Source organism: Mustela lutreola, chromosome 1, assembly GCF_030435805.1.
Source record: "Mustela lutreola isolate mMusLut2 chromosome 1, mMusLut2.pri, whole genome shotgun sequence".
NCBI lineage: Eukaryota > Metazoa > Chordata > Mammalia > Carnivora > Mustelidae > Mustela > Mustela lutreola.
Window position 1 is genome coordinate 216,593,599 of NC_081290.1, and position 288,358 is coordinate 216,881,956.

Consider the following 288,358-nt stretch of genomic DNA (forward strand, 5'->3'; position numbering starts at 1 on the left):
GTTCCCCTTACAAAAACAAGCCTGTAGTAATACGTTTCCTGGAAGTCTCCGCTTAAAGCAACCATGAAAGCAGGTGAACAAAAGCACATGGAAAGAATTAATGGAGTGCCTTTGGGAAGATACAGGGCAGGTATAAACATGAAGCAGGAGCTGATGAACTTGTTGCAAAACTAACACTTCAAAGATGTTTTAAAATGGTACTATCTCAAAAGAAGTGTTTTGAAGCAATTGTGTCATCAATAATATTGACGTAAAGTTGTAAATTCAGAAACCATGAATTTGGGTAAGACTCAGGAGTCAGGTCATGGTTCAGATGAAAGAATTCTGTGAGTTCTGACCTTCTCACCCTTCAGAGAAAGCTCTCAGGATTGTGAGAAGGCTATTTCCAAAAGGTCCTGTCAAAAGGAGACATTTCTCACTTTTGCAAGAGTTTGGGAAATATAGAGCATTTTCTTTTCATAAAAGAGAAAGTAGTAAGGAAAAGGGACACAGTCCTGGTCTGGACCTTATGGGAAAGTGGTCTCATCAAATGTCATCTGCTTCAATTCCAGGAAATCTTCACTTTCAGATCACCAGCTTGTGTGCAGATGCAGTCAGGGTTCGTAGCTTTCTTTGATGTGTCATATGAGCCCAAGAATCTATTCCCCGGACTTTGATGGCCCAAGGGTTGGTTAGCAGTTCCTGATAAGGACCATTCCAGTGAGGTTGATAAGTTTCTCTGGAAGTATCTATTTCAATAGATGAAATCTCCAAGTTGCAGAGTACTTGAAGTCTGTCTCCCATGTACTTGAGTACATGGTGAAAAGATTGCTCTACCAAAAATCATGCTTATCTTCAGCAGAAGCAACTAGGCCTTTAACAATGTTAAAGGAGATCCCCTTCTATCAACTCCATGTCAAAGGAGGCAGGGGCCAAATGCTTAGGATATCCTGTGACTTTCTCAAAGGGTGAGAGTTTAGGAATCCCAAGGTGGGTGGATCTGAAATTTAGAAGACCAACAGCAATGTTTTCAGCCAAGATATCTGGAGACTCTGTAAAAAATTTGTCAGTTAGTGCTGTTAGTGCAACTAATCAACCCTAAGGACTGAAGATGGTATGCACAATGAAAGCTGTAAAACTGGCCAAACAGCACAGACTTGCTGAAGCATCTGCCTGGTAAAATGACCTCCCTAATCACTGTGAAGTTCCAAGAGGAGGGGGTGTTCCCCAGGGAGGGTAATCTTTTCTATTTTTTTTTCAAGGTTTTATTTATTTGAGAGAGACAAACAGAAAACGCAAGCAGGGGGTAGGGCACAGTGAGAGGGAGAAACAGGCTTCCCTCTAAACAGGGAGCACATCATGGGGCTTGATTCCAGGACTCTGGGATCATGACCTGAGCTTTGAAGGCAGACACTTAGCTGACTGAGCCACCCAGGCACGCCAGGGATAATCTTTTCCTAAGAGAATTTTAGCCACAGGATAAGCATTGGTCTGTCTACAAGGTAAAAGCCTTGGTCCAGTGAGATAATGAAGCACAATAATGAAAAGACATTTATATCCATGAGACAGGGAAGCTGTATAAAGTTCGTTTGTGAACAGGATTTTTTGGATTATACTTCAGACAGGTGTGACAAGTAATGTAGGCACTGTTTGCAGCCTTAATCCCCACTAATATTCCCAAAGACCGATTTTATCAGTAGGCTAATGGTTTAATGATGGTGAGATGTTAAGGAGTGGGAATTCTAGGACTTCTAGAAAGGCAGGAGCGTTGGGTCTATACCAGAGTTATCTTTTTTTTTCTTTTTTTAATGAAACCAATACTTATTAGATTTCCACTATTTTTCTCTCTCTAGTGTCAATTATTGAATAACTCTTGTCATTTTTTCCCTAACTCATCATTTGAGAGAACATCCCTTTCAACCATGACAGGTTTTGGTCTTGGTTTCCTTAAGAACAGTGTTTTGTTGGAAATATCAGTGAGGTGGTTTCCTTTGGACTCTAGGAGTTTGAGTCTGGAAGACCCAGAAAGCTTAGTAATAGGCAGAGCTGCAGGCAATAGTATGGCATCTAATAAATTTGGGACATTGGAGCCATTTTTAATTTTATTCCCATTGTTTAGGTAAGCAAACTGCATTGCTTCCACAGCACTTCTAAAGTCATGAGCTACTCCAAAGGCATACCGACTATTGGTATAAATGTTTGTGACTCTACCCTTGGCTGTACAAGCCCAAGCATGGCACATAACTAAACCTGCTAGGCCAAAATAGCCACAGGTAAAAGTATGGACTCGGTGACTTTCAAAGGAGTTGTGACAAGCACCAAACACAATATTCTCCATTTTCAGCCTTTATAGAAAAACCATCATTAAACCATGAAAAATATGCATTGGTAGAGGAGTTTCCTATAAATTGTCAAAGGGAGTCAAAAGTTATCTGTTAGCATTAGGCAATCATGAGGGATCTCATCCATGACGGAGAGGTTAGTAGCAGGGCTAAGATTACTACAGTGAGAAGAATGATATGAGTAGCAGTTAGCAGGAAGATGTCCTAGGAGGCAAGGCAACTAACTTAGTGTTCAGTGTGATGAGAATTGTTGGGGTGGGGCACGGGTAGCAAGGGAGTTCTGCTACATAGGACACAGGACGGTTAAAGAGGATCCTGTGATTATTTCTCCAGAGTGGCCCTTAAGCAAAAGGGCAATGGCAGGAATGACTCTAAGGTAAGGGGGTTATCCCCCTGCTCCAGGGTCCAATTGTTGGTTATAATGCCCTATTGGTTGATGATGTTCCCCTAATTTGGGGTGAGTACTCCAAGGGCATTCCCTTCCCCCTCACATACAATGAGGAAAAGGGGAAGTTGATAATCAGGATGTCTGAAGACAGGGAGCTTTATTAGGCTTTTCTTTAAGGTCCCCAAAACTATGCCATCATGATCTTTCCAAATATTAGGGTCACTTTTAAATAAAACATATGGAAGTTGAGCCTTAAGAGAGAAGTTTGGAATCCAATTTCAACAGTAAACAGCAAGTCCAACGAAACATCATAAATGGCACTTAGTTTTAGGTTTTGGGAAGTTCAGGATTCCATGAGCCTACCTGGATCCAAATGTAGTCCTTATTCTGAGATCAGATACTCTAAGTATCAAAACTGAGTTTGAGCAAACTACATTTTTTCTTTGGAGCCTTTCTGCCCCTGTAAGGCCAGAAGTTTTAACAGGCAGATGCTGTCTTCCTGTAAAGATGTTTGAGAAGGGGAGCAGAGAAGCAAATCATCTATGCATTGTAACAAACAGAGCCTGCAGAAAACTTTGTATTATCCAAATCAGCTTTTGAGTTTTGTGAAAAGGAAAAACTAATTACAACCCTGGAGGATTACTGCCCAGGCATAATTCCACTCTTCCCAAGTGAAAGCAAAAAGATACTGGCTATCCTTATTAATAGGGATACTAAGAAATGCACTGCAATAGTGAAAAATTTGCTTTCGGTGGGAATGGGTATCAGTAGAGCATGGATTAGGAATAACAGGGTGCCAGGGGATAACAGTGTTATTTATTGTTCAGAGGTCCTGGACAAACCTCCATTCCTCTGCCATTGGGTTCTCTCACAGGTAAAAGAGGGGCATTATAAGGACTCGTTCAGGGGATCATGAGGCCCTGAGCCTTGCAATGTTATATTAGGTGACTGATGCCTTAGAGGGCTTCTTTATATATAGGTTAGTTTATTAATTGAATTGATTAGTAAAGCTTTATTAATTCTGAGGAGAAGTTCTGATGCATCTGAATCTTGATGGGAAGTGCACTGTGGATTCTGCCAATATAATCTGAAAAGCCTGCCCATAAAGAGGCTGGTAGCTGATCCAGTAAGAACAAATGTTCATTGTCTGCAGATTCAGCCACAGTGATATCAGAAACAAAGTAAATAAGAGCTATCAAAGAGTTATTTAATTTCCCTGGTTGGCTACTTAGATTACTACTGTCAGATCCAGAATTATTTCTTCCTTTTGGGAGAAAAATTCCAGTATGGTTATTTTCTAAGCAATCTTGGCCCAATAAATGAGTAAGGCTGGAGGAACTAAGGAGAAGAGTATGCATCTCACAAAGGGCCTAGACAAAAGGAGAGACAGACAGATAGGAACCTGTTGAGGTTTATTAAAGACCCTTAGTACTTGGAGACAGAAGCTGCTTTAGAGCGGTGGGGTTACCACTGAGCATGCCACTCCAAGGTTAATCAGGACAAATAGATCCCCAACCCCGGAGAGTGGTTTCTCCAAGCAGATTAAGAGGGAGGATTGGGAAGGGCCCCTGTATTTCCACCGAGTGCCATTACTGGGAATTAGGAAGACACTGGAAAGACTGGCCTGGGGACTGATGACACCTGGTATGCTTAAATTTGTAAGTTATTTTGTCCAATGTCCTGGCCCTTTGCAATAATGGCAGAAACTAGGATTTTTGGTTCTGTAGAGGAGACTTAATTTTCCAGAACTGAAAATTGAGACTGGTAGACATCTTTCTTATAGGTGACTTATCTGGGATAGGAGTAAGCTAGTTTGCCAAACTGACTAAATCTGGAGTGCACACGGTTTCTCATTCCATCATCATCCTTTTAACTATAAGAGAAAGAGCCCCTTTCAATCCATTAATAAGCAGAATTAAATATTACCCAAGTGGATTCAACAACTAAACAAACACCAGAATTTCCTTTAAAGATTATTTGCACTTGACTATAATAGATACAGCTTCACCAGGCTTTTGTGTATAAACATGAATTTTGTTCCAATTAACAGGCTTAGGAAAAGCCACTCTAATTGCTTGGTGGACATTTCCTGTGAGTGTTCAAGCATTTTGCCTAAAGTTAGGGTTTATTTCTCCAAATCCCTTTCAGGATGTTCTCACTGAGCTAATCTTTTCTCGTATTCGACCTGGCTCTCACCAACAGGCATGTGGACAGATAAAAATCAAGAAGCTAGGTTGTACATTTAAATAACTATGCTAAATTCTTCAGCAGACCTAAAGGGGTCTTTGGTTACTTTAGGAAACTATGGCCCAAAATTCAGCCTTAGTCCAAGGAATGTTAAGACATTTGAAGTTTAGTTAGATTCTCCAAAGACTTAACTTTAGAGGGTAGATTTTAATACATTTGGGATAGGAAGTACTGATTAGAGATTCGGAGGAAAAATGCAATTCAACAAGAGGATTAGAATGGGGAGGGGGCCAGAAGGAGGAAAGGCAGGCACAAAAGAACAGAGGAAATACCACTGGAGGAAGGGCCTGTGCACAAGGTGGAGCCCACATGTCTGGAGACAAAGGGCCGGGGGAAGAAAGTTCTCAGAAGCCATTTTGATCCCTTTCAATTGTTTGCCTCAGTTAATTCAGAAGTAGTATTTCACAAAGAAGCAAACTTAGAACCCTAAAAACACTTGGAAGCCTCAAGGTACCAATTAAAGAGGCATCCCATTCAGTTTTTTGTTTAGCTGGGACTTTCTGACTGAAGACATCATAAGTTCCCCATAATGGCCACTAAAGTTCCAAAAAAGCTTGTGATTAAGTTGCTCCATTTAATTAGAAATGCACATGAGGAGGGATTTCTGTTTTTAAACAGAAATTTCTGTTTTAAACAGGAGGGGTGCCAGAAGGAAGGACCACCTCAAAGCATTTTAAAATCCCATTTTTTCAGAAGTGTTCTCTAGAGCAAAAAGAAAAATTCCTGAACAGCACAGTTCCAACAGGAACATCCGGATTCCAAAAAGGAGTCTCACCAAAGCACAGCGCAGTTCCAAGAGGCACACTCCAGTTCCAAAGAGACCAAATACTGATCAAGTACTCTCAGAAGAGACGAGACCTTAACACAGATTCCAAATAAAGCCCCTAGAGATCAACACAAACACGAAGAGCAGAGATCCAATCCAGGAGAAAACTTACCCTCAAACTCCAGGGTCGGCAATAAAGCAGTGAGCTCAATTGGCTCTTTGGGGTCTGGCACCTGTTTGCTCACCAGCCTTGGAGTTATTGGGGGGTCTTCTTGGGGTCCCATATCTCCTAACCAAGTAATGTCAACCTTAAAAATCAGCTGTCAGTTATTTCACGAACAAAAATGGGTTGATGAGGAGTTGCACAAAACTCCAATTCGGGACACGCAAGCTGCTAGAGAACAAAGGAGAAGAAGGTTCTTTTATGGGGGCAGGCAAAGAGGAAGGAAGAGGACTTGCTGTTGCAAATGAAAGGTCTGTTGGAGTAAACTGGGAGTTTGAATCATAGTGGCTTCTCATTGGCTGACTGTGACAGTATCTCATTGGATGGGCTGTTGGGGTGGGTTGTGAGCTTTTTCATTCCTGCTGGAATAGTAAAGTAGTAGGACTAGAAAGATACACCTATTCCTGTTAAGGTCTCCAATTGGCCATGAGTGGTACAACATTAGAGCCCCCCCCCCTGCTGTCCTCCCATCTCCATTTTAGGGAGATTCCCCTTTATTAATTTTCACACTATTGAACTGTCTCTTTGCCACCCCCATTCCAGGAATTGCTTGAATTTCAGCAGCAAGGTGTATTTAAATACTGCTTTTTCTTCCCTGTTGCCCAGTTCTGTCCTAATTCCTAACTGGTCACACTCGGGAAGCATTTCTGATCCTGGCTGCTCCACCGCACCCCATTAGTTCCCTAACCGTATATCAACATAAAAAATCCGATGGGATTCAGTTGTTCTGTCAATCTCTACCTGAGCAAGACATCACGTTTCTGTAATTCTCAGTTTCTTCTTCTGTACTAGAGTTTTCCCCTACCTTACTAAAATAGTGTAGGTTCAAAGTAGTAAGATTAACCACTTTAAGTGCCTAGTGCCATAATGGACAGTAGGTTCTCAACAAACGTCAGCCTCCCTGTCATCCCCTTCTTATCAGTTATAGAGCATTTCTCTTTAAAAATATTTAGAAGGGGGTGGTGCCTGGGTGGCTCAGTTGGTTAAGCATCTGATTCTTGATTTTGGCTCAGGTCATGATCTCCAGGAAGTGAGATCAAGCCCCACATCAGGCAACACACTCAGTATGGATTCTGCTTAAGATTCTCTCCCCCTCCCTCTGCCCCTTCCTGTTTGTGCATGTGAACGTGCTCTCTAAAATAAATATATTTTTTTAAGTGTCTGGAAGGTTTGCAAAATGGTGGTCTCTGTTAATAGGACTCCTGCATCCATCTATTTCATCCCAAAGAAAATATTTAGCAATTCATGACTGAATTCCTTGTATCCAACCAAAAGCAGTTTTGCTGCCAAACCAAACATGCCTGCTAAGCAAATTATGAAGGGGACAGTACATCTATGGTTATATTCTCGATCTTTATTGCATTGTCTGTGGCCTTGATGATCTTAGGTAAAGCATCTCTCTTTGGTCCTAATAAGTTGCTAGAGGAGTCTAAATTCATTTCTAGTGAACTATAATTGCTGCTAGACATATTTGATGGATTTTCCCTTGGAACTTTTGTAGAAAGTTAACTCCATGAGAGTTAACACTGAACCAAATTATCTTTAGTCAAACTAATTGATCTCAAAATATATGTAATTCAGGGGCACCTGGGTGGCTCAGTGGGTTAAGCTTCTGCCTTCGGATCAGGTCATGATCTCAGGATCCCGAGATTGAGTCCCACATCTGGCTCTCTGCTTGGCAGGGAGCCTGCTTCCTCCTCTCTTTCTCTGCCTGCCTCTTTGCCTACTTGTGATCTCTGTCAAATAAATAAATAAAATCTTTAATATATATATATATATGTAATTCAATCCCAAAAACCCGAAATTATCTGATTACAAAATGGGCAGAGGACCTGAATAGACATTTTTCCTAAGACAACATACAGATGTCCAACAGACACATGAAAAGATGTTCAACATCACTTATCATCAGGGAAATGCAAATCAAATCTGTAATGAGATATCACCTCACACTTGTGAACGTGGCTAAAATAAAAAACACAGAAAATAACAAGTGTTGACAAGGATGTGGATAAAAGAGAGCCCTTGTTCACTGTTGGTGGGAATGTAAATTGATGCAGCCAGTGTGGAAAACAGGATGGAGGTTTCCAAAAAATTGAAAATAGAAATACCATATGATCCAGTAATTTCACTGCTGGATATTTACCCGAAGAAAACTCAAACACTAATTTGAAAAGATACATGCACCCCTATGTTTATTGTAGAATAGCCAAGATATGCAAGCAACCCAAATGTCCATCCAGAGATAAATGGATAAAAAAGTAGTATATATACACCATGAAATTACTTGGCTACAGAAAGAATTTGTCATTTGTGATGACATGGATGTATTTAGAGGGTATTATGATAAGTGAAATAAGTCACAGAAAGACAAATACCATATGATTTCCCTTATATGTGAAATCTAAAAAACAAAGCAAATAAACAGATTCTTAAATACAGAGAATAAACTGATGGTTGTCCAAGAGGAGGTGGGTAGGCACATGGGCAAAATAGGTGAAGGAGATTAAGAGGTACTAAGTTCCAGTTATACAAAAAGTTAGAGAGATAAGAAGTACAGCATAGGGAATATGGTCAACATGGTAATAACACTGTATGGTAGCTGACTGTGACTACACTTCCTGTAGTGAGCACTAAGTGGAGAATCACTGAATAAATACGTTGCTTACCTGTAACTAATATTACACTGTATGTTGATTACACTCCAATAACAAAGATTTTAAAAACACTTTTATATTCCCAAAGAGCCCTAACTCGAAAGACCCCAGCTCTCGCAGTCCGTTACCATACTTTAACTGATAACTCTAGCATTTTCTAGTTTAGAGACGAATGACTTCAAAAATATATTAGTTTTATAACAAAACAAGTCCCCCCTGCACTGCAACTGCATATATAGCCAACTAGAATGAAGTTATTCAAACAGAAGCAATAGCCAATGAAGTAACTACACTCCTCAGAGTTTAAGAAACATTTTCCCCAGAATATCCATTATTGTTTTTACTTAAAAATATTGGAATTTTAATAAATAAATAAATAATATTGGAATTTAAATAAATATTGGGTTGACAAGGGTCCTCTCTGGGTAACAAACAATATCGGACATTCTGTGTATCAGTATACACAAAAACATGCTATGCATCTACTTTTTGAGGACCTATTACATCATTTATCTCCAGAACCTTAGCTTTTTCTATCTGCCACACAAGGGACTGCTGGCTATTGACTACATCTCTCTCATCTCTAGATGGAGAAAGAAGGTGGGAACTAATGAATAAAAGGACTTATTTGAGGGGTACCTGCATGGCTTAGTTGGTTAAGTGTCTGACTCTTAATCTCAGCTCAAGGCTTAATCTCTGGGTTACAAATTCAAGCCCTGTGTTGGGCTCCATGCTGAGCAAGGAGCCTATAGAAAAAAAAAGCGGGGGGGGGGGGTGGGGGTGGAAGCTTAAGAAAAGAACTTATTTCAGAAATTTGTTTTCATATTCCTAATTCAATTTTTTAGCTAACTAAAGTTTGACTACTAGAAGACATCAGCATATTAATCAGCATTATTTCCCAACTTGATCTTCCCAAATTAAAATTATTTTTTCAATAAATATTTACTGAAAGATTAAAGCATGCCAGACATTTTTTTTTTTAAACAGCAAAGAAAGTTTACTGAATAATAGCAAATGGATAATACAAAGCTCCTGAGGAGGGAGGGGACCTGAGAGGGGGCCCTAGTATGCCAGTCATTGTGAAAAATCCCGAGGCTATGATCTTTGCCTTTAGAAAGCCTACGATACACGGACAAGGCAAACATCGAATATGTAATTAAATGTGAATATTTCTAAGAAGAAGCAGTATTACCTTAATTCTGAAGGTCGTCGCTGCCTCAGCAGGCTGCATCTGCAATCTTTATCTTGCCAATCCATTGTAAAAAAGTCTGGTTAGCTGGTTCAGCAAGTCTTTGGCTTTTTGTTAATATGGATACAAATTCATTAGTAGGTTAAATTGCTTTTATATCTTTTCTCCCTCCCCCTTCTCACATGCTAAAAGGGCCAATCTTATATCTTCAAAGTTCAAATTCCATCAAATGGGTCACAGTAGGACTTGAAAACAAGGTGTGATATGTACTAATCAAGTGGTATATATAAATTCTTTAACATACCAATAATTAGGATTTAATAGAAAAGGAACAGCCAATAATTAAGATTTAATAGAGAAGGAATGGTGTTTAGCTGTGCCACACATTTCATGTTTTGTCTGAAGATGTTGTCTTATCTTTCACATGAAAGGGATCACCTAGATGTCCACTGTACAGATATGGACATTATGCCATTAATGATGTCACAAGGTGATGGGATGATCTGTTTATCCAGATAGCAAGGTTCATTTTCAAACAACTGAAAGGCAGTTATCATGATGACTATAATTAGTGACAATAGATACATCCCAGTTGAGCATTTCTAAAATCCTGGGTGCAAAAACTGCCAAAAATCAGTTTCAAACTTAAAATAAGATGTTAGAATGTTAATGCATTGTATGGTATGCTATGATCTATAAGGCAAGTGAGAAGTAGAAGAAGTATGATGGTGAGAAAAGTGCAAAAGACTAATAAAAGTGGAAACAAATTTTAAAAGAAAAGCAGAAAACCATGATTGGGTGATTTTCTTCTGATGTCACAATTACTCTACTCAACAGTAAATGTAGACATTAGAAAAGACCCACAGAGACTGGGCCTCCACCCAGGCCTTCCCATCAACATTGGATGTGTGTAACCATGATGCTAACATTCCAGACAGAAGCTTGGTACTGATAAGTATACTATTTGGCCTTTAAGGTAAATTTTCCTTCTCAGCATTTCTCATCCCTTATCATGAACATGTGCCTTCAGCCCATTTTCCATGACAGCTTTTACCTAATAATGCTAAGATTAGGGGACTCCTCATGCTTTTTCTTGCAACACTCTCATCACCCAGCCTCATTTATCACCCTCTATTATCCAGTATCTTCAGTATCATTCAATTAAGAATAATTCTCTCTAGATTTTTGACCTGCCTTCTAACCCTTTCTCTACTCCATCTTACCTAACACCAGTTTTCACTTGATGATACCCCTTTCCTAAAACCAGACAGATTTCCATTTCATTGGGAAATGAAAATGAGTGCCATCATAATTCATGGGGTCAGAGAGCAAGGATGACCCTTTGCTTTGCATCATTATTCCACTGTGTATGCTTTTTTGAAGTTGCTACCCTCTGATTTTATCATTTGTGTACTATTCTCATTCTTAAACCCAGCTGAGTGCCAAGATGTTCTCCCACCTGTAGCAATGGTTTTAATGGCTTCCTTGTAGATTCTGGGTGCACTTCTGGGACTATGCTCATTGTTTTCTTCCACACTTGAATCCAATCCACCAGTAAGTTCTACTGGCTCTGCAATCAAATTGGAGCTTGAATCCAGCCACTTCACCAGTGTTCTAATCTTAGCCGCAATCATCTCTCATCTAGACCTCTGCATCAGCCCCCTAACTGGCCTCTGCTTCCACGGTTGCTCCTGCATAGAGCATCTCTGACTTAGCTGAGTTTTCTTCCTAAAGTAGCAATCAGATTTTGTTACTATCCTTCAAAGTTTTCCATTACACTTAAAAACAAAATTCAGACTTCTAGAGTGACAGCCAAAACCACTCGATCTAGTTTTAAATCTCCCCTCCCTTCAGTATAAGGCAACACTAATAAAACCTATCCAAGCCAAATTCATAGAGACACAGGAAACTACCACATCAGCAGAGATCACCAGAATCACAAAGAACCAGACAACCCCAAAGGGAGGCCTGTGGTACTATGCCATCCCGATGATAGTGTAAGTGTGGCACACCCATTTGTCTACAGATGAAAGAGGCTTGGTAAACAGTAAATGGCCAAGAAAGTCCCTAACTTTCTTCCACACTATCATCCAAGGGACCCTAACAAGGTAAAACAGCAAGAAAGGAGTATTCAACAATTTTGGAATTGGAAATTGTTATTGGAAAAACCAAAATGTCTTTATTCCAGTTATTAAATAACCCTTCTTGACCTCTCAAACTGACCAAGGACAATATGACAATATGATCACTATTCTATAAGCCTTAGACATAATGAAGCTCGATCCTACAGTTTCCTAAGTTTCCTTGCCAGTATTTGGGACTCAGTGCTTAATCTCTTCTAAATCTCAAACCATCCCGAGAAAGGCGTCTAGACATTTACCAGGCTTCTCAGTACCCCTAGCTTTCATGTAGAAGGCCTTCTTTTTCTTAGACCCACACAAGCAAGGGTGTTCATGAGTAAGTGAAAGAGGTTTTCAGATAACCAAGTGGTGAAGTTATTACAGACCTTGGCTCATAGAAAGAAGGTAGGAAAAGTTCCAGGGGAGAAGAGACAAAAGGATAAAAGAACCATGGTGTGTTCCAAGAGACTGTGAAATAACTGATTTAATGAATGCTCTCTGGCTTTTACAAAGACCAAAATTTTAACAACCTTTCTACCCTACCTCTTAAAACACAGGTCATTCTCTCAACAACACTCAATTTTTAACCAACATAGACATTTTATTTACTTTTTCTTAAAGTCTCTTTTCATAAGTAAGAATGCTATTAGGATATTTTATAAAAGTTACTTTATGTTGATACAAAATATCTGAGGGTACCTTACATCTTGCAGAATAGGGTAGAAGTCCCTAGAACTAAATCTGTAAAACTGGACTCAAGATGCATAAAAAATTAAAAGACATTCTCAGAACTTTTAATTCCAAAAAAATTTAAAGAGCACTAAACTGCAACAAACTTGGAAAGATTGATAAATGCCACGACTGTTATACCAGTCATGCCTGTTATCTTTTGAAGAAAAAGGGTGTGGTGAGCAGGCTTACTATAAAGACAACCTCTTAGTATCCAAACATTGTGTTTTCCGTACTGCTTAGAGAAAACTGTCCTTGCAATTTATTGGCCTCGGGAGACACATGATCTCTTCCCTTCCCCAAGCAAAATACAACCAAGGAGAGATACTCTATCCTAGTGGACAATCAGCTCTAATGAATTTTATACTATTTCTTAGTTACTTTTGGTGAAACCAAATTTAAAACTAATCCAGAAATACAGAACTTAGAGTGAGATAATTCTTATTTACATTCCATTTTAAAATTTGCTTTGGATACTTGCTCTCTAGGCATTGGGAGCATCTGACCCAAATGAAAGGGTGTTGACTATACTTAAAACAACTTAAAAACTAAAAATATAGTTACCATATTGATCTAGTAATTCCACTTCTGAGTATTTGATGAAGATGAAAACACTAGTTCAAAAAGATATCTGCAGCCCCATAATCATGGCAGCATTATTTACAATAGTCAAGAAACAGAAACAACCTGCATGCCCATTGATGGATGAATTGATGGGTATTAAGGAAGACATGTATTGTGATGAGCACTGAGTGTTTTATGCAACTAATGAATTGTTGAACACTACATTAAAAACTAATGATGTACTATATGCTGGCTAATTGAACCTAAGTGGGGGGTGGGGGGAGAAAATGTGAGAGAAGGAAGATGACAGAGTATTCTGATCCTGAGTCACTGCCTCCTACAGACACACCTTGGCAGAGGACCCAGCACTGGAGCAGCAGTTTGAAAATCATCTGAGTTATACATAAAGAAAATTTATTGATTAATTTTAGGACATATGCCAGAGAGTCAGGGATCTGCAGGAGCTTTCTCTTGAAACAGGAGTGCTAGCAGGTGCCGTTTTTCTTGCCCTCCTTCAGCCTAGATAACCAATGGTTGCAGCACCAGTTCAGACACTCTCCATTTACCTAGTTAGCAGCAGCAATTGCCTGCCCTGACATTTCCCTATAGACCTGCCCCCACCCCATCTGCTTACCTCAGCAGGCAACCCCTCCGAACAGCTCCTGCCCTGCCTCACCTAGCAGGCAGCTCCAGTAAGAACCGGTGCCCCTCCATGGTGACTTCTACCCTGCAACACTGGAGAGGTGGCCTCAGCTGGGATGACTTCCCCTTCAAAGGGATGGGAAAAACTAATCCCACACACTGGTGTGCCTGCAGTAGCTGCAGCTGGGCTTTTCAGCTAGCTGTGCCAGGAGCAAAGCCTGCTCCACCCATGCATCAGCAGCACATGCAGCTGATCACTGTGGACAGATGGGATGAGGGGTGGCCCCACCCACCACCACACCTGCTGCGGCTGCAACAGGGCTTCTCAGTCAGCCATGCAGGGGACAAGCCCTATCCACCAGTGCACCCAAAGAGCTGAGGCTGAGTCACACGGGGGGCAAACACAGGCCACACAGGGGACACCCTTGGAGCTTCTGGTTTTGGTGATGAGGGGGGGTTGTGTTACAGGGCATCACTGGACACCTTCTACATAAGGTCACTACTTTTAAAACCAAGAGAAGTAGTGGAACTATATAATACAAAGGAAAAAAAAAAAAAACAGAAAGACAAAATAAGGAGACAGAGAACATGTTCCAAATAAAAGTATACGATAAAAACACAGAAAAAGAACTAAATGAAATGGAGATAAGCAATCTACCTGAAAAAGATTTCAATGTAATGGTCGCAAAGATACTCTATGGACTTTAGAGAATGAACCTAGTGAGAACTTCAGAGAGATAGAAAATAAAACAAAGAACCAATCAGAACTGAAGAATAGCTGAAAATTTAAAATATGTTAGAGAAAATCAACAGCAGATTGAAGGATGCAGAAGAACAGATCGGCAATCTGGAAGACATGGTAGTAGAAAGCACCTAAGCTGAACAGCAAAAAGAAAAAAAAAGAATTTAAAAAATGAAGACAGACTAGGACATCTGCAACAAAAATCAATCATAGCAACATTTATATTATAGGGGTTCCAGAAGGAGAAAAGAAAGTGGGAGAAAAATCTTAAAGAAACAATAACAGTGGGGCACCTGGGTGGCTTAGTGGGTTAAAGCCTCTGCCTTCGGCTCAGGTCATGATCCCAGGGTCCTGGAATCAAGCCCCACAGTGGGCTCTCTGCTCAGAGGCAAGTATGCTCCCCACCCCTGCCTGCCTCTCTGCCTACTTGTGATCTCAGTCTGTCAAATAAAAAAATAAAATCTTGGAAAAAAATGAAACAATAACTGGATAAATATATAGGATAAATTTCTAGGAACACACAATCTTCTGACACTGAATCAGGAAGAAATAGACAATTTGAACAGTCCAGCTACTAGTTATAAAATTGAATCAGTAATCAAAATAAAAAATAAAACCAACAAAACTCCAGGATCAGATGGCTTCACAGGTGAATTCTACCAATATTTAAAGAAGAGTTACTACCTATTCTTCTCAAATTATTACAAACAGTGGAAGAGAAAGAAGAATTTCCTAATTCATTCTATGAGACCAGCATTATCCCAATACCAAAAGAGGACAAAGACACTACAAAAAAGAAAATTATTGACAGATATCTCTGATAAGCATAGATGCAAAAATCCTCAACAAAATTTTAGCAAATTGAATTCAATAATACATTAAAATGATCATTTGCCACAATCAAGTGGGCTTTATTCTAGGGATGGAATCATATCTTCATATCAGTCAATGTGATACATCATGTTAATAAGAGGAAAGATAAAAACCATATGATCATCTCAATAGAGGGAGAAAAATATTTGACAAAATACAACACCTATTTATGATTAAAACAAAACAAAACAAAACCCTCAACAAAGTGGGTTTAGATGGAACATATCTCAACATAATGAAGGCCATATATGAAAACCCACAGCTAACTTTGTACTTGATGATGAAAAGCTGAAAACCATTCTTCTTGATCAGGAACAAGACAAGAAAGTCCACTTTCACCACTTTCATTCGTCATATCTCTGGAAGTCCTAGTCACAGCAGTAAGACAATAAAATGATATAAAACACATCCATATTGGTAAGGGAGAAGTAAAACTTTCACTATTTACTGATGACATGATACTATATAGAAAGCCCTGAAGTTTCACTGAAAATTGAAATAAAATTCAGTAAAGTTATAGGATTCAAACTCAATAAACAGAAAATTTCCCATTTCTATAGGTTGATAACAAAGTAGCAGAAAGAGAAATTAAGTAAACAATCCCATTTACAATTATACCAACAATAAAACACCAAAAAATAAATTTAACCAAGAAGCTGAAAACCTGTGCTCTGAAAATTAAGACATTGATGAAAGAAATAAAAACAACACAAACAATGAAAGATATACTATGCTCATGGATTGGAAGAATAAACACTATCAAAAATGCCCATACTATCCAAAGCAATCTACAGATTCAATGTAATCCCCATGAAAATACCTAGAGCAAAACATTATTTTACAGACTAGAATAATCCTAAAATTTGTATGGAACCACAAAAAAACCTAAACAATGAAAACAATTTCCTAAAAGAACCAAAACTGAAGATATCACAATCCTAAATTTCCGAACTATACTACAAAGCTATAATAATCCGAACAGGCTTGTATTGGTGCAAATATAGGCACATAGATAAGTGGAACAGGATAGAGAGCTCAGAAATAAACTCACACTTATATGGTCAATTAATTACAACAAAGGAGGCAAGAATATACAATGGGGAAAAGATCATCTTGTAGGAAACTACTGGGAAAGATGGACCGCTACATGTCAAAGAATAAAGCTAGACCACTTTCTTACACCATATGTGAAAATAAACTTAAAATAGATTAAAGACCTAAATGTGAGACCTAAAGCCATAAAACTCTTAAAATGAAATGTAGACAGTAATCCCTTGGATATCACCTGTACAATATTTGTCCAGATATATCTCTTCAGGCAAAGGAAATAAAAGCAAAAATAAATAAATAATTGGGACTACACCAAAATAAAAAGTTGTTTTGCACAGCAAAGGAAATCACCAACAAAACAGAAAGGGAATCTACTGAGTGGGAGAAGATATTCACAAATGATTTACTCAACAAGGGGTTAATATCTAAAATATATAAAGAACTGATTTAACTCATAATAAAAAAAAAAAAAAACCCAAACAAACAAAAAAAAAAAACTGCTTTAAAAATGGGCAGGGTGCCTGGGTGGCTCAGGTGGTTAAGCATCCAACTCTTGATTTTGGCTCAGGTTATGATCTCAGGGATCTTAGGATCCCTGTGCTGGGCTCCTCACGAAGCATAAAATTCTCTCTTCCTCTCTCTCTCTCTCTCTGCCTCTCCCCTATTTCTAAGAAAGAAAAAAAAAAAAAAGGGCAGAGTACCTAAATAGATATTTTCCCAAAGATAATATACAAATGGCCAGCTAACACATGAAAGGATGCTTTACATCACTCATCCTCAGGGAAATGAAATAAAAACCACATTGAGATATCACCTCACATATGTCTGAATCGCTAATAAATAAAAGACAACAAATAACAAGTATTAGTGAGAATGTGGAGTAAAGGGAGCCCTCAGGTACTGGTGGGTAGGAATGCAAACTGAAGCAACTATTATGGAAAACAGTATGGAGGTTTCTCAAAAAATTAAAAATAAAGATACCATATAATCGAGTAATTCCACTACTGGAATTTGTCCAAAAATAATGCAAACAGTAACTTGAAGAGATATACACATCCCTATGTTTATTATAGCATTATTTATAATAGCCAAGATAAGGAGACAAGTATCCACTGATAGATGAGTGGATAAAGAATATGTGGTATATATGTACAATGCAATACTACCATAAAAATGAATGAGATCTTGCCATTCATGACAACATGAATGTACTTAGCAGGTAATACGTTAAGTGAAATAAGTCAGAAAAACAAATATCATATGATTCCACTTGCATGTGAAATCTAAACAAACAAACAAACAAAAAACAAAACCTAAACAAGAAAACCACCAAAAAAAAAAAAAAAAAAGACAAAAAACCCATCCATACAGACTCAAAAGAACAGAGAACAAACTGCTGGTTGTTGGAAGAGAAGTGGTTGGGGGAATAGTGAGACAGGTGAAGGGGATTAAGAGGTACAAACTTCCAGTCACAAAATATGTCACAGGGATGAAAAGTACAACATAAGGAATACAGTTAATATTATAATAATGTCATATGGAGACAGATGGTGATGATACTTATCATGGTGAGCAATAAGTAATGTATAAAATTGTCAAATCACTATGCTGTGCACCTGAAATTAATATAACATTTTATGTCAACCATACTTCAATAATAAATTTCAAAATATGTATATACAAAGTGGGTAATTAAGCTTAAATATATAAGTACTTACACTAAAACATGAACATAATATTTCAACTAAGAAGAAAATATTGTCAGAAATAAGAAAGAATACCTGAAAACTCCCCTAATCTCAGGAAGGAAACAAAGATTCACTAAGTTCAGGAAGCAGAAAAGTTCCTAAATAAGATGAACTGAAGAAGGTCCACAGCAAGAAGCATAATAATCAAAATGGAAAAATTGGGGCACCTGGGTGCCTTAGTCGGTTAAGCCTCTGCCTTCACCTCAGGTCATGTTCTTCGGGTCCTGGGGTCGAGCCCCACATTAGGATCCCTGATCAGTGGGGAGTCTACTTCTCCCTCTCCCTGTGTTCCTCCCCCCCACTCATCCTCTCTCTCTCTGTCCCTAATAAATAAAATCTTTTAAAAAATTAGAATAAAATTAAAAATTAAAAATAAAGAGAAAACCCTAAAAGCAGCAAAAGAAAAGCAAATTGTTATGAACAAGGAAAACCACATAAAGCCATCAGCTGGTTTTTCAGCAGAAACTTTGTAGGTCATAAGAGAGTAGCATGATATATTCAATGTGCTGAAAGAGAAAAAATCCTTCAACCAAGAATAGCCTGCCCAGCAAGTTACCATTCAGAATTAAAGGAGAGATAAGGAGTTTCTCAGATAAACAAAAGGTAAAGGACTTCGTCACCACTAAATGGGTTAAACTACAAAAGAAAAGGCTATAAGTAGAAGAAAATTATGAGAAGAAAAATATTTCACTGGTAAAAGCAAACACACAGTAGAAGTAGTAGATCATTTATGAAGCTAATATGACTGTTAAAATACAAAAGTAGTATTACTAGTAATAGCAACAAAATTTGGGTAAGGGATACATGAAATAAAATATGTAAAATATGATATCCTGTACATAAAAGGTAGAGGGGGGTGTAAACATGTAGCTCCTTTAGCATGAGTTCAAACTTAAGCAACCATTAACTTAATATAGACTGCTATCTACACAGGATGTTATATATGAACCTCATGGTAACCACAAACAAAAAATTTATAATAGATTCAGAAACACACACACACCCACAAAGAGAAAGCATTAAAGAAAGTCATTCATATAAAGTATCATGTCATCTGCGAAGAGAGAGAGTTTGACTTCTTCATTGCCAATTTGGATACATTTTCTTTCTCTTTGTTGTCTGATTGCTGTTGCTAGGACTTCTAATACTATGTTGGACAAGAGTGGTGAGAGTGGGTATCCTTTTCGTGTTCCTGATCTCAACAGGAAGACTGTGAGCTTTTTCCCATGGAGGATAATATTTGCTGTGGGTTTTTCATAGATAGATTTTATGAAGTTCAGGAATGTTCCCTCTATCCCTATACTTTGAAGCGTTTTAATCAGGAACGGATGCTGGATTTTGTCAAATGCTTTTTCTGCATCAATTGAGAGGACCATGTGGTTCTTCTCTCTTCTCTTATTGATTTGTTCTATCACATTGATTGATTTGCGAATGTTGATCTACCCTTGTAAACCATGGATGAATCCCACCTGGTCATGGTGGGTAATCTTTTTAATATGCTGTTGGATCCTATTTGCTAGGATCTTGCTGAGAATCTTAGCATTCATATTCATCAGTGATACTGGTCTGAAATTCTCCTTTTTGGTGGGGTCTTTACCTCATTTGGGGATCAGGGTAATGCTGGCTTCATAAAAAGAGTCTGGAAGTTTTCCTTCTGCTTCAATTTTTTTGAAACAGCTTCAGGAGAATAGGTGTTATTTCTTCTTTGAAGTCTGGTAGAACTCCCCAGGGAATCCATCAGGTCCTGGGCTCTTGTTTTTTTGGGAAGTTTTTGATCACTGCTTCAATCTCATTACTAGATATCAGTCTATTCAGGTTGTCAATTTCTTCCTGGTTCAATTTTGGGAGTTTATAGTTTTCCAGGAATGCAGCCATTTTGTCTAGATTTCTTAACTTATTGGCATATAACTGTTGGTAATAACTTCTGATGATTGTTTCTATTTCCTTGGTGTTAGTCGTGATCTCTCCCTTTTCATTCATAATTTTATTAATCTGAGCTTTATCTCTTTTCTTTTGGATTAGTGTGGCCAATGGCTTATCAATCTTACTGATTCTTTCAAAAAACCAGCTTCTAGTTTCATTGATACGTTCTACTGTATCTCTAGTTTCAATCTCATTGATCTCTGCTCTAATCTTCATTATTTCCTTTCTTGTGTGTGGAGTTGTTTTAATTTGTTGATACTTTATATGGAAAACCCAAAAGACTCCACCCCCAAACTACTAGAACTCATACAGCAATTAGTAATGTGGCAGGATACAAAGTCAATGTACAGAAATCAGTTGCTTTCTTTTTTTTTTTTTTTTTTTTTTTTTAAATATTGATTTTTTTTTTTTTAAGATTTTATTTATTTATTTGACAGAGAGAAATCACAAGTAGGCAGAGAGGCAGACAGAGAGAGAGAGAGGAGGAAGCAGGCTCCCTGCTGAGCAGAGAGCCCGATGCGGGACTCGATCCCAGGACCCTGAGATCATGACCTGAGCTGAAGGCAGCGGCTTAACCACTGAGCCACCCAGGCGCCCTCAGTTGCTTTCTTATACACTAACAATGAAAATACAGAAAGGGAAATTAGAGAATCTATCCTATTTACTATAGCACCAAGGATCACAAGATACCTGGGAATAAACCTAACCAAAGAGGTAAAGGATCTGTACTCAAGGAACTACAGAACACTCATGAAAGAAATTGAAGAAGACACAAAAAGATGGAAGACCATTCCATGCTCTTGGATCGGAAGAATAAACATTGTTAAAATGTCTCTACTGCCTAGAGCAATCTATACTTTTAATGCCATTCCGATCAAAATTCCACCAAAAATTTTTATGGAATCAGAAGAGACCCCGAATTGCTAAGGAAATGTTGAAAACGTAAAACAAAACTGGAGGCATCATGTTACCTGATTTAAAGCTTTACTACAAAGTTGTGATCACCAAGATAGCATGGTACTGGCATAAAAACAGACGCATAGACCAGTGGAACAGAGTAGAGAGCCCAGATATGGACCCTCAACTCTATGGTCAAATAATCTTCAACATAGCAGGAAAAAATATACAGTGGAAAAAAGACAGTCTCTTTGATAAATGGTGCTGGGAAAACTGGACAGCTATATGTAGAAGAATGAAACTCAACCATTCTCTTACACTGTACACAAAGATAAGCTCGAAATGGATAAAAGACCTCAACGTGAGACAGGAATCCATCAGAATCCTAGAGGAGCACATAGGTAGTAACCTCTTTGATATCAACCACAGCAACTTCTTTCAAGATATGTCTCCAAAGGCAAAGGAAACAAAAGCAAAAATGAACTTTTGGGACTTCATCAAGATCAAAAGCTTCTGCACAGCAAAGGAAACAGTCAACAAAACAAAGAGGCAACCCACAGAATGGGAGAATATATTCACAAATGACAGTATAGAAAAAAGGTTGATATCCAGGATCTACAAAGAACTTCTTAAACTCAACATACACAAAACAGACGATCATGTCAAAAAATGGGCAGAAGACATGAACAGACACTTCTCCAATGAGGACATACAAATGACTATCAGACACAGCAAAAAAATGTTCATCATCACTAGCCATCAGGGAAATTCAAATTAAAACCACATTGAGATACCATCTTATACCAGTTGGAATGGCCAAAATTAGCAATACTGGAAACAACGTGTGTTGCAGAGGATGTGGAGAGAGGGGAACCCTCTTATACTGTTGGTGGGAATGCAAGTTGGTGCAGACACTTCGGAAAACAGTGTGAAGATTCCTTAAGAAATTAAAAATAGAGCTTCCCTATGACCCTGCAATTGCACAACTAGGTATTTGCCCCAAAGATACAGATGTAGTGAAAAAGAGGGCCATCTGTACCCCAAAGTTTATAGCAGCGATGGCCACGGTCGCCAAACTGTAAAAAGAACCAAGATGCCCTTCAACGGACGGATGGATAAGGAAGATGTGGTCCATATACACTATGGAGTATTATGCCTCCGTCAGAAAGGACGAATACCCAACTTTTGTAGCAACATGGACGGGACTGGAAGAGATTATGCTGAGTGAAATAAGTCAATCAGAGAGAGTCAATTATCATATGGTTTCACTTATTTGTGGAGCATAACAAATAGCATGGAGGACATGGGGAGGTGGAGAGAAGGGAGTTGAGGGAGATTGTAAGAGGAAATGAACCATGAGAGACTATGGACTATGAAAAATAATCTGAGGGTTTTGAAGGGGTGGGGGGTGGGAGGTTGGGGGAGCCAGGTGGTGCCTATTATGGAGGGCACGTATTGCTTGGAGCACTGGGTGTGGTGCATAAACAATGAATTCTGTTACTCTGAAAAGAAATAAATTTAAAAAAAAGTCATTCAACTAATTCAACTACAAGGAAAGATAAGAAAGGAACAGAGAAGAACTACAAAAACAGCCAGAAAACAATTAACAAATGGCAATAAATACATAGCTATCGATACTTTAAATGTAAATGGAGTAAGTCTCCAATCAAAAGACCTAAGACATATACGGACCACAAGTGAAGGATGGAAAAAGAGATTCCATGCACATGGAAGCAGAAAAATGCCAGGGTAGCAATACTCACAAAACAGATTTTAAAACAAAGTCTGTAACAAGAGACAAAGAGGAGCACAACATAATGTTGGGGGGGGTCAATTCAACAAGAGGATAAAACAATGTAAACATCTATGCACCCAACATTGGAACATCTCAATAGATAAATATTACCAGACATAAAGGAAGAAATTGACAGTAATACAAGAATAGCGGGGGACTTTAATACCCCCACTTACATCAATGTAGATATCATCTGAATGGGAAATCAGTAAAGAAACAGTATTTATGAATAACACATTGGACTTAACAGATATATACAGAACTTTCCATCCAAAAACAGCAGAGCACATGTTCTTTTCAAGCTTCTTTTCAATGTTCACATAGAACATTCTCTAGGATAGATCTCATGGTAGGCCACAAAACAAGTGTCAATAAATGTAAAAAGATTGAAATCATATTAATCATCTATTCCCACCATGATAGTATGAAACTAGGAATCAATTACAAGACAACTGGAAGATCATGTCAAGACTTAACAACATTCTACTCAACAACTACTGAGTCAAAGAAATTAAAGAGGAGATAAAAAACCTGGAGACAAATGAAAATAGAAACACTACAGTTTAAAACTCAGGAAGATTATAGCTCTATTGTCCTACCTCAAGAAACAAAAATTTCAAATAAACAATCTAATCGTACACCAAAGGAACCAGGAAAAGAACAAAGTCTAAAATTGTTCAAAAGAAGTAATTATATCAGAGCAGAAATAAATGAAGACTCACAGAAAAAATAAGAAAAAAAAAAAAGACTCACAGAAAAAAAAAACTCAATAAAACTAGGGCTGGTTCTTGTAAAGATAAACAAAACAGATAAATCTTTAGCCAGAATACTCAAGAAAAATTGAGAGGACCCAAAATCAGAAATGAAAGAGAAGTTACAACCAACATGACAGAAATACAAAGGATAATGGGAGACTACAATGAAAAATCGCATGCCAACAAATTAGACAACCTAACAGAAATGGGTACATTTCTAGAAACATACTATCTTCCAAGACTGAAGAAACAGAAATTTAAACAGACTGGTTACGAATAAAACTGACTTGGTTTAAAACAAAACAAAACAAAACAAACAAAAAAACTAAATTGGTTAAAAACCAAAACAAAAAGAAAAACAAAAAGAAACCCAACTCCCAACAAACAAAAGGTCCAGGCCCAAATGGCTTCATGGGTACATTCTACCAAACATTTAGAAAAGAATTACTACCTATCCTTCTCAAACTATTCGAAAGCTAGAAGACTTCCAAATTGATTCTATGAGGCCACAGTTACCCTAATACCAAAATCAGACAAAGTCACACCAAAAAACTAATGAAACTATAGGCCAATATTCCTGATTAATATAGATGCAAAAATCTTGAACAAAATATTAGCAAACCAAATTCAACAATACACTAAAAGGACCATTCATCATAATTAGGTGAGATTTATTCCCGGGGTGTAAAGATGGCTCAGTACCTGCAAATCAATCAACATGATACACCTCATTAATGAAATGAAGGATAAAAATTGTATGATCAATCTCAATAGGTGCAGAAAGATAATTGGATAAAATTAAAAATCATTTCATGATCAAAACTCTCAACAAAGTAACTACAGAGGGAATATACTTCACCATAATAAAGGCCATACTTATGGTCTACAGCTAATGTCCTACTCAATGGCAAAAAGCTGATTAACTTTTCCTGTAATCTCAGGAATAAGACAAGGATGCCCACTCCTTTTTTTTTTTTTTTAAAGATTTTATTTTTATTTGTTTGACACAGAGCGAGAGCACAAGTAGTGGAGCAGCAGAGGGAGAAGAAGCAGACTCCTCCCCACCCCCAACCCCGAGCATGGAGCCCAGTGCAAAGCTTGATCCCAGTACCATGGGATCATGATCTGAGCGGAAGGCGGTTGCTTAATCGACTGAGCCACCCAGGTGCCCAGGAATGCCTGCTCTGGTCACTTTTATTCAACAGAATTGGAAGTCAGAGCTAGAACAGTTATACAAGCAAAAGAACTAAAAGGCCAATCAGAAAACATGAACTAAAGCTGAAGCAGCTCATCTGCAACCTACATCATTGCTACTAACCTATATCTTTGATACCAATAAGGTTCCATTTTGCAAGCAATATGCATTGACTTGGACTAACTTGAATAGGAAAGTAATCATAACTCACAATCTCTGGAAAGATAAGAAAATATCAAAAACATTAAAGTGGGCAGAAATCAAGGCAATCGGGCATCCATAACTATGGCAAAATTTATGTCATGGGAGTAAAATGGCAAAGATAGTATGGCTGTAGCAGCAGGGAACCAGATCACACTAACCATGCTGCTCTGCAGCACTTTGCTTAGGAGACTATCTTTACTCCCACTATTGAAACACTTAGATCATGTGTCTATGCTCTAGCTTTCAAGGTCAGGGAACAGAAAGATCTAGACCTTATAGCTTCTCTAGTGGAAAAGAATCCCAGAGCCCTGAATTATCACAGAGTGGAATATTCCTCAAACAGAGCTAAGGGTTTCAAATACTAGACAACCAAAAACATGCCAGCAAATAATCAAATAGTCCATTCTTTCCTGCCCAACATTCATATACATCAGTCTTCCTATAGCTATATTTCCAAAAAAAATTCTCTATAGTCTTACGATTTTCACACTTAACAAGAGTCCACTCATTCCTTCTCTAAACAGAAAAAATGTGTTAGAGTACTATCTAGGGAAGTGGTTTTCACAGTGAGGTCACCCCCACTAAAAGCTTTGTTATCACTTGGAAGCTTATGAAAAGTGCAAATCCTCAAGCCAAACCTAGAATTATTCAATTGGAAACTTAGCAATCTGTGTTTCACAAATCCCTGACTGTATTCTGGCCATGCTAAAGTTTGAGAACCACCAGTATAGAGAGATTGATGTTGACAGCCAAAGAGAAAGAGAGGTGTTTTTACAGATTTATAGGATGGAGGAATAAAGTCCCAGTTCCTGATACCACCTGCAAGTCTAGTATTTCTGGGCAATGCTCGTTCTTTGTCTAGTTCCATGATGGGTCCATCTAAATGGTCTCATCCCGTGAAAACTGGAAAGATAGCCACCAACATTATACCCTGCTTACATTTTATATGCAGTGGGGAGTGAGAGAGAAAATAGATAGAAAATATACACCTAAGGCAGTAAAATAGGAGACAGGATTAGAGTTCTTGGGTCACCAATAGATCATTGTTCATGTTCAAATCTCTTTAAATGTATTTGACTGTTTAAGAAAAAATAATAGTGTATTATGGGTTTTATAACATACATAAAAATAAAATGTATAAAAATAGTAATAGGTTGCCTGGGTGGCTCAGTGGGTTAAAGCCTCTGCCTTTGGCTCAGGTCACAATCCCAGGGTTCTAGGATTGAGTCCCAGCATCGGGCTCTCTGCTCAGCGGGGAGCCTGCTTCTCCCCACCTCTCTCTGCCTGCCTCTCTGCCTACTTGTGATCTCTCTGTCAAATAAATAAATAAAATATTTTTTAAAAATAGTAATAAAAAGTCTAGTCTATATGTGTCCTATAAGAAATGTGCTTTAAGTGTAAAGATAAATTGGTTAAGGATGAAAGTATGAAAAAAAGGTATAACAACTTGATAATGCTAAGCCAAAAAAAAAAAAAAAATCAAGATTGGCTTTTACTATATCAGAGAAAGTATATCTTAGAACTAAAGTTTAAAGGATAGGTAGATAATTATTTTAGTATATATATATTGGCCTATCATAAAAATTAAAAACTTGTTATTTTCTTTTTATTGCATTTTTGGACATTTCAATAATTTTTTCCCAATTATTTAATTGTGGTAAATAGGCTATTTTAGAAAGATAAAATGTTCAATTCACCAAGGAGATATAATGATCCTAAATACTTATGCACCTACTAACAGACCTTCAAAATTCATGAGGCAAATACAGATAGAATTGCAAAAGGAAATAAACCCACAATTATAGTAGGAGATTTTTATACTCCTTTGTCAATATTTGACAGAACAGATATGAAATAAACAGATATAGAAAATGGTGACTATACTGAACAGTGGTGAGCACTATGTAATGTATTGAATTGTCAAATTTCTATGTTGTGCACCTGAAACTAATAACATTGTATATTAACTATACTTTAAAAATATATGTAGAAGATGAACGACACATTAACATTTAAGAAACACAGCACTCAGGGCACCTGGGTGGCTCAGTGGGTTAAAGCCTCTGCCTTTGGCTCAGGTCATGATCCCAGGGTCCTGGGATCGAGCCCCATATCAGGCTCTCCAGTCAGTGGGGAGCCTGCTTCCTCCTCTCTCTCTGCTTGCCTCTCTGCCTACTTGTGATCTCTATCAAATAAATAAATAAATAATCTTTAAAAAAAAAAAAAAAAGAAACACAGCACCCAATAACAGCAGATTGTTCTTTTCAGTTGTGCACATTTAACAAGGAAGTTCATATTCTAGGCCATAAAATTAATCTAAACAACTTTAAAATGATAAAAATCCACATAGTATGTTTTCTGAGAATAATGGAATTACATTAAAAACCAATAACAAAGATTTGGAAAAATCTCCAATTATTTGGAAGCTAAGTGACATCTATAAACAACTTATAATTCAAAAAAGAAATGTAGGGGCACCTGGGTGGCTCAGTGGGTTAGGGCCTCTGCCTTCAGCTCAGGTCATGATCTCAGGGTCCTGGGTTCGAGTCCTGCATCGGGCTCTCCGCTTTGCGGGGAGCCTGCTTCCCCCTCTTTGTCTTTGCCTGTCTCTCTGCCTACTTGTGATATCTCTCTGTGTTACATAAATAAATGAAATTTTAAAAAAAGAAGAAATGTAAAGGAAAGTTGGAAAATGATTTAAGCTTGATTCGAATAAAAACACAGCATACCAAAATCTGTAGGATTTAGTAACACTTAAAAAAATAAATGTCTGACACTAACAGCCTCCACAATTAGGAAATAAAAGGTCTCAAATCAGTGACTTCATATTTAAGAATAATAAATAAAAAAAAAAAGAAATTAAAGCCAAAATAAGAAGCACAAAAATAGTATGAACAGACACCAGTGTTATACAGAAAACAATGGAGAAAACAAAACAAAAACCACAAAACCTACTGGTCCTGGAGAAGATCAATAAACTTGGTAAACTCAGTAACATCGCTGTTGATGATACAGATACTAAATGAAAATAGTAAGAAAATATTATGAACAACTTTCTGCCTATATATTAGGCAATTTAGACGACACAGAAAAAGCCCTAGAAAGGAACGTTAGCTAAAGACCACCAGGAACACACTTGTAATTGAACAAGTTACATTTAAAACTCCTTTCGATGAGGGAAAACTCATGCCAAGGGGAACCCTGAGGAGGTGTGAGGAATAGAGTATTAGAGAGAACCTATTGTAGGACTGAAGCTTTGGCTGATGGATTTGAAGGAGAATTGAAGGAAAAAGAGGATAGCTCTAATTGGATGCTGTCAGCAAGCAGAGACATGGGTTTCATCCATTTTGTTCTTAGGTCTGTCTCAAACTGGAAACAGTATTTGCATTAACAAGTATGTGGTTAGACGATGTTGCATCCATTCAATCAAATAGCTTTCAGCAATAAAATTATGCCCATAACAACACAGACAGATCTCAAAGTAAATGTTAAGTGGAAACAACTTGGCAGAAACAGCTATATAGTATATGAGGTATGTATACACAATCTAGAAGGCAGATCAGTGGTTACCTAGAAAGGGGCAGCCTGAAGGGTCAGGGGAAGGAGAGCAAAAAATGGGAGGGGGAAACTTTCTGGTAGGGTTGTTCTTTATCTTGATCGAGGCGGTGGTTTTAGACATGTATACATTGGCCAAAACTTACCGAACTCAATTACTGAGTCAATTACATGTCAATTAGAGTTCAATAAGTGGTTCAAAAAAGAAGATTGAGTCATTGTTTCCCTAAGTTTTAGACACAGTCACTTGCATCAGAAACAAAACTCAACCATTAGCCTCTTTCTTCCTTTATAGACATTAGAAGTTTTATCTCAGCTAGCATACAGTTGTGTTTTTAAAAAAAATATTTTACTTATTTGACAGAGAGATCACAAGTAGGCAGAGAGGCACGGGGAGAGAGAGGGGGGGAAGTAGGCTCCCCAGTAAGTGCAGAGCCCAATGTGGGGCTCGATCCCAGGACCCTGGGATCATGACCTGAGCTGAAAGCAGAGGCTTTAACCACTGAGCCACCCAGGCACCCCAGCATACAGTTTTTAATGGAATGCATTTGAAGTAACCTAAAAGATTAATTGAAAGTCAAGACTTTTACTCAAGTCCCTATTTCCCCATATGTATCCTAGGCAAAACAGCATTTTCTCCCTTTCGTATGTTGGTGATGTTATGACTCCCTACTATGTTCACGCTTATTACATTTACATGTAATATTATAATAAATTACAGGCTTGAGTTAACAGAATCCAAGTAGGAAAATTCAGAGAACATTTTTGTTCTTCTTGACCAGCAGTGATTTTTTTTTTCTGCTTCTCTACCCAGAAATCTTGATTCCTACCCAGTACAAGATGTCCAGAAAATTCTTATCTGCCCTACATACAAGAACCACTTCATTAATGACATGCTCTCTGAGCATGGGTTATGGGGCCCATCCAGACAGGCTGAGAAGTCTTTAATTTGATTTACTCAAAAGGTAGACTTTATTTTTACAGAAAAGCATGCTTAACAATCAGAAAATGCATCATGTGACTGTTTAAGAATCAGTGAGCACAAAACTGAGTTTTTAAAAAGATTTCAAAACAAGTTTATACAATTTTTTTTTTAAGATTTTATTTATTTATTTGACAGACAGAGATCACAAGTAGGCAGAGAGGCAGAGAGAGAGAGGAGAAAGCATGCTCCCTGCAGAGCAGAGAGCCCGACACCGGGCTCGATTCCAGGACCCTGGGATCATGAACCGAGCCGAAGGCAGAGGCTTTCACCCACTGAGCCACCCAGGCGCCCCGTTTATACAACTTTTTATCCTTTGCTATCACTCCCTAGTTTTATTGGGATATAATTGACATACATCACTATATAAGTTTAAGGTGTACAGCATGATGGTTTGACTTACAGGTCTCACAAAATGATTATGCAATAGGGTGCCTGGTTGGCTCAGTGGGTTAAGCCACTGCCTTTGGCTCAGGTCATGATCCCAGGGTCCTGGGATCGAGTCCCGAGTCGGGCTCTCTGCTCAGCAGGGAGCCTGCTTCCCTCTCTCTCTCTCTCTGCCTGTCTGTCTACTTGTGATCTCTCTCTGTGAAATAAATAAATTAAATCTTTTAAAAAAATGATTATGCAATAAATTTACCTAGCAACCAGCCCCTCATAGATACAATAAAAAGCAAAAAAGAAAGTAAAAGGTTTTTTTTAGGAATGAGAACTCTGAGGACCTGCTCTCTTAGCTTATCTATGTATTATACAGCTGTGTTAGCTGTGGTGGTTGTGTTGTACATTATACTCCCGGTGTTTTCCTTATACTCAAATTTATACATTTTGATCCTTTTCCTTCAATTCTTCCTCCTTGCACCCCATCTCTGGTAATCACAAATCTCATCTCTTTTTTCTGTGAGTTTTTAGATTCCACATATAAGGGAGATCACAGTATTTGCTTTTCTCTAACTTATTTTATTCAACATAATGCCCTCAAGGTCCATTCATAAATGGCAGGACTTCCTCATTTTTTATGGCTGAGTAACATTACATTATGTACCACAATTTCTTTATCCATGCATCAGTCCATGGACACTTAGGTCATTTCCAGGTCTTAGCTGTTATGAATAATGCTGGTATGAACATGGGGATGTAGATACCTTTTTGAGTGATTTTGTTTCCTTTGGATATATTCCCAGAAGTGGAATTGTTAGGTCATGTGATAATTGTATTTTTTGAGGATCTTCCATTCTGCTTTCTATAATGTCTGTACGAGTTCACAAATCCATCAACAATAAAAAAGTCTTCCTTTTCCTCTCTATGTGCACCTGCATTTGTTGGCTCCTTTTGATGATGGCTACTCTAACAGGTGTGAGATAATAGCTCGCTGTGGTTTTGGTTTGCATTTCCCTTAGGGCTAGTCACATGGAGCATCTTTTAATGTACCTGTTCCCCTTCTGTAAATATACCCTCTTCCTGTAAAATGTGCATTGAGGTCTTTCGCCCATTTTGATTAGATTTTTTTTTAACTGTTGAGTTCTAGGAATTCTCTATAGATCTTAGATATTAACCCCTTATTAAATAAATGGTTTGCAAATATTTTTCTCATTCTGTGGGTTGTCTTTTCATTTTAATGGTTTTGCTGTGCAGAAGCTTTTTAGTTTGGGGTAGTCCCACATGTCTTTTTATTTGTTGCTTGTACTCTAGGTGTTATCCAAAAAAAAAAAAAAAAAAAAAAAAAAAAAATCACTGGTGAGATCCACTTCAAGGGGCCCTTTTCCTAGGTCTTCCTCCAGGAGTTTCATCAGCTCAAGTTTTATATTTAAGTCATTAAGCCATTTCCAGCTAGTTTTTGTGACTGATGTATAACACAGGTCCAGTTTCATTTTTTTGGAATGTGAATATCTAATTTCCCTACCACCATTTAAGAGACTTTCTTTTGGCCTTTGAGTATCCTTAGCTCTCTTGTCATACTAATTGACTTGGGTTTATTATATGCTTGGGTTTACTTCTGGACACTTGATTCTGTTCCATTGATTTGTCTGTTATATCCCAGTACTATATACTGTTTTGAAGCCAATAATTATGTAATTTAGCTTGAAGTTTGGAAGTATAATACCTACTGTTTTGTTGTTCTTTTTCAGGATTACTTCAGCTTTCATGATTTTTTGTGGTTTCATTTAAGTTTTAGGATTTTTTCCCTACTTTTGTAACAAATGCCATTGAAATTTTCATAAGGATTTCATTAAATCTATAGATGGTTTATGGTAGTATTGACATTTTATTGGTATCAATATTTCTAACCCGTGATATGTATGATATTATGTGATATGATACCTTTTCATTTACTGATTAGACTTAATTCTTTTTAAAGATTTTATTTATTTGACAGTAAGAATGTCCGTGAGGCCGTGAGAGAGAGAACAAAAGCAAGAGGAGTGGGAGAGGGCAAAAGAGAAGCAGGCGTCCCTCGGAGCCGGGTCCCTGACATAAGACTTGGTGCAGGGCTGGACCCCAGGACCCTGGAGTCATGACCTAAGCCGAAGGCAGATGCTTAATGACTGAGTCACCCAGGTGCCCCTGGTTAGACTTAATTCTTAATGGTTTACAGAAACTGACCTCATGCCTATGCATCGGGTATACAGAGGTCTATCAATGGCCTTCCATGTTAGGTATTTTCAGGATCATTTTGGTTTCTCTGTCCCAACCTTGACATTCACTTGAGATTTCCAGGAAGATAATGAAAATCCTACTCCTTGTACTTTTTTTTTTTAATTAAAGATTTTTATTTATTTATTTGACAGACAGAGATCACAAGTAGGCAGAGAGGCAGAGAGACAGGAGGAATCAGGCTCCCTGCTCCATCCCAGGACCCCAGGATCATGACCTGAGCCAAAGGCAGAGGCTTTAACCCACTGAGCCACCCAGGCGCCCCTCCTTGTACTTTTTTAATTAAGAAAGGTCTGCTTCTCCCTTATATTGTATTTCTTAGGTTTAATACATAATGTCTTCATATTAGAATCACCCGAGAGCTTTGAGCATGCTGATGATTAAAGCCCAATCCCAGAGATCTTAATTTAATTGATGTGATCCAGGTATTTATAAAGTTAAGAGCTCCCCAGGTGACTATGCAGAGAGATTATAGACTGGTTGTTCACAGCCCTGTTGCTCAAAGATTGGTCAAAGATCAGCACCTCAATATCACGTGGGAGCCTTCTCAGGCTTCCTTGTAAATTGACTCATTGTTATATTTATTCATTTTGACAAAATACTCACGTCAACTGGGAAAAAAAAAAATAGCCAACCTCAAAATAGGTCAGTAACTGCCCTCTGTCTTACTCAGTATTTCAGATTGCTCTGAAGAACTGCTCCGAAACTTTTAGTTTACAGGGGATTGTATGCAAAGAGGGGAAGGGGTAGGCATGCTTGCAAGCAGTTCTCCAAATCCCCGTGCAGTAGGAGGTAGAATTAGCCTGGTTGTAAATCAGGTTTACTGATTTCCAGAGATACATGAAAGACCCTTAGGTAATCTTAATACATTATGTTCCTATCATATCTGATTTTTCAAAGTTACTGCCTGCATACCTCTGCCTAACTTGTTTACCAGTTCTTGTGTGTGTTATCTCCTTGAGGTCATTTGAGATAGTCGCAGAAAGCGAACATCAGTCACCTCTTGCAGGTTTAGTGCACACCCAGCTGACCTCAGTGTACTTTAATTTGGAGAAGCATTGGTCTGGAAAGCATACAAACTCCAATGGGACTTACGTTCTTAAAATAAGTTATCTTGAGTTCAAGCCCTTCAAAATGTGTTTTTCAAGAGACCATAAGTTTTTATAATTTTTAGATTCAACTTTCATTTTTCACAGGAAAAAACCTCTCACTCTTCTTGGTTTGTAGTTTAAATTTTAAATCAGGTTATCTGACATATATTTAACAGAATAAATTATTAAAATTTATCTGATATTATTTAACAGATTAAACTATTAAAATATATTACCACAAATAAAGTTCCTTGAGACAAATACCTACAAACTCATTTTAAGAAAGGAAAAAAGCCCTCTCTAAAGTTCCATCATATTTGAGAAATCCAGAAAGCAGAAAATGGCTCTCAGGAGCTCATACTACCCTCATTTCTTTTTAAGAGAGCCTGTAATGGGAGAAAATTTCCACAAGGTGGCAGTAGAGCATAAATTCCAGTCTCAAGCAAAAGTTAATGCTTCAAGGATAAAAATGGGCCGTTCAGAACTCATTCTACTGTATGCAAAAACCCATTAATTCAAATTGCATTAATTATTTATGGTATAATATAATTTCAGTTGATTAGTTTTCATTTTCATATTTTTAAGAGAAGTAGTACCAGGCATATTGACCAATTTGACCTGTGAGGGTGGTTTTATTCTATTTTCAGAGGTAGATCTTCTAAAAAATATATATTCAACTTCCATAACTGATGAACATTAAGTCTTTATTTTATTAAGAAGTAATGGACCTGCACAAATATGCCTAACTTATTTTTTCAAAGGGTGCAAAAGCAATTCAAAGGTAGGATAGCCTTTCTAATAAACAGTGCTAAAGCTATTGGATCTCCACAGGCACAAAAATGAACTTTGACCTCAACTCACACCTTATACAAAAATTACCTCACACGATCAAAGTAAAACATACCTAAAGGTAAAACTGTAAAACTTTTAGAGAGAAAGAAGAAAAAAATCCTCGGGACTTGGGGTTAGGTAAAGAATTTTTAGGCTTGACAACAAAAGCACAATCCACAAAAAAAATTATAAAACTGGACTTCCTCAAAATTAGAACTTCTCCCTGGGAAAGAGTCTGTGGCTGAAAAGACAAATCGCATACTGCAAGAAATCATTCGCCTACCACCTGTCTGAAAAAGGACTTGTATCTACAAGAATTCTCAGCAGTTTTTAAAAACCCATCCAATCAGAAAATAGGCAGAAGTTATGAATAGACATTTAACTGAAAAGGACATACAGATGGTAAATAAGGAAAGTATACTCAGTATACTTAGCCTTTAGGTAAATGCACGTTGAAACCATAATAAAAATCACTGTTCTCTCAGAATAATTAAAATAAAGTGTCAGTGCCAAATGCCAGCAGGAATGCAAACGAACAGAACCACACACACGTCGAACAGGAGCACACATACATCGCTGATGGGAATGTAACATCAGTAGAGTAACTCTGAAAAGGAGTGTGGCCGTTCCTTACAAAATTCTGTGGTAACCATAGGACCCATAAGCAAGGCTCTTGGGCAATTAACTCAGATATAAAATACGCTTATGTTCACACGGTAACATACACATGAGTATGTATGCTTTGTATTCATATTAGACCTCAACTGAAAACAACCAAATGTCTATCAATGGTTGAATGGTCAAACTAGGGTACATCTGTACCATGAAATACTACTCGTCAATAAACAAGCTATAGAAATAAACTATGAATACAGGGAAAGCCTAAAGGGACCCTAAGGGCATGAGATTGATTTTAAAAGTCAGTCTCAAAAGATTTTGAAACACAGGATAGCATCTATTCAGTTCTTGAAATTGAGAAACTGTAGAGATGGAGAACACATGGTAGTTGGTGGGGATTAAGGACAGGAAGAATGAGCAGCTGGCTGGGGCTATGAAGGGTGGGACAACGGATCATTGTGTAGCATGTTCTGTATCTTGATTGTGTTGATGGTTGCAGGAATCTATACATACAATGAAAGGAAAGCCATAAATAAGTATAAAATTTGAAATGGGCAAAGGTCATAAGGAACCTTGGTGTATCAGTAGTTTACCACTGTAGGTGAATCTGTATTACCTCAAAGTTAAAAATGAAATAAAAACATTAATGCCTGCTTCTGGCATACAACATATTCACAGCACATAAAATTACGTAGTTATTAAACCCTTCACTCAATCTAGTTATTTTTTTTTTAAGATTTTTAAATTTATTTGTCAGAGAGGGAGAAGGAGAGAGAGGGAGTGAGCACAGGCAGACAGAGTCGCAGGCAGAAGCAGAGGGAGAAGCAGGCTCCCTGCCGAGCAAGGAGCCCGATATGGGATTCGATCTGAGTACGCTGGAATCATGACCTGAGCCTAGGGCAGCTGCTTAACCAACTGAGCCACCCAGACATCCCAATCTAGTTATTTCTTAATATTTGTACCCATTTACTTGAGGATGTATGCATGTGTAGTTGTGTGTGTGTTTACAATAATGTTGTTACATGAGTAAATTTGAAAAAACTTAAGCCTCTAGTTACCTCTATGCACGTTTGCAGTCCCTCATTTGTTAACGGCTGCATGGTGTTTCAATTTATGGTTATTGGCTGATGGCCAGGTTTGTGTTTTGTAATTATAGTCTCATGTTCTATTAAAAAATGTTGTAGTGCATGAAAATACAAGCCCAAGGAGGCTCTTCTGTGTCTCTGCCAAATAACATGGAATTAAAATCACAGCTTTAAATCAGGTACACATTCAATATTTCAATCAATAGGGCTTCTAGACAGAAGGTTAGCAGCAGTATAGTTGTAGTATCTCTGAATTTGCCACCAGTACTGACAGAGCAAGAGAGACAAGAAGACAGCGTCTATGAGAAAACAACATGATGGGGTGTCCCCAGGAACCCCAGATTGAGCAAGTAAAACTAAATTGCCGACACCCAGGGGGAGATCACCAGCCATCCTGGAGGACGTGAAGGAAAGGGTTTCCAAGGGTTTGGGGAGTCCGAAAACTTAGAAACTCAACTGATAATAAACAGGCACCTCCAAATTTAGAGATTCCTACTTGGCACAGAGAGCTCAGTAGTGTAATGTAAGAACAGCAGCAGAAGCCAGGAGAGGCTCCTCTGGTCCCAACGTGCAGGGGACAGTGAGGATAGCAAAAGCAGATGCAGTGAGTGGTCTGCACCCCGGGAACCCACCACACTAACCACCTCCAGGAGAGAGCCTTGACCTGGGGAGAAAATTCCGGAAGTCCAAGAAAAAGATTAGACATGGAGGAGGTAGAGAAGACAGTCCTCCTCAGCATGTCCAAGTACAGATAATTTTCTTACCTTCTAGTTCCAGAAACACCAGAGGCCGCACGTGGAAAACAGGAAGTCTTAGTTTAATGAGATATGATCTTCCGGCCTTTTTGCTTAGATGAGAGTATTGAATATTTTCTTGGGAAAGAAATGCTAAGGGAGTTTTCTCGCAGTCCTACCTGCGGGTCGAAACCTTGATCTGAAACATCACTGGTTCTTGCTTCTGCTCAGCTTTTTATGAGGGGCCGGCGTCCCTCCTCCCAGGAAGAGCTACAAACTCCACCTGTTCCCAATCAACTCTCCTGTGCTGCTCTCTTGGAGACCGAGCTCAGTGTGACCTCCCCTCCCCCCAGAAAAAAAAAGATTCCTTCACACTCTTTCTCTCTCTCTTCCTTCGATTCTATGAGCGGATGCATTTTTGGGTGCTTTCTCCGGCATTTTTTAAAAAACCTTCTTCTTTTGGTGGTGGTGGTGGTGAGTGAGGGTATATTTAAAAGACAAAAGAATAGGCAGGATGACAGGGACAGAAAGGAATTTAAATAGGAGGTGCTCTGATAATGGAGAAATGACAGGACTAAGAAGAATGGGAGAACACGAGGAAGAAAAGCATGGCACAGAATGAGCTTGCAGACCACCTTCTCTACGATGCCTGGAGTCCCAGGGTCTTGTGTGTAGAAGTGTAGGCTGTAGGCACATTTGCTACTGCCAAGGGAAACATTTAATGTGAGTATTATTACATCAGAGTGGAAGATGAAGAAGCATGGAGAGGGGAAGCCAATGCTGTTGCAGTTCGCAGACAATGACTAGGTCTAAAGAAACAGATGACTGCAGCGGGTTATATGCAGAAGCCATCAGAACAAAACCCAGCCTTGCTGAATATCTTAACACCAGAACAAAAGCAACAAATACAAGCAAAATAGGAACAGACAGCGGCATAAACACATAGTAGAAAATACTATAACCAAAATAAAACCGCTCAAAATCCTCCTATCAATAAAAGTAAATGGAGTTATAAAAGAAAAAAGATACTGTCAAATTAAATCACGGCGCAAAACTCAGTTCTGTGCTGAATGTAAGATGTATCTCAGAAAGGCTAAAAGTAAAAGGATGGAAGAAAAATAAAAGTAGTAATAAAAGGATTTCTTTATGGAGCCGCAGCAGAGAGAGCCCGTGATGTGTGCTCTCATGTTTTTACACTCACGCAGCTGGAGGCGTTTACATTAGCGTGAGCTTATTTCAAAGGTGTTTACACTGCTCGTGTGAGTTTATTTGACCATGTAAAGAAACCACTTTTTTAAAGATTTCTTTATTTTAGAGAGAGACGGAGAGAGAGAGCGCGCAAGCGGGGTTTGGGGGAACGGGCAGAGGGAGAGGGAGAAAGATGCTCCAGCAGACTCTGAGGTGAGTGTGCAGGGGAGTTCCATCTCACAGCCCCTGAGATGGTGACCCGAACCGAAACCAAGAGGCAGATGCTCAACCCACTGTACCATCCAGGCGCCCCAAGAAACCACTTGCATATTATTAGGAATAGAAAGGGTAACAGCGAAAGAAGAAAACACCATCTCTTTTAAGGGAGCCCTGCCAGGCCCAAGCGTCCCTCCCCCAGCTCCGCACACTCAGGGGGTCTATGTCCTGAGCCCACCCTACTGGTGATGGCCCTGCAAACTCCAAGTCCCACTCCACCACATCCGCACGAACACACACATTTCTCTAGGAAAGCCAGTCTCCTTGGAGGAAGGCTGCTCCAGCGTGGGAGCCTAAACCCAGATTGTGGGTTGCCTTCCCGCCCTGGAACTCTGGCATCCAGAGGGCCACGCCCAGGGAAGTTGCCTAATCCCCTTGGACTCAAAAGGTTTGTCTCAAAACTGGGACCTTGAACCCAAGGAGCATATGGGGGTCAGCAGTCTGCAGACCTGCAGGGTCAGCTGGTCCTGAGAAGTTCCTCTGCTCCTGTCCCCGACTTGGATGGAGCCCACTTCTGGGCTGTTGGGATTCACCTACAGGGCTCTTGCTGGATCCAGGTGCCTGAAGGCTTTATTTAACAGCTTTAATTCCATATTCAATTTATTATTAATTATTATTTATTTATTATTAATTATAATTATTAATTCAAATTAAATATTTCAATATTTAATTCAATATTGTCCCTTAACCCAACACTTTTTACTAGATGTATTTGCTTTTTCAAAAAAGAGACAAAAAAATAACTACAAATAATAAATCTAAACATTTTACAAAAAGCAGAGAGTACCATGAACTCATGAATAGGGAGACCGGAATTGTTTATAGTAAGAGAATCAGAAATAACAAATTTATTTCACTTTACATATTCTAGAGAGAGTATTTCCTTATTTAAAAAAAAAAAAAATCTACAGGGCACCTGGAGGGCTCATGCAGTTAAGTGTCTGCTGACTTCGACTCAGGTCATGATCCCAGGGTCCTGGGATGGAGCCCTATGTCTGGCTCCCTGCTCAGTGGGGAGTCTGTTTTTCCCTCCCCCGGGCTCCCCCTTCTGCCCCGCCTTGTGTGCTCTCCCTCTCTCTCTGACAAATAAGTAAAATCTTTAAAAAAAAGTGTAATGTAGAAATAGGCTCAAATTCTACCACAATGAGGACAAGATAGAAACTGTCCTATAGCCCGTTTCCAGGCTTTGCCATTCTGGACAGAACTTGCCACTCTTCTTTTCCATGCCTGTTCCCATGAGGTGATTTATGGCAACACACTCTTGAGTTACAGGTCTTGTTCTATATAGGAGAGAAATCAGGCCACAGTATTTCCCAACTAACTACTTTCTTATCGATAAGCATTCCTGACATAGTCTCGTTAAAAACTTTCTTGACTTAGATTGTTTATACGAAGCCAGATTAGATCTTCCCAAACTGTTTCCTGCGAAGATAGGACAGTATTTATTGATGACCTCAGGCTCCAGAGTGAGCGTTCTCAGATTGGTTCAGTAAGAAAAAATATAAATGGCGGATTTTCCTGCCCTCCCAAATTAAGGTGATTATAGTGTTCCTTGGTAAGAGTAGGACTCTTAAGGAGGAGAGATTGGGATCAGTGGGCTGGAGGAGAGGTGGGCAAGGACAGGAGGGCCTCCTGAGGAGGTCAACACTCCATTGGCCCCTGACCTTTTGGTATTTACCCTTCTGGTTCCACTTCATTCTGGTTACTATCTTCCTTTATCCATCTGGACTCCTTTTTCAGCATCCTTGGTAGATGGTGATTCTCTAAGTGTGATTTGCATACCTCCCACAATGAGCTCCATATCCCTATGGCTTCGACTGTAATTCACTAACCCAGATTTCCCACTAGAAGATAGCTCCCATGTTCCAAACTGGTATTTCTAAATATCTAGTGGGCACTACAACGGAATGTATTATGGACCGCTCACTCCCAGTGTGTTTTAGAATGCCCTCCGGAGCTTCGCTCCACATCCACCTTCAATCATCTTTTAAATCTGTTTCTTTTCTAACTTTCTTTTGTCAAGTATTTATGTCAAAGAAGAATTGTGAGAAACGTTGGGATAGTTTTTGTTGTGTCTGCAGTTTTCTTTTTTCTTCTATTGTATTTGGTTCTCTCTTCTTTCGCTCTCTGATCTGGTCTTTGCCAGCTCTTCAGTATTTTCCTGAAGGACATGAAAATTCCTGCCCAGCAGGTATCTCAGGAACACCTGGTAAGCTCAGAAGCCCAGACAGTCCAGCTCCTGCATCAGCCTCTTAGAGAACAGACTGTTTTCCTTTCCCCGTTTGACAATTTTATTGTCCCTATGGCTTAGAGGAATCAGTCATTCTCTTCCCTGTATTTGACAGGGAATTTGCATCAAAAACTGTCCCGGGGCGACTGTATCTCTGTCTGTTTCTTCTCTCCAATCCTTTCATTTTATCCTTGATCCAGGTTTTTGAATCCTGCGTTCAAAGGGCCGCGGAGGAGGAGGAGCAGAAATCCTTCTGAAACACAGGCACGTCCTCGTGTAAAATGCGAGGAGCTGTAATGACCAGTGAGGTTGCCCTAAATATCTGGGGGGCGGGAGTGGGGGTGGGGAGGAGGGGGTGAGGTCAGAAGGAGCATGTGCGCTTTGGGCCACCCTTTCTGTAAAGTCTTAGAAATCCCAAGTAAAGGCTCTTTGGGGGTGGTGTGTGTTGGTGGGGGTCGCCCAGTCGGCAATTTGAGTGGGTTCACATTCTATTTTTAACTTCTCGCAGTCCTCACATACAGAGTTCTTACTTTCGGTGGTCTGTTCAGACGTCTCTAGTTGTCTTCCGTGGGTGAGTTGGACTCGAGGATTTATTCCATTTTGGCCAGTGCCAGAAGTCAACACAAAACTGTTAAGTATGTAGCAACTCTTGGAACCTTCCAAGAGATGAGGGAATCAGGATTGTCAGATTGCTTTAAAGACTCCCTAGGCAACACTCTGAAAATCTAGGTGTAGCTTTTATGCTGCTACATTTTCACAGAAGTGAATTTAGTTGCCAGAATATTCACTACTGAAGAATCTCTGGGAAGAGAAGGAGAGCAGGGATTCCTGGAGAGAATTACTTTAATGTCTGATTACTTTGTGAACTTCTAAGATCTAAGTCTGGAGCATTTTTTGAAATGAAATTTGAATGTTGGCTATTTGATATTTTGTGTGGTTGAGAACTGAGGTTTACACATTCCCCCAAATCTGTGTGTGTATGTGTGTTTTGACTATTTATATAATATCCTTAAAACTAGTTCAGTATCCAAGCATCAAGGCATTTTTGTCTGTAACTATCATTCTGGTGAAATTTCTCTGTATTCTTGGAATACTGTGCTCATTACTGAGTACTTACAGCAACACTGAGGAGTCAGATTATATACGATCTATATTTTTCTTTTCAGTTAAAGGGAATTTGTGACCCATTAATCTGAACAGTAACATAATTCATTTCTTTATTCAATAATGTTTCTCAGCACTTCCTGTCTTACTGTGTCTTCATTATCTTAACTTTCTGTTGGTTCTGTAGCCTTTGCTTTTAATATTTTTTTACACATTCTTTAATTTATTTATTCAAATATTTTGTTGTTATCTTTCATGCCGCCAGGCTGCTGATTCATTCTTGGAATGTGGTATGAAGAGCACTGAGATTGGCCATCCATCTTGTGATTGGCAAACTAGAAAAGACCTGAATTCTGTTGTGGAGTTGTTGAGTTTTACAAAGGTTAGAGATAAGCTGTTCTTGAGGTCTTGTTATAATGGAACCTAATCTATTCCAGTAAAGCGAGAACGCATGGAGGAGGGAGGGACTTAGCCAGATGAATGGAGGAGGAAGAGTGACCCAAAGTGACACTGGGTTTTGACAAGAACTGCCTGGAAGGAGAATTCTCTGTGCTTTGTGTTCATCCATTTAGTGAGCTTCCACACCCATGCATTCCTCCATGTCTAGGAAGCTCAGCAAATGAAAAGTGCACATATCCCACACAAGAAAATAAGAGAGATTACTTTTACTTAAATAAAACAGAAAAGACAAATGTATATCCTTCACATTGTCACCACTTTAAAAAATAATGCAGATAAATCTCCTGAAGGTAAGATGAAGTTCAAGTCCATGAGGTATAAGTGATTTTCCCCATTTGAGAAGTCACCACGATAGGACACTACCCAGCTATTAAAATTCCCGAGACCTTGGACAGGTTTATGAGCTGTTCCTCATCATTTGGTTCCACAGCAAATGAAAGGTCTGAAAGGGCAAGGAAAGGAGCATGAGAGGAAATTACAAATAAGGGAGCTTTTGTCAACAAAGCTTACTGTACTATGTGCATAATCTAGAAACACCCCTATTTAGCCCTGGGGTCTTTGGATGTAGTGGCACAATATTGGGGAGGCAGAGAAGAGGTGTCAGAGGTCATCCACTTGGATGCACAGAAGTAGAAAGATACCCTCAGGGTTGAGCAGCATATCACTGCGATTTATCCAGGAATCCTTGCAAAGTCCTGTAATCCAGTTACGAGAGTTTCCCACCTCTACCTCGCAGTCCTTGCAAAGTCCTGTAATCCAGTTACGAGAGTTTCCCACCTCTACCTCGCAGTAATGTTTGCTGGAGGTGAAGGTCTGAGCTCCCCACAAGAGTGTGTACCGTGGACTTGCAAAACTGGGGGGCATGTGTTCATAGTCAGGACTGCATTGCAGATGTCTCAGGCTTCAAACAGAGCCACACGGGAACTGCTTATATTATGGTCCAATGTAAGACACACTTCAGTAAGAAGAAAATCGTGAAGTCAAAGAACAGAGTTTAAAAGTTCTAGGGACAAAGTGCAGTAGTCTTCTGGTGAATGCCGAACAAGCACATCTCTAAAACTAAACGAAAACTGGTTTGCTTCATTTCCTGAGAACACTCCCACCCCACTGTGGTACTTACCATTTAGTAATTCCTCATCAAGTTCTGGAACATGGAACAGTTAGCTTTCATGACAGAGCCCATACTAACTGCTCCAGAACACTCTTTTACCGCAAATGACTAAACAGAGTGTGTCACTGAAAATCCAGAGACCTCAGCAAGGGCTCCTTGCCTATGTACAGAGCAAGTAAAGGTCTCTTCAAAGAACTAGAGGAAAGACAACTTTGAGAATACAGAAACATGTAGGATGTCAGGTTCACTTTATTTTCACTAGTTCACTGAACATTTAGGAGCCTGCACATCGATGCCAAGTAAATACCAATATGGCCCTTCACTTGCTTAAGTCTTCTCATTCACCAACTAGCACAAAATAAAGTAAATATAATAACAGTAATAAATGTACTACAGATCACTTTAAAAATATGATATTATTATTTTTATTAGTCCTAAATAGTGATCACCTTTCTCAAATATGGGGACACAACATGCAAACAAGCAAAGGTAAAATAAACTGAAAGTCTGTATTTGCCTGTTTTTAAGAAGTAGTTTTTCTCTCTGAATTTCTAACTCTTACATCATGGAATCCGAATCCAACTTATCCCATCCCAGGCCTGCTTTTCCTGTCTGCCAGCCTCACCATCTGTCCCTCCACACAACAAATCACATGTTCCATTTGTTTTCTGGTTGTACCTATTATTTATAAATATATGTTTACCCCTTTGTTAAGTCTTGCGATTTTTCAAATACATTCCTTAAATTAAATTCTTAAATAAACATTTAAATAACCACTAACGGTGCTCCTAAGAATCTGAACATCTCCATACAACCATAGTTAACATCTGCAAATTGAAATAGCTGAATTAATATGTAGTTTTTTAAAAAAATATTTTATTTATTTATTTGACAGAGAGAGAGATCACAAGTAGTTAGAGAGAAAGGCAGAGAGAGAGGGGGGAAGCAGGCTCCCTGCTGAGCAGAGAGCCCCATGCGGGGTTTAGATCTCAGGACCCTGAGGTCATGACCTGAGCCGAAGGCAGAGGCTTAACCCACTGAGCCAACCAGGCGCCCCTAATATGTAGTTTTAATGCCACATGCTTTCGTGGTTTTAAACTCAGTGCAGATTGTCATAAGAAAACAGTTATATTCAATTGTCTTTGGCAGACTTCAGATAGCTTTTACTTGTTAATTAACAATAAAATATAATTAGTTATAAGGGTATTCATATTGACCTGCTTCCCTGTTCTCTGAGAAGACCAATAGAGCAATGAAGGGAGGTCCTCCAAGTGTATCTCCTCCTGGAGGAAAACAGTGAGGTCTCACCACAGCGGCTGTTCTCACCTTGGAAGTTGTTAAGCCTTTCAGACATCCCCGTGATGGTCTGTGAGCTCAGCTGTGGGTTCACAGGCTGGGGAATGTGCAGCTGCATTAACGGACTCCTGCAAAGAAAAAGAGCTGCTTACTATCACGTCCAGTGGGATCCTAAGCAATCCCTTGAAGATGCTCCATCAGAATCCTCTCTGTTAGGTGCAGAAGGTGTGACTTCAACTCCACAAATCAAGGGATTTGGGGAGTTGCAAATCTGCAATTGTTCTTGTATTTTATAATTAGCTACCCTGCTCTTCCCACTTCGATCTCAGTGAGATATGTCACTTCACTCACAATTGTATCTCTTTCTTGCCTTCGGCTTCCCTAGGGGAGTCATATAGCCATTCCCTTTTAGTTGCCGAAATCCAGTAGGTGCCAAAATTTTGGAACTTGCTTCCTGGTACATATGGAGTCTAAGCTCTGTAGGAGACTCTTTCTTGGGGACCTGCCCTGCCCCCTCTTCTCACCCTCCTTCCACCTGCTGCCTCTGTGAGCTTAATTGCCTTTCCCATAGAAGACCTGGAATAATCCTCAAATAATTAGGATCTTGAAAATTAGAGATAGGAAAAATAAATATCTTTTGGCAACTTCTGCATTAGGCCTTACAGCCGAAACCGCATCCCTCTCAACCCTCACTTCTACCTAAGGGTGGCCAGTATAAAAACCTAGACTTGTTTAGAGAAGACTGCCTTTGTTTCTAAATGCAGACAGAAAGAAGCTTGCCACAAAAAAGGTGTGTGTCCATCTCAGCAGAAATAGCCTGACCACTGTCACCATAAACCAACTTTAACAGAGGGGCAAACTTAACTTTTCATGAGGTCTCCAAAATCCTGTGAAGAGAAAGAGAGGAAGCCTTAGCTTTGAGCTCAAGATATGCTTAGTCTAGTCTGAGGCTATGAGACTGGACTGGAAAATTCTGTATCTCCACTTTTCTTTCTTGGGTGAAATCATTTGCTCTTTTCCTCCTCCTTACAAAGATGAAACTCTTCCTATATTTGCATACATTGATACCATCATGATCATGATAAAATTTAAAACAGAAGATGTTCTTAGAATAAACAGTTGTTGGTTGTGTTTGTCTTAATCTATGGTGAGATTCACTGAGCTTTCCCCAAAGTTCTTATAAGGGTATGTGGGCTCCAAATCTAAAATTTCAAAACAAAAGAATGGATACATCCCACATTCCCACATATTGACAAGTCCAGATACAGAGTCGAATGATCTATTCACGAGCTGCTCTGTTGCTGTCAGAAACTGAAAGTTCAGTAGAAGAGTTAAGAAGGACTTTGTTTTTCCTTTTTTCCTGTATCTGTTCCACAGAATTTTCTACATAGTTTTCCTTTTTGTTTAAGGTGAATGTGACCCTGAGCTTCCAGGTTATACTGGAGGTGCAAAGCCCGACATCCCAAAGTGAAAGAGGGCAGAATTGGACCTTGGAAACAGGAAAATAATGGAGGTCCAAGGGTATAGACCTCAGTGAACATAAATGATTTCTGAGCAGTCTGGTGTTCAACACCCTGACATCTTTCCTTAGCCTTTACCTGGTTCAGGTCCACATCTGTTTTGCAGCAAATTTCCTTTAGTTCCTCATACATTTTTCTCAGGGGTTTCCTCCTGTGACGCATTCTAGCTACATTTCTCCAGAGTTGATTAAAAACTATCTTGCCTTCCACTGCCAGGCTCTCTAAATGTTTTTGCTTTTCCTCATGGAGATAGTGGTTTACCTTAGGATATTCAGCCCTGATCATCATCATCTGTAGATTTTCAAAACCCTGAAATGACATTGGTTTAATTAGGTCATATATCTGGATGCTTTTTTTCTTCTTTCATTATCTATAGTCTGTGTGCTATGTACAGTGTTCTTAGTCTGTTTGGGCTCCTTTAACAAAAGCACCATAGACTGGGTAGCTATATATACAGAAATTAATTTCTCACCATTCTATATGCTGGGAAGTCTAGGATTGGTGCTGGCAGATTTGATGAGAGCCCACTTCCTACATAGCTATCTTTTCACTGTGTCCTCAAATGGCAGATGGGACAAGAGACATTTCTAGCATCTCTTTCAGAAGCACGTGTCCCATTCCTGAGGACTCTGGCCGCGTGGTCTTATCACCACTCAAAGCCCCCACTCCTACTACCATTAGGGATTAGAATTTGAACCTACAAATCATGATCTGAAGCAAATATTCACATCATAGAAGTACTACATATAGCTTTACGTCTTTCTTCTAAGAAACCACACATTTGGTTTCTTTCTTACCTTTTTCCTTCCTTCCTTCCTTTCTTTTTCATTTATTTATTGCCTGCACCATTGTTTACAATGACTTACCCTCAAACATCCATGTTTTCATGTAAAAATAGAAATTTAAAATCAATTTTTATTGTTTTATATAATTCATAATATTTAAATCATAATTCATTTTCCTGAACATTCATATTCATAAACTGACTATCTAATCTCAGCAAAAAAGCAAAAATTGACTTCCTCGGGCAAATAGAGGACATTGCACATGATCTTTCTAAATTATCTTCATTTCCAAAACTCTGTGTTTCATCAGAGCTTGGCTCCACCTGCCTCAGGACCACACCCACCTCCTCTTGATTGGTCCAGCCTGTCTGACCTCCTTAGAGACATCATCTTACAATCCTACACACACATTCTTGCCTCTCTTCTGTCTCCTACATCTCTGTGTCTCTGAATCCCTTGTTCTGTGGGTCTGTCTCCAGTTCACTTTCTCCCTTTCTCTTCACACCATCTTTAAACACATGTAGATTTACCAAATTATTTTGGAAGTATCAACATTAAACATCCTTGTTAAAATGGCTTTAGCTAGCTTCTATGCTAACACTTTTATTGCCATAAAAGCCAACTTATTGACCAAATGGAATCAAACTCAGTGTATCCATAGGTGTAATTTCCGGTTATTCATCCAAGCAATGACTCCTTGCTTCTGTTCCTTACTCTTTCCTGAACTACACATTCCAACTTGCCAAGAGCCTGTTTTTACTAAATTCAAATAATATGACTCATTCTTATATTACTTCACCTTCTTTCCATGTTTGAATTATTTCCTGCCCATTGCTTTTACTAATCCCTCTGTTTCCTACTGCAGAGAGCTGTGTTCTCAGAGAGGGCGCTCGTCCCCCAGCTCCCTCACCCCTGACCAGCTCCTTCTGATCTCTGCCCAGGTGTAACCATGGCCAGCATACATTCCCCAAGTCCACACTCCTTATACTCATTTTCTGCTTTCATTTTACCCAAGCACTTCATAAACGGGATATAACACAACTTTTACTTTTTAAATTTCTGGATCAAGTTCTTTTACTGATTATAAACTCCTGAGCTCAGTGATTTGTTTCTCTTTTTGCCCATTCCTGTATCTCTTTGTTGGCCTAGAACGGTGAGCAACACATCAAAAGTCCTCATATGAATGAATGACTCATTAGAAATCCATCTGGGTGGGAGGGTAGGACTCTTAATTTCTGCTCAGGTCATGATCTCAGAATTAAGAGATCAAGCCCTGTCTCAGACTCTCTGTTCAGCATGAAGTCTGCTTGAGATTCTCTCTCCCTCTTACCTTCCTTACCACTTCTTACCCCTGCTCACGTGCTCTCTAAAATAAATAAAATCTTGGAAAAAAAACAAAAAAGAAACCCATCCTAAATGATCAACATAATGTTCTTATTCCTCTTTGGCATTCTCATAGTACCATGCACAGATAACTGTTCAATGAATTTTTATTCTCTAATACTGGTCTCTCATATGTCTCCTTCAGTATTGCTTGAGTTCTTTGAAAAGAAAGGTCTTGTTGTCTTCTTCAGATTCAGGTTCTCAGTTATTCTTCATGAATCAACAATGACACAATCCAAAATCCTTAGCTAGGCATTTGTATTCTTGATCTGGGCATAACGACGTTTCTAGCCACATCCCTCATCACTGTCTGCCTCATGCCCCAGGTACTAATCAGTAGGAGCAGCAAGCAGATCTCAAACAATTTCATGGGTTGTCTGATTTGTCTCATCTTTACTTTTCTTGTCCCTCAGATCTCTCTGCCATCAATATCCAGGAAATGACAAATTCTACTAACATACAAACATCACATTGATTTTCACTTGTTTGAGAAGCTTTTCTTAACATTCAAAATTTGCTAAGTTCCTGTAGAACTCTGTATTTACCTCCATCCCTGTGATCATTGCATTCTGTCTTGAGATAGTGCATTTTCTTATCCCTGATGATGTATTGCTGGTAGATATTGTTTTATCCAGAAAAACCAGGAAAAGTCTTTTAGTTACACAATGGGCTCAGTGTGAAATCCTGTACTGAAGGCCATGTTTCCTGTAGAGAAACAGATGTAGCTCTTTTTCTGATTACCTACTCAAGAAACATCATGATTTAATTTAAGTTCTTCCACTGTCAGTTACCATGGTATCTATCTGGTTCCAAGGGAAACAGGGCCTACTCTTAACTTCCATGCTCTAAACAAGTTGTACTCTTTGTTTAGATTTTTCTGATTTTCCTGTCTGCTTTTCCAAATAGATTTCATTTGCATCAGAAGTTTCTCCTGTAAAAGAACTGCAAATTTAAGCACTAGAAAAACAGAAATAGCACTTTTCAGATACCTCAAAAATTGATAAGGGGATAGACATGAGAAAAATAAAAAAGTAAAGAAAGCAGATATGTCAATGATTTTCTCTGAGAACACTAATAGTCAAATCTGGGAGACTGATCAAAAATAGAGTTCCTGAATTTAGAAAATGTAATCCATAATCTGAGGAATCTACTACTTACATTATATGTAATATGGACAATGTTCAGAAGTGAATCTTGATTCATATTTAATTTTGAAATGATGGCGATCACTTTTTCTATGGTATGATTACAATACATTATTTCTAAATCTGCTATCACTAAAAGACGTTTGTTGTCATCATTGCTGAAGTAGCCAATGACTGTCACTGTCTCTAGAGATTACATACCCTGTTAGTTACGCTGAAATGCCAACACCCTCCTCAACTCATCACCATTCTCCCTCAACCCAACAGAATTTAAACTTTAGGGGAGCAAAGATGTTTGTCTAGTTTCTTCAGTGTCATATCCCTAATTTTTCAGAACAGTGCATGGCACATGGTATCTTGTAATTCTATTTGCTTGAGAAAAATAAAAATCAACAACTGTTGCTCATTGCCTGATAAGGCATGGAGTCTTCCACATTTCACAGTGATGGTACTTACCCTGCACTGCTCAGCGGCTTGTGACACTGGTGAGTGTCTGTGAGTGGCATGCCTTTGGGAACTGGAGCAGTGCAAACACAGCGGGCTCTTTTCAGTTGGACAGAAGAGGTCCTTTAATACTAGGTGTATCCTACAGACTTGCTTGGCAGAGTTCGGTAACTGGCAGGCAATGGATTCTTTGGAAACACGAACCTGTTTCACAGCGAAAACAATGCCTTTGAAGTCTATTCATGGAGATACTGTCCTGCACACAGAGCAGTGAGTAGGATGCTGAGCATCCTCTCACAGGAGGCAGAGACATGGAGTACAAAAGTTGTGCCCACAGCTAAGGGTGAAGGGGTCTGTGAAATAGTCCTTGCAGATGTAGCAGATAAGCCTCCTGGGGACATGCTGCACAAAAGTAGAATTCATGTTTCTGAGGAAATAAAAGGAAAAGGAAACGGAATTGAGTTAAGTCTTCTCTCACTAATACACACATGCACAACAGCAGCATAGGTAGTGCTGGGGGTAAGTTGGTAAGGGAGAAGGGGAGTCCTCCAGACCGACAGCCGGCATGCTTGTTTTCCAGCTTCTCAGTTCCCATTAGAGATTCGGGATTTGTCAACCATATTGTCTCCTTTATAGAGACAAATACATCAGAGGTTCTGGCTCATCCCTAGCCATAAGCAGGGGGGCCATATTTGGTCCAAAAATCGTCATACTTTTCCTTTATTTTCCTCTTTCTGATTGGTTAGCACAAGGCATGTGCTCCAATTTTGACCAGTGGATTAAAAAGAAAGACTCCTAGGAGAGGCTATAAAAATATTTCTTGCTCTAGAAGAAACATGGGAGACAAATCTGTTTTGTTTTGTTTTTGTTTCCAGACATTACTTGGATATAGTACGCATTTGCATAGCCATTTTATGGTTTCAAAGCCTAAGGATAACAGCCAAGAGCCTGGAGCTAACAAAAGGGATGGGAAAAAACTTTCTGGATTTGCAGAAATGTCATTAAACACTACTTATCTTTTCTGGAGAGACCTAAAGGAGAGGTAGAAAACAGCCACTTTAGATACACTGTAACATTAACTAAATCAACAAGAATCATCAATAGATTCTAAAATAACTAAGATAAAAACCTTTGGGAAGAGAGTATTCATATAATAAAGTTATACCCCACATATTAGTTCCTAAATGCAAAAAAGAAAAAAGTACCTTTACAAGGCAAATATTTAGCTGACACATTAACCAAGTAACCAAACTGTGGCCATGGATCTCATACATTCATAAGTGTAGACCACTTAAGGACACAAAGGCACATCTATATCCCTCCCAGAAACATTTAATCTGTAAGTAACCATGGAGGAATGCTAGACAAATACATTTAGGAGACATTATGTAAAACAATAATCCAGGGCTATTCAAATAATCTTAATTTCTTAGGAGAAAATGGTTTGAAAGGATTATACATGAACGGTGAGTAAAATATGAAAATTCACTAGAATAAGCCATCCTTGACCCACTCCCAGATTGAAAAAAATAACAGCCAACAGGACAACTGGGGGACATTATAAAGATAATGGGGTCTTCCCATTTCAGTTCAGAAATATGGAAAGCTGGAAAAATTGTTGCTGCCCTCCTACTGCAAGAAAAATGCTAGACAGGGACGCCTGGGTGGCTCAGTTGGTTAAGCAGCTGCCTTCGGCTCAGGTCATGATCCCAGCGTCCTGGGATCGAGTCCCACATCGGGCTCCTTGCTCAGCAGGGAGCCTGCTTCTCCCTCTCCCTCTGCCTGCCATTCTGTCTGCCTGTGCTTGCTCTCTCCCCCTCTCTCTCTGATAAATAAATAAAATCTTAAAAAAAAAAAAAAAAAGAAAAATGCTAGACAAACTAAACATTAATGATTTGTGTTCAAACCATTAGAAAATTGAGGAAGCAAATCAAACAACTAAGATTATGCATAGTGGTGGCACAAGCATGGAGGAAAACAGGCTCTCTGCATGTTTATCTGGAGGAGATTTTATTAGAGGCCATATAAATTGGTATGAAGATAAACTAGTTTTAATTAGCCACTAAAAACCAAATGCAAGTGAAAATAAGCGTGCAAACGTCCTTAGGATTATTGATGTAGAGGGCAATACAGGTAGAGAGATGAAAGATATAGAGTTTCTTTAAAAGCAGCACAAAAAGAGGACCCAGAGCCAAACCAAGAAGTAAAACAGAGTAGTGCCTCTAAACTGAGACCTACCCCGAATCAACCAGGGAAATTTGGTACTCTTTAGAGACAATTTTGGTTATCATAGTTTGAGGGATATTACTAGCATCTAGTGGGTAGGAGCGAGAGTTGTCTTTAAATACCCCACAGTGAACAGCACAAGAAAGAATTTACAACAAAAGTTATCAGCCCCAATATGCTACCTATGCGAGGTGGAGAAAACCTCTACCAGAGGCATCGGAAGTCTCTGGAACACATAACATTAACATATTCTAACTTTGGTAACCAGAGCAATAACAAACTTCAAACTCATGTCAAGTCCTGACTAGATTAACACAAATCCCCAAAGTAAAGGTCTAACAGAAGAAAGTGTGTGCTTACCAAGTAACGTGAAAAGGACTTAGCATCTACTGTCATAATACAGTATCTATTGTCATATATAATGTCAGGTATTCAACAAAACATAAGACATGTCAAAAGGCATTAAAAAAAATCAACCTAAACTGACAAAATACTCCTCACAGCCAGACTTAGATACAAAACAGATGTTTGAGCTTTTAAACAAGGACTTCAGAATAACTTATAATTAGTATATTAAAGGCTTTGATGAAAAATGTCAACAACATGCAAGATACACAGGTAATTTCAGGACAGATGAAAACTGTAAGATAGACTTAGATAAGCTAGAAACAAAATCTATAGAAAATGTCATTGTTGGGCTTCAAAGTATATGTCATATAACCAAGGAAAGTCAATGACCACAAAAATAGATCAATACAAAACACACAATCCAAATACAAAACACACAATCCAAACACAAAGGAAAAACAAAGAGTGGAAAATAAAAACAGAATAGAGTAGCAACGAGCAATAAGGCAACATTAAATGATTTAACTTATGTGTAATTAGATTACACATAAGCAAGAAAACAAAGAGAACAGGGCAGAAAGAAATAATGTAAGAAACACCTTTTTTTTTTAAGATTTTTAAAAATTTATTTGACAGAGAGAGATCACAAGTAGGCAGAGCAGCAGGTAGAGAGAGAGGGAAAAGCAGGCTCCCTGCTGAGCAGAAAGTCTGATGTAGAGCTCGATCCCAGGACCCTTGAGACCATGACCTGAGCAAAGGCAGAGGCTTAAACCATTGAGCCACCCAGGCACCCCTGAAAAAATACTTTAAAAAAATTTTCTAAAATTAGTGATAAATATTAAAAAAAAAGATTCTTGATGTTCAGAAAATATCAAACAGAAAAAAAAATAAATAAAACAAACAAGTGAACCAACAAAACCTCCAACACCTTAGCAAGTCACATTCAAACTGAATAAAAACAGTAATAAGGAGAAAGTCTTGAAAGCAGCCATAACAATGGATGGGGGAAGATTATATACAGAGGAATAAAGGTAAGAATTATACCAATAAGACTATCAGAATCTATGCAACTGAGAAGACAATGGATGATGTTTTTAAAACATTGAAAGAAAATAAGTCATCCCACAATTCTATATCCACTGAAAATATCCTTCAAAAGTAGGAGATTTTTTAATTTTTCAAAGAAAGAAAAATTAAGGGAATTGATATCAGCCAATCAAATGTACAAAAAGTACATGTACAGTTGTACAAATTTCTTCAGAGAAAAGGATGTCATGCTGAGAGGAAACTTGACTCTATATAAAGACACGGAGGGCACTAGAAATTAGATTAGATAAAATGTGAGGTATTACAATATTTTCTTTAATAATAACTATTTAAAGCAAAGACAGTCACAATGTACTATGTGTTTATGACATATGTAAAAGTGAAATGATCACAATGATGCAAGACAAAGTAAAGAAGAATTAGGACTATGATCAAGTTTTGACATCACATGTAAAGAGTATTACTCTTTAGAGTATAGTATTACTATAAGAGTATAGTATTACTGAAGGTGGACAAAATTAGTTAAGGAGGTCTACAGGAATGCCTTGCAGATCTTACATGTTTGGTTCTTAACAACTGCCATAAAACAAATATTGTGATGAAGTGAGTCAAATAAATTTTTTCATTCCCCCACACATATAAAAGTTAGATTTACATTCTAACCAAGTGTGCAAAAGCCTTATGTATAAAAAAGTATATACTTTAATTAAATATTACTTTTTTGCTGAAAAATGTTAACCATCATCTAAGCTTTCAGCTGGTCATAATCCTGATTACAGATCACCATAACAAATATAATAATAATGATAAAGTTAGAAATGTTGTGAGAATGACTAAAATGTGACACATGGACATGAAGTGAGCAGATGCTATAGGAAAAATGGTGCTGATAGACTTGCTGGATGAAAGGCTGCCACAAACTTTCATTTGTAAAAGTCTCAGTATCTCTACTGTGCAATAGATGAGGTATGCTTATATTTTAAACTCTACAGCAGACACTAAAAAAAAAATTAAAGTAGAGGTATAAATAATGAGTCACTTGAAGAAATAAAACAAACTTGAAAAGTACAGGCCTAGACTTCCAGTTTCTGGTGTAACATGTGAGAAGCTCAGAAATCACACTATGTCCCAACAGGTAAAAAGCTGAAAAACTGAAAAATCAACAACTCTAGATCCATTAGCGAATGAGGTCACAGGTCAAAGGGCTGCTGCTCCCTATTGGAGAGAGTCACATAGGCAGATACAGAGAGTATCAGTTTACCAGAGCAGAAACTCACTGGCAGAACTGTCCATGGGATATGGTGCTGGGTAGGAAAACCTATACTGCAGTTGATATATAGCTAGAGGCTCAGGGTACACAAGGCTGAGAGTTAAAAACTCTAGGGGAATGCAAACATAGGAAGGACCCACACTTTTGAGAGTTTTACCTAGAGGAACTTTATCAGGTCCTTATTGTGAATATTGAGGGGAAAAAACTGCAGCTCCTTTGACAGGGGGAGGGGAATAGTAAGTAACCATTTTGAAGTGTGTTAGAGCATTCTATTCTTCTTAAAGACGACTGTCCTCTTTAAAAGGAGAAACTATTTAACCAGAACCAACCTCCCTGGGAGAAGGGATGACCCAAGCAAAGAGTGGGGAACTGAGAAGCACTGCTGACCTCTACAGCTCAAGGACACAGGATCACTAAAAGTCTGACCTACTCAAAAGACTACACTCACCAAGGAGGTGGGGGGAGACGATATATCCCCCTTACTAGCACATTACTGGAATTGCACATTTACTGCAATTCCTTTTACCTAGTATGTCATGTTAGCCTTTTGAGAAATTACAAGGCACACTAACTAGCAAAAAACAGTTTGAAGAGATTGAAGAGGCAATTAGAATTGGAGTCAGATATCGCAAGAATGGTGGAAATATCAGATGAGATATTTAAATTTGAAAACCTATGATTAATATGCTAAGGGGGTTAATGGAAACAGTAGACAATATACAAGAACAGATAGATAAGAAGTAGGGAGACCAAAGTGCTAAGAGAGTATTTCTAAGAATGTCAGAGGTAAAAATAATGTAACATAAATGAAGAATGCCTTCGATGGGCTCATTAGTATACTAGACATTTCAAGGAATTAGAGCTTGAGCTCCATAGAAATACCTAAATTTAAAAGCAGAGAGAAAAAGGAAAGCAATAAGCCCCAAGAATATCCAGTAACTGTAGGACAACTACAAAGAGCATAACATACCCATAATGCGAATACTAGAAGGAGAAGAAAGACAGGAGCAAACATTAGTTGAATTAATACTGAGTGAGAATTTTCCAAAATTAATGTTAGGCACCAAGCCACACATCAGAAAGCTCAGAAGACACCAAGGAGAATAAAGGCCAAAAATGTAATATTTAAATTTTAAAAATTAAATATGAAGAATAAATCTTGAAAGCAGCCACGGGTAAAAATATCTTACTGACATAGAATCAAAGTATATCTGACTTTTCTTCAGGAATCCTGCAGGCAAGAAGAGAGTAGATGAAATATTTAAAATACTGAGAGAAAATAAACACAAACCTAGAAATATGTATACTGCCCAATCATTCCTTAAAAGTGAAGGAGAAATAAAGAGTTTATCAGATTAAAATTAAAAAAAGAAAGAATGAGGGACACCTGGGTGGCTTAGTTGGTTAAGCATCTGCCTTCTGCTCAGGTCATAATCTCAGGGTCTTGAGATTGAGTCTGAGGTCAGGGTCTCTGATTAGAAGGGAGTTTGCTTCTCCTTTTGCCTCTGCCTCTTCCCCCTGCCTCCCCAGTTCATGCTCACACACACACACACTCTCTCAAATAAATAAATAAAATATTTTTTTTAAAGGAAAGAATGAAAAGAATGTAAGGGGATATATGCCCAGGATCCACACCTTGTAAGAAATGTTGAAAGAAGTCCTTTTAGACAGGTGAAGGTGAAATAAATCAGAAACTAAGGTAAAGAAAAGAAACTCAGTAAGGAAATTTAAAAAATGAACAAAACTTCTGACAGACACCTTCCTACAGAAGATATATGTATCTTTGTATATCATTAGGGAACTGCAAATTAAACAATTAATGGGCCAAACTTAGAATACTGACAACATCAAATGTTGATAAAGATGTGGAGCAACAGGAACTCTCATTCACTGATGTTAGGAAATACAAAATGGTATGGGTAGTTTGGAAGAGTTTGGCAGTTTCTTATAAAACCAAACATGCTCTTCCAACAATCGTGTTTGTTGGTATTTACCCAAATAAATATAAAACTTATGTCCACACAAAACTCTGTACATGTTTATAGCAGCTTTGTTAATAACTGCCAAAACTTGGAAGCAATCAAGATGTCTTTAGGTAGGGGAATGGATAAATAAACTTTGGGACATCCAGCCAGTGAATAGTACTCAACACTTAAAAGAATTGAGCTGTCAATCCATGAAAAGATAAGAACTTAAATGAGTATCACTAAGTGAAGGAAGCCATTATGAAAAAACTACATACTACATGAATCCAACTATATGCCATTCTAGGAAAGGCAAAACTGGAGACAGCAAGGAAAAAAAAAATCAGTTGTTTCCAGCGGTTGTTGTGAGGATGTATTGGGTAGGTTAAGTACAAAAGATTTCTGGGGCAGTAATACCATTCTATATGATACTACAATACCATGTCATTATGTTGTTATAACCCACAGAAGGTACAATACTAAGAGTGATGCCTAATGTAAATTACAGACTTTGGTTGATAATGATGTGTCCATGTAGATTAATCAATTGTCACAATGTGCCACTCTGGTAGAAAAGGTTGTCTATAGTAGAAAAGTTTATATATAGTAGGAAAGGTTGTAAGTGTGTGGTATACAAGAACTCTTTGTACTCTCTCCTGAATTTTTTCTGTGAACTTTAAACTTCTCTGAAGATAGTTTATTTTAAAAAATAAAAAAAGTTGAAATTTGATCTCTTCTAAGCAGTTTTATATTTTAAAATGCCCACTTAATTTGCTTAGCATAATACTCTCTTAACTCCATCCATGTAACTAACTGGAATTTAAATAAAAACTTAAAAAAGTATGCCTACTTAATCTCAAGAAAGCAGGAAAAAGTAAGTGGGAAAAAGAGAAAATAGAAAACAGATACCTAATGTTACCGTTTAATTTAATTACATCAATAACTATGACAAATATGAATACTTTCAGCTCACCAATCAAACAGAGATTGTTAGAATGTATAAAACATAATCTGAAATTCTGTGCAGTCTACAATAAGCCTACTTTAAGTGTAAAGGCCTCAGCTGAAAATAAAAGGATAAGAAAGATACACATGAACCCTAACCTAAAGAAAACTGGAGTAGCTCTGTTAATTTTAAAGACATAGGAACAGGGAAGAACATTAAGGATTAAGAAGGTATTACAAAATGATATAGAAGTTGATTAAGAATACATAAAAATCCCAGGCATGTATGCATGAAACAAAAGAATTTCATATCGCACGAAGCAAAAACTGATATACACAAAAAGAGAAAAAAAAATCCACTAGTATCTTTGGAGATTTCAACATTCCTCTTTAGATAATTAATAAAATAAGTAGGAAGAAAATTATAAGGATATAGACACCCTTAGGAGCACTATCAACTGATTGAACTTAACTAATACTTAATAAATCATTCCGCCCAACAACACAGACTATACATTTTTCCCAAATGTACATGAAACATTAATCAAGATAGATCATATTTTGGGCCATTAAAAAAGTCTTACGTGTTTGAAATAACAAAAATCTTACAATATATGTTCTTAGACTAAAATGGGAATTAGTTAAACAAAAATATCAGGAGAATCTCAAGATACTGGAAATTTTTTTTTAAAAGCATAATGATCCATTGCTCAAAAAAAGAATCATAAGAGAAATTTTAAAATATGTTAAATTCAATGAAAAATGTCATATAACATATCAAAATTTGGGCTGTAGCTGAATTAATTCTTAGTGGAAGAATTATAGCATTAAATGCATATATAAGGAGAAAGGAAAGATCTAAAACAATAATGTAATATTCAACTTAAACTAGAGAAATAAAAGCAGGTTATAAATAGAGCAAACAGAAAGGAGAAACTAATAAAAGTTACAGCAGGAATGAGTAAAGTTGAAAACAGAAAGACAATTGAGAAAACAATTGAATCTAAAATCAAACAAGAAAGCATATTCCTAAATGTCCCTTAAACACCAAGGCAAAAATCCTTAATAAAATATCTGCAAGATATTTTGTTTGTTCAAGAAAACATGAGAGTACTTCCACATTTCAAATATAATCCATGTAAATTACCTTATTAAATTACTAAAGAAGAAAAACCACATCATATCAATATAAGCGGAAAAAAACACTCAACAAAGTACAACATCCATTCATGATAAAAAGTCTCAGCAATGGGGCACCTGGGTGGCTCAGTGGTTAAGCCTCTGCCTTCAGCTCAGGTCATGATCTCAGGGTCCTGGGATCGAGTCCCACGTTGGGCTCTCTGCTCAGCGGAGAGCCTGCTTCCTCCTCTCTCTCTCTCTCTCTCTCTCTGCCTACTTGTGATCTCTGTCAAATAAATAAATACAATTAAAAAAAAAAAAAGTCTCAGCAACCAGGAAAAGAAAGGAGCTTCTTGGACTCAATAAGAGTTTCTATGAAAAAAACGAATGCTGAGAACATTCTTAACAGTGAGAATCCAAATTCTTCTTTTCCAATTTTAGGATAATAAAAGAGATGTCCTCTCTCCCCACTTCTGTTTAACATTGCACTGGAAATCCTAGGTAGTGCAGCAAAACAAGGAAAAAAACAAACAAACACAAAAAAAGACAAACATTGGACTTGTTATGGGATCCCAGACCAGGTGGACAGTGGGTGGTATGATGGAGGTGACCTTGGAGCAGCACTTGGAGGACACAATGAAGAATCCTTCCATTGCTGGAATCTTGCACACAGATTCACAAGGACTTAATTTGGGCTTCTGTGAGAGCCTGTCAGTTTAGCATACTGGAGTCATATCTGTTCTAGACTAGCAAGCAGCAAGCTAACCTCAGACCCAAATGATTCTCCTGTGGTGTGTGTAGAATCAGATAATGGGAGCATTATGATCCAGAAACATGACAGCATCACAGTAGCAGTGTGCAAAATGACCTCTTAACATGTCATATCAGTTCTCCAGCAGTCTGTCATAGGGGCTGCATCCTACCTATGCTAATTATATTGTAGAACTATTAAAGTTCCAGTGGGTAGACCACTCATTTGGCATGCATTGGGCACTTCCCTATTAATTTTAGAGTGAGCTTCATTTTGATACTCAATAGACTAAGTTATCAAAATATTAGTAAGAAAGGATCATGTTTTGAAGTAACAAATCCAAGTCACTTTGTATATAGAAATTTCCTGTGTTCAATAAATCTAGTTGGAGGGGGAAAAAAAAAACATTGGGAAGGAAGAAATAAAATGTATGTATTCACAGAAAACATGATTATGAGTGTAGAATATCCCAAAGACTTTACAAAAATAAAATCTTGAATTAATGAATGAGTTTAGCAAGGTCACAGGACAAAAGGTCAGTATGTAAAAGTCATCTTGATTCCTACATATACGCAATGAAAAGGTTGTATCTGAAAGTTTTTTAAAATGCCACAGGTATAGCTTCAAAATTTATATTTAAAATTTTTAAAAAGCCCACATTTACAAAAACTTCAAGAAGGGAATTAACTTGATTCATAAATTCTAGAGAGCTGATGTACAACATTCTTACCAATACTGTACACTTAAAAATGCATTAAAATGGAACATTTTGTGTTAAGACTTCTTACCAGAATAAAGAAGTTGAAAACAAAAACAAGGGTCAAAGAAACTTTCACAGATGATGGATGGATAGGTTCATTATCCTTTTTTTGTTGAAAGTTACTTATGTGTACCTATGATGAAAATTTCCAAATTGTGCATTTTTAGTATGTGCAGTTTGCTGTATGTCAAATATATCACAGTAAAATTATTAATTTTTTTTCTTTTTATTTATTCCAGTTAATATTAGTGTAATATTACTTTCAGATGTACTATTTAGTGATTCAGTACTTCCACACAATACCCAGTGTTCAGCACAATAAATGTACTCCTTAATGCCCATCACCTACTTAATCCTTCTTACAACGACCTTCTCTCTCTGCTAACCAACAGTTGGTTCTCTATAGTTAAGTGTCTGTTTCTTGGTTGGCCCCTCTCTCTCTCTTTTTACCCCTATACTTCTTTGTTTTGTTTCTTAAATCCCACATATAAATGAAATCATATGCTATACACCATATACAAAAATAAATTCAAAATGGATTAAAGACATGTGAGACATGAAACCATTAAAATCCTAGAGGAGAACCCGACAATAACCTTTTTGATATTAGCTCTAGCAAGTTCTTTTAAGATAGGTTTTTCTCAGGCAAGAAAAGAAAAGAAAAAATAAACAATTGCGACTTAATCAAAATAAAAAGCTTCTGCACAGTGAAGTAAACAATCAACAAAACTTTTAGAAAACCAATGGAGTGGGAGAAGATATGTGCGAATGACATATGTGATAAAGAATTAGTATTCAAAATATACAAAGAACTTATTAAAATGCTAAAAAAACTAGTAATTCAACTAAAAAATGGGCAGAAGATATGAATAGACATTTTTCCAAAGAAGACATCCAGATAGTTAATAGACACATGAAAAGATGCTTAACATCACCCATCACCAGTGAAATACAAATCTGAGAAATCACCTCACACTGGTCAGAATGGCTAAAGTCAAAAACACAAGAAACAAAGTGTTGGCGAGGATGTGGGGAAAGGGAACCCTCTTGCACTGTTGGTGGGAATACAAACTGGTACAGCCACTCTGGAAAACAGTATGGAGTTTCCAAAAAAAGTTTAGAAAAGCACTACCATACAATCCAGCAATTATACTACTAGGCACTTAACCAAAGGATACAAAAATACAGATTTGAAAGCATACATACATCCTGACATTTATATCAGTGTTATCAAGTTATGGAAAGAGCCCAAATGTCCATCAACTGATGAATGGATAAAGAAGTGGTAATATCCATTGTGTGTGTGTGTGTGTGTGTGTGTGTGTGTGTGTGTTTGTATGTATATATATATACATACATACACAATGGAATATTGCTCAGCCATAAAAAAAGAATGAAATCACCATTTGCAATGATATGGATGGAGACAGATTATTATACTAAGTGAAATAAGTCAGAGAAAGAAAAATTGTTAACTTTTAAGAAAGTAAATTAACTAGGTATAAACTTAACAAAATATGTGCAGATCAGTACAGTGGAAGCTACGATGCAATGATGTAAGGAATAAGATCCAAATAAATGAAGGAATAAACCACATTCATAGGATGAATAACTTATAGAGTTATGATGACAGTTCTCTCAATTTGATCTATAAATTCAGTGTAATCTCTAAGAAATTTCTAGAAAATAGTTTGAAGTTACAAACAAGCTGGGTTTAAAGTGTATTATAGTACACCAAAGCAAATAGAATAGCCAAAACAATCCTAAAACAACAAAAAAAATTAGAATATCCACATTACTGGATTTCAAGACTTACTAGAATCACACAGTAATCAAAACATGTAGTATTGACAAAAGGATAGACATATGGATCATCAGAGCCAGACAAAAGGTGGAGCAGAGACTGGCCCAGTCATGTCAGCTGATTTTCCACCAAAGCATAAAGGCACTTTGAGGGAGAAAAGACAACCTTAGCTAAAACATCAAAAGCTCACTTCATGAAAGGAAGATTGTTAAATTTAACTTTATCAAAAATAAAAACTCTTGCTCTCTGAAAGATTGTTTAAGAATTTTAAGAATATAAACCAAGCCACATTCCATGAGAAAATATTTTGGTCAAATAACTGATAAATTTATATTCAGAAGATACACACAAAAACATTTAAAACTCAAACATACAAAAGCAAATAATCCAATTTTTAAAATGTTTGAAAGATACAGACATTTCACTAAAGCAAATCTCTGGATGGCAAATAAGCATATGTAAATACTCTGAATCATTAGTCATCAGAGACACTAGAATTAAAACCATAATTACACACTACTATATATCTAATACAATGGCTAAAATAAAATAAAATAAGATAAAATAAAACTGACAACACCAGATACTGGTGAGGATGCAGAACAACAGGAAATTTCATTTATTGCTGGTGGGAATGAATAGCACCAGTTACTCTGGAAGACAATTTGTATCTATCTATCTATCTATCTATCATCTATCTATCTACCTTTAATAAAGTTAAACATAGACTTAGCATATAACTCAGTACCTCATCCATTGGTATTTACCCAAAGGAACTGAAAACTTATGTTCACACAAAAACCAGTATGGGAATGTTTGTAAAGGTTTGCTCATAATCAAAACACCAGGAAGGAAACAAAATATCCTTCAGCAGGTAAATGGATAAGCAATATGTGGTACATCCCTAAAAGAAAATGGTATTTGGTCATAACAAGGAATGAGTTACTCATGTGCATAATAATATGGATGAATATTAGATGCATTTTGCTGAGTAGAAAGGAGCCAGATCCAAAGGGATACTTATTTTATGATGCCACTAGGGGAAGTCCCCTAAAAAGCTAAACTATAGGGATGAAAAATAGAATATTGGTGTCTCAGGGTTATAGGAGTGGGGACTGGTTGACAACAAAGGTGACACACAGAGGAATTCTTAAAGTAATGGAACCAGTAATGGAATCTCTTTTGGATAGGACTGAAGGATGGATTCATGCCTCTCCGCATTTCTCCAAAGCCACAAAATTCTATATCACCAAGAGTGATCTCTAATATATGCAAATTAACAAAGCCAAATAGGCTATCCAAGGAACCTAGAATGGAATGCCAACCGCCACAAATGATCTCATTGTATTACAAATGAAAGGCATGGCCTCTTTGAGGGAGTGGGGGAAAGTAGATCTAAGTAAATTTGGAAAACAGTATTTTGATTAGAAATTGTAAAGTGAAGACAAAAAATATTTATACATAAACCCTAGACTCAAGTTTATAAATTTGTTCCTCACAGGGGTGTGTATTAACATTTCTGAAGGAGCTTTATATCTGTGTCAAGAATGAACATATAGTAAACAAAAGGCAGATAATAAAAGCCTGGCTTTTCATGTCAGGGAAAAGAACTGACAAATAAGGGATGGGGAGGGCTGGAATAACCACTGTGGTTCTGAGTAGAATTCTGCAATAGACTAAGATTTCATGTTTAGTTTAAAAATATACTGATGGATAAAGAAATTATATTATACATACATCTAGATGTAAATGGATTCATATATAGACATATATTTCCTAGTTATTTTCTGCTGAAAAGGTTAAGTCAGTAACATGCTAATAACAACAAACACATATGACCCAGATCTTGGTTGGGTTCAATATCATTCTCCAATGAAAAGGACCAGAGCAACTTGGAGAATGGCTGATTCTAGGTCTTGAGGAAGGAAAACACATACAGAATCGTCAGCACTTCACAATACCAGCAGGTGAGACATGCCTCAAAGAAAAATAAAAGTGGAAGCATGCCAAAAGCAAAAAGGAGCCAACAACCTGAAAAAGTCCTCAGTGGCCAAGACTGGAATAATTTTTGAAAGAAAATAAATAATATAATATAGGATTCTAATCCAAAGTATAAAATAAATACACGTGATATAAATTAATTCATATTGATATAAATTAAATCACTGAATACATGCATATATGCAAATATATATGAGAGAAGTGGCCAAATCTTCCTTATAGAGTATTTCAATAATATATGTAGGCCTTAAACCCCTTACCAGGAGATTCAACTTAATTCCCACCATCATTACTCCATACACCTTTGAGATGGGGATAAACAGTGATTTAATTACAGAGAATAGAATAGGGAAAGAGAAAAACTACTTTTACAGTATGTAAAACATACTTTCACCAAGTAATGAAAGTGAACTCGTCAATGATAAATCTTGTTATGGCCATTTAAGGCCTCATGTAGAGCCTTATATGATGATATGAAAAGGATACCTCAACTCTGTGGTATTCTTTCCCCAAACTTATAACCACAGTCTAACCATGAAATAAAAAAACAGTCACACACCACATTGAAGACATTCTTACAGTATACCTGGTCATTATACCTCAAGATTGCCAAGATCATGAAAAATAAGGAAAGACAAAAAATGTCACAGGTCAGAGGACATTGGGGACACCCAACATTCCAATTCAGTATCATACTCTCGATTGGATCCTAAATAAAGAGAGCTTACTAGTGGAAAAATTTAGGAAAGCCAAGTCAAGTCTGAGTCTAATCGGTGGTAATGTACCAATGTCTTTTTTTTTTTTTTAAGTTTTTGACACATGCATCATGATAACATAAGATGTTCACAAGGGAGACACCTTGAATGAGGGGTTGTTATGGGTTGAAGTGTGTCCTCAAAAGAAGATATATTAAAATCCCATCTCCAGAACCTCGTAATTGATCTTGTTTGGAAATAGGGTCTTTGCAGAGAAAATCAAATTAAGAAGAGGTCATTAGGGTAACCCCTCATCCCACAATATACTAACCCTACTTTTGTAGGGAAAATTTGATACAGAGACAGGCGTGCATAGGGGGAAGTCAGCGATGGGAAGACCAAGGATTGAGTGAAGGATCTGTGCACTGAGGAAAGCCAAAGAATGCCAGCAAACAGCAGACACCCGGAGGATTGTAAGCAACAATTGCTCCCTGCAGGTTTCAGAGGAAGAATGATTCTGCCAACACCTTGATTTTAGTTGCTCCAGCAGTGTAAGACAATCCATTTCGTTTGTTCTAAGCCCCTCAGTTTGTGATACTTTGTTATGGCAGCTCTAGAAAAGCAAATGCAAAGTTATACAGGAACTCTCCATAGCATTAGTGCAATATTTTTCAAGTCCAAAATAACAAGTCTATATAAAAGAAAACAACAACAAAATCAATGTATTATGTGAAAACCAAAATAAAGATACCATTTATAATATGTAAAAAAAAAGAAAGAAAGAGAGAGAAAAGAAAAAAAAAGAGTAAGTAAGAAAAATGTAGGGAAATTTATCAAAACATGTACAAAATCTGTATGCTGTAATCTATAAAGTCCTAATGAAAAAAATTAAAAAGACCAAATAAATGGAGAGAGACATAATTTTTATGGTTTGGAAGACAATATAGGAAACATGACAATTCCTTTCATTTTGATTGACAGATATAGTGCAATTCCTACAGAAATTTCAGCAGGATGTTTGTAGATGTAGACAAGCTGATATTAAAATTTACATGTAAAGGCAAAGAAGCTCGAAGAATTAACAATTTTTGGAAATGAAGAATAAGGTTAGAATCCTGTTTTCTAATTTTATTTTTTTCCATACTTTCTAATTTTAAAAATGACTATAAAGCTATGGTAATCAAGACAGTGTAGTGTTGGTAAAGAGACACACATTGATCACTGGAACAGAATAGAGCCCATAAGTTGACTTGACATCCATATGAATAGTTGATTTTTTTTTTTTTTTTTTAATTTTTTTATTTATTTATTTGACAGACAGAGATCACAAGTAGGCAGAGAGGCAGGCAGAGAGAGAGAGAGGAGGAAGCAGGCTCCCCGCTGAGCAGAGAGCCCGACGCGGGACTCGATCCCAGGACCCTGGGACCATGACCTGAGCCGAAGGCAGCGGCTTAACCCACTGAGCCACCCAGGCGCCCGAATAGTTGATTTTTGATTAAATATGTAAAATCAATTCAATGGAGAAAGGTTTTTGCAACAGTTGGGCATACCCTCCAACTAAACTTCACTCCTTATGCAAAAATTAATTCAATATGAGTCAGAGATATAAATGTAAAATGTAAAATTATTTCAAAAACTTTTAGAAGATATTGATTAAAAATTCTTGTGACTCTGATTTGTACAAAGATTTCTTAGCTACAACACCAAAATCATGAATCATAATAATAAATGCTAACTGAACATCATCAAAATGAAAGACATCTGCTCTTTAAACAGATAATATTTAGACTGTGAAAAGACAGCCACCAGATTAAAAGAAGATATTAGTAAATCACATACCTGATAAAGGATTTCTGTCTAAAACCTGTTAAAAATTTTCAAATGTGGATAAACAGACAACAGACCAATTAAAAATAGAGGCAAAAAATTCAACAGACACTTCACCTCAGAAAATATACAACAGGCAAGTAAGCCTAAGAAAAGACGCTAAACCCTATTAGTCATTAAGGAATGCAAATTAAAACCACAATGAGATCCAACTACATACCCAATAGAATAGCTAACATTAAAATCAAACCAAAACAACAAAACAGACGACGCCAAACATCGGTAAGGATATGGAGGAACAACTTCACTACTGGAATCTGGACCTTACCAGTAAGTGTGGCCCGAAGAGAGAGAGAAACCTCAGCCCCACTTTCAGACCGTGCTTGTTCTGTTCTCACGGTCCCTGTATTGTTCATCCTCTGAAGGGACAGTCAGGCTAGTTCTTATGACCTCTCACTCTCCTGAATCGTGAAGGTTTTGATGCTGGCTCAGAGACATACCATCTCTTTGCTAAAATCTAGTTTATATTAATACTCTGCACTGAATGGGGAGGCCCTGTCCTTGCCACAGTCCTCTGACTGTGTCCCTATATGCACCTATATTCAGTAGAACCATAAGGTCTGACAGAATCATTCTGATGTCCTTCTCCTTCTTCAGTCCAGATCCCAGTACAGAAGTCTAGAAGGTTTCTGCCCACATTCCAGGGCTGTGTTCTTCCTCTTCAGGTTCACCACATGAGATGAGCTGATAATCTAAATATCACAGAGTGAGAAATGGGGGCTGCTGTTCTTACCTGAGATCTAGCAATAAGAATGTAAGATCCTCAGGTTGAGGGGAGGAGGCAAAAGGTGAAGGTTCTTAAACTGCTCGGTCGTATTCTTGTGGCATGACTTCATTTCAAATAGTTGTATTGAAGGTTCTCCAGTCTTGATTGATCCCATAAACATATGAAAAGAGCATGTTGAATTGGACAGGAGATATTTGGGATTATGTAAAAATCCCAAGAGAGAAAGAGAAAAGTAGGGGAGGAGTCAAGATGGCGGAGAAGTAGCAAGCTGAGACTGCTTCAGCTAGCCGGAGATCAGCTAGATAGCTTATCTAAAGATTGCAAACACCTGAAAATCCATCGGCAGATCGAAGAGAAGAAGAACAGCAATTCTGGAAACAGAAAAACAACCACTTTCTGAAAGGTAGGACCGGCGGAGAAGTGAATCCAAAGCGACGGGAAGATAGACCCCGGGGGGAGGGGCCGGCTCCCGGCAAGCAGCGGAGCAACCGTGCACAAAATCAGGACTTTTAAAAGTCTGTTCCGCTGAGGGACATCGCTCCAGAGGCTAAACCGGGGCGAAACCCACGCGGGGTCAGCGTGGCCTCAGGTCCCGCAGGGTCACAGAAGGATCGGGGGTGTCTGAGTGTCGCAGAGCTTGCGGGTATTGGAACGGGAAAGCCGGCTACAGAGACAGAGCCGACAGTAAGCTCGCAGCTCGGTGTTACCTTGAACCGGTCGCAGGCTCGGTGAGCTCGGAGCGCGGCCGGAGGTCAGGCAGACGGGAGTAACTGGGCGCTGTTCTCTGAGGGCGCACTGAGGAGTGGGGCCCTGGGCTCTCGGCTCCTCCGGGCCGGAGACCAGGAGGCCGCCATTTGTATTCCCGTCCTCCGGAACTCTACGGAAAGCGCTCAGGTAACAAAAGCTCCTGAAAGCAAACCCGAGCGGATTACTCACCCCGGCCCCGGGTAAGGGCGGTGTAATTCCGCCTGGGGCAAAGACACTTGAGAATCACTACACCAGGCCCCTCCCCCAGAAGATCAACAAGAAATCCAGCCGAGACCAAGTTCACCTACCAAGGAGTGCGGTTTCAATACCAAGGAGAGCAGCAGAATTCCAGAGGAGGAGAAAGCGAAACACGGAACTCATGGCTTTTTTCCTGGGATTTTTTTTAGTCTTGCAGTTAATTTGATTTTTTCTTTTTCATTTTTTTTTTTCTCGCCTTCGGGTAAAATTTTTTTTTTAACTGTTACCTTTTTCTTTTTTAACGATTTTTTACTAGTTTATCTAATATATATATTTTTCTTTTTTACATTTTCTTAGGTGTTTTCTTTTTTTAAAAATTCTTTTCTTTTCTTTTCTTTTTTTTTTTTCTTTTCTTTTTGTTTTTTTTTTCTTTCTTCCTTTTTGAACCTCTTTTTATCCCCTTTCTCCCCACTCACGATTTTGGATCTCTTCTAATTTGGTTAAAGCATATTTTCCTGGGGTTGTTGCCACCCTTTTAGTATTTTACTTGCCCCTTCATTTACTCTTATCTGGACAAAATGACAAGACATAAAAATTCAACACAAAAAAAAGAACAAGAGGCAGTACCGAAGGCTAGGGACCTAATCAATACAGACATCGGTAATATGTCAGATCTAGAGTTCAGAATGACAATTCTCAAGGTTCTAGCCGGGCTCGAAAAAGGCATGGAAGATATTAGAGAAACCCTCTCGAGAGATATAAAAGCCCTTTCTGGAGAAATAAAAGAACTAAAATCTAACCAAGGTGAAATCAAAAAAGCTATTAATGAGGTGCAATCAAAAATGGAGGCTCTCACTGCTAGGATAAATGAGGCAGAAGAAAGAATTAGTGATATAGAAGACCAAATGACAGAGAATAAAGAAGCTGAGCAAAAGAGGGACAAACAGCTACTGGACCACGAGGGGAGAATTCGAGAGATAAGTGACACCATAAGACGAAACAACATTAGAATAATTGGGATTCCAGAAGAAGAAGAAAGTGAGAGGGGAGCAGAAGGTATACTGGAGAGAATTGTTGGGGAGAATTTCCCCAATATGGCAAAGGGAACGAGCATCAAAATTCAGGAGGTTCAGAGAACGCCCCTCAAAATCAATAAGAATAGGCCCACACCCCGTCACCTAATAGTAAAATTTACAAGTCTCAATGACAAAGAGAAAATCCTGAAAGCAGCCCGGGAAAAGAAGTCTGTAACATACAATGGTAAAAATATTAGATTGGTAGCTGACTTATCCACAGAGACCTGGCAGGCCAGAAAGAGCTGGCATGATATTTTCAGAGCACTAAACGAGAAAAACATGCAGCCAAGAATACTATATCCAGCTAGGCTATCATTGAAAATAGAAGGAGAGATTAAAAGCTTCCAGGACAAACAACAACTGAAAGAATTTGCAAATACCAAACCAGCTCTACAGGAAATATTGAAAGGGGTCCTCTAAGCAAAGAGAGAGCCTACAAGTGGTAGATCAGAAAGGAACAGAGACCATATACAGTAACAGTCACCTTACAGGCAATACAATGGCACTAAATTCATATCTCTCAATACTTACCCTGAATGTGAATGGGCTAAATGCCCCTGTCAAAAGACACAGGGTATCAGAATGGATAAAAAAACAAAACCCATCTATATGTTGCCTCCAAGAAACACATTTTAAGCCCGAAGACACCTCCAGATTTAAAGTGAGGGGGTGGAAAAGAATTTACCATGCTAATGGACATCAGAAGAAAGCAGGAGTGGCAATCCTTATATCAGATCAATTAGATTTTAAGCCAAAGACTATAATAAGAGATGAGGAAGGACACTATATCATACTCAAAGGGTCTGTCCAACAAGAAGATTTAACAATTTTAAATATCTATGCCCCCAATGTGGGAGCAGCCAACTATATAAACCAATTAATAACAAAATCAAAGAAACACATCAACAATAATACAATAATAGTAGGGGACTTTAACACTCCCCTGACTGAAATGGACAGGTCATCCAAGCAAAAGATCAGCAAGGAAATAAAGGCCTTAAACGACACACTGGACCAGATGGACATCACAGATATATTCAGAACATTTCATCCCAAAGCAACAGAATACACATTCTTCTCTAGTGCACATGGAACATTCTCCAGAATAGATCACATCCTCGGTCCTAAATCAGGACTCAACCGGTATCAAAAGATTGGGATCATTCCCTGCATATTTTCAGACCACAATGCTCTAAAGCTAGAACTCAACCACAAAAGGAAGTTTGGAAAGAACCCAAATACATGGAGACTAAACAGTATCCTTCTAAAGAATGAATGGGTCAACCGGGAAATTAAAGAAGAATTGAAAAAAATCATGGAAACAAATGATAATGAAAATACAACGGTTCAAAATCTGTGGGACACAACAAAGGCAGTCCTGAGAGGAAAATATATAGCGGTACAAGCCTTTCTCAAGAAACAAGAAAGGTCTCAGGTACACAACCTAACCCTACACCTAAAGGAGCTGGAGAAAGAACAAGAAAGAAACCCTAAGCCCAGCAGGAGAAGAGAAATCATAAAGATCAGAGCAGAAATCAATGAAATAGAAACCAAAAAAACAAAAGAACAAATCAACGAAACTAGGAGCTGGTTCTTTGAAAGAATTAATAAAATTGATAAACCCCTGGCCCGACTTATCAAAAAGAAAAGAGAAAGGACCCAAATAAATAAAATCATGAATGAAAGAGGAGAGATCACAACTAACACCAAAGAAATACAAACTATTATAAGAACATACTATGAGCAACTCTACGGCAATAAATTTGACAATCTGGAAGAAATGGATGCATTCCTAGAAACATATAAACTACCACAACTGAACCAGGAAGAAATAGAAAGCCTGAACAGACCCATAACCAGTAAGGAGATTGAAACAGTCATTAAAAATCTCAAAACAAACAAAAGCCCAGGGCCAGACGGCTTCCCGGGGGAATTCTACCAAACATTTAAAGAAGAACTAATTCCTATTCTCCTGAAACTGTTCCAAAAAATAGAAATGGAAGGAAAACTTCCAAACTCATTTTATGAAGCCAGCATCACCTTGATCCCAAAACCAGACAAGGATCCCACCAAAAAAGAGAGCTATAGACCGATATCCTTGATGAACACAGATGCGAAAATACTCAACAAAATACTAGCCAATAGGATTCAACAGTACATTAAAAAGATTATTCACCACGACCAAGTGGGATTTATTCCAGGGCTGCAAGGTTGGTTCAACATCCGCAAATCAGTCAATGTGATACAACACATCAATAAAAGAAAGAACAAGAACCATATGATACTCTCAATAGATGCTGAAAAAGCATTTGACAAAGTACAACATCCCTTCCTGATCAAAACTCTTCAAAGTGTAGGGATAGAGGGCACATACCTCAATATCATCAAAGCCATCTATGAAAAACCCACCGCAAATATCATTCTCAATGGAGAAAAACGGAAAGCTTTTCCGCTAAGGTCAGGAACACGGCAGGGATGTCCATTATCACCACTGCTATTCAACATCGTACTAGAGGTCCTAGCCTCAGCAATCAGACAACAAAAGGAAATTAAAGGCATCCAAATCGGCAAAGAAGAAGTCAAATTATCACTCTTCGCAGATGATATGATACTATATGTGGAAAACCCAAAAGACTCCACTCCAAAACTGCTAGAACTTATACAGGAATTCAGTAAAGTGTCAGGATATAAAATCAATGCACAGAAATCAGTTGCATTTCTCTACACCAACAGCAAGACAGAAGAAAGATATATTAAGGAGTCAATCCCATTTACAATTGCATCCAAAACCATAAGATACCTAGGAATAAACCTAACCAAAGAGACACAGAATCTATACTCAGAAAACTATAAAGTACTCATGAAAGAAATTGAGGAAGACACAAAGAAATGGAAAAATGTTCCATGCTCCTGGATTGGAAAAATAAATATTGTGAAAATGTCTATGCTACCTAAAGCAATCTACACATTTAATGCAATTCCTATCAAAGTACCATCCATCTTTTTCAAAGAAATGGAACAAATAATGCTAAAATTTATATGGAACCAGAAAAGACCTCGAATAGCCAAAGGGATATTGAAAAAGAAAGCCAACGTTGGTGGCATCACAATTCCGGACTTCAGGCTCTATTACAAAGCTATCATCATCAAGACAGCATGGTACTGGCACAAAAACAGACACATAGATCAATGGAACAGAATAGAGAGCCCAGAAACAGACCCTCAAATCTATGGTCAACTAATCTTCGACAAAGCAGGAAAGAATGTCCAATGGAAAAAAGACAGCCTTTTCAATAAATGGTGCTGGGAAAATTGGACAGCCACATGCAGAAAAATGAAATTGGACCATTTCCTTACACCACACACAAAAATAGACTCAAAATGGATGAAGGACCTCAATGTACGAAAGAAATCCATCAAAATCCTTGAGGAGAACACGGGCAGCAACCTCTTCGACCTCTGCCGCAGCAACATCTTCCTAGGAACAACGCAAAAGGCAAGGGAAGCAAGGGAAAAAATGAACTACTGGGATTTCATCAAGATCAAAAGCTTTTGCACAGCAAAGGAAACAGTTAACAAAATCAAAAGACAACTGACAGAATGGGAGAAGATATTTGCAAACGACATATCAGATAAAGGACTAGTGTCCAGAATCTATAAAGAACTTAGCAAACTCAACACCCAAAGAACAAATAATCCAATCAAGAAATGGGCAGAGGACATGAACAGACATTTCTGCAAAGAAGACATCCAGATGGCCAAGAGACACATGAAAAAGTGCTCCATATCACTCGGCATCAGGGAAATACAAATCAAAACCACAATGAGATATCACCTCACACCAGTTAGAATGGCTAAAATCAACAAGTCAGGAAATGACAGATGCTGGCGAGGATGCGGAGAAAGGGGAACCCTCCTACACTGTTGGTGGGAATGCAAGCTGGTGCAGCCACTCTGGAAAACAGCATGGAGGTTCCTCAAAATGTTGAAAATAGAACTGCCCTATGACCCAGCAATTGCACTATTGGGTATTTACCCTAAAGATACAAATGTAGTGATCCAAAGGGGCACATGCACCCGAATGTTTATAGCAGCAATGTCCACAATAGCCAAACTATGGAAAGAACCTAGATGTCCATCAACAGATGAATGGATCAAGAAGATGTGGTATATATACACAATGGAATACTATGCAGCCATCAAAAGAAATGAAATCTTGCCATTTGCAACAACATGGATGGAACTAGAGCGTATCATGCTTAGCGAAATAAGTCAAGCAGAGAAAGACAACTATCATATGATCTCCCTGATATGAGGAAGTGGTGATGCAACATGGAGGCTTAAGTGGGTAGAAGAAGAATAAATGAAACAAGATGGGATCGGGAGGGAGACAAACCATAAGTGACTCTTAATCTCACAAAACAAACTGAGGGTTGCCGAGGGGAGGGGGTTTGGGAGAAGGGGTTGGGATTATGGACATTGGGGAGGGCATGTGATTTGGTGAGTGCTGTGAAGTGTGTAAACCTGGTGATTCACAGACCTCCTGTACCCCTGGGGATAAAAATATATGTTTATAAAAAATAAAAAAATTATAAAAAAAAAAAAAAAAAAAGTAAGAGAAAAGTAATGTCCAGGTAAAGAAGTAGAAAGGAGAGTGAGACAAGAGAAGCATCAGAACCAGAGAGGAACTTCGGGAAAGCAGTACAAAAAGAGAAATGTAGTTTGAGCCAAAAAAGCTTCTGGGGGTGCTGAGGGCAGGTTCAGAGAAAAAAGTTCAAACAGTGCCTGCACAAAGTAAATTGCCCTTACTTTATGTGAATGCACCCATGAATCTGGGAGGAACATAATCCTTGGGGAACAGCAGCCAAGTTGTAGAGAATATGGGATGCTGACAGAGGAGGTGACAGGCAACGTGTCTCGTATGTTTCAAAGTTACTCTCAGGTGGACCAAGATTCCATTTCATGGAATTGGCACAAAACTGCTGTTTGTTAAGGCCCAAAGGGGACAACACAGCTGAGAGTAATATGGCATCATAGTTAAGAAGTCCTAGCCCCATTGCTCACCAGCTCAGATATGTTGAGACGCCTGTTTCTTCATTTGCAAAACAAAGTGTCTGTCTCACAGGGGGACACTGGACCAGGGTCTTGCACTACTTTTCACCATTACTGGTGTTATGTGTATAAACAGAATGACGGTAAAGGAGAGAGGGAGCACACTTGTGAGAAGGGCAAAAAAAGAGGGATGAAAAAAAAAGTAGAGAAACAAGCAGCGAGTGGTAAAAACCCAGCAAGAGATGCAGAGAAAACCCATATCTGAGCAGTGATTGGTAAAAGAGCCAGGAAAAACCCTCAAAGGTTTTTAACACTTTAAAATTGGTAAGGGAAAAATGATGTTGGGAAATGGACACCCTGGATAGAGTCCAGGGTAGAGATCTTCTCCGTTTCTCACACTCAGGGTTCTAGGACCCCATGGTCATGTCCACCCCCCAGGGTCATGTCCCACAGTAGTAACAGATCTCAACTATCACTTCCTGCAGTTCCCTGACCTGGCTAAAAGGTCAGCAGAGAAGGGCCAAAGTTCTCAACTAAGGAGCTGGTCTGTAGACAGTCTGACCTCCTTTCATTCAGTTCTCAGTCTGTAGGCGGGGCATGATGCCAGCTTTGGACTCCCACAACCTCTGTAAATCACTCCCTCATGCTCTTGAACCTTTCCAGAGGTTTTAATAAGAGCTTCTCAGAGCCACAGAGGGTCTCAGCTGCCTTGAGACATGGGTGAGATCAGGAACTGCCGTTAGGTTCATAGCGGAGCCACAAAGGGATGGGAGAATTGAGGGGGTGTGTGAGGTCTCCAGGCATGGCGAAGCATGAGAAGTGAACTCATGAGTTCTGGGAACTCTTCAAACACGCAGCAAAGCACACATCCAAGACTCAACTTTGTGTGTTTATGAAGCCATAGCCTCTCAGGTGTCCCCAGACATGGCTCCCTTAGACTAGGGAGGACTAAATCGAGAATGTTCCCATTCTAGCTTTGAGAGCAAGCAGCCAACTGACACACAGAACAGAGCTCCTTATAGCTCTCCCCCACTCCTTGTTCTCTGGGAGACAAGCCCCTGGCAGCGTGAGAATAATATTCCTAAGCAGGACACTAATCGCACACTCCCAGGCCCCATCCTTGTTTTCCTGAAAATAGGCATTTAAGCAGCCTTTTGGGGTCAGAGGTTCTAGGTAGGGCACTCCTCTTGTTTGTTCCTCAGAAGGTGGGAACAGCCTCTCAGAGACAGAGAACAAGAAGAAGAACAACAAAAATAAATGGGATTTATTTCCTCCTTTACCCCAACTGATTGATTTGATTGATACAAATCAAAGCCACGAAAGAGAATAGTAACCACCTGTAACGTTCCTTTCAAAGCCCCTAAGTGAAACCTTTCTTCAGTATTCACCTCTGCTCAGCCCAGCCCTTATTTCAAACCAGCTTCTCATAATACCAAAGGGCAGAAAACAATGAGAGGGAAGGGAAGGGGACAGGTTCGGGGAAAGAAAGACAGAAAGAAAGACAGAAAGACAGAAAGAAAGAAAGATCCTGGATCTCACTCAGGCTTGAAAAACAGGACCACTTTTTATGGCTATGTTTCTCCAGACACAAGAGCTCCTCAAAAATTACAAGACTTTTGGGGCGCCTGGGTGACTCAGTCGGTAAGCATCTGACTCTTAGGTTTGGCTATGGTTATGATCTCAGGGTCCTGACATCGACAGCTGCACTCAGGGCAGAGTCTTCTTGAGGTTCTCTCTCTCCCTCTCCCTCTCCCCTGCTCTCTTTCTCTCTAAAATAAAATATTTTTAAAAAATTACAAAGTTTTCGGGAGGGATGGGAATATCTGCTTTCTTCTCCCCCCTTCTTGTGTGCACGTGCTTGCTCACAGGCGCTCAGACTTCGTCAACAGGATACAGACATTGCTGTGATTAGGGCTAAGGAAATACATCTCAAATTATTATTTATTCTATGGAAGTTTTTCTAATCCTTTATTTTCGCAAGAAGCACTCAAAAGCGCACCTGGTTTCACAGCGAGGAGCTCTCTCTCTTCTCTCTCTCTCTTCCCATCGGTCTGTCTCTCAATACATATGAAAGCAACCTTACCAGTCAATTCCAATTTTTTGGCTGATTTTCTTAATAACATTATCTTTCATTGAATCACAAAATTGAAAAAAAAAAAAGGTAACCAAAAGCATTAGCAAAAATTAACAATATGATTGAGAAAAACTTTCTATATTATGGGTTACAATGATTTAATGAAACATCCTTTCATTATGTAGCATTTTATAAGCATATTACAAGCAGCAAAAATATGCGTGCACAGTTGTGTTGGGAGAGTGGAGGAAAACTGCTGTCCCTATGGCGTTCACAGACCTTTGCATGAAGAGCACAAATCCTCTTTCAATGACAGAAGTGAAACTCAGAACCTGCCAAGGAGCTCTGGAGGCATGTCTCCAGACACAGAAGGGGGTTCTCCAGTTCCACTTCTGTGAAGGCTTTCTGGATAACCTGTCACCATCAAGGGGATCAGGGGTTAGTGTTGTGTGTTCCACATGAATATGCTGATTGAAGCTGGTCCCACCTCCAAGGAGAGGGCAGAGATAAGGTTGGCACTTTGAATAAAGCCTCTAGGAAAACTACAAGGGAAGAAAAGCAACAGTAACCAGAAGCAAGGCAATCTCATTTTATACACCTCACTTTGCTCACCTTCCAGTTGCTGCTTCTCCTCAGGGACCTTCCCTCCCTGGCCTGTTTCTGTCAGCCCCCACCACCCAGAACTGACGCTCTGAATCTCTACCTAGACTGTCTAGGCTCAGAAAGAGGAGGATTTGAGCGGGAGAGGACAAAAGAAGCTTCCCTTCCCAGCTGTGCCGTGTTTCCATCCTGAGAAAGGACCCTCGTCAGAGATTAGCCTCCAGACTGCATTCACCTAAGAAGAGCGTCTGAATCACTGGCAAGGTTTGTTAGAGCACAGACCACTGGGCCTCCATTACAGAGATCCTTGATCAGTAGCTCTGGGGTGCAGCTGGAGGGTTTGCCCATCTAAGAAGCTCTAAGACGCTGGGGCTGGTCCTAATGCCTGGACCATCCTCTGAGAACCTCTGCCTTAGGCCACTGTTTGTGAACAATGATGCTTTTAAGTTGTACTCTGGAAAGCATGTGGATGGAAGTTCAGGTTGCAGACTTGCTGCTGTGGCTTTCTGTGACATGTGGTGGAAGAAGGGAGTGGTGGGAAATGCAGGTCCTTCTGTCCCCGCAGCCCCAGTGCCTTGGGAGGGGGGTCAGGATGGCTCTGATGCAGCACCCTTGGCAAAGGCATTCTGCACTTTCTTAAAATATTAACATTAATTGACCAGAGAACCCAGAAACTCCACTCCTAGGTGTACCCAAGAGAACTAAAAAACATATGTCTGTACAAAGACCTGAACTCAAATATTTATAATAGCATTATTTTTGACAGTTAAAAATGGGAGCCCTCAGATTAACAATAGCTCTTCATAATGTGATTCTGCAAAAACAAAACAACAACAACAAAAAAACCTAAAACAAACAAAAAAATACTGTAAAAAATTATTTTGGCTGGTTTTACAGAAATGATTCTGTTGATAATATGTACATATTTAGTCACATTTTCTATTTTATGAATAACATATGCCCTTATTAAAAACTGGTAATACAAAAAAGAACCAGCCCTGGTAAAATATTTATCACCTGAAATCTATTCCTAGCTGCTAACAGTTGAATATACTGAATAAGTGTATAATTTTTATATAACAGCAAATGATTTAGCTTACATCTGACCATAGCTCCAGTCACTTCCATTTTTGCTTTTTTTTTTTTTTTAAGATTTTTATTTATTTATTTGACAGAGATCACTAGTAGGCAGAAAGACAGGAAGGGAAACAGGCTTCCTGATGAGCAGAAAGCCCGATATGGGGCTTGATCCCAGGACGCTGGGATCATGACCTGAGCCGAAGGCACCCAGGTGCCCCCAATTTTTGCTTTTTTTAAATGTCATTCTTTTTATCTGTTAAGCAACGGACTCACTGGGAGACTGAATCACATTTCAGTTTTCCACTACAATTCACTCTTCATCTTGCAAATAATACTATAAGGAAATACTCAGTTCTGAAAGGTTTTTGTGGTCAAATAAAGCACTTATTTCTGAAAATAATTATAATAATGAGCAAAAGGGGAATGAGTACCCATGCGATCCCAACAAAAAGTAATCATGTATCTAGAGTCTCTCTCCTAATAAAGCAGGTGTAGGGATGGAAATATATTTTTGGAAACAAATGATGTAAGTTTAAGAGAATATAGATTTGAGCTGAGAGTAAGAATTTCCATGCAGCTGAATGTCCAGTGCGTTGATACAACAGTCCTCATTTTTAGCTGGAGGAGTTCCTTACCTGGCTTATGGCACTTTTTTTCTTAAGAGTTCTCTCTCACGACCCATTCTGGCTGTATTTTCCTGGAGTTACTGACAAATCCCCATGTCCTCCCTTTCAGGTCTCTCTGTACGATGCTGTTCCTCATGGAGACATGGAGGAATCTTCTAAAACCAGCTCTGATTGCTTCTCTCCTTAAATTCACGTAATCCTGCCAGGACATTGGGTTACTCAGAATATAACCCTATCTTTTTTAAATTTATTTTTTATTCATTTTCAGCATAACAGTATTCATTGTTTTTGCACCACACCCAGTGCTCCATGCAATACGCTCCGTCTCCAATACCCACCACCTGGTTCCCCCCACCTCTCACCCCCCGCCCCTTCAAAACCCTCAGATTGTTTTTCAGAGTCCATAGTCTCTCATGATTCACCTCCCCTTCCAATTTCCCCCAACTCCCTTCTCCTCTCTAACTCCCCATGTCCTCCATGCTATTTGTTATGCTCCACAAATAAGTGAAACCATATGATAATTGACTCTCTCTGCTTGACTTACTTCACTCACCATAATCTCTTCCAGTCCCGTCCATGTTGCTACAAAAGTTGGATATTCATCCTTTCTGATGGAGGCATAATACTCCGTAGTGTATATGGACCACATCTTCCTTATCCATTAGTCCGTTGAAGGGCACCTTGGTTCTTTCCATAGTTTGGCAACCGTGGCCATTGCTGCTATAAACATTAGGGTACAGATGGCCCTTCTTTTCACTACATAACCCTATTTTTATCTCTTCGACCGAACCTCGCTGATTCTTTTTCTCACCACAGGTCAATCTGTTACACCTAGGGCTTAACCTTGTCAATTCCCAGAGCTCTCAGAACTTTATTTCTCCCTCCCTGCTCCTTCTCTGTACCAGGATCAAAATTCTTTTATCCAACCAATTTCTCCCACGTAATGAGTTCCTGATGAAGTGCACACCAAGAGCCTCCCTGACAAGTGAATTCCTGACTCCTCTCTTCCAACTCATATTTGGAAAGTAGTCCCGCTGGTGCTCAGGAGGTGGGTTTGGAACGATATGGGCTGGACTGCAATCCATTATTTACCCCTGCTTCTGAGATCTGGGGCATCCTCTGTTCTCATGCCCACTCCCTGCTCCTCCTTTCCTCTTCCCTGCTTTACTGTTCTACAGAGTACTATCAGACTCTAATACATCATATATTTTACTTATTTAATGTGCACTATATGCCTTCTCTGAATTAGATTGCTGGTTGTATAACAAAGGGATACTGTTTGTCTTGTTTGCTACTGCATTTCCATTAACTAGAGTACACAAAATATAGATACAAATACATGTGACATAGCTGTCCCTCCCCCCTGCTGGTACTCACAAGCAGTCTCTCTCTCTTTTAATAAAATGAACAACAAAAAATAAATAAGGGAAAGTGTTTCAATCAACACTTACTATGTTGAATCATCTACCAAAAGAATGTCTTGATACAATCTGTGACTGAATAATTGCATCACTTTAGTAAACATTTCTTGTGTCATCTTCATAATATTGTAATGCAAATAATGTGATTGAAATTCTGGTTTCTTAAATCACCCAGCTGGAGCTTGAATTATATCAGTGTATTGTTATTTTTAATCTTATATCCTTTGGAGTATGCATTGCTTTGTAATTTTGGCTGCCATGTGTTTTTAGAGTATTAACAAATCACTTAATTAAAACACACATCCACAAGATATCATGCACTAAACTTAAATTTATCAATATCTTCCTTTGTATAATGTGTTAATTATTATAGTGTTTTATTTTAAAATTATTTTAAATTTATTTAAAATTATTTTATTTTAAAATTATTCTCTAAATTGTAGACTTTTCAAGTTATTAAGTTATTCAGCTATTGAAAGTTGCATATTGCCTCTTGATGCGCTGAGAACATTTTAAGATCAAGGTGAATAATAAATAGGGGCCTAGAGAATGGGCTAAAACAAGTGCTGCAGAACCACCCAGCAGTTAGGGAGGCCATAAGAACCTGGGTAGGTGAGGAGGACTGCAAACACATTTAGAGAAGGAACCAGGGTGCCTGGGTGGCTCAGCTGGTTAAATGTCTGCTTTGGGCTCTGGTCATGATCCCAGAGTCCTGGGATCTAGTTCTGCCCAAGGCTTCTTGCTCAGCAGGGAGCCTGCTTCTCCCTCTGCCCCTCTCCTGCTTGTGCTCTCTCTCTCTGACATTTAAGACAAAAATAGAAAAAGAACCAGAGCCCTGAGTGTGGTGGGAATAGTGCAGAGGAAGGACGTTCCAATCTGTAGTCCCCAGCTTGGCCCCTCATCCCCCCCACTACACACACACATACACACCTGATAACACAGCAGGTGAGATTCCAGATTCCTTTCCTGGCTGCTGCAGAAAGGAGGTGCCAGGGCTAAAAGACCCAGCGGGGCCTTCCTTGGCTTCTGGTTCCAAAAGCACCACAGCAAATTCTCCTGATCTTGGTTTTGGTGCGGATGCTTCAAGGATTGTCCTGCTACACCTCCTGTCCCGAGTTTGAGATCCCTCTGCCCTAAACTGAGGGCTGACAGGACACCTGGAGATGACTGAGAAGCTGTTGGGAGCTGGAACTATGGCTGAAGAGTCTGAGGACAGTTGGCAGTGTTTGAGGCTAGTGCACAAATAGCCCCAGTTTAACAAATAATGTTGATCTAGATCATTCTATTCTTATTGAATTCTTGTAGGATAACCTTCACTGTTTTCTCCTAGATATCTAATGGGACTGATAATGCTGCAGTTAATTTTTATTTGGCATGAAAACTTGACCCCCAAAAAGGATTTGAATTTATTAGTGAGAAAATTAATGTTTGGTTGTTTAATAAGAGCTTATTTCTCCAAACTATTTTGAAAATACAATAGGAAATAGTAGAATTTTTTTTTTAAACAAAAGATTATGTGGCCTGAGTCACATTACTCCTATGTTTCTCAGGATTGGCTGTCCAGGATAGAGTGTCAAAATATTATTAAATATGTTTGTATTTTTTGTCTTTTTTATTTTTTATTTAGACACACAATTTCACTGTTTTCATTACTGCCTGCAGTGTCCCCATCCTCCAGTGCCCCCATCCCGCAGGGTCCTCGTTTTGCAGTGCCTCCATCCGGCAGTGCCCATGTCCTCCAGTGCCCGTGTCCTGCAGTGCCCCCATCCTGCAGGGGCCCTATCCTGCAGTGCCCCTGTCTTGCAGTGCAGGCTGCTGGGATAGCGCTTGCTTCTTGTAGTTCATGGTGGCCAGAACTCAGTAGCCGGGAGCTATTTCTAACACTGCCGTTGGTTGGTTTGGTGGTAGAGAGCCTCTAGAGGCAAGGCAATTCCTCTGAATCAGCTTCCCACGGTGGCCTAGAGTCCAGGGTTCTGGGGAGTTTTTTTGCACTTTGCTAGCAAAGCACCACAGTGCCTTCTCTGCTGTTTAGTAAGGCCCATGGTGCAAGGAAAATCCTTCACTGGCCACTTCATCTCACTCCTAGGGATGGTGACTGCTCCTTGGACCTGCTATAAAGGTTCTTGTTACCTTTAACTAGATAGTATCTTATTACTGCAATGCTACTATGACTAATCATTCTCTATATTAACTTTCCCTGCTTATGTTGCCATATGGTTTCTCTGTCTTAACTGGACCCTGACTGATAAATGTTATGTTCATGCAAATGAATTGCTCAACATCAGTGACCTGAACTCCAGCCCCAAACACCTTCAAAGGTGAGTGAAAAAATCAAGTGTTAGAAAATAGATACACAGTATGATTTTATTTACAATTTAAAAACCAAACAACCCCCCCACACACACACATAAAGAATATAGCCACGTGTAGAATAATGATAAATAACAGAAAAGGTTCATGTAAGATTCAAGAAAGTGAGTATCTCTGGCAGAAGAGGAAGGCACACTCATCAGTGGTAGATGGGACATTCAGAGATATGGGTAACATTCCTTCCCTTAATCTGGTTATTTGTGGGAGGCAGATCTACAAATCTTCATTTCTTTATTATTTTTTACTGTACATACATTACATATACCCTTTGGTAGAAATAAGATATTTGATATTTTAAGAAAAGTAATTATCCTTTATAGCACAGAGTGATTATGTTTACCAGCAGTGTGATTAGACTAGTGTAGCTCAACTAGTTGGTTAAGATAGTGATCTCTCAGCCCTGGGTGACCAATAGGGCCAATTCCCTGTGCAGAATTAGCCTCGATTCCCTTTACTGCCACACAAGAGTTTTAATACAGCAGATGTTTGCCTTAATTTTAACTCTTAGTTCAAATTCAGAATATCCTTCTATAATTATAGAATAAAAATTGTCCATCTTTCATTTTTGATTCATAGGGAGAAGAATGCTAGTATGTGTGTGTGTGTGTGTGTGTGTGTGTGTGTTAACTTTATATTTTAGTTAATTTTTTAGAATATGCCTTTTATGATTCTTTCTGAGCGACAGACCACACCTAGTCAGTATGGGTTCTCTGAAGAACCACCTCAGGCCACTTCCCTCAGAGTCCCGGCTGCAGCCTGCACTGTAAAGGCTGCGATGGAGATTTGCCTCTTCACCTCTCCCCAGGCCTTGAACGGATTCACTCTGTTTTCAATATCAAACAGAGCATCATAAATCCCTGGGAATGATTCCCCTGCATACTTGTTGTGGCTGCTGGGAGCATAGATGACGTGCCTGTTGATAAAAACAGTTGGCTGTTTTTGGACAGTTGCTGTCCAAACGATACACACAAGAGAAAAACAGGAGCGCTCTACAAATCCTGGACTGCAGAATTCTAATCTCACGATTTGAACAAGTCACTTGTCAGCTAAACTGCCAAGTTTAATCATCTCCAAAGTCCAGTCTAGGAAGTATATGTTTTGACTTTAAACAGAGGACTTCACATTGTTCAGAGCAACAAAAATAGCATTAATAGTCTCAATAGCTTGTCACCTACTATATAGATTGTGCTTGTGATTAAATGATTTGCCTATAACTTTTCTATTCCTTAAAAATAAATGCTAGAGGGGTTCCTGGGTGGCTGAGTCGGTTAAGCCTCTGACTCTTGGTTTCAGCTCAGGTCATGATCTCAGGGTCTTGGGGTCCAGTCCGTCATCAGGCTCCCTGCTCAGTGGGGCGTCTGCTCCTCTGCCTCTCTCTCTCTCTCTCCTTCTGTTCCTCCCCACTTGCACATGCACGTGTATCCTCTCTCTCTCTCTAAAATACATAAATAAATCTTAAAAAAAAACCTCTACAAAGTTGATACTAGCATTTCAAAGAGGAGGAAACTGAGATCTGAGAGATGAAGTGATTAGTCTCAATCTACATTGCAAGTAAGTACTGACTTTTCACTGTCCCACGTCACCCCCGGAAATGTAGCCCAGCGGTGATGATCAAAGTCCTATTTGTGACCTGCCTACCTACTACTGTGTTTTTTTTCTCTTTAAAAAAGGAGACACACTAACATGTGAGAATGCCTAGCTTAAAGCATGAATAATCATGAAAAACAGCTTTGAAAGTGTAACACGATCTGGGTAGAAGGTGATATTTTATTTTTATTTTTATTTTTTTTTTTAAAGATTTTATTTATTAATTTGACAGAGAGAAATCACAAGTAGACAGAGAGGCAGCCAGAGAGAGAGAGAGGGAAGCAGGCTCTCTGCCGAGCAGAGAGCCCGATGCGGGACTCAATCCCAGGACTCTGAGACCATGACCCGAGCCGAAGGCAGCGGCCTAACCCACTGAGCCACCCAGGCGCCCCGAAGGTGATATTTTATTGAAAGACATATGTCAGTCATGTCAAAGCACACGAAGGGAAGGGTAAGTTCCCAAGCAAAGAGGTGAAGAAGGAAAGAAGCACACTTGTGCTGCCACTGGGAGACAGTCACCATGTCTGGTGATTCCCTTACTCCTAATTCTGATCCTTTGATAATTCATAAACAAAAAGACAGGGCCATTTCTCACTAGTCACTGATAGAATCTATTCTCCAATTCTTAGCAAGATCGATCTAATGTTCATCACTGATGTTTATCAGAAATATTTAGAATTGTCAAAAATTAGAAAAAAAATCTGCACATTAGGAGAATGAGTATGTAAATACACATTTTATACATTTTACATATATTTATTATGTCTTATGTGTATACATACATAAAGACAAATATATTTAAAATGAGAGTGGGCTAAAGTTATATAAACCAAATATAAACATGATTTTATAACTAACTGATGGAACTGTTTTTTTTTTATTTTCTACTTGTGACTTTGTTGATCTTCTAAGTTTCCTACAATGAACATATGTTCTTTTATAATAAGAAGTAAACAATATATTAAAAAGTATGCAACAATCACATTACATTATATGAATAATATATCATTTCCTACATATATTTTGAAATTCCTATTTGCTTACAAGAAATCAACTATATTTTTTCCACAGTACAAAAAATAAGAAAAAAAATAATATAATCAAATGTCATATTTGTATCCTTACCTATAGAAAGGCCTGTCTGGTAATCCTAAAGGATCAATAAATGCTCGTTCCAAAAACATCAGTTGATCATTCATAATTCTCAATAATATGGGGCTAAGCAACAAAACAAATACAGTTGTCACTTCTTGAGAAAACATGCACCACACTGCAAACTGAAAATTCACAACAATATTAAATGTGTCTTAAATCTCTATGATATGCAAATTAAGAACAATAGTCTAACAGTTACCTTTTTAAAACCTTATAGAATACTATTCTGCTGAGGCTTATAAAACCACATGAAGTTATAGTGGTTGAAAAGGACAACAGTAATTCTTATTTATTTTGAAATAATAATTAATTGGCAATAGTTTTTAAATATAAGCAAGATTTTTTTTATCTTAGGAATCCTAATAATCTACTCAAAGCAGTCATTCGATATTGAATGGGACAGTCTATTAATGGTTAGTAGGGTTCCTGGAAAATTATGCATATTTACCAAATGATAGCCAATGTTTTATTATTATTTTACTATTATTAAAGCCAAATGTCCTAGTATATCATAATCCATTCCTATAAGGCACTTTGCCAGAGAGAGGAAAGATCATAGTTTTTAAAGACAGAAAATCAACTTTATGGTGTTTGGAATCTCCTTAAGATTTATTGCTTATTGTTGATATTTTTTTAACCCACACAAAAATTTGAAAAGAACTGTAAAGTGCAAGGGAAAAAAATCCCATGTTCACTCCAGGATGACAGGGTTATTATACTAATTGGTCTACTTTGAATTTTTCTCTATATTTCAAAGTGTTCACAATCTTAAATATTTTTGGTTTACTTCACATTTTACAGTAAATATCTTATATTTCCTTTATAGTCAACTCTTTCAATGCTTATGAAATGTTCAAATTAGTGGACATTTAATTTTTTAGTACTTTCTCTCCTCTTAGGTATTGATTGCTTTAAATTATTTGATATATTTTTAATAAACTTCCTATTTATTATTATTATTTTTTTATTTTTAAAGATTTTATTTATTTATTTGACACAGAGAAAGCGCATAAGCAGAAGGAGAGGCAGAGGGAGGAGGAGAAACAGGCTCCCTTCTTAGCAGGGAGCCCCACCTGGGGCTTGAACCCAGGACCCTGAGATAATGACCTGAGCTGAGCCAAAGGCAGATATTTAACTGACTGAGCCACCCAGGCATCTCTATTTATTTATTTGTTTGTTTGTTTATAGAAAGAACATGAGCTGGCAGAGGGGTGGGGGGAAGGACAGAGGGAGTAGGACAGAGAGAATCTTAAGCAGGCTCCATGCCTAACATGGAGCCTGATGTGGGGCTCCATCTCACGACCCTGAGATCATGACCTGAGCTGAAGTCAAGAGTCATATGTTTAACCAAGTGAGCCACCCAGGAGTCCCTTGAATTGTTTGGTGTTATAATTTGTATCTTTCTCTGAGAAACTCTTTTTCCTTTCCAAACTTGAAATTCTTTCCTGAAGAAAAGTTCTGAGAAATGGAAATACAATGGCAAAGTCTAAGAACTCTGTAAATAGCTCTTGAAACTTTAACAGTATTATTTATGCTTTTCAAAAAGGTTTTTTTTTTTTTTTTCAAAAAGGTTTTTATTTTTTGTTTTTATTTTTTTTTTCCAAAAGGTTTTTAAAACAATTCACAACACTACCAGAAAAGAACAAGAGCATCTGCTCCAGGATGCCATCTGGTGCAATGGGTTCAACCAGGTTTTAAATCATTATTAAGCTGAAACAAAAATAGTTATTTTGAAAATGGTATAACTTTTTTTTTACTTGTATTTTTTAATCAATAGAGAATTTGAATGTTTTTTGTGTGTGTGTGTCTTTCTGTATAGGCAGTGTCTTCTTTTTGAGTTGTCTTGTCCATTGCCAACATTTTCAACTTTGTTCTTTTGTAGTTTCTTTTTAAAAAAAAATATTTTATTTATTTATCTATTTGACAGAGAGCACAAGTAGGCAGAGAGGCAGGCAGAGAGAGGGAAGCAGGCTTCCCACTGAGCAGAGAGCCCAATGCCAGGCACAATCCCTGGACCCTGAAATCATGACCGGAGCTGAAGGCAGAGTCTTAACCCACTAAGCCACCCAGGTGCCCCTCTTTTGTATTTTCTTAACCAATTTTCAAAAAATATTTTTTATGATGTTCATATTACTCCCTTTCCATATTTGCTGGAAAAGAGGTTTCCCAGCCTTCTATCTTTGCTTTTGATGATTAACTTTCATATTCTGAACCATTTCAGCGTTTTCAAACCTGATTGCCTTTTCATTTCCCTGTTGCTTCTAAACTTAGAATTTCACTTCCAGGAAATTTCAACTTTTAATAAAGAATTTTTCTACAACCATTGCTTATGTTTGCATGCAATGTGAAGTGAAATTTAGAACTCCCTTTTTTATCAGTTGCTGAGAGCTTAAACAACATTACTGTTGAATATATTTTTCTTCCTCCATTAATTGTTGGTATGTCCTTCATTACAAAATACCTATTTCTTACCCAAATGCTTTATTATATGTCACTCATCTATTTCTGGACTGATTGCTCTTATCTTTCAATGTATTTTTGCATCAGTCCCCAAGGACTTCATATTTGTGTCATCATAATAGGCTTAATACACAGTCAATGTTTATTCTCAAAATTCTACTTTAAAAAAATTTCCCTAATATTGTCTCATTATTTTTCTCCCATCTGAAAGTTCTATTCCAATTATATTTATTTTGGTGATTTCACACAGAATTAATGCTAAATGCTTAATATTGGAAGAAAACTGACTTCTCAATACTTGTTCTAGAGAAAGAATTTTACCAGGTAGAAGTGGAAATGAGGAACTCTGGAGGTAATGACATTAAGAAGAGGAAGAAAAGAAAGTATGTTCTGGAAATAAGAGAAGTTGGTTGAAGTATGATGGACAGACACTGAAAGAACATGAGATGAGGCTAGAAAAAGCTGGGGTCACACAGTGGAGGACCTTCAATGCTAAGGTGGGAATTTTGTAACTAAACAGCTATTATTAAGGAGCTGCTGGAATTTCTCAGCACACGGCTGCCACTCAGAAAGTTAGAGATGGGGGAGCCTGGGTGGCTCCGTGGGTTAAAGCCTCTACCTTCAGCTCAGGTCATGATTTCAGGGTCCTGGGATCAAGCCCCGCATCTGGCTCCCTGCTCAGCTTGGAGTCTGCTTGCCCCTCTCTCTCTGCCTGCCTCTCTGCCTACTTGTGATCTCTGTCAAATAAATAAACAAAATCTTAAAAAAAAAAAAAAAAAGAAAGTTAGAGATGGGTCTTGCTGAGATATGGCAGCCCTGTACAGGATGCCTTAAGGTGGAGAGACAGAAAGGAACAAAACACTTCCCAAAGATATTTCAGCAACAAAGATGTCAATTAGTATCTCTTTCTCATTGTATCTGTTCTAGCCATAAGTTAAAAATGTGGAACATACTTGTTTTTGTCCAAGTCTTGAAGTCTCTCATTGAACTTAGAAGCAATTTCTGTAAAGTTCTTCACGGCAGAGAAAAGTGCATCTGAAATAGAAATCGGGGCTTAGGGGCATTGTCCTATGGCTTATGCAAAGGGGACAGTATGGGAAGCAGTTTGTTTTCTTCTGTACTTTACAAGGTTCTTATATTTATATATTACAAGAGGGGCATCAGTGAAATGGCAAATACATTTATAGATGTAAACAATGTATCTGATCTCACAGACTGGCAATAAGTAACACATGGACTAAGGTCGGTCACTACATTTTAAAGATTAATTGAAAGACAGAGATGTTTTGAGGGAGGAGGTATAGCTTACCAAAGGACACACGGTATGTGTTCATTTCTTGTGGATGTTTCATTGAAATATTGTAGATTTTGTCAGCATACTTTCTCAAAACAATAGCATAATCTCGACAGTCAAATGGGAGCACTATGGAATTGGCTAGTTCAAATACCATCCCTCCTCGAACCTGTGCCACAGCGAGGTGGTACTTAAAAGTTGGATCATAAAATTTTTCCACCAACTCATATGTTTCATAGACACTGTGATACAATGGATAGCTCCTGAATTTGCTTGTTGCCTAAAAAAGAAAAGGAAAATGAGCCACACAAAAGAACACAAAAACCAAACTATATCTCTTAAAAAATAGCTTATAATAAGATGCATAGTACCATATTTACTATTAATATTAGTAAAACTGTTTTGGCCAGTAATGAATAAAGAAATGTATTTAAGAACCTTAATAATACACTTACTAAAGGGTCATATTATATATATATATATATAATATATATATTATGCATAATTCATATTTTAATATGAAAATATATCCCAGATGTGTAATTAAAAAATATATGTATACAACATAAATGATAGAATAAAATTATCTGGAAAGACCAAATGGTCTTGTCTTCAAGGATATAGGAGATGTGAAAACATTTCTGAAACAAAGACAAGATAATGTTGCATTTCAGTCTAAATAATTTAAGAAGATAGGGAATTGCTAGAGGCGATGGTATATGAGCATTATACAGCATTATATATGGTAGAGCTGCAAAATCCTAATGACTGAAATTCCACGAAAGGATGATTTTCTGACAAGTAGCCCGTGGAAGTAAAGAGTCCCCCCAGTGAGGAGAAATGTAGTGGATCCAGAATCTCCCGAAGGAGAGAGAAGGAATGCTCAGATATATATCAGACACCAAGAACATAAACAAAAGGCCTGAGGCAAGGACTTTTCAAACTTTGAATTGCTGATTTATGTATTTTGTCTTATTTAGTTGTGGGTTTTTTTTTAATTTTTTAAAAAAATTTAAAAAATTAAATTAAATTTAAAAAATTAATTTAAAAAGTTTAAAAAAAAATCTTTTTTTAGGGGCGCCTGAGTGGCTCAGTGGTTTAAGCCTCTGCCTTCAGCTCAGGTCATGATCTCAGGGTCCTGGGATCAAGCCCCACATCGGGCTCTCTGCTCAGCAGGAAGCCTGCTTCCCCCTCTCTCTCTGCCTGCCTCTCTGCCTACTTGTGATCTCTATCAAATAAATAAATAAAAATATTTTTTAAAAAAATCTTTTTTTAAATTGACATAAAAGAACACTTTATTTAGCAGTGTGTTGAAGAGGCTAGGATTCTAAAATTAGACAGCTGGAGTTTGAATCCAGCCCGTAGGACCTATTACCAAATAACTTTAACTGGTTATTAACCCAAAGATTATTAGCTTTTCTTTAGTATTCTCATGAGTAAAACATAGTTAATATTAACATCTAGCCTCAACCCAAACCCATCTAACCCTGCCTAACTTCCTACCCCAGTGGCAGGATTAAAGATTTCCTGTCTGGAGAGAATAACTAGTCCAAGAGAAAAGATCGATAGATTCTATAGAGCTATAGTTGTTGCCTCCCCATAAAGCACTGAGAATAGGCATTCTTGATCACTCTTCTCTGAAGCTTCCCATTTGACAGCTGCCACCCTTGCATACATGGCTTCAGTCAGTTTCTCATGGACTAATTCCTAAATAAGACAGGTGGCCAAAGATGACCAGGCACTTGAAAACAGCCTTGGACTTGAAAGATATAAACCAAAAACACAAACTAAAATAAAATCAACTTAAGAGTAAGGAGGTACTGCAAGGAGTGGAAGGAAACTTACAGTAATAATAATAATAATAATAATATAAAGATTTCAATAAAAAAGAATGACAGAGTTGAGAAAGATTTTTTTTTTTAAGATTTTATTTATTTATTTGATGGGCAGAGGTCACAAGTAGGCAGAGAGGCAGGCAGAGAGAAAGGAAGGGAAGCAGGCTCCCTGCTGATCAGAGAGCCCAATGCAGGCCTTGATCTCAGGACCCTGAGATCATAACCTGAGCCAAAGGCAGAGGCTTTAACCCACTGAGCCACCCAGGTGCCCCAAAATATTTCTGATAGTAAAAAAACAAACAAAAAACAAAAAAAAAAAAACACAGATAAGAAACAAAAGATAAAAAATAAGCACATCAGAAAATAATCCCCAGATGTTAAACAACTAGTAATAGTTCAAAAAGTCAAAAGATGGAAGAAGTGATCAAAGGGAAAAACATTCCCTCCAACTGCAGGATGTGGGTTTTCAGACCAAAAGACCCACTCTGTGCCTAGCCCAGTGTAAGGAAAAACAGTGTAACCAAGGCACACACATACAACGAGGACCACATGAAAGATACCAGAATCTTCCTTTTTAAAAAGTCTCTTTTTCAAGAAGTTCCTGAAGGATGTGTTCCAAACATACTAAAGAGTAAACCAGAAAAGAAAGATAAAATATCCAGGAGAGATAGGATGCAGAAGAGGAGAGAACTGAAGGTACTCTCAGACTTTTCAGTCAAAGAAAACTTCACAGGCAAGAGCTGTGTCACAGGGAAAGAGAACCACCAGAGAACCCAGATGAGCAGGAGAAGAAGAACCCAAGAGGGAAAAAGAAATCTGCCAGATCACCGATATGTTGGAATATACTAAAAAGTTTGTGGTGAGTTAGTTATGGACACATGGAGGGGGAAAAAAAAAGATAATCCACAAGTATGGTACAACAGTATATTGAGAAAATGCAATGAGGGAAAATATTTGAGAGCTGGGAGAAAAGTTGATATAGAAGCGCAAAAATGCCTATCTTCCCTAATGAGAAGTAAATGGAAGATACATCAAACTGAAAAAGAAATAAATGGCACCAGGAACACAGTATGTGTAAGCATGCATGTAGATATCAGAAGAAACCAATGAAAAAACTGAATAAATGTGAATGTGTTGAACAGAATCAGAGGTGGGACAAGCCCACAAGTAGAATAAAGGACCAGTGTTTTTCATCATACACACTTACAGAACTGTTATGAGCTTTTATGAACTATGTTCTTATGTTACTTTGGTAAACATAAATACTGTAAAATTGTCATTACCACCAGCATGAACAATGGTAGGGAAAAAATCATGAACTATTTATGTGTTCATTGTTCCTTGTGCCATAGAGCATAACTTTGACGTTTACTGACTGGAGATCAAATGGGATAAAAATCCAAATATTTCTAGTGTAAGTAACTGGGTGAAAGGAATGTCACCTAGTGAAACAGAAAATAGATTTAAAGGAATACAAGCAAGTAAGTTCTAAGGCTCAGGACGCCGGATGCGGGCGTTCCCCCGGGTGACAGTAGACCCATCTCAACCACTTCTGCTTCAATTCCTCTATTTCTTAAAGGCTTACGTTGCCTTTTATTAAAATTCCGAATTATTTGTTTAGCTAAAATATATTCATAAGCAATCTTCAAAAACATACTGACAGACTTACCCAGTTTTTAGTGTACCGTGCTCTGCCTGAAGCAATTCCAAGTCTTTGGAAGAACACCTCAAAGTCATTACCAGATCCCAGTTTGCTAATCCTTTTAGGGATAAAATAGATTACCTGAGTAGTTTCTTCAGTGACTAAAATGAAAGCTTAATTAAACTTCATTCTTGCTCTTATAATTTTTCTTTATAAAAATCATATCAGACAAACAACAACAAAAAATAATTGAGAGGAAAAATTGAGAGAAATAATTGATCACAAAGTATCTACTTCAATAAGACTATTTTGGGTAGTAGTGATCATTGTTCTTTTGGGTTCCTGGACCCAATTCCAACATGTGGAGGGGGATGTGTGGTGTTTCCCGTACCAGTGACAAGCAATCCTCTGGGACACCACCTGGGTGTCCTCTGATTCAACTCAATTCTGACACTGAAGATAGCACAGATTCCACAGGTGAAGAGCTCAGTCCTACAGGACTGCCTGTCCACCGATTTCAGAACCAACCACAAATCCAGATTGTCATCTGTGTTTCTGAGACCGGCTGCAGATTGGAGATTCCCAAGTTATGTTCCTTGGGCTCAATTAATTTGCTAGAGCTGTTTCCAGAACCCAGAGAACAATTTTACTTTGTAGATCACCGGTTTATTATAAAAGGATGTAACTCAGGAACAGCCAGAAGGAGGAGGTGCAGAGGGCAATGTGTGGGGAAAGGGCACACAGCTGTCCACACCTTCCCCAGGTGCCCCACTCTGCTCTAAGTTCCATGTATCCCCCAACGTGGAAGCCCTCGGAACCCTGTCTTCTTGGGTTTGAATGCAGGCTTCATTACAAAGACACAATTGATTAAATAATTGGCTACTGAAGACTGATTCAACCTCTGCTTATGGGTGGGACTGAAAGTCCCAACCCTCTAATTATATGGGTGGTTCTCTTGGCCATCAGCCCCCATCCTTAGGTGGGGTCCAAGTGTCACCCTGCTAACATAACGAGAGATACCCTTGTCTCTTTCATCTCTTAGAACATTTTAAAAGTTTTAGGAGCTCTCTGTGCCACTTAAGGGGCCAAAGGTTGAATATATACTTCCTGTTATAAATTATAATATTATAATTGCATAGGTTAATTTTTTTAAAGATTCATTAAGTTGGAAAATATTTTCCCTCAACTTATTTTATCATCTATATTTGTTATTCATGATAAAGTTAATAGAAGCAGAAATATTTTTAGATAATCCTGATGTAAATCCTACCTTAAAATTTTTAAAATTTTTAAAATTGTTCATACTCTTGATAGGTATATCATCTTATCTATAATCAATCTATGTCTCTGAGATATTTATTCCTTTAACCTTGCCTTGTGTGTGAAGACACACCCAATACTGAAATGATGCCTGTATTATTCTTAGAGAAACCAAAATATTTTTTAACTGTTTGATATTCAGAAAAAGGAAAACGTATCGAGTAACTTAGGTACAGAAATGTGAGGGGAACTTCTTTACAAATTATAACTTTGGACTTATGGAGCATGCTATGCTTTGCCTTCTCAAAAAAGAACCATTTTTAGATGGCCTACAGATTTAACTTCAAAACACATGGCAATATTTTATTTGTGAACCAAAGCATCACCTTCCCTTTGAAAGAAAGCACACTTTCATTTTCAACCCAGTCCTACACTCTATCCAGTAGAAAGTCTTATTTGTTTACCTCGGCATGCCACTGAACTCCGGTGAAGGACTTTTTCCATTCCAGCTCTCATAAAGAGATTTGCCTTCAAAGCCTTCATCGGGGCTTTGGAGCTACAGATTAAAAGTGAAAAAAAAGAAAATACTTATAAATAAGATATTTTAAAATTTAAATGTCCATTAACCAGGGAATAAATAACTAAACTATATTTAGCAAAATGCATGATACACAATTTGCACATTAGCTGTCATGAAGAATTGCAATAATGAGTTTCTGACAATAGAGGAAAATGTTCATGCTACTATATATAAATGTGACTATTATAAAAAATACATGAAGTATATGGAAAAGCAGGCCATATTATTACCAAGCCACTTATGCAAATGAAAGGTCCTATTGTAAGACTTTTTGTCTATTTTTTCTGAATTGAGGGAGGCTGCTCTCAAAAACACGTTTCTTTCCTCTTCTAAAAAAGAAAATGAAAAAAAGCAAGGTGATTAAAAGAAGGTATTTCTTTTAATATTGCTTCTTGACAGTAAGGTTGCTAAAGTCATTAAAACATAATAAAACAAATGCATTAATTTTTATTTAATTAATTGTGTATTTATCGTAATTTTGTTAAATACTGGGCTTGAAATACATTTTCTGGTTTTACAGATGAGAAAACCAAGGAAAAAAATATGACCTATTATGGAGTTCTAGACCAATTCTTGAAATCTAGTGTATAAGATGTTACGCTGAAAACACTCACAAACTAAATTTTAATTAATGTTCCATCAACTACTCACAGGTCATACATTATATGGTATACAATTTTTTATTTTATATTTAATAAAAGTCCTATGTTCTACTTTTCAACAAATTCAATTTTTAAAACCTTTAGAGTACCTATGTCATTTAAGACTTTGTGCAAATGCCAGGGATACGACGCACAATAAGACACATTACATACTCTGTAAGAGTGGGAACTGCAAGTAAAAAATGTGGAATTCAGTGTGCTAGGTGCAAAGGTCTACGGGAACATAAATGAATTTGCATAAGCACAAGGAGAGAGTCAGAACACAGGTTAACAGAAATTATGTTATTAACCTCTTAATTTGTAAAATATGAATAAATAAGTCAACAAAAGAATTTCACTCAAGCTTAGAAGTTGACACCAAATTTTGATATAAGGGACAGCACTGCTCCATTTATGCTAAAAAATGCACATTCAGAACCATGTAGAAATATAGTACTAAAGTTTCCATTTATCAATCAAATGTAAAATGCTATTAATCACTCTCCCCAAACAAAATAGAACAAAACCAACCCCCAAACTGTCAACCATCATGTAATTTCAGAGCTGACCTAGAAGGTGGTGTTTTTGCAATTGTCCCTGGGGGCCACCAAACCAGCCTGAAAAAGAATATAACTGCTGAGCTTCCTTAGCATTTACCTTAAATTACATGAATGGTGCACATTCTCAGAAACACCCTGTCACAGATACATGGTCTCACCTAGCCTCTGCCCCAAACCAACCAGACCCTGGAGTCAGCGGTTGGTGTTTCCACACATATTCCTTCTCAGTCACTTGAAACTTTAACTCTTCCTGTGTCCTGGGCTAATTGATATCAGCACACGAAGGAGTATAAATCAGTTTTAAAGTTAAGGAGTGAAATCACAGGACCAAGTCCCAGTTCAGCCACTGCACGAGTTGTGTGACTCAGGGGCTAATGGTTTTTGATCTTAGTTTTCTCAATTTCTAATGGGGATGGCAGACACAATGCTACCCCAAGGCTGCTCAGGGTAGTTGGGAGAAATGGGGTAACATGTGTAAACCGTTTATTAGATGTAATGTTCTCTGGAGTTTAGTAGATGTAATATTTGCTATGCAAGAGAAAGGACATAATAATCGTACCTCAAGAAAGCATCATTTGTAGAACTCAAACTTTCTAAAATTATACATAATTATTTTTACCTCCTTTGTTAGGTTGTATACCAAGCTGTACATCAGTGGGGTACAGTCAACTCTCAGAGTATAGTTCCCTTAAAGATAAAGAGAGAGAGTTTTTTTTTTTTAATTTCATTTACTTTATTCTTTCATTCAAAGATAAATCCTAATTCTTTAGCCAAAAGGATCTTTTAAAACCTAAGTCCAATAAAACTCTCCAACTTATTATTTAATAAAGGTATCATGCTCATCACAGCCCTCATTTCCAAGCATGAAACAACCCCCACGGCCGCTCCAGATCTTCACCTCCCACTCTGTCTACTCTGTTGCTCAGGGGCTTTGCACATACAGTTCCCTCGGCCTGGAACAGTGTTCTGCACTGATCTGCATGACTCTAGTCTATTGTCATGTTTTCTGAGCGTTTCCGCCAAACATCCTACCTAGAGGAGCATACTTTCTTCTCTTTATCCTAGCCACTCTTTTTTTTTTTTTTTTTTTTTTTTTCTGATGGTGCCTTATTTTTCTCATTGGTTATCTCTCAAATATGCTAAATATTTGCCTTTTTCTTTTCCATCTTCCCACCAGACTAGAAGTTCCATGGGAGCAGGTGTTCTCTTTTATTGTGGCCCTATCCCCAGGGCTTAGCACAGAGTCCTAGCCTTTAGCATTGACCCAATAAATATTTGTTGTTAAAACGCATCTATGGGGGTGCCTCGGTGGCTCAGTCAGTAAAGTGTCCCACTCTTGATTTCGGCTCAGGTCATGGTCTCAGGGTCCTGAAATCAATACCTGCATCGGGCTGCATGCTCAGCTTGGAGTCTGCTTGAGATTCTCTCTCTCCCTCTCCCCTAGCCTCTCCCCGCAGCTTAGATGTGTGCACACGCACATGCTCTCTTTCTCTCAAATACAATAAACAAAATCTTTTTAAAAAATGTATTTGTAAGGCAGATACTCTCCAGCTACTTCTTAATAAAGAACAGAGACAATGTTCCCATTCCTCAGGAATTCTGACTGATGAGTTTGAGAATCACGTGAACAGCCAGGAGAGGTGCCCCCAAGAAGCTGTGGGAGCACAGGGAGGGGACGCTAAAGCAGGTTGGGGGCCTGGGGAAGGGGAGGTTAAGACAACTTCATCAAGGATCAGCCCGTACAAATACCCAGAAATAAAAATGTACACAATGTACTCAGAGAATGGCCAGCAGTTCTTATCTCAAAACTTCAGATCCATGTCTGGGGACAGAAAAAGTTGAGGTTTTAACAGTAAGTAGACACCCCAGTGGAACTGTTCATAGAACCTGAAAGGCTGGTCCTAAAATCCAACTGGAACAATACATATGTACAGATTTTAGCCACTGCCATTTTAATTTTTTTTTAATTTTTCATTTTTAAAATATTTTATTTATTTGTCAGAAAGAGACAGAGAGGGCGCCTGGGTGGCTCAGTGGGTTAAGCCGCTGCCTTCGGCTCAGGTCATGATCTCAGGGTCCTGGGATCGAGGCCCGCATCGGGCTCTCTGCTCAGCAGGGAGCCTGCTTCCCTCTCTCTCTCTCTGCCTGCCTCTCCATCTACTTGTGATTTCTCTCTGTCAAATAAATAAATAAAATCTTTAAAAAAAAAAGAAAGAAAGAGACAGAGAGAGAACACAAGCACAGGGAAAGGCAAGCAGAGAGGGAAGCAGACTCCCTGCTGAGCAAGGATCCTGATGGGACACGATCCCAGGACCCTGGGATCATGACCCAAGCTGAAGGCACATGCTCAATGGACAGAGCCACCCAGGCATCCCCAGCCACTGCCATTTTTAAGAGCTAGTAGGAGTGCAAACCAGAGAGTCAGAGAGGAAGTCTGGCAGCAAGTATTACCATGTAATGCACATGTAGCATGTTCCAGCCATGATACTGTAGCTCTCCACTCTCCACTTATGTAGAAAAAGGCAAGGTAGGCAAATAAACAAGATATTTACTACAGCAAATTGAAGCCATCTGACCATCAGCTAGAGAACTGATAGACATAAATTACTCTGTTGAAAACACTATACAAGTTTTTGTTTTCAAGGGATAGATTTATATATACTGTCATGCGAAGTTTTCCATAATATGCTGTTGAATGGCAAAGGAGAAGATGCGGAACCACATAGCATGTAGTACGCAGTACGTAATATGTAATGAAAACCTGTCTAAGGTAGTGAGGGGCAGCAGAATACAGTAGTTAGAAGGATAAAGTTGAACAGCTGGATTTGAGTCTCAGCTCAATCCTTTACTAGCTCTGTGACCTTGGGAAAGTTACTTAATCTCTCTGAATTGGTGGTTTTCTCTTCTATACAAGAGAGATAATAAAGTACTACCTTACAGGATTATTAGATTGAATAAATGTTTCCATGTAAAGCACTTAAGACAGCACCTTCAACACCACTGACGGTTTATAGAGCTAAGTTCTATACGTGAATATCAGTGTGATGGAAATATCCCAAATTTAGGACAGTAGCACCTTTGGAGAGAGGGTGGAGTTTGAAAGTGATATTAGTAAAGGTTTTTGCTTTATTTATCAATTTTGCATTTTACCATGAGAAAGCCAATGTATCACTTTTTATTTAAAAAATAAGTATTTAATAAAAATTTAAATATAAAGCAAAGTAAGATATAAATGGCCTAGTCATTGAGTACCATGGTGTCATATGCTCTTGATCCTGAAAATCATGGGGAGACTATGCAGCATTGCAAGGCAGGGAGTGACATCAGCAGCAAATTCCAGTGATTTAAAACTATTAAAAATTAAATCTTAAAAACAGAACTAGCAATAAGGACATTATTCTACTTTTGAAAAATACATGTTTAAGTTCTTACTCTCTTGTAGCAAGAGTGTTTCGTCTGATTATGTGTTTCTAAGTTAGGTAAAAGTGCCAAATACATTAATTTTTGAACTTTTATTCTGTGAGAGGCACAGGTCTTGGAGTTTTGCAAATATTAACAGCTTTTGCCCTGATAAGAGCTTTGGAGATCTTTGCTCTCGGTAACTCAATTTTTAAATTTTTTTTAGTGTTTTTCTTCTTCTTTTAAAAATATTTTACTTATTTATTTGAGAGAGTGAGTGAGCAAGAGAGAGAGCACAAGCAGGGGGAGCAGCAGAGGGAGAAGGAGAAGCAGATTCCCCGGTGAGCAGGGAGCCTGACCTGGGGCTCAATCCCAGGACCCTGAGATCATGACCTGAGCTGAAGACAGACGCTCAACTGACTGAGCCACCCAGGCAGCCCAGTAACTCTATCTAGAGGTGAGAAAACTGAGACACGGAAAGTGAGTCACAACCTAAGGTACCATAACTAGGAAGTGGCAGGGCCACAAGGAAGGCGATGCCCTTCCCCGGAACGTAAGAGAAGCAGGGCAAGATGACTGAAATGCACTGCGTGAGCTCCCTTCTGGGACAATGTAATTCGGACAGGTGAACAAAGAAGAAATGGACATGACAACATGCCTCTGGCAAAATGCAATGTCTTAATTACTGCCAACATGGAAGATTTACTCCTACACTAAAGGGAAGATTCTGAAAGTCCACCCTGCGTTCACTGACTCATTCACTGGCGGCACCTGGGCAACACGTGTTTCTTTAACAAGACTTTAGGAAGCCATGAGTCATCCACATCCTGTCTGTTCCTCCTGAAGAATACAGCCTAGTAATAGAAGTCTTTTGTAAAGCAAATCGTCGGGTAGCCTCCACAGTGATGAGTGCTGAAGACAGGGCTTCCCTGGAAAAGTTCCAGCTCAGGGGAGGCTGAAAGGGTAAGAATTCAGCAGGTAGAGGGTGCTGGCAGTCATCTGAGTACTGGGATCAGCAGCTGCCCGGGCTGGGAAGGTGCACATGGTCAAGAACAGGAAGATGAGTGGTTGGGAGAGTAGTGGCAAAGGACTGCTTGATCTTGGGAACAGACCCAACAATGTCCTTTCATTCGAATCTCTGCTTATCAAAAGCAAATCCATTCTTAAAGGCCAGTGTCAAGTGCCATTACTCAAGCCTTTCTTGAACTTACTTCTATTCTCTCTTCTGAACACCCAGACCAGTCTGATTATAGCAGTTTTTTAAAACTAATATGATCTTTTAAAAATTTTTATTCATTTATTTGAAAGAGAGAGAGAGACACCTGGACCAAAGTCAGACACTGAGCCAAAGGCAGTGGTTTAACGGAGTGAGCCGCCCAGGTGTCTAAATGGCCTTTTCCTTGTACCTGCAGATATTAGAAAGCTAGACTAATTAATCATTCGTGCTGAGCCACAAACTCCTTCGTGCCAGACTGTTCTTCACTAACCTCTGATCCCTTTGAAATACTGGAAAGTGCATTACAGAGAGAAATGCTCAATAACTATTTGTTAAATTGAAAAAAAATTTAAAAAATACTTGGACATCAGTATTTTTTTCCTAAAATCTATATGTATGATATGATAAAAATAGGATTATATTTAAATTATACTTTTTTTGTTACCCCATTCTAAAACCATAGGAATCTGTAGTTCTGTGATTTACTTATTCATTTCACTAGAAATTTTTAGTTCTATGATTTATTTATTCACTTACTAGGTAGTTACGATCCTTACCACAGACAAGGTAATCTGCCAGATGAGGCAAATCAGAGAAGGCTGCTTTCACCAGTTAGCATGCTTGGGCTCACAGCTGCTGTGAGGCAAGTGCGCAGCGAGACCAGCCAGCAGCAGAGTCCCTAACCCCATGTACTGGATTTGCCTTCCTTATGGGAGCATCATTTATGAACTAAGTGACCGCTGCTACCATGATCACATCTTTTCCTATGAGACCAATGTTATTCACCTTCTATGGAAGAATCAGCATTAACATAGGCCACAGCACGTTCCTGAAGGAGTCTGGAATTCTCCTATAATAAAAAAGAAAAAAAATCATAAACATATACCATGACCTCCCCCTAAAACAATATACATCTACTTGTGCTGTGTGCAGATTTTGGAAGTAAGCTGACCACAAAATTGATACATAAGATTCTGAAAACTGAGTTTGTTTAGAAGAATTCCGATAAGGATCATTCTAAGAAATAATGAGTAAAACATTTTTAAGACTAAAATTTAAGATGAACTTGCCCATATTCTTAATATGGTAAATAGAAAATGAGCTGATTCCTTAACCATGCCATGGTTTATCCTTTAAGAAATTGTCTTAGCAAACACGAATGACCTAAGAAAGAAACCCCTTAGTGGAAATCTTCCCATGAACATCTCTCTCTCTCAATCCCTCTCTCTTTCTCATTTTTTAAAGTAGGCTTTAAGACCAGTGTGGAGCCCAACTGGGCTTGAACTTCCAACCCTGAGGTCCAGACCTGATCTGAGCTCAGGAGCAGGATGCTTAACCAACTGACCCACTCAGGCAGACCCCCTCCATCCGAACATTTATTTAAGAAAAGAATTTTGCCTGATTCAATAATTTCAAATTTCAAATTTATGGATTAAAAATACATGAAATTTCTGTACTAAGAAGCATGAAGTTTTCCTGTGGGATGGCACCACCTACTGGTCAAAACTGATCATTGCACAATAATAAAATGCTGAGGAAAAGTGTTGCTGGCTTTTTTTTTTTTAGCTATCAAGCGGATTTTGAATCTCCAAAACATGTGATTTCCTAAGCGTCTGGACAGTAAGAAGAGAAGTGGAAAAAACCTGAAGCTTGAGGTGGTGAATCTGGAAGAGACAAACCTCGAAATATTTAGGATCTTTCTGATGCGACCATAAATCTTTCCTGTCTTCAAGGGAATTACTACCCCCCCCCTGCCCACCAAACGAAGACAGTTGAAGTTTATGCGGTTTCTTCAATTCCTAAAGTATATAATAGAAGCCAAGTAAGTTTTACAGCATGACTGGCAGTTAATGAGATAATGCATATGTGTACAGCTAATGCTCCTATTTCACAAGGCCAACAATATATGCAAGTTTAAATATATGCAATCTACATTTTAAATCAGTACAGTTAGCATATATTATTAGTTTCAGGTGCACCATATAGTGATTCAACAGTTTTATACACTACCCAGTGCTCATCATGGTTTCTTAATCCCCACCACCTATTTCACACCCCCCCACCTCCCTCTGATAACCATCTGTTCGTTCTCTGTAGTTAAGAGCCTATTTCTTGGGGCGCCTGGGTAGCTCAGTGGGTTAAGCCTCTGCCTTCGGCTCAGGTCGTGATCTCAGGGTCCTGGGATCGGTCCTGGGATCAAGCCCTGCATCGGGCTCTCTGCTCAGCGGGGAGCCTGCTTCCCCCTCTCTGTCTGCCTCTCTGCTTACTCGTGACCTCTCTCTCAAATAAATAAATACAATCTTAAAAAATAATAAAAAAAAAATAAAATAAAAGCCTATTTCTTGGTTTGTCTCTTTCTCTACCCGCCCCCGTTGGTTGTTTCTTGAATTCCATATATGATATTCATCTTTCTCTGACTTATTTTGCTTAACATTATATTTCCTAGATCCATCCATGTTATTGCAAATGGCAAGATTTCATTCTTTTTTACAGCTGAATAATATATATATATATTATATATATATATAATATATATATGTATATATTCTATACATATCTATATAGGTCTCACATCTTCTTTATCCATTCATCTATTGATGGACACTTGGGCTGCTTCCATAATTGGGCTATTGTAAATAATGCTGCTATAAACACATAGGTGCATAAATCTTTTTGAGTTAGTGTTTTTCACATTTGAGTAGTGGAATTACTGGATCATATGGTGATTTTATTTTTTTAATTTTTTGAGGAACCTCCATACTGGTTTCCATAGTGGTTGTACCAGTTTGCATTCCCACCAACCATGCATACGTGTTCCTTTTTCTCCACATTCTTGCCAACACTTTTGGTTTTGATTTTATACATTTTGACCAGTGTGAGGCAATACCTCATTGTGGTTCTGATTTCCATTTCCCTGATGATGAGTGACATTGAGCATCTTTTCCTGTGTCCATTGGTTATCTGTATATCTTGTTGGGAAAATGTCTGTTCATGTTTTCTGCTCATTTTTTAATCAGATTGGTTCTTATATGTTGAGCTCTTCAGTTCTTTATATGTTTTGGATATCAACCTTTTATCAAGTAAGTTGTTTGTGAAAGAGAGTAGCCTATCTTTCAGTACTGTTTATTGTTTCCTTCGCTGTACAGGTTTTTGATATAACCTCAATAGTTTAATTTTGTTTTGGTTTTCCTTGACTCAGGAAAGGCATTATTGAGCATGATGTCAGCTGTGGGTTTTCATATATGGTCTTTTTATGTTGAGGTGTGTTTCCTCTAAACCTACTTTGTTGAGGGTTTTCTTCACAAATGGATGTAATACTTTGTCAAAAGCTTTTTCTGCATCTATTGAAATGAGTATATGGTTATCCTTTCTCTTGCTGATGTGATGTATCAAACTAGCTGATTTGCAAATATTGAACCACCTAGGTTTAAAATCCCACTTAGTTGTGGTGCATGTTTTTTTTTAATGTATCATTGGATTCAGTTAGCTAACATTTTGTTCAGGATTTTTGCATCTATGTTCATCAAAGATACTAGCTTGTAGTTCTTTTTGTGTAGTGTCCTTACCTGGTCTTGGTATCAGGTTAATGTTGGTCTCATAGAATGAATCTGGAAACTTTCTTTCCATTTCTATTTCATGGATTAGTGTGAAAAAATAGATATTAACTTTTTAAAGTTTTTGGTAGAATTCTCCTGCGAAGCCATCTGGTCCTGGACTTCTGTTTGTTGGGAATTTTTTGATTACTGATTTAAATTCATTGCTGGTAATTGATCTGTTCAAATTTTCTATTTCTTCCTGATTCAGTTTTGATAAATTATATAAGTTACATGTTTCTAAGAATTTATCCATTTCTTCTGGGCTGTCCAGTTTGTTGGCACATAAAATTTTTCATAATATTCTCTTCTAATCCTTTGTATATCTGTAGTGTTGGCTGGTATTTCTCCTCTTTCATTTCTGATTTTGTTTATTTAGAGTCTTCTCTTATTTTGGTGAGTTTAGCTAAAGGTTTATCAATTTTGTTGATCTTTTCAGAGAAAAAGCCCTTGGTTTCATTGATCTGTTGTGTTGTTTTTTGTTTATTTTGTTTTTAGTTTCTATTTTGTTTATTTCTGCTCTAATCTTTACAGTTTACTTCCTTATATAGATTTGGGGTTTTATTTCTTCTTCTTTTTCTAGTTTTTTTAGATGTACGTTAGCTTGTTTATCTGAGATTTTTCTTGCTTCTTGAGGTAGGCATGTATTGCTATAAACTTCCCTCTTAGAACAGCTTTTCCTGTATCCCAAAGAATTTGGACCATTGTGTTTTCATTTTCATTTGTTTCTATGTGTTTTTTGATTTCCTCTTTCATTTCTTGGTTGACCCACTCATTGCTTAGTAGCATGTTATTTAACTTCCATGTGTTTGTGCTCTTTCCAGATTTTTTTTTTTTTTTTTTTTTTTTTTTTTTTTTTGTGGTTGACTTGTAGTTTCACATGTTGTGGTCAGAAAAGATGCATGGGAGGCCTTCAATCTTTTTGAATTTATTAAGGCTTATCTTGTGGCATAATATATGATCTATACTGGAAAATGTTCCTTATAGACTTGAGAGGAATGTGTATTCTGCTGTCTTAGAATAGGATGTTCTGAATATTCTGTTAGATCCATCTGGTCCAAAGTGTCATTCAAAGCCCCTATTTCCTTATTGATTTGGTTTGCATAATCTATCTGTTGATGTAAAACAGGGTGTCAAAGTTTCCTACTATTACAATTAGTTCCTTTATGTTTGTTGTTAACTGCTTTATGTATTTGAGTGCTCCCCTGTTGGGTGCATAAACACAATTGTTACATCTTCTTGTTGGATAGTTTCTTTTATGATTATATAGTGTCCTTCTTTGTCTTTTGTTACAGTCTTTGTTTCCAAATCCACCTTCTCCAGTGTAGGTATTGCTAGCCCAGATTTCCTTTCACATCTTTTTGCATAAATGTTTCCACATCCCTTCACTTTCAGTCCACATGTGTATCCAAGTCTAAAATGAATCTCTTGTAGGCAGCATGTATATGGGTCTTGCTTTTTTATCTATTCTGTCTCAATGCTTTTGATTGGAATGTTTAGTCCATTTACATCCAAAGTAATTAGTGATAGTGATGTACTTATTGCCATTTTGTTACTAGTTTTATGGTTGTTTTTATAGTTCCTCTCTGTTCCTTTCTTCCTTGGCTTTCTTCTCCCATGGTTTGTTGGCTTTCTCTAGTGACATACTTGAATTCCTGTCTCTTTATTTTTTGTACATCCATTACTGGTTTCTGATTTGTGGTTACCACTGGGTTTGTGTATAACATCTTCTGTGTAAAGGTAAAATTACTTCTAAAGGGGCCTATAGAATATTCTGCAGTGAGACTTCCTGCCTTATTTTTACCATGATTTAATTTAGAGTCAGTCATATAAGGAACATAAATGTGAAAAGTATACCTTACTGTACAGGTTCAAGGGGGGATTTAAATGTGGTTAGCTTTAGAAGCTAATTTGGAAAGTGCAATAGAAACATGATATTTTATTTTGATGTTTGGTTTCTAGTGAATTTACTTATTTACGGTCACACTCCCAGGTAGTGAAGAGTAATCATTTTGACTATTGGCATTAGTGGCCTAAAAAGTTCAAACAAAACAGTTCCTTAATGCAAAGAGATGGTTATTTTGAAACAGGGATGTTTTGTTTCAGATTTTGTAAAAAAGTGAATATGTTCTCATTGAATTTACTTGTCATTTTTACATCTTTGAGAATCAAGTCCTAACTGCTTGGCTATTATGAAAATTTATATTGTAGCAAATTATCAACTAACCTCTGCCCACTCAGTAGAACCAAGAAGACCAAATTCTTCTGCATCCCAGCTTGCAAACAAAATTGTTCTTCTAGGTCTCCATCCTAAAATATATGTGTAGACACATAAATGCTGGGGAAATGCATAATATATCCAAGACATTATAAAACTCCACAGAAAAACAACACTATAACTTCATTGGCTGTTTAGAAAAGGTGAACTCTGGTGAGAATTTTTACTTATATAATTTCCTTTCATGAGATTTTAAAGCCAAACTGTCAATAAAAAAGCACAATTGCACTGAAAAGGGGGAAAATGTAGACACATCAAAAATTCTGTGAGGTCCTAATATTTTAATGGGTGTATAACGATTGGATATACACAGGCAGCCATCTGGCTCTGCAGCTGCCCGGAGAGAAAGAAGAAAGTGCTAGATGTGGTCTGTGTTCTGAAAGCAGAGGGAACGGAGAGAAAATTCCTTATAACTCTTCCACGTTCTGGCATCGTACAAACAATTGTTCACTGTCAGCTGGTTGTGTGATTTCACTCCATTCTCTGCCAGAATCCATCAACAGAAGCTCTGTTAGCAGTACCGATGTCTGTGGCTGCTGCAATAATTCAGCATCACTCAACAAGGAAGTGATACGGCTGGGAGTTATGAACATTGACCTCGGAGTTAAAGAAAGATCTGATTTCAATTCTTGGTTCTTTTGCTTACTAGCAGGAGGACTGAGGGGGGAGTTATGCAAGCTTCCTCAGTTTCCCTTTCTTCATCTGTACTCCAGAAGTAGCAAGGTAAAGATGAAGATACTACTTGATTTGGGGGAAGACTGAATGGAGTCATGTTTACAAATACAGCACTTCATATGTGCTCTAAAACTTGTCATCATTTTGGTAAATAGCTCATTTGTGCTTATTAAGAAGATGGATCCCTACAGCTGAGTCCAATGTTCTATTTTTGTCAAGTTTATTCATGATATTATTCAAATTTTCTATGAACTGTTATTCCTCATCATCGCATTCTTTGGGCACGCTATTTTTGTCATTGCAATGTTTTGTATTCACCATAGGGAGTCTTATTGCAAAATCATGACTTTTTTTTGTACTACTGTTAAGCACTAGCTAATTTATGAGCTATGTAGATTCAAGCTTTCATAATTCTATGTTCTTTAAACACAAGATAGCTGTGTGGGGAAAAAAAAAAGAAAGAAAGAATAGAGCCCTTTATCATTTTGCTTTAAAGAGAAACATGGCTTTGCGGACTGGTAGCCAGAAATTTGGCTTGAAACCATGGTTCTCTGACTCTGCCACACACTAGCTACATCACACACTAGCGATACAACTGGGTTCTATAAACCTTAACTAGCTTATTGGTAAAACGAGAACAGAAATAACTAAATTTCTCCGTGGCTGCTAGGAGTTCAAAATAGAGAACACACAAAAACACTGGTTCTCTGAGGAAATGAGCAGCATGCAAACTGAACCTATTTTTACCATTGTTTTTATTGTTACTAAAAAACCCTGGATCACATTTCCAGCCCCAAATCCTTATTTGCAGGGTCAATATACAGAGTGGATTTTCTGCTCTCGAGGTGTGATTTATTTTCAAAAGCAGCCGTTCCAATTCAATCTTATCTTTGTTTTCAAAGGAAGATTCTAAAACGATGGGAGCAACGGTGCTAGGAGGGGAAGGCTAAATCTTGGGAGAGCAAACAAAGGCTGCGGCTGTGGAAAGGCAAACCTCAAACTTCTGAGAAATTCTATTAGGCAGCCAGTACTTTTCTGAAAAAGCTTCCATCTCCTCACCTGGGACACCTGACCTGACATGTGAGGCTAGAAGGGCCCAAGGAACTTCTACTCACAGTTCCCTGATCAGGACACTTCGGCCTATGACCTATTTTGGTTTGTCCTCTCGTGTGAAGAAACCCATTTCCGCCTTCTTTGCTGTCAGAAACAATCCCTTACAGCGGAACTCCTTTATTTCAGATTATAATTTTATGAATACCAATAATATAAATTACATTCTATAAATAAGCAAAAATAAACAATATAATTAACTAACCCACATGAGTAATATAGCCCCTCGTTACTGAAAGCTGTTCTAAGGACTTGATGCTACGAAGGTGGTACACTTTGCATCCATGCTCTCAGGTGACCCTTCACACAATCCTGTAAGAATGCGGTGATTTTACACACTTCACAGAGGACTACACTGAGATTCAGAGAGGTTGATCTTTTTTACTTTGTTTATATTACCTTCTTTCTTCAGTGTTCCAAAACTCCTCACAATTTCATGAACAACAGCTGCTCCGCTCTGAGGGTCAATGCCACCAAACACCCATGAGTCACGGTGACCTCCAAGAATGACATATCTGTCTAGAAGGCATCATTGCAGAATTACTTGTCATTCCAGGTCAACAACAGAGCAAACTGCAAATAACTCAAGAGCATCCAAACACAGAGCTTTCGTGACTCAAAGAAAGATACCACGGTTCCTGAAGACTTGTATAAATACACTATTTTGTTCTGATTTTGATGCATGAAGAAAATATGAATGTGATAAGCAAAGATATACTTCCACATATGATAGTAATCATAGGTACAGAAGAAGTAATGTTACATCTAGAATTATAGAAATTATTCTATCCATGTCTTTTTATAATTCTGTTACTTCTCTCTTACCTACTTATCACTTTGCTTCCAGTATTTTCAGAGTAAGAGAACTCAGTGGCCACATAGTAGGTTCTCCATTTCCTACTCCTTCTGGTCAATTTTCAAGGCACAGCTCAGTGATTTTCCTCCTCTATGACTCTTTCCTAGCTTCCAAATGGGAGGGAAATTATCCCACGATCCAGCTGTCAGAGCAATCCTATCATATCCGACAAAGCAGTTACTGCACTTCAATGTATGGCTCCTTGCCCACGGCTCCTTGTTCTCATTTTATCCCTCCATGCCTCATGCCTAATACAAAGCCAGCACAAAACAGGTACCCAGGAAGACTCAATGAATTGCCCATTATATATTATTTAGTACTGACCGAAAGCATACCAATATTCTTTATTCCTGAAAGAATTCTACGAAAAATGCGATTTAACTCTAATGCTTGTTGGTAACAAACATATAACCTCAATTCCTAAGGAACTGAAACATAATGAAGTAAGGCTATTTTATAAAACTTATTAATCTGTAATTTCTTCTGAAATTCTATAAAAATCATGTGTCTACATATCATATTAACTTCAGTGCAAAATAAAACTATAAAGGATTCATTCCTTACTTTTCTTTCTTAATTTTGTGTTTCAGAGAGTGAGCACACGAATGGGGTTGGGCAGCAGAGAGAGAGACAGAAAGACAGAGAATCTTAAGCTGAGCGTGGAGCCTGATGCAGAACTTGATCTCATGACCCTGACACCAGGACCCAAGCCAAAAGTCAAGAGTTAGATCCTTAACCGACTGAGCCACCTAGGCTCTCCAAGTTGACCTTAATTTTCTGAGGGTGTTATCTTTTATACGGATGCTTGTAACTATCATGAAGATATTTACCCAAGCAAAATACATGGTAAACAAATCCAGAAACCCTGAGAAAATACCTCAAAATGACCTCTCCCTGTCCTTCCTCCCTTGATCCTTTACTTGAAGCATGCACTACATTAACTAACCTTGAGCATCTAGCCAACATGGACCCAAACTAACTTTTCTTTAAACATGTATCACAGTACAAAATTACCTCATATTTATGAATTCTATGCTTATGTAAGTTCCCTGAGGGCAAAGAATTGCTGTGCTCTGTTCATCTCATGTTCCCAGAGCTCCGAGGAGTTCTTAGCCTAGAAGAACTGCTCAATCAATATCTGTTGGCCAAATGATTAATTTACCTGGTTCTACAGCTCCTCTGAGAGTCCCAATCACATTGTATATTCTCGTCACTTTGTTGTTAGAATGGATGTGCATCTTGACTTTTCTAATGCAAAAATAAAGGACACATTCTGAAAATACTAGTTAACGCTCTGTCACCCACAATTTTTTAACTCTTACATCATTTTAAAGATTTCTAAATGTACACATGCATGAATTCCATTGTTCAGTTGTCTGATACTAAGGATGTAAGTGCTCTCCCCTCCACCACCTGTGGGATTTCTTTTTCCTGCTGGTACTAGATATATTTCACTTTTTCAGTCATCCTTTGTAATTTTTTTTTTTTTTTTGAAAAAAGATTTCCTCCCCCAAAAGAGAGTTACAATAGAAAGAGTCTCTTAACTGTGTAGAAAAGTTTCCAAGAAAGCCAGGTCCAACATTGTAGGGCACTTGGAGACTTCCTTTCCAGCTGCTATCTGGAGGCGGGGCCCCACCCATTTTCCTGTTGAATGCAAAAAGTGTTATTAGCTGAAGGAACACTTTGGAGCTACCAGTTAAAATGTCTGTGAGCGCGCTTTCTTGAGGGCCTGCTCCTAGGCTTCTATGAATCAGGGAAATGCCATTTACCCCTTACTAAGTCTCTTATGACGCCGGATCTACTGTCACTCCCCCTTCAAAGATGAGAGGCGTGAGGCTTAGAGAGACAGGTAACACGTGTGAAGTCAGGAAGCTGGTGTGTGGTACAGCTGAGGGTCAAACCACTAGGGTAACCACGACAGAAGCCTGAAATTCAGGAGTAAAACTCTGTTTCTGGGAAAATGGAAATGTGCTTTATCCTATTCTTCCTGATAAGTACAACTAAATTCTCTGGACCATAAGTGTATAGAAAACAAACATTAGGCTCTGAAGGGTGAAGAGAAGAAAACATACTAGCTTGGGACCCCAGAGTACAAGAAAAGTGATGAGTTCCTTGAGTTTCCTTTTTGGTTTATCTACCCCAGACTTGGAGCTGAAGAAGCTGGCAAGCTAGAAATGTCCCATGGCATATTAGGAACACTCTAGCTGACAACAGCTGAATAAACATTCTTCTCAAGTGAATATGGAATATATTACCAGGACAGACTACAAATTAGGCTGTGAAATGAGTCTAAATAAATTTAAATGACTGCCTTCTTCTCAGGTCATGATCTCAGGGTCCTGGGATGGAGCCCCACATCAGGCTCTCTGCTCAGCAGGGAGCCTGCTTCCTCCTCTCTCTCTGCCTGCCTCTCTGCCTGCTTGTGATCTCTGTCAAATAAATAAATAAAATCTTAAAAAAAATAGATGGGAATTTGGGAAAAATGCAAATCTATGGAGATTAAACAGCTGACTCCTAAATACCCAATGGCTGAAAGAAAAAAATTCGTAAGAGTAATTAGAAAATACTTGGTGTTGAATGGAAATGAAAACACAACATATCAAAACTTACAGGATACAGCTAGAGCAGTGATTAGAGAGAAATATATAGCCATAAACATCTATATTCAAGAAGTAGAAAGACATCAGCCAATAAACTAGTCTTCCACCTTAGAAAACTGGACAATAAAGAGCAAACTAAGCTAGTATCAATCATAAGAAAGGAAAGAATAAAGATTGTAACAAAAATAATTAGAGAATAGAGGAAACAAATAGAGAAAACCCAGGACACCAAAAGTTGATTCTTTGACAAGATCAACAAAATTGACAAGTAATAGCAAGACAGATGTTATTATTATTGCTGTCATTATTGTAGGTGTTACTATCACAATCCTAGTTTAGGAGGCAAATGAAAGCCATGTAATCACATTCCCCCCAGTATAGATGGAAATCCCTCCCACCCAAGGCAAAGTGGTTTTGCTTTACTTTAATTCACATCTCATCATCTTTTATTGAAATGCTCAACATTCTTGGGCCCTTATATGATTTTGTATCTCCACTGTCTCACAGATTTATTAAGAAATTCTCTTTTAAGATGTATCCAATGTGTAAAACATCTTTTGCAATTAATACATCATGTTAAATGGTTAACTGTTTGTGGACATCTGAGAATTAACTGTCAGGGACAACAAGCATAATCCTCACCTAAGTGTGCTGAGGGAGAAAATTTACACAGTGAAATTCATAAACAAATTGTGTATTTTTTGAAAAAAAAAGTATAAGACTAAATTCCAACTTTGTAGAATGTTTCATTATATCTTGGAAAGTATGGAAAAAGAAATAGGAGAGGGACCCCACTGGCTCAGTTGGTGGATTATGCGACTCTTGATCTTGGGGTTGTGAGTTCGAGCCCCACCGTTGGCTGTAGGGATTACTTAAAAATAAAATCTTTAAAAAAATAAAGAAAAGAAATAGGAGCTGTCTTCCTGCTTTTAATATATAAAGATCATCTCCTATTTCCAAGTAGACTGTGCTTCCAAAGTTCATTTTTAATTACGGTGTTTTCAAAGCAAAATGCACTTTTCCATGGTAGTGATGTTATAAATGGTGATTGCATTTACAAGATGGCTTAAAGAAGCTGACTTAAGTACAACAGAGACAAATTGCATTTGTGTTTTTTTTCTGATCAAGTCATTCTAGCCCATATTTAGGATATAACTGACACTGAACTAATTAATCAGAGCAGTCAAATGGTAGACATAATTAAGTACACCTCAAATCAATTCTATAAGATCTGTCCTTCTTTCTTTCCATGAATTCTTTTTCTAATTAAAAAGATAATAGAGGTTTTTAAAAAACTTTTACATAATTGAGATTATTCTCTCTATATGTCTCTGCATATCTATATATTTATCTCTAGATATCTAGATAGCTAGATAAATCTGCCATTTCCACTTAGTAGTGTAGCATATGCATGTTTCCATATCATTAGATGTTCTTGTAGAAGATATATTTTAACAGCTCCATGTACTATCATAGGCAGTGATGTATCCGACTACTTATCGATTATTAAAGATATGTTATTTATAGTTTTCCACTATTATAAGTAATGTTATAATCACTTTCATCTTTTAAATATCAAAGATATTTAGACTTTATAAATATGTTTAGATAAACACAGAGACATGGTACCCTCAGAAGTTGTGCCTGGATCCTGAATTCTAATCCATGGGGCAAAGCTGAGTCTAAAAGCAAAAAAGACCAAGGTGCTATTCCTTAATCTGCCCTTAAATGGGACAGGTCCCTCCACTACTCCAAATGTCAGCCTTCTCCACTGTAAAAGGAGGTCATAAAACGTCTCCTTATGGAGATTGGAATTAAATGATCAAGAATGCCTTAAACGCAAATAAGAAAAGGTACTACCAGATGCTTCTCTCACCCCTACTTACAGAGAAGTCATGCTCCCTCCTTCCTAATGGAGACCGGACAAGGAGGTACGTGCAGAAGGAAAAAAGCAGGGCAGGAATGGGGAAAGGGTTCCAACGTCAGGAAAGCAAAGGGGGAAGAAGAATAGGGAGGAAAATAAAATGGAACTGCTCTCCCAGGGTGTTATCACAGGTCACCCAAGCTGTGGACAATATGAGGATGAGATGAGTAAGAGATTTCTTGCGAGAAAAGCTTGTGAGAGAAATAGCAGGGGCGGGGGGGCGGGGAGGCCGGACAAGGCTGAAAAGCCAACAGACTGCAATGAAGGTCTCATGTGGGGTAAAGGAGAAAGAGAAGGAAGGAAAGGGTGGTGGGTGGTGGCGTCAAGTTGGGCAACCCTGCCTGTCATAGATTCCTGAGACAAAGTCTCCCCTGAGAGCGTCTCCCATGTGCCTCCCAGCAATGGGCCTGTTTCCAGTTGTCCCTGCTGCGACCAGTCACTGACTGGGAACACCTGTGGGAAGTGCGACCTTGACCCAAACAGGGTGATGGATTTCAAAGCGCAGTAGCTAACACCACTCATCAATCATGCCCCTACAGCTGGAGAGCCGGAAGTCTCATTTTTATGACTGTTACACACTGGATACCAATCCGTACCGTAAATTCCAGGCTAGAACCACTATTCTTTAGCATGGTGACAAAATCATAGGTTCTACCATCTCAGAGAATTTCAGCATTTCTGAATATTGAAGAAATAGTCAGATGTTGAATACTGTTGATAGTTGAAGGTGGCCAATAAAGAGAAATATCTCAACAGCCACCTGTTTGCTGCTGACAAACTTACTCCAGGAGCTTCTGCGCATCATCATACCCAATTGGATGGACAGGAATGCTTGGAAGACCAACAGCCTCTGTGATTTCATGTCTATAAGCGTATTCTGAAAAAAGTGGAACACATCTTAGTAAAATTTCAGTCCCTTTCTTTTTTCTTTTTCCAAAGTCTTTTTTTTTTTTTTAAGATTTTATTTATTTATTTGACAGAGAGAGAGATTACAAATAGGCAGAGAGGGGTATAAGTCTGTGATTTAACAGTCTTGCATTCAACACAGCAGCATTCACCACAACACATTCCCTCCCCAATGTCCATCACCCAGCCACCCCATGCCCCCACACCCCTCTTCTTCAGCAACCCACAGTTTGTTCCCTGAGATTGTCTCTTATGGTTTGTTTTCCTCTCTGGTTTCATCTTCTTTCATTTTTCTCTTCCTTCCCCTATGATCCTCTGCTTTGTTTCTTAAATTCCACATATCAGTGAGATCATATGATAATTATCTTTCTCTGACTGACTTATTTCCTTCAGCATAATACCCTCTAGTTCTATCCGCATCTTTGCAAATGGCAGGATTTCGTTTTTGATGGCTGTATAATATTCCATTATAGATACACCACATCTTCTTCATCCATTCATCTGTCATCTGGACTCTTTCCATAGATTGGCTATTGTAGACATTGCTGCTGTAAACATTGGGGTGCAGGTGCTCCTCTGCATTACACTTGTATGTTTGGGGTAAATACCCAGTAGTGAAATTGCTGGGTGTAGGGTAGCTCTATTTCCAACTTTTTGAGCAACGCCATACTGTTTTTCAGAGTGGCTGCACCATTTTTCAGTCCCACCAACAGTGTAGGAGGGTTCCCCTTTCTTTGCATCCACACCAACACCTGTCGTTTCCTGATTGGTTAATTTTAGCCATTCTGACTGGCGTGAGGTGGCATCTCACTGTGGCTTTGATTTGTATTTCCCTGATTTTGGTGACCTATTTTATCCAAGATATATACCTTAGCTATTTTTAAACCACACAAACTCAGGGGTGCCTGGGTGGCTCAGTGGGTTAAGTATCTTTCGGCTCCAGTAATAATCCCAGGATCCTGGGATCAAGCCCCACTTGGGGTTCCCTGCTCAGTGGGGAGCCAGTTTCTCCCTCTGCCCCTGCTCAAGCTCTCTCTGGCTCTCTCTTTCTTTCTCATAAATAAATAAAATCTTAAAAAAAAACAAAACACGCACACACAAACTCAGTGATCACAGATATTTGTAAACCTTATCAAATAGTGGAGTACATTAAAAATAAAAATGGCTCCCTTTGTTCATGATCGACAATTTTACAGGGAAGCACTTCAGCCCTACACAAGCATGGGCATCCAGAGCCAGGCTGCCGGAAGCAGTCACTTCTCAGTGTGATGATCGGGCAACGGCCCTCTTGTCTCTGTTTCCTTCTGTCAAGCACAGGCAGTAATATTACGAAGCTAATAGGTCTGTTAATACGTGTAAGAGCTGTCATTCAGGAAACACTCCTAGAAAGTTATCACTATGGTATTTATATAACAGATGCAATAAGCATTTTCTAGACTCTCTATATTTTTTTTAAGATTTTATTTATTTATTGGGAAACAGAGTATGGGCAGGGAGAGGGGCTACGAGAGAGGGAGATAGAGAATCCTCAAGTAGGCTCTGGGCTGAGTGTGGAGCCCGATATGGGACTCAATGTCACAACCACAAAATCATGATCCGGGCCGAAATCAAGAGTCAGAGGCTTAACTGACTGAGCCACCCAGGCACACCAGGACTCTATATTTTAAATGTGTCAGTTTGGAGGTTTATAGAACTTCTTTTCTGCTGTCCCTTATCCACAAATAGGAAATCCCAAAACTTAAAAACCATAAATGTGGAGGTATTACTTCGCATCAAACCCTGATCTGAAAACAAACAAACAAACAAACAAACAAACAAAAAACCCTGATCTGATGCAAACTCATTTGACAGTGAAATCTAGTTTGAGCAGACATGTGGTTATTCATATTATTTATCCTTTACTACTTACCTCTGCTTATGATTATCCATACATTGTTGCAAAATATTTATATGCCTGCTTCCTGTATTCTATCCCAGTATCCTGGGTGTCAGGCAGTATAGGGAAAATGCCCCATAGTACTTTTAAATATCTGAAAATACCTGAGTTCTAAAACCCATCAGGCCCAAAGTTTCCAAATAAAAGATAAGGGAGGGGCGCCTGGGTGGCTCAGTCGTTAAGCCTCTGCCTTCAGCTCAGGTCATGATCCCAGGGTCCTGGAATCGAGTCCCGCATCGGGCATCAGGCTCTCTTCTCGGCAGGGAGCCTGCTTCTCCCTCTTTCACTCTCCCTGCTGTGTTCCCTCTCTCACTGTCTCTTTCTCTGTCAAGTAAATAAATAAAATCTTAAAAAAAAAATTAGAAAACAATAATAGGTAAGGGACCTAAGCCAATAATTTCCAGTTACTTCTTAGATGTAAAGAGAATTTAAAAAGTCATACTTCATTTGGAAACTCTTTAATAAAATCACTTAAAAATTTTTTTTTAGTCTCCTGTGATGATTAAGGTCTGATCACTCACCATTTGCTGGGTAACCAGGTGTGAGAGGGTCCCCTGCACCATTAAGATTTAAGATATTTCCACGCTGAACACCACGTCCGGGCAGATTCCAACCATCCGGATAGGACTTTACCCCAGGAGCAAAGTAATCAGCAGGATCTGAATACAGAATGACTCCTTTGGCCCCTGCCAGCTGGGCATTTTTAACCTGGAAAACACAATGTCTCTCTTATTTCAGGTTGGTTGTTCCAGATTGGATAATATTTTTTTTTTGAAATTACAGTTAAATGAATAGCTAAACTTTATTTTCAATTTTTATCATTAGACCTACAACAAAGGACATCTCACAGAGGACTGGCTTTTGCTTTTTCCTACGTCAGGTTCTAAAATTGAGTTTCTAAGAAAAAAAAATAAAATAATAAAATAAAAATGAGTTTCTAGGGATGGATCATCCGTCAGAGCTGTAGCTTTCAGAAATGTCCATAATAGTGATAGCAAGTATTTGTTATTTTTTTTACTAGTCTGGAAGCACAAGAAGAAAGCTGACTCTACAGGCCAGATTTCTATAACTTATGACCAGAAAGGAGTATTTTTGAAATTTAATGTCTCACACAAAAGAGGAAAAAAATGAACAGACCAAATGATAGTAATTTTTAAAAACTGCTATATAGGGACGCCTGGGTGGCTCAGTTGGTTAAGCAGCTGTCTTCGGCTCAGGTCATGATCCCAGCGCCCTGGGATCGAGTCCCACATCGGGCTCCTTGCTCCGCAGGGAGCCTGCTTCTCCCTCTGACCCTGCCTGCCACTCTGTCTGCCTGTGCTCGCTCTCGCTCGCTCTCTCTGACAAATAAATAAAATCTTTAAAAAAAAATAAATAAAATAAAATAAAAACTGCTATATAGAATTTGGTTTCTCTGATTACCTATAATAAAAATTCACATTAAAATTGAATTTAGTAAGTATTTTCAAAGATAATATTAAAAACAAATATACTGATGGCAACAACAAATACAGTGAATGCTTCTATGTAGACCACAGATATAATGGGCAGGTTTAGAAAAATCTGCTTTGTTCTCCTTGAACTTCTACACTGGTTCAAACTCCAATGACCCAATTTAAAACCCCTGTCTATAAGCTAGTAAATGTGTCCTCCCCATAATGTGGCTGTATTAAAAAATATGAAAGGATCATGATCTTCAGAAAGTTTTAAGGATAAGTTTCTATACAGGTAAGATACAATATATTTTTTTATATTGGGGTAAAGAAAAAAAATGATTTTTACCTTATTTCCTCTGAAAATTTTCCCATATCTGGCAATCACAATCTTCCCAGAGCAATTGATTTTCAGGTCCCTCTCTAATTTAAAGAAGTCTTCAGTCTGGGCATAGTTAACATACACGAGATCACCCTGTTGAGATCAGGAATGATTTAGTACAAGTACGATTTAATCTGAGGAGGTTTCTCTACATGAGGACTATTTCACATCTTTGAATGAGGGGAGAGGTAAGAGCAGGCAGGAGAAAAGGAGAAAAGCACAAGCCTCACGTAAGAGATTCAAAGGAGAAATGGACTTGAATTAAGACAAGTGGCTGAGTTAGAGATGTATGAATTTAACAGTAAGCTTGGTCTATATGTCTTCTCTAGAGCGGCTATAACGCTATAGAAGAGTTCCCTCCAAAATGTACATGAATATACATGTTGCTGCATGCAGTCTGGAGGGGTCCAGGCACACTAGGCCAAGAAACCCTTGAGGAGGGGCGCCTGGGGGGGCTCAGTGGGTTAAAGCCTCTGCCTTTGGCTCAAGTCATGATCTCAGGTCCTGGGATCAACCCCCACGCATCAGGCTCTCTGTTCAGCGGGGAACCTGCTTCCTCCTCTTTCTCTGTCTGCCTCTCTGCCTACTTGTAATCTCTCTCTGTCAAATAAATAAATAAAATCTTAAAAAAAAAAAAAAAAACAAACCCTTGAGGACAGCTTCATTCTTAAAGTATATTCACAACTAGTAGCCTAATGGGTCTCCACTACCACCCATAAGGAAGAGAACTGCTTTAGGAGTCTGGTTTCATATCATTAGTGTGACCTCATGCAAGTCTTAATAACATCTCTGAATCTCAGTACTCTCATTTGCAAAATGACCTGTTAGATGAGACCAGGATTCTTCATTTTTTTCTCACCCACTCCCTCCATTAATTTTGAAAAACAACAATAGCCCCTCATATATTTACTTGACATCTAAAATTGTTTATCACACCTTTAAGTAGCTACAACAAATGCAATTGCCAGTATACTATAACTACTAATATGATGAGAAGCAATTTTACATCACTTTTTATATGTATCCAAAGAAATATACACACTATACTGATTTTCTATTCAACATCATCCATTTGAAAAGGAAGACACTTTTCAGTCAGAATTTTATCACCTCTTTTCTCCTCAAACTTCTGTCTTATTCCCCTTTCCCCAGAGAATTTTACTTTAAGGTAAAATATATTTGTGCTGGACACTGAGATGTGCTGCCCAGATTCCCCTTCGATGAGGACCTTTTGGCTCCAGCCACAAGGAAGGCTCTCTGCAAACAGCCTTCAGTTCTCAGGTCTCTTCAGGATTTGCCTCAGCTACAGACAACAGCCCTGCTCAAAGTCATGCCCCTTCTTGGGGTGATGACTGGTCAGTGGGAAGTATAAAGCGTTGGACATTTTAGTCCCACCCAGGACATTTCTGAAGCACACTTTTGACTCCAGATACGCCCTCAGGCCAGCCTACGCTGTCCCTGAGCTGCCTTTGAGGTTCATGGCTCCCTCTGCTCAAACCAGCTTCTCTTCCCTCCCCTGACACAATTATTGATCCCAAAAGAATACCTCTTAATTAATGTCTAGGATGCTACATTTCATTTCAGCTTCTGTGACCTAGAATCTAGGAATGCCTGGAAGTCTTTTCTTGATCACTACCAAACTTCCCTTGATTAAGAATATACGTGTGTGTGTGTGTGTGTGTGTGTGTATGCACATTTTAAAAATGTCTTATAATAGGATGTGTGCACTAAGAAAATTCTTTAGGAGTAAGCTAATTATCAGCAGTATCAGATTGAGTCCAACAACATTACAAACTTGTGAAAATTATACCCAACCATAAAATTTTACTTGAAATATATTCCTTAATGCTATTAGATATTAAAACATCAGGTCGCTGGATGAAAAAATTGTTGCTAGAATGAGACAGGACTCCACATTAGTTCTATTCACATTTCTTGTTTTTAGGCTTAATTTCTGAGAAACCTTAAGACGGGAGTAAAAGAAGTTCTATTGCAGAATTCTCACTGTTATTTAAACTCCTTCCAAGTTACAATGCCCCAATCACACACCGATCTATTATCCAAGTTAATTCTAATGATGTCAGCTAGACGCTCAACTAGGCTCATCTAATTTTGTTCAATTGCAAACCATATGACTTGCCAAATCTCTTGTTACCAACTATGAGAATCTTTCACTATTGTCTCTTTGTTCAGAACCTCAGAAATTTTTATGACTCAGAGATATGCTTCATATTGTTTTAGGATGGGTGACAGATATCTTTCATTTGTAAAAATAAGATAAAAGTGAGTATAAATTGAAGGAGCAGGAGGCTGGCTGAGGACAAAGCAAAGGCTGGCGCCTTGCACCCCCCCTTCACCCGCTCCCCTCCATATGTGTGGCGTTCCTCAGGCACCCCTGACTGACATAAAATGATAAATGGTTAACTTGCTGAGATCACAATCCTGCAAGACAGGAGTCTCCCTTGGTTTGCAAATGTCCTTGAGATTTACAAACAAAGAAGTTACCTTATCAATAGCCCAATTTCCAAAGACACAGAACTCAGTCCCTCAAGCCTAGTGTCACCCTCCCAGCGGTAGAAGGAAAAGTAAATAAAGTTAAATTTCTTCTAAACCTAAATCTCATTAACAAGGATGCTTGATAGCAGGAATGTAACATTCCACCAAGAGACTCCAATTGTCTTTACTTGATAGTAACCAGGCCTTCAATATCCTGATAGTGCTTTTTTCCGCATGCGTGGGCTAACCAGCCAGTTCTGCTTCTGTAAGATTGCTTTGTCTGCTTTCGCACGTGGGTCCCCTGACCCAATCCACTGACGCCAAGTATGCCTCTTCAAACTATCAATCAATCAGCTCAACCCCACCAGAAACTTGTTTGTATCTGTCTATAAAAATCCTGCTCCGACCCAGCTCCGGACCTCTCAGCGTTATCAGCAAGGAGCAGGCGCAGAGGTCCAGGTTCGAACCTGCAATAAACGACCCTTGCTGATTGGCTTTGACTCACGTCTCTGGTGGTCTTTTAAGGTAGGGGTAATACTCTTATTGGCATTTCAAAATAAGAAAGTGGGAACAAAGTACCAGCAGGACCTGACCATCGGCTAGTTCTCAATCCAATGTCATTGTACCCTGAGAAATCGGTGGTGGACACCGTTCTCTTTAAAATGATCTGTCTGCCTTTGGAAAGCCTTCACACAGTCTAGTTTAAAGTCGCTGGGCTGGACAATTTCTCATATCTCATATCCTTATTTTTATCGTTTCCCTCTTCAGCTACATTTCTCTTAGAATGTGCACAGGAAATGTACAACAGATACTAACAAAAAATTGTTTCCAAGCTAATTCTAGGATTCATTTTGATGAGGAAGCACGAGGCTGGCTGAAGACAAAGCAAAAGCTGGCACCTTGCACCCCCCTCTCCATCCGCTCCCCCTCAGTCATTTGTGTAGCATCCCTCAGGCAGCCTGGACTGCCATGAACAATAAGCAAATAGTTAACTTGCAGAGCTCACAATCCTGCTAGACAGGAGTCTCACTTGGCTTACAAATGTCCTAAATCTCACTAACAAAGACGAATGATAGCAGGATTATGACATCCCACCAAAAAGTCTCGCAACTACCTTAATGTTAATGGCTGGCCTAAAGATGACATTGATCAAGCCACAAGGGCAAGGCCTCCTCCCAGCACCTTGCAGGCCCTCTTTAACATTTGAAAACTCTATTGAAACCTCCCTTCCCCTCACCTTCCCCCAACCGCAGGGTACCTAACCTGCTAATAACCTGCTATCCCTCACAACCCGGGGCAGCAGCTCTTCCTGCCCACGGGTCCTGTCCCCGTGCTTTAATAAACCACAATTTTGCACCAAAGATGTCTCAAGAATTCTTTCTTGGTCATCAGCTCCGGACCTCAGCCCACCGAACCTCACCTAGGTTCTGGAACTTCATCAATTTGACAAACATGTTGAAAATATATCATTACGATTCCAGCAATGTTCTACCAACTAAAGATACAGCATGACCCTGTCCTTAGAGGAACTTAAATTCAAGTGAAATGCAAATGCAGAAAGATATGATAATAATAAAAATAATAACAGGTAAATTACATAGTATATTAAAAAGTGGTAAGTGCTGTAGAAAATTATTTCAAAGTTTTAAATAGAATCTAGTACTTGGGTGCATGCAATTTTAAACTAAACGAGGAAAGTCTACTGAGGAAGAGGACATTTGAATCTTTGCTTCAGTAAAGGGGTTACTTTTAGTTCTTATATTTCTTCCTCAGACATTGCAATATTAATGCACTATTAATGGCTACTGTATGCCTCATTTATAATTGTTAGCCCTCTCTTGGAGCTCACTCTTAGTCTGTGAATATAGAGTAATTAACCAATTTAGTTTCAGTGAATTTTGTCTTAGTGTCAGTGTCCTACTTGAAATTTATCCCTATTTAATATCACCAACTTCGGGGAGACTCCTTCCTTAAATATTTGTAAGTGGTGGCTGTCTTTTGATAAATCTGCAATCCTCACAAAACAAATGAGGGATAGGAGACATTAGTTTAAAAACGACAGTCCACTGTGAAAATGAAAACAAGCGTGATAGATATGTCCTCTGGGCAGTTCACAAATGCAAGCTGTCACCGTAGGTTAGAAAAAGGCTTTGTTTTCAGACAATGACCTTCTTGTAAAGTTTACACTGTACCATTGTTCTATGACTGGGAATAAATACAATCTTGCACTGTTAGCCTAGAATTTTCCATTTCTTGCAAGCTTCCATCTTCCTGTTCTTGTTAATTGAAACAGTACCGGGAGGCGAAGCCTTTGGCTCCCAAAACATGGTTCTTAAGCCCTCAGAATCCATGTCACCTGGGGCTTCGTTGGAAATGAACAATGAAGACCTATCCAAACTCAAGGGCGTGGGAATTAGAATGCGTTTTACAAATCTTCCAGTCTATCATGGTACGTGTTGACATTTGAGAACTGCTAGATTAGATTATATTTTTATTTTATTTTAGTTTTAGTTTTTAAAAAATATTTTTTTTATTTATTTGTCAGAGAGAGAGAAAGATCGAGAATGGGTCAAGCCAGGAGAGCAGCAGGGCAAGGGAGAGGCAGGCTCCTCGAGGAGCAAGAAGCCCCATGCAGGACCCTAGGATCATGACCTGGGCTGAAGGCAGACACTCACCTGACTGAGCCACCCAGGCACCCTGCAGTGAAACATTTTAAGCACAGACATATATAACTTTAAAAAGAATTAGCATTGCACTGGCTAAGTAAAGGTGATCCAGTAAAGCCCATTAGCCAGCAAACTCAACTACTATTTGAACACACACAAGAAACACAGAATCACAGACTCCTCCTATTAATCTAGAAGAGTTTAGGTCTACTTGAAAGAAATGAGTTAATAATCTCTATGACTCTTACGAATAAAATAATTCTGTCAAAGTCCAAAAATTACTTGCGATTTCAGCCGATTATACATTAAACCCACAAACAAATATGGGAATAATTTTCTGCCTATAGCATTCTGCCTTCTCATCTAGAAACATTTTTTTATACATAATATTTTCACTGCTCAATAAATTTTACAGTGCTCTTTAACTACTTCACACTCATTGAAGACTTTTAAAGTGTATTTAACATTTTATGGCTCTTTTATTATTATTATTTTTTAAAATATTTTATTTATTTTACAAGTAGGCAGAGAGGTAGGCAGAAAGAGAGAGAGAGAGAGAGGAGGAAGCAGGCTACCCGCTGAGCAGAGAGCCCAATGTGAGACTCGATCCCACGACCCTGAGATCATGACCTGAGCCGAAGGCAGAGGCTTTATCCCACTGAGCCACCCAGGTGCCCTTATGGCTCTTTTAAATTGAGTTTTTTTGTTATATTTCCTGTTACTATATACTACTTGTCCACATGCACTTAACTCTAATCTGATATTAATGCTATTTTTAAATAATGATGTATTAGTATTTTTTTGTATATTCTGATTATACAGATATATCACTGTAAATAATGAATAAAGAAGACCCAAAGTATAAAATCATAAGGAGAACAATTGGGCAATAATAAAATTAAAGACATCTTTTCAATAAAGGGCAACTTGGGGTGCCTGACTGGTTCAGTCAGGTAAACGTCTGCCTTTGGCTCAGGTTATGATCCCACGGTCCTGGGTCTGGGCTCTCTGCTCAGTGGAGAGTCTGCCTCTCCCTCACCCTCTGCCTGCCCCCTGTTTGTGCTCTCTCTCAGTATCTCACAAATTAAAAAAAAAAAAAAAATCCTTAAAAAAATAAGGGTGCTTGGGTGGCTCAGTCATTAATCATCTGCCTTCAGCTCAGATCATGATCCCAGGGTCCCGGGGTCCAGCCCAGCATCAGGCTTCCTGCTCAGGAGGAAGTCTGCTTCTCCCTCTCCCACTCCCTCTGCTTGTGTTCCCTCTCTTGCTGTCTCTTACTGTCAATTAAATCAAGTCTTAAAAAACAGAAAAATAAAAATAAATAAATAAATCAAAAATAAAGGACAGTTTAAATAACATGAACAAATGGATGGAAAATTGGAAAAAGGTTTTGTAATATTTAAACTGTAAGGACCTACTTTATATTTTTATATTTTAGCCAGAGGCTTCCATTGAGGTTAAACAATAACTTTGTTGTTTAACCCTTAAACTGTCCCTGCTCCCTTCCCCCAGGGGACTTACTTAAAAACAAGTCCTGGAAACCAGCCCCAGGTAACATAAAGCTCAAATACAATGGTGGGTCAGGCCAGGTGGAGACATCCAATCAGTGGGGGCGCATACTATCTCCGAGTTACAAGGTGATGGGCTAGTTTCTGTGGCTACTGTGGGGTTAACTGTAATTCAATTAGCCACCCAGTGTGTGGCCAGGCCCAACCACTGGCCTTTGCTCTATAAACCTTAGTCTGGAAAGCAGGGAGGGGTCGCCCTCTCTGTAAGAGGTGCGGCGCAGGCCGCCCAGTTTGATTCTTGATGCTTGGCACGAAATAAAACTTTGCTTGACCTTCACTTTGTATCAGTCTTGCTCCTTTAATCGCGGACCCATTATTGGGGCATAACAAAACCAATATGGAATAAATAATGAAAATTTTTAAGAAACCCTTAAATTTAATCAGAAAAAGGCTGGAAATTCAACAGGAAGAAGAGAAGGCTTTACTTAGTCATTGCACAGAATAAAACCAGAACAGCTAATAAATATGTTTACAGATGAGCAACCTCACTTGTAATCAGAGAAATATCAAAAATCATAAAGTCAGAGAATTTCAAGTGTTGATGAAAATATATGAGGAAACACGAATACTCATTTAGTGTCAGTGGAAGCAATTAACTGCTACTGCCTGGACACTGTGAAATTAAATATTCCTACAAAACAGCAATCCCACAATGAGTTTACTGTAAACAGAGAAACCCTTGCAAGCCCAGACAGGGACACATATGAGGATATTCCCCGCAATGCTGTGCTGATGAGGATTTCGGAGTAAAGCAGCACTGTCCTCAAAGAGAATGGGTAAGTTCCATGTGGTGTGCATGTAACATGGAATGATAAGCAACAGTAAAAAGTAATGAACTACCCTGACATAAAGTGACACAGACAGAGTTTTCAAAAGCCATTGACAGAAAAGAGTAAGAGAACAAGGAAGGCCTAAAGTTTCATGCTATTTACATAAATTTAAAATACACCAAACACAAAATCAGGCTATATGTTTTCATATGAGCCTGAGTGGCTCCGTCAGTTAAGTGCCTGACTCTTGATTTCTGCTCAGGTCATGATCTCAGTTTTGCGAGATTGGAGCTTGCCTAAGATTCTCCCTCTCCCTCTCCCTCTCCATACCCCGCACGGCCTGCTCTCTTCCTCTAAAGAAAAACAAAACAAAACAAAACAAAAATATATGCTGCAAAGGACACAAATACATCGGACAGGCGGAGAGGAAGGAGACTGAGAGTGAGAATGAGAGATGAAAAGAAAAGAAAAGAAATTAAATTAAGGTTCATACATGGGCCCATGATGGTAATGATGAAGTTCTAGAACCTAGGTGAGGTTCGGTGGGCTGAGGTCCGGAGCCAATGACCAAGAAAGAATTCTTGAGACATCTTTGGTGCAAAATGGTGGTTTATTAATGCACGGGGACAGGACCCGTGGGCAGGAAGAGCTGCTGCCTGCCCCGGGCTGTGAGGGATGACAGGTTATGTACCCTGCGGTTGGGGGAAGGTGAGGGGAAGGAAGGTTTCAGTGGAGTTTTCAAATGCTAAAGAGGGCCTACAAGGTGCTGGGAGGAGGCCTTGCCCTTGTGGCTTGATCAATGTCCTCTTTAGGTCAGGCATTAACATCAAGATAGTTGGGAGATTCTTGGTGGGGTGTTATGATCCTGCTATCATTTACATTCCCTTCTACCTCAGCCTCCTCCGGTTCCTTTATGATGGGGAAGGAGACATTAGGGCTTGAGGAACTGAGAGTTATTTGCCTCTGGAAATTTGTGGTATTGATAAGGTAACCTCCCTGTTTGAGATCTCTAGGACATCTGTAGAGCAAAGGAGATTCCTGTCCTGCAGGATTGTGATCTCTGCAAGTTAACTATTTATCGTTTTATGGCAGCCAGGGTGCCTGAGGAATGCCACACATATGACTGAGGGGGAGCGGATGGAGAGGGGGTACAAGGCGCCAGCTCTTGCTCTGTCTTCAGCCAGCCTCCTGCTCCCTCATCAGTAAGGCACCTTAAGCTTGGAGTAAGTCTAAGTCACCTCAGTACACCTGAGATCTAAAATATATATTTTCACTTCCAAAAATAACTCTTCACTTCCAAATGTTATATTTCTCATTTCCTATCTCATGTCAACTATGAAATAATTATGATTGCGAGCACTCTATTTATGTGCTAAATATTAGAAAAAAATTTCTAATATTATACCATTAAGAAGCAAACTATTCATGTGAAGTAAATTTCATACAACCAATGGAAAATACTCTTTCATTCTAAGTTTGCAGGAGTTTTTAAATTATAAGTTAATAAATCCAATACATTTGAAAATAAAAAAATAATATTTTCTCTCTTACTTATTAAAAAATATGGCACTGCCTGGTATTAAATCATCTTTATGTTCTTGTAATAAATCCTAATTGACTAATAAAAGCCTTCCATTAAGTGATACTTCAATATACCCAACTGTCAATCAGCAATTTCTTTTGACTATATCCCGGGCACTTGAACCCAATACATTCAAAATTGAATTTACTTACTGTCAAATATTATAATAGGAGAGACAACTTTTAAAAAGACAGTAATAAATTATATTGAACTCTTCTAATTTAGCTTTCTTATAAAAAACAAATGTACCTCACAGGAATCTGGGGGTTGACTACAGAATTTCAGATGATAGTTATGCACACTGCTTAACTGAGTAGACCACACAGAATTTTCTAGAATGGACATTCATGCTCTTCATTTGAAAATGGCAACAATACTATTATTCAAGTTCTTTAAAAACTAATCAGTGCTATGTAACAGTAGTAATTAAGGCAGTGTTTTCATACAATGGAAATTACTTACAATAAAAAGGAATGAATTAAAAGCTAAAACACGTAATCTCATAGACCCTAATTTAGTGAAAGAAACTGGACATAAATGATTACATGCTGTACGATTCCATCAATACAGATTTTAAAATAGGCAAAACTAATCAATGTGGCAAAAACAATTAGAATGACTGCCTGGCAGGGGGTTAGGGGTGTGATACTGACTGAGAAAGGGCGTAAAGGTACTTTCTGAAGTGATGGTAATAATGTGTGTGTTAAGGGGTCTGGATTACACAGGTACATGCATTTGTCAAAAGTCAGTAAATATACGTGTTGGATCTCTGCATCTCACTGCAGTAGATTTTACCTTTAAAAACTGTCAACAGGGGCGCCTGGGTGGCTCAGTGGGTTAAGTCGCTGCCTTCGGCTCAGGTCATGATCTCAGGGTCCTGGGATCGAGCCCCGCATAGGGCTCTCTGCTCCGCAGGGAGCCTGCTTCCCTCTCTCTCTCTCTCTGCCTGCCTCTCTGCCTACTTGTGATCTCTGTCAAAAAATAAATAAAATCTTTAAAAAAAAAAAAAAACTGTCAACAAAGCAATAAATGGTACTTTTTCTTATTAAGAAATTCTAATGTCTTATGCAAAGGGGGTAAATTTGAATTATGTCAAAATCTCCTTATCATTCTTTAATTGTTTCCTGCATATATGAGGGGGTTCTGTCTGTTATTTGTATATTATTGTATTGCATTGTTACCTCTGGCATCCCCTGGGGAGAGAAGGCATTAAAAGGTGGCACAACATCTGAAACATTTTCATATCCTGGAGGAAGTGATTCAAACAATGACGAGTTGAAAATCTGGAAAAGTAAAAATAAACTAGTCGAAACTGAGTCAGGTAAAGTTTGATTACTACAAACAAACAAGGAAAAATGTACTTTATCGTTGCTGCCAATAAAGGGTTTTGTATTTTGTATTTTGAAAATACATATCAAATCCCCAGCACTGTGCTAGAAGAATAAACTACAGACCCAGAGAGCATCTACAGAGCACCAGGTTTGACTTAGGAGGGAGATTTTAACACCCAAATAAAAAGCAGCATTATACTGTAATCTTAAATCCTTAGAACATTGCTAAGAGATTATTTAGCAACAAATTAAATACCAAATTCGCTTCAATAAAAAAACTTACATATGGGGGTGGAATCCATATCAAATAGTATCTAGATACACTGAACAACATTCACACTGAAAAGAACTAAAGATGCTGAACTATATATAAAATATTATCTTTTTAAGTGTATCATCAAATTGGAAGGGAAAAAAAGTAAGGAATCTTAGAAGCCAAAAAAATGGGGTGTGAAAGCAAGAATGTCAATAGATTGCACTAAAGCCTGCCTTTGCCTTCGTTGGACCCATGGGAGCCAAAACAGAAATTCTGAGATGGTCCAGATAATGGCGTATAATAAGATACCACTGCATAAAGCTGAGTTGCCAAAGAACACCCTTTAGGGTTAAGGTTAGTACATATGAGGAGGGCTTGTAAACTGAAGAGAGGGGTGCCTGGGTAGTGTAGTTGGTTGGGCATCTGATTCTTGGTTTCAGCTCAGCTCGTGGTCTCAGGGTTGTGAGATTGGGCCCCACGTTGGGCTCTGCACTCAGCATGGAGTCTGCATGGGATTCTCTCTCCCTACGCCCCCCCACCTCTAAAAATCAATCAATCAATCAGTCAATCTTTCTAAAAAAGAGATAGAAGAAAATAGAAAGGATATAAAGGAGCTAAATTTGAATATATAATGATTAAGAATTTTCCAATCTGATAAAATTATGAACTCTTAAGATTCAGTTGGTCCAGTGAATCCTGGCCAAAGCTAATAAAAAACTAATCTACCTCCAGACCGGTCACAGTAAAATTATGATATTCAATATACTACTTAATGTTCAAAGTTACAAAAGAGAGATTATACAAGAAACCCAAACAGAATAATAGAGTGCCACTCACTTCTCAACAACATTAATAGATGCTATAAAACTGTCAAATATTCTCTCCATGTGTGAAGGGTCAGTAACTGCCAAACTACAAATCTAGGTCCCACAAAAACCTCCTTCCTTTGGAAAATGAAATGGGGATGCCTGGGTGGCTGCTCAGTCGATGAAGCATCTGACTCCTGATTTCGGATTGGGTCATGATCTCAGCGTGTTGACATTGAGCCCCATGCTGGACTCCAAACTGGGTGTGGACCTGCTTAAGATTCTCTCTCTTCTTCTCTTTGCCCCTCCCCTCGTGCATGTACCTCCCGTCACCCCCTCTAAAAGACTTAAAAAAAGGTAATGAAAGACATTTCCTACCAAAAATTAACAGCTTGGAGCCAGCCAAACTTTAAAAAAATCTCTAAAGGATATTATTGAACAAAACAAATAAAGCCTCTAAAAGAAGCTCAAAGATGATTCAAGAAAGACTGATAAGGAAGGTATCCTGATCATGTGGGAAAAATGAATAAATATGTACTGTACATAATAATGAAAACAAGTATTATTCAAGTTGACAAGAACAAGATTGAATTAGAATTATGGGCATAAACTGATAGGGTATGACCAAAGTGGAAGTATTCTAAAATGTCTGTATTGTAGAAATATTGACTGAGTCCCATACATACTTTAAGGTTTTGCTGAGTCATTTTGACCTCGGTAAACGTTCAAATATAGCTTCTCTGAGAGCCCAGGGGCAGAGCCCACAAACATAAGAAAGAAGTTGAGAACTTCCCTTCTTTTATCACAACATGGAGTTGATTTGGGGGATATTTATTTCTATTTCTTTCTTTATTTTTTTAAAAAAGATTTTATTTATTTGACAGACAGAGATCACAAGTAGGCAGAGAGAGAGAGAGAGAGAGGAAGGAAAGCAGGCTCCCTGCTGAGCAGAGTCCGCTCGTCTGGGATCACGACCTGAGCCGAAGGCAGAGGCTTTAACGTACTGAGCCACGCAGGTGCCCCTCTATTTCTTTAAATAACATGCTGTGTTTCAGATTTAGGCATTCTCTATGGACATTGTGACAGTTCAACTGTTTTTGTCCCTCTGTCCCACCTGTGAATGTAATTTAATTACTGTGACTATTCAGAGCTGAGTTCTGTGGTAAACTGTAAACTTCTACTCTCCTGCACAACACACACAAGTTCCTCTTTCCACTGGCAACAAATACGACTAGTGTTCTATAGATTCTACCAGAAATATTTCAAATATATACAGACACATTATCTTATCTTTGTTCATGTAGAGATAACACATGATATAGATTGAACTGTACACTGCCTTTTTTAATGTCACAAAAGGTAAACAGAAATTTGTAAACTAAATTGTTTTAGTTATATTCAGAATACATAATTTGAGGCTAATATTAGTGAATTCTGGAAGTGAGCAATGCTTTCTGGTATATAGTCTACCTTTGATAAAGTTCCTCTAATAAAAGTTGTCTCCTTGACCTTACAAATTTCTCCTACTTGTTATAATAACTTATAAACTTGCTCTAAAATCTCCTCGTACAGAGAAGCTGTAAAATCGAAGATTACCGTATCAGCAAATTGAGTGAGACCAACTTGAGTACTCCCTTGGCTGAAAGACATGCTGATGCAAGAACTTTGTTTCTGGATGGATTTGTATTGTACTTTATTACAGTTTCTTTTATATTCTTTCTCAATGATTCGGATGAGTTTCGTACCTTATGTGGGTCACAGAATTACAGGCTATATGGAGGATGTGGGGATTTTTGAAGGGTAGTGGTTGCTAGGGTTTCATGTTAGGATCTGTGTGCCTCAGGAAAGGTAGATACTTGGTGCTCTTGTTGGGATAACATGACGTCAGGTTCACTCCCGGTCTCCCATCACTGTTCGTACCCATGCCCGGGACCAGGGCCAAGTACCATGTTGAAAAGTAGTGATAGATAATCCAAACTCAAAGGGAATTTTTATATTGTCTCACAATTTAATTTTGATAGTTGCTATGACGTTTCTCAGGTGATGTAAATTAACTTCCTTTCCAAGTTTACTAAGCGTTTTTATCATGAATTCAACTTCCATTTGTTCAACGCTTTTGGGGGGGAGATTTTTTTGAGATAAGTATGTAACTTTTCTTTTTCATAATGATAACTATATTACTTAGATGTATATATTACACATTTGTCCTGTATTTTTGCAATTTGCTTGTTGGGTTATCCTTTCTAGATTATACTTGCCTTATGAAATGAGTGCATTTTTAACATTCTTTGAAGTAGGTTGTAGTATATTTAAATGATCTTTTAATCTTTCAAACTTAAAGGAAAACCACTTGGTCTTGATGCCCTGTGTTGTAGGAGTTTTTGAAGAACTGATTTAATTTCTTTTAAGTTATTTGGATTTTTAATAATGCATACTTGTGTCAATTTTCATTTTTTTTCCCATTTCATCTCAGCTATGAATTACTGGCACATATCTTTCTAGCATTATCTCTTCTTATCTTTCTTATCTGTGTGGCATCTCTAGAGATGCCTCTTTTTTCACTCCTTATTTATTTAGGTTTATTTGGCTTTTCTTATATTTTTTCTTATTGATCTTTGGCCTTTAGGGGACAAAAGGGATTATTTGGGTGGATTACCTCATCAGTGCTGACCGGGTAATTCCAGATTGACTAGTTAAAGGTCACATTCCTGGGAGAGGCTGAAACTGCATTAGGTTGGATATTAAGTCTTGGTTTGCTGAGTGGGGCTCAGTCCAAGTAACTCCCTTTGGGGCCTATTGTAACTTTTCCTCCAACAGATAAGAAGAAATTTAGAATTGTTGGTGAAATGAAACACTTAGGTAGTGACCCTCTTTATCTCTTAATAAGGTTTTTGACTTTGCCCTAAAACTTACTTTATAAGATAAAACCATTTTTTTAAGTCAATATCTACTTGGTGTTTCTTTTTCAGTTTTGTTTCTTTCAAACTTGTGATGTTATGTTCAAATCTCTCCTTATAAAATAGTACATAGCTGATTTTACTTAGTCTGCCACACTATGTTTTTAATCAGATTTTTTCCTTTAAATATTTTTCTCAATATTTATACACAGCATTTTAAGTCACTTTTACTCTCCTATTATGTGATTTTTACTTTTCCTTTCCCCCGGCAATGCTCCTTATTCTTACGTGGAAATCGTGTATCCTGGGCAGCTGTCTTAACTTGGGTTCAAATAAAACTCTTTTGCCATTCCTTTAAAATTTAAAAGGTGTGTTCATTTTGTGTCAACAATTGAATAGTGTTTGCTTCAGGAAAGGGAGAATTAGGGAGGAAGCAAGGCACTTTGGAGAAGTATATGACTCTTTATGTTCAGATGTACTTTGAATGAAAATTAAAAAAGGAAAATGAACTAATGATATAGCTTTATAGGAACTAATGATAGGAAGCTTTAGGCAGTGTGATATTGTGATTTATAATAAATGTATATTTGATCTTCATCCTTATCTGGCACTGAGCTCCTAAAACCTCCTAAAAGGAATTTCCTGATGAAAGCAACAAAGCTGTCTATTGTTATGTTAACGACTTAACTTTTGGATACCTCTTAAGGATGGGAGCTGGTAGCCAGGAGAACCAGCTTAGTGATGACAGGGTTGGAACTTTCAGTCCCACTGCCAAGCTCCCAACCAGGAGAGATGGACCAATAGTCAAAATTTAATCATCACACCTATGTAATGAAGCCTCCGTAAAAACCCAAAGGACAGGGTTAAGAGATTCTGGGTTGATGAACACATGGAGATGTCCGGGGACTGGGGCTCCTAGAGAGGACATGGAAGCTCTCTGCTCTTTCGCACACACTTTACCCTATGCATCCTTCATCTGGTATTGATTTGTATCATTTACCATCCTTTTAATAAATCAGTAATCTGAATGTAAAATATTTTTGCAAATGTGAATTTACTCTAGCAAATTAATCAAACCTGAGGAGATCATAGGAACCTCTGATTTCTGCCCATCTGTCAGAAGTAATATTAACAACCTGGACTTTCAACTGTCATCCTGTGTTGGATGGGGTCACTGGAACCTCCAGTCTATAGCTGGTAGGTCAGAAACAGGCTGGGCTTGCAACTGGTATCTGAATAGGTGGGGGAGGGGGCAGTCTTATGAGACTGAACTCTTAACTATGGAATCTGACACTATCACCACGTAAATAGCGTCAGAATTGAGTTGAATTATAGGGCACCCAACTGGTGTCTGAGAATTGATTGTTTTATGTGTAGGAAAAACACTCCCCATCCCAACAGAAACTGGACAAGGAAGCCAAAAGAGACAGCTAACACCATTCCAGAAAATCTCCAGAATGATGTTTCTACATGATACCTTTATATTATGTGACAAGGTTGAAGAATTTAATATATGCCAATAACGGCCAAACAAACAATGAAATGGAATAATAAAAGCAAAGTCACAGTCAAAATTGGGAGGTGAAAGAAGGAAAAAAGAAGTGCAAGTTTGTTATTTTTCTCATTCTATATAGATCTTCCCCAAATCTGACAGATCAAGACAAAGAAAAAAATATATATATATACACACACACATATGTATATTTATTTAACATTATCTCTTATTTCATCATTAAATAACTTTCTTAAACATACTTTTATAAACTGCTTAGTACTTAATTATATAGATATCTCCCCACTTATTTAACAAATGTTATGGGACCATATGTGGTATACTGATATTCCATATAACTTTTTAAAAAATACTTTTTAAATTTTGAGAGTTTAATATTTTAAAAAGATAGGGTATTAACTACAATAAGTTAAATAGTAGTTAATATGGAAAGTTTTAAATCATATTAGGAAATTTAGCATGGGATTACATCACTGACAGGAAAACGTTAACAGCGTATTCGCCATTAAAAGACTGATTCAGTAGTTGATAGAACGTGATCAACATACTAGGGAAAAAATTTTTTAAATTTATATATATTTAAATCACATGACATTTTCAGGTCACTGATCAAGCTGGACATATTGAAGCTATATACAATTGAGAAGGCCCAACTAACGAAAGGACAGAAGGAAACTATCTAGATTGAAAGGGGCTATTTCAGTTAAGATACAATAGCTCTAAAACTATGATAAACAGGGGTATGCAAAAGAGTTTAACTTTACCAGCTTTCATACTGAATACATATCATACTAAGAAATACCTCAATTACTTGTATTATCTTTTCTTCCTCAAGTATATACCCTAACTCGCAAACAAGATTATAAATTCTTTAGATAATCATTCTATAGACATTCTCTCCAAACTCTCTTCTGCCTTCAAATGCCCACATCCAAGTTCTGGGCACAGAGCTGAACACATGATCCTATAAGTCATGTCACTGAATACAAATAAAAAGCTGCAGACTCAAACTATACACCAGGTGTCTTGAGTTTCCTCACACCCCCACACTTAGACAGTATCTATTATAGTCCGAACCTATAAAAAATCGTGTCTATTTCATTTGCCCGGAAGTACTAATATATCATATTCTGTATCAGCATGCAATACTAAAAAACAGAATATACTACAACTGTCATCAAGCATTAATTTTTTCCAACATCACTCCAAATTCAAACATCATAGGAAAGGAATTGACAATGGCAATGAGATACTAAAGACAATATTCCCAAGTTTCAATAATTTTGATTTCTATCAATACTTAGAGATGGTATGAGGGCATACTCTCATAAAAGCTGCTTAAAAATAATAGAGATGAGGATGGTTTCTTATTTCTTTGTTTTACCTCATTTCCGTCTTCATCAATTATTGAGATGTAGTTGGGATGAGTCTTATTTGGATAGGACAACAGGACATCGTAATGGGCCAACTCAACAGAATCCAGGCCAAATTCTTTCCACTGGGATTGAATTTGCTTTGCAAGCTGAAAGTTTTGTTCTGTTCCTGCTAAATGTGGCAGCCGTGTAAAATTACTGGTGAACAAAAATTGAAAGTGGTTAGAAATTAATGTTTAGTCAGCCTTTATCCCAAATGAACAACCAAGGAAGGCAGATTGACGTTTAAAAGGTGCTTTGAAATGTGGTATGATAAAAAAGCAAAGTTATACTATTATCGCATCAAAGAGATTATCAAAGCATATTTTGAAGTTTTCATGCTCTAATTTGTACTTATTCAAGAGCAAAATTGGAGAAACTGATCTTTGTAGAAAACTGTTATGTGCAGTCTGGTGGGTGTCCCTATATAGTAGATGAGGAAAGTGTCCTCTTCTTTTCTTAAGGCTCATACATCTTAGAACTTTCATGGAATTACTTGTTTCACTACGTGAAATAGATTTAAAAGGTAAAAGATATTTTCATACAAAATGCCAAGGTGTGACATGCCAAGAATGATTGATAAATACATTTATTTTTAAATACTTCAAGTTATGGCCAAGTGAGAAACTTTTTGAATAGCAACCTTTATAAAGTATCTTCATTAAGGAAAAATCTAAACATATTTTGAGAAGCTCAGACTGAATCTCTTGTACTCCATTGATTGTGCATAGTAATACACTTAAAAATCAATGATGATAATAAGCCTGACCAGGAATGTCTCTAATGAATAAGTTATGTGGGCAGAATTTAAGCTACCAAAAATATTTTTATGAGTTTATTACTTTCCCATTTAGTATGTCTGGATACTAATGCCTTTGTTGTTTAAATTTTATTCTCTTCTGGAAATGTGTTGTTTCCCTGAAGATTCAGCTCATTGGTATTTTCATCTTAACCCACTTAAAGAAAAAAAAAATCCACATGCCATCATGTATCATAAAAAGACATTTATTTCTAGATCTTCACACAGTTCTGCTTTTGAATATGTAGGGTGTTTTTTTTCTAAAACCAACACATGTCTATCCTTATAGGGTTTGTTTTTTTTTTTAAACTAACAAATAGGCAACATGACTATGATAATTCCATTTTCAAATGTTTACTTTTACTGTAAACTTACCTTAATTTTTGACTTGGAAAATCAAATGCCCAGAAGAATAACTCTCAATTTTTAAAAAAATGGAGTTCTTTTGATTATTTTTTATAATTCTATTAAAATAATTTAAACTGTATTTACAAAGATAGTTATTAAAATCCTTATTCAAAAAACGTTCATTCAAAAAATAACACTATAGGGGTCAAAAGTGGGCTGCCCCAAGATGGGCCACTTTGGCATGAACATTCTTCTGAGCTGAAGGTCATCAAAACCCTTATAGTCTCAAAAGAAACTTTTGCCACTCCCTTAACACGGAAGACTCTAAATTGGTTATCTTTCTCAAAATAAGGATTATTAGCAGAGATCAATTTTATCTGAGTGATCCATCTGTATGGCAGGGCAAATATCTAATTACCAAACATCTGATTTTCTTATCACCCTACAAAGTGCATTCCTTTGATATACCTCATTTTGCCTGTCTTTGGAATTCCCATGTCTATATGGATTCCCCACACATACACTATTAAATCTGATTTTCTCCCGTGAATCTCTCTTGTGCCAATTTAGTCCTTCTGGTAGGACCTTGAAGGAACAAGACATTCTTGCTCCCTTACAACAACAGACACAAAATTTCAAATGTGTATTCACAAAAGGTAGTAACAAAAATAACACAATTCTAAGAGGCAGCTGAGCTGTCTTTGTATCTTTTCAATGTATACCTGCAGAGGTAACAGAAAAAGAGCCAACACGTTAATTTTTTTCTATATTATACAGATCACAAACTGTAACATAACTCAAGTAGATGCAGATTATGCATATTTCTTCAAGTCAGAGTGATCACTGTCCCTACATGTAAGACATAGGGCACCAGGCTGGCTCAGTTTGGTAGAGCATGTACCTCTTGATCTCGGGGTTGTGAGTTTAAGAGCCCTACGTTAGGGGTAGAGTTTACTTAAAAAAAAAAAAAATAGAAAGAAGAAAAAAGAACAGTTGCCAATAGGGACTCTTGAAACTGTTCTCCCTACCACCAAAAAAGAAAGGAAGGAAGAAAGGCAGTGAGGGAGGGAGGGATTGATTATCAGACCCGGCCGCTATGAGTGAAATTCCTCGTAACACTTTTGTAATTACCAATGAGGATACAACACAGTGCTAGAAATCAGGACTGGAACCCATACATTTGGAGCAAAGCTGATCCTAATGAAGAATAGGAGAAAAATTCATTTCCAATGATAAATAAACTCATACAATCCTGTAAATGGTATAGTAGAGGTTTTGCAACTAACCTCTGTAATCCTGGCTAAATCTTCAGTTTCTCATCTATGCCCACGGAAAATATTGCCACCTCACTACTTTCCAAAGCTCTGTAGCTCCATTAGGTAACTTAAACTGCACCTTATAATTTTTCTTGTTTTAATCAATTATGAAGTGTGTTGCAAGTAATTTGTCGATTCTACTAAAATATCAAGTTTTCTTAAAAAATAATAATTTACAGATCATCCCAAATAGCCAACAACTTGTATTTAAAAATGGGCTCTGTCTGGCTCGAAAAGTGCCATGTATCATTACAATATCTCAATTAATAAAGAGACCTGTTAGTACTCCTGTTTTAATACACTGTGTCTGGTTTACAAATGATGGAAAGGGCTTGCAGGACTTAGATGTCTGGAAGGCAGCTAGTAAAAGCACTCAAAGGCGTGTAACAGAAATTCTGAGCCCAGAGGTCTAAAACAGTTTTCCAAAATAATCTTATTTTTAGGAACCTGGTAGAAGGGAAGGAAAATTTCCCTAAAGAGGTGCAAAGTAGTGAACACGGCTGAGAATTCAACCAGGTGTTTTCAAAACAAAAGAGAAACAGGACAACCCTGTATCTGAGGGAGGCTGGGATCCATCCCGCCACAATGAAGAGGCAGACAACTTGGAAGTAGAGAGGATCTTTACAGAGCAAAGGAGGATAAGATGGCAGATCTGAGGCTGTACCAACCCCTGGCCTATTGGTAGAATTAGATTGAAAGCTCTCTGATGGTTGAGTGGCAAATGGGAAATCTGGAGAGTCCAGGAAGTTTCCGGTAATTCTGTGGTCCTTGTCATGTGGGAAACAAAAGCAGAAGAAAAATTATTAAAATTTCCTTACTACCTAGAGCCCACTGATAATTCCTTGAAACAGGTGGAGTGACATTCCTCTAGGGACTCAGCTGCCTCAGTGTTAATATTTTGCTAAGGGAAAAAGGCACTCCTAGCCTGAACCACCCTCCTGCCCCCAGTCAGGATCCTGTAAGTCTTTAATGTGTAAAAATTCCTTTGGAAACTTCCTTTCTCTCTAACTACCCCAAGATACATGTTGGCAATCATCCTCCAAGCATATGACTCACTGATATACATCTGAAGGGTCTCGTGACTAAGGTTTTATTAGATGGTAATAAATGACATTTCCCAACACCAGCTAGCCTCCTCAAGGTCCTGGAAACCTTGCTTCCCAATTCCTTTGAGACTTATACTATCCCTAACCCTCTCCCAACTCGAAAGTATATAATGTGCCACTTCTCATGACCCTGGTGCAGCTCTTTCTACCCACAGGTCTTGTCCCTGTGCTTTAATAAAATCACCTTTTTGCACCAAAGACATCTCAAGAATTCTTTCCTGGCTGTCAGGTTCGAACCCTAACATTGTCTTTCCTACATCACTTGGAGGTATGAACTGGGTTCTCATAATTTCTTTCTTTTGTGCTAGTGGTAAAAATGCTTGAGCTCTAAACAGAGGAGTTTGGTTGGGGGCATGGAGAATAAGCAAGAAACTAACTGCCTTCATTTTACTCAGGGTCTAGAAAGATAAGTGAAAGCATTCATGTTTCTTCCTTGCCGGTCAGTCCATTTCCCTGATTAGGAAAGGAAGCAGGGTACAGTAGCTCTGTCTAGAAGTGAACATTGTATCTTGTCAGAACTCCACTTTTATTTTATCTATTAAGCATAACTATAGCGAAATAACTCCAAAAGGCAGAGGAGGGATTTCCACAAAATTTAAGCTTCTGGGTCTCTCAGCTGAAATGGCCCTTCCAAAGACCTGGAAGTTGCCCTAGCACATTTTTATTCAGAGTTTTAATTCTATTGTAATAGGAAACACCTGGGTAGCTCCATTAAGTATCTGCCTTCAGCTCAGGTCATGATCCTAGGGTCCTGGGATGGGGCCTACATCCAGATCTCTGCTTACTGGGGAGCCTGCTTCTCCCTCTCCCTCTACTGTTCACCCTGCTTGTGTTTTCTCTCTCAAACAGATAAAGGAAAAAAAAAAAAAAACAAACTAAAACATAAAACAGACATCTGTGTTTATATGATCATGTATGTGCACATCTATGCATTTTTTGTGCATATATATGTGTGTGTATATAAACTGTCTTTTATATAAAATTGTAACTTGTATTCACTAAGGAATCCTTCAATCACTATCAGGAACTCCAAGTATTTTACTTTGAAAAGGCTAAGTATTCTAATCAGTTATATACAGTCATTCCACACAAGTGTTTTATTTTTAGTTGATTTGCAAATACTCTTTAAAATTTACTCATTTACATCTTCTGCTCTACACTACAGACAGCTATTTCAGAAAGAGGGAGCTAGTTTTCAAACCATGTTACGTATACATTCTCTAATTCATCTTCGTCAGAACAATATCATGGTCATCACTTTTTAGAGGTGGAAATGAGAGCTTAGGAAGGTTAAGTATTCACTCCAAGTGACTTTACTGTCAATGGGCAAAGACGGAATTTAAGTTCAAGTATATCTGAGTCCAAAGGCCAAGTTTATTCTTTTGACTAAAACAGAATTTCTTCTAAAACAAGAGTCAGCAAATTCTGTTCCTCTGACTGGGTCCAGCCCACTTCCTTGTTTTTTTATGGTCTACAAGCTGAAAATGGTTACTACATTTTAAATAGCTTAAAAAAGAGAAGAATATTCCGTGACACATACGGCATTCAAATTTCAGTGCCCATAAATAGTTAAATTATTGCAACTGCCACTCTCGTAGGTTTACGTATTTTCTCTGGTCTCTTCTGTGCTATAGCAGAGCAGAGTAGTTGTGATAGAGATCGGCAGGCCTACAAGGGCTGGTCCTTTATAGACAGTTTAATGACTCCTGCCCAAAATTTTCTCTAGTGATACAATTTAGCTAATCCTGTCTAGATGAAATACGAAACAAGGTTTTCAACAAATAAAACTTTTTTTAAAAGTCAGTTCCTGTATGTGAAATATTGAAAAATTTTCTGAACAGAATAACAAATTACCCATATAACCTATCAAGTATATGCTTACTATAAGAACCTCTTGATGTTCTCAGCTTTCAATTCATCCAAAAACGCCTTCTTCACATTACGCTGTGGGACAATGTTAGTAGGTTCATTAGAGGATCTTATAAACCGACCTGTAAAATATATACAAAGATAGGAATGAGACATGAGCTCACAAACAGGACCTATTTTCCCTTATTATATTTGTCATGCATGAAACACAAAGTATCAATGACCTCCAGCAGTAACTGAGATTCTCTTACATTTAATTTCTCTTGCTCTTCCACTGGGGGAAAAAGGAATCATGGAAACACTTTTCAAATACAGATCAGTCACAACATATTTTTAAATTCAATTTCAACAACAGGTATTGCTGTGATTCTAAAAAAACAAAAATATTTTCTAAGATGACTAAATTAAATATGTTTCAACTAATGGGGATAAACAAGATCTCTTAAAGGTTACGGCAAAAAGGAGATCTACCTATCTTCTCCTGAAAGCTTCTATCCCAAGTGACTGCTCAGCACTCTGGTGAGTCATAATGAGCATTTAGTAAGTGCTGATAATGAATTAATGATGAATCTATTTCAAGCACATAAATTATTGTTCTGTTTCAGAAACTAAAGCAAAATGTATTGAGATTCTGTGTTTCCAGTTGAAGCAGCTTGAGACTTTGAACTTCAGAAAGCTAAAAGAAAACTACTATCTACCGGATGGCTCTGCACCATGCCCAGCGCACACAGAGGCCAGAGAGAACAGGTAGCCAGATCATGGAGAGCGGTTGGTTAGCTCTGGTAGCTGGCTTTTAATCCGGGGGAAATGAGGCATATTTATAGGCTTCATTTAGAAAAATGACACAACCTGGGCATAAAATAGTTATCAAAATCACCCATCCAGCTTTCGTGGAACTTTCCAGTTATTAATCATACACATGCATACACACACACACACAAACACTTGCATACTGAAACAAAGGGGTGGCAGCAAATGGAAACACAGTTCTACCCCTACATAAAACAAAAGGACTTGGATTCGATAGGATCAGGGAAAGGCACGCTGAGAATGAAATGCTTTAACCCAGAGCTGAAAAATGAGCAAAATGAAGAGGTTGGAGGCTTGTGGGGAAGAGGAAAGCAGAGAATCCTAGGATAAAGTTAACAATTAATAAAGAACTTGTTCTGTGTCATCCACTGGGCAGTGAATTCCGGACAGGGATGAACTACTGGTCCTGTGGGCTAGCGTCCAATTAGACACATCCCCTCATCGAGAAGGAATAAAGTGAGCTGGGAGCTTTAAGTGCTGTTTCATTTACCATTCCGAATAAATTACAGAGATTTCCTCATCTTAAAAATTTGAAAACTGAGGCCAGGAGAGACTCAGTAAATTGTTCAGAGCCACAGAGAAGTAGCTGAGGCAAAATTAAAATCTAAGAGTCTGAGCTTTTCTGCGTTGTCCTTGGTTCTTTACGAAGTTGGGTTAAGCGTGCGAATCAGTGCACAGAGCAACGCAAAAGACCTACCGGTAAAGATCTGTTCGGGGCGCTGAAAAATCATAGCCCGTTTCGAAACGTTCCTCTAATTATCTGACTGCCAAGGACGAAAGAATGAGGAGAGAATAGCGCCTCCGTGCAACAATGCCCTATGTATAACCACTGCATACATGAAGCAGCCCAGGTATCCGACGACCTTAGACCCCAAACAGGTGAGAGTCCTTTCCGGCAAAGCTCCCTGGGCGGCCTGGTTCAACTCCCCCGCTCGTCCTAACGCGCACCAGTTTCTCAAAGAGCTCGAGGGGGTGGCACCGGCTGAATGAAGTCCAGTTTCAGGGTCTCTGCGTTCCACTCCTTACCCCGGGTAACCATAGCCTGTCCTGAACCTCACTGTGTCCCGTCTCCAGTGACCCCCCCGCCAACTAATCCGTGGGGGCCCGGTCCCCACTTCCCGCAAACCAAACCACGGTCCCCGGGCGAAACACGCTACAGGACCGCACTCGACAGCGGCCCCTGAGTCCCGGGAACCGCGGGCCCGCGGGGTAGGCGCCGGCGTGCGCGAGTCCAGCGCGCCCCTACCGAAGAGGAAGCCGACGATCAGGAGGCCGGCGGCCAGCACCAGCGCCCCGACGCACAGCCAGCGCGGGCGGCGCCAAGCGACAAAGGTCGAGTCGGCTTCGTGCAGGGGATTCCACATCTCGGCGCGCCCGGCGCCCCGCACCCCCCGCCCCGGGCCCTGCGCCTCTGCTGCGGCCCTTCTGCAGCGTGGCGGCGGGACCCAGGCGTCCTCCCACCCTCGCCGCGCTTATCCGCTACTGAGGGCTGGAAGGCGCTTCCTGCCCGGGACTCGAGTTTCTCCGCCCCAAAGTAGTTCTAGCTCACTCCGAACCAATCAGCTTCGGGGGTTCTCAAAAGTGCCAACAAGGGTCATTCAGCATCCTGAAGCTGTCCGAGGGTGACTTCTGTACTTTTCTGGGTGTCTGTGTACAGCAAATTAAAACCTTTCTTAAAAAAAAAAAAAAAAAAAAAAAGGCATAGCATGATCTCACTTTGAGTTTCTTGAAGTATTTTGTGTGTGTGCGTAGAAAAATGTCTGGGTAGGATTAGTACCGAAATGTTTAGAGTATTTACCTGCGGAGGGTGATATGGTGAAGGCTGGGAGAGGGGCGTAGAGGATTTTCTTGAACTTCTTACTTTATATGTATATATGTATATATATATAGATATATATCTATATATATATATCTATCTTAAAATAAGCAAGTTTCACTTAGTAATAAAAATTAACAGAAAAATATTGCATTTTGCTTAAATGTGACAAATGTGGTTTTTCTTCAAAAGTAAGAAGCTATTTTCTATTGAGTATTCTGCTTTTTTCTTTTAGTTTTGTAAGAATTTTTAAATATATATATGCCTGTAATTTTAAAATTTATTTCTTTGACTTAATAATGAAGATTTTCATATCAATATATAAATCATTTCCTTAATTGTTTTTAGTAGCTTTATATTTTTGAGGATAGATGTGAATGCAATTTTTATTCTAAGCATACCAAAAAATTTCTACTTGTAGCTGATTCATATAAGAATTTAATATATTGAGGGGCGCCTGGGTGGCTGAGTGGGTTAAGCCGCTGCCTTAGGCTCAGGTCATGATCTCAGGGTCCTGGGATCGAGTCCCGCATCGGGCTCTCTGCTCCGCAGGGAGCCTGCTTCCCTCTCTCTCTCTGCCTGCCTCTCTGTCTACTTGTGATCTCTCTCTGTCAAATAAATAAATAAAATCTAAAAAAAAAAAAATTAATATATTGAATTAAAGCTAAAAGCTAAAAACAAAACAAAACAAAACATTAAAGCTAAAAGCTGTTTTGAAAAGTAGCACCACAAATTTTGTCAGGAATAAACATTTAAAAAGGAGTGGCCCTTAAAGAACTTGAAATATGAGAAGGTGTTCTCCAGACAGACGAAGAGGACATATTCCACACACAGCAGAATAATCAGAGAACCTTAGTGATTTCAGTGTGATATGAAGCAAGGTGACTGTGATTTGCACAGAGCAAAATGAAAACTTAATGAGATTTGTTTGGAATATAAAAGTAAGAATTCAGCCAGAAGCTGATTGGGCATAAATATTGGCAAAGGTTGCAGTTGTTGTCGTTGTTGTTTATTTTAAGATTTATTTATTCCAGAGAGAGAGTGTGTGTGAGGCAGGGGGTGGGGAGACAGAGGGAGAGGAGAGAATTCTCAAGCTGACTCTGGCGGAGCACAGAGCCTAACAAGGGACTGGATCTCATGACCCATGAGATCATGATCTGAGTCAAAATAAAGAGTCAGACAAAACCAACTGAGCCACCCGGGCACCACTAAAGGTCACAGTTTTGAATGTCTGTAAATGGGAATTCGGAGAAAAATATATTAAAACCAAAACTGAAGGGAATTGAGTTAGCATGTGGCAGAAGAAAGATCTTCTTCAAAGCTCTTGGCAGAATATGGGGGATAAGATGGGGTGACTGGGTGGCTCAGTCTGTTAAACATCTGCCTTCCGCTCAGGTCATGACCTCAGGGGTCCTGGGATCCCACCCTGCGTTCCCTCATTGGTCTCCCGGCTCAGCAGGGAGTCTGCTTCTCCCTCTCCCTCTGCCCCTCCCTCCCCCTTGTTGTCTTTCTCTCCCTCAAATAAACAAATAAAATCTTAAAAAAAAAAATATGGGGAAGAGGAAACTGGAGATTCAATTAAAATGCAATTTTATTGGGAAATGAGAGGAACATGGAATGGAAGAATACTACATTGTTTATATCTAACTAGAAACTGAAAGCTAGAATCTCTGTTTTTGTTTTGTTTTGTTTTGTTTTGTTTTAAACAATTGAAATTTTTGTATACTGTAGGTGGAATGCAGAACGGTACAGCCACTATGAAAAACAGTATGGAGTTTCCTCAAAACTTTAAGAACTACCAGCAATTCCAGTTCTGGGTATTCATCCAGAAGAATCGAAAGCAGGATCTCATCTTATTAACACTGCCATGTTTATTGCAGCCCTATTATACACAACAACCAGGATGTGGAAACAACGTAAATGTCCACCAATCAATGAATAGGTTTAAAAAAATGTGGTATATACAGACAATGTGATATTGTTCATCCTTGAAAAAGAAAGAAATCCTGCAACAAGAAACAATATCAATGAACCTTGAGGCCTTTTTGCTAAGTAAAATAGCCAGTCACAAAAGGGTAAATACTGCTTGCTTCCACTTATACGCCTAAAAGAGTCAATCAAATTCAAAGGAGCCAAGAATAGAACAGTGGTTGCTAGGGAGTTGCTAATCAAGGGCTATAAAATTTTAGTTGTATAAGATGAAAAAGATCTAGATATATGGTGCACATCATTGTACCTATAGATAACATCGTGCTTTATAGATGACAATACTGTTTTGCGCATTTGGAAATCTGTTAAAAGAGGGCCAAGATATGAAGGCAACCCAAGTGTCTATTAAGAGATGATTGGATAAAGAAAAGGTGGTATAGATATACAATGGAATACTACTCAGCCATAAAAATAATGGAATCTGCCATTTGCCACAACTTGGGTGGATCTACGGGGGATATTGTTAAGTGAAATAAGTCAGAGAGAAACAAATACAGTATGATGACAGTCATATGGGGAATTTAAGAAACAAAGCAAATGAACAAAGAAAAAAAGAACCCCACTCCCCCCAACTCCAGACTCTTAACTATAGAGAACAAACTAGTGCTTACCAGAGGGGAGATAGGTAGGGAGCACGAGTGAAGTAGGTGAAGGAGAGTAAGAGATTAAGATTAACATCACTGGGTGACGTATAGAATTGTTGTATCGGATATTCCATACCTGAAGCTGATACAACACTGTATGTTAATTATACTGAAATTAAAAAAATAAAAAATAAAATAAAAACAAAAAGCAAAATAAATAAATAAATATATAATCTGTTAAAAGGATAGATCTCATATTAAATGTTTTCCCCACTATTTAAAAAGCAAACTAGATGGCAATTCTAAAAACTAAAGGATGCCAACAGGCTCATGTTATAACCCAAACAACAAATTCATAAAGATTTGGCTTCCAAAATGTTGAATCTTAGATTCATTGAGGATATTCACCTCATAAAAAAATAAACAACAACAACAAATATTATTGAAAAGACATAAACATCCCCACATACAACTAAGCCAAATACATCTCCTCAAAGTCATGGCTTTAAAATCATCCATCCATACTTGATTTTAAGTCTATCTCAATTACTCACATACACAATTATAGATCAATTGTTCTGTTGTTGGGTCCATTATCAAAGGAACGAGACTGAGACAAAGTTACGCAAAACCTTATTCTATGCCAAGCATTAGAAGTTAGGCTGACCGGCCAGGGAAATGAGGCTGAGACAAAGTGAAAGTTATGCAAAGCTTTATTCTATGCCAAGCATTAGAAGTCAGACTGACCGGCCAGGGCCACCTCCGAAGAGAGCGATGCCCCTTGGTCTTACAGGCTAGTTTTTATAGGGCACAAGCGCAGACATCTGCATATGTGGCTTTGGCTGATTGGATGTCTCCTACCTGTGTGTTTTAGTAACGGTTACCTGGAACCAATACTAGTAACTGTTGAGGCTTTATTAAACAACAAAATGGCCTTGTTTTAGGTGTGTGTTTTAGTAACAGTTACCTTGTTTTATGTGTTGTGTTTTGGTAACAGTTACCTGGACCCGAGAGCAGTAACTTTTCTAGACAACAAAATGTCTACCTAGGCAACATGGAGTCACTATGGCCAAGTAGGCCCAGGCAGGCCCTAGGGGGTTAACATGTTTTAACGTGGAATCGACCCCAACACTGTCTTCCCAAAATTACCGAGGTAGTAGTCAATTCTCTTTCTCTGTCCATCCAGCCCCAGCCTATCTCCCCTCCCTCTCTCTCTCCTCCCACCCCGCCCTTTCTCTGTCAGCAGAATGGCTGAAGCTTGGGATGCCGTTCTCTAGAGTTATCTAGGCCCATAACGGCATCCGTTCCAACCAAATAGGAAAAGCATGACAAAAGTGTAGGTTTCCATCAAGAGCACAAGTAACAGACTTACAGATTTGCTTGTTTGCTTATTTTAAATAACATAAGAACCAAAGAAAATTAAGTCTAGTGGTATAACCACTGGGTTGCAGAGTCTTATGAGAAGAAGTATTAGGTTAAATCCAGATCCAAGTATGTAATCTACATGGATTTTGAAATCCACATGACCATTTAGTGGGTTGATACAGGGACGACAATAGGGCATCACAGGCACAGATGTGGGTATCCCTGCTTAGTATCTCAGATAGCTACGCAAATCCTTGAAGACTGTGATGACACCAATGTTTCCTTTGAGAAAAGCTTATTTTTACCCCCAGAATATTTTTATTTAAACACAGAAATGTATGGGTAATTATATGAAATTTAGGCATATTTAGTATTTCAAAAATGTAATGTGTGATATTTGAGAGAATTTGGCCTATTCAATTAGACTTAATTTTAAATTTAAGTTGTATAATCAAGTAATTGAGTTCACATTCTTGGTTTTAAATTGAAATTACTCAGTGTATTTATATGCAGTTTTACTGGAATATGTAAAAGAAATTAAGATTCTCCATAATTATAAATTAAATTTATTAGACATAAAAATTACTTTTAAGTACTTAAAAAATTTTGTTAAATGATTGAAGTGTCTAAAAAGTAAAAGAATCCATTAAATGACTAAATGCTATTTAAAATGTTTAACAGTATTTAATCAGATGTGTAAAGTAAGACTAAAATGAAAAAAATGTCGCATAGTATTGTTAAAATTTATTAGGTTTATAAATAGAATGAGATACATACACTGAAAGTAAAGCCTCTGAGAAAGAACGAGGTTTTAAAAAATTCCTAACTTCAACCAAATACTGATTATAAAACCAAATACTGATAATAAAAATTCAACCAAATACTGATTATAAAAATCAAAATGAACCTCTGAATATTTTTTTTCTGTATAAAACCTGCCCTCAAGAACATTAAAAAAAAAAGTCACAGTGTCTAGCAAAGTTAATTACTAGTTCCCCAATTAACTTTTTTTTTTTTCTAGACTAGACGACACTCTCAAACATACTGGCAATCCTTAGTTTCCGTTGCCAGGTCCTCCTTAGCCTGTCCCTTAAATGTGGGAGTGTCTCTAAGGTCTGCCTTTGGCCCTGTGTTCTTTTCTTTCTATAGCATCCATTAGGGGCGCCTGGGTGGCTCAGTGGGTTAAAGCCTCTGCCTTCAGCTCAGGTCATGATCTCAGGGTCCTGAGATGGAGCCCCACATCCAACTCTCTGCTCAGCAAGGAGCCTGCTTCCTCCTCTCTCTCTGCCAGAGAGCCTGCTTCCTCTTCTCTCTCTCTGCCTGCCTCTCTGCCTACTCATGATCTCTCTCTGTCAAATAAATAAATAAAATCTTAAAAAAAAAAAAAAAGAAATATAGCATCTATTAGGTGATTTCAAACTCCAAGTGCTAAGCACTCTGGCAGAAACTGGCCTAGAGGTTTGCCAAACTTTGCCCTGTTTCCTAGGCACACAACTAGATTACAAGTTTTAGTATCCCTTAAAACTGGGTAGGCCACTTTCCTGTGTAATGGTTTTTGAAATACAGGAGAAAATAATGTCTTGCATGGCCAAGCCTGGCCCTTAAAAACCTCCTATACAATCGTCCACTCTCCCTCCTCACATCAATCATTTGGCTGAATGCACACGATCTTAAGAGAGGAATCAAGGCCTATGGAATGGTATTGCCTCAAGATGGAAAGAACATTCATTCCTAAATCATTTCTTTGAGGAGCGACCAGTAATCAAGAAAGTCTAACTGGACTTCAAAGAAGTGAAAAATAAACATCTATATTTTTTAACCCAACGCATTTCTTTGTGACAGTAGCTAGTGTCACTCAATATTACTGACGTTGATGGAATGTTCCATTTTTTCATGTTTATTGCCAGCTTAAACATCACAGCCTTGAGATACAGGAATTAAATATCTAATTGCTAAATTGAGATTTTTGCCTAGACGTCTATTTGGCCACTCAAACTTCACATGACCAAAGAGAAGTTGGTTTACTACCCAGGTGTGTTAGTCAAAGTTCAGCAAAGAAATTAAACCAATAGGATACACATGAATATATATAAGAGAAGATTTATTATAGGAACTGGCTCAGTTGGTTGTGGAGGCTGAGAAGCCCTTAATCTGCTATCTGCAAGCTAGAGACCCAGGAAAGCCAGTGGTATAATTCAGTCCAAGTCCAAAATCCTAAGAAGGGGTATTGGGTGTGGATGGAGAGCTCTGGGTTAAGTCCCTAAATCTGAAGACCCAAGATTCAGTTGCTCTGAAGTCAGAAAGCAGGAAAAGATGTATGTCCCCATTCAAGAAGAAAGAAAAGGAATTTGACTTTTTCAAATCTTTTTATTCAATTAGAGTCCCAATCACATTAGTGAGGGAAGATCATTTTTACTCAGTCTATTGAATTAAACACTAATCTCTTCCAGAGACACCCTCACAGACTAAGAAATAGTATTGATCAGCTATCTGGGTTTCCCCTTAGCACAGTCAGGTTGACATGAACTTAACCATAATACCTTGTCATGATACCACTCCCACCTCCTGGTAGACTTCTGTGTCTGCCCTGAGTAAATGCACCACTCTCCATTGCTGTTCAGGATGAAATATTAAGTCATTCTTTATTCACTTATGATATATTTATTTAGTGTCTTCTATGTGCCTATGCCAGGTGCAGCAGACACAATCATAGACAAAGTAGACCTGATTTCTGTTATCTCTTTTACTCATATACCCAACTATCGACAACCAGTGTCTCCTAAAAAATAAATATCATCATTTCAATCTTTTGTTTGAAAATCTTTGTTTTTACTTGCTTTCCCCCCTGCAAGATCAAGATTAAATTCTTCATCAAGATCTGCACATTTTTCCAAAACCTTACTCAAATCCATTCTTGTAATGGACATCAACCTTAAAATCTTTGTGCCTGTGGGCACAGTTAATTGAATGAAGAACACACCTGATTTGGCTTAGAGGAAAGTCTTTTTTGCTGAGGTGTTGAGTTGGAGTTTGAAGTGGCTTTGTGTTACATAGGCAGCCAGTCAGCTTCTGCCTACCACACAGAGAGAAGAGAAAGAAAGCAAGATTAACTAGAAAGTAGAAGGAAGCAAGTGTCCAGAGAAAAGCAGAGGTAGTATCAGAAATGCCCTAGTTCCTGAACTTTAAGATCTTGGTTCCAGTGTTTCTAGAGACCCAGTGTCATTCCTGCTCTTGGGTTCTGTGGAATATTCCTTTGTATTTATGATGAACCCTTGTTCCCTTACTCAGTCTCTTTTTTGTATAAAGTGGAATTGGTTTCTCTGCTTAAAATCCTGAGTAATTAAGCTCTCCAGTTTCATCACTCATTCAGCTCTAGTTCCCCATTCCCAGCTTGCATCACCTCCAGAGGCAGCCAGAAAGCAGAATTAAGGGGCTCAGCAGGTACCTTTACCTGGTTGCTCATTTGCTCCTGGGGGCCATTGTGGGGTGAGGGAGGCCTCCTTTTGTTCCCTCTTATGAAACCAAAACTATTAAAAGATAAACTGAGGCAGATTAAAATTTGAAGAGTTTACTTAAGAAAAATCAATTCAAGAGACAGAGGGGCAAGATAGTGGAGGAGTAGGAGGCCTAAACTTTGTCTGGTCTCAGGAATTCAGCTAGATAGCTATTAAAGCATTCTGAACACTTATAACTCAATAGGAGATCAAAGACAAGAATACCAGCAATTCTAGGAACAAAAGTGACCACTTTCTGGAAGGTAGGATGTGTGGAGAAGTGAATCCAAGGAGATATATGGGAAGATAGACTGTGGGGTAGGGTTGACTGCTGGTAAGTGGTAGAGCAGTTGAGCACAAAATCAAAACTGTTAGAAGTCTGCTCCACTGAGGGACGTTGCTCCAGAGTGAGTGGGGGGGTGGATTCCTTGTGGGGACAGTGTGGTCTCAGGACCTGCAGGGACACAAAAAGACCAGGGATGCCTGAGTGTGCAGAGCCCCCAAGTATCATACCTGGGAAGCTAGATGCAGAGACAGAGCCAAAGAGGGGGCTCTCAGCTTGAGGTTACCTTAAACAGTGAGCTAAGGCACAGTCAGACCATGGATCTTTGAGCAGGGACCCCACAGGTGGCAGATCTGGGGATACCTCCTTCTTCCTCTTCCAGGAAGAGTGACACAGGACTGCACTGCAGGAATCTGCTGGGTCTGGAGACATAAACAAGGGCCATGTGCCAGAGATAGAAACTCTCAGTCACAGGCTGGGTGAGCTTGCAGTGCAGCCAGAGACCTGGGAGATGGGAGGGATTGACTGCTTTTTTTCTGAGGGTGCGCTGAGGAGTGGGGCCTGAGCTTTTGGCTCCTCTGGGTCGGAGACTGGGAGGCCGCCATCTTCATTTTTTCCTCCAAAGCTGTACAGAAAGTGTTCAGGGAACAAAATCTACTGAGAAAAACCCAAGCAGATTGCTTAGCCTGGCTCCTGGCAAGGGTGGTGCAATTGCCTCTCAGGCAAAACCATTGGAGAATCACTGCAACAGAGTCCACCCCCAGAAGACTGGCAAGAACATCCAGCCAAGACCAAGTTCAACAATCAATGAGAACTGCAAAACTCCAGAGCTAGGGGAATGCTGCACATTGAATTCATGGCATTTTTCCTCATGATTCTTTAGTCTTTCAAAGCTAAATTTTTTTAATTCTATTTTTTTCTTATTCTGTTTTTTAAAATTTTCCTCTTTCCTATTTTAACCCTTTTAAACTATTTTATCTGATCAATACCTTTTAAAAAATATTTTAAAATCTTCATTGTTATAGTCATATTCTATCCTTCAGTGTATTTAACCTTATTTTTTGTATACATATAAGTTTTTCTTTCTTTAAAATTTAGGGATACAATTTCTTCTAACAAATGAAAATATACCCTAAATCTAGCATATGGCATTGTTCTAATCTCCAGCCTGACCACATTTTCTCCTTTTTTTCTTTTTTCAACCAACTGATTATCTTATCAATTTCTTTTATAGTATCTTTTTAAAATTTTCATCTTTACAGTCATACTCCATCCCTTTATCATATTTACCCTTATTTTTGTATGTATGTAAGTTTTTCTTTCTTTAAAATGTTGGGAGGCAGTTTCTTCTAACAGACCAAAATACACCCAGAATCAAGTGTGTGGCTTTGTTCTATTCACCAGTCTAACCGTATATATCTATATCTATATCTATATCTATATATTTTTTTCCTCCTTTCTTCTGCCCCCAGTCTTAGGTCTCTTCTGATTTACTTAGTGTATATTTTTCTGGGGTTGTTGCTACACTTTTAGTATTTTGTTCTCTCATTCATCCATTCTTCTCTGGATAAAATGACAAGGTGGAGAAACTCACCTCAAAAAAAAAAAAAAAAAAAAAAAAGAACAAGAGGCTGTACTGACAGCTAGGGACCTAATAAATACAGACATTAGTAAGATGTCAGAACTAGAGTTCATAATGATGATTATAAAGATACTAGCTGGGCTTGAAAAAAGCATAGGAGATACTAGAGAATTCCTTTCTAGAGAAATAAAAACCATTTCTGGAGAAATAAAAGAACTAAAAATCTAACCAAGTTGAAATTTTAAAAAGCTATTAATGAAGTACAATATAAAAATGGAGGCTCTTAATGCTTGGATAAATGAGACAGAAGAGAGAATTGGTAATATAGAAGAACAAATGATGGAGAATAAAGCATCTGAGAAAAAGAGAGATAGACAACTACTGGAAACAATCTTAGAATAATTGGGATACCAGAAGAAGAAGAAAGAGAGAGGGGGTCAGAAGGTGTATTAGAGCATATTATAACAGAGAATTTCCCTAACTGGGGGAAGGGAATAAGCGTCAAAATCCAGGAGGCACAGAGAACGCTCCTCAAAATCAACAAAAATAGATCAACACCCCATCATCTAATAATAAAATTTTTAAGTCTCAGTGACAAAGAGAATATCCTGAAAGCAACTTGGGACAAGAGGTCTGCAATGTACATTTGTAGAAATATTAGATAGGCAGCAGATCTATCCACAGAGACTTGGCAGGCCAGAAAGGACTGGCATGTTATATTCAGAACATTAAATGAGGAAAGTATGCAGTCAAGAATACTATAACCATCTAGGCTGTCATTGAAAATAGAAGGAAAGAGCAAAAGCTTCCTAGACAAACAAAAACTAAGAGAATTTGCTAACACCAAACAAGCCCTACAGGAAATATTGAAAGTGGTCTTCTAAGCAAAGAGAGAGCCTAAAAGTAGCAGATAAAAAAGGAACAGAAACTATATATAGTAATAGTCACCTTATAGGCAGTATAATGGTACTAAATTCATATCTTTCAGTAGTTACCCTGAATGTAAATTGGCTAAATGCCCCAATCAAAAGACACAGGGTATCAGAATGGTTAAAAACAAAAAAGAAAAAACAAAACCCAAAGAGATAAAACAAGACCCACTGATATGGTGTCTGTGAGAAACTCATTTTAGACTCAAAGACACATCGAGATTTAAAGTGGGGGGAGGGAAACTATTTACCATGCTAATGGACATCAAAAGAAAGCTGGGGTGGCAATCCCTATAGCAGATAAATTAGATTTTAAGCCAAAGACTATAATAAGAGATGAGGAAGGACACTGTATCATACTTAAAGAGTCTGTCCAACAAGAAGATCTAACAATTTTAAGTATCTATGACCCTAACACAGGAGCAGAGACATATATAAACCAATTAATAACAAAATCAGAGAAACACATTGACAATAATATAACAATAGTGGGGTACTCTAACACCCCCCCTCACTGAATTGGACAGATCATCTAAGCAAAATATTAACAAGGAAATAAAGGTTTTAAATTACACACTGGAACAGATGGACATCAGAGATACAAAACATTCCATCCCAAAGCAACAAATACACACTCTTCTCTAGCGCACTTGCAACATTTTCCAGAATAGATCATATCCTGGGTCACAAATCAGGTCCCAACTGGTACTGAAATATTGGGAGCATTCCCTGCACTTTTTCAGACCACAATGCTTTGAAACTAGAACTCAACCACAAGAGGAAAATTGGAAAGAATGTGAATATATGGAGACCTAAGGGTAACCTGCTAAAGAATGAATGGGTCAAGCAGGAAATTAAAGAAGAATTTAAAAAATCATGGAAACAAATGAAAATGAAAACAAAATTGTTCAAAATCTTTGGGAAACAGTAAAGGCAGTCCTGAGAGGAAAGTATATAGCAATACAAACCTTTCTCAAGAAACAATAAAGGTCTCAAGTACACAACCTAACCCTACACCTAAAGGAGCTGGAGAAAGAACAGCAAAGAAAGCCTAAACCCAGTGGGAGAAGAGGAATAATAAAGATCAGAGTGTAAATCCACAAAACTAGGAGCTGGTTCTTTGAAAGAATTAATAAGATTGATAGACTCCTGGCCAGACTTATCAGAAAGAAAGGACAAAGGACCCAAATTAATAAGATCATGAATGAAAGAAATGAATTAAAGAGAGCACAACAAACACCAAAGAAACACAAATAATTAGGAGCAATGATACACCAGCAAATTTGACAATCTGGAAGAAATAGATGCATTTCTAGAAATATATAAAGTACCACAACTGAATCAGGAAGAAATAGAAAACCTGAGCAGACCCATAACCAGTAAGGAGATTGAAACAGTCATCAAAAATCTCCCAACAAACAAAAGCCCTGGGCTAGACAGATTCCCAGGGGAATTCTCCCAAACATTTAAAGAAGAATTAATACCTATTCTTCTGAAACTACTCCAAAAAATAAAAATGGAAGGAAACTTCCAAATTCATTTTATAAGGCCAGCATTATCTTGATCCCCAAATCAGACAAAGACCCTATCAAAAATGAGAATTATATACCAATATCACTGATGAACATGGATGCAAAAATTCTCACCAAAATACTAGCCAATAAGATCCAACAGTACATTAAAAAGATTATTCACCACGACCAAGAGGAATTCATTCCTGGGCTGCACATTTCATTCAACATCTACAAATCAATCAATGCAATACAAACATTAATAAAAGAAAGAATAAGAAACATAGGATACTCTCAATAGATGCTGAAAAAGCATTTGACAAAGTACAGCATACTTCCTTGATCAAAACTCTTCACAGTGTAGGGACAGAGGGTATGTACCTCTATCTCATCAAAGCCATCTATGAAAAACCTGCAGCAAATATCATTTTCAATGGGGAAAAACTGAGAGCTTTTCCCCTCAGGTTAGGAACACAGCAGGGCTGTCCACTATCACCACTGCTATTTAACATAGTGCTAGAAGTCTTAGCCTCAGCAATCAGACAACAAAAAGAAATAAAAGGAATCTGAATTGGCAAAGAAGAAGTCAAACCCTCACTCTTTGCAGATGATATGATGCTTTTTGTGGAAAACCCAAAAGACTCCACTCCAAAATCGCTAGAACTCATACAGGAATTCAGTAGTGTTAAGATATAAAATCAATGCACAGAAATCAGTTGCATTTCCCTACACCAAAAGCAAGACAGAAGAAAGAGAAATTAAGGAATTGATCCCACTTACAATGGCACTCAAAACCATAAGATACCTAGGAATAAACCTAACCACAGAGGTAAAGAATCTGTACTCAGAAAACTATAAAGTACTCATGAAAGAAATTGAAGAAGACACAAAGAAATGGAAAACCATTCCATGCTCATGGATTGGAAGAACAAATATTGTGAAAATGTCTATGTTACCTAGAGCAACCTACACATTTACTGCAATCCCTATCAAAATACCACCAACTTTTTTCAAAGAAGTGGAACAAATATTCCTAAAATATATATGGAACCAGAAAAGACCCTGAATAGCCAGAGGAATGTTGAAAAAGAAAGCCAAAGTTGGTGGCATCACAATTCCAGACTTCAAACTCTATTACAAAGCTGTCACCATCAAGAGAGTATGGTACTGGCACAAAAACAGACACATAGATCAATGGAACAGAATAGAGGATCCAGAAATGGACCCTCAACTCTATGGTCAACTAATCTTTGACAAAGCAGGAAAAAAGTCTCTTCAACAAATGGTGTTGGGAAAATTGGACATCCACATTGAGAAGAATGAAAATGGACCATTTCCTTACACCACACACAAAAATAGACTCAAAGTGAATGAAAGACCCCAATGTGAGATCAGAATCCATTCAAATCCTTGAGGAGAACAGAGGCAGCAGCCTCTTCGACCTCAGCCGCAGCAACTTCTTCCTAGAAACATCACCAAAGGCAAGGGAAGCAAGGGCAAAAATGAACTATTGGGACTTCATCAAGATCAAAACTTTTTCAGAACAAAGAAAATAGTCAACAAAACCAAAAGACAACTGACAGAATGGGATGGGATATTTGCAAATGACATATCAGATAAAGGACAAGTTTCCCAAAATCTATAAAGAACTTATCAAACTCAACACTGAAAGAACAAAGAATCCAATCAAGAAATGAACAGACATTTCTGCAAAGACATCCAAATGGACAACAGACACATGAAAAAGTGCTCCACATGACTTGCTATCAGGGAAATACAAATCAAAACCACATTGAGATACCACCTCACACCAGCCGCAATGGCTAAAATTGACAAGTCAGGAAATGACAGGTGTTGGTGAGGATGCAGAGAAAGGGAACCCCCCCTACACCGTTGGTGAGAATGCAAGCTGGTGCAACTACTCTGGAAAATGGTATGGAGGTTTCTCAAAAAGTTGAAAATAGAGCTACTCTACGATCCAGCAATTATAGTACTAGCTATTTGCCCTAAAGATATAATAGTGATTCAAAGGGGCACATGTGCCCCAATGTTTATAGCAGCAATGTCCAAAATAGTGAAGCTGTAGAAAGAGCCTAGATTCCATCAACAAATGAATGGATAAAGAAGAGGTGATATATAATGATGGAATATTATGTAGCCATCAAAACCCCCAAATCTTGCCATTAGCAATGACCTAGATGAAACTAGAGGGCATTATGCTGAGTGAAATCAGTCAATCAGAGAAAGACAATTATCATATGGTCTCTCTAATATGAGGAATTTAAGAGGGAGGACAGGGAGTAATGGGGGGAAGGGAGGGAAAAATGAAACAAGATGGGATCGGGAAGGAGAAAAACTATAAGAGACTCATAATCTCAGGAAACAAACTGAGTGTTGCTGGAGGGGGAGGGAGGGATAGGGTGGCTGGGTGATGGACATTGGGGAGGGTATGTGCTATGCTGAGTGCTGTGAATTGTGTAAGACTGATGAGTCACAGATCTGTACCCCTGAAGAAAATAATATATTATCTGTTGCTAAAACAAAAAAAGAAAAATCCAGTTCAAATCAGGGAGCATCAGACTGGAAGTGGTTAAGAATATTCCACTGACAGAAGCATGATGAGTCTTTTCACAGGGAAAAGGCAGGACAAAGGTGAGGAAATTAGAGGAAATTACTGACTGATTCTAGCTTAAAGACCAGTTGGCTGATTGTGATTGGTTGTCCTTAGCACTTTTTAAGAAAATATTTTATTTATTGGAGAGAGAGAGAGAGCATGTGCACGAGTTGGGGTGGGAGAAGCAGGCTCCCCAGTGAGCAGGGAGCCCTCCACCAGGTACTCAGGACACATGGGATTTGATCCTTGGACTTCATCCAAGGACCCTGAGATCATGATCTGAGCAGACGGTAAATGCTTAAGAGATTAAGACACCCCTGTCCTGAGGATTTTGATTTCTTAATCTTGTGGCTTGGATTTGGGTTTGCTTCCAGAGGCTGTCATGGCATTAGAACCACATCAGCCTAACAGCCTCCTGGTTTCATTAACTTAACGATGTTCATTTATCAGTTTGGGATTTCGGATTCCTCCAAGTCCAGTGGGTATAAAGAAAGGATCTCTTAACAAAAATATGCTCTAGCGCAAGTCATTTATGGAGGTTTATAAAGACCTTTTGTTGTTGTTGGAGTAGGAATTTGTTAACCAACCATTTGAGGATTTAGAAAAAGTTGTGAGCTATTTCACACTTTTTATATTGGGGTTCTCGATGCCCTCTTACACTAGAATATTGTGTTATTTTCTTCAGGAATGTCTATTTTATGTTTGTGTACTTTTCTAATATGTACTATATCTTGGTTAAGAAACTCCTAATGATTGTCCACCTTTTCTTCAGCCAAGAGCTGAACTTAAATGTGTTTTTGAGCTCCAGGCCAATAATATGCAAATAAATTCCCTGTGTGGTATAAGGTTACTGGCTAGGACAGCCTTGTGAGAGGAAAAACCTCTTCACCCTTCAGGAGTGTAAGGAAAATATCCTGTTCCTCGGGATTGACTTCTCCACCTGTGATTCTGACATGATTATATGGTGATGTATATTGATGTATGCTTGACCATCCATTTCATAGTTTCTTGCCCTTTCCAGTGAGGAATTTGATCTGTTCTTCTATTCCAGCTCCTCCCATTAGGAGCTAAGTGCTAAGGAGAGTAGAGAATTATAGGAGAAGGGTGACAGACACCTGAGAGTGAGGGTTTCAAGGTGATATTTTCCAGAAAGCCTAAAAAATTATGTCAATCACTCAAAACACATTTGAATTAGAATTTCTTTCTCTATGTCTTTTGGTTCCAGTTTTTAAAAATTTTCTCCTTTAATTTTTTTTTTTTTTTAAGTACAAATTAGAGAGTAAAACTCTAGCTTTGTCCTAGCTGAACAAACAGGACAAGGAATGCTTCTAGATCTCAGACCTAAATTTGTAGAGGAACAGCTTCTTTCCAAAGAGGCAAGCTAGTCGGGGAGGATCCTCTTAGGAAAGCCCGGTAAAGAAAGTTGACATGAAGTGGAAACTGGCGGTTGTTTTGCAAAATAAAACTTTACCCTTTGGACAAGGACAAAGAGAGCTGTAACATAGTTTCAGATCCCAGAAGAAAAGGCATTTCTACCCTGGATTGCCAAGATACTCTTCTGTTGTTTAGCCTCTGCTTGGAATGCTCATTTCCATCTCTTGTACCTACTCTTCTTCCTGTTTCTTGGGAAAGCTGCCCTATTCCATCTATGTTTCTACCTGGATATTTTTAATTAATTTTGTTCTCACTAGCATGTATTACTCCTGTATTATTCAAATGGATTTTGCTGTTTAATGGAAAGAACGCTAAGTCAGGAATCAAGAACTGTGATTTTATATATTTAAAAGATTTAACCATGTGATCATAACTGTCATTTCTTATTTACTGTATGTCTGAGACTGTGATAAATGTTTACATGGACAGATGGAAATCAGTGAAATGTTAGGTGAGCAATGAACTAGAGGGTAGATATATATAATAAAATTTACTTTGGTTACATAATAAAACATAAATAGAATTATCTATAGTGTACAAGCAGTCATTACTGTGTTTTATGCTTAGGCATAAGTAGAAAGTATTTTAGACAGATGTTGCAATTTTTATAGCCAATCCAAGTAACTCAGTAGAAGTCTGCCTTTATTATTTTATTATTATTTTTTATCAAAGCTAGGAAGCTAGATGTCTTATTCCCACTAAAAAGCTGTACCCCCAGGGGCACATGTATGGGTCAGTCAGTTGAGCATCTGACTCTTGATTTCAGCTCAGCTCTTGATCTCAAGGCCATTAGTTCAAGCCCCATATTAGGCTCCACACTGAGCATGCAGTCCACAGAAGAAAAAAAAAAATGCCATACTCACAGCCTTGGCATTGTAAGACCAGAATTTTACTGTGATAGATATGAAATAGAAGGTTCAGGGCAATATATGCTATATAATACGGTAAAATGGGTTGGGGTAAAATGGGGTGGCTCAGTGGGTTAAGCTGCTGCCTTCGGCTCAGGTCGTGATCCCAGTGTCCTAGGATTGAGTCCCCCATTGGGCTCTCTGCTCAACAGGGAGCCTGCTTCCCTCTCTCTCTCTGCCTGCCTCTCTGTCTAGTTGTGGTCTCTCTCTGTCAAATAAATAAATAAAACCTTAAAAAGAATACGGTGAAATGGGAAACGGGGAGAAAGGGAAATATAACTTTTACTAGGATGTGAATCCAAGATTCTTAAAAGGGAAAAGTAACTTTCTCATTTTTGTTTTTTTTTTTTAATTTCCCCTTGGGGAATTCATAAATATTTCTTTCCCCTCCCCATTTTCACTTCTGACTTTTCATAAAGATAGAGTAAGTTATTGACAGAAAGACCTTTTTTTGGAAGTTGTCATTCCAGGTGAATTCCATTATTCAATTAAAACTCTGTACACAGGAAGGGTGCCCGGGGGGCTCAGTCAACTGTGCATTCAACTCTTGGTTTCAGCTCAGGTCATGATCTCAGGGTCATGAAATAAGCATTGAGTTTTGTTTTGGACTCAGCATCTGCACTCAGTGGGGAGTCTGCTTGAAGAATCTCTCCCTCTGCCCCTCCCTCTACTCATGCTTGTGCTCTCTCTCAAATAAATAAATAAATAAATAAGTCTTAAAATAAAAAAACCTGCACACAGGAAAATAATTTGGACTAGTAAGCAAGTGGCATAGATGTTTGTGCTACCTCAATAAGTATTGTCCTATTTCAATAGGTAGGACATCTTTATTAGTATTTTTTATCTTCATTATAATTACTATCATCATTATTATTACAGCTTATTATAGGTGTGTACATTCTGGGTAGTGGATTTTGTCAGCAAGAGTAAGATGAAGTTATCACAGCCCAAAGTATGGAGAAGTTCTAAAACTCAGGACTTTGCAACACAAAGATTTTTGAAAAGACTAAGAATTCCTTTCCTCTAAATAAAATAATAAAAGTTATGCCCTTTGTCACACCACCAATTTAACTCTCATTATGGGCTATATATTACCAATGATGAATGTCAGAGTTCTGTCAGAACCAGCCACTGTGTAGCTACCCTTGAGGCACACATGGCGCTCAATATGGATTGTTTACCCTAGGGCTCTGGTCAGGTATAAATATTTAATCCCAGTTTAGTAATCCCTTAACTTATACTGGCTGTGAGAATCATCTTTATTCTAGTTTGGTTGAATTCTTTATTGCTTCATCTAAATTTTGCCAATTCCTTTCTAAATGTCTTCACATTCTGCTCTTGTACCATATCCTTCTGCATTCAGATATTTCTTGGTAATGACATTAATCATATATATGTATAGCCATAATTTTCAGCCTTCACTGTGCAATGTACCCTTATTTTTCCACTTTTTCCCTCCCAATGTGTGCTGACTACTGATCTGCTTGCATCATTAAAAATGTAGTTGTCTTCCCAGGAAGAGTCTATTCATGGAGATCCCAAATGAAAAATTTCCTTTCATTGGACAGAAATGGGGATGAAGACCTGGCACTTCATATATAACAACATTTATTATCTTTGTTTGAATGAAACAGTTTAGAATTATTATTGGTTAACCACTTTATGTGCCATAACATTTTAGGGATGCATGCTAATTTAACACATCTTCCCTATATCCTTGCTTATCTCTTATTCTGTTGCACTTTATAAATCTTTTATAAGCCATCTCAGATCTTTTGGTGAATTAAGTCTAGAAATGAGTTATTTGTCTGCTCTAGCCAAATGTATATGTGCCTGTTATATGTTAAATATTTCCCCCCAAAATTTACACATTGAAATCCTAACTCCTAGTACCTGAGAATATGATCTTATTTGGAGACTGGACCTTTACAGAGGAAATCGAGCTAAAATGGGGCCGGTAGAATATGCCCCAAAGCACTATGCAACATGAACAGTGTCTTAAGCAAAAGGAAAATGTGGACATAGACATTCAGAGAGGGAGAATGCCTTGTGAAAACAAAGCAAAGATTAGGGTGATGCTTCTCCGTGCCAAGCAACACCAGTGATTGTCAGCAAACAATGGAAGTTAGAGTAGGGGCATGAAACAGATCTTTTTCCCACTGCCTTTGGAAGAAACCAATCCTACCAACACTTTGGTCTTGGACTTCTAGCCTCCAAAACCGTGAGATAATAAATTCCTCTTGTTTAAGCCACTCATCTGTGGAATTTGGTAGTAGCAGTCCTTGGGGAATGAAGGCAGTACCTCTATAAAACAATCATCTTATCAACTGCAGTTTTTTTTTCCTTGGGTATTTTTTTCTACACTGGAGTATGTGTTCATCAGGGCAAGTAACCTATCCTGTCACAGACTTTATACTCTGTGGCAGTTTTGTAAGGGATAGAAAATGTAAGACGTGATTTCTGCCTTAAGATCCAAAATTTATTCATCAAATATTTATTAAGTGCTTGATGTAACTATGTAACTAATAGTCAGCTCAAAAGTCATACAATGCTGAATGCAAGAGATGCTGATCCCTACTTTCATGGGGCAAATTGTCTTGAAGATGGTGGTGGGGTGGAGCATTAAGAATATACACAAAGGCAGCTCCTGGGGTAGCTCAGTCAGTTGAGGTTGAACATCTGACTCTTGATTTTGGCTCAAGTCATGATCTCAGGGTCCTGGGATCAAGCCCCACATCAGGTTCCACGCTGAGTTCAGAGTCTTCTTGAAGACTCTCTCTCTCCCCACTGCACTTCCCCTGCTCTTTCTCTCTCCCTCTCAAATAAATAAATGAATCTTTAAAACAAAAAGATAAAACACAAAGAAAATACAGAGAGAGAGAGAGAGAGAGAGAGAGAGAGAGAACAGTTGCAAATCGTTTGAAGGAAAAGAAGGCAAGCCATGTTTTTATAACAGCAATTTCAGTGCATACAAATATGTGATAATTGTCAAGCAGGAAAGCAACAGCTGTGTGTAGAGAACAGCGAACAGTGATCACCCTTGGCCGTGGGATGGTCTGGGAAGGCCTCCAAGGAAAGGCATGTGAGCTCCGCTTACAAAGAGCAGTTGATTTTGACAGACGGTGGGGAGAGAGCCCATTTATAGATGTCAAGATGAGAATGAGCGAGAACCTCTGGGTCATTAGCAGTCCATCTGTCTGGAGCATAGAGAAGTAGAATAAGTAGAATGACATGGCACTGGTAGCTATTATTATTTTTTTAAGGCTTACTAAGTGCCAGGGACTGGAAAAAAGACTTACATTATCTTAGGTAGCCTATAGTTGTCCCGCTTTACAGATGAGTTTACTGAAGTTTGCTCAACCATTGCTCTGAACTCATGTTACTATACCGTGCTACTCCCCACCTGGACTTTTTCACCCAGACTTATTAACTCTGATTGGGATTAAGGTCTTTAACTCTACAGCATGAAAAAGACTGACTTCCAAAACACAGAATCTGAAGATAGATGGCAGGTAGATTTTAGAACATTTCATATTCTTAAAAAGTCTGTAAATTTTGCTTTAGAGTAAACAGAAGAGAAACAGAAATTCTGTGAAGTAGTAACATGAGCTGAAGACATTGAGGCAGGAAGAAATTTCAGGAAGTAGGATCTCTTAGCACTTACTAAAGGGAAGATCCAGATCGGAAATATAGGTGTGTTATTAGGATGGCTTAGTGTACACAAGAAGCATTTGAGGTTCCTGCTAATCGTTCCTATTTCCAGGCACCACATCCCAGGAGGTTGCTAATGTGAGGAGGCTTAAAACAATATTTTGTTCTTTCCTGGCCAAAGGATTAGGGAGGCAGCATGAACCAAACTTCCTTTTTCACAGCAGGCACAGGGCCTGCAGGGACCAGAATTCATTCATCTTTTTATTCCCTTTCCCCCTAGGACCTGAGATCTTGTTCATTATAAGCATGTGGATGAATTGAACTATCAGAGTGAAAGACTCTCGTCAAAGAAGAATTATTATGGTTGTGTGAATTGAAAACGAGAACAAATTCAAGAAAACACAATTTGTAAGCCTGGGAGTGAGAACACATGGGGTACAGGGGTGTGACATGTGACCAGCAAAAAAAGATTAAAATGAAATCTCTGGCCAATTATATTTGAGTGATCTGCTGCTTTAGGGTGTGTGATTAAGTTCCTAGCAGCTCTGATGTTTTGGGTACTTTTCCTCTGCAGACTCTGAAAGCACTTCGAAGAGACTGTGTCACTGTTAGGAGACAATATAAAACACGAATTGATTGGAGTTTCCCATTCTAGAAACATGCAGGCATCGTTCTTTCTGCTGAACACCACAGAGAAGAAACAGAGAATAGCCCATCTCTCTTTTTCTTTCTTTCTTTCTTTCTTTCTTTCTTTCTTTCTTTCTTTCTTTCTTTCTCTCTCTCTCTCTCTCTCTCTCTCTCTTTCTTTCTTTCTTTCAGATTTTATTTATTTATTTGACAAAGAGAGACACAGTGAGAGAAGGAACACAAGCAAGGGGAGTGCGATAGGGACAGGGAGAAACAGGCTTCCCCCTGAGCAGGGAGCCCGATACAGGGCTCAATCTCAGGACCCTGAAATCATGACCCAAGGTGAAGGCAGATGCTTAACCGACTGAGCCACCCCAGCACCCTGAGAAAAGCTATTTCAATCTAAATAGCAGGAACATATGTAGGAAAGCACAGACTGGTCTTCTGAGTTGGAAATTGGCTAGAACTCAGGGATATGAATACCCATCTTCCTCTCAGACATGCTGGGTGCCAATAGATAGGAATGAAACCTATGAAAATGGCAGGATCAAATAATGCTAGCCTTTATTTAAGAAGTCCTTATTTATGGGGCGCCTGGGTGGCTCAGTCGGTTAAGTGTCGGACTCTTGGTTTGGGCTCAGGTCGTGATCTCAGCGTCATGAATGGTATGGAGTCTGAGATTTTCATTCTCCTTCTGCCCCTTCACTTCTTGTGGACACTCATGCTCTCTCTAAAATAAATAAATATGTAAGTAAAATCTTTTTTAAAAAAGTTCTCTTTAGTGACCTGATTATTGTTGGCATTCTAATAAATATCTTTTGAAAGAAGAATAGCAATAACAAACTTAGGGAATACACACACTTAAATGTTTGCTGGTTTGTCTCCCTGACTTCTGTCACTGGACCTAGATTTAGAGAGGTCCTTTCTCCTAGGCGACACTTTCATTTTTTCCTCTGTCCTCCTTAAAAATCCAAGTCAGCAATTAGACTCTCCTTCTTCCTTAAGTCACATTTTTTTCCCCAGCTCAACCAGATCATTCTCATAGGCATCCCCTAATATCTTTTGAAAAATACCTCGCTTCTTTAAAATAACCTCCAACTATCACCTGATTTCTCTGCTTCCCTATATATCAAATTTCCTTGAAAGAGATTTCTTGTATTCATTCTCGTGTCCCCTTTCTCTCTTCCTGTTCTCACTTGACTCTACTCCTAAAGCAACTCTTCTCAAGATTACCCATGACTTTTGTAGTTGCTAAATGCAATGATGTAAAATCTCAGTCTTTCCTAACTCACCTCTCAGCAGCAGTGATGCCGTGAATGCATCTCCCCTAGAAATATTTTCTTCACTTGACTTTTGGAAGCGACTCTCTCACTTCTCCTACTCCCCTTCGCTGCTTCTTGCAGCTCCCTTCACTGATTCTTACCGTCTTTCCACTGGAGTTCACTGGGGTTCTGGCCTTACCTCCCTTCTCTTTTCTCTCAACACTATCTCCCAAGGCCATATCACCCAATATTACAGTTTTAAATATTATCTGTATTTTGATGATGCCCAAATGTTCTTTCCTGAGTTTGGAATTCTATTAAACTGCTACTGAACATCGTCCCTTCTGCAGTTAATGGACACCTTAAATTTAATACATCCTGGAGCTTGATATCCAGCTCCTCCAAACCGGATCTTCCTGGGCATTCAATGTCAACTTCCTCTTCCAATGGCTTAAGCAACCCGGAGTCAACCTCTGGTGGACTTTTCTTTTTTTCTCATACATATTTGCTCCATCAATCAGTTCTGTTAATTGTACCTTCAAAGGGTATAAACAATCTGGTGACTCCTCTCCCACTGCTAACTCTTCTCCAAGAGGCCATCATCTGTTTCCTAGACAAATATGATACTCTACTTTTGGTCTTTCTGATTCAGCATGTGCCCCCCTCCTGTGGCCTGTTCGGAACATGGCAGCTGGATCGGATTGAGTAATGTCACCCCGTACCCTAAACTCTACAATGGTTTTTCACCATCCTCCTTACAGTGGCTAACAGGCCTTTTATTATCTGCCCCCCCCCCTTTTTTTGTTTAGATCTATTTCTTCTACTCTTCTTAGGCTTCATTCATTAGTCACAACGTCCTCCTTGGTGTTCTTCGTGCTCCACACGTTACCAAAACAGAATTTTTACTCTTACAGTTCCCCCTTCCTAGAGCTCTCTTCCTTAAATACCTACATGTCTCCCTCCATGCCTCCTTCATTAAAACATCAGTTTTTTCCAGGAGGCTTTCCCTGACTACCATCTTGAAAATTATCCCTCCCAGCACTATCTATCCTGCCTCTACTCGATTTTTTTTTAATAATACTTATAGCTATCTGACTACCATGTTTTACTTATTTAATTATTGACTGTCCTGCCCTCTAGAATGTAAGTATAATGAGGGTCTGGATTTCATTCACTGTTTTGTCTCCAGCATGATGAAGAATTTCTGACACATGGTAGTCACTCAGTAAGTAACAGTGGAATGCTTTAAAGTCAGACATCTCTGGGTTCTGTCCCCCAGCTTCTCCACCCATCAGATATAGAAGTAAAAATAGTGTGAAGATTAGAAGCATCCTTGTGGTATTGACTAGAAATAGTAGCCTAATCTTCTCTACGAGAACCCAGTTGATAAAAATTGAAGAAATATAGTGTGACAGTCATAGTCATTGAATGAACTTTAATAAAAGTACATTGAAATGTTAGAGGCTTTGTGTTATATTGGAAAGAATGAATTGGGACCTTTTGCTTTCTAAGTCAGATGGACTCCCAAACGCTTTTTAAAATTAAATTAAGAAGGTCTCATTTTCTCTGAAGCCTTCCTGATTTCCCAGCCACTCCTTCCTCAGAATATTTTACACATATCTTCACTTTAGCTCTTATCACATCATAGTATAGTTCCCTGTAATGACTTTATTTCCCAGCTAGGTAGTGAGGTTCTTAAAGAGATGATAGATATCTATATTTGTATCCCCAGTCACTAGAACTGTTTTTTGTCACATAGTAGGGTCTCATAAACCTTGGTTGAATAGATTAGGTAATTTAGACTCGGATGGCACAAGATGGGAAATAATTCACTGTTATTACAAATAAGAGAATTACTCTAAAACAAAGCCTTGTTTGTAGACATATTAATGAGGAAGGGAACCATGAAAGACTATCTTCAAGAATTAAAACATATCTTCCAAATTTTGGATTTAATTACCATAGAAAATGTTAATAAAAGCGCGAAGGGGCTTTATTTTCATTATCCTATATTTTGTATTACCCTGATTCAGTCACCAGATGTCAGTAGGAGACTGTGGTCCAAGTCGCTCTTTCTGTAAACAAGAAGGAAACCAAGATTTGACATTGAGACATGGAACAAATCTATTTCCTTGTACAAACTCTTCTGAATGGTAAGCCTAGTAGCCTTAGCATTTTATTTTTGGCCTGATTTTGATGTAGTCTGGTGCAGAAGAAAGGACCCCGGACTGGGAATTAGAAATCTTGGATTTTAGCTCCAATTCTGACATTTTTAAGTTCTTGGACCCGCTGGTAAGTTTCTTTATCTTTCTGGACTCCAAAAGGTTTCCTCATTGGAAAGTAAGGGCAGCAAAAGAAGATGACTCCCATAAATCTTCCAGGTCTAACTTTTGATGACTCTATTCCCTCCTCTTGCTAATTCCTTAAGAGAGCGGCAAAGAACTATTCACCTCTAGTGGTGACTGGGAAAGTCGGCTCACATGAGAATTCTGGGTACCCTTATTGCTCACTCAATTTTAATTCTAAATGCAGAACCCCCTGGATTGTGACCTTCTGTACAGCTGGAAAACCTTTATATTTTTTCCCACTTTCATACAATCAATCTCCAACTGTTGGCTAACATGTGTAAAATCCTTTTTCCATCTGGAGAATGATCCATTTTATTGTAAAAACATTACAGATAATTCATTTAATATGTCATGTAAATGTAATACTTTTAGCAAGTGTCATGTTTGGGGTTTCACTTTCACGGGGGAATGAATTATTTATTTTAGGTATTTCTGAATATTCTCCCTCTTTGTTACCAGCTCTCTGCACTGCCCACCCATCCACCTACCTAAAACACATACGGCCTCATCTTTTATTCATGAAGTTCCACAGAAGCCTGCAATCATCAACCACTTCTAGAAGACTCAGACACTGTTGTCGTATGAATGTCTCATTCATCTCTTTCGTGCATATTTATGCATCAGTTAGATACTTATATTGCATATAGCTCATCTCATGGGAGGGTTCTCACATTCTCAAACCATGCCTTTTTAATTCTTTCCCTCAGAGTTAAGCCCCAGAGTAGGTATATTTGAGAATAGCCTGAATTAGATGGAGCCCTTAACACTTAGAGCCACCATTCTCGTACCCGAATTGTATAGGCCAAGTTCACATATGGTTTTATAGAATATATTCCATCCTGGAACATATATTGATTATTTAGTAAGCATTGCACACTGCTGGTGTTCTGGAATCTAGACCACAAATACACGGTGTGGCGTGGAGAAAAGCGTGGAGAGGCACTGACCCAGCATAGTGGTGACAGCTACAACGGGATCTCCTGTCCTGTGCAGTGGGGCTCAAGAAAGGTGAGCCTAGCCTGTCTGGGGGAACCACAGAGCGCTTCACAAAGGATTTACAGACTTACCCTTGAGCTGACTTTCAGAGAAAGTCAGGTTTGGATGGGAGTTCGGGAGACTATTCCAGGCAGAGGGGGCAGCAGAGGCAAAGAAACAGAGACACAAGATTGTGTATTAAACTGGCGATCTGCTTGCCCACGGTCTGTGTTGGCTGGCTAGCAAGTGAGGGGGTGAGCTGCTGAGGGAAGAGACTGAATTCATAGTACCCACTGTTTTCTCTTTGAAATTTAGAATATGTTCTCTTGCCTCTCCTTTCCTCTTTACGTATTTTGGTATCATTCAAACGTCAGTTCTGGAGCTTCACGGGGAACTATTTTTCACGATCTTTGTTAGTTTACAGAAAATCTACATTGTGTATCGTCTGTGACACATTGTTACTCTTGAATACATATATGGGCTCTTCTCCTGGCTAGACAGTGAGTTCCCCCAGGTCATGTTTGTACTTTATAGTCACTTCAAATTACTATTATATGGAGTTTAGAAGGAAAGAAAGAAGAAAAGAATGGGGGTCGGGGGAGAAAGCAGGAAGGAAGGAAAAAGTAAGGAGGTGCAGGATGGATGTTGGTAGTGGGAAGTGGAATTAATATTTTTCAAGAGTATATTAGATTCTGGAAAGTAAATAGAAATCATTAGTAATATAGCTGAACAATCGGTTTTAGAATATTTGTCATTGTCCAGGACTCAACCAAGCAGGTGAAACAGGAGGAGGCCCCAGGGTAGATATCCATATCTACTAGCCATCGACAAGCATACTGACTATGTTTTGAGAGGAAGAAATTGGGGGAAGAAACAGCTTGATGGAGAGCTCTGCTCCGAAATACTGGGCAGAGAATGAAACTCAGCGTGCACGGATTATATAAAATAATATCACGTTATAAGATTAGATACTAAGAGAGATCCCTATAAGGGCAAGAGTGCAGGTCCTTTCATTGCTCTGCCTTATTATTTTTAAGTCAAACTGCTTTTTGGTTCAAGGCAAACCTTGGGGAGCTTCTCCAACGGTAACCGCCAGAGGTATAGAAGCTGCCTAGGGAGAGGGGGAGGGCAGGCTGACCTCAGGCAGAAACGGGTGTGGGTGCTGGTTCCACCCCATAGGAGCTCTGTGACCTTGAACAAGGTGTTCCTACTTCTCCCACAGGCTTTAGTTTCCTTGCCAGTGAAATGCAGATAATAACATTTCCTTCTCGGCGGGATCTGGCGTTGATTGAACACATAGTAAGTGCCTGGTAAATAATAGTTATTACTGACGAGCGTGGAACCGTGAAAATACAAAAGACTGGACTCTGGGTTAGAGAATATAAAGTATGGTTCCAGCTTCATTATTCACTTGCTGTGTGATCTCAGTCACATATATTTCGCTCCTCACCTCTACAGTGGAGACCTCTACGTATTGTGCCTCACTATCCTGTGAGATAGTGCATGTAAATCACTGTACAGTTTAAGGAATCATTTTTATTACAACCCTCATTTTAAAAATACAGTGTTGCAGGCCTCCAAGATTGAGCACCTGTGCCTTGTTCTGCCTGACAGCCTAGGACTGATCTACTTGCAAAATTTTAGTGCTCTGGTTGCTAAAAACAGCATCACGTGGGCACTGTGCAAAGTACAGTACCCATTTCATGGGTTGATGAAAGCACACATGCCAAAGTTGAGAGTCTAAATGGAAACCGGATTGTCCTGTCTGGTGTCCTACCACTACTTTACATTGTGAAAGAAAATCCCCAGAATTTAGCGATCCGGGGTTTGGTTGTCATGATTACTATCAATTTTCAGGTCACATCTGCAGGTTGTTTAGCTAATTCTTCTACCCGCTCTTCTTAGAAAGTGATATGATTTAGAGACACTACTGTTCTCTCTGGCTTTCGTGTCTGCAATTCAGCAAGATGCACTAGCAACATTTTCCTTTATTAAGGCCAAATCTCACTTGCAAATATCAGGTTTCTTATGAATCTTTTCCTTAAATCGTACTTTAAAATTCTGGAGCTCAGTTGCCTCAGCTGTTAAGAATGGTCATTGAGGGGCGCCTGGGTGGCTCAATGGGTTAAGCCTTTGCCTTCAGCTCAGGTCATGGTCTCAGGGTCCTGGGATCGAGCCCCGCATTCGCATTCGGCTCTCTGCTCAGCAGGGAGCTTGCTTCCCGCCCCCCCACACCTGCCTCTCTGCTTACTTGTGATCTCTGTGTCAAATAAATAAGTAAATATTAAAAAAGGAAAAAAAAGAATGGTCATTGATTTGGGGGCCTCTGTGTTTTCTTGAAGCCCTAGAGATTTGCACAAGCTCCCATGGCATTAGTGGGAGACTGTTAAATCTTCTTGTTTATATGTCTTCTCGGATAGATCATATTATCCAGAAAATAGAGTCATTAAAAGAAATGTGGTTTATTTTGCAACAGTGGCAGAAAATATGAAGAAAATATACTGCAATATATATCACTTTTTTTATGTATACTATTATATTTTGTTTTATCTGTAATAATTCATTAAGTTATTATAAATGTAAATATTTTATAAAGTAATTGCACATTAATCATTTTATTGTATCTTATCCACACGCATTTGAAGAACATGGGGTAGATAAAACTCTGTTATTCATTTCATGTTCCTAATGATCATAGACAGAGTTTGTGATCTTGTTTCATGCCATCGAGTTGGCAAAAGGAGTATTTAAATGCAGGTCTACTAACATAACATAATGAAGAAAAATGAAAAATAAATAAAAAATAAAAAGTAGAACTTATAGAAATGAAAAAACCAAACCAAAACAAAACAAAAATGCAGGTCTTCTGACTCCAAACTTACTCCCATCCACCAAAACTGTGGTTTAAATCAAAATATTGGGGCACCTGGGTGACTCAGTCAATTAAGCATCTGCCCTCAGCTCAGGTCATGATCCCAGAGTCCTGGGATCTAGGCTGGCATATGGCTCCCTGCTCAGTGGGAGCTTCTCTCTCCCTCTGCCCCTCCCCCTCACCAGCACACGCTGTCTCTCGCTCATGCTCTCTCTCTCACAAATAAATAAATAAAATCTTTTAAAAAGTAAATCAAAGTATTAGTTGCCCAAAGAAAGTAAACTTGAAGAAATAAGTTAATCAGTTTTAAGTGATCTCTTTGCTTAGAAGTAGAGATAATACTTTTCATTCTCCTCGAAGCACTGCTTGCATGGGGAAACTGGACACTTCCTGGGTTTCCTTAATGGGAATTTCATCATTTAATTTGAAGTATCATTAATTCTTAAGACATTAGGCACAGTCATGTTAATATATAATTTTGTAAGCCTAGTTTAGAGTTAGACATAACGTAATTGTGTTTAAATTCTCTGCTAATGCCTCTATCCATTAGAGCTGATAAATGAGGTGTCCTTCTCTATACGTAATATGCATGGACTCCCTCAAGTTAGCAACATGCCACTGAACTTGGCTTCCTTGTTTTGGAAATCTCTTAGTTCTTTCATAATACTGCAACATTATAACTCCAGAGGAAAATGTAATTTTGGTCATTTTGTGTTTTTATGAAGAAATAATGGTCAGTTATTGAATGTTGATTCCATTTATGTTGAGTTGCTTTTGAAATACCATATAGTGATTTTTAAATTACATGCCACATCCTTTTAAAAATACTTGGAGAGGGGATCACATATGCAGATTAATAAAATATAAGTACATATGAAAAATTAATCATAGTTGAAGAATGATGCATGATGCTTGGGGAAAAAAAGAAGAAAAGTTTTCCCCAAATTTAGGCATTATTTATTCTTTGCTATCATATAATTCTAGACCAAAAGGATCCCTGGGGTTTATATTATTGAATAGCTTTTGTAATGGCTGAGGAAACTACAGACATAAGTGTTTTGTCAAAAATCGCACAGTTAATTGGTAGCAACACCAAAAACAGAACACAAGCTATTTTTCAACCATGTGCCAGAATCCCCTCTAACATCAGACTTCCTTAATAATGTATTATTTAATAATTAAATAGCATCTAGCAGTTTTCTCATCCCATGTGCATTGCAGATAACTATCATAAATATTGTAAGCCCCTTCTAGAACTTTCTCTTTCCTCATTCCAAAAGAGAGGGGAAAACCTCATCACGCTCTAGTCGGATTGTTGGCTAACACAACTCTGAGCCCTTCTCTCCACTCCCAATCACTCCCAGCCTCCATAGTCCATGCTTCTCTAATCCGATGGACAAGACCATCTTTGTAAAGGCTTATAATTTCTCAGAACAAAATCTTCAATGACTCATTTTAAAAAATATTAAATCTAAACTTCTTTAATAAGGTTGTATAAAATCTAACCCAATCCACTAGTGTTATGATGGAGAGGGGAGGTACATATGAGACAATTTTTAAATTATAAGCTGAAGAGTAGTAAAGGCTGTTTGGAAGTGCAAATGGGGAGGTCCAGTCCTAATATTGAAATAAGGCATAATTTATGACAAGGGGAATCAGAAGCAATGGAAGCAAGATGCAGTCTTTTCCTCAGAGAAGAAGCTTGAGCTAACAAAACACTTCTTTATTTATTTCAAAATTTAATTTATTTTTATTTTGGGGGGAAGAGAGAGTGTGCAAGTGGGGTGAGGGCAGAGGGAGAAGGAGAGAGAGAATCTTAAGCAGGCTCCATGCCCAGCACAGAGCCTGATGCAGGTCTCCATCTCAGGACCCTGAGATCATGACCTAAGCCGGAATCAAGAGTCAGATGCATAACCAGATGAACCACCCATGTCCCCCTATAATACTCTTTTCAAGGAAAAAGGCATAGGTAAATTTTCCTAAGGGCTCTTCTCCACGTGGGGAGGATTGGGCCACCTGGCATTTCCTGGGGCCTGGGACACAGCTGCTGCAGTCAGAAGAGGTTGCCCCAAGTAAAAAGCATGCTTTACCTTCTTCCTTAATCTCCAGCCTTTCCCTAAACAAGGGTCACTGAATCTTGATCAGCAACAACTTGGGCTATTTGAAATTCTTTTGATCTGCATACTTTGTTGTGCATCATTCATCAGAAGGTACCAAGATCAGTTTTTACCCTGAGACCAAACATACTCTCTATAGGTACATGTTGGAGTCATTCTTTAAACAAGTCAGAAAAGGAGGGTGGTGTCTGAGGTTATGAACAAAGGCCATGTGTGACAGGTGTTGGAATGCACACATCACCGCCTTCCCAGCTAAACTGAAGAAGACCTCTGCTCCAAGGATACTTTAAAGAATATGCAAAACAACCAATTGTGCTGTAAGAGGAACATATTAAGACTTCTGCTAATCACATTTTGATCTAAAATTAAAATAATTAAAATATAATTTAGGTTTATTAATATGTAATTAATATAATGCATATATCTTAATATTATTTATATATGTTAATGTATACTTCGAGTATATGAACAATGAATATATATACATATATTCAGTGTTCACATATATGTGTATATTAATTATTTGTATATACACATATATTCATTATTCATATATACACATATTCATTATTCATATAATCACATATATTCATTATTCATATGTATTCATTGTTCATATATTGGAAGTACGTTATCCAAACTTCACTGATCAGTTGAAGCATCAGAAAAAATTGGAGACTACTGGGGGTCCTGGGTAGCTCAGTGGGTTAAAGCCTCAGCCTTTGGCCCAGGGTCCTGGGATGGAGCCCTGCACTGGGCATTCTGCTCAGCGAGGAGCCTGCTTCTTCCCCTCTCTCTCTCTGCCTGCCTCTCCCCTACTTGAGATCTCTGTCTGTCAAATAAATAAATAAAGTCTTAAAAAAAATTGGAGACTACTGCTGTAGACCTCTTTCTCATTTGCTTATGAACCCTGTGAACCTACTCATGTCAGAATTTTGGAATGACGCAAATTGATTAGAGATGAATTTGTTAGCCTCCTGGAGTAGCTAGGAGATGTGGTTGTGAAGACAACGTGGGTTTGCTTAAACACTTTGTTTTTCTCCTAGAATATAAGCATTCACTAGACGACCACACACACACACACACACACACACTCACACATGAGGACCCCTGAGGCTGAGAGAGGTTTATTAAATTGTTTAAGATAACAGACTTCATTGTAAGCAAAGTAAATGCTTCGGGTCTATCCTGCATCTTGCTATGAGAATTTACTGCACTTGTTCCCTTGTTTATGTTATTCTTATGACACGATAGCCTTTTTTCTGTCCTTCCCTATATCCAGATTCTTCCTATCCTACAAGACCCAGCATCTCTTACATGAAGCCATTATGGATGACTCCAGTGCCTCTTTGTCTCTTTTCTAAACTCCTGGTGTGAGCTTTGTTTATGAGGGTCTACTCTATGTCAGATAAAGGTATTTAGTATGATCTCATGCAACACTGTGAGTTTTAATAGGTGTAACCTGTGAAGATGTTAAATAGCAAGTAGAATGTCACAAACTCAAGTGATGAACCTTAAAATAGAGGCTTATCCGGGGTTATATGGGGAGGCCCAATCCAGTCACATGAGCCCTTAAGTAGAGGAGGAAGACAGTGAAGTGCATCAGAGATGTAGAAGAACTTGTTGCAGGAAAGATGTTAAGCAGGAGAGAGGCTTGACTCACTATTTTTCCTTTGTGGAGGGAAGGTGGGCCACAAACGTCTGGAAGCTGGGAGTGGCCCTCAGCTGATAGTAAAGAAATGAAGACCCCAGTGCTGCAATAGTAGAAACCAAATTCTATCAAAATTCTGTATGAGCAAGGAAATGGATTCTCCCTTGGAGCCTCCAAAAAGGGACACAGCTCTGCTGACATTTTGCCCACCTTGTGGGATCCCGAGCAAATGAAACTGGCCAACCCCACTTGGACTTTCGGCCTACAGAATGGTAAGCTAATAAATCTGTGTTGTTTTCTGTTGGTAAATTTGTAGTAACTTGTTACAAAAGCTATAGAAAATTAGGACAGCTGTTACCTATAATTTTCAAATAAAATTTTGAACCATAGAATAGTTAAGCTCATACAACTTGTATGTGTCAGAACGGACTCTTTCAAATATACTCTATTTCCTCCTGAATGTGCATGTTCCATGATCTCTTTTCCTTAAAGTGGAGAACAATACCTTAAATATTTTGTCTATCTTCTCCATGTTCTCTGGTATAGCCTTGAACACACAGGCATTCCAGGGGGCTAGACATTTGCTGTGCTTTCCTTCAGTGAAGGACTCAATGCCCTGATATCTGAGAGTGCTATCAGTTGTAACCTTCAACCTCCAGCCCCGTCAAAGACCATCCCAGCTACATAGCTACCTTGCCCAAACACACATTCTTCCCAGAGTAACCCACATAAAATGACTAATCTGTATCAAGTAAAGACCTAGCTATGTTGATTGAAGTTGGGAGACCACTGAAAGATATTTGTAGCTACAGAGCTTCCCAAGGGGTCAGCCAAGGCTGTTGAATTTCCCTTGCAGGTCCATTTCTCCCTACTCCATCTTGTTCCATTTCTTTCCTTCCACAGGCATAGAGGTGTGGATCCCAGGGACACTTCTCAACTTCTCAATTAAGCCAACGAACCTGCTTCTCAGAATCTGCTTCCCAGGAGCCCAAGCTGTGACAACCTGCCAATACCTCTGGTTGGTTACCATATCCAAACATTTGGATGAAGTTTATTTTTTCTCTTCGTGTGGGTAAATTGTTAGCTTCGAGTCACAAATCTCCCAAGTGTTTGAAGAGACTATTTAAATAGTGCATGTCATTTCCACCTCTCATTTTATGAATTTGAGGGCTGCAGATGGCCAGTTTTATAAATAATCTTCACTTTGATTAGTGTTTTTTAATGGTGTAGGTCCATAGAGTGTACTACAATGAAGTAGGATGTATTCTTACATGATAGATCTATCAAGCACCACAGGGATAGAGGTATACCAGCATGCTCAAACAAAATCCACACATTTTATGATTAACTGAGAGGGTGCCATAGAAAGTAGATGAATACCCTCTATATTTCCCTCCTTCCTTCTTCATTCTTGCTGCCATGTTCCTGGCCTGCGAGTTAGCTAACTTACTTGGGAGTGCTAGGTCTAAGGGATGTTCTTCTGCAGGTGCCTTGGCTTCTTCTTATTCTTGTTAAAATCACAGAAGCCATCTTCCTGGTACCTGTGATGAGCTCTCTCCCTGGCCTTTGTGGTGCTTGTTCTGTGATCTCTGTACCTCCTGCCTGCTTTCCAGGAATTCAGCAGGCCTCTGGGTAGCCTTTTGCTATTTCCAGTTAGCTTACACACTCTCAAAACTTGTAGTCCAAAAGCAAAACCTTCTAAGCGTCGCAGCTTGAGGTAAACAACTCCTTTTATTCCATTGCTGTAATCTCCTTTCCTTTCTTCCTCCATCATTTTTGTTGTGAATGAAAAGTCTCCTTCAATTCCCCTTGGAACATCTCACTAACTCGTCAAGAGCCTCTCTTTCCTCAAGCACAACTTTATAGATATTCATAGAAATATCTTATTTCTATAGATATTTCTGTGGCTATTTCTAATTTTCTGCCAGAGAATTATAGTTCAGCATTGGGTTTTTATAACATTCAGTTTCTCTTGGCATCATGTTATCTACTCTTACCACTGTTTTATGCCACAGAAAGTAGAAGTACTCAGCAGAGTAATATTTTTAACTCTTAGAACTCCAAACTGACATCAGAATAGGCTTAGAGTGAATGAGGAACTTTAATTTTATACATGACTTCCACTCAGTGGTAAACACTCGTCCCTTTGGATAATCAGGAGGTCTTCTCAGACCTGAGGTCAAAGTCCACATTTAAATCCCCAGCATTCAGCTTCCTACAATGCATGCAGACATCCTTGCCCTTTGAACACAGTACATCCCATAATAGTTGTTTTGCAGTGAATGCACATTTCCGGGAGAAATGAGGTTGCCTGCTCCCCTCTAATGCTCTGTGCTATACTTCTACAGCAGGTAGGTTTTCATGGGCAAAGTTGTCGCCTTTGTGTTTCCAGTGTCCAAATACAGGCAAGACTATAAGTCATCAGGATAGTATCCTAAAAGTACCTCTCTTTCTTCCTGTGGCAGAATATCCCACAAGACTAAGTTTTACCTATTATTTCATTTTATTTTTGGCAAGTCCATTTTGCAAAAGATACATCTCAACAATAGCCAAGCACAAGCAAACAAACCTGGATTTATATTCTTAATCCCACTTCACCCCTCAGTACCATCATCATTTTGGCCAGATGTCCACTGTGATTGAATGTCTGCTCATGTTCTGTTGTTGTTGTTTGGTTATCTACAATTTTGAGATTCTTCCGATTATCTTTTGCTCATCTCTTCTCCTCACCTGTATGAAGTCTATGTTCCACTCTTGCTCTTATCTGGTCTGTGCCCATCTCTTAATGACATCCTTCTTCTATTTCAAAATGCCACAGATTAATTTGATTAGCTGCCTCGTTGCTTCTATCATATTCTCCCCCACCTCCATTCTTTATGCTCTAGCTTCCTTTGCACAGATTAATTGGCTGCAACAGGCACTCATTACTGAGTACAGGTGCTGCTTAAGCTGGAGTCCTGGAGACACCAATATGATGCTCACAAGAGTCTTCAAAGCCAATGAGCAGAAGCTGGGCTTCATCTCTTCATGGAGCAGTGAGAAGAACAGCTTTCTCCCACTTTTAGTATGGCTTTATTCCATATGAATATAAAAAACCTATGTGTATCTCAACAATTTACAAATTTATAGTGAAACAGCTCTTTTATTTTTTACTTACACTGCCTACTTTTTCTACCACTTCTTAGCAAAAATGTGAGTCCATAGGGCCTTGAAAAGGAGACCAACCTAGGAGCAAAACAAACCTCAGTGTAGATAGCTAACACATAAAGTGTTTTTCAAGGGGGCAAATTTGGGATGATAGTGAGCAACACCCATTGGCTTCAGTCTCCCCTTTGTGCTAAGTCACAGTCTAGCCCCACATCCGGGGGAAACCACATGAAATTCATGGACTGAAATGTGGAGGTAGAGCAGGGAGAAGATCTGGATGGGAAGTGGTCTTGGAGGAAGTCATAGGGTTCTGATGAGGAAACCTAATAGATGGGCAGTAAGCAGGGAGTAGAATGGAATTACCCTCAAGAGGCTGCCAAGTACGTATCAATTACCAGTGCTGAGAAACTGTGTGGGTGACAGAGCAAGGCTTGTCATTTGTCTTACAGACAGCACTCTCAGAAATGAGGGCACACATCCTTCCCAGAAGGAGGTCTGGGTGGTTCACATCTGTGTCCATCATCCCTGTACTAACAATATCCTACAGGAGAGGCAATCAAGGTAGAGATTATAGCATTGACTCTGGCACTGGATTTAGAAACCTGGCTCTACTACTGACTGTGCAAGTTACTTAATTTTTCTCTGTCTCTCTCCCTTGTCTGGAAAACAGAGATGATAAAATCTATCTTATAGGCTATTGTGATAATAAATGAATGTTTATAATCATACACAACACTTAATCTATTCAATAAATGTTAGTTATTTCACACTATACAATTTTGAGAACCAAAACATTTCCAATAATCTGTCGTATTTTCAAGTCACTTAAGAATACCCAACCCAGGGGCGCTTGGGGTAGCTCTGTGGGTTAAACCTCTGCCTTAGGTTCGGGTCATGATCCCAGAGTTCTGGGATCAAGCCCCACATCGGGCTCTCTGCTCACAGGGAGCCTGCTCCCCCCCATCCCCCACCCCTGCCTGCCTCTCTGCCTACTTATGATCTCTCTCTCTCTCTGTCAAATAAACCAATAAAATCTTAAAACAAACAAACAAACAAAAACCAACCAAACAAAAAAGAATGTCCATCCCCAGGCACCTGGGTGGCCAGTCAGTTAAGCATCTGCCTTAGTCTCAGGTCGTGATCTCCAGGTGCTGGGATCAAGTCCTGTGTTGGGCTCCCTGTTCAGCGGGGAGTCTGCTTCTCCCTCTGCTGCTCACCCTGCTTGTGCTCTCTCTCTCTCTAATAATTGAATAAAATACTAAAAAAAAATACCCATCCTGAGGATTGAGTGGTACAGACTTCTGTTTTTGGGGATGAAATGTACAGCCTAAGGAATATAGTCAATGGTATTGCAATAGCATTTTAAGGTGACAGATGGTAGCTACTCTTGTGGTTGGTATAATGTAACGTATATAATTGTCAAATCACTATGATGTATACCTGAAACCAATGTAACATTGTGTGTCAACTATTCTTCAATGGAAAAAAGAATAGTCATCCCAATTTTCATTTAGAAAATGGGGATTTCACAGTTTCTCTGTATGTTTATTTTAGACTTTTCTCCTTGAAGTAGCCCACTTACTTTCTCTACAATCAGTGGGAAGCCCAAGATCGCTTCCCTGGACAAAAATTTAAAAGCCATGTTACCCCATAGATACCCTTCAGCATGACCTATAAAATGTGAAAGCCCCACACTAAGGTAATGCTTTGCATAGTTTCTTATACTTCCAAAAGACTTCCTCATTCCTTATCTTCAACATTTCCTGTCTATGTCATTAACTCAGGGATGAAAGAGGCTATTCAGCCTTTCTCTTGAAATCCAGTCCCTTGTTACTCAGCCACTGATTTTCTTCAATGTGTGTCCCTCAGATGCCCACAAAAAACACTAGACCACTTCCCTGTTTTTCAGGAGACTCCAAATGTAGGCATGCCCTAACAAACTCACAGTTGTAAATCAATTTTTTAGGAGCTAGGATGAAACATTAAGATCACAGTTTGGACTTTGTTTCAAAAAAGTAACTCTTTTTATTTATTTCATATGTCCAGAGAAATTTCCTTGAGGTTCAGCTCTTAAGATATTCTGTAGAGATAAGATCAATTAAGCAATTTTAATAAACTAGAATCAGAGAAACATTGGAAGGAGCCTAAAGAGACATACTGACTAAATATTGTAGGACATTCTATAGATGAGATCCGAAGACAGGAAATGGACAGTGGGTAAAATCTCAGGAAATCTGAGTAAAGCATGGGCTTTAGTTTATAACATAATATTGATAATAACTAATAAGTTGTAACAAATGTACCACATGAATATAAAATGTTTAGTCATAAGGGAAACTGGATGTGGGTATACAGGAACTCTGTACCACCTTCACAACTTTTCTGTAAATCTAAAACCATTCTAAAATAGAAAGTTTAATAAAAAATAAGTGGAGGTTCCCCCAAACATTTGTTGACAAGAGCATTCTCATATCTGTGCTTTTGTTCTTACTAGTTCTCACAACCCTGCTTCCCATGCTCCCTGTTTATGGTAGAAGAGTATGTTTCCTTTCTTGTTGACTTTGTCCTTGGCCCTATGACTTGCCTTGGCAAGGGGATGTAATTGAGCAGAATGTGGGTGCACAATGTGGCTCAGTGCCTCTAGCTCTACCCTCTACCATGAAAACAGTATATCCCAGGGAGTGGGTCCTGCTTTCACGAATGAGAAAACAGGTAAAGCTGAATGGAGCTGAGCCCTCACGTAATCTGAGTAAGACAAATGTTTGCTGTTGTAAACCACAAAGAAAATGGGAATATTTGCTGCTACAACAGTAGTAAATTAATACTCTTGTTGATACCTTTCAAACTCGATTCAGTTCTTGTACTATCTCTTTCATGAAGCCTTCCCTAGGTATCTGCATGACTCATTTATACCTTCCAGATTGAGCAAATAAAAATAGAGAACTTACTGCATTTTAAAAATCTGTAGAGCTTAATTTGATTATAAATTCTTTAAAGCAGGTCCTAATCTTATTCAAACACTCAGCAAAATATGTTGTGCTCTATTGTTCCTGGCACTTTATTAAGCTTTGTAAATACAATGGTGTATGAAAACAAATGAGCCCTACATTCCTCAAGGTTTTAAGCTACGGGAGAGGACAGATTAAATAAATAATATAATAATCCATGTAAAACTATAGTTCTAACCAATGCTGTTTAAAGATGCCAGCGCATGGTCCTCCGAGGATCTATGGGACATTTGACAGGATCTTAGCTTTAAGGCAAGGAAAGGTTTCCCTGAAAGAGTGATTTAAGAGGTAAAAAGGTTGGGAAGACTAATGGAGCCTCTGAATAACCCATGGATAGAAGTAGCCAGTATGGTTGGAGAAGATACAGTGAAGTTTCTATGAGATAAGATTGGAGAGGTAGATGGGAGACAGACATGGCATCGTTAACACTAACACTAAACTCGGTGTCACACATATAGTACGTGCTCAACAAACAATGATGACAATACATGGCTTGACTCAGGTTAGCTAAACTTTCTAACAAACATACTGGATGCCTGTGGTCAGGTAACAGAAGTGCAAAAGTGAACTAGGCAGAAGCCCTCACCCTCAGGGAGCTTAGGTACTAGAGGCTATAACCATCCACCAGCCATAGTTGAATACTCCATGACCAAAGCACACCACTCCAAAATGAAACGAAACACGACACACACACACACACACACACACACACACCCCTTTGTGGGAAAAAAGAAAAAAAAGGAGAATTACTTTATTGACTCACGGAATGCAAACACAGGCTAAGCGGTGAAGCTGCGGGGAGGAGGCTATAGCTGGTCTTCCCAAAGACCTGGCGCCCTGGAGCTAAAGACCCCAATGCTGCCAGAATTCTTTCTGTGTCCTGTATCTGTTCTTTCATTTTCGACTAGCTTTCTTCACATAAGGATGTATTACTGTCTTCAGTTTGTGAGCTCTACATTTCCTGACATCAGAGAGACAATACTGAAACCCTTTCTTACTGAGTCTGGCCCAGAGACCCAACCTTGGAGCAGTCAGTCATTCAGGATTCGGGCCACAAAATCAAGTCAAGGCCATTAAACCACAAGAAAGGAAGGATTCCTGAAACACACAGCAACACAGATGAAAAGATTATGGTAGGTGAAATAAGCTAGACACACACACACGCACACACACATACACACATACACACATACACACAGAAACTATATATTATGTGATTTCCTTTATATGAAATTTTGAAAAAGACAAAACTATAGTGAGAAAAAGAAGACAAATTGATTGCCAGAGATCAAAGGAAGAGATTGAATGTAAAGGAGTATGAGAGAACTCTTTGGGGGAATGGAATTGTTTTATATTATTATTTTGGTAGTGGTTACATAATTTTATAGATTTGTTAAAATCCTTTGAACTGTACTGTTAAAATTGGTACATTTTGCTGTATATAAATTATTTCCGAATAAAGCTTTTTAAAAAGCAGTACAACCATGCCGTTAAGTGACAAGCTGTTCTAAGAGAAGATGCTGGACAGATTATACAAAGCGTCCACCACAGGTAGAGTTTGGTAAGCGGTATGCCAATGAGAAAACAGAGAGCCATGGGGGGGCAGGGGGAGGCACTGAGAGATGGGAGTGATTTACATGCAAGTGAAGCGGTGTCAAATGTGTGTTTTATCTGTGATTGAGAACAAACGTCGAAAGGAGCTATTCCCATGAAGATTCCTAGGTATTTGTGAAATGTAACAAAACAGGCATTTCAAAGAATGTAACTAGTTAAGAAAGAAATGTGTACGTGGGACATGTTTGAGAAAGGGAAATGGGCTGAGAGAGACAGAGGGGAAGAATGAACCGAATGAGAGACTTTCTATCCTACGACTGAGCATTCTTAGACAAAAAGGAATGAAGAATCCTGTTTCTTTCTATAAATGGAGACCAGAAAATGGGAAGGTAGAGTTATCATTTTCATAATTTATGGTTATTTTTTAGAGAAAAGGAAAGTTATTTCCTTCTGACTCTGACTCACCATACCTCTTCAACTTTATAACAATCAGTGACTGTAGGTTTTTATCTCATTTGCTTAAGTTTGAGCCTACTTAAAGATCAGCCAGAGAGTGGCAGAGACTTTCTCCTTAAATTGCAAATATGCTAGCAATGAACTGAGAACTGTTTGTTTATGGCTAACACTTGTTTTTGTTCCATGTTCCAGGAGTGCCTTTCTTGCTGGGGGATTTGCAGGAGACACTCAAGATCAGCCAGAGTGTGGTACAGACATTGCACAGCCAGGAACTGAATTCTGTAGCCAGGCTGAAATGTCTGAATTTTGTTCCTCTTGCACTGCCTGTGGTAGCAAATTTATATTGATGATTGTGTTTTCTCGTTCTTTTAAACTTTGCTGCGCTTTAGTAAAGTTGTGTGCTGTGATTTAGTGAGCTCCGGTACAGGAATCAAAAACCTGGCTTCTCATGACGTTAGTAGTGCTAATTCTTCATTCGATAGGTATTTATGGAGCCCTTACTATGTGCTAGGTGCTGCTCACATGGATCTTATGCACTAACAACCAGGTAGCCAAGTAATGATGGGAGGTAAGAGCTACGTTTGGGCAGGTAAAGGCAACTCCAAGAGCTAATGTTACCAGTGGCTAACAAGGTTAGAAGGAAGGTATAGAGACATCCTCTTCAAGTCAAAATCAAGAGATGAAAAGGAGCATGCCAGGGGGAAAGGGATAGATTTCCCTCAAGATGAGGGAAATCATGGGGGTCTTAAGAATTCATAAGATGTTTCTTGATTAAGGGGTGTATGTAAGAGAGTAAAATAGGTAACTGGGAGAGACCATCTGGAGTTAAATTCTGAGAAAACTTACGATTCAATTTAAGATTATATTTCATGCTAAGGGTAGCTAGTCATTTGTCATTAGTACATTGTACATTGGAGGTTGTATTGGACAGACATTATTTGTTTACTCAGTATTTATTTCCTTGGGAAACCAGTCCCCCACTATGCAGCAGTGGTGTTAACTCTGTCAACTTAACCCAGCTATAGGCATTACACATGTGACAATCAGAATGCTTCATCTCTTTGGTTGTAGTGATTGGTTCAGGGTGAAGAACTTGACCCAAGCATGGTCACTCAGAGATTTACTGTGAAATTTGATATGTCATGTCAGAGAAAAGGAGTTACCCATCTTTTTTTTTTTCCTTTGATCATAGGTTTTTAATTTTTATTTATTTTTTTTATATAATTTTTTATTTTTTTATAAACATATATTTTTATCCCCAGGGGTACAGGTCTGTGAATCACCAGGTTTACACACTTCACAGCACTCACCAAAGCACATACCCTCCCCAATGTCCATAATCCCACCCCCTTCTTCCAAACCCCCTCCCCCCAGCAACCCTCAGTTTGTTTTGTGAGATTAAGAGTCACTTATGGTTTGTTCTCCCTCCCAATCCCATCTTGTTTCATTGATTCTTCTCCTACCCACTTAAGCCCCCATGTTGCATCACCACTTCCTCATATCAGGGAGATCATATGATAGTTGTCTTTCTCCGCTTGACTTATTTCGCTAAGCATGATACGCTCTAGTTCCATCCATGTTGTCGCAAATGGCAAGATTTCATTTCTTTTGATGGCTGCATAGTATTCCATTGTGTATATATACCACATCTTCTTGATCCATTCATCTGTTGATGGACATCTAGGTTCTTTCCATAGTTTGGCTATTGTGGACATTGCTGCTATAAACATTCGGGTACACGTGCCCCTTTGGATCACTACGTTTGTATCTTTAGGGTAAATACCCAATAGTGCAATTGCTGGGTCATAGGGCAGTTCTATTTTCAACATTTTGAGGAACCTCCATGCTGTTTTCCAGAGAGGTTGCACCAGCCTGCATTCCCACCAACAGTGTAGGAGGGTTCCCCTTTCTCCGCATCCTCGCCAGCATCTGTCATTTCCTGACTTGTTGATTTTAGCCATTCTGCCTGGTGTGAGGTGATATCGCATTGTGGTTTTGATTTGTATTTCCCTGATGCCGAGTGATATGGAGCACTTTTTCATGTGTCTGTTGGCCATCTGGATGTCTTCTTTGCAGAAATGTCTGTTCATGTCCTCTGCCCATTTCTTGATTGGATTATTTGTTCTTTGGGTGTTGAGTTTGCTAAGTTCTTTATAGATTCTGGACACTAGTCCTTTATCTGATATGTCGTTTGCAAATATCTGGTGTAAGAAAATGGTCCAATTTCATTTTTCTGCATGTAGGAGTTACCCATCTTTTGATGGGAAGCTATAACAGACTAATGGCTATTGAAATGGCAATACATCTTATTATGCAATAGAGAGTGAACATGAAGCCAAAATACAAAAAAAAAAAAAAAAAAAAAAAAAAAACACTGAAAAGGGAAGGAGAATTCTATCTTCCTAAGTCCCTGGATCCACCCATGCCTGATGCAGCTATCATCCTTACACTTTCTAGTTATATGAACCAATTGTTTTCCTTTTCCTCTTAAAGTAGCTTGAACTGCATTTGTTAAAATTAAAATATTCTTTTTTAACACAGAGGGGATTCTGACTGCCCATGGGGCTATTAATGAAAATCAACCTTTAATATATATAAGAATGAATTGTAAACTCTAAAGAGTACCTGGGTTATTATGATACTTTTAACATAAGTCCACTTGGCCATGGAGACAAAAAAATTTTAAATAATTATTCACATCACATAGTGGTAAGTTATTCTTTTCATTAAGTAAGCTACCATAATAGATCTTTGCCTCTGCTTTGATTTAGAATTGTAACTGGTTTCAATTGCCTCTGTGTGGGGCTTAGTTCTGAACACTGTTCTTTGTTTTTATTAATGTCTGAAACCAGCAAGTATTATATTTATTCAAATGCTTATGGGCAAGTATACTTAATTGCTTAGAAAAAAGTTTTGTTTCTACCCAGTGCTATTTTGATAGAGAGATTGGGGCATTATTTTTCTTTAATAAGATTGAGATAACAAAGTCGGTTTCCACAACACTATTTCCTCAGAGATACTTATTTGTTAGAGAATTAAGGAATTCCCTGCTATTGCCATGTGTATGCTATATCTAGTTGCTATCTTACCTCCTCTCCCCAATATTTCAAGCTTTCCCTGCCAGTGCATCAGGACAAACAAACAAACAAACAAAAAAACCCAACCACAACATTTATTTTGGTCCTCAAATGGCTTATCATTAGTTTTGTCATATTCTGGGATGCTCATAGTATCTTCTTCAGATTCAAAGACAAATGTGCCAGCATTTCCAGTCATTCTGATGATGTAGTTAGGAAACAGGCTGATAAACTCTGTCTGGATCATTCACAATGCCAGATGTTCTTGGCAATATTTCTTATGTGAAAATCTATCTGATATATTCTAGAAATGGAAATTACCCTCACTTTTCCAGTGTCTGATGTATTTTTCTCAAGTATTTCTTCAGTAAGCCACCTGGATAAAATGAGTGTAGGAGTGATAACAACATTGGCTTTTCACTCAAAAGTTTGGAATCTTCCCTTCATACAAAAGTATTGTTTTCCTCATTCTTCCTTGTTAGGAATCCACCACTGTAGTGGAGGAGGTTGAACATCTCTTTTAAGAGCTTATTCCATACATTCTGAGAAGCTAAAATAGAAATGATAATTTACAAAACATAGAATGACTTGCACGACAGACTATACTAAATTACGGCATCAGCATACACTGCAGAAGCCCAAACTGCTTTAACATTGCCCCATTTAGACCCATGTGTTTTAAGATAAGACCACAGATGAATTGATTAATCCTAAGTCTGAACTCATATTTTTCAAAGAGAAGACCATGACTGTCTTACTGATTTGTCTTGTTTATAAATTCTGACCAACTCAGGCCTAGACCATGCTTATTAACTTCTACTCTAAAATCACTATGTCTATCAATTATCCCCCAACCCCAATTCTAGACGTACCTTTCCCTAAGTTTTCCCTCTTGAGAACTATGGATACTCTTGCTAATGTTTTGCTGTCACTTTCTCAGAAAGCTTAAGAGTCTTGGCTTTGTGTGATCAACAGGTGTCCCTGAGGATCTTTGAGGAGGGAGTTGAACTAATCAGGGACCTTGGTATTGTTTTCCTCATTATCCATCATGGTATCCACACTGTGCTCTTTGCTCCTAGAATTTGAATCCTGGTACATAGGGATATAACAGATAGTCCCCTCTGATTAGTTAATGAAAAGGCATCTGAGAAGAGATGATGACCAGGGATTGATTCTTGTTCAAACACTGTTTTTGGATGGAAGTGAATCAAAGCCATGTGATGACTTCCTGTTCTCTTCATTTGTCCAGAATCCTTCCTTTACGCCAGTATCCAAGAGCTAAATTCTCACTCATGTGATTTTATTTCCTGTGCTGGACTAAAACAATGAGGCTTAAGTTTTCAATAGTTGAAGGTTCCAAGTCTGGGAGGTATTTGTTTTATCAGAATATTCCTAAAAGAAAATCAATGAAACAAAATTTGATGTTGGTACTCCATGTATCGACCATATATTCGTTACCTATTTTTCATATGCGTCATGTCCGCCCCGGGTAACAGTATTTTCTAATTTCCTTTAGGAGTACATCAAGGACTCAGCCAAACATCCTGTCTTTCCACCCAATGCCTAGGCAGATTCAAAAACTGTGCATAAAGATTAACTGGCTTATACTGAGCATAATTATGTGCTAAACTATGCATTTTATGTGTTTATCTCATTAAATTCAAGTAACCTCGATAGAATGGATTTATAATCCCCATTTTCCAGGTTTTAAGAGCTTGAGTAAAATGCTCAATATCACTCATTTGGGAAGTGTTAGACTTTGCTCTCAAGAAGCTTTCAATCTGGCTGAATAGATAACGATATTCAGAGAACAGTTCTATAATAACACGAAAACAGAAGACATATCCCAAGACAGTACCTTATTCATTGCCCCACCTGATTTGTGGAATCTAATTTCTCTGAATTCAAAGAAAGAAGAGATTATGATGGAACAGACTCTACTTTGCAAGCTTCCTAAAGCAGATGGATAATTACACTGGACTTCAAAATATATACAGTGGTAGAATGTTTTGTGAGAAGGGTCGTGGTAAGCAGAGGGACAATACATTCTCAAAAGGAGAACCTGGCAGGGGCAATGATTTGGATTATGAAATTATCAATGGCATTTTCAGTCACCAGTGAAGTCATGAGTGGGGCATGGAGGACATAGGCATCTAAGGAACGGCTAGCTAGGAACGCTGAGCAAGGTGAAAAGTGTCATTTGCAGCTACACTATCCCTTCTTCTCCAGAGCCAGGTCATACTATGAGAAGACTGGTAACTCAGTTGTATTCTAGCAGAATGTACCTGCGCTGAGAGTTGCCACAATTTGAAAGACCACTTGGAAAGGCAGCCCAAGCCACTTCCAAACACCAAGCGGAATCATTTGTTCGTTAGCTTGTCTGTCAGTGTGCTTTTGATGTTCTCATTTTTTCCAGTCTTTTGAGCAGTAACGAGACAGAAAAGCATACAGCTGAGAGGTAGAGAAAGAAAAATCAGTAAATACTTGGCTCTGATGTGGATATGGTCAATGAGGAGGAGACTGATATTTATAAGTGCTTACGGAGGGATCATGGATCATGGATGGTGAACAGAGGTAAGATTTTCTTGGTACACATTGTTTTACTTAATCATTACGACAACTGCTAAGAAGTTGGTGTTATTTATCCTACTTTTCTTTTTTCTTTTCTTTTCTTTTTTTTTTTTTTCAGGAGGGAAAGCTGAGGTTTAGGAAAATTTAATACGTGGTCCAAAGTCAAACATCTACATTAAGAAGTAAGTCTTGGGGTGCCTGGGTGGCTTGGTAGGTTAAGCCTCTGCCTTCGGCTCAGGTCATGGTCTCAGGGTCCTGGGATGGAGCCCCATGTCTCTGCTCAGCAGGGAGCCTCCTTCCCCCTCTGTCTCTCTGCCTGCCTCTCTGCCTACTTGTGATCTCTCTCGGTCAAATAAATAAAATCTTAAAAAAAAAAAAAAAGAAGTAAAGTCTTTATTTAAACCAGATCTCATTGATTTCTAAGTCCATGTTTTCTCATCAAATAAATCTCTTAAACAAATGGAAAAAAACCCTCAAATTTTAGTGAGCAAGCATCCATAGGAAATTTAATAAGCAAGCGATTCAAATAATTCAGTGTTTCAATTATGCATTGCTATGTTGCACACTACCCAACATTTAGTAACTTAAAATGGCTTTTAATTTTTTTTCTTTATTTTGTGTTAAATGGGCTCAGCTATATGGTCCTTCTGTCACATTAGACCAGATGTTAGCTAGTTCTGCAGTCATCTGGAAGCTCTGTTGAACTAGAATTTCCAAAACAGTTCACTTAAATGGCTGCAGTTGGTGCTGGCTGTTGGCTTGGATCTTACATGGACTTGAGGCTGCTGACCAGAGTGTCATGATTCTCTTCCACATGGTCTGGGCTTTTCACAGCGTGGTGGCTGGGTTCCAAGAGGGAGTGTCCAAGTGCTCAAAAGTATAAGCTGCAGATCCCATAAAATTCAGTTTTAATGTCCATACTGGGTTTCTATTGCCATATTGAATTGCTCAAACAAGTCATCGGACCAGGCTAAACTAAGTAGGTAGAGAAAGAAATTCCACCTCTCAAGGAAAGAGTGGCTAGGATTTGGGGCCATTTTAAAACAATTACGACTTACTTCTCCATGGTGAAAATGGAGATAGAGGACACAAGGAAGGGAAAGGTGAGTATCAAAATCAAAGCTTTCCACAGACACATTAGAATGCAAAAAGTATGTACTTGGATATCAAGACCGTGACTCCAAATGGGCATAGAAACAGGAAATTTCCTCATGATTGGAAACAAGGCAGATAGACATTTATAGGTAGTTTCTTGTGGTTTCCACACTCAGGCTGCAGGTACAAATATAGTTTAACACATTATTTGTTAATTAAACTTATTTATTAACAATGTATCAGATGATTAGATATCACTAGAGGGCGAAGAGATGATGTTGTTACAGATATTACTGGTGTGGAACCCCTGTGCAATGAAGTGCTTTTAGCTAATTTCATGTGTATGTATTATTCCGCCATTGGTACTTTAATTCCTACCCCGTGGGGGTAGGAATCCCTCCCCCATTTCATGGCGCTGTTTATTCTTCAATGCTCAATAAATGTCATGACTTGCCCACAGATTCAACTTTTTCAGATTGTTGTGAAAATAAACTCAGCTCCAGAGAGGTCTCCCTGTCACCCTCAGGTGACCTCCTGAGCAAAAGGAAACAGAATGAAATCAGCCAACCATTTTATTTCACAAAGATCACTGTTTAGTCATTTCAAACAACAACCTTTTAGTTAGTATCCTCAGTGCAGAAACCTGCAGCTTCCACGGGGGGTGAAAAGTTTTATTTTACATTGACCTCTTAGGGACAGCAAAGCACTTGCTGAAGAAGCAAGTTCTCATTATTAATTAGTAATTCATTATTGCATGGTTGCAAAGAAATCTTATGACCTGCTGAGACTTAAAATGGGCACAATCATCAAGGTTTCCATCATTTCAGAATAAGAAACAATTTCAGTCTAAAGTGCACGATTTCTGGAACATATTTCTAGATGTTTCCGTTCTTTTACACTATTTTTGGAAGACAAGTTAAAAAAAAATAAGAATGTTAGGTTACTTTAGCCTAAAATGATTACTTTATCCTAATATAACAATTAAGTAGAATTTATTACTAATTAACTTTTCATTTTTTCCCTACAAACATAAATTTACTTTAATCAGAAAAGTCAAGAAACAAAAGTTTTAACTAATTTCTTTGGGTTTTAACAAGACTTTTTAAGTGGGTTATTTTTTGTTAAATGTGAAATGTGTTTGGCAGAGTAAAGAAAGAGCAAATGAGTATCTAATCACTCTGAGAAAATAACTAATTATAATTGTGTGAAATCATATGATAGGAATAGGAAGCATGAGAACAGATACAAGTAATAATGAAGAAGTCATTTGTTACTTTTTTTTCATTAATCAGAGGGCAAGTGTTGCAAGGAGAAAAATAAAGCTACCGATGATTGTGTTTTAATATAAAAAGTCATTGTTAGGGTTTATTGAAAGGGCAGCTATCTGTTCTTCAGGGTCTTTAGTCTAAAAATATTGCACATCAAAAAACAACAACAACAACAACAACAAAACTCCAAATAAGAGTTATTTATATTGGTATATAGAGAGAGCTTTTGATACTAGCCAGCATAAACATAATATTTGATAAATAAGTTGGACACATAAGAATAGGTTTTTTTTTAAAGATTTATTTATTTATTTGACAGAGAGACTGATCACAAGTAGGCAGAGAAGCAGGGAGAGAGAGAGGGGGAAGCAGACTTCCTGCTGAGCAGAGAGCCCGATGTGGGGCTCCATCCCAGGACAGCAGGGAGAGAGAGAGGGAGAAGCAGACTTCCTGCTGAGCAGAGAGCCCGATGTGGGGCTCCATCTCAGGACCCTGTGATCATGACCTGAACTGAAGGCAGAGGCTTAACCCACTGAGCCACCCAGGCACCCTATGGGCACATAATAGTTTTAACTATTCAAATAAATCATTAAGGGATTTCTGTTTCTGAAATTCCAGTGAAGTTGTTCGTAAGCCACTGATCTAATAGCTCTGTTGTTTCTTGCTGTATTTGAGAATACTTTTCTTTCCCACTCTTCTTAAAATGTTCCTTTCAGGGCACCTGGGTGGCTCAGTAGGTTAAAGCCTCTGCCTTTGGCTCAGGTTGTGATCTCAGGGTCCTGGGATCGAGCCCCACGTCGGGCTCTCTGCTTTGCAGGGAACCTGTTTTCCTTCCTCTCTCTCTGCCTGCCTCTCTGCCTGCTTGTGATCTCTGTATGTCAAATGAATTAAAAAAAAATTAAAAAAAAAACCCTTAAAATAAAATGTTCTTCTCTCTTGACTTGGAGGACACCTCTGTGATCTGGTTGTTCTCCTCGTCTGATCTTCACTTTTACGGTCCCCTTTGCTAGGTCATTTCTCTCCCCAATTTGTGTTCCAGGTGCCTGTCTTCTAAACTGCATAGAAATCATTCAGGATTCTTGAAGATCTGCCCTTACCTTGTCAACAGCTTCATCTCCTAGCACTCCCAGCCCTTTCACCTTTGTTCTCTAGGAATGGCAGTCACACAAGCTGAGCTGTGTCTCCACACCCTCATATGTGGTGGTTCTCCTTTCTGGAATGTTCTCTAAATCCTTTTCTACCTAGTCAGTTTCAAACTGTGCTTCAAGATCCAGAGGAAGTGTTGCTTCATCTGCAAGGATTCCTCTTAAGAAAGTTAATAATTTTCTCCCATTTGCTACATATCATCCCTTCAGGTATTCCTTTATTATTACAATATGTTGCAATGTATATATTTGATTGCCTGCAGAGTTCCACCACTAAACTTCAGATGCTTGGAGAAAGGATCCATTTCTTATTAATCTTCGTATACCCCTGGGCCAAAAACAAGGCCTGATGCACGGTAAGCTCCAAATGAACTTACCAAGATATGGTCATAAATAAGGGTAGAGGAAATGGATTGTAAGTTAAGATAATCAGAGTTGTGATAAACAAGGAATTAAATGTTGCAATATTGAAGTGTTGCCTTTGGAAATTTGGATATTAAAAGGTTTCCAAGGAAATTCCAGACATCAGATAGGCCTTGGGTGAGGAGGAATAGTACGAATTGCCAGATTCTTCCAAATAGGTTGAGGAGTGACCAAGAAATTGGTAGAGGGTAGTGATGAGACTGGGGTAAATGATGGTTGACCCAGGAGAAGAGAGAAACACACTGGAAAGTTAGAATATTCTTGACTCAATTGCTTGCTTTTGTGAAGCAAGGGGCATGACAGAATGATCACCTTCTACACTAGAGCAGGGGACTGACATACTACACCCCTCAAATCTGGCCCGCTCTCTGCTTCAATGAAACACAGCTACACTCATTCATATTTGTATTGTCTATGGCTGTTTTTGTTACAATGGCAGAGTTGAGTAATTATAACAAATTGTATGGCTCCCCAAATCTAAAATATTTACTACGTGGCTGTTTACAGAGGAATTTTGCTGTTTTCTGCTCTAGAAAGATTCAGGCAAAGTAGTATCTTCTAACCTATGCTAAGATTTATTTTATTCAAAGAACTGAAGAACTATTGGATATATAGTCAAGAAGAAGGAGTGAAAAATGCTTACTGCAGAAAGTGAGTTTCGGAAGACATGAAGCACATTTTGAGAAGGAAGTAGGGAAGCAGGAGAAATGGAGGGGGCATCAGGGAGAATGAGCACTGAGCAATATAGGAAGGAAGGTCCACCAGAAGATGGTCTAACTGAGAGACATATTTTTGGGAAAATTATCTAGGATTTCCAAGCATGGCTAAAGAGGCCTAATGGAATCTTCTAGTCTCAAGTTTCCAAAACGGAATCTTGGTGTCCGTTTCTATCAGAAGACAGTGTAGGCTGGAACCTCAGGCCAAACATGCCAGAAACATGGCAGTAAAATTCTGTTGGTCAATAGTGGTGAAGGTCTGGTTAAGATCACAGCCTGGGGACATGAGAAGATGGATAGAGGTAATTCTACCAAAAAGAACTTGATTCTTAGGTTATAAGGCCTTGTCTGTCCCATGGATTACTAGACCACAAATCAATATTAACAACAACAACCACCAGCACCTCATTGGGTATAAATAAGCTCCTGTTTCATCACAGTACAGTATTCTGTAGAGAGAGAGATAGAATTATATATCTATGTACATACAACCTATGTTCTATGTACTATGTACTAACCTACGTATCTACCTGTGTCTTTATCTTTGTATGTATGTATGTATGTATCTATGTATCTATCTTTGGTCATGTATTTTTTAGGTAGAGAATCTTGTTTTGGACATTTAAGTGGATGGATTTGTTGAACCACATATTAGTTCAAACTAGTACAGTTAATTCAAACGACACTGAGATCAAATGAAACAAAAATGTACTATCTAAAATATAAAATACTCATCAGTTCCCTGTAAGTTTTTACTTTGGTCACCTTAAGACTGTCCCTTGTTAACAGACATTCAAACCATAGGACCTTATAGGAATTAAATTATCAAAACTCAGCAGTAAATTCATTATCCGTGCTATACACTTTTAAGTATATCTATTTACTACAGGCTTCAGACTTCTGTTATTACACTGTAATACTATGTGTTCATACCAGCAGAGTGAAAGTAACATAAGTCATTTAAAAGGTTAATTACCTCTGATGTGAAACTGATAATAAGAAATAAAAATATAGACATCAAATATATCTATGAGCATAGACAAAGTGTCAAAGGCAGAGAGGCACCTGGGTGGCTCAGTCGGTTAAGCATCTGACTCTTGGTTTCGGCCCAAGTCATCATCTCAGGATTCTGAGCTCCACATGGGGCTCCACGCTCAGTGGAGACTCTGCTGGAGACACTCTCTCTCTCTTTCTCTCTAATAAATAAATAAATAAAATCCTTTAAAAATGTATCAAAGGCAGAAAAATTGAATGCAAAGTTATAAAAGCAGAGTGAATAACCTTGGAATGGTCCAAAAAGGTTTATATTTAATTTTCATGTAGGTTTTAGATAATGCTGAAGGAGGAAGTGACAATATAATGTGATAAGTCATAACAGGAATAAGAATAAAATGCTGCCTGGGGGAGTGAAAAAAAAAAAAAGGTTTCAAAAAACTGTTACATTTTTGTCCTAAGAAGAATGAGTAGGAATTCACTACCCATGAAGGGAGGCAGAGCTTGGCTTACATTACTTCTACCCCAAAAATACCAGAAGGAAAGAAAGAATATGAAAGTCAGGTTAGTTTTCAAAGTCATCATTGATTTGGAAATGTTTCTCAAGTTCAGATGCACGTTCAGTGTATGTTGATACAAATTGTTGTTTATTCATCTTTTCTTCTTTTATTCAATTTTTAAAAAAAGTTTTTATTGAGACAATGATGTGTGCTAATCTCGTAGTAGATTCTGGGAGAACAAAGATGCAGCCCCCAGCAAACTCACTTATGTTGGGGGACAGCCAGTAGGGGGACCAAGCAATTCCTGGGGTAATATCACAGCAGAGATGGGGACAGGAATAGTGATGGTATGGATGATGCTGTCAGAAAGTCTGCACTACAGAGAAGACAACTTACTCTAGAAAATTTACTACTATATTATGGTATTAGATGTTCCTTTTAGGATACAGCTTTGGTCAGAACAAGGCTATCAGAAAATGATGCCAAGGAAAACTTTCTGTTTGCTGCAACAGGAATTTTTTAAATTATTTTTTTCTTTTCTTTTTAAATTTTTTATAATTTATATTCGATTAATTAACATATAGTGTATTATTTGTTTCAGGGGTTCAGGTCTGTGATTCATCAGTCTTACATAACACCCAGCGCTCACCACAACACATACATACCTTCCCCAAGGTCCATCACCCAGTTATCCCATCCCCGAATCCCAGCAACTCTGTTTGTTTCCTAAGATTATGAGTCTCTTATGGTTTGTTTCCCTTTCTGGTTTCATCTTATGTTATTTTTTCCTCTCCTCTCCTATGATCCTCTGTCTTGTTTCTTAAATTTTGCATATCAGTGAGATCATATGATAATTGAAGTAGTAAGAGTTTTCAAATACATTGCATAGTACCTCAATGTGAAGGACTTTGCTAGCTAATGAGCTTTATTTTTTAAAGGTTGTGAGGTTTCTGCACCTGTCCCATTCAAAACGGAAATTACAGTTGACCTCTAAAGTCTCTTCTAACACTGACATTCTCCTAGTTAATAACCATTGGGAATATTAAAAATAAACAATGTTAAGTTTCACCTGAGTTTATGCAGTGCTGAGGATAACTTTTCTCAGACATCAGAAGTGTTATATTAGAAATACCCCTGATTTCTTTAAGATCTCTTATCACATTTTAAAAAGTCATTAGCATCAAGTACCCATCTGGGGAACATTTTCAATCCGACTGACTTGTAATTTAAAAAGATAAATCATGGGGCGCCTGGGTGGCTCAGTGGGTTAAAGCCTCTGCTTTCGGCTCAGGTCATGGTCTCAGGGTCCTGGGATAGAGCCCCGCATGGGGCTCTCTGCTCAGCGGGGAGCCTGCTTCCTCCTCTCTCTCTCTCTGCCTGCCTCTCTGCCTACTTGTGATCTGTCTGTCAAATAAATAAATAAAATCTTTAAAAAAAAAAAAAGATAAATCATATTGCACACCTAGCTTGATAAAATAAAAGAGAAGTCATGCTATTTTGCCTGTGTATTTTTAATTTAAAAATATAGATTATTTAAATGTTATCTTTAGTCATATTTTGGGAGCTGCTTCTATGGCTCAGCTATTTATAGCAGTCTGGGACCAGACGTAGAGCAAAATCTTCCTATATAGGAGGCACAGGCTCCTGAGGATAGAAACTGACTGACAGGTGCTGAGAGGAAGGGCAGGTCAGGGCCCAGCAAATTGTCAGAGTGTCCTGACAGTGGGGGGGGGGGGAGCACAGAGAGGAAATCTTTTAAGTAGCAACTCTGAGATGTCAGTTGGGGAACACTTACAGCAGCTCACTCCCTGGATTCCAGACACTGGCCTGAGTTTCAAGGTTGAACTCTTTCAACAGGGACCCTGCAGGAGCAAGACCGGCCATCTTATCAGAGGACTTAGGGTCTGGGACATGTGATGAAGACTTTTCAGGTACAAGGAACATTTCTAGTGTTAGGGTTAGTGTTAGTATATTGGAAAGATGCTGAGTTTTAAAAGGAGTAAGTAGTTCATTTGTTAGGGAGTTGGTCTCTCTTTGAACCATGACCTTTTCATCCCTTGTACTGCCACTTCTGTAAAAACTCAGGCTGTCCTACAAATGAATGGTAATTAAGGTCAACTCAGATTTGAGTATTTTATCTTTTTATTTTTATTTTTTTGCTTTTAAAAATTTAAGTACTTTATTTTTTTAATTTAATTTTATTTTTTCAGTGTTCCAAGATTCATTGTTTATGCACCAGACCCAGTGCTCCATGCAATATGTGCCCTCCTTAATACCCATCACCAGGATTTGAGTATTTTAAAACCAATACTTCAAGGGTTCTTAAAGTTATCTTTAAACTGCCTAAGTACTTCAGTTGTTCATTGGTAAGCATTTATAGAGTTTACACTGTGTACCAGTTATGTATTAAGTACTAAAAATAACAAGATGAGCAAGACATGATATTTGCCCTCGAGGATCCCATGGCCCTAGAAGGTAAATAGACATGAAAAAGTACAATGCAGTAAGATAAACTCCATGATCACAAAACAGATAAATAATGTTCATTTTTTCTAAAATATAACTCTTTGCTCAAAATTTCTCAATATCTTCAATATCTCCCCCATTAATTTCTAACTGAATGAAGGACTAATATTCATTCATCTTGCTTTGTCAGTGCACTACATAGTTAAACCTTGTCTTCTATCTCCATAAAGATCATCCTTTTCACTTTGTGTTCAGATTCTTGTGATCTAACCACATTGAATCAATTGTCAATCCTTAGACATGATGTTTCTGTGTAACTGCAATTATGTGGAAATTCTTTCTATCTGAATTTTCCACCTTTTTTTCCTCTCCATCTTTTGAATCCATTTAAGTCCATCAGAAATACTGTCTTCTCTGTGGAGACTTTCCTGAATTCTCAGACAGAGGCAATTCATCCTTCATTTAGACTAGCATAATATATTCCATGTTTCACACTTACTGCTTGAAAACATTGAGCACTGACTAGATATTACTTGAATTATTTCCATCCAACTCTTATCATTGGACTATATTTAGAGATTCAGAGCAGAAATCATATCTTGGTATCTTGATTATTTTTACATGCCTCACGGAACCTAATCCACAGCCCAGTATAAGGTAAGCAATAAAAAAATACCAGAAATTTCTGAATATAATGTAGTCTTCCAAATTGAGTAAACCTCCAAATTCCCAGAAAGAATTTTACAAATGAAATAATTTTGCTCAAGATATAATTGTACTTATTAAATGTATCTGAGGTAGTCTAATAACTAGATGTTCTGCTTGATTTATTAAATTATTTATACTTCAATATTTAAACTACATATTTAGTCAAAATAATAATTAAGAAATAACACATTTCTCCCTCTCATATTACATGGAAAATTTTACTCAAACTCTTACATGAAACCCCATAATGGAGACCTTTATCTTTAACACTTAATAATCATCATCATTTTCACTGCAATCTAAATTTTTTTAATGATTTTTATGGTCTCTGGAAATTTTATTTCAAATAGCAGAATCCAAATGCATATCTTCCAAACAGTCTTTTTTTTTTTTTTTCATTTGTTCTGTGGGTATATACTCATATTTACCGTCATATAAGCAGCTACTACCTTTTTTTTTTTTTTTTTTTTTAATTTTTTATTTTTTATAAACATATATTTTTTTATATACATATATTTTTATCCCTAGGTCTGTGAATCACCAGGTTTACACACTTCACAGCACTCACCAAATCACATACCTTTTTAAAAATTGATAGACTTCTTTTTCAGCAGTTCTAGTTTTATTGAAAAATTGAGTGGAAAGTACAGAGTTCTTTACTGTCTCTAGTTTCCCCTATTTTAACACCTGGCACTAAGGTGGCATATTTGGTGTAGTGGATTAGCTAATATTAGTATGCTACTATTAGTTGAAGTCCATAGTTTACATTTGGGTTCACTATTTATGATATATTCCATAAAGGTTTGAGAAATGTGTAATGAGATGTATCCACAGCTACAGAATCATTCAGAAACATTTCACTGCCCTGAAAATCTTCTATGCTCCATCTACTAATTCCTTCCTTCTTCTTTTCCTGCCCTTGAACCTCTGGCAACCACTGACCTTTTTATCCTGCTTCCATAGTTTTGCTTGTTCCAGAATGTCATGTAGTTGGAAACTTAGAGTATGTAGCCTTGCTTTTTTCAATTAACAATATGCATTTAGGTTCTTTTATGTTTTTTAATGGCTTAACAGCTCATTTCTTTTTATTGTTGAATAATATCCCACTGTATGCATTTTTGTTTATTCATCTATTGAAAAGTGTCTTGGTTGCTTCCAAGTTTTAGCAATTATGAATGAAACTGCTAAAAACATTTGTGTGCATGTTTTTGTGTGAATATGTTTTTGCTGTATTGGTCTTATGGGAAGTTTTGAAATACATAATATACATTAATATGTAATGTATATAGGGTGGTTGGATTATGGACATTGGGGAGGGTATGTGCTATGAGGAGTGTTGTGTAAGCCTGAAATGTGTAAGCCTGATGATTCACAGACTTGTACCTTTAGGGCAAATAATATATTATATGCTAATGAAAATAATTTTAAAATATTTAATATATACAATTTTGAGATCATACTCTCAGGAAAAATTACTGGATTTGGTGTAATATATTGACCTTTTTTTTTTGAAAAATTTCTCTGTTGACCTCACTAAATCTGTGGATCCAACATTGACTGAAGTAGTTTGGAACAATGGCATCTTTACCTTATAATGATACAGCTTTGAACTTGTTAGCTGATTGTAGCATTTCTAAGCTATATGGTCATGCAAGATAACCTTCTTGTATGTTAGTTTACTATACATAACATGACAATAGTGTATTTCAGGGCTGTTGAGAGTATTCACTCATTAAAGATCCATAAATGGTAACTAATTTATTGACAATGATGTAAGTAACAGTTTAGAATATAAGGCACATGTGAAAATTCCTAACATATTTTTCAAAAAGAGCAGACGCAAGAGATTCAACTCTGAAAATCAATGGGGGCATGAAAACTCATCTCCCAGAGCCCCAAGAAACCTTATGGAATTGGATAATTAAGACATACAAACCTCACCAAGCAAACTCCCACAGAACTGACAGAAGTGAATTAACATGTAATCTTAAACTTAGTTCCCATCAGAAATGTACAGTTTATAGATTATAAAATCATACATAATCCTCAGAGTATTGTATAATCCTTGGGAAAGTAAATTTTCCTGGATTTTTAAAGGTATTTATTTAACATATTAATTTAATTCATTCATATGCTTATGAATTATTTTATTTCTATGTTTCTGGAAGATTATAAACATTGCAGAAGTAGAGGCATACATGGACGTGCTGAGAGGCAGTTCTGTGCTGCAGAATAGAAAAAGTTGGGGTTCTCCAGTAATATCAGAACAAGCTGATCCCAGCTCAGTGATTTATTAGCTGTATAAATATGGCAATTGATTTAATCATTCTGAATCTCAATTCCCCCTGTGTAAAACTGAGACAATAATTCTTATCTTTATGGGTTATTTTATGAATGGCAAGTAATATTTGTAAAGTTCATGATAATAAATGATCCTCAAATAGTAACTCTTGCTCAGATCCCTTTATTTAAATCCTTCATCTGAGTCCTTTCCAGAATTCTATTTTTCAGCAAGATATGTAAGTGGCTTAAGAACGTTGGCTCATACAATAGATTTTTAAAAGACCAATTTGTCTGCATATCCTGTGATTTAATCTTCTAAATCTAAGTATATCCTATATAACATCATTGAGAATGAGATAAATAAGAATAAATTGGTTAAAAAAACTACAGAATCGTTTTTATATTATATAAATTTAAATGACTTAAGTTTCTCTTTCTCTTCAAACTTTCTCCATTTGGCAGTAAAGCTAACTACAAGTAGTTACTAAGCTTTACTCCTTAAAATTTGGCCCCTAGGAAAAGTTACTAGCTGCTCTAAGTCTGGTTCTAAGCCCAAACTCATGTTGGGTCACGTGCCCATAACTAGACCAACAATTCTGGAGAGAGAGATAGAGTAGTATAGGAACAGACAGAAGTCATAGACTTACCAACTGTTGGAACTACAACACATATTATATTATTATTGTTGTTATTATATATATTTTTTGAATCACTTAAATTTTATAAATTACTTAACTGTGACAATGAGTCTTCAGAGACTTGCCCAAGTGTAAAAGCCAGAGTGGAATAAGGATCTAGTTATTTTCTGACAGTCAGGTATTAAAGGAACAATAAAAATAGATGTAGAGATCCCAAAACCAGACAAGGATCCCATCAAAAAAGAGAGCTATAGACCAATATCCTTGATGAACACAGATGCGAAAATACTCAACAAAATACTAGCCAATAGGATTCAACAGTACATTAAAAGGATTATTCACCACGACCAAGTGGGATTTATTCCAGGGCTGCAAGGTTGGTTCAACATCCGCAAATCAGTCAATGTGATACAACACATCAATAAAAGAAAGAACAAGAACCATATGATACTCTCAATAGATGCTGAAAAAGCATTTGACAAAGTACAGCATCCCTTCCTGATCAAAACTCTTCAAAGTGTAGGGATAGAGGGCACATACCTCAATATCATCAAAGCCATCTATGAAAAACCCACCGCAAATATCATTCTCAATGGAGAAAAACTGAAAGCTTTTCTGCTAAGGTCAGGAACACGGCAGGGATGTCCATTATCACCACTGCTATTCAACATAGTACTAGAGGTCCTAGCCTCAGCAATCAGACAACAAAAGGAAATTAAAGGCATCCAAATCGGCAAAGAAGAAGACAAATTATCACTCTTTGCAGATGATATGATACTATATGTGGAAAACCCAAAAGACTCCACTCCAAAACTGCTAGAACTTATACAGGAATTCAGTAAAGTGTCAGGATATAAAATCAATGCACAGAAATCAGTTGCATTTCTCTACACCAACAGCAAGACAGAAGAAAGAGAAATTAAGGAGTCAATCCCATTTACAATTGCACCCAAAACCATAAGATACCTAGGAATAAACCTAACCAAAGAGGCACAGAATCTATACTCAGAAAACTATAAAGTACTCATGAAAGAAATTGAGGAAGACACAAAGAAATGGAAAAATGTTCCATGCTCCTGGATTGGAAAAATAAATATTGTGAAAATGTCTATGCTACCTAAAGCAATCTACACATTTAATGCAATTCCTATCAAAGTACCATCCATCTTTTTCAAAGAAATGGAACAAATAATGCTAAAATTTATATGGAACCAGAAAAGACCTCGAATAGCCAAAGGGATATTGAAAAAGAAAGCCAATGTTGGTGGCATCACAATTCCGAACTTCAAGCTCTATTACAAAGCTGTCATCATCAAGACAGCATGGTACTGGCACAAAAACAGACACATAGATCAATGGGACAGAATAGAGAGCCCAGAAATAGACCCTCAACTCTACAGTCAACTAATCTTTGACAAAGCAGGAAAGAATGTCCAATGGAAAAAAGACAGCCTCTTCAATAAATGGTGCTGGGAAAATTGGACAGCCACATGCAGAAAAATGAAATTGGACCATTTCCTTACACCACACACAAAAATAGACTCAAAATGGATGAAGGACCTCAATGTGTGAAAGGAATCCATCAAAATCCTTGAGGAGAACACAGGCAGCAATCTCTTCGACCTCTGCTGCAGCAACATCTTCCTAGGAACAACGCAAAAGGCAAGGGAAGCAAGGGCAAAAATGAACTATTGGGATTTCATCAAGATCAAAAGCTTTTGCACAGCAAAGGAAACAGTTAACAAAATCAAAAGACAACTGACAGAATGGGAGAAGATATTTGCAAACGACATATCAGCTAAAGGACTAGTGTCCAGAATTTATAAAGAACTTAGCAAACTCAACACCCAAAGAACAAATAATCCAATCAAGAAATGGGCAGAGGACATGAACAGACATTTCTGCAAAGAAGACATCCAGATGGCCAACAGACACATGAAAAAGTGCTCCATATCACTCGGCATCAGGAAAATACAAATCAAAACCACAATGAGATATCACCTCACACCAGTCAGAATGGCTAAAATCAACAAGTCAGGAAATGACAGATGCTGGCGAGGATGCGGAGAAAGGGGAACCCTCCTACACTGTTGGTGGGAAGGCAAGCTGGTGCAGCCACTCTGGAAAACAGCATGGAGGTTCCTCAAAATGTTGAAAATAGAACTGCCCTATGACCCAGCAATTGCACTATTGGGTATTTACCCTAAAGACACAAACGTAGTGATCCAAAGGGGCACGTGCACCCGAATGTTTATAGCAGCAATGTCCACAATAGCCAAACTATGGAAAGAACCTAGATGTCCATCAACAGATAAATGGATAAAGAAGAGGTGGTATATATACACAATGGAATACTATGCAGCCATCAAAAGAAATGAAATCTTGCCATTTGCGACAACATGGATGGAACTAGAGCGTATCATGCTTAGTGAAATAAGTCAAGCGGAGAAAGACAACTATCATATGATCTCCCTGATATGAGGAAGTGGTGATGCAACATGGGTGCTTAAGTGGGTAGGAGAAGAATAAATGAAACAAGATGGGATTGGGAGGGAGACAAACCATAAGTGACTCAATCTCACAAAACAAACTGAGGGTTGCTGGGGGGAGGGGGTTTGGGAGAAGGGGGTGGGATTATGGACATTGGGGAGGGTATGTGCTTTGGTGAGTGCTGTGAAGTGTGTAAACCTGGTGATTCACAGACCTGTACCCCTGGGGATAAAAAATATATGTTTATAAAAAATAAAAAATTAAAGGGGGAAAAAAAAGAAAAAAAATAGATGTAGATAAAGGAAAGGGGAAAGTAAGAGAAGGACAGGAAAGGAGGAAGAGGTGGGAAAAAAGGAAGGAAAGAAGAAATGTTGAAGGGGGGAAAAGAAGGGGAAAAGCAGCTGCCACTGTGATTGTGGAATTAATGGAATGAGTGGGAGAAGAGGTTACGAGTGGCTAGCTTGGGAAGTAACACCATATTTGCCCCGAATAACATCTGTAGACAATGGATAATGCCTTATGTAGTGTATACAGTAAGTAGAACCAATAAATGTTTCCATTTGATTTAAATTGTCATTTGTAACTCAACTTTTCTCAATTTTGCAATAGATGTGTTTATCCGTTTTAACTTTTTGTTAATTTTTCACTCATTTTCTTTTATATCTTAGTACAAATCTACAGGCTGCTATTCACAAAACTGGTACCATTCTTGGAGCCATCACAAAAAGGAAAAATAATTATTTGCTTCTGCCTAGTTTGGAATGTCAGCATAAAACTTAACACTTAGTTCAGTGTACCTCAATTCCTTCACAGGAACTACTTCATCAGAAATGTAAATTTTGGCTCTTACTAGTAATATATTCAGTGATTACTCATTGGTATACCAGATAATCACTTGAATTTTTAAAACACTGCCATAAAACACTATGTTTTCTTCATCAAGACTTATCTCTAAGCATATATATCTTTGAGATAGTGTTATTTATATATCATGGTATTTTCCTTAGAGCTATTTGAATGATTTATTCAAAACCATGGACTTCTTGCTGATTAAGAGCAAACAGGTACTTACCAGTGCAAAGAAAAAATAATTCTTAGGGAATGAGTCTAATGAGAGATAAAGTCTTACAAAAGGTAATTACTGACTTTTGATAATACTAAACTAAATATATTTTTAAAAATATTTATCTACTTATTTTTGAGAGAGGGCTCACGATAGTGGGAGAAGGGTGTTGGGAGAAGGAGGGAGAGAGAGAGAGAGGAGCAGACTCCCAGGTCAGCATGGAGCCTGATGTGAGGTTTGATCCCATGACCCCAAGATCATGACCTGAGTCAAAATCAACAATTGGATGCTTAACTGAGTCACTCAGGTGTCCCATAAACAAAATATTTTGAAACTTAGTATCTTCATAATATAACAAAAAAGTTGAAAATAAATGGCATTTTCTTAAAGTCACTAGCTAATAAGGGAATAAACAATTACAGCACCAATATCTGGGTAGGGGGAACCCAGAAATCCAGAGAGAAGAGCCTGGTTTTCAAAATTGCTTCTGCTCTCTGGACATTTGTCAGTCCAAAATAGGTATCTGACAAGACTGAATCTTTGGGAAGATTTTTGGGTAGATGGAGAACTAAATTGGAAGCCAGTGTTACCAAATAGGTTGACCCTGGTAAATCTCCTATGATTGGGGTTGGAACCAGAGGGGATGACTCTAGGTATAAGGACACATCAGAGGTAAAACATCTTAGTGTGTTTGCGTAGCCAAGAAGTTGTCAATTTCTGAAACTGGGTTAAAGTAACAGAAGTGGTAAAATATGTAAGTAAATGCAAATGAATATTGACTAAATAAAATAATAGTTTATTATCTCATGGGGCTTAAAACAGGTAAATAATTAAAATCCATTTTTTTTTTAAAGATTTTATTTATTTATTTGACAGAGAGAAATCACAAGTAGACGGAGAGGCAGGCAGAGAGAGAGAGGGCAGCAGGCTCTCCGCTGAGCATAGAGCCCGATGCGGGACTCGATCCCAGGACTCTGAGATCATGACCTGAGCCGAAGGCAGCGGCTTAACCCACTGAGCCACCCAGGCGCCCTTAAAATCCATTTAAAAAAAAAAAACACACAAATATAAGGGGGAGGTGTTGTAAGGTATCTGGCTGCATTAACCAGAAAGAGATAATTAACTCAAGGGCATGTTCTAATATCAAGGAGACCACTATGCCTAGTAAAAGAGGTATAAACAGAGTTAATTTGAAAGGGTGAATAGAAAATAATCCAAAAAAGTCAAGAAAAGAGAAAAAAGATATGACTGAGTAGAACAAATAGAAAATTCAGAGAAAGATTGTAGATTTAAACCCAAATACAAAAAATATTGCACGTAAATAGACTAAGCACTCTGAGATGTGATCTGTCTAGACAAAAATACAAAAACAAAAACACCTCAATTTTACACTGTTTAAAAAAAGACATGTAAAAAATATACAAATATTGATTGGGGAAAATGGGGAAAAGATATGAAAATGCTTGACTTAATTGACACAGATAGAACATAAAAATAAAATGACACTTACAGAATCTAATTCTGTAGAAGACACATTATTTTTGTTCCCAAGGAGTATTGAACAACAACTAACCCTAAAACATACTCATCAGATTCAAAAGATTGAAACCATACAGAATATGTTTTCTAGTCACAACTGATTTAAGCTAGAGATCCATACTTAAAACAAACCAAAAGAAGCAACCTGCCCCCTCCAAAAAATCCCCAAACCAAAAAACAAAAACCTTTAAAAATTCCTATACATACAGAAATTAATCACAGTACTCTTAAATAGCTCATGAGATTAAAAATTAACCATAATAGAAACAAGAAAATATTTTGAATTGCACTGTTTTGAAATTAATATGCATTGTACTTGTGGCATAGATCTAAAGCAGAGTCTATAGACAATTTTATAGCTTGAGTATGTATTTTAGAGGTAGAAAAGTTTGACAAATTGATAAGTTAATCATTCCTCTCCATCAAGCTCAAAAAAAGGAACTAAAAAGGGGTCTCAGATGGTGTAGTTGATCCAGCATCTGACTCTTGGTCTCTGTTCAAGTGGTTGTCTCATCCTCCTGAGATGGGGCCCCTGATGGACTTGGCACTCAGTGTGGAGTCTGCCTGAGATTCTCTCCCCTCTTCCTCTGCCCTTCCTGCTCATGCCTACAACCTCTCTCTCCCAAATTTATAAATAAATCTTTAAAACAGAAATTTAAAAAAAGATGGTAGATGATAATGAAGAGCAGAAGTTAATGACATGAAAGAAAAATAGATAATTGAGAAAATGAAACTGAAGATGAGTCCTTTACAAAGACTAATTAAGCTGATAAACTTAATTAATTAAGACTGATCAAGGAAAAAAGAAAAAAAACACAAGTAATCAAAATCAAGAATGAGATATAGACATTAATATTACTCTGCAGACTTAAAAAATAATGGAAGATTTTTGAACAACTTCATGCCAATACATTTAAAAATGTAGATGAAATAGACACAATCTTTTAAAAGATAATGCATTCTAAATTGACACAAGAAGAAAAAAGAGAAAATCCTCATGGTTTTATATATATTAAAGCAATCCAATCTATAATTAAATAACCTTCCCAAATTTCAGTGCAAGGACAAACTGAAAATGGAACAGAAGAGACAGTCCATAAATATAACATCACCTAATTTTTGAAAAAAAGTAATGACTGCATTGTAGTGGGAAAAGAGAACCTTTAAAGTAAATGGTGCTGGATTAATTGCATAGCTATTTGGATAAAATATATTTATGTTGGGCCTATCTCACACCGTATGCAAAAATTATTATTTTTTTTAAAGATTTTTAAAAATTTATTTATTTGACAGAGATTACAAATAGGCAGAGAGCCCGATGTGGGGCTCGATCCCAGGACCCTGGGATCATGACCTGAGCCGAAGGCAGAGGCTTCAACCCACTGAGCCACCCAGGCACCCCCATATGCAAAAATTATTACCAGGTAGATCAACACTCTAAATGTGAAGATAAATCATCTATATTTTAAGGAAAACATAGAACATATTATTGACTTTGAAGTAGGCAGATCTTTTTGAACTATTAATCACAAAAGAAAAAAAATAAATTGGACTATGTTAAAACTAAGAACTTCTTTTTATAAAAAATATATCAAGGAAGGACACCTGGGAGGCTCAGTCATTTAAGCATCTATCTTCATCCCAGGTCATGATCCCAGACTCCTGGAAGCCAGCCCTGTGTTGGGGGGTCTCTGCGCAGTGGGGAATCTACTTCTCCCCCTCTCTCTGCCCCTCCTCCCACTTTCTTTCTTTCTCTCTTTCTCTCATAAATAAATAAATTAATTAATTAATAAAATCTTTTAAAAATATAGATCAAGGGAGTGAAAAAGTAGCCCATAAAGTGGGAGAATATCCTATTACTTACATCAAGAATATATAAGGAACTCCTACCAGAAAAATACAGTCATCAAACAGAAAAATAGGCAAAAGACTGAAATGATCATTTTACAAAAAAAGACCTCTCTAGGGTCTGAATATTTTTGTCTTCATCAAATTCATGTTGGAGTGATTTGCCCTATGCCCTACCCTCCCTTATGGGTCTATGAAACTGGAAAAAAGGAAACATCATCTAAATTGATTTAGGAAAGCCAGAAGGGGGTATTCTCACACATTACCGCTCATTGCAGCTCTTTGCAGACCCACAAGGAAGAGGTCTATATTCTACTATCGCGGTAGGAGGAATGATGATTTTCTCCCTGCTTGGTAGCAGCCCAGCCAGTAAGACACTGTTGCAACTCAGCCACTGAAAAGCCATGACACTTCCAATACCACTTGACTCCAGTGGACTTCTTGTTTATAACAGCCCTTCTCAACTCCCCTCTTTCGCCTTTGTTCCCTGGATTTGTCTATGGCTTTTGCTATGGCTTGTCTGTACCTAACTGTGATTCTTCTGCTTTTGCTGAGTAAATCCATTTTGCTGGTAACGTAACTGGCTGCTTTAAGTTTGACAGATACAAGAAGAATTGTTGATTTTTCAGTCTTTTCAGATTTTTACTTCTCAGGATGGAGTGGTGATTTCCAAGCTCATTACATGTTAGATGTGTATTTTTATGTGTATATCTTCCACATAGAAAGCAACAAATTCACATGACTTCACTGATGAATTCTACCAAATAGTCAAGTAAGAAATAAGAGAAACCTTATATAAAATTTTCTAAAGAATAAAAATGTTGGGGCACCTGGGTGCATCAATGGGTTAAGTCTCTGCCTTGGGCTCAGGTCATGATCTCAGGGTCCTGGGATCAAGCCCCACATTGGGCTTTCTGCTCAGTGGGGAGCCTGCCCCTCTGCCTAGTTGTGATCTCTCTTTCTGTCAAATAAATAAGTAAAATCTTAGAAAAAAAGTTGGGAATACTTTCCAATTTATTTTATGAGAATAGCATAAACTTAATGCCAAAACCAAGCTAGAAGATTAGGTGGAAGGAAAGTAATGGGTGATTTTCATTCATACACAGAAAAGCAACTATCTTAAATTATTAATAAATGAATCCAGAAATATACAAAAAGCACAATATATCATAACCCTACTGAGTTTATCCTAGGAATGGAGTCTGAACAACAGAAAACAATTAAGGTAACTTACTTCCTTATGATAATAAAGCAGGAAAATCACACGCAGTGAAAGCCATTGATAAAATTCAGCAATCATTTATGATAAAGTACTCTTAGCTAACCAGAAGTAGATAAAAATTTTCTTATTTTAATAGATATTTTTGGCAAAAAGCTTATAACAAATATTGTTATGAAATGTTGAAATATTTCTCATTGAGATAAGAAACATATGTCAAATTCTTCTTCTTATTATTTTTATTAACATATAATGTATTATTGGTTTCAGGAGTATAGGCCTCTGATTCATCAGTCTTACACAATTCAAAGACTTACCATAGCACATACCCTCCCCAATGTCCATCATCTAGCCACCCTATCCCTTCCTCTACTTCCACCAACCCTCAGTTTGTTTCCTGAGATCGAGTCTCTTATGGTTTGTCTCCCTCCCTCACACATCTTGTTACATTTTTCCCTCCCTTCCCCCTTACGGCCCTCCCACACTGCCTGTCAAATTCCTCTTATCAGAAGATCATATGATAATTGTCTTTCTCTGATTGACTTATTCCACTCAGTATAATACCCTCTATCTAGTTCCATCCACATCAATGCAAATGGCAAGATTTCACTTTTTTTATGGCTGCATGGTATTCCATTGTATTTATATATATATACCCCAAATCGTCTTTATCCATGCATCTGTTGATGGACATCTAGGCTCTTTGCGTAGTTTGGCTATTGTGGACATTGTTGCTATAAATATTTGGGTGGATGTGCCCCTTTGGATCACTATGTTTGTATCTTTAGGATAAATACCCAGTAGTGAAATTACTGGGTTGAAGCATAGCTCTATTTTCAAATTTGAGGAACCTCTATGCTGTTTTTCAGAGTGGCTGCACCAGCTTGTACTCCCACCAACACTGTAGAATGGTTCTCCTTTCTCTGCATCCTCACCAACACCTGTTGTTTCCTGACTGGTTAATTTTAGTTAATTTTAGCCATTCTGACTGGTATGAGGTGGTATCTCATTATGGTTTTGATTTGTATTTCCCTGATGCCAAGTGATGTGGAGCACTTTTTCATGGGTCTGTTGGCCATCTGGATGTCTTCTTTGCAGAAATGTCTGTTCATGACCTCTGCCCCTTCCTTGATTGTATTATTTGCTCTTTGGGTGTTGGGTTTGGTAAATTCTTTATACTAGCCCTTTATCTGATATGTCATTTGCAAATATCTTCTCCCATTCTGTCAGTTGTCTTATGGTTTTCTTAGCTTTTTCTTTGGGCTGCAAAAGCTTTTCATCTTGTTGAAGTCCCAATAGTTCATTTTGGTTTTGCTTCCCTTGCCTTTGGCGATGTTTCTAGGAAGAAGTTGTTGAGGCTGAGATCGAAGAGGTTGCTGCCTGTATTCTCCTCAAGGATTTGGATGGATTCGTGTCTCGCATGGAGGTCTTTCATCCATTTGGAGTCTATTTTTGGGTGTGGTATAAGGAAATGGTCCAGTTCCATTCTTCTGCATGTGGATGTCCAATTTTCCCAACACCATTTGTTGAAGAGACTGTCTTTTTTCCATTGGACATTCTTTCCTGCTTTGTCAAAGATTAGTTGACCATAGAGTTGAGGGTCCATTTCTGGACCCTCTATTCTGTTCCATTGATCTATGTGCCTGTTTTTGTGCCAGTACCATACTGTCTTGATGGTGACAGCTTTGTAATAGAGCTTGAAGTCTGAAATTGTGATGCCACCAACTTTGGCTTTCTTTTTCAACATTCTTCTGGCCATTCAGGGTCTTTCCATTTCTTTGAGAAAAATTGATGGGATTTTAATAGGGATAGCATTAAATGTGTAGATTGCTCTATGTAGCATAGACATTTTCACAATATTTGTTCTTCCAATCCATGAGCATGGAAAGTTTTTCCATTTCTTTGTGTATTCCTCAATTTCTTTCATGAGTATTCTGTAGTTTTCTGAGCATAGATTTTTTGCCTCTTTGGTTAGGTTTATTCCTATGTATCTTATGGATTTGGGTGTAATCGTTAATGGGATTGACTCCTTAATTTCTCTTTCTTCTGTCTTGCTGTTGGTGTATAGAAATGCAAATGATTTTTGTGCATTGATTTTATATCTTAACACTTTACTGAATTCCTGTGTGAGTTCTAGCAGTTTTGGAGTGGAGTCTTTCAGGTTTTCCACAAAAAAGATCATATCTGCAAAAAATGAGAGTTTGACTTCTTCTTTGCCAATTCTGATGTCTTTTATCTCTTTTCCTTGTCTGATTGTGGAGGCTAGGACTTCTAGCACTATGTTAAATAGCAGTGGTGATAGTGGACAGCCCTGCCATGTTCCTAACCTGAGGAGGAAAGCTCTCAGTTTTTCCCCATTTGAGAATGATATTTGCTGTGGGTTTTTCATAGATGGCTTTGATGATATTCAGGTATGTACCCTCTATCCCCATGCTGTGAAGAGTTTTGATCAAGAAAGGATGCTGTACTTTGTCAAATGCTTTTTCAGCATCTACTGAGAGTATCCTATGGTTCTTGTTCTTTCTTTTATTAATGTACTGTATCACATTGATTGATTTGTAGATGTTGAACCAACCATGCAGCCCAGGAATGAATGCCATGGGGTTATGGTGAAGAATCCTTTTAATGTACTGTTGGATCCTATTGGCTAGCAGTTTGGTGAGAATTTTTGGATCCGTGTTCATCAGGGATATTGGTCTGTAATTCTCCTTTTTGATGGGGTCTTTGGTTTTGGGATCAAGGCAATCCTGGCTTCATAAAATGTGTTTGGAAGCTTTCCTTCCATTTCTAGTTTTTGAAACAGTTTCAGGAGAATAGGTATTAATTCTTCTTTAAATGATTGATAGCATTCCCCTGGGAAAACATCTGGCCCTAGGTTCTTGTTTGTTGGGAGATTTTTGATGCCTGCTTCAATTTCCATACTGGTTATGAGTCCGTTCAGGCTTCCTATTTCTTCCTGGTTCTGTTTTGGTAGTTTATATATCTCTAGAAATGCATCCATTTCTTCCAGATTGTCAGATTTGCTGGTGTATAGTTGCTCAGAATATGTTCCTAGAATTGTTTTTATTTCTTTGGTGTTAGTTGTGACCTCTCCTCTTTCATTCATGATCTTATTAATTTGGATCCTTTCTCTTTTCTTTCTGATAAGTCTGGCCAGGTGTCTGTCAGTCTTATTAATTCTCTCAAAGAACCAGCTCTTAGTTTCATTGGTCTGTTCTAGTGTTCCTTTCATTTCTATTTCATTGATTTTTTGCTCTGATCTTTATTAGTTCTCTTCTGCTGGGCATAGGCTTTCTCTGCTGTCTCTTCAGCTCCTTTAGGTGTAGGGTTAGGTTGTGTATTTGAAAACTTTCTTTTATCTTGAGACAGGCTTGTATTGCTATATACTTTCCTCTCAGGATCACCTTTGCTATTTCCCAAAGATTTTAAACAGTTGTGTTTTCATTTTCATTTGTTTCCATGAATTTTTAAAATTCTTTAATTTCCCCATTGACTCATTTATTCTTTAGTAGGATACCCTTTAGTCTCCATGTATTTGAGTTTCTTTCCAACTTTCCTCTTGTGGTTGACTTCTAGTTTCAAAGCATTATAGTCTGAAAAAATTCAGGGAATGATCCTAATCTTTCAGTACAAGTTGAGACCTGATTTGGACCCAGGAGCTGATCTATTCTGGAGATGGTTCCATGTGCACTAGAGAAGAATGTGTATTCTGTTGCTTTGGGATGGAATGTTGAATGTATCTGATGTCCATCTGATCCAGTGTGTCATTAAAGCCTTTATTTCCTTGTTGATCTTTTGCTGAAGTCATCCATCCATTTCAGCGAGGGGGGTGTTAAAGTCCCCTACTATTATTGTCTTATTGTCAATGTGTTTCTTTGATTTTGTTATTAATTGGTTTATATAATTTTCTGCTCCCATGTCAGGGGCATAGATATTTAAAATTGTTAGGTCTTCTTGTTGGACAGACCCTTTGAGTATGATACAGTGTCCTTCGTCATCTCTTATTACAATCTTTGGCTTAAAATCTAATTCATCTGATATCAGGATTGCCACCTCAGCTTTCTTTTGATGTCCATTAGCATGGCAAATTGTTTTCCACCCCCTTCCTTTAAATCTGGAGGTGTCTTTGGATTTAAAATAAATTTCTTGCAACAACATATTGCTTTGTTTTTTTATCCATTCTGATACCCTGTGTCTTTTGATTAGAGCATTTAGCCCACTTACATTCAGGGTAACTATTGAAAGATATGAATTTAGTGCCATTGTAATGCCTATAAGGTGACTGTTACTGTATATTGTTTCTGTTATGTTCTGGTCTATTACTTTTAGTCTCTCTCTTTGCTTAGAGGACCCCTTTCAGCATTTCCTGTAGGGATGGTTTGCCGTTAGCAAATTTTTTTTTTTTTTTTTTTTTGTCCTGGAAGCTTTTTATCTCTCCTTCTATTTTCAATGACACTCTAGCTGGATATAGTATTCTTGGGTACATATTTTTCTCATTTAGTTTTCTGAATATATCATGCCAGTCCTTTCTGGTCTGCCAGGTCTATGTGGGTAGGTCTGCTGCCAATCTAACATTTCTACTGTTGGATGTTACATGTCTCTTGTCCGAAGCTGCCTTCAGGATTTTCTCTTTGTCACTGAGACTTGTAAGTTTTACTATTAGATGACAGGGTGTTGACCTACTTTTGTTTATTTTGAGGGGGAATTCTCTGTGCCTTTATTTTAAGATTTTATTTATTTATTTGCCAGAGAGAGAACGCAAGTAGGCAGAGAGGCAGGCAGGGGTAAGGAGTAATCAGGCTCCCCGCTGAGCAGAGAGCCTGATGTGGGGCTCAATCCAGGACCCCTAAATCATGACCTGAGCCAAAGGCAGAGGCTTAACTCACTGAGCCACCAAGGCATCCCACCTCCTGGATTTTGATAATTTTTTCCTTCCCTAAATTAGGGAAATTCTGTGCTATAATTTGCTCCAATATACCTTCTATTCCCCCTCTCTCTTTCTTCTTCTGGAATACCAATTATTCTAATATTGTTTCATCTTATGGTATCACTAATCTCTTGAATTCTCCCTTCTTGATCCAGTAGTTGTTTAGCTCTCTTTTTCTCAGCTTCTTTATTCTCCATCATTTGGTCTTCTATATCACTGATTCTCTCTTCTGCCTCATTTATCCTGCAGTAAGAGCCTCTACTTTTTATTGCACTTCATTAGTAGCTTTTCTGATTTTCTTTTTTACCTTTTATATTTCAACTTGGTTAGATATCAGTTCTTTTATTTCTCCAGAAAGGGTTTTTATTTCTCCAGAAAGGGATTCTCTAGTATCTTCTATGCTTTTTTCAAGCCTAGCTAGCATCTTGATAATTGTCATTCTAAATTCTAGTTCTGACATCTTACTAATGTCTAGATTGATTAGGTCCCTAGCCATCAGTACTACCTTTTGTTTGTTTGTTTGTTTGTTTGAGGTGTTTTTCTGCCTTGTAATTTTATTCAGAGAAGAATAGATGAATGAGAGAACAATATACTAAAAGGGTAGCAATGACTCCAGAGAAATGTACATTAACCAGATCAGAAGAGATCCGAAAGTGGGGGGAGAAGAAAGAAGGAAAAATTTTTAAACAATTATGTATAACACATTTAATGATTAGACTGGTGAATAGAACAGAGCCACACACTTGATTATGGGTGCATTTTGGTTTGTTAGAAGAAACTGCCTCCTAAAATTTTAAAGAAAGAGAAACTTATATATATATACAAAAATAAGGGTAAACATGATGAAGGGATGGCATATGACTATAAAGATAAAAATTTAAAAAAGATTCTAAAAAAGAAATTGATAAGATAATGGATTGGTTGAGAAAAGAACAAACAAAAAAAAAAAAAAAAAAGGAGAGAATGTGATCAGCTTGGAGAGTAGAACAAAGCCATATGCTGGATTTAGAGTATATTTTGATCTGTTAGAAGAAACCATATCCCCAACTTTTAGGGAAATAAAAACTTATATGTATACAAAACATAAGGTTAAATACAATGAAGGGATAGAATATGACTATAACAATAAAAATTAAAATAGATTTTTTAAAAAGGTATTGATCAGATAAAATAATTAAAAACATTAAAACAGGAAAGAGGAAAAATTTTAAAAATAGAATAATTTTTTTTTTTTAAATCAACTTTAAAAGACTAAAGAATCATGGGGTGGGGGGGAGCCATGAATTCTATGTGCTGCATGCCCCTAGCTCTGGAGTTTTACAGTTCTCATTGATTGGTGAACTTGGTCTTGGCTGGATACTCTTGCTGATCTTCTGGGAGGGCCTGTTGCAGTGATTCTCAAATGCCTTTGCCTGAGGCGGAATTACACTGTCCTTGCGAGGGACCTGGCTAAGAAGTCTGATAGGGTTTGCTCTAGGGAGATTTTGTTCCCCGAATGGTTTCCATACAGTTTTGGAGGAGGAGAATGAAGATGGCCTCCCAATCTCTAGCCCCTTAGGAGCTGAGAACTTAGGGTTGCACTCCTCAGTGCACCCTCAAAGAAAAGCAGTCAATCCCTCCTGTCTCTCTTGTCTCCAGCCACACTCCAAGCTCACCCAGCCTCTGAATGAGCATTTCTATCTCTGGTGCACAGCTCTGTTTGGAGTCTCCAAACCCAGAAGATTCCTGCCACATGCCACTCCTTCCAGAGGAAGATGGTGAATCTCCCTGTTTCTGCCACTTGTAGGGTCCCTACTCAAAGTATAGTGGTCCGGCTGTGACTTGGGTCACAGTTTAAAGTAACTCCGAACTGAGATCCCCTTTCTCTTCCATCCCTACAGCTGGCTTCCCCACTGTGATACCTGGGAGCTCTGCCACATTCAAACACCCCTGATCTTTTTGTGATTGCACAGGTCCTGAGACCACACTGTCCCTGCAAGAGTTCCACCCCCGTTTAGCCCCTGGAGCAACATCTCTCCATGGAGCAGACTTCTAAAAGTTCCAATTTTATGCTCTGCTGCTCCACCACTTGCCAGAAGCCAGCCCCTCCCCCTGTGGTCTCTCTTCCGTTCACTTCAGATTCACTTCTCCCCAGGTCCTACCTTCTAGAAAGTGGTCACTTTTCTGTTCCTAGAATTGCTGCTATTCTTCTCTTTGGCTGCTGTTGAATTTGTAGGTGTTCATAATGGTTTGATAACTATCTAGTTGAATTCTTGGGACCTGAAGATACTTAGGTCTTCTTACTCCTCTGCCATCTTGCCCCTCCTCTATGTAAATTCTGCCTACTATTTATTTCTCTTCCAAATTGCACTACACATCTAGTCAAAGCAGTAAGACAAAGAAAAAATCTTATAAGTATCGAAAATGAAAGAATTAAACCCTCATTAGTTGTGGATAATATGAGTACCTATGTAGAATACCCAAAGAACCTATGGATTAATTATTAGAAATATTACAGATGTTGATACAAGGCAACACACCAAAATTGGCTTTATTTTTATAAACCAGCAATTACAATTAGAGACTTGAAAAGATTATTAATATAAAATTAAAAATCTTAATGTAAAAAACTATAAACCATTATTGAAAGATCATTTATATGAGTTTATAAAGAAGAAATTGCAGGTATATTCATATAGAGGACAATTCTGTACGTAAGACATCAGTTCTCTTCAAATTAATCTATATGTTCACTGGATAAATCCCATTGAAAATCCAGCATGGATTTGTGTGTGTGTGTGTGTGTGTGTGTGTGTGTGCATACAAACTGATAAACTGATTCCTAAATTATACTGCTTTTAGCTTAAAAATGGTCAAGAAAAATGGAGTTGAAAATATTTTCATTACCCACAACAGAGCCTGTTGCTGGCTGTCCTCATGACTAGATATGCCAGAGTCCCCTTATTCCTTAAGATAATATTCCTGTAATAGGAAGGGGCTCTGGGTGGATGTGATATTGTGATTTGTAAGAACATATATTTGGTTTGTATCCTCATTCATGGCACAGAGTTCTTGAACCCTTAAGAATGTCCTAAGTGAAGACAATGACAAAGATGTCTTCTGTTACTTTAAGGAGGTGACCTCTGGGCCCTACCTCAGGATAGGGACTGGTTGCCGGGAGAACAAACCTTATAATTAGAGGGTTAGGACTTTCAGTCTCACCCTACAAGCCCCCTGTTTCTCCAGAGGTTGAATCAATTGGCAGTGACCAATGAGTTAATCAATCATGCTTTAGTAATAAAGCCTGCAGAAAACCCTAAAAGGACAGAGTTTGAAGAGCTTCCAGGTTGTTGAACTGTGGGGACATGGGGAAAGTGGCCACCTGGAGAGGGGTTGCAAGCTTCTGGGCCTTTTCCCCTTACTTTGTCCTATGCATCTCTTCCATCTGGCCCTTCCTGAGTTGCATATTTCATAATAAATTGGTGATCTGTTAAGTAAGATGTTTCTCTGAGTCCTATTGGATGCTTACTTTAGCAAATTAAATGAATGCAAGGAAGGGGTGGTGGGAACCTCTGATCTATAGCCAGTTGGACAGAAGTACAGGTAACAATCATGGGGTAAGACTGCCATCTGAAATGGGTTATGGGGAGGGAAGTCTTACAGTCCTGAATCCTGAGCCTGTGGAGTCTGATGCTATCTCTGGCGTCAGAATTGAGTGAATTCTTGGACACCAGCAGGTGTCCAAGAATTTCTCATTAGTGTGGGAACCCCCACCCCCCCACCCCATCATGGTGGAATCAGTGACCAGGATCTCTGAGTTGGTGTCATTGAAGTAGAATTGGCTAGAACAGCCTTGGCTCCCAGAAACTTGTGGTTTGGGAAGAGAAAGGACAAAAATGTGGGGGGAATGTTGGCTTCCTGGGTGGCCACATGGTCACAGATGGCAACAGCTGTGCTGAATGCAGGCAAAGTCATCCGTGAAATTTAGGGATGGGTAAAACTCCTGGGGAGTTGGTTCACTTGATGCATATGGAAATGCAAAGTAATACGAAAAAGGAAAAATTTTCTATCCCTTGGTTAGGACTACCTGTAAGAGCTGAACTGAAAGAGATGCTGGTTGGACCTTGATGCTAACCCCAACTCAGATTTCAGTGAGTCTAAGTTGAGGCCACTAACTTCAAAGCTATCCCCAAGGGAAAGATGATGCAGGGACAATAGAACATACCTTTAAGATCTCTGATCACCAAGAAGGTAGTGAACATGGCAGAAGGGCAAAAGGACAAAACTATTGAAAGCATAGTGTATGGTGTGATGGAGTTGTTTCATTTTGTGGATCAGTATCAGCAACTTCCTGAAATGGATTTTGAGAGTAACAAATTTCAGGACTTTTTTCCTTTTTTTTTTTTTTTTTTTTTTTTTTTTTGGCTTTTTTGTTGTTACTGTTGTTTTGTTTTGTTTTGTTGGTTTTGAATGTTGCAGAGTGGAGGAGCATGTTTGGGTTAATGCAGGACCTAGAGCTCAGGAGGAACAGTCCCAGATGGCGCTGTATGTGATCTCCCCACACAGGAGGTTATTTTTGAGGGAAAAGCCAGCCTGTGAACTGCATAAAAGCCACTTATGGTCAGTTTACCCTGGGATGGGGGACTGTCTCCCTGTATGAATGCCAGGTGGAGCACCCCACCGAAGTAGCTAATATGTTTTGTCTGCAAACCACAGGGTCCTGGCATTATACTTACCATGATCTTCCCCTACTGACTATGCCAATAACTCAGGTCATGGTGAATGCTGTGGTTAAAAGGACCCCTTTCACCTGGCCACCTTTGTAACTGCAAAACCAAAACACAGTTGTGGAAGCCTTATCAAATTTGATGTCTCCGCTTCCCCTCTCCAGTCTTACAGATGCTAATAAAAACACTAGGCTAAAGAATAAAAGAATGGGGAGAAGTGGAGTGGAGAGTTAAGAAAATCTTCCCAAGAATGTGGAAATTTTTAAACAGTTGTTAAGATATAAGCTGAAAAGGTAAATTTTGATAAGAATGAAATGAAGAGGAAAAAGAAAGGGGTAAGTCATGAAATTTATCCCCATAGTGCAAATCTTTAGGTGGTTATTAAGAAAAAAGATGAATAAAATAGACATTGATGGGGTTAAAACAAAGTTAGTGATATAGCAGTATCAAAGCTTTGGGGGGGCCACAGGGACCCCGCCATAAGTCCCCCACCTTTAAAGAGATCCATACAAGTCTGCTCTATTTACCCAAATTTGGAGAAACTTGAAAAGCCCAGAGGCAGAGATCACAATGAGAAACATAACCAGCAATCCCTTGGGGGCAAGAATTAGGTTGACTAATCAAGGTAAAGACCTTTGATTAAGGGTCAGGGTCCCTTGGCTCAACCCTTGCTGGAGACCCAGAGACTTTTGCACAAGAGTGTAAAATCTTCAGGGGAAAGAAAAGAGAAGTTTCTAGGAACCTTTGCTATGGAAGCCCCATAGACTGCAGGACCAACACCCACTGGTGACGCTCCTGGAGGAGATCATCAAGAGGACGTGACCACGGACTGACACACCAGCTGGCACCAGGTGATGAAGACTCCTCGCCCCCATCACAGTCCTGGCAGTCTATGTTCCACCCACTGTTCCCACAGCTGGAGCTGTTTTCTAGGACACAGCCTGGAGAGAGCAATGTGTCATTGAGACCATCTGGACAGTCCCTGTGACTCAACCCTGTGAATGCCTCAATATAAACTTGTAAGATTCTGGCCAGCAGGTGCGGAGGTCCACTTATCTTGCAGCCACCCAAATAAGCCCTGTGAGCACCATCCACCAATCTGGAGTGTCCTGTCTCTTTCTTCCATCTCTCACTGACCTCCTTGTATGGGAGCCAGTTTGCAAGCCAACGGAAGTTCTGACTGCAGTTAGAACCAAACTGAGATGCTGAAAAACAAAATTCAACTGGACAAATTTGAAGATTGAATAGACTTTATTAAATGACTTGTAAGTCAGGTAGCACCCAACCAGCGAGTAGAGGGGAGCTCAGAGGAGTTGTACAAAGTGGAAGATTTTTATGGGAAAGAGGATGGGGCAAGCTGGTTAGAGCTAAAGAAAAGGATTATTTTGGGAAGGTCACTTTCCCTTAGGGGGAGAGCAGGGATTCTTATGCAGATTACCTCATCCTCCTTTGGGAGATGGAGAAGGTCCCTGTGGCAAATTACTTCATTGGCACAGACTAGAGAATTCCCAAATGACCAGTTAAGACATTTTCTTGGGGATGCTGAAACTGCCCTTAGATTTGGTATGAAGTCCCAGTTTGGCAACTTGACTCAAGTGATGTCATTTCAAGCCTCTGCTGGGTTTTGTTTTGTTTTTTTAACAGAGAGAACTTAAAAGGGCAAGGGTTGATAAGATTATGAAAATAGGAATGTTCTAGCAGGCTTATGAAGATAAGTTGTGTCTCCTCTACCTGCATATTTTATGGGAATGAAGATGATGTCCCAGGGAATATTTCCCCTACCTTGTTTTATACAACTATCCATGAAGATCTAATAGAGGCTTAAGGTAAGGATATAAGCATTTCTGGAGTTGAAGTAAAAGTGAGTCATCTTAATGACCTGCAGTTCTGATCTCAGTCTGTACTGTGGTGTCTCTTCGACTGGATGGGAACCTCCAAACGTCCTGCAGTGGGCAGGACAACAAAGCAGAGACTGCAAAGAGGCCCCAGGCGGGGGCTTTATTTAAAGGGGGAAGAGGAGGAGGTATGGGGACATAGAGAATTCTGCCTCTGTTGGTGCCTGTGCTTGGTGGTAAGTAGCCCACTGGTCTGTTAGGGCCCATGGATATCTTGAGGTGGGTCACTTGATGGGCCTGTCTCTATTGGGTCGTTGTAGGCCCTTTTGCCTTGCTCTACCTTCTACCGCCCAAGCCTGTTGTCTAAAAGCAACCTCTACAGGTATTTTCTGATTAAGTTCTTCTTCCCTGCTTATCTTACCTATAACACAGGCAAAAGACTCAGCAGGCAAAGCAGCCTATGATGGGAACCAAAATTATCCCCTCACGTAATGATGACTGTCCCAACGCCAGCAAGATCCCACTTGATTGACCTGAAGACAATGATAGGCCTGATCTTTACTGACCACCTTCTTATACCCACTGACCTTTGTCCCACATTTCCCTTGTATAAGCCTACAAGTATTTTCAGTGCTTTGAAGATAGCCCGTGCGACATGGGTCCACTCTTGTGGCTAAATCTTGTCTGTTTGGGAGCCTGGAGACAGGTGTTCTTACACCTTTAGGCCCCAGTTACAATTTTGGGCAAGCCCGCCAGGAGCTGTGTTTCTGATTTGTTTAACCTCCCCTTGGGACTTTCCAGGATGGAGCAGCTGTCCCCAGTAGGGCGTTGGTGCTTCACCCCTTCATTTCCCAAGTTAGTGGCTATGACAGATTGGACCTAGGTATTTGAGGCTAATCAACCCTGGGCAGGGAGAGGGAAAACAGTCCTTTGCTGTTCCCTAAACTTGTTTTGTTTCAGGGAGACTCCTTTTCATTCACCCTGGACCAGCAACCACTCCCTGAACTGTATTTGGTGAAAGAGAAACCAACTGAAGAATAAGCAGGCCCTAGAAATTTGGATGCTGGTATGTTTCTGTCACAGGGCACACTGGACCCCATCCTTCTTTGGCTTCTTTCCACTTGGGTCCTATGAACCATGTGTTTCGGTTTTTCATAACCCGTTTGTCCAGGCTTGTGCTGCTTGTTTGCATGATTTATGGCAGAGTTTGTTGCAATTTGTAAGATACCATTGGAGAAAAGAATGGACATATGTAAAACAGGAAGGAGGATAGGTATTCAGAGATTTCTGCTGGAATTTGTGAGGGTGTATGTGAGTGTATGTGTGTACAAGATGGGGGTGCTAACAATATATCCCTGCTAAAGCCCCCCAGGGAGAATGTTGGCTGATTGGCCTATTTTCAGTTATAAATTGATGACAGAGAAGATAATTTTTTATGGCAATATCACCTGCCCTTTGTCTCTGTTCAGCCCAAAAGTAAGCTGGCCACTGAATGGCTCTCTTACATTTCTTCCACCCATTCAGTTACTCCCAAACAAGGGGTTTGGTTTGGCTCTCTCAGGTTGCCTGGGAAGCTATTGGTTCAGTGAGGGAAGCCCCCAACTTTTAGGAAGAAACAAATGCTAACAGAGTCGTTCTGGGCTTCATTTAGTTAGTTTTGTTTCTTCTGTGTTCTTTCTGAACTTTGTCTAAGAAGATGGGGGACTGCTTCTGGTCCCAAAGAAAGTTCATTAAGGACGCATTTTGAATGAACGGTTCAGAGGGCTGAAAGTCAACCAGAGGAGAAGTCTGTTTTGCAGGAAGGAGAGACAGAGGTGAAGATTAATGAATGTTTGTCCAAACTTTGAATCTACCTTAGGCCTTGCCTGTGGAACCCCTCGCACTTTCACCTTCCCCTTCTTTTCCTGTACTACATTACTGAAGCTCACGGAGGGCTCCCATATCATCCTTGGTGCCTCCAAACACCATCAGCCCCTCCTGCCCTCACAATCGAGGATCCAGAGGCACCCCAAACTGTTGGGCCACCTCCTTATGAGGTTCAAACTGAAACATCTCCCAAATCAACATGAAAGGGACTTAAACCACCTGCTTCAGATTTCCCCACAGGAGCCCCAAGTAAAACTGAAATTGGAGAAAAAAGTGACTTTTTTTTTTTTTTTTTTTTTTTACTGGACATAGGCGAAACATACTAGCTATTAAGTTAATTCAAGGTTATTGGTTTAATTAAAATAGACATGCCTTGGAGTTATCAACATCCAATAGAATACAGATAATTTATTCTGCCTGAATAGATTAGTTAAATTCATGTTGTATCTGTTGCAGTTTGTCAGCAAAAAGATGACTTAAAATGATGGTTAATAAAGTTTTCATGGATAATTATTAAGAGCAAGTTGGTTAAGCATCTGACTCTTGATTTCAGCTCAGATCATGATCAGAGGATCAGGAGATGGACCCCTGAGTTGGGCTCCACATCTGGCTCTGAGTCAGGAGTGGAGCCTGCTTAAGATTCTCTCTCTCTCTCCTTCTGTCCCTGTCTTCGTCTCTCAAACAAAAAACAAAAAACAAAAAGATTAAGTAGGTTAAATAAAAATAAGTTAATAGCTTCTAAAATCTTTGGTAACCTAAAATTTTTAGTTTTGCTAAGTTAAATGATAAATTGGGTTGAATTCATTAAATATCTAAGTCTTTTCTTTTTTTAAAAGACTTTATTTATAAATAAATAAAGAGAGAGGCAGAGAGAGAAGGAACACAAGAGGGGAAGTGGGAGAGGGAGAAAGAGACTCTCCACTAAGCAGGGAGCTCGATATGGGGCTCCATATCAGGACCCTGGGATCATGACCTGAGTCAAAGACAGCCACTTAACCTACTGAGCAATGCAGGAGCCCCAGATATCTAAGTCTTTTTCAGATAAGATAAAATAATGAAATATTACTTACTAAACATAGGTTTATCCACTTTTTTCTTATTGGAGAGAAACTGAAGATACTTGAGTCTGTTAGTAAACATGTTTTATACTTTATTGAAAGTTGTACTATGAAAAAACATATGTCTAGAAATTATGAAGTATATTCATAAATTTGTCAATCTAAAGAATTCTGGTGTAACAGACAATTAACAATTGGTTACTAATCAGTTTTTGCTAGAGACTAAGTTTTCTAAAAGTTAAAATTCTGATAAGTGTAATTAAGACTGCTGGAAAATGGGGTATCTTGGTGGGTCAGTTGGTTATATGACTGACTTCAGTTCAGGTCATGATCTCTGGGTCCTGGAATCAAGCCTGTGTCGAGCCAGCCCCACGTCAGGCTCTGGCCTCAGCTATGAATCTGGTTGTCTTTCTCCCTCTGCCCCTTCCCCTGCTTGCTCTCTCTCTGTCTCTCCCTCTCTCTCAAATGAATAAATAAAAGTTGTTTTTTTTTTTTTTAAAGACTGCTGAAAATGATAAGGAAAGCAATTCTATGTAGGCAAAGAAAGAAGTTGTTTGATAAGTAAGGTATAAGGAATGGGAATACATTTTTTTTTGAGGGAAAAGGAAATAATTTTGTCTTAAAATGAAATGAGTTATTTAGAGAGATAGTTAGAACAGTATCTGTATATGGAAAGAAAGTTGCAGCAAGTTTGTGAGAGGGAATTCCTTGGAAAAGAATATTATGCACCATCAGGCCTGACTAAGATTGCAATGAATGAATTTTTAAAGTATATTTATACAAGATTGGAATTTGGGTTTTTTTTTCTTTCTGTTAAAATAACAAAGTTTTCTTAGATTACTGGTCTTCTCTTGATAAGAAATGGTAAGCAAAGTTTCGTTTGTTTTTTTTTTATCTGCCCAGAAAATCAGTTTCTATGTTTAGTCTTTATCAATTCTTTGATTACTTAACAAAGTTAAAACTTCTCAATATTAAAGGAGCTAAATTTTGCTAACAACTGTATAACCTTCTGTTGAATCTCCTGTTGCCATTTGGTTAAATATATAATTAAATGTTAAGTTTTATAATGGTCTGTAATCTTACTTTTCACATGTGCTTTAAAATCTTCTGAGGGTTTTAGCAAATTCCCCAATATTCAAATTCTAAATGAAATAATTTTGACTGACTAGGCTTGTTTATTTGGTATGTCAGATTACATGGAAACATTGTTGGACAAATAATGGCACATCTTTTTAGATTTTATCATATGGGTAAATACTATCACTGTTTCAGAAATTATATGAAATCCCTAGAAGTTTTACAATGTCCTGTTGTGAGGTCACTATTTGACATCCTAATCATTGAAATTCTGTGTGTCACAAAAACAACTGGATTTCCTTGTCAACTGTATTTTTATGAATTCTCATCAGATCTTTAACCATGTCCATTTTTGAGAGTTTTCTCATTTATAGTTACTGTTCTGATGCTCCTGCAAAATGTGTCTGTCTCCTTTTCAAGAAGATTCATGAAAAGGACTTTTCACAAATATAGGTTTCTGAAAGTTTTACAATCATAGAACTGAACTGGGTAGGTATTTCCAGAACCAATGGAAAAGCTACATTCAAACAGAACAAGAATTAGTAACCTGAGACTGGATGAATTGAGGAAGATGATTTACAGGTTTTCTGACTCTTGTTTGAAACATTGCTGCTTCACTAAACTTTACTCTTCCAGATTTAATGGAATTTTTTTCTTAAGGTATCTATGAATAAGAGAAATAGGAGAAAATATTCCTTTGTGAACAAATTAAAACACTTATCTTTTCTTTCTACTTGAACCCACCAGAACTCAGGAGCTCTCTGTGAATATTCTATGTCTCATGATTATTATAATTATTTGCATAAGTTCAATAAGAATCTGTTCTTCTTGTAAAAGATCACCATTGAAAATGGTCATTTATCAAGGTTTTGATTAAAGGATCACATTTTGAGAAAGACATACATAAATTCAGGTATGAACAGCCTTATGAAACTCAGGTTGAATTTATGGAGCCAATAGAACCCCCTGGAAATGTTGGCTTGGTACTTTCCTAACAAGAGTTCCTAGTCGCTGTACCAGGTAAGTAAAGAAATGTCACTTCTGGGGCATCTGGGTGGCTCAGTAAGTTAATCAGCTGACTCTTGATTTCGGCTCAGGTCATGATCTCAGTGTTGTGAAATCAAGAACCATGTCATGCTCCGTGCTCAGCTTGGAGTCTGATTGAGATTCTCTCCCTCTCCCCCACCCCCCTGGTCACACTTTCTCGTTCACTCTCTCCTTCTCTCTAAAATAAATAAATAAATAAATCTTAAACAGAAAAAAAAAAAAAGAAAGAAAGAAAGAAAAGAAACGTCACTTCAGGCATGTATGGGGACCTCAGAATATTTGGGGGACATCAAGACAAGGAAATCACTCAAATCAACAAGTGTTACAGGCAAAACTGATTACAAATATTTGGCTTGGCTTCTGGCCTTGAGAAGCTATTAAAAGTCATATCTGAAATGTCTTATAAAAAGTTCCAGCAAAGCAGATTTTAAAAGACCTATAAGGTCAATCATTATTCTTGCTGAGCTTGTGTAAGTAATTAGGCCAACTTTGTTAAAATTAGACTTGTTTTACAAACAGATTAATCCTAATTTGGTTATCTTTGATGGAAATGAGGGTAATTTTAGAGAGAAAAGTTATGTTTTAATAATAATCTTTGGTGGATTCCAGTTCTGGTTAATTGTCCTTCAATATTTGTTGTTTGCCTAAGTTAGACAACTCAAGGTTAACTTCAAAGAAATTGTCAAAATAGCTCATGTATAGACAGTCTTCATGCCATCACTCTGTGGGGATAATAGAAGAACCCCATGAACATGTGATTATTTGAACAGTTGGACAATGGGAGGCACTTGCTTATTAGGCTTTCTTACCACTCCCTCTCAGTTCACAATAAATCTGACGGGGTCCATTGGACTAGTTCTCTCAAATTCCTCACCTGGGTCATGTGGGACCTCCCTGAGGAAATAGAAGATGGAGTGAACTTTTCTTAGAGTATACTTTGCTCTCCTGATGGGGAACTGCAGGTCATCAATATGTGTTTGCCTTGGTGAAAGAACAAACCCCACCCCCGATATAGGATATGCAATACACAATGGAATTTGGTGGCTAACTGCCAAGTGAGTCCAAGCGAATGAATTCCCCCCACTGTACTAAAAAGTTAAGTAGTTAGTATTCAGGAATCCTCCCAGTTAATGGAATGGACTTCCTGACATTGTATAACTCAGCTATCACTTTGACCGATTCTATGTGAATAAGATGACAAAATTGCTCCTTAAAAGCCAGAGCATACCCCTCTCCATGGAGTTAGCTATGGACTTGTGGAAGTAATGGGTAACCCTACCTTCCTAAAATTGGGTTAGATGATATACTTGGGGATGCCCATATCTCCAGGGACGAGTAATTTCCAACTTGCCAGTAATTTCTCATAATTGGAATATCACAAAAGATAGACACTGGGTAAAGTGAGTTTCCTGTTTGTTTTATCTCTTCGGCCCTTAGCTGTATTTACTCAGAAGCTACCTCTATTGTTATAGAACTACAGGTAGAGAGGCCTTGGGAGTCACTCTCCCAAATGATAAAACCACATAAATATGAAAAGCAGCCCTCCAAAACCAGTGGCCCTTGATATCTAGACTGCAGCTCAAGGTTGTATTTTTATTCCAAATTACTCAAAAAATGTGTCTAAAGCTGTGAAATATTTAAACATATCATTGCTATAGATCCCTTAGCTTTGGGATTTTTCAAGAAGTTAGCTAAATCCAATACCTGCCAAATGGAAATATGCCCTGCTAAGCATTATTAGACTTCTTGTCCTTTTTCTTTTCTGTTGTTTGGCTTTTTAGATTTATCAAATGGTAGTGCACACTGTTTGCAATAGTTTGGAGATGCCCTTGCTGTTATCTTCAGTTGGAATGCAAAACCCATAATTTTCCCACCCTGTCAAAATCTTCCATTCCAAAATTCCTATGTTGTTCCCAGACAGCAGGATGTAGTTATGGAAGAAATGACAATCACTCCTTTTCCTTTCCATGGAAATGGAATGGTGAATTGATAGTGGGGATTTGAAAGAAGACCTAGTCACCCTAACTACCTCCAATTTTGAACCCAGTCTCTGCTTTCTTTCTTTTTTTTTTTTTAATTTTTTAACTTTTTGTTAATTTTTAATTTTTAATTTTTTATAAACATATAATATATTTTTATCCCCAGGGGTACAGGTCTGTGAATCGCCAGGTTTACACACTTCACAGCACTCACCAAAGCACATACCCTCCCAATGTCCATAATCCCACTCCCTTCTCCCAAACCCCCTCCCGCCAGCAACCCTCAGTTTGTTTTGTGAGATTAAGAGTCACTTATGGTTTGTTCTCCCTCCCAATCCCATCTTATTTCATTTATGCTTTCTAACTGACTAAGTTCTTCTCTCTAGTTTATCTTTTCAAGTAGGTGAAAGAGCTGGCAACAAAGCATCCCAGGATAGGAAGTGAAACGACCCTCAAACAGTAAGATTGCCCTGATGCCAGCCAGACCCTGTCAATTGACCCCAGAACAGTAATCTACTTGATCTTTACTGCCCAGCTGCACATACCCACCATCCTTTGGCCCACATTTTTCTTATATAAACCCAAAAGTAGTTTCAGCACTTAGGAGACAGTCTTTGAGATGTAAGTCACTGTCTTCCCAGTGTTGATGTCACTAAAATAAATTCTTTTCTTGTTTCACCACCACTTGTTTCTCTGCCTTCGGATTTTTGTCAGTGGCCAAACCCAATCTGTTTGGGACTCCTGGACCAGGTGCTCTGGCACCCTTTGGCCCCAGTTAAAGTATGTTTAAACAGGCTTTATGTGAAGTGATTGCATCTCTTTTACCTGCTTGTATTATGGGAATCGACATCGTGTCTGATGGAGAATGTTTCCCCCTCCTACTAATAGAAAACAGAAGGCATATAAATTTGCCTTTCAAGCAATATTAATTGGGCATGCTAAATGAGAACCAGTAAGACTGCATGAGCCCACACCATGTGGAACAGAGGCTGGAGTGCCAGAGGGACAAATTCTCTACCCCTATGTGGGACATAGACTGGGGTTTATGGCGAAAGACTCTCAGCATCTCCCAGTGATGACTACTGGTTCTTTGGACTAGAGGATTGCCTTTTGAGGGGCATCTACTACCTTGCTATATGACATCCCCTGAAGCTACAGGATCATGCTGCATGGGGAATACAAGAAGGAGATGTAACAATAATTCTCTTTTCCCCTAGGATTGGCTCTAGAACTGTGTAAGGGCTGCTGCATTTGGGGAAAGTAAACACAAATCAACTTTGAACTGATGTGCACTGACCTGCATGCTGTTTTCCTAGCAGTGATGGAAGGATTGAACAGTGGGAAATGCCCGTGTTTGGCTTTTTACTGACTTATGGGCAGTAGCCAATGGTTTGCCCATACGGTCAGGCAGGAAGGCAACGGAAACCAGCCCTATTAAAAGGATGCCTGTGCAGGGCACAGCATATGGAAACTTGAGGGGTGCATTAAAACAGAACATGTCCAGCCCCATTAAAAGAAATCCCTTCTGGGTTTGGAATCGACCCAGATGAATGAATCTACCGTGCACCCCCTTGAGATGGTCACCTGGCTCCATGATGCAGGGGATGCTGCAGCAGTCAACGTCCAGAGGCATGAAATGCCTGTTCTGTCTGCCAACAGGGGACAGAGACTGCAGATGGCCATGTGGTGGGTTCCTTGGAAGGAAGGGCCTAATCACAGCTGGTAAGTGAGATGCTGGTAGCTCTGGGGTTAGGGAGCCCACTGTCATTTCTTCAGACAAGAAACACTCTTTATAGCCCATTGTTTCCAACACTGGGCTGAGAAACATCATTCTCAGAGTACTAGTCTGATGGAAAATTGGAATGGGCAACTGATACATTGGTTGTCTAAAAAGGTTGTCTAAAATAAAAACATGAAGGCTCACACACCTCCACCAGTGTGTCACGAGTGGACACTCAGCATGGACATTATGGCCCCACTGGATAGATTTCTCTGTTTTTCTAGTGGATCTGGGGGATGTGGGGGCATGGAAGTTGCTGGTATGCTTTCTTCCTCACATCACTTCAACTTTTTTTGTTTGTTTGTTTCATTCTTGGCAGAGAGATCACAGCTCTAGGGTTGTGCCTACAAGGGCTGGAAGCAGAATGATTACTAAACAAGAAACTATAACTATGTTTTAATCTTTAAGTCTGAATTCCTCAGGGGCTGATGGGGCAGAATGTGCCTTCACTCCATCTGACAAAATTGGGGTCAACAGTGAAAGCAGCTAGACCACGTGGTGATAAAGATAGCCCTCTAGTTCTCCACATGTGTAACCTGAATAGACATAGACATGAACTTGCTAGATTAGTATTGTTATCCACAATCTAGACCAGCACAGTGGCTGAACTAATGTCCCTTCCAAATGTGGAAAAGTTTGGGTGCAATAGAAGAAAAGATAATAGTTAGGGATAAAACCCAGAGAGATCAGATGGAAATCTCCATACTCTAGTGAACTGTCCTAGGAGATATTTTCATGTGATATGATAATGGACAGGATAGTTACTAATGACTGGATGGAATTCTAGTAATGTGACATTATCTTCTAACCTCATGATTGTTTTACTATAAGAGATTGTGTTCAAAGATCAAGTGATGGACTCTGATATTGTGCTTTATAATTTGAAAAAATGTGTATTTGAACTTCATCTTTATTTCTGGCACTGGGTTCCTAAAGCCCATGGAACTTCCTAAGCAAGAAGAGGAGCAAAACTTTCCTTTGTTATTTTAACAAGGTGACCATTGGACTGAACCCAAGGATGGGAGCCAGTTGCCATGAGAATGAACTGTATGATTAGAAGATGGGAACTTCCAGTCTGGTGAGCAGGCCTGGAGGTTGAATCAATCAGCAATGGCCAGTCATTGAATCAATCACGCTTATGTAATGAAGCTTCCATAAAAACCAGGAGGAGAGGTTTTGGGTTGGTGGATATATGGAGATGTGGGGAGAGTGATACACATGGAGAAGACACAGAAACTCCATTTCTGTCCCCACACCTGACTTTATGCATCTTTTCTGTCTTGCTGTCCCTGAGGTATAGTTGGAATCATACAGTATATAACCTTTTCAGATTTGCTGCTTTTATTTAGTATTATATATTTAAGTTTCCTCTGTGTCTTTTCATGACTTGATAGCTCCTTTCTTTTTTAGCACCAAGTAAATTTCCATTGTCTGGCTGTACCATGTAAATTAATGATAATTCCTTTTGACTTACAAAAGTTTTCATAAGAATGTTTTCCTTTTGAATAGCAGAGAAACCTGTAATATTCCCAGAGCTACAGTAGTCAATCTAAGATTGGCACCTAGGTTTTGAGTACTAGGCTAGCATTCTTTCCATTAAAATAAACATGTATTTTTCAATTGGGTTTGCTCAAAAATGAGCTGACTATAAGACTTCCTGTACCTTTTTTTTCCCCCCATGAAAAGCAATGGACCGGAAGGCGTGGTGCTGATGTGTAAATCCATGTTGATTATTAGAGGGTATTGCTGAGAAGCCCAGCACGGGAACATTGACAACTTCTGTCAAAGCAAACACACCAGCTTCTAGCTTAGCAATTCTCCCTATGACAGTATCTATGGCTACATGAAGGTGAACTAAAGTGTATAAACCTCAGAACTACTATGTTGCAATTTTGATTAAACATGCACAACCTCCTGTGTTCATAAGTATGTTATAGATCTAATTACCTGGTAGCCAGAGGAACAGTTTGTTGCCAGTTCTTCTAAATCAGAACAAAGAATGAATAATCAGCTAAAAGCAACACTTTTGCCACCAGTAAGATCATTGTTTTTACAGGAGTTAATTTCTCTTTGGAGTTATCTTTATGGCTCTGGGGTTTTAGCTCCAATGTTCAAGCACGTGCTAACATCTACTGAGCTTATCTCATGTCTCTGATAGAACAGAAATACACACACAGGCACACTAAATTCAAAATTATCTTCTTTGTTTCCTCCCAATAATCTTTACTACAAAGCAGAGGTCTGTTTATCTCCCTATTATAATTATTCTTCAGTCTCTGGCTCTTTCACTTCACTTCATTTTAATGGTTCTTCTCAGCTACTAAGACTTTCCTTCTGTAGATTCTTCTCAAAGTTACTGCCAGTGATGTGTTCATTCATGTCATGCATTCATTTCTTTGACTAGAACTCACTAGTGCATTCCTACCTGTACTTGACTGATTTGAGACCAACACTTATTTGAGGTCTTACTTAGGTTACTTTGAACTAATTTTTTTATTCACTAATTTGTTTAAAAAGTATATATTAAGGTTCAATATTATTCCAGGAACCCTCCTAGCTGACAATGGAGTATTGAAAAACAAAAACATGGGAACTCTTCTGAGAAGACTATGATTGTGGTAGAAGCAGAATCACAAATAAATAAAACATAAGTGAGGAATTTCATAATAGTACGAATGCCATAAGATTATACATTAAGGAGTGGTGCATTCTACATGGGATACCCAGAAGGGCTTCATAAATGAATTTACCTTTGCACTTTGGACCTTGACAGATGACAAGTAGCCAACCATGTGGTTAGCTTTTAGACCTCATGAGGGTAAAAAATAGGATAAAAAACTGAGACCAACTGTTGAGGAATCTTATTAGCATATTAAATATTTTAGACTGGAAATAATTGGAATAAATGAGTGAGTTTTAAATTTTTTAAGATTTTATTTATTTATTTACTTACTTACCAGAGAGAAAGTGAGCGTGAGCAGGGGAGAAGGGCAAAAAGAGAGGGAGAGGGACAAGCAGATGACTTGTTAAGTACAAACCCCGACTAGAGGCCCGATCCCAGGACCCTGAAACCACGACCTGAGCCAAACAGATGCCTAACCAACTGAGCCACTGAGGCACACCAAAGCAGTGGATTTTTAAAAAAAAGATTTGGTGTATTTATTTGAGAGAGGGAGTGAGTGAGATTGAGCAAGAGAGTACAAGTTGGAGGAGAGGAAGAGAGAGAGAGAGAGAGAGAAGCAGGCTCCCCAGTAAGCAGGGAGCCCAACATGGGCCTCAATCCCAGGACCCTGGGAATCATGGCCTGACCTGAAAGCAGATGCTTAACTGACTGAACCGCCCAGGCGCCCTGAGTGGATTTTTAAACAGAGGAGAGAAATATGGGCAGGTTATTTATGTTGGCATTGATGGATGGGATGAATTACAGGAAGCCCAGGTTATAGATAAGGAGATTGGTTAGCTGTAATGGAAAGCAATCCAAAATCTCTGCAGTTCAGAGCTAGATACAGAATCAGCTTTGGCTCACTTTCCCTGAGAATCATCCACTTGGAATTGTTTTACTTTAGTAACTCCTGCTACCATCACACTGGCTTTTCTGTCTTTAAGTTTTTAGCCCAGATAAAAATCCTTTCCCTTAGCTTACAGCAGCTGAAATAATCAGGAACTTCCAAAAAGTCTTAACTAAATATTAAGAAATAATCTACCAAAGCCAGCAGACTATTCGATTCTACCTGCTGTCTTCAGATATCTTTATTAGCCCCAAAGGACTAAAACAAAATGAAGATTCCTTGCATCAATCTTTTTTCTTAGCCACTCTTTCCTAGATAAGGGAATTCATTGAGAAATGGCCCATGCAAGCAAATATAGAGCATGTTTGTGGAAGAGAAGGAAATAATACCTAATCTTACTGAGGCATTTTTTTAACCAAAATGCCACTGCCAATTGTCCCTTGGCACCTATGAAGCTAGGAGCTCCAGAAGCTTCCTGCTTCCCTAGAAGAACACAGTTCTTCATCACAGCTCCTGTCAAGAGACTAAATATCCTGTATGCTACCATGTTACATTTCTCTTTTCTACAAATGATGGATTCCTAGAACAATGCAGACAGTGTGGAATCAGGGAGAGGTTGGAGAGAGGGAAATTATTGTGAGGCTTTTTAATGATTTAGGTGTGAGGTCAGTAAAAGCAAAAGCTCCTGAACTTGACTAGTGATCATGAAAAAAGAAGAAGGAAGAGGGGAAGGGTAGATAAACGAATCGAAGCATTTCACTAGGATTTATTGGTGGATGTTCATCAACGCTTGAGTGGATAGAGAGAGAGAACACTGGGGAGGAGGTAGACTGCCTCCAAAAGCTTTTCATTGTTCTAGGATCTGTTCCCAGAGATAACTTTCCCAGTTCTCTGCCTCAGCCAATGGAATTTTGCATTCTACTTCCTACATGAGAGCGTCTGTGAAACTTAGGCAGAAGAAAGTTTATCCTTGAGTTCTACTGACTCTTTCTCACTTCCCTCAAGCCACAAATCTATTTTCTTATTTTTCATCTATTTGTCTCACATGGATTCACATCTGCATTGCTACTATTTTCAATAGACTTTATAAAGAAAAATATTTATAATTGGTCTAACATTAAGCAACATGTGAATATAGGTGCTTTTAATCCTTTGGATAAAGGTGTCCTAATGGCCTGGAGATTTTTGGAAGTAACTCTTACTTCAAACCATACTCACCATGGTGCTGTTTCTCCCACAAAACATAGGCTGCCTCAGTTCGGGGCGTTTGTACTTTTCCCCTCTGCCTGGAATGTTCTTCCCTCAAACATCTACATTGCTCATTCCTTCAAGCCTCTCCTGCTAGAATGTAAGCTCCACATGGATAGGGACTTTGTTTTGTTCACTGCTGTATGTCTCCAAAACCAAGGATGGTGTCTGGTCCAGTGGAAATAGATATTCATGGACCGAATGAATAAAGAATAGTTCTGCAAAGTATAGAGGAAACTGTTCCATTGGAAGAAATTGAAGCCTAGAGAAATGAATCAACTTAATGAATATAACATAGATAACATTAACAATTATTATGGTTCTATTATCACTATCATTCTTTTAGTTCCGTTTTTAAGAACCTGTGTTTTGATATCTATGTCAGTTCCAGTCATCACACAAAGCCACAAAATGGATATCCTGAAACATTACATAGATTGCTTAAGGTCCCTTAGCTAATGGTGGAAAAATAGCTTTCTGACAAAGTAGTGGCTTGTTATAGTTGGACAGAATCCATGCTTCCATGCTACTTACCTGCTGGTCTGCACTCTGCCCGCCTGTGTCCCTTTGCTTTCATCCACCTCATGCTCGTCTGCTGAGCAAGTGCAGAATATCATTATTATATATTTGCCTGTCATCTTTAAATTATTTTAGGGTGTGAGCTGGGGGAAGGACAGAGGGAGAGGGAGAAGGAGAGAATCTCAAGCAGACAACACAGAGCACAGAGTCCATCACGGGGCTCCATCTCATGACCCTGAGATCACAACCTGGCTGAAATCAAGAGTCAGTCACTTAACCAAATGAGCCACCCAGGCGCCCCATAGATCTTTGCCTATCATTTAAATGTATTTTAATCCTTTATGAAATGGTCATAGGAGGAATTGAGCGTGGGCTAGGATAAACTCTGAGATTCAGGCAATGTATTAGTTTCCTAGGGTGACTGTAACAAAGCACCATGGACTGGGTGGCTTTAAAAAGCAGAAATTTATTGCTTCCCAGTTCTGGAGGATAGACATCTAATGTGTCAAAATCAAAGATCCTGGGATGGCCGTGCTCCCTCTGAAACTGTAGGAGAGAATCCGTCCTTGTCTCCTCCAGCATGTGATACTGGCTGTCAGCCCTTGGGGTTCCCTAGCTTGTAGCTGCATCACTGTAATCTCTGCTTTCTCCTGGTGTGTCTTTGTCCTCACGTGGCCATCAAATCCGTGTGTGGGAACCGCGTTTCCCTTAGCTCACAAAGACACCACTCATATTGAATCAGGGCTCGCTCTAATTGACCTTTTCATAATTTGATTGTAGGCAAAGACCCTTTTACCACATAGGGTCAGATTCACAGATTGGGGGGGTTGGGGGGGTTGGGACTTCAACATACCTTTGGGAGGGACATAGATGGACCCATAACAAATGGGGGGCATCAGCATGACAGGATTGCTCTTTCTGGATTTAGTACACCCGACTCTCTCAATTCAGAGACTTCCCATGGGTTTTCTCCTTTGTCTTCATTACTTTTGTGCCCACTGCTAGCTCATGTTCCAGTGTTGTGTTGGGGCCAGGTGGCCCCAGCTGATGAGAGCTACTTGTTACATTTTCAGGAGCTCATTCCCCAAAATAGCCATTATTAAAAATTAAAACATATAAATTCACAATTAAACTTAAAACAGAGGTAATACCTTCTCAAAACTGATAACTGTCCAGTTTGCTACATTTGACAATTATCAATCTATGTCTGTTAAGTTACTTACTTCTATTATATGTGCCTAGGGGAAATACAAAATAACATTGTTCTTATCTCTTCCTGTGTCTACGTTCAGTGACATCAACTTGGTAGCTGAAAACCAGTCACAGAGGGAGTATTTATATCACAAAAAGACATCAACACTACAAATCAGGGCTTGTTTCTCCGTGGATAACTAGTTGTTAGATACTTACCAGATATCACTGGTTAAGTCTTATTCTTCTGGGCCTCATCTTCCTTTCCACAAACTGGATCTCTGTAGCAGTCACTTAAACTCTTTGCTTCAATTATTCTCTCTCTCTTATTTCCTAGTCCCATTCCTCACAGGACTGATACTTTGTAATTGTGTGTATGGAGACACCATGTGAGAAGTTCCTAGAATGTAGAAAATCGATTCTAATGATAGAATCTGGAAATTGAATACAGGAAGGAAAACTTGCCTGTGGCATCACAACCTCCTTGCCGCGTGTTCTGCGGAGTCTTCGGGTAACCTTGGGAACAGCATCAGATGACAGTGGGCTGACTGTAGGCTTTAGAACAATAAATGCTGCCTCTGAAAAGATAGGTCAGCAGAGCGGAGTTGCTCTGGAGTACTTGAACCTAGTAATGAGGCCAGGACAGCAGAGGAGGTAGGCATTATGGCTCACTGCGAGACTACCACTGAGTATCTATATGTTGGCAGTCAAATCTTTAGTTAGGGAGAAATCCATTCCAGCCCCAGACTTAGTTACCAAGGCCCAGACTTAGAAAGCATGGCAGAACGGAAAGAGAAAGGGTCCCCTGGTGGCTCAGTCAGTTACATGTCTGACTTAGGTTTCGGCTCAGATCCTGATGTCAGGGTTGTGGGATAGAGGCCTGCGTCTGGCTCCATGGCACCCAGAGCAGAGTCTGCTTGTCGCTCTCCCTCTGCTCCTCCCCCTACATGTGCGCTCTCTCTCTTCCCCACTCTAAAATAATAAATAAATAAAGCCTTTTAAAAAATGAATAGAAAGAGAAGTACTAAGGTATTAAAATCGACCTTCCATTTCCTAAGTGACCTTCCACAATCTACTTAATCTCTGCACTTTGGTTTCCTTATCCCCCAAAGGGGGTTACAAGAGAAACCTCCTGGGATACCAGAGCCACTGCTAATGTTTAAGAAAGTTCTGTGTGGGGACGCCTGGGTGGCTCAGTGGGTTGAACAGCTGCCTTCGGCTCAGGTCATGATCCCAGTGTCCTGGATCGAGTCCCACATTGGGCTCCTTGCTCCGCAGGGAGCCTGCTTCTCCCTCTGACTCTGCCTTCCACTCTGTCTGCCTGTGCTCGCTCTCGCTCGCTCGCTCTCTGACAAATAAATAAATTTAAAAAAAAAAATCAAAAAAAAGAAAGAAAGAAAGAAAGAAAGTTCTGTGTGAATTAGTAAAGGGCTCCTGCTCTGAGCTGTTGCAGTTCCTCCAACTAGTGGCTTGGCAAAGAAGAGCATTTGTGTCAATGTACAGGTGTCTCTTCCTTGTGGCACTCCTAGTCAGGGACAAGACTACTTGTCCTCAAGTACAGGAAGCATACGGCACAGCCATTCGTTTTGGCCCAGTGTTGATGTCAAGATTGAAGAAGGGCACGTATTAAAACCCAAGCTCTGACACTCATAAATATCAATTCCCGTGTCTGAAAGTCCCTCCTCTCTTTCGTCCCTCTTTTATTTCTCCCAGGCCATTATTAAGTAGGAAGTCCTTACCCTTAAAGACACAGAGATGGGCCCCTTTGGCTCCTACAAGAGTCTCTGCTTCAGAACTAGAACTGGACAACTAAGAGTCCTATACCTTGTTCTCATGTAAGGGGACCTCCCCATACACACACCTGTGCCATTACTCCTAAAGTGTTCTTTCCTTTTAGAGGTGTCCTGGGTAGATTCTGAGGGAGCCTAAGTTCAAGGAGCATGAAATACAGCTACCTTTGTTAATGTGCCAATAAACCTGGTCAGTCCCAGCTGTAAAAAACAAATGAGTAAAACCTGTTTTCCCTTGTTCCTTACATTATGTCAGTACCTGGCAGTTGTTTATGTTTAAAGAGTCAACAGAAGGCAGGCAAGGGACCAGGGAACATGATAAGTGTTTAAGGGGTGTGATTTACTACTCAGCGATGCACCAGTGATGTGGCATGAATTAAAAACAAGGAGTCTTCCAGGAGAAAAGATTTCTTTTTTTTTTTTTTTTTTTTTAAAGATTTTATTTATTTATTTGACAGAGAGAAATCACAAGTAGATGGAGAGGCAGGTAGAGAGAGAGGAAGGGAAGCAGGCTCCCTGCTGAGCAGAGAGCCGGATGCGGGACTCGATCCCAGGACCCTGAGATCATGACCTGAGCCGAAGGCAGCGGCTTAACCCACTGAGCCACCCAGGCGCCCGAGAAAAGATTTCTTTAGAGATGTAATTAATTGACCTGGCTTGAGTCTCTACTTTCCCAGGGAAGTAGTTGTCAGTGAAGTGCTTTCAACACTGCCCTGGCTGTCATTATTATTCAAGTTCATGCTGCAAAGTCATCTTCACTTAGAATCTTAGCATTCGCCATGAAAAAATTCATAGGTTAGGCTTTTGTACTGCCACGTGCCTTGGGATTTATCCTCAGAATTAGGAAGCAAATGTAGCCAGCAATTAGTTTCAACATTTGTTTCCAGAAATGAATTTTCCCCCTATCTGTCAGATTTGGCTCAGGGTTCTTTTTCAATTTAATCTTTGTTAGCGGCATGAAAAACTGTTAAATGTTCAAGCATAAGCAAGTCATTACTCCATATCTAAACCCTAGAGAGCTGCTGGTTGTCATGGTAATGTGACTGCACGTGTGAAGTAGGCAATGGCAGCCTCACATTTTCATTAAAATACCGTGCATATTTGCATGAACTCCTGCCCAGAGCATTGTTACTGGGTTCCATTCCCCCCCAGCCCCATTGTCCCATAATAGTGCCAAGGGATTTCTTATTTCAGAACCAAGCTTGCCAGGGTTTGTTGCATTTATTATTGATCTGTCTCAGAAGGAAGTTGAGCTGTATTCAAAGCTCACCATGTATGAATGGAGAGCTGACTATAGGTCTGTCTTACTCTTCCCCTGAACCAAGTTTTTTTCTACTGAATGGTTTTAATTAGTTTCTTTATTTTGCCTCCCCCCATACTCCTATATCTTCCTTCAAATATCTCCCTCTGGACTTGTAATGTTGCCATTGCTCTTGATGATGTAAGTTTCTGTTCAGTTTACCACCCCGCCTTCCCCATGACTTCTTTCCAGGACCTCCATTAGTTTGCTTTGGGATTAGGGCCATGATCATATTAATACATCCACTTGATCATTTTATTTACTCAATTGGTAAATGTTTATTGCTTACTGTATGGTAGCCTAGGTGTTGGATCCCAGATACACAAGGGCAATAATTAGTTAGTAAGAGATATAATATGCCTTTGCTGCCTATCCTGTGCTTGATTGAATGGTCTGTGTATTGGGGTGCCTGGCTGGCTCAGTCAGTTGGATGTCTGCCTTCCACTTAGGTCATGATCCTGGAGTTCCAGGATCAAGTCCTAAGTCACGCTCCTGGCTCAGCGGGGAGTCTGCTTCACTCTCTGACCCTCCCCCACCTCCTACTCTCTCTCTCTCTTTCAAATAAAATAGAAAAAGTCTTAAAAAAAAAAAAAAGTAAATGGTCTGTATATCTTAGGCAACTACTTTCCACCAAAGGTTCCATCAAACCTGCCTGCAAAGGTTTGCAGCATACAAACTATCTGTTGAGTCCCACAGATTATCAAATAGTATGAGTTTACTTTTGTTCCCACAACATTATTTAAACATTCTTTTGTTGATCTAAAGGCTTGAATCAATACACTAGGAAGTGTCAGTGCAGTGACAATGCGGTAATATGCAGATTATAATGGCTATTGAATATGGTGTAACACATATCAACTCTGTCTCTCACATCCACACACAGACACACAAAGCCTCATTCACACACACTAAAGTTAAGAAACAAGAGTCTTGATCCACAATTAAAGAACTGCATTTTCTAGAATCTCATAGACGTCCCATAGGATGCTTCACTGTACTTTCAGAATTGCCTCTGTTCATCCTGCTCCTTATACTTGGGAATTTCTACCAAACACCTGGAGAACACCTCATCTTGCAAAATTCTCTGCAAATATCACTTCTTATTTGAAGTGTTTTATAAAAATAACAGGAAATAAAGGAGAAGAACTTACAGTGAATGTATATATATATTTTAAATTCTGGCAGTAAATCCCAATATGTGTGTGTGTGTACATATGTGTGTATATAGAATGGAGGTATTGGAATGCAAAGTGTATTTATTGCCACAGATTGTTAATAAGAAATTTGAAAATGTGGCATTACATAATACACGTAAAGCATTTCACGTGATATTACCACATAAGAGGAGAACACAAAGTTTTGCCACAAAGGCAAGATAGGAGAGTTTCAAGGATGGGCTGATTGATAGTGTGCAATACATCAGAAAACAAAGAGGATGAAATTTGGGAGAAGATTATTCTGTTGGAAATAATTAACTTGTAGAAAATCAAATGTGGTCTATAAAACATGATTTAGTCTGCAAATATTTATTATTAACAACACACACAGTAACATTGTTTTATGATGCTAAATGATAATAAAGGATATAAATAGAAAGCTATACCTGGAAAGAAATTAACAAGATGATTTCTATATAGAAGCTATTAACAATGAGGGTCCTCTCTGTGGTACAGTCAGTTAAGCATCTACCTTCAGCTCAGATCATGATCCCAGGGCTCTGGGATGAAGTCAGTGGGGAGCCTGCTTCTCCTTCTGCCTGCCACTCCCCCTGCTTGTGCTCTCTCTCTCTCTAACAAATACAATTTTTTTTTAAAAAAGAAACTATAATAAACAATGGATAACAGATCCATTCCTTTAAGTTTGTCCCTTCAAAGGCAGAAAATAATTACACTATATATATGAGTATAGGTAATATAGATATGGATATAGATTATAGTTTTCTTGGTCTTGAAAAGTTTCCAGTTTAAAAAAAACAAGCTTGGGACTTGGGATGTCTGAAAACTTTATGAGACTTTGTTTTGTTTTGTTTTGTTTTTTTCTCTGTCTGATAGGCCATGATACTTTGGATGCATTCCCAGTTGGGGGTGGGTGAGTCTAGAGATAAGCTTTATGGTTTGTCCCGCTAGGTCTGCAGACTACAAACACAGCAGTAGCTTCCAGTTCATCTCATAGAAGTAAGAAAGTCTCTTCTTGGGTGCAGATAGCCTTTCACCCACTTTCTCATAAAAATACAAGATTTGGGGTAAGGTTCTTAAGGTGTTCAAATAATTCTCCCCAAGCATCTGGAAGGTGTTGCATGGAGGGGAAAAGCAGGAGAATTGGGGGAAGGTGAAGAGAGAGGAAGTCTAATACCTCACTCCTTTTACTGCTCTAGAGGGAAGGCCTCACTGGGGAGTGGAGGTGGGGTTCCCAGTATGCCCTCCTCACACCCCAAATTCTTGGCCTCATCTCCTACCCTCTACTGAATTCCACCTCTTTCCATTTTTTTCTAGAACCAGTCACACTTTCCTACAAAAATACTTAGTCTCCCTATATCTCATCAAGTGTCTTGTAAAATTATCAAACTCAGAGGTTACATTTGCAAGGTTTTTTTTTTTCTCTGTTCAGTTACATTTTGCTCTGTAGAAGTGTATCCATGTCCATTTGTTCATCACTCCCTCGAACAAAGGCTGATAGATTCTTGGTCCCATACATAAAGGGGTGAGGAGAAATACTGGACATCTTTTGCTACCTCCTGTGGTTGTACTCTCCCAGCCGTGATATTCAACCATGTCTGTATTTAGAATTACCTGGCAAGCTTGCAACAAGACCCATGCCTATACCCACGTTAAACCAATTAAATTAGAGCCCTTGAACATGGGTTGCGGGTATCATTTGTCTGTTTATTTTGTTTTCAAGTTGCTCTGGTAATTCTAATGCATGTCCCAGTTTGATGACCACTGCCCTAGACAGTACTTCTTAATCTTCCAAGGCATGTAAGTCATCTGTAGCTTCTATAAAAATGCAGTGGAACCTGAGATTGTGTCGTTATAGCAAGCCCCTAAGAGATGTGAACACTGTTAGTTCTACTGTTGGTTCTACACTTTGAATAGCCAGGTTCTAGAATACTTAAAGTTAATCACATCTCACCATTTAATTGTCATCTGAAATATGTCTCTTCCTACTCAAGCTCCAAGTGGGAAAAATTATTACTCTCCTGTGAGCAAGCCCTGGTTTTAGATCCTAAAAAATATCTATTGGAAAATAAAAAACATCTTGCCATGTCAGAAAATTTACAACTCACTATACCTGCTCAGTACAGCTCATCCAAATCTTTAAGTTCAGTTGAATAAATTAGCGGTGTTTATTGTCCACTGTGGTTCTATGGAAACATTTAGGGCATTGGGAACTCTTTTTGTATATCCTACAGAGACAGGAACAGATCTAGTACAGTTCTGGATTAGGACTTTCGAAACTGGATTCTAGTCTCAGCTCTGCTGACTTATCCTAATGAGGTCTTTCTAAGCTTTTAATTTTTTTTGTTTCTCATGATGACATCTTTGGGAGCACAAGATGGGATCAAACCCACCCTGATAGGTCAAAGAAGCCCCTCATAGGAGGAGAATCCATAAAACTGAGTATGAGTCAGTCACATAGAGAAGCCAGAGGACAGAATGAAAGAACATACACAAAAGAGAGAAGACAGAGACAGTATGACAAATTCTACAAGGAGATTGGGATGGCCAGATTGGAGGTGGCATTTAGGGAAGGGATGAGACAGACATGAGGCTGGAGAGAGGAGGACCATTTCATTAAATGATAATGTTGAACATCTGTTACATATCTACTGTCTCAGACACTTTGCTATATGCTTTATATACATTATTTCATTTAATTCTCACACAAACTCCTCAAGAGGCAGGCCCTGAAAAAAAAATTTAAAAATATTATGAAGTGGCTTAGAAACCATAAGGAACTGAAAAGACTGTCACTTGACTTAGGTCCTGTAGCTAATACATGGTAGAGCCAAGTCTTTATCTCTCTTGAGTCCATGCTCAAGTCCACACTATGAGCTTGAATGGAGAGTCAGAGATGAGTTTTAAACACAGGAAAAAGATACTCCCCCCCCCCCCCCATTTCAGAGAGATTGTCCCAACCACATGATTGGACAGGGCAAAAATGGAGGCTTGGAGACCAATTAGGATTCCTCCTCTGAGTTGTTACAGTCTCATGGGTTTATCAACATCTTTTGAGAACTGAGAATATGTCTTATTTTTCTTTGGGTTATCAATACCTAACACAGTTTGGGGAATATAGTAGATATTTATTGAGGGACTAAATGACTACTATTTGAATTATGTAAAAGAGAAATTATGAACACCTAAACTAAGGCAGTGGCAGTGGGGTTAGAGGTGGAATGGAGTAGAACACTAGATGAATGCATTTTTACCAGGCAAATAAATTAATGTTACTTTTAACGCCAAAACGTTTGAAATTCAGAGGGCTTTTCTAATATTGTTAATTCAAAGGATACACTCAAATGGTGGATATATCACACACCACTGGAGGATGAAAAAGGAAGTAATGAGGGTAATGAGCCATGAGCACTGTTGGAAATCATTCCACGCAGGCAGCCTCATCCTCTGGATCGAACAGGTAGGATGGCTGTAGTTTAGGAAATGTGATGTAAAGCTCTGATTTTCAAGTCAAAAGATTGTTTTCAGGGGTGCCTTGGTGGCTCAGTTGGTTAAGCTTCCAACTCTTGATTTCAGCTCAGGTCATGATCTCAGGGTTAAGGGATAGCCCAATGTCAGGCTCTATGTTCAGGAGCGTGGAGTCTGCCTAAGATTCTCTATCTCTTTGTCCCTCCTCCACCTCTCTCTCTCTCTCTCAAATTAAAAAAAAAAAAAATCTTTTTAAAAAAGGTTGTTTTCAGGACTCTGTTTTGCAGGAGAAGGGATGAGACATCAGTTAAATCAGAGCCTCTTACTTTTCATTATGACAACAGAGTAATGGTGCAGGGAAGAAATGAAATGAGAATGAGAACAGCCCTTTTAAAACAATATTTTTGTTCCCCAAATTTCAGTATTGATTAGACTGTTTTTAGTGCAAGAGCAGCAATGCATCAATCATACTTATAGTTGAGTTTTAATGTGAATCTGGTGACTTATCATCATCTGTAAGTTTCCCTATTATGAAAATATTAATACTGATATTGGAGATTATTAACACTTAATGTTATATTATATTATAAAATATGTAATATAAAAGCCACTAGAAAATTATTTACACATTTGTATATTTTAAATTTTCTGTAATGAATATATATAGGTTTTATCATTGGCAAATAGCTGAAATTGTTGTTTTTCATAACTCTGAAAGTATATTGGCCAGTGATTTTTATTTAGGAGTTAGGAATGAGAAGAGGTTCATAAATTTAAAATGAGAAAATCATTTTTAGTGCTTTAATAGATGGAAGGCCAAATTTAGACTCTGAACACAATTTTTCAAAGGTTTCTACTGGAAAAGAGCAGCCTTGCTGCCACAAAACTGGTCCAAGCAAGAAGATATACACAGAACTAAATGTCCAGCACCTGCTATGGATGACCTTTTGCTGAACAATCTTTGGAAGAGCATTTGTTCTGCAATAACTGTCATGTACAGACAGAAGCAGGGTAAAATGAAAGTTGTTTCAGTTTCCTTCTATTCAACTTAGAGACTATAATAGCAAGAACACAAACTACTAGCTAATCTAAATATCTAAGTTCCTGAGACTTCGCTAAATTTTGTTTGTTACTCAGAATACACCAAGCATTTGGACAAGGTGATGCTGTTAACAAATCTGGATATTTCAGTAAGTTGAGTGATTGGGTGGGGTCACAGAATGGACATTTTCTTTTTTGGCAAGTTTCAGAGCATCATAGAATGCTGTGAGCTAAAAGAGCATTTAAGGAGAGTGTGGCTTTTTTTTTACTATATATTTTTAAAATTAACGTATAAGGTATTATTTGTTTCAGGGGTACAGGTCTCTGATTCATCAGTCTTATATCATACCCAGTGCACATTACAATACATACCCTCCCCAGTGTCCATCATCCAGTTATCTCATTCTACCACCACCCCCCCCTCCAGCAACTCTCAATTTGTTTCCTAAGATTAAGAGTCTCTTATGGTTTGTCTCCCTCTCTGGTTTTGTCTTGTTTCACTTTTCCCTCCCTTCCTCTTTGATCCTCTGCCTTGTTTTTTAAATTCCTCCTGTCAGTGAGATATGATAATTATCTTTCTCTGATTGACTTACTTCACTCAGCATAATACCCTCTACTTCCATCCACTTGTTCTGAATGGCGAGATTTCTTTTTTTTTTTTTTTTTTTTTTTTTGATGGCGAGTAGTATTCCATTGTATATATGTAACACATCTTTATCCGTTCACGTCTCCATTGATGGACATCTGGGCTCTTTCCATAGTTTGTCTATTGTGATCATTGCTGCTATAAACATTAAAGTGCAGGTGCCCCTTCAGATCACTACTTTTATACCTTTGGGGTAAATACCCAGTAGTACAATTGCTGGGTCATAGATTAGCTCTACGTTCAACCTTTTGAGGAACCTCCATACTGTTATCTAGAGTGGCTACACCAGCTTGCATTCCCACCAACAGTGTAGGAGGGTTCCTCTTTCTCCACATCTTCACCAACATCTGGCATTTCCTAATTTGTTAATTTTAGCCCTACTGACTGGTGTGAGGTGGTATCTCATTGTGATTTTGATTTGTATTTCCCTGATGCCAAGTGATGTGGAGCACTTTGTCATGTGTCTGTTGGCCATCTGGATGTCTTCTTTGCAGAAATGTCTGTTCATGTCTACTGCCCATTGCTTGATTGGATTCTTTGTTCTTTGGGTGTTGAGTTTGATAAGTTCTTTATAGACTTTGGGTACTAGCCCTTTATCTGAAATGTCGTTTGCAAATATCTTTGGAGAGTGTGACTTTGAAAAAAAGTAGGTATGAATTCAAATTCAGGTTCTACGTCTTTCTAGCTGGATGCATAAAGGCAAGTTACTGGACCACTCTCAGCCCTGTTGCCTTTACTGCAAAACTGGGGTAGTTTTTACATAGCTAGGTACACTGTTGTAAGGATTAAGAAAGACTGTGTAAGTAAAGCATTATCTTTTCTTAAATTTCTTGGTGTCCAATAATATACATGTCTTCAATGCAAGAATACCAGACAAATGGCCAACTAGACTCTGATTTTTTTGAGTATGGTACTTTGTAAAGTTACCTATCCCACTGTTGAACACTCCTTCTACTTTATAACTTCTCTTTGGTCATTTTGTTGAAGTGTTCTGACCCTCTGACTGACCCACCTGTTTTTAGTTCTGCATTTGTCTGATTTTGCATTTAATAAACTGCTTTAATTCTGCAGTGGAGGAGGCAAAAGCCAAAACGTGTTAGTCTTTGCCCTCACAGTTTATAATCTTGGTGACAAGACCAGGCAATAAATAAATACATAAAATGGAACCAGAGATCAGGAAGATGTAAACTAAGCTAATGACAAATATTTGTTGAAATGCCTTGAGATCAATTCAATCAAATCATTGCCCATACCTGGGCCTGAAATTCTAGGAACATAATCCTTAATATTATGTGAGTCTTCAGTATAAGGAAAATTGTCCTTATTAGATTTTTTTTTTATTTTCAAAATAATAAATTTATATATTTAGAAAATGAAAGACAGAATTACAAAATAGAAAAAAATATGTTCCTCTTCTCTTTGCCAGCTTCACTTTCTGGACGTGATTACTTTGAATCCTTTCTACTTTTATATCTCCTAGTGGTCACCTCCATTATTATCAGCAAAATATTTATAATTTTATTGCTTGATCAATTAAATTCAAATAGCATCTATTTACTTAGCATAATGAAAAATGAGATGTTAACTGACTCACTATTTGCCATTCTACATTTGACAGTTTTTAATGATTCCATTACTACATATCATTTCTTAAATATTTACATCAATTTATGAAGTGTACCAAACTCTACCTCTTTTTTTCATTTTTTTTCTCCCCAACTTTATTGAGGTAAGATTGACAAATATAAATAGTACATATTTAAGGTGTGTGGGCTAATGTTTTGATACACACTTACATCGTGTAATCATCACCACAATCAAACTAACATATCCATCACCGTACATGACTACTATGTTCTTATCTTTTCTTCTGTTTTTTTCTTTTTTTTTTTTTTTTTAAAGATTTCATTTATTTATTTGACAGAGAGAGAGCACAAGCAGGCAGAGGCAGGCAGAGAGAGAGAGGAGGAAGCAGGATCCCTGCTGGGCAGAGAGCCCTATGCGGGACTCGATCCCAGGACCCTGAGATCATGACCCGAGCCAAAGGCAGTGGCTCAACCCACTGAGCCACCCAGGCGCCCCTGTTTTTTTCTTTTTTTCCCCCTTCTTTCTTTCTATGGTGAGAACACTTAAGATTTACCCTTTTAGCAAATTTCATGCATGTGATAACAGCTGAAGGAGACTAACAACATGGACTCCATCTTTGGCCCTCTATCTTGTTCATGTCTGCCCAGTGACCTTCCCAGGGCTTAGAGTTCCAGATCCCGTGGAGGGTAATGTATGCTCGGACAGGAATGTGGGAAGGCTGATCTTAGTTACAGTGGCACACAGAAGGCTCCACTTTAGGAAACTCGTAGAGATCTTTTGGTGCACAGCTGTACCACTTTAGATAACTTCCCTGTGACCTCATCACCATGTCCCTCACTCCATAAGAGCTGGCGATTAAGTTTGGAGCTGGGTGCAGAATGGCTGCTCACAGCCTGGGTCCCCACTCTGCCTGATCTCTCCCCATCAGTAAGTTACCCTGAATTAAACACTGTATAAATGGTATGGAGTGCTTGCTTTGTTTTGGGTCTTAAAGTACCTTCTCAGTAGGAGGATATGTTACTGACCCTCCTGCAACATCTAAGAGCAGTATTGTTAAGTATAGTTTCATTGCTGTGTATTAGATCTTTAATCTCTAGATCACTTTGAGCAGTATGAACATTTTAATATATTAATTCTTCCAATTCATGAATACAGGTGTCTTTTAATTACCTATGTCTGCTTTAATTTCCTTTATCAGTGTTTTATAATTTTAAATAATACAAATATACAAGTCTTTCACCTCTTTGGTTTATTCCTAAGTATTTATTCCTTTGGTTGCTACTGTGAATGAGATTGTTTTCTTAATTTTCTTTTTTTATAGTTTGTTGTTTGTGCATAGAAACATGACTAAGGGGTGGCTCAGTTGGTTAAGCGTCTGCCTGCAGTTTGGGTAATGATCCTAGGGTCCTGGCTTGAGCCCCACATTGGGCTCCCTGCCCAGCCCAAGCCTGCTTCTCCCTCTCCCACTCCCCCTGCTTGTGCTCGCTCGCTCTCTGTCAAATAAAAAAAATAAAATCTTTAAAAAAAATGACTGATTTTTGTATATTGATTTTGGATTTTGCAACTTTACTGAATTTGTTTCTCCTTTAAAAAAAAAAAGATATTATTTATCTATTTGAGTGAAAGAGAGAATAAGAGAGTGAGCACAAGCTGGGGGAGGAAGTAAAGGAGAGGGAGACGCAGACTCAATGCTGAGCAGGGACCCCAACACAAGGCTCCATTCCAGGACCTTGGGATCATGACCTGTGCCAAAGGCAGACATTAAACAGACTGTGCTTCCCAGGCACCCCTGTTTCTTATTTCTAAAGGTTTGTTTGTTTTTTTTTTTGGTTAAGTCTTTAGAGTTTCTATACAAATGATCAATTATCTGCAAACAGAGGTAATTTTACTTCATACTGATATGGTTGCCTTTTATTACTGTTTCTTGTCTAGTTGCTCTGGTTAGGGCTTCCAGAACTGGGTATCTTTGCCTTATTCCACATCTTAGAGGGAAAGCTTTCAGTCTTTCACAGTTGAATATGATGCTCACTCTGAGTTTTTCATATATGGCCTGTATTGTGGTGAGGCAATTTCCTTCTACAGCTACCTTGTTAAGGGTTATTGTAAAGGAAAGATGTTAAATTTTGTCAAATGCTTTTTTGCACTTATAATCATGAGGGCATTTTTTTCTTCCATTGTGTTAATGTGGTGTATCACATCAATTGATTGACATATGTTAAACCATTCTTGCTTCCCAGGAAAAATTCTACTTGGTCATTATTGTGGTCAACTTTATGTCAACTTAACTGGTCTCAGAGATGTCCTATAGCTGGTAAAATGTTATTTTTGGGTGCATCTGTGAGGGCATTTCTGGGAGAGATTAGCATTTAAATTGGTAGACTGAATAAAGATCTCCCTCAACTATGTGTATGGGCATCATTTAATTTGTTGAAGGCCTTAGTAGAACAAAAAGGTGGAGAAAGAGTGAATTTGCTCCTTTTGCTTGAGCTAGGACATCCATTTTTATCTTGCTATTGCACATTGGCCCTCCTAGTTTTGGGGCCTATAGACTTGATCTAGAATTCACAACACCAGCTCTCCTAGTTCTCAGGCCTTTAGACTTGAACTGTATTACATAACAGCTTTCCTGATTCTCCAGCTTGCAAATAACAAATTGTGGGTCCTCTTGGTCCCTATAGTTACATGTGCCAATTCCTATAATCTCCTCTCATACAGATATATGTCATATTGGCTTCTTTCTCTGGAAAACTCTGATTAAGTGGTGCCTGGGTGGCTCAGTCAGTTAAGCATCTGCCTTTGGCTCAGATCATGATCCCAGGGTTGTGAGATCAAGCCCCATATCAGGATCTCTGCTCAGAGGGGAGCATGCTTCTCCCTCTGCTGCCCCCCCCCATGATTGTGCTCTCTCTCTCTCTCTCCCCCACCACCATGTTCTCTAATAAATAAATAAAATCTTAAAAAGAAACTCTGATTAATAGTCAGAGTATTTGATCCTTTTAATGCACTGTTGAATTTGGTTTACTAGTATATTATTAAATTTAATCGTTCTTTTCCTATCAATTTTATTTATTTAAAAGATTTTATTTATTTATTTGACAGAGAGAGAGAGACAGCAAGAGAGGGAACACAAGCAGGGGGAGTGGGAGAGGGAGAAGCAGGCTTCCTGCTCAGCAGGACCCTGGGACCATGACCTAAAGCCACCCAGGTGCCCCTTTTCTTATCAATTTGAGACAGTATTTCTTAACTTCCTATTGCATAAGATGAAGATATTAGCATGTTTATAATTCTGTCATTTTTTTTTGTTCTCCCTTCTCAAAACCTCTGCCAGAAATACATATTGTTTTCCACTTGGGGGGAGTGTTAAAATATTTGTAAAGTAGTTGGCCCAAGGAAGCTACCACAGGATGGAGACTTAATAGAGATTTAGGTCAGAGCTAGGGATGAAAAATACAAACAACTGGCCTCTTCTATGTCCTATGTGCTTGGACACACACTCAACTTCCAGGATAAAAACTAATGGAAGAATCATTATGCATAACAGATTTTTTTCTTCAATTTTGATAGTGTATGTAGACATCTATAAGTAACATTATTGCATCTAAAAATGGGCAGTTTGGTCTCAAGAAGACTCTATACTTACAATGCAATTTGCTTATGATAAACCGGAGGAGAAAAAAAGGAAATATACATGTTTCTAGTATAATTTCTTAAATAGAATATATGTAAGGGTGTTTATAAGCATTGTATAATAATTCGGGGGATATTTTTTCCCTGCAAATAGGAGTATGTTTTTTAAATTAAAGCATCTTATTATACATTTTAATGCCCCATATGAAAAAATCAAATAATATATTCAGTAGGTCATAATGTTTGCATAACATCTTTAGAACATCATGAAAATAAAGCAATTCCCAGTTTTGACTAAGGACATTGGCTGACATTTTACTTCCAACATGTTACATTCTGTTTTTATATTTTTAAACAATGGCAAAAATTCAGAATAGGAGAAGCCAAGCTGCTTTTGTTGGCTCTGGATATGCCTTGCTTTTGTGAGTTTCAGCCAAATATTTGACACCAGTTCAGCTGACTTTTTGATTGTTAATTTCAGAAATGGGCATAATCCCACTTATGTAGTTCAGATGTACTTCTCTAAGTTCTCCAAGAACCATGTCATTATTTTCAAAATGAAGATTCACATAACACAATCTTCTAGTTAGAAATGATTACAATATGAAAGAAGAAGCAAGGTTTTAAGTCAGGCATTCTAGATTTGAGTTCTGACTTCATAACTTTTAAATCTTAGGCAATTAACTTGAGCTCTCCAATCTCATTTCTTTGAGTGAAAATAAAGATGGTAATACTCATCCTATGTTAGCCATAGGATCTAGCAAATCATTGTCATAACCATAATAGGTCATAATCAGAATAATGAGAGGAGGAAGGGCAGTGGCAGTTATGGAAGGAGTGATAATAGTAGTAACAGTGCTAATAGAAAGTAGAAGTCTTGTGAATAATGTTTATAGTAACATTTACTGAATTGCTTTTGATGTATCAGCTAGTATCTGAAGTAGTAGAATGTCTAAATCGATTACAACCTTGCAACAAACTTACAGCCCTAGATCTTTAGATCTGAGCGGGAGTGGACAAAGGAGGCAAGAGAAAGATATGCATATTATTATGACATGACCCAGGTAGAGAAGGAGCAGATCACAAAAGACCGCTGAGAACTTTGGACGTTAGTGAGTGAAATGACAGTGACAAAGAGGAGACTTAAGATGCCTAGAAAGAGCCCCAGGAGCAGCCTGATGGCAGGATTTGGTAAAGTTTTCTAGAGGAGGAAGTTCAGGTCTGAACTGAGAGACTGTGGGCTGTTCCTTCTCACTTAGGTTTTCTATCTTTGGAAATTTTTGTCTTCCTCCATAGCTGAAATAAATACGATCTTTTTTATATTGATTTTTCAGTGGTGTCTTTGGAAGAAAATTCATTTGTAATATATTATGATACAGTATTGCTAAGATTAAATTTTTATGGTTGTTATCTAGTTTCTCAACAGTTTTCATTAAAATTTGTTAATTTAAGGGCTCAGTGGGTTAAAGCCTCTGCCTTCTTCGGCTCAGGTCATGATCCCAGGGGCCTGGGATTGAGCCCCACATCAGGCTCTCTGCTCAGCGGGGAGCCTGCTTCCTCCTCTCTCTGCCTGCCTCTGCCTACTTGTGATCTCTGTCTGTCAAATAAACAAATAAAATCTTGAAAAAAAAATTTGTTAATTTAGATCTCTTTAAATATCATAATAAAATAAAAATAAGTAAATACGCTGTTCAGTTAAAACTTTTTTTAAGTTCTATCTTATTCATCTCTGTATCCTCAGATATTATTGGCACAGTACCAACTGCTGGAAGATGAGAGAGGAAAAAAAAGAAGAAAGAAGGAAACAGTGATCATGATAATAAATTTCTTTAAGCATCTGATGAATGTTTGTGCAATAGCATTTGGTGGTTTGTTGTTATTCAGGTCCTTTTTGAGGGAGAAAGAAATACTACTTCTTATAGTTTTAGTGATAAACTGATGGTATTTATTAGACAATTACTTGGTCTTGGCTGCCCTTGAAATGAGTAAAAAAATTCACTTGGAAAAGTCTCTTATGTATCTCCTGACTCAAGCATTTAACCTAAGGCAGTTAAAGAGCAAATAGTCAAATAACTAAAAACCACAAGTGGGGTAGAATAATTAGTTACAATAAAATTGAAGAAAAAATGCTATGATCATAATTCTGTTCATAATGTCTGTATTCATAAAAAATGGCTAGAGAAGGAAAACAGTAGAAAAATGCTAACATTTCTTGTTGGGGGCTGAGATTGAATATTTTTTCATTTGTCTCTTCCCTGAAGTGTGTTTATATTACTTTGATAAAGAAAAAATGTAACAAAAGAAAAATAAATTTCTAAGACTGCAAAGATAGATCAAGCCTTTGCAAAGAGGCTCTGTTTTAAAACACTTGCCAGTTTTATAAAATTGGACTCCAGAGTCAAAGCAATCAAGTTAGGAAGGAGTTAAAATCCAAGAACTTCCTTAGCTTCTCTGACAGAATTGATAGTTATCATCCACTCCTATGAGTATTATCATATGTAAATAGCCCTATGTGCAAAATATACTGAGAGACTAGATGGTAAAACAAAAAGAACAGAAACATAGTGTAAATAAAAATCTAGTAAGGACAACCAACCTGGCCAAAACACCATGTCCCAAATGTTCATCTAGCTCAAGTAGGTCTTCCGGGAGGATTCCTGGGCACTCAAGCAAATGGGTAAAAATATTCAGACAAACAGGGTGCCTGGTTGACTTAGTTGGGAGAGTATGCATCTCTTTATCTCAGGGTCGTGAGTTCAAGCCACATGTTGGTGTGGAGCATACTTCAAGCAAACAAACAAATGAACAAAAATATCCAGAGGAGCAGAATCTGGGAGAACTCTGAAGCCATTCTAAGCTGATTCCCTTTTCTGACATGTCTCTAACTAATTCATAGGCTTGGATCCAATCCCAGGGCAAAGGCTCTAGTAAAAGCTTATGGAGAAACATGAACCAAGTGCTGTAGCGGGGGATATAGGACACAACAAGGCTCTATTGTGGTCATGAACCTAGATGGACTACGGTGTGTGTGGTGTGGAGATGGTGTGTGTGTGTGTGTGTGTGTGTGTGTGTGTGTAGTGGAGGGAAGGTGAAGAGGGAAGATAGGGAGAGTAGAGAGAGGATCACTGGAGATTGTGCCAATTCAGGTTGAGAGGAATTAGAAAACTAAATCAAAACAATTAGGTCTTTACTTTCCCTCAGCTCACTTCTGCTCCACAAGTAAGTGAAACTATATAATTGACTCTCTCTGCTTGACTTATTTCACTCAGCATAATCTCTTCCAGTCCCGTCCATGTTGATACAAAAGTTGGGTATTCATCCTTTCTGATGGAGGCGTAATACTCCATTGCATATATGGGCCACATCTTCTTTATCCATTTGTCTGTTGAAGGGCATCTTGGCTCTTTCCACAGTTTGGCGACTGTGGCCATTGCTGCTATGAACACTGGGGTACAGAGGGCCCTTCTTTTCACTACATCTGTATCTTTCAGAGAAATCGGAGGGGGAGACAAACCACGAGAGACTGTGAACACTGAAACAAACTGAGGGTTTTGGAGGGTGAGAGACGGGGGGTTGGGTGAGTCTGGTGATGGTATTAAGAAGGGCATGTATTGCATGGAGCACTGGGTGTGGTGCATAAAGAATGACTCTTGGAACACTAAAAAAATAAAATAAATAAATAAAAATAAAATCTAGAATTTTTACTCAAAAAAAAAAAAGTAAGGTCTTTGCTTGCTCAAAACAAAAGCCATTCTTCCTATTCAATTGAATCACAATGCAGTGTCACTAAGTAAGCATTTTTGCAGAGTTAGCAAAAGGTTAATGATAGAAATTGAGACCTGGAGAATGCAGGAATGTGGAATTAAAGCTGCCCTTTGTGCAGTAAGGACTTTGTTCTGTCTGTCCTCCCAGCATCCCTGGGCAGCTGGAGACAAGACAGATACTGTGAGGTGAGTCAGATGATGCCATCAGAGGTCACCACGGGGGCTTGTGCTGGGGTGAGGGTGTGGTCAGTGGTGATTAAAAGGAACAGATGGATCAAAAGGAAGGAGTTAAGACAAGCTGTGTAGAATCAACAAGTTTTGCAGCAAACAATAGAAATCTGTGCGGGAAGGTGGTTCCTGAGTCTATGTGCAAGTATCCATAACTTGGGAGCTTGTGTTCAGAGATGGGCTCTGGTGGTTGGGAACTAGGTTCATTGATATAATTCACATTAGTTATAACAAAGAACTCCTAAATCTTAGCCACTTAACAGAACAGCACTTTATTTCTCAATCACAGTGGGGCTGGAAGCAGATCTAACAGCTTTCCTGAGAAGGAAACAGGGACTCAGGAAACTGGGGCACCAGATAATTTCTTCTGAACTTCCAGTCTGAGTTGAATGTTTCCATGTTGTGTGACCTTAGCACAGGGCTTTCCCTGAATCGTTACACCCAACCTGGCCTGTTGCATGGCTGTGAATTTTCTTCAGTTGGACTGTTAACCCTGGGAGGCAGCCTATCTTTAGTTTGTGCTGTTACACAAAAGTTATAAAGAAAGATCATATAGAAAACCAGTGTAGGGAATTCACATGGATGGCAATGTTACTTATCACCAGTAGGAAAATAAGGTCAGAATTGGGGCAATCTACAAGTAGAGTTTATTGAGTGCCTACTATATGCCAGACAACAACAATTTGAGATACATTACCTCCATTTTTAAAAACTCTACGATTTTGTGACACTATGATTTTTTCCCCAAGATCGCTCAGGAAACTAGTGCCTGGAATTTATGTTCAGGTCTGTTTGATCCAAAGTTTGGGTGGTCTTAATGGTAACTAATTTGCATGACTGGGATAGGTGTTTTAAAATCCCTATTGCCTAGAAAGAGATCTTGTGCTCAGCAAGAGGGTGTGGTCTCAGAGGTCTCAGGAAGAGAACTACAGTTAGAGATCTACGCAGGTCTTTGTAAGAAAGACAATAGACCTTGGGTCAACTTGCTCTTTGAGGCCAGTGAAATTTTATCTGTTTATCCTTCTGATGAAAATCAACTCAGGCATATTTGGTGTTAGAACTCTTGGATTGCAAGTAAAGAAAGCCAGCTGGAGCTAACTGAAGCAAAACAGGGCAACAAATCATAATGGAACAAGGGAACATCGTGGTGCTCAACAGGAAGAATGTGGCTGGGCCACAGGAAGAACTGGAATTTAGTTCTGGGAATAGAAACTATTATGAACCCAGGCAGAAATCTTTCTCTCACCTTGATGTTTCTCTATACATGTTTCTTCTCTTTCTCTACAGTTTGGTGTCCTCTGCTCCCCCAACTTACAAAGCCATACATGTTGCTCTTAATTCTACTTATTTGTCATTAATTTTACAAAGCCAGAGAAAGACTATAAATAGGTCAGCTTTTATCAGGTGCCTACCCATGGACCAATAGACCTTTGCCAGAATGAGAACCAGTAGTGAGCAGGAAATAGTGAAACGAATCATAGTCTAAAAAAACAGACTTCTAAAAGAACTAACATGGACGAACTAAGAATGTATCTCTTGCAAGGGGAAGGCAATTAGGGTTCTTTCAAAGGAATCCAGTACATTGACCATCCCTACAGCTGGTAGCTAAGAAGAACATGGGATTTGGAGTCAAGCAGATCTGGATCTGAATAGTGTTTTATCAGTGCCTATAAACTTGCATAGATCATTTTGGCTCTATTTAAAATAAATTCAGGTTTCTTTTTATAGGTAATATTGGCATTATAACTCTTAGTCTTCATGATTACTACAGTGCTTGACAATAAAGTATGTAAAATAAATCACCCACAGTGGGTGCTAAAAGCTGACATTTGCCATTATTAATTCTTGAATTTTCCTTTCCTTTGTATTTGCTATCCATATGAAAGTGAGCATCATCCTCTAAAACCATATAGTTTTTTTTTTAAGATTTTATTTACTTATTTGACACACACAGAGAAAGAGAGAGAGAATACAAACATGGGGAGCGGCAGGCAGAGGGAGAAGTAGGGCTTTGCGGGGAGCCCGATGCAGGATATAGGACTCAATCCCAGGACCCTAGAATCATGACCTGAGCCAAACGCAGATGCATAACCAACTGAGCCACCCAGGCGTCCCAAACATCCAGGTTTTATAAGAACTTCACACTCCAGTGAAATGGGAACCAGTGTGCTATGACTATTAACCACACAGGTTTCTTTATCACATCCAATCTTTGCACATTGTGTCTAATTTGGTAAACAATGCTGATTTATTTTCCAGTCTTGGATAGGTTTACCAGTGAAAGCTTTCCAATGTGTCACTGAAAAAAATTTAAGCATGAAACTGTCTGGAGACAGGACTTTGGAGTTTGTAAATTCCTTCTGGTTACAGTTTATCTTTTTCTAAGTGATTAGTGGCTAGTATTTTTGTCTTCTGTTCTTTTGATAGCTTCTTCAAGAATCCTGAGTTTCTAAACATCTCAGGAGATACCTTGGAATGAAAAGGAAATAAAGTCTCCAAACATTGTATTTGTGGTTTTTTAACAAATCACCCTTGGCTTCAGGACTAAGTTCTGTTCCCAGGGTTCTACCTGCTTAAATATTTTCTAATATTATTGTTTATCTGACTTATTAAAGGCCTGTGTATCCAAGCAACTTTTCCCTGATTTCTCCAATGCTTTCTTTCCATCAGACTTGCGATGACACTTCTGTTTTAGTGAAATTGATTATGGCTGCAAATGAATGCATTTGTACTTTTCAGTTTCTGCTATAAGGCCAGCCTCATCACAAAGTCACACTAAAAATAAACAGATCTACCCCCAAAACCCTTCAAGAGGAGTGTACATCTTTATCGAGGGTCTTTTGAGGACATTGAGAAAGGGATTAGATGGTACATCAAACACAGAACTTTCTAAGAATCCTACTAGTTCATTATCATTATCCCTCAAATGTCAGGCTCCTTATAGGTACACACATTTCTTCCTTTTTTTTTTTTTTTTTCTCTTCTTCTGAGTCTCTACTTTCTGGGATTTGGCTCCCCCAGTCTGTAACCTCTTCTACCAGCTCACAAAACACTAGTTATTTTTATCAGAAACTACACTTTATAGAAAAGGAGGGAGAAGGGGATTGTGTTACTTACAGTTTAGTATTTTTCTCCTGTCTCATAACAATTTCCAGCATAATGCAAAGTGCAACGATAAATGCCATATATTTTTTCCCAATGGTATGGAGATACAATTATCAATATCAATAAAAATATCAATCTCTCAAGTTTATATATAATATGTATTATATGTAACTTATTTATATATAACATATGTATTATATTTTAATTTCCATTTTATAAAGGAGATCAAAGTTCATGGGAACATGATCAATGCACATAATTAGGAAGTAGCAACACACTGTGTACTAAATATTTCTATTTGGAAAGGTTTTTTAACATATAAGTTTTCAGCTCCATACAGTTCAAACCTTTTTCCTCCCTTATGCACGTTTCTACCAAAGTTAGAATAAGATAGATATAATAGACACTTCAGTCATGTCACAAAGTTGAGTTTATTGGCACCACAGACAGAGGGATATCTCTGCATCAGGAGAGCATACAATAAAGTAACTATAAATGAAAGTGAACTACAAAAGTATTTGCCATTAAACTCAAATCAAAGGAATCCTCAAAAAATTGTTGTTTTATTCACATCTAAAAACACCTGATGCCACACTGATATCACAAGGAAGAATGTAATTAGTTGTCTCAAGTGTGTATCTAACTTACTGTTGCATGTTTTTTAAAGCATATGAATCCTTAATAATATTATCAAACTGAATCAAAGACTGTATAAATAGAAACCAATGGAAAAAGGCAAAACAAACACAAAAACAAAAAGGCATACTAAATGGACAAGAAATGAAACTGTTTAATTTGCAGATGGCATGATCATCTATGTAGAAACTTCTGAAGTGTATGCAAAAAAAAAGAAAACAGCTAAAACTAGTAAGTGAACTTATATGAATCAACATATAAAAAATAACTAGCATTTTTTTAAAAGATTTTATTTGATAGAGATCACAAGCAGGCAGAGAGGCAGGCAGAGAGAGAGGGGGGAAGCAGGCTCCCCGCTGAGCAGAGATTACCGATGTGGGGCTCAATCTCAGGACCTTGGGATCATGACCTGAGCCGAAGGCAGAGGGTTTAACCTTCTAAGCCACCCAGAAGCCCCCCAAATCACTAGTATTTCTAGAAAACAACGGAAAATTGGAACACAAAAGAAAAAATACAATTTGTTTTTAAGAGCATCAAAAACACAAAATCTTAGGGATAAATTTGAAATGTGCAAGACCTCTGCAATGAGAACTAAAAAACACTGCTGAAATAAATTTAATGAGGCCTGAGAAAATGGAAAGATAAGGCACATTTGCTAATTGGAAGGCTGAAGACTTACTAAAGTATGAATTTTCCCCAAATCAATCTAATGGTTCAACTTGATCACGATCAAAATTGTAGCAAGCTTATTTTGTAGTGAAATTGACAAGCAGAGTTTAAATTTATATGTAAATTCTAATGACCCACATTAGTCAAAGCAATTTTAAAAAGAAAAAAAAAACAAACTTATAAACCTGTTTTAAAGACTTATTATAAAGCTCTTTTAGTCAAGACACATAATATTGGTAGAAAGATACGTGGAAAATAATAGATAATATCCAAGATAGACTCATGTATATATGGTAAATTTTGGACAAAGATGCCAATATAATTGAATAGGAATGCATTTTTTTAAAATGGTGCTAGAGGTGCACCTGGGCGGCTCAGTCAGTTAAGCATCTGTCCTAGGCTCTGGTCCTGATCCCTGCCTCCTGGGATCCAACCCTGTATCCTCCTTGATCAGCAGGGAGCCTGCTTCTCCCTCTACCTCCCCGCCTCCCTCTATAGCGGTCTCTTGTTGACTCTCTCTCAAATCAATCAATAAATATATGTTTAAAAAATAAATAAATAATGGTGCTAGAACAACTGAACATGTGGGTAAAAAATGAACATAGCATGCAGAAAAGATGAAACTGAAATGGATGATAAATATGAATGTAAAATCTAAACTACAAAATCTATAGAAGAAAATATATGAGTAATCCTTGAAAACTAAGAGTAGGCAAGTATTTCTTATTTAACACACAAAAATTATAATTCCTTAGAATTGATAAATCAAACTTTAGCAAAACTTGAAACTTTTGCTCTCCAAAAGACATGAAGAAAATGAAAAGGCAAGTATATGTTGTGAGAAAATATTCACAAAATGTCTATCTGGAAGAAGGCTTTTACCTACAATCCATGAGGAACTCTCACAAAACAAGAAGAAGAAAAACAAGCCAGTACAAAAATGGGTGAAAAGAAGCTAAACAAATCGCCAATAAGCGTATGAGTACTCAACTCCAGGGAAATGCAAACCGGGACCAAAATGAGATATTCATTAGAATGGCTACATTTTGTTGTTGTTTTAATGACAATAAACCAAATATTTGCAGGATATAGAACAACTGAAGCTCTTCTCTATTGCTGGTACAAATATAAAATAATACAACCACTTTGGAAAACCGCTTGGCAATTTCTTATAAAGTTAAATATACATCCATATGTTTATGTATGTATCTCTTGCACAGCTGAGCATTTAACCAAGGGAATAAAAAAACTTGTACATATAGGGATTTATACTCAAATGTTCATAAAAGCTTTATTTGTAATAGTCCTAAACTGGGAATTAAAACCAATCTAAATATCAACCAACAGGTGACTAGATTAAAAATGCAGTATATCTCTATGATGGATTACTATTCAGTAATTTAAAAGGACAAGTTGCTTATTCACATAGTAATATGTAATAATCATGACATATTACACTGAATTATAGAAGTCAGGCGCAGAAGAATATGATCCTACTCGTACTGTTTTTGGATAAAAAAGCTTATATTTGATATGGAAATATAAAAGTTTGCATATAAGAAATTGAAAATTACTCTATCACGAGAGAAAGTGGGTAAGTGATTGACTAGGACCAAGAATTGCAACAATTAACCGGGAATGGCACAGAAGAAATGGTTGGTGTGATGAAAATATTTTGTTGCTTGTGGTAGTGATTGCATGACTAGATACACGAATTAACTCTTACGGGAATGTGCACTTCAAATGGGTACGTTTTACTGAATGTAATGTCTCCCTCACTATGTTAAGTAAGTAAATCTTACGTAGGAGTATGAAGCACTGGTCTGAAACGATGTGAAAGCTAGAGGAAATTCAATGAACTTTCTGAGACTTGGGTTTTTTTCACTTACAATATGGATTAAATTCTACTTATTACATTGAAATAAATGATGCAGCATAAGCAAATTGTACTTAATAAGTGATCAATACTTGTCTGTCTTTTCACCTTTAGGTTTTTAAAAATTATCACTCTTAAAAATTAAAAACTTAAAAATTTAAAAATTATCACTCTTTGGGGCCTTTACGAAGTCTTGAATTAAAGCAATCCTCTCAAATACTGTTCAGGAAAACAAAGCAAAACAAAACAAAAAAGACCCAGCTACTTAACATGTCTAGTAACTAGGCATCAAACAGGGCCCTGCTTTAAAAGTTTTTAAACTTTTCCAAAAATTTTTCAAAAACCTTGGTTTTTGAAAAAAAAAAAAAAAAGGAGAGTTGATGACGAACAACCAGCATCTATTTAAAGTATACAATTAGATAAATTTTTGGCAGATGGTATACATGTCTAAACCACCACTGACATCAAACACAGGATATTTGCATCACCTCTGAGAGCTTCACTGGGCCCTTTGCAGTTCCCCTTCCCACCATCTTGGTTCCTAGACAACTACTGGTCTGGTTTTTATCACCCTGGATCAACTTGCATTTTTAACTTGCATCTGAATTTTTATGTTAATATCATCATGTGTATATTCATTTTTATCAAATTTCTTTTGTTCAGTACAATGATTCTGAGATTTATCCAAGTTTTTGCATCTACTGGTGGTTTATTCCTTCGAAATGATGAGTAGTTTCCTCTAGAATTTATGTCATATTTTGGTTATCCCTTCACTCCTTGATGGATACTGGGGTTGTTTCTAATTTGGGGCTATTGTGAATAAAGCTGTTATAACACTCACGTGCCAGTCTTTAGTGTGGACAGATGTTTCATTTCTCTCAGTTGAATAAGTAGGGGTGGAATATCTGAGGAGAAGCTCCTTGATTCTGAGCTCTGTGGAGGGAAGCCAACGGAAAATGGTAAAGAATTTACAGTTAAATAACTGAGCCTGGGTCTGCCTCTTCTACACAAACAAATGTTGTGACTTAGCATCTCTTAACCCTCTGTTTGGGTGCCACCCCCCACCCTCAGACTACTTTGCTTTTGTCAATTCTCCTATGTCTTTTCACACATTGTTAGGATTTCTTTTGTCCTTCCTCGGGGTTATCCTTACACATCTGCCACCTGGGAGTTCTCTGCTTTCTCATCTCTTGGACCTAATACATTATTCGAAGGAATCCATACAGTGTGACCCAGTTAAGCTTGTTGTAAAGGATGCTGATACAGGATGTGAAACTCAGTGAGGGCTTCCCGTTACCCAGGAGCAGGAGCTCTGGGGATACCTTGTTTAGTTTCTTGAAGGACTTTGTTTTCTTTCTCTTTTTGGGATAACAGCGTTTGCTGACAAATATCCTGTGACAAACTACCGTGGATTGGTTGTATTTACCTTAGTAGATACCACGGCTGGATTCAAGAACTTTAAGAGTTTAGTTTTAGTTTGTGAAAAGCGTTTTAAAATTCCTTCAATCGAGTTCTTCGGTATTTTGAATGGTTCTCATTCAAAAGCTCTAATAATTTTCAATATCATCTCCCCTTTTATTTATGAAATTTAAACAATTCTTTTACTTCTGGAATGTGTGTTTATATTTACTGATAGGGCGAGGGATTATATATTTTGGAATATTCCTAAATATTTTGTTTTGGTGGAGTTGCGTACTGAAATGTTATTGAATGCTGAACATTTAAGGGAGCCATTAGTATGTTTCTTTTAAAACCAGTAAATATTTATCAAGCACTGACATGACAGTATGTACTTTCACATATAGCAAGGAGGAAAATAAGGCTTTTTGTACTTTTTTTTTTTTTTTTCTCAGCTCCTTAGGGCAGGAACACTAGCATGGACATCTTTTTGTCTACCCAGGATCCCTGTCCCATTAGAGAGCTACTTTTCCTCAGTCCTTCCCAGTCCTAAAGGGACCATCAGTCACAGAGCACTGTCTATCCTCTGACCACAAGGTTACAGACAGGACTGGCCCAACACTGTAACCCATTTTATACTTCCTAGTGATTCCTCTAAGTAATGAACAAAGAAATGTTAAAAAGTCCTTTAGTACATTTTACATATGAATGTTAAAAGACAAAGAGAAATGAGTTTGTATCTGCACTGCTAAGGTTTAAAGATGTTAGTTTAGGGATGCCTATTTAAAAAAAAGCATCAGGTCATCATTCATAGATCAGAGATCATTAGAGTCAAGGGAGAGAGTGAGTGAGCCTTGGTGATATCATTTATCTCCAAATACAAAGTATTCTAAAATGAATGCATCTGTTATTTAAAGAACATGCTCAACAACCCCCTACCCCCCAAATAAGCCTTGGTAGTTCTATTCCTTACTTCCCTAGGATTTGGTAAGTGACATTGTTGGCTACTCCTGAGCTCTGGAAATTTGGACTTAATTAATCTCTTCTTTCTGGAATGTTTTCCCTTGTCTTTTTAATACCAGCTGATATGTCACGGTTTCCTTGAAGATGTCCTTGATTTCTTTAGTTGGAGGAAGTTTCCACTTCTTTTAAAATGATGAAAATTTGTATAGGTAACTTTTTATGTCTTTTGTTACCTTTCATTCAATACTAATTTACCTATGTTTTGTCTTCTGTTCAAAACCACATCACTTTGAAACTAGGGGTTGTTTGGTGACATCTGTAAATTTTCCTATAGTACATAGCACAATTTCATATGTATCATCTACCTTGAAACACTTTCCCTAAGTTTCTAAAAACCAGGTGAAATAATTTTCTTTTTTGCTCTCAGAATACTTTGCATTTAATCGAATCATGGCACATTTATCCGTTGACCTGTCTCCTTTATTTCTTTATGACTTAATTGAGGACTTGAAATTTGTTGATGACAATTTTATATCGATAGCCCTATATAGTAGAAAGGAACATAATAAAGATTTAGTAAGTATTTGTTGTATTAATGAGTAAATGCAATGCAGTGTAATCCTGCATAAGGACCACAAGATACTATTTACCATCTGATAATTTGTAAAATTAATTCCAATACTTATCTTTTCAGTAAAGTTTTAGGTCATGATGACAGGTGGATCTTGATGTAGAAAATTATTTGAATAACAAATTAAGAAATTACAAAAAGTAGAGTATGTCTTAGATGCTACCTTGTTGAGTCTTCTTGATTAGCTAAGGAGAACACTGATGCCTTACAGTTGAGTGAAATACTCCATGTCACACAGTTCATTAAGGACAGATCTTCTCATTTCCTTTTCCATTGCTCCTTCTATTATACCATACAGATTTTCACTTAGTATTGGATTACCTAATTTGGCAAAAGTACAGAGCAGTGATTTCAGATTGTTTTTTTCTCTCAATAAAGAGTGTTGGCGGGGGGAGGGGGGAGGGAATGGGGGCTTCTGTGGACTTATGTCTCTTACCAGAGTGTCAAAGGGATAGAGTTAACCCACACAAAAATGCCTTTGACATACTCTTGTAAGGAACACCAAGGTTGCTGCTGTAGATAAATAAGACAAAACTTTATTTTAAGATAAGATAGAATCTCTAAATAACCATTTCATTTTAGTTTGGGTAGCTGCTAGTTCTGATTATGTTTTCTTCTGATTTTACTGTTTTTACCATAAGCAAGTAGCATTTTTGCCCTCCAGGCCTATCCCACCAATTTTTTGTAGTCATTACAAGAACACTGTTAACTGAATTCTTGTGTTCATTTGTATAGGTGTCCAGAAAACATTTCCAGATTTTCCTGGTTCAAATTATGGTCTGTTCCTGTTAAAGAACGAGAAGTTTGTTCTCATTAAATGTTTGTCTCTTCCCAAAAAGTTTAGTTTTGTTTTATCTTCTTATTTCCATTCCTTACTTATTCCTAATTGCAAATTCCTAAGTATGTCTCAACTTCTGTGTTGATTTTTTTTTCCAAAGTTTAAAAAAAAAAAAATCCTGACTGTATTTAGCCAGTTTATTTAATCTTTATTCTTTCGGGATTTTGTTTGTGTGTTTACTTTCCAATGTGATTTAAAGTCAGAAATTTTTATACCATTGATGTTTGTTGGAATTGCTTCATTGAGATTAAAGATCATGTCAGCTTTGGGTTTTACACATAGTTCACCAGAAATTTTATTTTATTCACTCAGTCAACATGCATTAAGCAGACATTGCATTCTAAGCACCATGCTGGGTCCTGGACATACATACAGTGTTGCACAAAACAAACATAATGCTGCTTCTTTGATGCTTATATCCTCAGGAAAACAATATATGTTGAAGTAATATTGAAAAAGATAAGCATTAAGGAAGGTCGCAGGTGCATTTGAAACACAAAAAAGAAACCGTGGAAAGATTACTTGGGCAAGTAACATTTAACCAGATATCAGTATACTGATAATGTTCAACCAGATAACATGAAAGCTTGAAGAATACCTGGAGTTACACTTAGCAACTTATATAAACATATATGGAGTTTACAAACTGTACCAAATAGTAAAGATGATCGTTCAAATTTCCAGAAGAGGGATGCCTGGGTGGCTCAGTTGTTAAGTGACTGCTTTCAGCCAGGTCATAATCCCAGGGTCCTGAAATCAAGTCCCACATCAGGCTTCTGGCTCAGTGGGAAGCCTGCTTCCTTCCCTCTCCCACAGCCATGCTTGTGTTCTCTCTCTTGCTCTCCCTCTGTCAAATAAATAAATAAAAATCTTAAAAATAAATAAATAGGGCACCTGGGTGGCTCAATGGTTTAAAGCCTCTGCCTTCAGCTCAGGTCATGATCTCAGGGTCCTGGGATCGAGTCCCGCATTGGGCTCTCTGCTCAGCAGCGAGCCTGCTTCCTCCTCTCTCCCTCTCTGCCTGCCTCTCTGCCTACTTGTGATCTCTGTCTGTCAAATAAATAAATAAAATCTTTAAAAATAAATAAATAAATAAATAAATAAATTTCCCGAAAACAGTACAAAAACAGAAGCCTGTTGAGTTTACTTTTTAATAAAACTCAGTCAAAAAGGCAAGACTTGCAATTTTCTGGCAGGAGGCACTCTCTAACACCTACTATGGGACAAGGGCAGCAGAAAATTGCAGGCTTACTAGCTCAAGGTAGCAAACAATAGCGGTTATAACTAGAATAATAGGTGGAGATAACCTGATAGTGAGAGAATTTCAGGAATAAAGCCCTGAATTTTGACTATAAATTGCCCAGATACCAGGTTGATAGACCTCACCTATGAGGAAGGTCCTAGGTGGGGTTGACAAGAATGTAGCCAGAGATCCGAGAATAATATACACTTTAAAGATTTGGCTAAAGATAAGGTAAGACCTGTGTTTGCTGCTTTTTAAGCTGAGTGGATTCTCAACTCTGTGTAGATCAGAAAGCTGGTGTTTTGGGGTTTTTTTAGGTATTAGAGGGAAAGCCCAAGGTTGGCAGAGCACCTGAAAATTAGAGAGGAATTTAGAAGCAAGGAAACTATGGTTTGACCATGGTATAGCTAAGAGAGCATTTTCTCTGTGTTCGCCCTGTTTAGTTTGCTGAGTGTCTTACATCTGCAATTCCTATTGATCTATATTCAATTTTGCTGATTTTTTCCTTTCTTAATTTCTTTAAAAGACTATGGTTATTTAAAGTTAAAACTATAACAGTGTATTCTGAAGTTTATAATGTATATAGATGAAATACATAAAACAACACAGTTCCAGAATGAGGGAGTAAGTGGAAATGTACTATTAAAAGGTCCTGATTTTTTTTCATGCTGAAGAGAAATGACAACATATGGCAACTCAGATCTTAAGAAATTAATAAAGAACATCGTAGATGCTATATATGAAGTAAATATACAGTAAACAGAAAGAAGGTATCATGAGAAGAATGAAAACAAAACAAGCAAAAAAGCTAATGTAAATTCTTGAGATGAAACCATAAGTTTACTATGTAAGCTCAAGAGTGAAATAGAGAAAACAGAAGATATAATGGCGGTAAATGATGTCTTTAGAGATATCTGGGATATTTTCAGCTAATTTTTCTGCAATAGAATAGTAAGTCTAGGAAATGCCCCATGTACACATGGTCAATTGATTTTCAACAAATCATATCTTTTAAGCAGGTGATTCTAGAACAATAGATTCCATATGTAAAAAAATGAATATCTACCATCATCTCCTGCCACACACAAAATTCATTTGGCATAACAATAGACCTACATGTAAATGCTAAAATTATAAAATTTCCAAAGAAAGACATAGAAAAAAAATTTGAAGGCCTAGAATCGGGAAAAATTTCTTTCTTTTCTTTTCTTTTTAAAAAGATTTTATTTATTTATTTGACAGAGAGAGAGAAAGAGAGGGAGAGAGAACAGCAAGCACAACCAGGGGAGAGGGAGGCCTAAGGAGAGGAAGAAGCAGACTCTCCACTGAGCAGGAGCCCTATGCTCTCTCCCAGGACCCTAAAATCACAACTCTTGAGCCAAAGTCAAGAGTCAGATGCTCAACCAACTGAGCCACCCAGGGACTCCTAGGGAAAAGTGTTTTAACCAGAATTATGAAGATCATAAACCATAATTAATTGAACTTTATAAAAATTAAAGCATTTGGTTACAAAGACACCATTAAGAAAATGAATCTGCAGAAGGATCAGAATGAGAAAAAATATTTATTGTACTTATATGTGAAGAATAATTTGAATCCAAATTATTTTTGGATATATTTGGATCCAAAAATAATTTGAATCCAAAAAAACAAATAAAAGAGGAAAACAACTTGAACACTTTAGAAAAGAAGCTATGTGAATGACATAGATAATAAGCACATGGAAAGGTATTGAACATGTATTCCATTGGGACTACTAAAAAATAAAAAGACTGACAATAAAAAGTGTTGGCAAAGTCGTAGAACAATTGAACTTCATACACTGCTGGTGAAGATTTAAAATGGCATAACTACACTGGAATAAAATGTATCAGTTTCTTCTTGAGTTAAACTTCCATATATGATATGACCCAGAAATTGCACTCCTAGATATTTACCCAAGGCTAATGAAGATGAATATTTACACAGAGACTTGTACACAAATACTTATAGCAGTTTTATTCATTCTAGCCAAAACATAAAAGCAAACCAAACGTCCATTAATAGGTAATGGATGAAAAAATGTCATGTTCTATCCATACCACAGAATACTACTAACAGTAAAAAGAAATGACCTACTGATACATAGAAGAGCATTGATGAATCTCAAGAATATTATGCTGGTCTGAAGAACAGGAACAACAAAAAAAAAATGATTAAAAGTATATGATATATACATAAGTATATATGATACATACTATATATATTAAGTGATATATACTAAGTGATTAAATGTATATGAAATCCTAAAACAAACAAACATAGATTTATCTAAGAAATGAAAATTTGGTTTATCATACAAAAATTAGTCAATGTGATACATCATATTAATAGGATAAAAATCAAAAGCACATGATATACCACAATAGACACAAAGAGCATTTGATAAAATCTAGTACTTCATCATGATAAAACATAGCACAAAACAAATCAAAACAATCCATCAACAGTTTTGGAATAAAGGGAACTATCTTAACCCAATTAAGGGCATCTACAACAAACTTACAACTAACATTACATGAAAGATAGAATGTTCTCTTCCTAAAATCAGAACCATGACAAAGTTGTCCAAACTGCCACTTTTTCTTTCTTCCTTTCTTTCTTTTTTAAGAGAGAGTGAGGGCAGGGGAAAGGCAGAGGGAGAGAGAGAAAAAAAATCCTTACCAGGCCTCACGCTCGGTACAGAGCCCAAAGTGGTGCTCGATCTCAGGATCCTGAGATCACAACTGGAGCCAAAGTCAAGAGTCAGACGTTCAACCAACTGAGCCACCCAGGCACCTCTATCCTCCCATTTTTAATAAACATTATGCTATTCTGCTTTAGAGTTTCTAGTCAAGTAAAGTAACCAAGAAAATGAAATAAATGCATACAAACTCTAAAGGAAGAAGAAAATTATCACTTTTTGTAGATACATGTTGAAGTATGTAGAAAATCCTAAGGATCACACATAAAAATTATTAGAGTTCAAGAAAAGTAGCATCATAAAAATAAAATACAGATAAGATTTACAAGGAAGTGTAACATTTATACATACTGGAAATTATAAAACTTTGTTGAAAGAAATTAAAGGAAATCTAAATAAATGGAAAGACATCCCATGTTCATGCATCAAAAGATAATATTATCAAGATGATAGTACCCCCCAATTCATTTACAAATTGTATGTGATCTCTACCAAATCCCATCAGTTTTTGTTTTTTTGTTTGGTTGTTTGGTTGTTTTTTTTTTTTTTTTTTTCCCAAAAATGACAAGCTGATTAGAAAATTCACATAACAATTTAAGGGACATAGAGTAGCCCAGAAAATTTTGTAAAATAACAAAACTGGGGTACTCACATTTCCTGAATTCAAATCAAGATGGTATGGACTGTCATAAGGATAAATGGACTAGAACAGGTAGTCCAGAAACAAATTTATGGGCAAATGATTTTCAACAAGAATGTCAAGAGAAATTAATAAGAAGAGAATATTCTTTTCAACAAATGGTGTAAAGACAGCTGAATATTCACATGCAAAAGAATAAATTTGGTCCTCTTGCTTACTCCATATAAAAAATTTATCTTGAATGGATCACAGACAGAATTCCAATAGTTAAGGTTGTAGAACTCTTAAGGAAACAGGAGTAAATCTCCTTGACCTTGAATTAAACAATGGTTTCATGGGCATGATACCAAACACAAGTTTGGTGTCAAAACTTGCCAAGTGGCAAAAATGCACAAGAACATATATACATAAACCTAGGTATGTGCATAAATTGGACTACAGTAAAGTTTTGTAAATGCGTTAAAAATAATCTCATCAAGAACATGAAAAGACAGGTCTGTAGAAAATATTACTAAGTCATACATCTGATATCATGGCTGATAAAGGACTGATATCCAGAAAATATAAAAACATTTTATAACTCAATAAGAAGAAAACTAACCCAGCTAAAAATGAGCAAAGAAAATAGATAGATATTTTCCAAGGAGGATACACAAATGACCAAGAGTCCCATGCAGAGACACTCTCCATTATTATGCATTAGAGAAAACCAAATGAGGTATGACTTCACATTCAGTTGGATGACTATAGTAGTCAACAGATGACTATCACAGTCAAAAGACAACAATATGTTGACGAGGATATAGAGAAATTGCAGCCTTCATACCTTGCTGGTGGAAATGCAAAGTGGTGCAGTCACTTTGGAAAATACTTTAACAGTTACTCAAATTTAAACAGGTGGTAAATATATGGCCCAACAAATCCACTATAGATATCTGCCATAAGTTTTGGGAAATTCACAGCCATGAATGTTCCAAATATTTTTTTCTGTTCTTTACTTTTTTCTTCTTCTGGTAGTCCCCTTACATGAACATTAATATATTTGTTATTGTCCCACAGGTTGTGAATATGGTTTTCTGTTTCTTTCCTTCTTTCTTTCTTTTTCTCTTGGCATTTCAGTTTTGGAAGTCTCTTTCAACATTTCTTCAAGTTCATGGATTCTCCCTTTGACCGTGTCCAGTATTAATCAGTTCACCGAAGACATTCTTGTTTTTTACTACAGTGTTTTTTTATTTCCATCATTTCCTCTTGATCTTCAGATATTTTCTCATTTCTCTCCTTACACTGCCCATCTGTTCTTGCGTGCTGTCTACTTTATTCATTAGCGCGCTCAGTAATCTACCACAGTTGTTTTAAATTCCCAATCTGGTCATTCCAATAGCCCTCCGTGCCTTATCTGAGTCTACTTCTGACACTTGCTGTCTTTTCACTCTTGAGTTTTTTGTCTGTTGACGTGACATGATATGCTGGGTAAAAGGAACGGGGTGAAATAACCTTTCCTATGAGGGTTTAAGCACATCTAGTCCCAGCGAAGGATTAGGCTGTTTACTGTTTGCTCTGTTTGCTCTGGCTGTGTATGTCAGAAGCCAAAATGTCCGGTTTATTGGTTCCTTATTATCTTTGGGTTTCCCTAGTGACTTCCTAAATACAAGCGGAGGCCTGCACTTCTTTCAGCTGTGTCCCTCTGTTGTAGTTACACTGCAACCCTATTGATATTGTGGTAGGGTGTAGGGGGAGGGTCAGCATTCCACAGCCTGTGATCTGGTCTTTCAGAGAGTTTGTGCCCCAGGCTATGACTTTCACAAGTGCTTCTCAGTCTCTGTCATGCCTAGTTGAGACTAGAGGACTATAAAGGACTAGAGCTGGTTATTTTCCTTAGAGTGGAAGTGTGGAGCTGGTGGCTGCTGGGTATTTCCCTTCCCTATTCCTCCTAGGCTGTTTTGGCTCTGGTAAAATCCCAGTTGGTTAGGCTCTGGTAAAATGATTTCTTTTGAGAACAGGTCTCCTTAAGAATAGAATTCTCTGGGGTATTTAAAAAAGGCTGCTTTGCCCCTCCCCCTGCTGGAAGTAGAAGAGTGGCTTTCCATGGTCTTCACCGTGAGAACCTGGCAGGATTCTGGAGGTAAAATTTACAAAAGTTCAGGGCACTTCCTTTAAGACTAGGACCTCCAGAAGTTTTAAACTTTCAAACTTCTTGAGGAATCTCCACACTGTTCTCCAAAGAGGCTGTACCAACTTTCATTCCCACCAACAGTGTATGAGGATTCCCCTTTCTCCATATTCCTCAAGAAATTAAAAATAGAACTTCCCTATGACCCTGCCCTTACACTCCTGGGTATTTACCCCAAAGATACAGATGTAGTGAAAAGAAGGGCCATCTGTACTCCAATGTTTATAGCAGAAATGGCCACGGTCACCAAACTGTGGAAAGAACCAAGATGCCCTTCAACGGATGAATGGATAAGGAAGGTGTGGTCCATATACACTACGGAGTATTATGCCTCCATCAGAAAGGACGAATACCCAATTTTTGTAGCAACATGGACGGGACTGGAAGAGATTATGCTGAGTGAAATAAGTCAAGCAGAGAGAGTCAATTATCATATGGTCTCACTTATTTGTGGAGCATAACAAAAAGCATGGAGGACATGGGGAGTTAGAGAGAAGGGGGTTGGGGTAAATTGGAAGGGGAGGTGAATCACGAGAGACTATGGACTCTGAAAAACAATCTGAGGGGTTTGAAGTGGCGGAGGGGTAGGAGGTCGGGGTACCAGATGGTGGGTGTTATAGAGGGCACGGATTGCATGGAGCACTGGGTGTGGTGAAAAAATAATGATACTGTTATGCTGAAAATAAATAAATTAAAAAAAAAAAGATGGAAACAAACAAAGAAAAAAACCTTTCAAACTTGCCCACAGTGAGGCTTGGGTTTCTGCTTCACTAAACTGTGATTCTCTGTATCTGCCTGCCTGTCTCTCCAACTGTGGAGACTCTTCTGCCCTGTAACCTCGGTTCTGTGATGCAGCCAAGAAGAGTTGTTGGTTTTCATTTTGTTCAGCTTTTTCCTTGTTGTGTGGATGGAAGAAATGGCTTCCAAACTCCTTATGTGGGGGACAGAAAACTGGAGGTCCTGCTCCAGGTGTATAGGTGAAGAGAAACTAGAACATGTCTACACAAAAATGTATGCATGAATGTTTACAGCAGCATTATTATCCATAAAAGTAAAAAGTAAAGACAACTCTGATGTCCAACAAATAATGAATGGGTCAATAAGATGTGGTACCTCTGCACAGTGGAATATTTGACAATTAGAAGTGGAGTATTGGGGGGATGAGTTTTTATTATGCTGAGTGAAAGAAGACTATCCCTCCCCCCCAAAAAATATATATCATACGATTCCACTTAGCTGAAATGTGCAGACTAGGCAGAAAGTAAACTAGGGTTTATTGAGGGCTGTGGATGGGAATGACAGGGGGAAAGAGTGGAGATGGGCAGTAACTGCTAATGCATAAGAGGTTTCTTTTTGAAGTGATGAAAATGTCCTAAAGTTAGAATGTGGTATTAGTGGCATAACTCTGAACAGGCTAAAGACATTGAACTGAACACCTGTAACAGCTGAATTTTATAGTGTGTGAATCATATTCAATAAAGATGTAAAATTTGGAAAGGGCAAAGAAAAGTTTAATGAATTTCCTAGAATAGACAGAGGATTGACTACAAAGAGATGGGAGGAAACTTACGAAGGTGCTATAAATATCCTACAACTGTTACCTTGGAATCCTAATTGTGGTGATTGTTGGAGGGGTGTATACATTTATCAGAACTCACTAAATCATATTATTAGAATGGATGCAGTTTCTTGAACATAAATTATATCCCAATAAATTTAGTGTTTAAAAAGTCATCGGTAGCAGGAAAAAAGTTGAAGAGTTGACAGGGATATGGATTTCTATCATGGTTTATTCATTGTTCTTGGGTGGATTACTTACTCACACTAGACTTGTTCTCTCCTCTGTAAAATGAGGGTAACAGTATATTCATTATAGATTTGTTTTGATGATTAAATAAAATCGAATTTCAACAGTGCCTTATTTATGTTGAATAGGAGGGACTTATAAATTGTATTTTTCACCCTAAGAATGTCAATTTTTATTTCGGGACAATGTTATCTATCTGTCTATTTATTTATTTATTTAATATGCTTCTTTGTTTTTTGTTTTGTTTTGTTTTTAAGCTTGTTTGAATTTATTTAAGTTATGGCTAGTTAACATACAATGTATTATTAGATTCAGGTGTACAATTTAGTAGTGATTAACACTTCCACACAATACCCAGGGTTCATCACAACAACTGCACTCCTTAGTCCTCATCACCTGTTTATTATTTTTTTAAAGATTTTATTTATTTATTTATTCGACAGACAGATCACATGTAGGCAGAGAGGCAGGCACAGAGAGAGAAAGGAGGAAGCAGGCTCCCTGCTGAGCAGAAAGCCTGATGTGGGGCTCGATCCTAGAACCCTGGGATCACGACCTGAGCTGAAGGCAGAGGCTTTAACCCACTGAGCCACCCAGGCGCCCCCCATCACCTGTTTACTCCATCCTCCCATCCACCTCCCCTCTAGTAAAGAGGACAATTTATTTTTAGCTGATGTCCAAGTAATGGCAAAAATTAAATCTTTAATCAGACATTTTATGTACAGTGATGGATATTAACTAGACTTATTGCAATGCCATATACACAAATATTGAATCTTTACCTTGTACATCTGAAGCTAGTATAATGTTACATGTCAACTATATCTCACCAAAAAAATCAGAGGATCTGACTTAAAATGAATTTCTTTAATGACTAAAAATATGGAATTTCCTACCTACCATCATAAACCCAGTACTCTTCAGAAATATGTAATTGAGGTATTGAAGCCTTCAGCATAATTTCACAGTGATACTCTTTTTAAAAAATTTTATTAATTTGATGGGGCACCTGGCTGGCTCAGTTGGTTAAGCAACTAGTTTCGGCTCAGGTCATGATCCTGGAGTCCTGGAATCAAGTCCCACATCCGGGTCCCGGCTTGGCAGGGAGTCTACTTCTCCTTCTGACCTCTTCCCTCTCATGCTCTCTTTCTCTCTCATTCTCTCTCTCTCTCTTGCAAATAAATAAATAAAATCTTCAAAAAATTTTTATTCATTTGAGAGAGAGAACACAAGAAGGAGGTGGGGGAGGGGCAGAGAGAAAGAGTGAGAAGCAGACTTCCTGCTGAGGAGGGAGCTAGATGTGGGGCTCAATCACAGGACCCTGGGATCATGACCTGAGCCAAAGGCACAGGCTTAACCAACTTAGCCACCCAGACACCCCAGCAGTGATATTCATCCCAAGGAGACATTGTATATTCCCTATACGCGTCAGTAATGAATTTCCTTTTTTTTTTTTTAGATTTATTTATTTATTTTAGGGGAGAGAGAGCAAGAGAGAGCATGCATACGTGTGGGGGAGGGGAAAAGGAAGAGGGAGAGAGAGAGAGAGAGAAGCAGACTCCCTGCTGAGCAAAGAGCCTAATGGGAAGCTCAATCTCCTGACCCTGAGATAGTGACCTGAGCCAAACTCAAGAGTCAGGCACTCAGCCTACTGGCTACCCAGGCACCCTGACTAATGAGTTTCCTTTTTAAGATTTTATTTATTTATTTATGAGAGACAGGCAGAGAGAGACAGAGGGAGAAGTAGCCCTGTCCCCCACCCCCCCACCCCCAGAGAGCCCAATTTGGGACTCAATCCCAAGACCCCAGGACCCCAGGACCTGAGGTGAAGGCTTAACCATCTGAGCCACCCAGGTGCCCTGACTAAAGAATTTCTTTTTTTTTTTAAAGATTCTATTTATTTATTTGATAGAGAGAAATCACAAGTAGATGGAGAGGCAGGCAGAGAGAGAGAGGGGAAGCAGGCTCCCTGCCGAGCAGAGAGCCCGATGCGGGACTTGACCCCAGGACCCTGAGATCATGACCTGAGCCGAAGGCAGCGGCTTAACCCACTGAGCCACCCAGGTGCCCCCTGACTAAAGAATTTCTTAATGAAAACAGTCATACTGAAACTTTACAGCCAAGTTTGAATACCACTAATATGAATCTTTATGTTGAGGGATTTATAAAGCCTTCAGCTTTTTGGATAATGAGACATGCCCCGTCTGGTATCTTTATCGATGATAAATATAGGGTACCATGTACACCTTATATACCACTAAAATGCCAGCCTATGTTTTGGAGTCAGTCATTTGTACTGATTGCAGGGAATACTGTAAGGTTTTTAGATTCTCTTGAAATAACACTCTGAACATTATAGTTTCTGAGATCCACATGACCTGTGAATAATCAATATCACCTAAGTAGTATTACTAGCCATTAGGATTCTCAGACATTACTGAAGCAGTTAACTTTTCTGAGTTAGAAGCTGAGATAAGGAAGCTATGAGCTCTCTTCCTAATAAAAGGTACTTAGACATAGTTGAAAAATTTGCTCACAATTTCAGGAAGTTTATGAACTTTGAACTTTGTGAAGCTAATCTATGCCCCAAAGGTTAAAAAATTCTCTTATAAAAAAATTTGAGCATCATTTTCTCCAAAGATAGCCCTTATTTGGACAAAATTTATACTTCATATTCTTAAATCTATTGGCACATTTATATGTAATAATCTAAAACCTGAACAGATTTTTTTTTGCCCATTCTCCTTTACTTTCCAAGTACTTAAATCTATTATTTAATAATATCCCCTAGAATTTTGTCTTGTATCTCTACTAAATGCACAGATTGATAATTTGCAGAATATACTCTTTATGCATGTGAAGACCATACTTTTCCCCTTCTCTAATCTTTTGGCATATCTTTCATTTTCCAAGATTCTTTAAGGACAATTGACAATTACTTAACAAATTCATCTGCTGGTTTCCTCTGTTTTCTCGAATTAAAAATTTGTCCAAGTTGGGAAGATCTAAATATATTTAGAGCTTATTATTTAGAATTTATTTAAATTCTTCTCTTTTGTGCTTAAACCTATACAGATCAGCAGGAGGATAGTTTCCCTAAGCAGAGATTTTTAATGTCTAAAAAAATATATATCCGCATTTCTTTGCAGGCTAACTTTTTTTTTTTTTTTATTAAACTGACTGCATTGCAAAAATTACTTGGCTCATGCTTGAAAAATTGTATTATAAACAGATCCCTTCATGTCTGTGGCATGTCATTACAAAGTGTCACTGGCTAGAGAGTTTCTCATTGTTTTGAATTTTTGTTTTATGTTTGCTTTTCAGTGAGATTTAAAGTCAAGGTTTTCATGGGACCCAGTGAGTCAAGACACAATTCTGTTGGAATTCTTTCTATGAGTGTAGTAATATTAGAACAAAGAGTTTTAAAGAATTTCACAAAATTTCCTCCAAAGATTTCAATTAAATAATTCATTTACTCAACATATTTTCAATGCCGAGTATGTTCCAAGCACTCTGCTAGATACGGGTCCTGCAGTAAAGGACAGAATTGTACACTGACATTTGCTTATTATCCAGAGTGGTAGTGTGTGGGGCTTATATACAGACCAGTAACTGCAAGTCTGATGAATGGGAAAGAATCCAGGACAATCTTTTTAAAAAGATTTTATTTATTTGTTTGACAGACAGAGATCACAAGTAGGCAGAGAGTCACACAGAGAGGTGGGGAGGGAAAGCAGGCTCCCCGCTGAGCAGAGAGCCCGATTTGGGGCTCTATCCCAGGACCCTGAGATCATGATCTGAGCTGAAAACAAAGGCTTTAACCCACTGAGCCACCCAGACGCCCCAATCCAGGATAATTTGGAATAAATGGCAAGTTAGGGAAGAATTAACTGATCACGAGGTGTTTAACCTGAGATGAAGATGAACATACCAGTTTAAACAAGAGGGAACAATGACATATTTAAGGCAACTCTTATATCAAGTAAAACATTTCTTAAAAAGTGCTCTATTGAACTCAGGATCAAGCTTACTGTACAAACACCTACTAATTATATTTACAATCTCCAGACAAAGAAGACAGTAATCCTGGTTAGAAGGTGTTCCTTTAACATATTCATAAGTTCAGTAAATTGTGATGACCTTAGGAGGAGTAGGCTCTGTTTGAAAACAAGTCTGGAGTTGGACAGAATGGATAGAACGAAAAATCTGATGAGTTCTTCTCTTTAGAAATCTTTACTTTGCCCAGATAAATGCAAGCCTTGGAGAACATGTAACCCGGAAAATAGTCTAAGTGGCTCTAAATCCTTAACCGCACTCCAAAGAATCAATTTTTCAGAAGGTTCTACTCCAGTTTCAGAAGTTGGCCAAATTCAGCATTATTTGAAAGAACACTTGGGCTGTCTTCTGATACACAGGTGTTTGTAAACAGGATCCTATCTTTGTCATCAGAGTATATGTTTGTAACTAGATAGCCCAAAAAGGACTCTTCTTAACTTATGAAATTTATACCAGGAAAATCTTCCCCAATATTGTGTATTAAAAAGCTATAGGAACACCAAAAGAACAATATCAGCATTGCTGCAAACTAACATAACACAAATAATTATTTCTAGAAAAAAATGTCAAATAGTCTAAAAATGTTTATTTGGAACCATTGAAGTAGCAGTAGCAAGATTGTGTTAAAATTAGGAGAGACTTCATCTTAGATATTAAAGAGAGTGGGCTTCAAACCCAAAGGGAGGTGATCACTTTTACATATGTTTTGGGCATGGACAAAATCCTGGAGTCGAATTTTCACAAATTCAGCATTTCCTGGATCCAAGCCAGGATTTCTCAAGTAATATACATAAGGAACCTGTAAGTTAGATGCACCTTACAGCTAAGATGGAAAAATGATGCCTATTCAGAAAAAGTTATCAAACATTTTAGGTTTATAGAAAGTTCTTGTCTATTTCATTTTGTCTGAATTTTTCTTAAACCATTGCTGTCTGCTCTGATGCATCAACATTACAGTCAAGTATAAAATGACATCTGATTAGTACAAAAGTACATGGCTTGCTAGTAATTGCTAAAATAATCTTTTGTGTTCCTGCATAAGAAGTATTGTCACTTTGGGGCACTTTCCCATTGGCATGATTTTGGAAAAGCATGGATCTGGAGTTGTAGTAGTCTCACTCTATCACACTCAGTGAGGCAAAATGTGATATCCAGAATATGGAAAAACATTTTGAGGGCTTCCTCTTTTGGCCTAGAGTGAATTTGCCTATCTTCATTTTTAGGCAACGAGAATATGGCCTGGGACAGTTTTTAATCTCTAAATAGCAAACATAGATTTTGCTCTGCATGAGTCATAATGGAATTTCTTTTCATCCTAACAGGCGGCCCCAATTGTCACTCTGTGTCAAATCTGAATGAGGGTACCTCCTGGGCTAAGTCTGAGGGTGTGATCACTTTGGCAAACCTGGCCATCTCTGTCCTGGCCAAAGGCCCAAAAGGTGCCCCTTCCATGCCTTTTCACTAAACCAAGATCTAACTTCTTCAAAAGAATCCACAGGTTCCTAGGAGGAAAGCAGGGATCTATCTCTTTATTTACCACTCTGTGGGCTCCAACTATCTTCATTACAGGAGGTTGTGCCTCTTTCTACTACTAACCACCCTCCAGGTCATCTCATTGACTTGTGAAGCCTCAAGTGCCCGGCCTCAAGGAGGTAGAGAAGTTTGAGTTGATGGTGCCCATCTTTACATGGAGTGACCTTGAAGTTCAGGTGGTTAAAATTAAGAGATCCAGACACATTAGTACTTTAGCTCTCCCTCCAAACCCTCAATGACAGATGTGGCCTTGGGCAGGTGACGGAACTTGCTAAATCTGTCATGGTTCACTTCCTGTCCCAGTGGCTCCTTTCTGTACATTTTCATCATCTGACTGATGCATTGTTTCCTCAGTTTAAATTCAACTACAACATTCTGGAGGTCCTGATGGCTCCTTCTGGTGGTTTGCGCACTTCATTTCCTGAATCATATGCATTTGTTTTATAGTTGCTATTCATTTGCGTGGTGCATACTTCTCCATGGCTCCCCATTTTTATTTTCATCCAATGCGAGTTGGGTCTCCTAGCGAGGCAGAGCCAGTACTAGACAGAAGCATTTGTTTGCTTTGTAATTCCAGACAATTGCTGCCCCTACAAGTACCATGACGAATGGCCATTGGGGCAGGGCAAGGCAGGCAGCGCAGAATGGTCCCTGACAGTCTATGAGATTGCCCTTTTGTTTCTATGAAGTCAATTTTTATTCCAGATTGAGACGATTTTCAATTAATTGTGCGAGTTAATGTCTAAGAGACACTATCTGTTATATTAGTAATCAAGATATATTGTGTCTTTTGTACTTCCATTATCTTTTGGCCATGTAATTCTGTTGGAAGAAAGAAAGTAATTAGGTTTGCTCAGAGTGATTTATTTCTTACAAATCTATTCTACTTATTGTTTCTGATTCTATTATTTCTTTTCTTGAGGAACAGAATCATGGCACTCATGATTTTCAAAAAATAAAAGCAGTATAAGACATATTTTCAGAAAGTCCTCAGTGACATGACCTGAATTTGGATCTGAATTATACTTCCTGAATAAAGTGAAAACACTTAGTATTTCCCCTTTGCTGAATCTTTCTGTCTGGGAGGTTGTATAGTACGGTGGAAATCCTATGCAATCCTTCAACCCTGGGTTTAAATAGTAACTCTGTTACTTTGTTGCTTTGTGAACTTGGCAAATGGCTTAACCAGGCATAGCTTCAGTTTTTCTGTCTAAAATGGGGGTTCTCATTGCTGTCTTACAGAATATTGAGGGTATTATATAATACAACATCTTTAATAGGCCTGGTATAGTATCTGGTAGAATGTTGGTGTTAGTTTCAGGAACTATCTCTGTGACTGCACCCTCATCATTCTTTCCAAAGAAATGTCTCACATGACCAATCTCTGGTCAGTTCTGAGAGTATGGGAATCTCTGTTGTTTGTCAAATGACTGTGTCTTATTTCAGTGTTTAGAACCTGGCACAGTCTTGAGCATATTACAAACATGGTAAGATTGGGTTTGTTTTGTTTTGTTTTGTTTTTTCCAAAATGTAACTGCCTCTGTTTTCTCAACATGAGTCATCTTAGACTAAACTAAAAATGGGTCAGAGATGATGATGATCACTGTTACCATCAGGTGTACTGGTAAGCTCTCAACAATGAGTACGTTTGTGATCTGGACTGTCTACCCACAGGCCAGACAGAGAGCAGCACTTTTTAAAGGGTTAGCACTCGTTTATAGGACATATCACATCCACACAGACCTACTAAGTGTGGGACTTGGGGTAAGTCACATCCGGAGCCTCAGTGTGTTCTAAATAATGGTTTGGATCGGTGGCCCCTATCACTGTATGGTATTAAGATTGTTACGTCTAAAGGATCCTGACGGTTTTAAGAAGGTTAATTAGTATACCAATAGTTACTGCATTCTGGCATTTTAAAAAACATGTTTATTTGATCTTCCTGGGTGTATATATTCTAAATGAATAAGTGCTTGGTATAAAAATAAATTTCCTTCAGTATAAACTGTGAAGGCAGATGCAAGGTTTAAGTGAGAGAGAATGCTTAACTGTTTGGATTTTATTTCCAAATTGTTTAGGTTCTTTGACTTTTGAATTAAATTGTGATTTTTATAAGAAATCCTTTCTTTGTTAGTAAAATTCCATCTTGGATATCCTTAGGGGGAAAATAATTCCCTCTGGAAGCTTACTTCTACTGAACTCAACCAAGAATTAGTTAGTATTTGCCATCTGGAAAGTACTAAGCTGGACATGCAGAAAACCAGAGAAGAGTAAATGAAAGTAAGTACAAAAAAGCAGAATATTACGCAAGTAACTTCCTAAAATGAGGTAATCCCATGCACTTAGGACACCAAATTGCAGCAAGACATAGATCTGAGAATGACTTTCAACAGAAAGTTACTTACATGCCTACACACACATACACATACACACACACACACACAGAAAATCTTCTTGATACATGTATATCATATATGCATCATTTTATTATTTATTTTATGTATTATTATCTATTATATATAATATGATTTTGTATTATATTTCATAGATATTATATACAATTTTCCCCTGCTATCCAAAAGCAGACTGTTTCTATGAAAAGTGTAAACCAAAATGGTTTACCATAAACAAGCAATTAGCATTCATTTATATGGAAAATTTTTTGAGCATTCCTAGACCCAGAAATAACCTCTCTTCGGCTTTTCTGAGACCTTAGGACACATCTTGGAAGCACAGACTAAATTGAGATAAAGTGCAGATGCTCACAGACACAGCTTGATGCTGAGATGCTGAGCACAGCTCCCTGGGAAGGAGCTCGGGGGTGCCACTCTCACTGCTTGGGTCAAGCACTGCCTCTATAATGTCTCACTGCAAACAAACACTCAGCACTATTTTTACTCTCCCCCCACTTTTTTTTTTCATAAAAGTAAAAGTCCTCTTCAGTTTACTGCCAGTTAGCAGAAACAGGCACTAACATAGGTCTTCTGTAAAAGTGAAGTGGCATAATGTGAACTCTTGCAAAGTGGGGGATACCCATACATACATACGTGTGCACAGATGCATCGCCCTTTTTTGAGATATAGCCCACATGTTAACCTGCACAAAATACAGTTATTTAAAGGGCACAGGGGCACCTGAGTGGCTCAGTGGGTTAATTCTGCCGTCAGCTCAATTTGTGATCACAGAGTTCTGGGATGGAGCCCCACATTGGGCTCCCTGCTCAGCAGAGCTTGTTTCTCCCTCTGCCCCTCACCCTGCTTGTGCTCGCTCTCTCTCTCAAGTTAATAAAATGTAAAAATAAATAAATAAAGGGTACAATTTGATAAATTTTGACATATGAATACATCCATAAAGCCATCACCACAATTAGGATAATGAATATACCTATTGCTGCCAGGGTATCCCTTAATGTCCTCCCTTCTAGATGCAACCCTTTGCTGTAATTCCTCCCGCTTTCTTCTATATAGAATATAGCTTGTATTTTCTAGATGTTTGTAAAAATCAAATCATGCAGTGCATGTTCTTTTATGTCTGACTTTTCTCAGAATAATTATTTTGAGATTCATACATGTTGTAGTACATATATCACTGTAATATTGAGTTGCAGTGTTGAGAGAGAATGCCAATTTTTTATTCCTGATGTTGGGATGAAAGCAGGCTTTTACCATCAAGTATGAGGTCTGTTGTAAGATTTCTGTAGTATGTTCTCTATGCAGTTGAGGGAGTTACTTTCAATTCCTAGTTTTTTTCAGGTTTTTATCAGATATATAAGTATGTTTTTGTTAAATGTTTTTTCTGCATTCGATATTGAGATTATCACTACTGATTGATTGACACTTGTTATTGAGATTATATTTTTTCTGTCCTAATTTTTTATGGTGGTCAATGTATTTATTTTTAAATGTGCACAGACTTTGGTTACATGGATAAAAGAGGTCATTTAATAATGATAGAGAGGTTACTTCATAAAGAGGACATAAAAATCCTATACATTTTACTCCTCATAATGAAGTTTTAAAGTACATGTAAAGGGGTGCCTGGGTGGTTCAGTCAGTTTAGAGTCTTACTCTCGGTTTTGGCTCAGGTCATGATCTCAAGGTCATTATCTCAGGGTTGTAAGATCAATTCCCATGTTGAGCCCCACACTCAGAGCAGAGTCTGCTTGAGATTCTTTCCCCTCCCTCACCCTCTGTTCCTCCCCATACTCATGCTCATGCTCTCTCCCTCTAAAAATAAATAAATAAATCTCAAGATATAACTAACTAACTAACTAACTAACTAAATTAATTAATAAAGCATGTGTGTTTTTAAGTGGTTTGTATGGTTAATTCTTGCTTTTGGGGGAAGGGTTATTTTATGCAGTCAGACAATTTCAGATTATTAATTGGTATATTAGATCATCTTAATTTGATATGATTAATTTTGTTTTCTATGTGTCCCATTCCTTCTTTGTCCAATTTTTAACCCTTTTGTGCATTATTTTGGATACATGGAGCATTTTTAATGGCTTATTTTTATCTCCTTTGTTCATCTGTTAAGTATAACTCCTTGTTTTATTTTAGTGGTTACCTAGGGTTTACAATACATATCTCCCACTTTTCATAATCTCCATTCAAGAGATTTTATACCGCTAACATATTGTATAATAATTCTACAATGGATAGTTCTTTCTCTCCCCATCTCCAACATTGAGCTACTTTGTCATATATTTTACTTCTACATATATTATAAATTCCACATTGCATTTTTGTTACTTTTGTTCTAATTGTCTATTTATCTTTTAAGATTTAAATAATATGAAAAAATCTTATATAATTACCCATCATAGTCCATATTTGCAGTGATTGTTGATTTTTTGCATAGATTTATATTTTCATATGGCATATTTATTTTATCTTTATTTATGGAAGATGCATTTAACATGGCATCGACTTGCAAGCCTGGGTATTTTATGTTAGATATTAGACATTGTATTTACCCTTATTTGGTGTCAGATAGTTCTGTATTCCTTAAATATTCTTGACAATTTCTTCTGGGTCTCCGCTAAGTTACATAAATAGAGTGATTCCTTTGCATATTGATTTTAACTTTTGTTTTGTGGACCAAGACAGCATTGACTTTAAGGTTAATTTTTCTCCACAATTGACATAAGATCCTCCTGAGTACATGTTCTAATATCCTGTGAATTGCATATTTTCCAGGCTGAATGGTGAAAAAGGCACTATTCCTGGCCCTGTTTGCCTACATTGTGTTATTCCCTCTTAATTTTTGGATAGCTCTATGTCCATTTTCATGTAGTTTTTTCACATACACATATTGATAACTACAGAAGGGAGACCGCTGAAGATCTCTGTAATTCTCTTTTTGTGTATTTTCTCTTCTATGTAAAATTCCTTGGTCTCTCAGTCTCTCAGCTCCATCCTGCCAATTCAGGAAGGCCATTGGGCTCTACCTGTGTCTCCATTCCCCACACCTCAACCTAGAAACTCTTGGAAAAGAATAACCAGTGGCAACGTAGGACTCAACTGATTTTGTTTCCTATTTCTAGAGTTCCTTATGCTTCATCATCTCATGTCCAATGTCTTGAAAGCCATTGTTTCATATATTTTGCCTGGTTTTTTAGTTGATTCAGAAGAAATACTAACTCTGCTCCCTGTTTCAGAATTTTGGCTGGAAGCAAAAATCCAATTAATTGTATTTTAATATTTTTATATTGATTATAAATAGTATCCCTATTTTGTAGACATGAAATCAGTCAAATTTTGTTGCACCAGTAAAGTTTCAAGATCTCTGTGTTTTCCTAACATTACACTTCCATCAAACAATATAGCATGCTCACTCTATTCAGTGAATTCCACCCCTGCCCCCCACCCAGTTATCTTCTCATTATGTCTACTCTACGTGTATTAGCATGCTATGCTTCAGAGACCTTTTCCACACTGATGTTCTTTCTGGAATATTCTGTACCTAAATTTTCACCTACCTAAATTCTACCTCTCTGAGTTTCACCTGAAATACGAAAAAGGCCTCCTTCTTGACCTTGGCTTTTCCATTGTTCCCATATTATTCTCTATGCAGTGCTTTTTTTTTTTTTTTTTTAAGATTTATGCTGTTTCTAATTTTATATTGTTTACTCATTTAATAATTATCTGTCTCATTCAAATTTAATCTCTCTATAGTGATTTTGATTGTCTTTCCCTCTCATGGGCCCAGTTCTCTTAATGTACTTTGTGTTTAGCAGGTAAGACATAAAATCAAAAAGTGCCATGAGGAAAAAAAAAATTAAGGTGATATAGGAGTTTATAATGAGGAGAACTAATCTTTCTGTGTTAGGCTTTTCTGAGACTAAAGTAGTAGTTAATCTGTGAGTAACAGTTAACAAAGAGTGATGATTAAAGAAAGAAGAAATTCCTGTACCTAGCCTGGGGAAAAGAAGCCTGGTGCAGAAGGTGAGGGCAGAAGGAAAGGTGATAAGTGGTATGCTACCTTGACATGCTTGAACTGTGCCTTGTCAAAGAGGAATTAATCATAGCCTCTATCACTTCAGTGTTCAGAGGTGAGATAGGAGAATTTAGGTGGTAATTAAAGTCAGGAAATTTTGACATGGTATCAGGAAGATCTTTCTAACGTGTGGAACTGTCCAAAAACCAAGTATCTTTAAAATTCAGCAAATTTTCTGGAATTGGAGCTGCTCAAAGACTGTATGACCACTACTTGAAGGAATAAATTCATATATTTCTCTATTCGTTCAAAATGTCATAATTTATTCACAAGTACTCTGAAATATAATTTATACTGGGACTTAAACTAGTCATTGAATTTATTCATTTATTCAACAATTATGTAATGAATACCTACTATATACCAAATTATTATTGTAGGTACCAAGTCAGTAAAATATTCAAGAGAGCCTTGGTTCCTATCCTTAACCTTGCAATCTAACAAATATCAGTCCAGATATATCAGTGAGGATTTATATTCAGTATTCCTCATTTGAGAACTTTTCTGAGATATCTTTGTGTTTTCAAAGTGGATAGTGCAGAGGTTTCCTCAAGTGAAACAAACAATTTATGAATAAATTGATTTAAACATGGAGCACCTATGTGGCTCAGTCAGTAAGGCATCTGTCTTCAGCTCAGATAGTGATCCCGGGATCTTGGGATCAAGTCTCACATCAGGTTCCCTGCTCAGCAGAGATCCTGCTTCTCCCTTTCCCTCTGTCTCTTCCCTCCTCTTGTGCTCTCTCTCTCTAAAACAAATAAATAAAATTAAAAAAAATTAAAAATATAAATATTTCTTCAGTGCTTTTTCTTTTTCTTTTTTTTTTTAGTTGAAACTTTTGCTTGTACCTCTCTTTTATCTTGCTTACTGGTACTTACCATGTAAGACTTGGTTCAGGCATCACCTTCTTCAGAAAGTATTCTGTGAACAACTGTCAGTACTCCTAGCAGATAGTATACTGTCCCCTCCATCTCAGTCAGGGCTGACGCTAGGCAAATGGTCATACTGGGCATAATGATTTGGCTTCACTTCAAAATAAGTTCTTTAAATTTTGTTTAACTTTTATTTAAAGATAGGAGAGAACAAGGCAAGGGTAGAGACAGAAGACTCTTCTCACAACCAGAAACATTCTTGTCACCTTCACTGCCACCAACCCTTGCCTTGGCCACATACTGGGCATTTACAGTACTCAGAATTGCTTCACTTAAAAAAGCTCTAATTTTGTAATCCTCCGACCACAACCTCCTTTGTTTGGAGATAACGCTTCCAAATTATTTACATTTAACTTCTTCTGGCACTCAGAATTCTATGGCATCCAGTTAATTGTCCCATCTCGTTTCTCTTTACCCATCAGCCTCCTCTTCACTTCTTGTCCTTCTACCATATGTTCTGTAGTCTGTGGCTGCAAGCATTTCGAAACTGTTTCCTCGCCCTTTTGTCCAGCCAAGTATCCACAGTTGAGTGCATACAGCCTTCTCTCTGGGGTTCTGGCTCTTTGCTCATTAAATTCACTTAAATACAATGGCACAATGAAGCAGAGAAGTTGTTCTATGATTCATGACTGCCTGTTTTAACTGTCTCAACAGGCGCTGGCAGTATTCCTGTGTTTCTCTAGTTAGCTATCTTTCCTGCTTTCTAAAACTACTATTTTAAGCCTTCTCCATTCCCTTCAAATTTTGATCTCTTGCTTCACTTCTAGCAATTTCAGCAGATAAAACGTCTATTTTGCAGGGAAAAAAAAAAAAAATGGAAGCCATCAGAGGGAGATCACTTCAGCTTCTTGTTTCCAAATGTATAAATTTTCCTGTATCTGTATTATATTTTTTCTTCTTCCTTTCTGTTAAATGTTAAAGGATTTGTCCCTCCTCCAACTAAAGTCTGCCTGCGTTATGGGCTTATTCTTTTTTACTTGTTGGGGAACATTTCTTACCAACTAGTGCCATCATCACCATCATCATTATTTTCTCTTTCTTCTCCTCCATTTCCTTCTTCTCTCCTTCCTCCCTCTCCTCCTTCCCTCTCCCTTCCCCTACCCCATCCTCCATCATCTACTTCTTTATTGTCCTTACATCAACATTTAAATACATCCTTCCAGTCATTTAAAACAAACAAACAAACACAACAATCCTGAATTTTCTCCCTTCTTTCAGCTACTGTCCGTTTTTTCCTCATCCACTTATATCCAAACAACTAGAAAAGTACCAAACTCCGTTTCTTATCTCCTATTAATGTCTTAGTCCACACACTTTTGGTCAATGAAGACCACTTCTGCTTAGTTCTCCAATGACTCCTGTGTCAATTACATTAGACCTACTACTTTAAGTCCTCACATTATTTGACTTTTCAGCAGCTTTCCATATAGTCCGTCGATCATGTTCTATTTCTAAAAGTACCATCCTATCTTGACTTCTTAACACGAAGTGTTCTTTCCACCTGCACCCGCAGCAACCTCTGCTGCTTCTCTGATCACTTATCAGTTTTCTTGATTTTTCTTCCTCTTGGATGTGAGCACTAGATGTTGAATATTCTCAGCACTCTGTCTGGGGCATTTTTCCATTTCTTTCCCCCCCTCTTCTTTCCTTTTCTGCTTTCTTTTCTTTTTACACTTTCCGCCTTGACAATGCAATCCACTTTCATCATTTAAAATAACATATGCATAATAGCTCCTTTTCTAATAATATATATAAAATAATATACATTATATATCCCAAATATCTCTATGAAGACTTAGACCCGTGTATCCAAATGCTACTCAACATTTTCCTTGAGTGTTCGATGGGCAACACAACTCATTATTTCAAGTTGAAATCT

General features: G+C 38.3%; 2 protein-coding genes, 2 long non-coding RNA genes and 1 pseudogene across 11 annotated transcripts; 2 read left to right on the plus strand and 3 right to left on the minus strand.

Moving 5' to 3' along the window:
* Window positions 1-42,018: 42,018 nt before the first annotated feature.
* TRIM77 (tripartite motif containing 77) lies at window positions 42,019-48,726 on the minus strand. Of its 3 annotated transcripts, none has more exons than XM_059186833.1 (5): window positions 48,474-48,726; window positions 46,022-46,069; window positions 45,105-45,127; window positions 44,271-44,368; window positions 42,019-42,275 (listed from the first exon to the last, which is right to left on the minus strand). In XM_059186833.1, the coding sequence occupies exons 1-5, from the start codon at window positions 48,489-48,491 to the stop codon at window positions 42,193-42,195; spliced, it is 270 nt and encodes an 89-aa protein (XP_059042816.1). In that variant the 5' UTR covers window positions 48,492-48,726; the 3' UTR covers window positions 42,019-42,192. The 3 variants fall into 3 exon arrangements, with proteins under 3 accessions (XP_059042816.1, XP_059042806.1, XP_059042797.1); XM_059186823.1 differs by having other exon boundaries at window positions 45,839-46,069; XM_059186814.1 differs by lacking the exon at window positions 42,019-42,275 and having other exon boundaries at window positions 42,699-44,368; window positions 45,839-46,069.
* A 5-nt stretch (window positions 48,727-48,731) lies between these two features.
* Window positions 48,732-65,201, minus strand: LOC131839416 (uncharacterized). Its single transcript, XR_009356952.1, has 3 exons — window positions 64,779-65,201; window positions 49,530-49,944; window positions 48,732-48,859 (listed from the first exon to the last, which is right to left on the minus strand). It is a non-coding gene; the product is annotated as an uncharacterized LOC131839416 (long non-coding RNA).
* On the plus strand, window positions 58,981-59,311 carry LOC131839409 (ragulator complex protein LAMTOR5-like; annotated as a pseudogene).
* Window positions 65,202-82,281: 17,080 nt separating the features above from the next.
* FOLH1 (folate hydrolase 1) lies at window positions 82,282-142,679 on the minus strand. 4 transcript variants are annotated; one of them, XM_059186864.1, is made up of 19 exons: window positions 142,419-142,677; window positions 140,376-140,484; window positions 134,897-135,083; window positions 127,891-127,992; window positions 117,595-117,720; window positions 116,334-116,520; window positions 113,754-113,847; window positions 109,992-110,090; window positions 109,609-109,694; window positions 107,990-108,109; window positions 105,755-105,837; window positions 100,721-100,784; window positions 95,939-96,006; window positions 94,003-94,094; window positions 92,306-92,396; window positions 88,817-89,081; window positions 88,461-88,542; window positions 85,018-85,110; window positions 82,282-83,218 (listed from the first exon to the last, which is right to left on the minus strand). In XM_059186864.1, the coding sequence occupies exons 1-19, from the start codon at window positions 142,534-142,536 to the stop codon at window positions 83,029-83,031; spliced, it is 2,256 nt and encodes a 751-aa protein (XP_059042847.1). In that variant the 5' UTR covers window positions 142,537-142,677; the 3' UTR covers window positions 82,282-83,028. The 4 variants fall into 4 exon arrangements, with proteins under 4 accessions (XP_059042847.1, XP_059042855.1, XP_059042863.1 ...); XM_059186872.1 differs by lacking the exon at window positions 109,609-109,694 and having other exon boundaries at window positions 107,990-108,105; window positions 142,419-142,678; XM_059186880.1 differs by lacking the exon at window positions 85,018-85,110 and having other exon boundaries at window positions 142,419-142,678.
* Window positions 142,680-193,843: 51,164 nt separating this feature from the next.
* LOC131820761 (uncharacterized) lies at window positions 193,844-252,584 on the plus strand. 3 transcript variants are annotated; one of them, XR_009349770.1, is made up of 4 exons: window positions 193,844-193,946; window positions 196,995-197,068; window positions 243,732-243,858; window positions 252,509-252,582. It is a non-coding gene; the product is annotated as an uncharacterized LOC131820761 (long non-coding RNA). The 3 variants fall into 3 exon arrangements; XR_009349774.1 differs by lacking the exon at window positions 243,732-243,858 and having other exon boundaries at window positions 252,509-252,584; XR_009349773.1 differs by lacking the exon at window positions 196,995-197,068.
* Window positions 252,585-288,358: the final 35,774 nt, after the last annotated feature.

Coding starts and splice junctions, on each gene's coding strand:
- TRIM77 (XM_059186814.1), bottom strand. Junction 45,128..45,838: donor CAGATGTGGACCTGAACCAG/GTAAAGGCTAAG, acceptor TTCTCTTCACAG/GATTTTGGAGACCTCATGAA. Junction 44,369..45,104: donor TTTGGAGACCTCATGAAAAG/TTAAGTTTGCCC, acceptor TTTTCTTTGCAG/GAGTCCGTTAATGCAGCTGC.
- FOLH1 (XM_059186864.1), bottom strand. CDS start 142,536: ATGTGGAATCCCCTGCACGAAGCCGACTCGACCTTTGTCGCTTGGCGC. Junction 116,521..117,594: donor AAATTTTCAGAGGAAATAAG/GTAAAAATCATT, acceptor TGTGTTTTCCAG/GTTAAAAATGCCCAGCTGGC. Junction 92,397..94,002: donor GAGTTCAGTGGCATGCCGAG/GTAAACAAATAA, acceptor TATCCCTAAAAG/GATTAGCAAACTGGGATCTG.